Source organism: Vicugna pacos, chromosome 23, assembly GCF_048564905.1.
Source record: "Vicugna pacos chromosome 23, VicPac4, whole genome shotgun sequence".
NCBI classification, from domain to species: Eukaryota; Metazoa; Chordata; class Mammalia; order Artiodactyla; family Camelidae; genus Vicugna; species Vicugna pacos.
This window is the reverse complement of record NC_133009.1, coordinates 13,073,330-13,311,231: the sequence shown is the minus strand read 5'-3', so window position 1 is coordinate 13,311,231 and position 237,902 is coordinate 13,073,330. Positions and strand designations below refer to the sequence as shown.

Below are 237,902 nucleotides of genomic sequence, written 5' to 3'. Positions count from 1 at the left end.
GGCAGAAATCTTTGTTGTGATGCATCCCATGCACCTGGAACAGAGCCTGTAGGGCACATGATAGTTTCTCAATGCCTATTAGTTAACTGAATTCATGAAAACAATAAGCACACAAAACCCAAAGGGAAATTAGGACCTAAATAACAAACAAACAAACAAAAAACAAACACCAGAGAGATAAATACAGAGCAAAGCTCCAGAATAATTACTGCCCTCCCAGAGATGAAATAAGATACTGCATCCATTAAAAAATCTATTAAAGAATTTAATAAACAAGAAAGAGTTCTTGAAAATTAAAAAGTGAAAAAGTTGAAATAAATTCAGTAGGACAACCGGAAGATAATATGAATTTGGCCAAGAGTAAAACAAAAAGACTAGGAGATGGCAAATTAGAAAGAAAAGAAAAGAAAGAGAAAAAATTCAGAGGGCTAATATCTAACTGATATCCTTCCCAGAAAGAAAGTGCAGGAAAAAAACAAAGAGTCAAAATCATCAAAGAAAAAATACAGGTACCGTGTGTCCCAGCAATTCAATTCTGAGGTCTAAACCTAAGAAAATTGAAGACATGTTTACACAGTAATTTGGACCTGAATGGAAGCAGCCCACAGGATCCAGGAGGGAGAGGCTCCAAGACAGCAGCAAATTCAAGTCTGCAGGTCACTGCTCCGGAGATCTGAAAGGTCCAGTAAGACAAGCTGGAATATGAATATATAAGGCTCCAAAAGAGACATATTCAGGAGGAGAAAATACAACTGACAACGTAAGTGATCGTCTTAACCACCTGGAAACTGTAACAAAGAAGACATTTTACAGTATTCAGATGTTCAAATAAACAAACCAGATAAAGTATCAGGCAATCATCTACTATAGTAAAAGCAGAAAGTTGTACAAGAAAAGGAGTGTGATCCTAGTTACAAACTGGCTCCACAGTGAACAACATTTATACAGACATAATCACGGACACCCCAAATCTGTATTCCATAGAAAAGTGGAATAGTGACATGGGAAAGGCAAGAGAACTGGGGATTAACAATGAATACAGCATGAGTACCGGACAGTCCGGACAGACAGTGGTCAGAGGGCTGCAGCAGGGGGTCTGGAGGGCCCCTTTAGCTGCTGGGTCCTAGAGAAGTCCGGGGTTTTCCAGGACAGGAACTGGAGCAGCCAGGGTGGCAGAGATGGGAAACTGCGGAAGCTTCTGTACCAACCAGTACAGAAGTTCCTTTTGCAGTAATGAGACAACTCATATGTATGGCTGTACCTCTGACCATCTGAATATCAGCCATGAAGTGGGAATGTTGGAGAGTGAAATCTTCACCACAGTTGAAAGTCAGGGCAAAATATCTAAAATAATTGAATCAAGAGATAGCACAATATGGATATTATTAAGTAAGTGTCAGAAAACCACAGCTAAGAGAGTGGAAAGTGATTTATTTTGTAGATGACTCTAGGTGGGAGAAGTGGGCGAAGGGACAGATATTTCTTGTTGCAAGTCCGATAGATTTCATTCTTTAAATTATGTGCATATAATACTTGTGTAAAAACAGATTTGATTTTTAATGATTTTAAAACTGTAACACAAATGCAAGTGAATGTGAATTTTCTTTGGCACTATCTTCCATTCTTCGTATTATTGAGAATTAAGAAACAAATTTTACCCCAGAGTCTCTCTCAGGGTTTCAGTTCCATTATCTCAGTATATTTCAGATAAGACTTGAAGCCTGTTTTCAGCTGAGAGTTTTAGTTTTGGTTTCTTTGGAGTTTTTTTTTTTCCTCCCCTTGACTATTTTGCAAAAGGATTCTATTGTTAAGCCTCTGTGTACAAAAATGAAGAAAAAAACTTTCTAGTGAACCACTAAAAGGTTACTGGGGATTTTATATGAAAGGATTTGGGGAAATTAATATTATATTCATTTGAAGCTTCAGGGTTGAAAAGTCCTCCTATAATTCGTTGCTGTATCTCTACATTGCTTGTACCCTGCAGGCCCTCCACTAACATTAGTTGAATGAATGAATGATTGCATATTGCAAATTTCTAACTTGTCAGTTTCCCTAGATCACAAATCTCACGCATTAATGACTTGTAGCATTCATATTCTTTATTAATTGAGCTTAGAACATGGGGTTAGATCGCAGGAGGTGGGGGAGTAGGGTGGGGAGTAGGTAGTGAGGGAGTGGGACTTAAAGAACAGAGGGCAAATCATGGGGAAACTTCCCTGAATAAGAACTCTAGACTCTTCTGGCTACTAACATTGAAATCTAGATTCTGTATCTCTGAGGATATCAGAGCAGAGGAGGGCATTCTTGCCTCTCAGATTGCCTCCATGGTGCTAGCAAGTATATTTGTCTGCTGGCCCTCTTTTCCTTTGGCTACATTCCTTTGACTTCTAGGAGGCCTGGGAGAGCCAGGTAAGAAAACCTGGCTCATCGGGGTCCTCCAACCTAGCTGATTCCTGTGACTGAAGGATCAGGCTGTTGGCATTACCACCTTGACTAGCTTCATTTCAGAGAATGGCTCCCAAGCCTTTGAGCTCATACCTAGTCACGGATTTTAAGGCCTCCGTTGCTGCCCATATGTCTGGCTCTGTGTCCCACATGGCGCTGGAGTTCTCTGTCCATTTCTGCCCCTGATGTCACCTGGATAGGAATCACTCCATGCTCCCCTTCACCAGTCTGTAAGTATCTGAGCCTTGAGCCTGTCTTTCTTTCTTTCTCTCTCTCTCTCTTTCTTTCTTTCCTTCTTTTTCTTGTTCCTTCAGACTCTTCCAAAGTTTAGTTCTTCCATGAAGCTGCCACTGGTCACCCTGGCTCTTCAGGGCCCTTGCTGCCGGCATCACCCCAACAGCCCCTGGGTCCTCCCATCCCTGCCCTTTGCAGCACCAGCTACTTTAGTGGCTTTTCCTGGGTTAGAGTTCCCTTGTTCCTCCGTTCCTACATTTGAAGCACCTTTTCTTTTGAACCACTTTACAGCTGAGTATCTCCACCAGACAGGTAAGTGGGAAAAAGGAGAAGAGGAGGTTTGACCTTTGTGTCTTACTTCATTTCCTTCCTTGTGGAAAAACTGTGTTGGGAAGCAGGTTAAAATAGGCGTTGGTGTGAATCCTTTCTGATTTGTCATACTCTGTGTATGCCACATATGCCCACCTCTGACCCTGAGAGGGTGTGGAAATTAGGGGATGATGGGAGTAGAATAATAACATTTGGCCACCGTACAGGACACCTCTGCGCCAGGTCCCACACATCCCAGCTCCAGAGCCTTAAGATCTTTCATAATCACATTCCAAACAATGTTTTAAAATCACTTTTCATAATTACTCCTTCTGTTATTCTACAAACACTCAGTGAATCCAAACAGTGTGCTAGGGTGTGTGGATATACATGTGTAAGGCACAGACACTGTGCACAGGCAATCTGCCATTGGTCACAAGAGATGTCAGTGGAGGCTGGGACCCCAATAGGGTGACAAAAGAGGAGCAGAAAGAAAGGGCCAGGAATGGGGGCAAGCTTGTACTGTTGTCAGGTTTCCAGGATCCCAGAGGGAAGATGAAAGTAAAACTCTTGGGTTTTGAGACTTCTGTGGAATTAGCTGCTTGCAAGAAATTGTTTAGTTTGGTTTCGGAAACTATGGTAGAGCCCTAAGAAATTCCTATAATTTACTGGAAAATCTTCATAATTGCTGCAATTGCTCTTTGTTCTAAGCCCAACCCAAGTATTCTTTTAAAGGAACTTTTCAGATATGACAAATGATTGCTTCTCTAGAAATCCTTACTAAAACGAATCCTCATTTGTTTTGTCTTTCACAATCAAAAGGAACAAAAGCTAAAAATATAAATTTATGTTGTGTTCTCTCTGCCTGGGTAGCCCCCCCAACCCCTCAATGTCCAACACTCCCAAGCTCGCCCTCCCTGAAACATAGGACTTAATCTGCTAGGGGCACTGCCCAGGACCCACCCTCCCCCCACCACCCCTCAGCTGTTATTAGAGTCAGAGAGAGAAGACACAGAGGAGGCACAAGCTGAGATGTGGCAACAAAGGGACCACGATCAAGTTGTTGTCTGTGAAGGTATTACACTCTCCAGAGATCTCGTCGAACGGCGTATGTGATGTGCAGATAAGCCTGTGGTTCCCTTCACTATTTAATACATCAGGTCGGAGTCTCAGAATTCTCAGAAACCAGTTTTTTTTTTTCCCTAACCCAATTATTTTTCTCTTTCATATCTCCCCTTAAATCTGATTTGAAAAAATGTAAACAAACCCATGATGTCAGATTTATTCTAGCCACGTAAGGCCACAATTTATTCCCCTCTTGATAGTTCAAGATAAAAGATTACTCAAAGTAAAGGAAGAGATTAAATGAAGCCACAATGGTAACAGTGCAGCAAAATTGGGTGAAAGGCCATGAATAGAGAGAATTATACAATTTTTGAAAGCAACATGTTTTCAAAACAAGCATATAAAGAATCTACTATAGTCCCAGAATTGTACAAAAATACTTCCCTATAAATGTTTAAATATAATCTTAATCAACGTATTTGCTGAAGGTGATAGTAATAAAATACTAATAGTCAGTACGTATTGAGTGCTTCATACATGCCAAGAACACGCATTGTCGCATTTAATTCTGAAGGCAATGCATGAGGTTGGAGATGTTATCATCTCCATTCTCATGCTGCAGAGCTAGAAGTGAGGGAGCTACCTGCCCAGCCACTGTCCTAAGGGTCTGCAGGCTATGCGGACTGTAGCGAGGTGGTGTGACTCCGAGCTCCACCTCCAGTCCCTCCCCATGGTACACACCAAAGGCCCCTTGCCCTGGGTCACAGATGTCCTTACCACTACACCACTGCTCCCTCACTGGCTCTCTCTCTTTCTCTCTCTCTCTCTTTTTTTTTTTTCAGTGACTGGCTTTCTCTCTCTCTCTTCTTTTTTTTTCAATGACATATACTAACATGTGGTAACAACAAATGTTTAATTTCCCAAGAGTTAATGAATAGCTAATATTCCTAGGTAAGATCAGCATCTAAGAAATTACTCAAAGCAGTTTAAAGCAGTTGATTATCTTAAGGAAATTCAGTATGTACTTTTGCTGTTAATTGCTTAGGAAATACAAATCATCATAGCCAGCATCTCTTCCTGGTGGGACCTTACCAGCCCTGCCTCTTCAGGATTATAGTTATAAAAACTTCTGAATTGGCAAGCTGTGAATTAGAAAGGTTTCAAAGCAACTTTCAGACAACTGAGTCATCAAGTTTTTCAGAGAATTATGTGGCACTCATTTAATTTGTTGTTCTCTTTGCTGGCATGTTTATACATTAATCTAAATTATAAAAGAAATCATTTTAGTTGACTGCTGCTCAAAATTGTACCCATTTTCCAAGTGTATGTATTGTCCGTTACAAGGATAATGTTTTGAAAACATTAAACTGACTAACTTTTATTTCCCTAGTTAAACCTTGTTGCCTCCCAGCTTTCCATGTCTAAGGCTGAGGGCTGAGGCTTCCTGCCCACCAGTCATGAGGAGGGGAGCACCGGCCCCACCTGCATCAGCTATCAGTCTCTGAGCACCACAGTTTGTTTGTAGAAAAAAGGATTTTCCAAATTCCATTAGCCTCCACGTAACGTATGAAGAGTCAAGTCTTGGGGACTGGTTATCAGCACAGTCTAAAAGAGAAGGGAGACAAGGAAACTGCCCATCCCGTCCCCAGTGAGCTGTGGGAAGACGATGAGGAAGCTGGTAGGCTCAGAGACTGACCTCCCCTCTCTGGGCAGTGGTCTCAGACTAGAGTAGATTGAAGGGACTCCAAGTGGACACAGCCTTGAAGCCCGCTGTCCCTGTGCTCCTCACTCCCCATGATAAGACGGAAGCGTAAAATCAGTGCTGGGGAGGCGCTCCACAGTCCAGCCCCTGAGCCTGTCCCAGCTCTGCTCTTTCACAGAAGGCCTGCCACGTGGGGGGTTGTGGGAGGAGCAGATGGAGGTGACTGACAGCCTATCGGGGGATACCAGGGAGTGATTCCACCATCCTACATTGGTCTTCACATTGGAGAGGAGTCATAGTCACCCTGCGGATAATGCAGTGCCACTGGGAGCGGAGGTGAGCCAAGTGACCTGGGATGGAGTCGGGGGGGGGTGTGTGGCACAAGCCTGGACCAAATCCCATAAACCATAGTATCAGATGTGCCCAGGTGGAGGGGAGCATTACCATGGAAACCAGGGGGGCCACAGATTGTACAACAACCCATACAGATGGCCCTAGGGTGCAAGAAGCAATCTTGGTAAGGAACAAGGAAATCTGAAAGATATCAACTCATCCAAAGGAGTCAGACTTACTTTCTAAAATCTGTTTAAATAATTGGACTGAACAGGATTTTCTGAGCTGGACTAACGTTAGTGTTTATTTTTTTCTCCTACTATCCTATAGAGCAGTAGTTCAGGGGGGAGAATTTGATTTCTTTGTTTTCTTCCAGATGACTAACTACATGCCCCAATAATATTTATTTAAGAATACCTCTTTTCCCCTACTGATCTGAGATGTCATGTTTTTCATTTAATAAAATCTGATATATATTTATGTCTATTTCTATATTGTTCTATTATTTGCCACTTATTATTGTTATTTTTCCAGAAAGTTCCTGGCTATTTTAGCATCAGACGACACGAGCTTTAGCATCAAATGCCAAAAAAAAAAAAAAAACCAAATAAACAAAAAAAAACTGTTGATAATTTTTGAGGATTGCATCAATTTTATAGCTTATTTTTAAGGAAGAGGGACAGGTTAATTCTCATCTAAGAACTTGATATGGTATAGTTTTTTTTAAAAGCCTTTTGCTACTATAACTCTGCTTGAGTACTATATTTCTAAGCATTTGGTCTATTAAAGTATCTTAAAGCCACTTTGGAAGGTCATATACTCCTCTCTTGTTTTCAGAAACTATGGGGTGTTATGGTGTGTGGGGTTTTTTGTTATTGTTGTTGTGTTGTTATCAGTTGCTGTGTAACAGATCATCCCCCAAATAGTGGCTTAAAGTCACAACCAAATGGTTACTTGCTCACGGTTCTGCAGTCTGAGCTGGACTCAGCTGGATGGTTCTTCTGCTGTTCTTGCTGGTGGTTACTTGTGTGGCTGCATCCAGCTGGCAGGTTGGCTGGAGGATAGGTTCAGATGGCACTTGGGATGGCTGAGTTTCTCTCTCTTTCCCTGTAGTCTCAGTGTCTCTCCCTTTCCAAGTGGCCTTTCCACATGATTTACCCAGCAGGGTAGCTGGATTCCTTACACATAGCTCAGGGCTCTCCAAACCACAAAAGCAAAATTTCCAGGTCTTCTTGGGCTCAAGTCTTGGTCTGGCACATCACCTGTACTCTATTCTATTAATTAAAGCAGGTCCCAGGCCAACTTAGATTCAAGAATGGGTGCCGGCAGGGGCTATACAAGGGCATGAATGCTGAGAGGCGTGGTTCACTGTGGGCCACCAAACTGATGGGCCTCCATAGCAGTCTTGAAAGTGTTCAATGGACACTATATCCCAGTATCTGACACAGTGCTTGGCCCATAGCAGGTTCTCAGTAAACATCTGTTGAATGAATACTCCAGAAGCATCTGGCTAATGCTGCACATATAAGCAGCACCACTGAGATGCAGAAGTTCAGGTTCTGAAGGCAAAGTCTGAGCAGCTACCTGCAAAGTCACATGTATAGCAGCAACACTTGTTTGCTGCTCTGATGTGTTGAGGTCATTTGCATATCAGTGAAACATCATCCTACTTCTCAAAAGACATCACTATTATTACATCCTCCCTTTCTTCCTGAGAATCTATTCAAAACACACATCAGACAATAAATAAATTGCAGCATTTACATTCTGTGGAAACAAAGGGGAAGTTCATTAGGGGTTCATGTGGACGGAGGCCACAAGTTTCATTGTTCTAGTTAGTCAAGGAAGACTTCCTGGAAGAGGTGGTTTCAGGAACTCTATGAATAATGGGAAAAGATAGAGGCTGACTGGGGGATATTCTGGGCAAGTGTTTGGTATAGCCTTTAAAAAATGTCTAAGATACAAGAGTAAGATGGATGAAAGGAGTGATGAATAACTGCAAAGAATGAAGGGCCAATTTGGGAAGGAGTCCGACAGAATAGTCCAGGCGCTGCCTGCAAAAGTTTGGCAGGGCCTGGAATACTCCTGCAAAGGTTGAGCATTTGCTGAGTATGAGACTCACTGTCACCCTACTGCTCAAGCCCCCACCCACTCTGTCTTCCCAGTTACTTCTAGAGAAGTTCAGATCAAGGCACAGAGACAGACATGGCTGGATCTCTCAGGTTCATGGGTAACAGGATGCAGCAACGCACAACCTCATAGCCACCCTGTTTAATAGTGGCTTCCTTGGAAACCAGGAGGAGGCAACCCGGGAGAGCCCCATTTACCTAGAGCTGCATGCCATGTTGAGTAACATCACCCCTGTAAAGCCAGAGTTCCTGGAAGAACGTAATCCCCAGAGCTTGCCCCCTGCCAGGGAGCACACTGCAAGCGGCAAAGTGAGGTCCCTCAGCCGTGTTCTTTGTGGCGGTTCCTTTCATGATGAATGTGGGGAGAAGTGACCAGGAAGTAGGCAAGAGGCCTGCGTTATTCTCCCTGCCTGATCCACCACCCCTGAGTAACCAGCAAATTACTGGAATTGCCTTTGCTGTTTGTGGCTCTTATTAGCAACCACACTCTTGAGTCAGACAGCCAGTAATGCTTACCAAATATTTGCCATATGTAGAATCCTAAGCCAGTCTCCGTGAGGAGGCACAGAAAGTCACAAGTGAGAGGAAGCTCCAAAGTCATCTGATCAAGCCCCCTGTTACCAGGAAGGAGAATAACCAAGTCAACTACTTATTGGGAAAAATATGCCTTGCTCACAGCCTCTTAGAAGGTTCTAGGGGTACCTCAAAGTAGTTGGAATATGAGACGCAGAGAGAAAGACCCTTGACTGATTCATCCCAGAGAAGAGCAGGTTGAAGGTACAGTGGTTCGGTTAGTTCTATGGAAGATTGTCAGGCAGGAGAGAGAGGCCAATGCTTCTCTGCCTCTGCTGGGGAGAGAACAAGAGGAAATGAGTTTGAAAGAATAGCATGTGGAACTGAAAATAAACATGAAGAACTGCTGACCATCAGCGTTATTAAGTCCTGGAACACTGAGGGTGGATACAGACTCTTCATAAAAAAACCTATCAGGTATAGTTTGCCTAAACAAGATTAAAAAAGATCAGAACAATCTCTTCAGGGTCTTTCTGTGTTGTCACTGAGTAAAGGGATTATGATGGTAACAATAAATTAATTATTTTAATTAGTTATTAATTAAATATGTAATAGTTTATTATTAATTATCAATAATAAGTATTACTGTTATCTTCTAATGTCCTATTATAATTGTTTCATTTTTATAGTAAGATAAGGATCTTTATTTTAAAATCTTTCTTCTGGTCTTCTGTGACTTAAACATTTGTTTCTCAATTTGTTTTTAATAAAAACTGGAGTTTTTAATAAAAACTGGAGTTGCTTGGTATATGAAATTGCACTCATATGAGATATAAAAATTCACAACTACTTTTACATAGGTAAGTATATGAAACTTGCTTGGAACTTCCTACTTTAAAAATAATATAGACTATTTTCTAGAGTCTTTTTTAAAAAGTTCTTTTATATTTTTTACAGTCTACTGAAACTTTCACCTTGCTTGAAGAAACTCGGAGGAGTCATCCACCTCCATGCACAATAAAACAAGTCAGAATTTGAAAATACATTTTTCAGTTGTTTTGCTATCGAGAGAATAGTTTCATCTGACATGTATGTATTAATCACTTCATAGCATGAGTTTATCAGTATTCTGAATAATTCATTTTTGCAATCCATTGTATAACTGAAGTTTCTGCTCAACAATTTGGCAGTTTGCCTAATATACTGCTTTTGGTGAACTTGGTCATTTGAGATGGAATTTTAACAATGTTGACTATGTGAGCTAGAATATTAATAAAGGAGAGGCACTTTGCCCACAAGCCAAGAAATAGATGTAAAGAAACGGCAAGATAGTCCTGGTCTGAATAACTGAGGGCCACCCAGTAGTTTCCCAGATGTGAGCATTTTGATATCAAGCCACTTATCCTATGACAGGGACAATGGAAGAGAGCAATCACTTTCAGTTGGAATGATCAAGAAAGTCCCTGTAGAGGAAGTATTTGAGCCACATTTTAAACATAAGTAGGATTTGGTTGACAAAGAGCGCTCTGGGCAGAGGGAATGCTGTGGGCAAAAGTGTGCAGGCAGGGAGAGCTTGGCTGGGGCATAATGAGGCATTGACATAGCTGGATTAGTTAAATCTGAAGTGTGCTGTAGGCTTTAAATGTTAGGCAAAGGTTCAGGATGTCATTTGTTGCAAAGTGGGGAGGCACTGGAGGATTTTGATCTAAGTGTGTGTGTAACTGCTTGTGGCACAGTGCCAGGTGCAGCTACAAAAGGAGACTTATCCAGAGACATAGTCCTAGCTTCTCTATTCAGGTGCATCAACAGGGTTTACTACATATGTAAAAACAAAGACAAACAAACAAACAAAAACAGAAATAAGAGGAAAAAGCAACAGATTTGAATAATTGGTAAAGTCCTAACTACATGTTTTAAAAAGTGCAATTTCGGAGGAAGGAAAATATTTAATTCAATTCTCAGTTTTACTAGACCTCACGGAAATGCAGATCAAGGCCATTATAAGAGAGTGTTTTCCACCTGCAGGCAAAGATTAAGATATCTGACTATTGATAGAACTAAACAAAAATCAATGAGGATACAGAATTCAACAACACCATCAATAACCATGGTCAAAGTGATATTTATAGAACACTTCCCCTGACAACAGCAGAATGCACGTTCATTTCAAGTGCCAATGAAACACATACCGAGATAGACTATATCCTGAGCCATAAAACAAACCTCAACAAATGAAAAAGAATCAGCATTATATAGAGTATATTCTCTGACCATACGGGAAAGCGATAAGAGAAAGATAACGGGAAAATCTTCAAACACTTGCACTAAACACTATTCTAAATAATTCATGAGTCAAGTAGGAAATTGCAAGGGAAATTTTAAAAATATCTTGAACTGAATGGAAGTGAAAATACAACATAACAAAATCTGCATGACACAGCTAAAGCAATGCTAAGAGGTATACCAACAGAACTAAATGTCTCAAGCTGTCAACTCAAGAACCTAGAAAAGAGGAAAATCAGTCCCAAGCAAGCAGAAAGAAGGAAATAATAAATATCAATGGAATTAAAAACAGTAGAGAGAACCACTAAAACAAAGAGTTGATTCTTTGAAAAGATCAACAAAATTGACAAACCTCTAGCAAGAGTAACTAAGAAAGAGAGAGAGAGAGAAAACACAGATGATTAATACCAGGAATGAAACAGAGGATATCACCTTAGAACCTTCAGGTTCAAAAGAGAAATAAAGGAATACTACAATTTATACACATAGATTTGCCAACTTGGATGAAATGGACTGATTCCTGGAAAAACATGAGCTACCACAACTCACCCAATAGGAAATAGATAATTTTAATAACCTTATAACTACTAAAGGCATTAACTTCAAATTTTAAAACTTTCACAAAAGAAACCACCAGATCCAGATGATTTCACTGGAGAATTCTACTGGATACTTAAGGCAGAATTAATACCAATTCTGTATACAATCTCTTCCAGAAAACAGAAGAGGGAACATTTTCTATTTTATTTTATGAAGCCAGTATTACTTTGAATCCAAACCAGACAGTCAGTACAAAGTAAAGAAAAATACAGACCAATATCCTTCATGAATATAGAAAAAAGACAACAAACTATTAGCAAGTAGAAATCAGCAACATATTAAAATAAATTATACACCATGACCAAATAGAAGGATACAAGGCAGTTTCAATATTTGGAAATCAATCAATATAATCCATCATATTAATAGACTAAAAAAGAAAAATCACATGATCATATCAGTTGATGCAGAAAATGTTTTGACAAAATTCAACAATTCACGGTAAAAACTCCCAGAAGAATTAGGAATAAAAGGGAACTTCCTCAATTTGATAAAGAGCATCTATTAAAAACCTACAGCTAACAATATACTTAATGATCAAAGACCTAAAGCTTTCCCCTCTAGAATCTAGAACAAAGCAAGAAGGTTTGCTCTTACAGCTCTTGCTCAACATAGTGCTGACATTTCTAGTCAGCAGAGTAAGGCAAGAAAAAAAAGGTATACAGATCAGAAAGGAAGAAATGAAACTGTCCCTATTTTCAGATGACGTGATTGTTTACATAGAAAATCCTAAGGAATATACAAAAAATTCCTAAACCTAATAGGTGAGTTCAGCAAGTTCACAGGACTCAAGATAACCTACAAAAATCAAACGAACACATGGACACTGAAATTAAAAATATAATACCATTTACAATCACTGAAAAAAAATAGAAATCAGTGTTAATCAAAGAAAGCATGTACAGGACTTGTAAGCTATGAGCTACAAAATGCTGATGAAAGAAATTTAGAAAGCTAAATAAATGAGGGACATACCATGCTCATGGATTGGAAGACTCAACCTAGTAATGATGTCAATTCTCCCCAAATTTATATCTAAGTTTAATGCAATTCCTGTCAAAATCTCAGATTTTTTTTTTTGTAGCTATACACAAGACTATTCTAAAATTTGTATGGAAAGACAAAGAACCTAGAATAGCTAAAACAATCTTGAAAAGGAAGAAGGAAATAGGAGGAATGAATCTATCAAATTTCAAGATGTATTATATGGTTATAGTAATCAAGACTATAGAACTGGCAGAGAGCTAGATACATATGTACATAGAACAGAATTGAGAACCCAGAAGTATGCCCAGCTGACTTTTGATAGTGATATAAAAATAATTTTGTGGAAGGCAGTCTTCCCAATAAATGGTTCAGGAGAAATTGGACATTCATAGATATTAAAGAAAAGGAACATCAACCTAAGATTCACACCTTACAGAGAAATTAACATGTATCACACACTTAAATATAAAATGTGAAACTATTCAACATTTAGGAACAATAAGAATCTTTAGGATCTAAGGCTAGTCAAAGAGTTCTTAGACTTGATACCAAAAGCATGATCCACAAAAGGAAAAACTGTCTAATTTGACTTTATTAAAATTAAAAATTGTGCTCTGCAAAAGACCTTGTAAAAAAATGAAAAAACAAGCTTCAGAGTGACAGAAAATATTTATAGGCCACATATCTGACAAAGGACTAGAATCTAGAATATATGCAGAGCTCTCAAAACTCAATAGCAAAACAAAAAACAACCCAATTACAAAATGGACAGAAGACATAAAGAGACATTTCACTGAAGAGCATATATAGATGGCAAATAAACACAGAAAAAGGTGTTCACCATCATTAGCCATTAGAGAAATGCAAATTAAAACTACAATGAGATATTACTACACATCTATCAGAATAGCTAAAATAAAAAATAGTGACAACAGCAAATGCTGGAGCACATGACAAGAAATGGTATCACTCATACATTGCTGGTGGGAATTTAAAATCGTTCATTCACTCTGGAAAACATTTTGCCAGTTTCTTTAAAGACTAAACATTCAACTATTACATGACCCAGCAATTGCACTCTTGGGCATTTTCCCAGAGAAATAAAGACTTACATTTACACAAAGTCTATACACAAATGTTTATTGCAGACTTATCTGTAATAGCCAAGAACTGGAAACAACCCAGATGCCTGTCAATGAGTGAATGGTTAAATCAACTGTGGTGTATCCATACCATGGAATACTACTCAGCCACAACAGCAAAAATGAACTATTATTGATTCAGACAACAACCTGCATGATTCTCCAGGGAATCAGGCTGAGTGAAAAAAAAAAACTGAATCTCAAAAGATTATACACTACATTTAGAAAAGCCCCTTGAAATGAAAAAAAAAATTATGGGAATGGAGACTTGTATACCAAAAGGTATTAGAAAGATGAGTGGTCCTTGTGGTGATGGAAATGTCTGTATCTGGACTGTATCAAAGTCAATATCTGGTTGCAATATTATACTATAGTTTGCAAGATTTTACAACTGGGAGAAACTGGGTAAAGGGCACATGGGATCTCATCACAAGCAATCTACAAATATCTCAAGATAAAAAAGCTTAAAAAAGCTTAATAAAAAAGCAACAAAATGATAAACACAAAATTTAGGATAGTTGGGGCAGGGAAGGAGAGGGAATAGGGAAGAATATGGAAGTAAATGAAAGGGGGGTAGGATATAGCTCTGTGGTGGAGTCCATGCTTAGCATGCACAAGCTTCTGGGTTCAATCCCCAGTACATCTGTAAACAAACAAACAAACAAACAAACAAACCTAATTACCTTACCACTCCACCCCTAAAAGAGAATCACAAACAAAAAGAGAAATAAATGAAAGGGATTGGCAATGTTCTAGTTCTTGTATTAGGTGGTAGGTTTAGAGATGTTTGTTTTATAATTGATGAGTAAATAAGTAATAAATAATTTTTAAAACTCTATTCATGAACCAATGATGACAGAGTATAAGGAACCAAGAATGAAGTTTAAGTCAATTTTGTGTACCTGAGGTCTACTGGAGGGAGATAAACTAGCTCAGCTCCTTTTGAGAAGCAGAACTTGGGCAGCTTTCTTACACAAACCTTAGGCTCTTTCTGCCCTAAACCAGGCAAGAGCACAGGCAACCGTTAGGAGAGAAAATAGATTTCTTGAAAGAACCCCAGGCACCCATCTTGAGTGTCTAGGGGAATACCAAAGGTGTTATTCACCTTCTAACGAGGTCTACACAGTGCTAGTGGAAGTTATTCATAGTTTATTCATTCAGTGGAAGTGTGATCAGTGTGTACAAGATAGAACAAGAAGTTGGAGATGCCTCTGAGGAAATTACAAATTAGTTGTAGAAAGTGGCAGGTTCTATAGGAAATGAGTGAAATTATTTTTTAAAGTGAGCCACAAATGTCTTATTCATTGTTTTAAAGAGAATAATGAGCAACCTTTTCAGATACTGTAGTTAGTTCCTATTATTAAGCAAAAGTCTTTAGGGAGGGAGAGATGCTTAAGCTACTTTTTGAAAGAGGAGTAGATGTTCATCAAGCCAGCTGAGTTAGGGGTGGGAAGGGGATGTGTGTGGGAAGAAGAAGAGGGAAGCAGAAGACAAAAGCCATAGAGAGTGGAGACATCTTGGTGTGTTCTGGAGGACCCCAAACAACCCTACTGCCTGAGTATGAAGGGTGACGTGGGTCAAGGGGGAAGAGAAGGCTGGAGAGGTGGAGAGAGCCACGGAGGCCAAGCAGGTTGCTGTACTTCATCCTGGTGACAAAGGGGAGCCAAGGAAAGGGTTTAAATACAGAAGGCACCTGAAAATTTGTATTTTCGGTGGACTAGGGGCCATGATGGATGAGAGAAAGAGGAGAGCCTATCTTCTATGATCCAGATGAAAGAGGATGCAGGGGAAGGAGAAATGGAAAAAGGGAGGGATTCCAGAGATGTTTGAGACAGAAGCAGGCAGGGAATTTTCTGTGAAGCTAGTGAAGTGTAAGCTTGAGCCCATCTCTTAGACCCTTCCAAGGCCCTGGGAGGGCGAGGGGTCATAGCACTGGGTTCATGTGATCATGCTTTTGTAGAATTTGCAAAAGAAAGATATTTTAACTACAATTAGTTAAGACTTAAATGATCTTTCTATTCACTCTATAAAAATGTTTCAAAAGCATTGTTATATGAAGAGGCAACCAAAGAATATGCGGCCAAAAATTATATGAGACAAAAACATATGGAGATTGTTAGCCATTACGGAAAAAAAGTATGCTATTTTCTGAATTTTGGTCATATTGGTGGTGTTTTGTTAAGATTTATTTTCTTATTATAATTACATCTTAATTTTAAAATTCAAATTTGAATAATTTTTCTCAAAGAGAGTGACCCAAGGGGTATCAGCTTTTAGGGCTCGCAAACTTGGATCAGCCCTGGCCTTAGAGACTGACTGGGCGTAGGTTCCATGGCTAATGCCTCCTGCTCTCTGCTGGGGTGGCGGGGCAGCTATTGGCACGAGACCGTGGGACAGGGCACACAGAGGAGCATGTTTGGGTGGATGATAAACTTCGTGCGGATCCCGTGAGGCTGAGGTGTCTATGGGACATCCTAGAAGAGAGGCCCAGGAGGGAGGTCTCAGCAGAGGAAGGCTCATTGGGAAGACTCAGGATGAGAGAGCCAGGGCCAAGGACGGAGGATGGAGCTCAGGGCAGCGACCACCCGGAGGCAGGCAGAGCTAGAGATGAGAGAGACAGAGACAGGGAAAGGCAGATACACAGAAGAACATAACAAGGACATAAAACCCAGTTCCTTAAATTTTCCAACCTCTATTCCAGAACGTTCTAAACGCCCAGATAGTCACTTACTGGTGGGATCACCATAAGCAACTTTTGTTCTTTTTCTGTCTCCTTTCCCCACGTTTTCTCCATTGGCCTTTTTCTTTTTCCCTCTTTCCTTTGTCAGGGTCAGTTCTACCCGAAGAACGAGAAGGTAACAAGCTAACATAATGTTACTGAGGATTCTTCCCAAATCTCTTCCCCACTCTTAGGGTCACAAAGCCTAAAATTCTGCCATTTGATATATGTCCTTCATGTATCTTCTGTACTTTCCTCTCTTAAAATGCAAGTATCTTTAGTAGAGGTCATACGAACTTCCAGATTTGACCTGCTGTCTTTGTCTGCTTCCTCTCTGAGAGCTGGAGGGGAGAAAAGCCTGAGGGGTGGGAAGGCTGGGTGGAGAAAGTGTGGTGTTGGGTTTTGGACTGGGCTACAGAGCCCAGAACATTAACCTGCAGCCTGTGTAACTTGCCCTTCGGGGAATCCTGGACATTGAGGAGTAGATGTACAGGGGTAATGGAAGGAAAGTTGCTAAAAACAACCCTTAACATGTTGTTTTGGGCAGGTCCTCATCTTCAATTTATCTCTTTCTGTTTTTTTTTCTCCTTTCTTCTTTATTAGGAGTCCAACAAGTGACCTCAGAAACAAGTTCAATTCTCCTGACCCTGAACTGTAATCCATTTTAAAATGTTACCTAATTAACTAGTAGAATTTTCATATACTCCTGACAGGACTATTAATTTCAAGGCCATTTTCCAATATGTGTCTTGAAAATACGTATATTTCTTTTGATTAGCAATTCTATTCCTAGAAATTAAACCTATGGCCATAATCAGACAAGTGCAGAAATATGTGGATACCATGATTGCTAGGACTGAAATGTGTCCCCTCCCCAAATTCATGTGTTGAAGCCCCAGTGGGACTATAACTGGAGATAGGGGCTTTATGAGGTTAAATGAGTTCATTAGGGTGGGATCCTAGTGGGACTGTGGCCTTATAAGAAGAGGAAGAGAGGGACATGTCTTTTTCTCCCTCTCTCTCTCCCCACCATGTGAAGGCACAGTGAGAAGGTGGTTGCCTATAAACCAAGAAGAGTCTTCACCAGAAACCTAATTGGCCAGCACCTTGATCTTGGACTTTCCAGCCTCTAGAACTGTGGGAAATAAATTTTTGTTATTTAAGCCATCTAGTCTGTGGTATTTTGTTGTGGCAGCCAGAGTTGACTAATGCAATGCTATTTTCAACAATGGTTATACATATGGAAAAACTGAAAGCAGAGTGACAGACACTCGCTTAGATGAGCTGCAGAATATCACTACAATGGAATACTGTGGTGTATATTTTAAATGATGACATCTGTTGCCATGGAAAGTTATCTATGATGTTCTTAAGAGGAAAAGTAGGCTAGAGTATGATTTCATGCATTTACATACATATATGTGTATATACTTGCATTAAAAACTGTGGAAAAGCAGTATGTGTGTGTCAGTCAGTGTTCTCCAGAGAAACAGAACCTGCAGGATATACATAGAGAGAGATGTAAGAATTTTATCATAGGAATCGGCTCACATGGTTATGGAGGCCAAGAAGTCCCACTACGTGCTGTCTGCAGGCTGGAGAGCCAGGAAAGCTGCTGGTGAAATTCAGCCAGGGTCCCCAGGCCTGAGGGCCAGAGGGAGGCCTGAGTCCTGGAGTCTGAAGGCCCCAAAACAGAAGCTCCAATGTCCACGAGTAGGAGAAGATAGATGTCCCAGCTCAAGAAGGGAGGGGGAATTTGACCTTCCTTTGCCCTTTTGTTCCATTGGACCCTCAACAGGGTGAATGATGCCTGACCACATTGTGAAGGTGGATTTTCTTTACTCAGTCTACTGAACACAACACTAGTCTCTTCCAGAAACACCCTCCCAGACACACCCAGAAACCTTCCCCCAGTCATGGTGACACATAAAATTAACCACCATGATATGCTAAAATATCAAGAGTTATCTCTGGTGGGTGATTGGATATTGTTTTTTTTTTTCTATGTGCTTTCCAATTGATTCTAGATTTTACTATCATGTATGACCAGAATAAAGAAAAATATTAAAGGCTATAAACTTAGCCATCTGACCATTAGGTGCAAACTGCCCACCCACCTCTTTCATGATGTCACTGACTGTTGAACAATAGGGCTGGATTTAGGAGAGTAATCCTCTTATTCTTAAAAATAATAATAATAATAAAAATTTTAAAAACTGACAAATACCAAAAACATTAGAAAAGTTAAGAAAACACTGCATTTTTATTAATTACCTTCCTGACATACCTCTAAAACACTTTTTTCTTACACTTTTAAGATGCACATTTTTTTGTTCTCCTTTTCATAAGACATTGATTCTGTAATATCGTTTTCTATAGAGAGACCAGAAAGATAATTCAGTCTTTCCATGTGATCAATAGAAATTAGATTTAAAAATATTCCATTTCTTTCAATCTCACAACAAATTATTGATAATGTTAGAATTGTTAACCAGATTTAGAAAACCCTCTAAATTTTTTAATGTGAGTTGTAGTATTTCAGGTCATTTCATGTTTTCTTTTCCAATGATTCATCTTAAATATTCTTAGAATTGATACCATTCATTAACCAACTTGTTGCTGATGTCCTCATTGTACTGTATATTTCCTTCATCAATGTCAATATTTGCAGCAAGAGCTGTGAATGTTTTTTGGTTGTGTTTATAAGATGCACTCCACTTCATTATGGAATCATCAGATAATCCAAGGGCCTGTTCAATGATTCCGTTTGACATTTATCTTTTCCTCTGAATGAATTATTGCTTCTAGTACAATCTGAAATGTGTTATAATTTGCTTATTGATATCAGAAAAATTCTATTGATTTTAATTGCTTATCTTTATCTCTTTTATATTTCATGAACTTTATATATCTTTTTCTTTCAGTCCTTTAATACATAAATGAATTGATTTAAATGATTTATTTTGAAATGCAGTTGATGTACAATATTATGTGAGTTTTGGTGTACAAATGGTGGTTTGGCATTTAAAAACATTATGAAATGGTCACCATGATAAGTCTAGTAACCATCTGACACCACACAGTATTGCTGAATACATTCCCTATGCTGTAAGTTACTTCCCCTGACTTACTTATTTTATAATTGGAGGTTTGTACCTCTTACTCCCTTCACCTATTTCATCTAATCCCCTACCCTCTACGTAAATGAATTTAGAGATGAGAAAGAATTGTGCCCTTCATATATGAAAAAACAGAAGACTTGCTAACTTTCATTGAAAATGTTCCCGGATGTATTTCCAAATAGCAGTTAAAATGTCACATTCAAGCTGTATCAAATATATCACTCCCATCAATAAAGAAAACAAGCCCTTATGGTATATTTGTTATTGTATAAATTATATGGTTGATTTCATTCCTGGCAGGAGAGAATGCTATTTTGACTAGACATAAACAAGAACTGAATCTTCCGCTTACTATTTCATATGTGTGATGATCTGAAGAATTTTCAGAGATTACCTATGGGGGCTATACATTTCAAACCTTGTTTCTCTAGCACCACTCATGTAAGTTTGGTGCCTGGCAGTGGAGTAATGTTCATGTCTCAGTAAATGTACTTGTCAGGTGAATTAGCACCATGGGCAGTAGGAATATTCCTGGAAGCCATACAGCTAGCGATAATATGACTTGACAGAAGTGACTGCAAACCACCTCCACATATCCCAATAAATAAATATATCTCTGATTAAACCTTCCCCCAAGTACTCATGGCCACTTCAACACCACCAGGCTTGAAGGGACTGAGAGGAAACTAGAGAGAAAAGAGACAGTGGTCTTAACCATTTGTGGCTGAAATATCCCAATTCTGCAACTTTTTTACAACTTAATACCATGCAAACACACTGCTAAGGCTCCTTCTGGTCCTTGAAAGGGGCCTGTCCAAAGTGAGGGGCTTTGAAGTTTACGCTCATTGACTTCTTGGCAAATCTGCCTCAGCTTCCACTGCTCTCAACATCTTCCAAGCCCTTATCCCCTTCTCCGGGATTACTGCCATCACCTCCTCTTTCTTCCTTGCCCCTTTCAGTCTGTTCTTAACATAGTGCCCAAAGTGATCCTGTAAAACCTTAAGTCAAATTACGTCACACCTCTGCTCAAAAACCTCCAACGTTTTCCCATCTCACCTTGAGTAAAAGCCAATAAATAGTGCAGTGGCCCTGGATTATTTGGTCCTTTGCCTTTCTGACCTCACCTCTTGGCATCCAGCCCTTCCTCGCTCTACTCTGGTCTCCTACAGTTTCTGGAATGGCCAGGCATGCTCCTATGGGGCTCTTGCATTTGCTGTTCATACAGCCTAGACCATTCCTCCCAGATATTCACAGGGCTTCCTCTCCTATCTCCTACAGGGAAACCTTGCTTAACCTCACCTCACTGCTCCTTATTCTTGTCTCTGCTTTATATTTCTTTATAGAATGTCTCACCATCTAAATGCTATGTTTTGCTTATTGTCTGTCTCTTTACTCTGGAATGTGAACTCCTTGAGGAGTGGATCTTTGTTTTGTCCACTGCTGTATCCAGTGCCTAGAACAGTTCCTGATATAATGACTACCTTCTGGTAAACACGGGGGGCTCTGCCTTAACCTTCCTTACTCTGGCCCCATTAGCAACCCACAGGACCATCTTCTGAGAAAGAGCAGTGAAAGTATAGTTACTGGAAGTCCAGTTTCCCTAAAAGGGAAGACCAAAGGTGAAATAGTAGCAGGGTTTTCTAGCATTTGAGCAACTTGTTTTTATAAAGAACTGTTTTCTTGTGAAGTGAATCACCAGAGGATTTGATCACTAAGCTATAAACCTCCTGCATCTCCTCCTCTTGTCCCCAAAATGTAATCCAGAATCACTGGAATAGTAATAGGAAATTGCCAAATCATATAGTATAATTTCTCTTCCCAGCTCAAAGGAAAAATACAAATTTAAAAAAAGGGAAGAAAAAGAAAAGGAGACACTTGAAATGTTTGTTCTTGTTTATCTTTTCTTTTCATTTTTCTTTCTCCTTCTGACTTTGAATAAAATGAACCAGAAAATACTACAGAAAAGCAAGAAAACAGGCTGCTATAGAGCATCCCACTTGATCAGAGAGGTGTGGCATTCTGGTGTGACAACTGAGCTAAGGACTAGGGAAGACGATCTCACTTGTAAATATAAAATGTCTTAAGTTGTTAACATAACAAAACATTATCCAATAAGTTAAAAATACAAGTAAAAGTAATTATTCATAATCTCACCACCATGACAGAAAAGCTGGCATTTTGGTATATTCTCTCCTGATTTTCTTCTCATATGCATACAATTATTCATTGTGGTAAAAAACATAAAATTGACCATCTTTATCATTTTTAAGTGTACAGTACAGTACTGTTATGCATAGATTTTATATACATGTTGTATTTTTCATAAGCTGATTTTTTCCCTCACTTTACCTCACATCAAATAAATCTTCCATGCAGCAAATTTGTCTACATGCTTATAATTTTAAAGATGCATAACATCCTGTCCCATGGTTATAATATACTTTACTTAGCTGTTTACCTATAATCGGGCAGTTATGCTGTTTATAATTTTTCACTCTTAAAAATTTTATTACAACTTTTAGTTCACATAGTATCTTTCTCTTTAATGTTTTTAGTGATCTTCTTATGATGATTTTCTACAAATTTTCTAGGGAAAACAAAGTCAAAAGTGATGTCTTGCATGGTTCTTGAAAGTTACAGTAAATTTGCTTTCCAATGGTTTGTACCAGTTTACAATGATCCCAGTGAAATATGAGAGTACCAATTTCACCACACTTTCACAACTTTTCCTTTTGCTAATTTAATATTTTAAAAGATTTCTTATTTTAGTATGTATTTTTCCTGTATCTATTTTCCTTGATTACTTTCTCTTTGGGGAAACACTAGTTTGTGTCTCCTGTTCAGTTTACTTTTGAAAGAACTGTCTCAACATTTTTCTTATTCCTGTTCATGGGTTGTATACATAATAGAGATTTTAACCCTTTGTCATATTTACTGTGAACATTTTTACCCATCTGTTTTTTAAAATTTCTGGTTAAACTGTCATTTAAAGCAATTTAAAATTGTTATATGGTTTAGCTCTTTTGCATGTGATTTCTTCTATCATCTGTCATCTTAGAAAATTCTCTCTACTTTGCCTTATCCTTAGGGCTTTAATAAAGGATTTAATTCTATTTTAGCTCCCTGATTTTATTTTTCTACATCTAATTAGTTCATTCATTTTGATGTATGATATGTAGGTCAAATTGATCTGTTCCTTAAATACTAACTAGTTAACCAAGATTCATCCTTTAAATATATTTGAAGAAACCTGTGAATAACTGAGGTAGATCTAGCCTGTAAGAAGAGTTCTTGAGTGCTGCAGGGTTCCAGGCTCCCTGGGGCAGGAGGAGGCAGGTGCAGCCCCAAAGGACTTAGAGTGTGGTGTGGCTCAGTGAGAACAGAAAAGGAGCAATAACCAGAATGAAGTGTGGGAGTGCACCTAAATGTTCTTGCGTTTTCACCTTGTCTTTTCCCTTCAAAAACAACGTTGAGAAAGGAATACACTTCTGAAAACTTAAGACCACTCAACTCAGAGGTTTTCCGATCTTGTTAGAGTCCCATTAAGTTTCGAAAATGAGGGCTCTCAGTTGACCTTCCGCAACAAATTTACTGACCACTTGTGTATGGAGCCTGTGTGAGAGGCAGAACAGCCCCAGGGCAACCATGAGTTATGCTGAGTGACGAAAAGGATAAAAGGGTGATGAGAAGAGAAATGCGGGTAGATGTAGCAATGGCTTCGCTGTGCAGCATTACTGGTATGGGGTGCGGCACCGTCACTATAAAGGGCAGCCCCCACCCTCTATCCACCGCCGCACCTCCACCCTCTCAGGTGGTCGAAGCCCCGGTTAACACAGAAAAGAATCTCCATTTGCTTCCCTGCCCTCGGCCAGGCAGCCAAGTTCACGCAAGCTGCATCTCAAAGCTTTTGCAAGAATCTTAATCCTGGAGGAGAGCCACGTGCACTGGACTGGGAGTCAGAAGTGCCCACCCCCCATCCCCACTGCTGCCCACGAGCCTGGAGCCCGAAAGCTTAAGCGACCACACTCGGAAGACACGTCTGACCTCTTGGTTCTGGTTCTCACCCGCCTACCCAGGTTCGCAGTTATCTTTCCTTGCCGGTGCTCAGAGTATGCAGACCACAAACCCATAATCACTTGTTTTTTCTTTGCTGGAACCACGTATAACACTGCTTGACTTTTCGTCTTTTAACTGGCAGGCAGGTGGAGGGAACGCGCTGTACCTCTACCTTGTCCCCAGTTTGGCGTGAAGAAGTCACACATGTTAACCTGTAGGCAGAGCATCTGCCACTTTAATCTTGAAAAAGAAAAAAGATCTGATCCATTTAACGTTAGCGCGTTGAGTCCTGATCCCTGAACCTGTTAAGAGTGACGACCACCGTCCACTGTGCCAGACTGGCTCTCAGAGAAGCCCAGCCACTGCTTCTCTCCAGGACAACCTCCTCCTCGCCACCCTCCACTGAGGGAATTCACCCTCGGGGCAGCCCCGCCTCGCTCCCTCCCACAGCCCCGCGGGACCGGCAAAAAGAGGAGTAGTTGCTCCCCGCAGAAAGGCCCTGGGGCGCTCCGTGGCTCTCAGGATGCGCAGTGGGACTCCGTAGAGCCGCTGTCCCCTCCCCTGGCCTGAGCCCCCCGGGCTGGGGAGCCAGGGGCCGCGGAAGCGTGAGAGTGACGGCCGCGTGACTGATTGCCGAGGAGAAAGTCCCCTGAGACTGAGACCCCTGCGCTGAGGGGGAGGCAGCCGATGCGCAGGAAGATGCCGTGATGGGTCTAGGGAAAAAACCAACAACCCCAAACCACCCACTTGTGTTTCTCAACCTGATTTCTCCGAGAGCCGCCCAAAGACCCCAAAAGCTGCGCCGCGCCTCCCCGACCCCCTCCACATGCCCTAGCGTCGCCTCTTGTGGGTGGGCTATGCGTTCCCTCCCGGGTTTCGGAGCCACCACGTGACTTCCACGAAGAGTGGGGCCCCAGGGGAAAGTCGCGACAGGGGTGGGATTTGGGACCCCGAAGTGCGGCGAGAGGGCGGGGAGAGGAGGAAACGAGGCGGGGGTGGGAGAAGGAGGGGCGGGGCGGACTTGGGGACGGGAAGGACGGCAGGCTGGGACTGGGGGGTGGGGAAACCCGGGCGACGCGCAGTGGGCGCCGGAGCCAGGAGAGCAGGAAGCCCGAGGGGGCGGGGCAGAGGCGGCGGCCGGCAGGTGCGGGGGCGCGAGGATGCCGGTGGCTGGAGAGAGCCGGTAGGCAGCGCCCCGCGTGCAGGGCGCGCCTGGCGGCGCGGCCTCTCCATCGCGAGGCTGCGCGGCGGGGCGGGCCGGGCCGGAGCAGCGCCCGGCATGTCGCAAGGGCTCCTGGCCGCCGGCAGCGTCCTGCAGAGGAGCGTCGCGGCTCCGGGGAACCAGGCGCAGCCTCAGGTAGTTAACTAGAGGCTCAGGGAGGACCGCGGAGGATGCGGGGGTTGGGGCGCCGGGGGCAGCGAGGAGGCGGGTGCCGGGGCTCCCGATGGTGACCGCTGAGTGCAGGGGTCGAAGGTGCTGCGGGAGCCAGACGCGAGCCGGAGTGGGGGCCTTTGCCCGCGGGTCTGCGGCGCACGCACGGTGCCGGGACTGGCCCTCAGAGACTCTCCGGGACCATGACTGGGCTTCGGTGCCTGGGAGGAGGAAAGGCCAGAGGGCGCCCACGCCTGGCTGGGGAGGGCATGGCTCACGCTCCCCCGCACGTGGGGTCCGCGCTGCCCTGGGTGTCGCCATCCTTGTGCCGCCGTCGGCTGCCATTTCACTGCCGGAGCGCGTGGCCTTTCCCGGCTGCTCCGAGCCGGGGCCAAGGTGCGGAGAGGGGAAATTCCGCGCCAGGGGGCAGCTTGTGCCCAGGCACTCCCAACATCTACCCTAATCCGGCTGCCTCCTGAATGGGGAACTCGGGACCCATGAGCCTGGGGGTTCGAGGTGGGTACCCAAAGTGGGCCGATTCCACCCTCAGCGCTAGTGGAAAGTCCTCGGCCCGCACCCGGTCCTCTGCTCTGTCCATAACTTTTACAACCGCGTTTTCAGGAAACTGAGACACAGGAACTGCAGTGTGAGAACTTCCCACTCAGCGGCCTTAAGACTGAGGCATTTCATGGTTATGCCCTTCTTCTCAATTCGGTGCCTGGCACAGAATGTCATCGGGTGACGCTAGAGAGTCACACATCTGAGTTTGGGCCTCGGCTTTGCCACACTCAAGCTGAGTAGCCTTGGGCAATTTGCTTAACCTCTGTGAGCCTCTTTCCCCACATGTAAAATGAACATGCTAATATCAACTTCTCGTGATTTTTACAAGAACTGACTGAGATGTGGTTCATAACATATGAATATCTCAACAGTTTGCTCCCCTCTTTCTGTCTTGCTTAAATGTTTCTGTCAGCTTGTGAGATATGATCATAAAATAGATGATAAATCCAGTTTAGAGAGCAGCTCCTACAGGGCAGGGTGCAGGCTGCTTCCATGTGCTCTATGACTTTCTGATAATGGGCAAAGAGGCATGATTTGGTGACAAGCACAATGAGGGATTCAATAAAAAGTAGCGTCAGCCGTAACAGAGGTTTTTGAGGGCAAACCATGTGCCGGGAGCTTTGGGATAAAAATCTTGTTTTATCTTGTGCAGCCCCAAGCATTGGGCTGTTAGCATGATCATAGCAGAGATTACTGACCACTTGTTCAGGGCATGTGTTTCTAGTGCCCAAGACAGTAGCTGGCACATGGCAGGTACTAAATTAATTCTTACGGAAAAAAATGAATGAATCACACAACAACGAGAAAATGGAAAATTCAGAGAATTTAAGCTATTTACTCAAGTCCATAGTGATAGTAAGAGAGAAAACCAGGAGCCGTGTATTTTTAAAGCTGAAGTTCTGTCCATTCCACTACATGTGGTATTCCGAGACTTCTTTGCCTCTAAAAGACTACATTTTAACGTCTTGTGCCTGTCCCTTAAGCACTGCCTTCAGGCCACTTTTATTTGTTATTTTATTTATGTATGTATTATTTATTCTTTTCCCTTTTATAGCTTTATATTCTTACATATGCTGAAGATTCTTTACCCACTATAACCTGGGGGAGATATGGCTTTCTTATTTGGAATATTAGACTAAATAAAATGATAACTGAAAATATTCATTATTTTATGTTATCAATATTTGCTTTCCATTAATAGTACTAATTGAATAGCTTTCCTGTGTTTGTATCCCTCTAACCTCTTGGCTTTTAAACTCTTTAAAGTTAGTATTTATCTTCCTCCACCCTCTGGTATCTTCTCTTAGGGTTCTGGAAAGCAAATATTGCTTGATTTTTCTATAAGTGGTTGAAGTGTTTTTTTACCATGGTAGGTGCATTTTTCTGCTTGCCTTTCAGGATAACTCTTGAAGGATTTGACTAGGTTTGGTAAAATCATATATCGCTAAGAGCCTCTAAGACATCATAAGTTTTCTTTCTGATTCACTCTGGCCTGTGAAGCAAAAAGCGTAGTTCAAAGGAGTGTATTGTCTGTGGTGCTGAGGATCATTTGGTCTATTGGGAAAGTTCTGTGGTTGCAATTAGTTATCAGTCTAATTGTGATTTGCACACATTATCAAAAGTACCTGTTTGTGTGTGGTAGGGGAAGCCTGGCCCACGGCAAGTCCCAGATAGCAGCCACCTTCTGCCTTTCCCGTCCACACAGGAACAACACCAATGCCACACCTCTTCCAGGCACACACCCTGCGGGGGAGAGGTTTGTGAACATTGGTTTGGAGTCCAGCAGACCTGAGTTCCACTTCCCGTTCACCCCCTTACTTGCTGTGATACCTGGAGCAAGTTCCTCAACCTCCCTGAGTTTCTTATTCCTCATCTTTTAAATGGCGGTCCCACCCCATGTTTCTAGGGGTGGTGGTGGGGGTTAACAGCTAGCACAGACTTAGCACGTGGTGAATGCTCCTTAGCACCGAGCCGCTGTTATCCCACTGATGTAGCAACAAGCATTGCTGTGACTACAAATAAAATGGTAACACTCCACGAGCAATGCTGGGCGAAGAGACTGGGCAGAGGTGAGGTGAGGGGCCTCAGTGTCACAGCTGATCAAACTTTTTCCCCCAGAGCCCTGAGGATGATGACAGGAAGGTCCGAAGGAGAGAAAAAAACCGAGTTGCTGCTCAGAGAAGTCGGAAGAAGCAGACCCAGAAGGCTGACAAACTCCACGAGGTGAGAGTGTGGTTAGGGCAGAGCCACATTAGGGCTGCAGCAAGGAGTCATCCTCTGCCCTGGCACTGTGATGGCCCTGAGGTCATGCCCTGGCCATCACCAGTTTGGCCACAGGCACATCTAATCCCGTCGTGTCTTTCCAGCCAGGGTTCTGATTCTTCGCTCCCTGGTGTCTTCATTTCTCCCTCACTCGTTGGTTGCATCTCACTCATGTTTCCTTTTCTTCCTTTTTTTAAATAAAACAAACCAACCCCAAACCGCGTTTTGATCCTGATTCCCTTTCAAGCTAGTGTCCCATTTCTTTTCTTTCCTTCCTTTACTTCCCAGCTCCTTAAAAAAAGACCTGTTGTCTCCATGTCTTCAGTTCCCGTTTATTCCCTGTCCTATGTGCTAGTTTCTGCTCCCCCAACACACACACACACACATACACACACGTGTGTGCGTGCACACATACACACACACATGCATGCACGCTTCCTACAGAGGCTGCCTGCTGAGGCCACTAGTGCCCTGGCACTGCCTGGTCCAGGGGCCTCTTTCTAGTCTCCTCATCCTTGACCTTGCTAGGACCTCTGACACCATTGACCCTCCCCTTTTGAAACCTTCTTTCAAAGGCTTTAGCTTCTAAAAGACCACATTTCCTATTTCTTCTGACCCTCTTAACCACTTTTTTTTTCTCGGTTTCTTTGTTCGCTTTTCCACCTCTGTGTGTTTTCTTAAATGTTGGTGTCAAGCAGGCTTTCCGACTCTGCCCTTTTCTCTTCTCAGCCTGGAAGATTTAATCTATTAATCAGTTCTGCCAACATCAGTTCCCAACATAGATTACTCCCAGGTAGGCACCAATGACTCCAATAAGACCTCTGTCCTGGCCCTAAGCCTGTATCTACAAGGTCTGATTATGTGCCACCAAATGGATTACTGCAGGCTCCTTGGCATCTGCCCAGTCATAATAGAGTGTCTGTTCACCCTGAGACTTTCTCTTCTCACGGTCTTCAGGTTGTAGTCAGTGGAACTAACTAACCAGCTATCTCATCACCCAAATCAGGAAACTGGAATTTATTCTAAATTCTTCCATTCTCCTCCACCTCTGTGTAATCCCACATAATCTCACAGCTGGGACAAGGGAACCGTCCCATATCAGAACTGATATCGAAGGCTCCCAGGATCTGTCCAAGGAAGTGATGGCAGTCCCATGCTCTTGTCCTTGCACAGAGTTGGTGGGAATATTAAGAGTTTTAGTTCAGCTATCTCCTGCCACACTTTCTGGCCATAGATCAGGTCATAGATCGTCTTAGTAAGGCCAGTCTAGGAAGGGGGTGGTGTTGACAGCATAGGAGACTCTGAGGCTTTATGAGAGGAAGTGACAGTCTCTAAAAACCCTTGCACGATGAGCAGAGAATAGATTTAGAATGCACATACTCCAGGCAGAGGGGACCCACTGATATAAATTCACAGAGGTGCATACATTATAAATGTCACATTCTTTCATGAAAGTAGGAAGTCTGGGTGGTGGAAGGAGATGAGGGTCTCCAGACTAGGGTTGGGAAGGTGTGTCTCAGTCTGGATTAGTTCTGTAAAATTTCCACAGGAGAAACGGGATGCCCCTTGCCTCCTTTTTTCCTTCCACCTTGCTCCTGAAGCAATCCTGGTTCTAGCTTCGTGCTACCAAATAACCACCCGAGGGTACTTGTGGCTCAGTTAGCACGAGGCCTTGTGCACGAGGACCATTCCTCTCAAGGAGCTTCTGGTCCGAGCCAGGTGCATGAATATCCAAACACACTAGAGGACACTCAGCTTTAAGTCCCAAGTGATGATGTAGGTAGAGGTGACTACATGACTTGGACAAGATCCTTCATGGAGCAAGGTTGAGTAGGTTCAATCCAACACATATTTATTAAGAACCACTGTGGGCAAGGCATGAGAGAGAGGCGTGAGATCTCATTCCTGTCCTCAGGAAGCATAGAAATTCCCAAGGAAAGCATATTCATTTCCTATGGCTGCTGTAACAAATTAATGACAATTTTGGTGGCTTAATACAGCACAGATTTATTGTCTCACCGTTTTGGAAGTCAGGTGTATGGAATGTGTGAAATGGGTCTCAGTGGACTAAAATCAAGGTGTCAGCAGGGCTGCATTCCTTCTGGAGGCTCTGGAGAGGAATCCATTTCCTTGCCTTTTCCAGCTTCTAGAGGCTTCTGTGTGCCTTGGCTTGTGGTCCCTTTCCATTTTCAAAGACAGCACTGGCCAGTTGAGTCTCTCTCATCCTGCGTTAATCTGACACTGTTTCCCTCGTCATGTGTCCTTCTCTGACTCTTTCCCTTACAAAGACCCTCATGGTTACAGGGGGCCCGCCTGCATAATCCAGGATAATCTCCCCAAGAGTCTTAACATAATCACATCTGCAAAGTCCCTTTTGCCACGTAAGGTAGCATATTTACGGGTTCCAGAGGCTGGATTTTACATCTTTGGAGGGGCATTATTCTGCCTACCACAGAAGGTTACTTAAGTACTTCAGTTTCAAAAAAAAAAAAGATGGGTCTCTCTCAATTTCTATCATCACTCGATTTGATAACCAAATGAACCGATGCCTGGGAAAGGTAGGGGTAGTTTGCCACATTTACTCCTGCAGTGGCTGGAGTGCCCTTCCCTGGGGTTCCCAGCTTGTTCTTCTGTCCATAAACATGACTGTGCCAGTTGCCCCCTTTCCAGAATGCGGCTGATTGATCTGAATCCCAGTCCCTCCATGGAAGAACACACCCTTCCCCTCTCTGTGGAGCTAGAAGAATGGATCTGGATTATGCAGCACCGGCAGGTCACTTCAGCAAGGCCATTTTGTTGAAACACAGTGTCAAGGAGGCCAGGACAGTGGTTCCATCCATACCCAGATCCCAGCCACAGTCTACACCTTTACTGTCAGTAGCCACACACAAGTGTCATCGGTCACTGGTGTCAGTAGTCACCTTGGTAACTACATTTTAAACTTTGAAAAGCAGCTACATGTTGAGAGTGGGAAGTCTGGTTTAAAAATGTGGTGAAGAATCATTTTACTGTGCTCCAGTGAGTGGGGCAGAGGACCTAGCACACTGCTGTGGATCACAGCCGAAAGCCCCTCGGGGCTTACTACCAAAAAGTGACACAGAGATAGGAAGTCAGCAAATTTGGAAAAATGAAACCTATAGATTTGCTCAATGCAAGATTACCACAAACCTTTGATCTGAAAAACAAAAACAAAAACAAAAACAAAAACCCGCGATATCTGCAAAGCCCAATAAAGCAAAGTGCAATAAAATGAGGTATGCTTGTAAACCATCTAAGCTGGGACAAGTGAGACCCAGACACAGCGCCTGCATACCTTCTCCTCAAATATGGAATGAAGCCAGCTCCTTGGGAGACACCGGCTACTCCCTGGGGAGATGAGCCCATTATAATGGCTTTGAGTAAAGCTTTTATCCCATAAATTCCTCTCTCCCATACTGTGGGCTAGTATTGCTAAATATCTCCAAGTGACTTGAGATCTTCATTTGCCTTTCCTGAATACCATGAGGGAAATATTTAGAGCAAGACATGTGTAAAATTCCCATCATTCTTTCCTGCCCACTCAATTCTTGCACATCTCTCACCTCCAACACCTGGGAAAAACTCCTCCAGTCCCGGCTCTTACAAGTCTTTTGGCTGCCTTCCTCCTTCCCCAGTTCTCCATCCCCAAAGCCGGGGACTGTCCGTCAGGGCAGGACCTCCTTGGAGGGCAGGGTGGGAGGAGGGCCTGAGAGGGTCAAGCCAGAGGGAGGCTGGGGTCACTCTTCAGAGCTATCTGAGTTTCCCCCCAAGGTGGCGGTTGCTGGAAGTCACACTACAGTGATAAGAAGCCGTTCCTAATATGTATCTTGCACCTCACTGTTCACTGTGGCTTTTCAAGTCATCCCTTCAAGGCATTTACCCCTCTTATGGGGATTTTGACCCCTATTCATCTCTGAACCTTAGGCACACGCCTGAGTCCAGATTCACAAATGGGAACCCAAGAGAACAGTCCAGGTCTCTTAGACAAGTTGAAAGTGGCTCAGAAGTGGGTCACACTGGTCCAAGCCAGGCACCCAAAGGTGTAAAAATGAAAAAGAATTTTGAGTCAGAAAAGGAAGGCAGCGATGCCATCCTCAGGAGCCCCAAATGTCACAAACTGACAACTTTCTTGGGCAATATGTTTGTGGTATGTGTTGCCCTGGTGTTTTCAGAGATTGCATATTCTAATAGAATGCTTCATGTTAGTCCTCATGGCTTTAGAAACTGATGATGACACTAATTTGTACAGCCCTTGCTGATGACACAATTTTTCTGCTGGGAAGCGTATGAGCTTAATAGGGAATAGACTTATTGTAAAATCCTGAGCTCTCAGTGGCCTTTACTGCTGGTAACCACCCTGGGGGAAATTTGGGCCCAGGCACTGTTAAACAGAAGCAGAATTGCTGTCACTGCGTGAGAGCTGCAGTTGACCTGGAAGTCACGGATCAGGTCCCAAGTCTGCATGACCTCGGAGAAGCCACTGTGGCTCTGAGTTTCAGTCGTCTCGCTTGTGTAATGGGGTCTGTGTCCTCCTGATAGACTCTTCCTTCCCCTCATTTCCTTCCCATCTTAGTTATCATCTCTGGTCCCTGGTATGTTCGCTTCCTTACCAGTCTTTGCCTCAAAGGCATCCTGGACCTTGAATCGCCCCTAGACAGCCCCCATTCTCCAATCAACCTCTCTTAGATGCCCAAACCAGAGTTTCTCAACCTCAGCACTATTGACATTTGGGATCAGCCTTTTCTCATTGAGGGGTGGGGAGGGGGTCTTGTGCTCATAAGACATTGAGCAGCATCCTTGGGTTTGACCCACTGGAGGCAGTGGTGCCTCTTCCCCAGCTGTGACAACCCAGACTGTCTCCAGATGCCCCAGATGTCCCCTGGGGACTGCCCAAATTGCCCCAGCTGAGAATCACTGCCCTGGACAGCTTAGCATCTGAGGCAGAACTAGGATTTGCTGTGATTTCACCACCTCCAATTTCTAGTCTCTGCTTTGTGACCGTGTCCTGCAAATACCCAGGGAAGGCAGCATAATGACCTCGAACCCTCCCTGGGCGAGAGATTCCAAACTCGGCAGGATTTGGGCTAAACAGATCATCTCTTTGAAATTACAAAAGGTGTGATGTTCTTGGCGTATTTCTCACGTATGTGAAGTCCGGGAAATTTCTCCTCTGGGTGAACTGGGCCGTACTCATTCCCTCCACTTTGTCCTCACTCTGTGTTCTCATCTCCCCTTCCTCCACTCCCCGCAGCTCCCTCTTTTATTTTTGTGGAACTGGTCTGAAGAAGAATTTGAGTTCTTCTCTCATTTTATTCCCTCAGCTCAGTGAAAGTCCCTCTGCAGATTTATGAGTAAAAGTTAAATCCCAGAAGAGAAAGTCCCTGTGGAGAAGGCAGCGAGGGGCCTGCTGGGTGCCCGTGACAGGCAGCTCTGTGGCCTGTCGGAGCTGGGGTTCAGGGAGAGCAGTGGCACCTCGGGAAGGCTTTAGGCAGCGTGGCCCTCGTCGTTTCCAGAGAGAAAGCTCCTACGCTCACAGCGTCTTGCCATGAAGTTTAGTAAATACATAAATGCAGTTTGGAACGGCCATAGGAAGAGACTTTCCTGTCCTTTGAATCTGGTTAAAATCACAGTGCACTGGAATCATTCAGATGTATCCTCATTTAACTGGAGGTGAAGAGGATTTCTGGCTGCTGCGCGGAGCCCTCTGCGCGGGCAGGCTCCCCCCGCGATGCCTAGCCTCCATCCCCCCTCACTTCCAGACCCTCCCCTGCCTCTGGAGGGTCTCTTGCTGTGTTGGTAGACTGAATTCTGACTCCAGGACTTGAGTTCATCAGAGGCCCAAAGAGAGTGTGGGGAGTCAGAGGTGTTGGCCTGGAGGATAGCTGAAGGCAGCATGGAGCCAAGGCGCTGGTGAAGTTAAACTGACCCAGGACAGACTGCGGGGAGGAGGGCGAGGCCTGCTGCCATGGAGCATATTCCAGGCCACCCTGAGAGGAGAGCCTGCCTGGGAAAAGCAGGAGGCAGAGGGATAACTCTGATGGCCTCAGCATGCAGCCCTTCTGGGGCCCTCGTTGTAAGAGAGAGGAAGGTGCGGGAGGGAGGGGAGGAAGGGGGTAAGAGAAGGAAACTGAAGGTAAAGGGTGAGGAGTCACTGAGCACACAGATACTAGCACTGGGGCCTGTGAGGCAGGAGTACAGAGGGGAGCAGAGGCCCCTAGTTGCTATACATTTCTGATCTTTATGGAGAGACCTTGTTTAATATAAGTAAGATTGAATAGGATGCAAGACTGAATAGAACACGTAATGAGAGATTTGGTTCCATTAGGTGCTGTGATCAGGGAAGCCTTCCTGGAGGTGGTGGGCTTGAGCTGGGCCCACACACAAAAGGAGGAGGGCAGCTCAGTTGAGGAGAACAGCTTTAGCAATGGGCAGAGCTGAGAATTTGCTTGTACCTTTGTGGCTTGTAAGAAAACTTTTTTTAGTAATACTTTTAAAAATTACTGGTAAGAGAAAAGATATGATGGATAATAAGGTTGGATCCTTAGCTCAGGAAATGCCTAGTATGTGGTACAATACAGCCTTTCCACATGAATCAACCTAGAAATGATTGAAAACATTTAAACAAGGTGCAAATAAGACTGTCAGCCTTAAGAAGGACTCTGTTGGCATGCCACAGGGCTCTGCAATTGCCTGAGTATTGTAGGACTTATTAATGAGTTGGATGAAGAAAAAGAAGACCTTCTTAAGTTAGTGGGCAGCTGTGTGATATCACTAATCAGGAGGTGACACAATGAAGATTCAGAAAGATTTCGCTAGCCTGGAAGATGCCCAAGCAAAGAGGTGAAATTCAGTAGAAGCAGGTGTAAAGCCCACCCTTAAGCCAAAATAACAATTGTCACCCAAGTTCAGACAGAGAAGCAGCCTATGCAGATGAAGCTTGCGGTTCTCTGCAAGCTCGGGGAGTATCCTCAGAGCAAGGTGGCTACACACTTGGGTCTTGCTGAGAGCAGACTACTTCCACGCACCTGCCCTCTGCATGGTTGGACCACTCCCAGAAACATGCACTGTGTTTTGAGAACAACTTCTCAGAGCTTCTGGCAAATTAAGAGTGTGTGTCAGGGGTGACCGCCAAAAAGAGAGGGACCAGAAGTCCTGAAACTCAAGGAACTCAGAGGACCTGAGACGGTTGGGCTCAGAGAATACCTAAGGGGAAGTGGTATGGGGCTGTCCCATAACATTTTAAGAACCGCGATGTTGAAAACGTATTGCATATACTCTGTGTGGTTCCATAGGTGGAACCAAGCTCAGTAGGTGGGTTTGAAGGAGAAAGCGATTTTGGATCAGTACAAAGAGGAGCTTTTGACAGAGCAGCTCAGAAGTGGCAAAAACTGGCCTTTGAAGGGAAGAATGCCAGCACAAGTTGGGTGTTGGAGTTAGAATTACATAGGGAAGTTTTCTGTACTGTGTGGATTGGGCCAAGGGGTCTCTGATCTCCCCCAGTTCTAAGCCCTTGTAAACTCTGATATAGTGGAAACTTAACAGGTGAGCATTGGAGCAAAGCCAAGGCAAGGGGTATTTTCATTCATTTATTCAGCTTTCAACAAACGTTTGTTATGTTCCAGGTACTGTTCCTGGTGCTGGGGCTAAAGCAGTGACCCCAGCAGAGACCTTCAGAAAGCTGATCAGCAGCTGGGGGTTGGGGGCGTCTGACTACAAAGGGGCAGGAGAGAACTTTCCAGGGTGGTGGAGATGGTTTATGTCTTGATCAACATAGTTGTTTACATTTGTCAAAACTCATTGAATGATATATTTAAAGTAGGTGTCCTTTATTTTACATAAATTATAGCTCAATAAAGATGACTCAAAAAAAGAAGCCCTGCTCTCAGGAACCTTTCATCCTGGTGGGAGGGGAGAGACATTAAGCGAATGAATAAACAAATCTGAGTGGTGGAGGCAGACATGGTTGATGAGAAAGCTTTCAGGGAAAGGGGTCAGCATCGATGGTGACAGTTAGATCTTCGGGGAGGACAGAGGAAGGGTATATGGCCTCAGAACCCATTGTGGGTGTTCTGTCTTCCCAGGAATACGAGTGCTTGGAGCAAGAAAACACAGTGCTGCGGAGGGAGATTGGGAAGCTGACGGAGGAGCTGAAGCACCTGAGCGAGGCGCTGAAGGAGCATGAGAAGATGTGCCCGCTGCTGCTGTGCCCCATGAACTTTGTGCCAGTGCCACGGCCGGACCCCGTGGCTGGCTGCCTGCCCCGGTGAAGCCCAAGGACGATCCTCCTCTGCCCAGCAAGGAGCGTTGGTCTTTTGCACACCTGGGAGGAGGGTTCCCTCTGCATCTGTGTACCTGGGGACCTGTGGCCAGGCCACCTCCTTGGACCTCCTGGCCATGTCCCCAGCAGCGTGGGCTCAGCGTGATGCTCCCGCAGGCCCCTGACTCAGAGCCTCCCGTGGATCCAGGCAGGGAGACCACCCTCAGGAGTCCCTGCACATCCACTTCGGCAGCTAGTAGGTTCTGCTGTTATGCAGAATCATTTCCTTTAGAATCTGAATAATAAAGATGGTCATCCTCTCTCCTTTCACCAAGTTCTTGGAATTCAGAGACACAACACCTCTTCTCTTCCTGAAGAGGTCACCTCCTGTCTCCTCAGGTTGTTTTGCAGCTCCTGGGTCTCCCTTCCCCTCCTGGTCATCTCCCCCATGGACACACCCAGCTAGATGAGGGAGACACCCCAGCAGGGTCAGGCAGGGGCGAGCTGGACGTGACTTGCTTATTTGATGATGTGGGTACCCCCCATCTTGATCAACTCTCCCACCCAGCCTGGACCATCATGGAAGATTTTCTGTTCCAGGCTGGTTTTCCCAACTGCTCTGTGCACTCTTGGGCCATCTCCCATTCCATAAGTAGTCATCGGATCAGGGGACAAATTTATAACTACCTGAATCATACTTGAATGGGGGAGGTCTGCCCCCTATGTAAACAAGTATTTGGGGGAATGAAGAGAAGAGAGCTATTTCCTTTCAAAAGTCCCATCCAACTCTATTCTTTCAGGAGCAGCAGAACCAGGCCAAGTTGAAGGTGGCCCCAGTAAGAAAAGCAAAATAGTAGAGCACGTCCCATCCCTTTCCAATCCTTTTTCCGTGGAACAAGGGAGTTGTGGAAGGTAGGGCCAGCCCATCATAAAGGGAAATGGGAACAGAAAGGAAAGTGCTTTGTTGGAAATGTCAATGGTTTAAAAAAAAATGAAAGAAAGAAAAGATACAGAAAGCAGCTCTTCCCGGGGTGATGGACTTGCTGACTTCATGCCTGGATTCGCATTGGCTACTCCCCACAAGCCTCCCCTTTCCCGGGGAAGGCTCCCCCTGCCTACCGGCAGCTGGCCTGCTGTCTTCTAACTCTCACAGGCTGATGGCAGCAAGATTTCCATTGTCAGAGGCACTGGAAGTCTGCCATTAGATAACGGGGCCCATACCTGCTGGCAGGCTGGACCAAAGCATCCCAAATGCAGCCATTTCAGGGAGGTGGTGGAATTATTTAGCACAAACGACTTTTAAATCACCCAGCCTCATCTTTTTACTTTGCAGGTGAGGGGTGCAGCGAGGGGAAGGGGATTGTTCACGGTCACCTGTGGGTGAGAAGCAGAACCAGCTTGTGACCCACTGTAGTTGCTAGAGTCAGGCTGCAGCTGTGCCACAAGACGGCGAGTCGGGGCAGGGTCCTGCTCAGCTGGTGCCTAAATGTGGTGTGACCTTCCTTCAGCGCCTCACCAGGCTGCCGGGGTTGCAGGGTCCAGGCCAGCAGCCCACCTGTGAAGGACGGACTCAGAGCCAGAGGCCCAGGGGCCTGTGTGACTGAGAGCATGAACACGTGAAGTGTGTGTCTTGTGTCTGCAGGCATTTTGCAGCTGCTCTCTTTCAGCTGCAGCGCTCTCCTGAAGGGAGCATTTTACATTCTGGCTGGAGCTCACTTGACCCTGCGGAACTTCCATGCTCTGACTTGCAGGCCCCTCTAGCTGTCCTGACTGCTGATCCCGGACCCCGACAGTCATTGCTGTCCAGCTGGCTGCTCACCCACTCCACTGCTGACCCCGGGGGGTTGGTGCCTGCCGGCCCCACTAGCCTGAGTCCCCTGGCTCCACATAACAATCCAGGGGCCAATATCCTTCCATGTAGTTACTCTGGGCCCCCAAGGCCTTGGAGTCTCCCTAGGTCCTCTACTCTGCCTGGGAGACTTGGAGGAAGGGTCCTGGAGGATGGTGAGAGGGGCTGTATCTTGGGGGCAATAGTGCATCATTTCCCATCCACAGTCGGTGGGCCAGACCTCAAACACATGGCCTGACCCATCCACAGGGAACGTTGGGAAATGAAGTTCAGCCATGTGCTCAGGAGGTGGAAGGATGGGCTTTGGTGGGTATCTGTCAGTCTCTGCCATAAGACGACCTAGCTTTTGCTCCCACCACCTCACAGAAACTCCACCCTTGGAGGTTCTCAGTAGGCTCTTTTTTACTAACCCTAATGGGCATGTCTAAGTCTTTATCTTCTTTTATTTCCCAACAGCCTGTGATGCTGGCCTCTATGTTACTTTGACTCTCTACCTACTTGTCAGGTTAAAGGGGCTCCTCTTCTTGGGGCCTCAGTCACCACCTATCCCTGTACTGATGCCTCCCACATCTATACTCGGAGCCCAGCTCTCTCTCCTGTGTATTCAGCTGCCCACCATGTGTCTCTGAAAGGACACCTCACAAGCGTTTCCCGCTTGACATGTTCAAAGCTGTGCTCATAACCTCATCGTCTTCCCTTCAGACGTGTTTCTCAATCTGTTTTTACCTGTTTGATAAAGAGCTCCATCATCCACCTGGTCAGAAACCTACACATCACATTTAATTCCTCCAAGTTCTAAATATCCCCTAATCCAGCCACTTGGTTCCAACGCGCCAGCTGCCTTATCTGCTATCAAGAAGTTAATTCAAATTCGCTGCTAAACACAGGTTTCCTCCCTAAACTGTGGGCTCACTTAGGTTGAGCTCACATTTAGGGTGGGTTAGGACTTTTGATGTCAATGGTAAATTTGGAGTTAGGGAACCAAAACTGGGGTAGCTCAGGGTAGTGAGTCACAGTGCTGAGGCCAAGTCCCCTCCAAGATAACTGGAGATGTGATGAGAGTTCTGAAAACCAAATGTTCACTGAGCTTGGCTGCTAAGAACATCCTGATCAAGATTCCAGTGACATTAGGGTCTGTCTCAGCTCCCAAACCCCTACTCTGAAAAAGCAGAAATTCTGTATATATCTGAGAAACTATTCTGTTATTCCAGGAGGGACAAGGTAAGTAGACCAGTTCTGGAACCTGGATTTGATTGGGTGTATTCACACTGCTGCTGTGTGCCAGGCGTTGGGCCCGGCAGCTGAATGAAGTCTGAGAGGGGCTGTTTGTTGGGCTGGGAGGGAGGGAGGCAGGCTGAGAAAGGCCCTTTCAGAATAGAAAGTGTCAGAGAGGGAGGAAGTCCTTCCTTCACACCCATGCAGCCACACCACTTCCTGTCCGCAATCCTGCCCTGTATTGCACCACCTCAGCCTTGAAGCCCGGGGTTTCCATCACTGAATCAGACCCCAATTTTGGCCTCAAACCTTGGTTGAAAATGATGACTCTAACGGACAGGAAAGCAAGAGACCCAAAAGCCCCTCTCATCTTTCCCATCAATGCTAGGGTTTCCACAGTCTGGGTGTACTCACCGGGGCTGTGGGCTCTGCCCCAGCAGGAGCTAGAAGAAAAGGGGTAGCCCCTAATCTCCCTGATGCTTCTTCCCTCCCAGATATCCAGGAAGTCCTGGCAGAGTCATCCATGCCAAAGCAGGGAGGCTTGTAACAGAAAGCCAGGGAAGCAGGAAGAAGAGAGAATGGAGAGGAGGAAGGAGAGAGGAAGGAAGGGAAGGAGAGGGAAAGAAGGAAGTGGGAAGCAAGGAGGGAAGAGGGTGATGGGGATCTTTGAGCTCTGAACCTAAACCATCCCTGCTCCTGGGGAAGCTATGCTGAATCCCCTGGAGGGTATGCTGTTGGAAGCCCTTCAAAAAAATTCCACATGTTTGGAGGTGTAAGAGTGGAGCTAGCCAAGACCAGTCTATGGAAACCTCTCTAGGCTTGGAGTCAAGGGAAATTTCCTGGATTGCCCATTTGGAAACTGATCACTTTGATGAAAATGTCCCTCCCCATCTATCTGGGGCAAAGGAGATCCATGTGGTCACTACTGTTTCCATGGACATCATCACCATCTGCATGATGCACACTGAAAGTCTGCAGTTAGCAGGTGCAGGTGAGCTTGGCAGGGCATGCTTGAAGAACTTGTGGCCCCGTCTGGGGCTGTGTTCAGGGTAGATTCAGTCCCTGGAGACAGCTCACCTGCTCTTTGGGTGTTCTAGCATGACTTTTTCTGGTATGACATTCTTGAGAAGATCAGAAATGTCACTGCAGATCAGACCAAAGGTCATTAGCCCAGAATTCCAAACATGTTACCGAGGGAAAACGCGAGGGAGAGTCCAGTGTTTGCATTCTAAGACACCATCCTGAAAGGCCCGAGGTGTACTTGGAACTCCCCTGATTTCCCTTAATAACCTGCTGTTTATCCATTCATCCATTAATCAAGAGTCTTCTTGAACTGGTTTGAGTTCTCTGTCCCTTCGGGCAGGACAGCACTTCTGCTCCGCTCTGAGTCTGCTCCTGCGCCGTCTGAATCCCAGAGGGACTAATTTCTTTCAGACAGCGCGGGTGCCCTTGCCAGGGCCTGGAAAGCAGGACTGTTTGTGAGCATCCCGGGTTCACCAAGCTTCCTCGCTGTCTTTCCTCTAGACTGGTAGCAAGGCCAAAAAGTACCTTCCAAAATGTCACAGACCCACAGAGGGCTCAATCTGCCAGGCAGTACTTTTTGAAATTGAGAAAGTAAGGGAGTTGGAGAACCACCAGTGGTAGCCAGTGTCCTGAGGCTAAAGAATGGAAAGAACCAACGAATGTTCCCCACAGCAGTTCTTAAGCGGTTGCAGCACATTTGCAAATTATTAGTTAATCATTATGAAACTTTTTAGTAATTAATTACTTCATTTTATTCATCTTAATTAATTATTGCAGTAAACCAATATATTTATTAATAAAAACAGATTATATTATAATTTAATTTTTTATTTTAATACACCAGTACATTTATTTATAAAAATAACAGGAACGTATTTATTTTAAAATAATGAAATAACTAATTATTAATAATTAGCCATCATTACTAATGTACTAATTAGCAATTACTAATTAGTAGTTAAGTACCTATTGTGGGGGGTGGGATGCCGGACCAACAAGGGAAAAATACCCCAACAGCACAACACCTTAAAGGGCTGCCTTATCATAGAATTTCTGAAATCTTACCTCCAGATTCATCTAAGTTTAAGCAGAGGATATCAAATGATTTTTCTCCATCTGGTTAGAACAGGGAATACCCTTCCTTGGAATGTAAGCAAATACAGGGCAGGAATTGTGTTATATTTATTCATCTATCCCTGATTGCTTAACATGGTGCCTAGCACTAAAAATATCTGTTTGAAGGATTGATGGGACGAAGGCTACTCCTTTCCTAATGAGGGCCTCACTCTCATTCCAACTCCTCAAATCTTTTAATATGACTCTATTTGCAATGTGAATTTCTCACTGTTATTTCCCCATTTAAGAGTGTGGACCTAAGCTACTTTTTTTGTTCCTATAATTCTTCATCTGGGTCAGCTTGCGTGTTGTAAATTAGGGATTCCCACAAATCAGCAGTGAAGTTGCTTCATAAAGGCCTTGTAACAATACTGTTGAAAGTGACAGTATGTTGGTTGATGAAGATGAAGGTAGAAGTAAGGGCAGAAATACACACAAGGGACAAATCTCTTCAGTTGTTATCTTCAATTTTATTTAAATGTTGTAAATACAGTTGTTATATTTTTATTTGTCCTACAATCATTACTATTTAATATTTGTTTAAGATTATTTAACTTATCACCCGTGCACAAAGGAGTTGGATACATAAATCACCAGTGGCCCTCATCCGGAGAGAAAAAAGAAAGAAATTTAACAGGCTGTAGGGAAAAAATTCAGGGGAAAAGTATACAGGCTTACCTGGGAAATACTGTGTGTTCAGTTTCAGACTGCAATAAAGTGATTATAGCAATAAAGCAAGTCACACAAACTATTTGGCTTCCCAGTGCGTATACCAGTTATGTTTACACTACATGTAGGCTATTAAGTGTGTAACAGCATTATGTCTAAAAAAATGTACATGTCTTAATTTAAAAAATACTTTATTGTTAAAAAATGCTAAATATCATCAGAGCCTTTAGCAAGTCATCATCTTTTTGCCAGTGAGGGTCTTGCTGATAGTGGAGGGTGATGCTGCTGACTGATCTGATCAGGGTGGTGATGGCTGAAGGCTCAGGTAGCTGTGTCAGTTTCCTAAAATAAGACAGCAATGAAGTTTGCCGCATCAACTGACTCTTCCTTTTACAAGCGATTTCTCTGTAGCATGCAATGCTGTTTGATAGCATTTTACCCACAGTAGAACTTCTTTCAAAATTGGGGTGGTCTCTCAAACCCTACCACTGTTACTGAACCAAACTTGGGTCTGCTTGCCCAATGTACCGTAAAGTCAGTTTACTGACACCAGGTTGTGGTGAAGGAAAGTACAGTGTTTATTGCAAGGGCCAAGCAAGGAGAACAGGAAGCCTATGCTTAAAAGAACCCAAACTCCCCAGCAGCTTTCAGGGAAGAGGTTTACAGGCAGTGTGAGGGAGAGGATCACAGGGTGTGTGATCAGCTTGTGTACATCCTTCTCTGAGGTAACAGTGTAATGTTTCTGGAATCTCAATCATCAACGTTCTGGTTCCAACTTCTTTGGGGTGTACATGCTGATGGCAGCATGCAGTTAACTTTTTCCACCTGGTGGGGGTTTTAGTGTCTGCAAAACAACTCAGAGGTATAGCTCAGGATATTATCTATAGACCCTGAGGAGGAATTAAAGGTCCTTGACATTATTTTATGGCTAAACAATTATTATTTTGTATTGCTTGACTGCTTTCCTTTGTTTCTTCATTTTCTCACTTTTCTGATTAAATTTGTTCTTTGGAACTTGGGGAAGGCCTAGGAAGCTAAAGCTTTTCTACAAATAAGAGGCGGGGGACCTGGGGGAGGAGAGTGAAGGGGGGGTCTTTCCTGGGAAGGCCCGGCACAGTCTTGATCAGTTTCACCACTGCTTTAACAACTAAGTGTATATAATATTCCAAATCCTTTGTTGTCATTTCAACAATTGTCACAGCAGCCTCACCAAGAGTGAATTTCATCTCAAAAAACTACTTTTTTTTTTGCTCATCTATAAGAAGTAACTCTTCATCTGTTAAAATTTTATCATAAGATCGCAGCAATTCTGTCACATCTTCAGGCTCCACTTTTAATTCTAGTTCTCTTGCTATTTCTACCACATCTACAGTTACTTCTTTCACTGAAGTCTTGGACCCCTCAAAGTCATCCATGAGGATTGAAATCAACCTGTTCCAAGCTCCTGCTGATGTTCATAGTTTTTACCTCTTCCCATGAATCATGACTATTCATTGGTATCTAGAATGATGATCCTTTCCAGACCGGTTTCAATTTACTTTGCCCAGATCTATCAGAGGAGTCACTATCTACGGCAATTATAGCCTCAAGAAATGCATTTCTTAAACCCTGATAAGACTTGAAAGTTGAAATTACTCTTTGATCCATGGGGTGCAAAATGGATGTTGTGTTAGCAGGCATGAAAACAATATCAGTCTGGTTGTCCATCTCCACCAGAACCTTGGATGACCAGGTATATTGTCAATGAGCAGTAATATCTTGAAAGGAATCTTTTTGCTGAGCAGTAGGTCTCAACAGTGGGCTTAAAATATTCAGTAAACCATGTTGTAAATAGATGTGCTGTCATTCAGGCTTTGTTGTTCCATTTATAGAGCACAGGCAGAGTAGATTTAGCATAATTCTTAAGGAACATAGGATTTTCAGAATGGTAGATGAGCATTGGCTTCAACTTCAGGTCACCAGTTGCATTAACCCCTAACAAGAGAGTCAGACTGTCCTTTGAAGCTTTGAAGCCAGGCATCGACTTCTCCTCTCCAGCTATGAATGTCCTAGATGGCATCTTCTTCTAATAGAAGCTGTTTCACCTACATTGAAAATCTGTAGTTCAGTGCAGCCACCTTCACTAATGATCTTGGCTAGGTCCTCTGGAGAACTTGCTGCAGCTTCTACATCAGTACTCGCTGCTTCACCTTGTTTTTTGATGTCGTGGAGACGGCTTCTTTCCTGAAGCCTCATAAACCAACCTCTGCTAGTTTCAAACTTTCCTTCTGCAGCTTCTTCACTTCTCTCAACATTCACAGAATTGAAGAGAGTTAGGATCTTGCTCTGGATTATTCTTTGGCTAAAGGGAATATTGTGGCTGGTTTGATCTTCTATCCAGACCACTCAAACTTCTGCCATATCAGCAGTAAAGCTGTCTCACTTTCTGGTCATTTGTGTGTTCACTGGAGTAGCACTTTTTTTATTGAGATATAGTCAGTTACAATGTGTTAATTTCTGGTGCACAGCACAATGTCCCAGTCATGCATATACATACATATATTCATTTTCATATTCCTTTTCTTTAAAGGTTATTACAAGATATTGAATATAGTTCCCTGTGTTATACAGAAGAAATTTTTCTCCTTTTTATGTCTATTTTTATATATAATGGCTAACATTTGTAAATCTCAAACTTCCAAATTTATCCCTTCCCACCCCTGGTAACCATAAGATTGTTTACTATGTCTGCGAGTCTGTTTCTGTTTTGTAGATGAGTTCGTTAGGGTCCTCTTTTTCTTTTTTTAGATTCCACATATGAGTGCTATCATATATTTTTCTTTCTCTTTCTGCTTACTTCACTTAGAATGATGATCTCTAGGCTCATCCATGTTGCTGTAAATGGCATTATTTTCTTCTTTTTTATGGTTGAGTAGTATTCCATTGTATAAATAAATATACTACAACTTCTTTATCCAGTCATCTGTCGACGGACATTTAGGTTTCTTCCATGTCCTGATTATTATAAACAGTGCTGCTATGAACATTGGGATGCATGTATCTTTTCAAATTAGAGTTCCCTCTGGATATATGCCCAGCAGTGGGATTGCTAGATCATATGGTAAGTCTATTTTTAGTTTTTTGAGGAATCTTCATACTGTTTTCCATAATGCCTGCACCAAACTACATTCCCACCAGCAGTGTAGGAGGGTTCCTTTTTCTCCACACCCTCTCCAGCATTTGTCATTTGTGGACTTTTGAATGACGGCCATTTTGACTGGTGTAAGGTGACATCTCATTGTAGTTTTGATTTGCATTTCTCTGATAATTAGCAATATTGAACATTTTTTCATGTGTCTATTAGCCATTTGTATGTCTTCATTGAAGAATTGCTTATTTAGATTTTCTGCCTGTTTTTTGGATTGGGTTTTTGTTGTTGCTGTTGTTGTAATTAAATTCCATAAACTGTTTATATATTCTGGAAATGAAACCTTTGTTAGTCGCATCATTTGCAAATATTTTCTCCCATTCTGTGGGTTTTCATTTTGTTTTACTTATGGTTTCCTTAGCTTTGCGAAAGCTTAAAAGTTTAATTAGGTCCCATTTGTTTATTTTTACTTTTATTTCTATTGCCTGGGTAGACCACCCTAGGAGAGCATCACTAAGATTTATGTCAGAGAATGTTTTGCCTATGTTTTTTGAAATAGCACTTTTAATTTCCTTTAAGAACTTTACCCTTCCATTCACAACTTGGCTAACTGGCACAAGAGGCTTGGATTTCAGCCTGTCTCTGCTTTCGATATGCCTTCCTCACTAAGCATAATCATTTCTAACTTTTGATTTAAAGTGAGAGATGTGCAAATCTTCATTTCACTTGCATACTCAGAGGCCACTGTAGGGTTATTAAATGGCCTAATTTCAATATTGTTGTGTCTCAGGGGGTAGGAAGGCCAGAGGAGAGGGACAGAGGTGGGGGAACGGGTGGCTGGTAGAGCAGTCAGAGCACATACATTTATCGTTGAAGTTCACTGTCGTACGTAGTTGCAATTTATGGGGACCCAAAACAATTACAATAGTAACATCAAAGATCAAAGATTAGTAATCACAGCTCACCATAACAAATATAATAATAATGAAATTTTGAAATATTGCAAGAATTACCACTAAAATGTGACAAAGATATGAAGTGAGCAAATCTGTTGGAAAAACAACACCTATAGATTTGCTCAACGCAAAATTGCCACAAACTGTCAATTTGTTAAAAAAAAAAAAACAAAAAACCCCCACATTATTTACAAAACCCAATAAAGCAAAGTGTAATAAAATGACGTATGCCTGCAGAAATAGACTCACGAACATTTAAACAAACAGTGGTTACCAGGGCTGAAAAGTGGTGGTGGGGGACAGATTAGGATCTTGGGATTAACAAATATACATTTCTATATATAAACTAGATAAACAATAAGGACCCACCGTATAACACAGGGAACTATATTCAGTTTCTTGTAATGAGCTCTAATGGAAAAGAATCTGAAAAAAAATATATATACACAAATATATATCTGTATGTATAACTGAATTGCTTTACTGTACACCTGAAACTAATGTAAATCAACTACACCTCAATAAAATATAAGAATAAAAAATCAAAATAAAAATGAGGTATGCCTGTATGTGATCTAGAAGACACCCTTCAGGTTACCTAATAATAATCTTTAATCTTCTTTGAGCTATTTTACAACTCTATAAATTGTAGGTAATCGATAGCAATGCAAACTAATTCTTATCTATAGACATGCAAGTTATGTCGAAAGACAATCAATTTGCTTTCTCCCTCCCTCTCCCTCCAAAAACCAGTTTGCCTCCATTTGCACAATCATTTCAATATTACAAATCTATAAACATGGCTGTCCTTTGGATTCCCTTCTGAACTGCTCAGCTCCCCCATTGATTAATGGTCTTTAATCTTAATGATCTTACTTCATCTTTAACAAGTAAAAAATTTTAACACCTGTTAATTTCATATCTGAATAAGAACGATGATTTTGCCTTTTTTTGTAAGCAGTACTTTTAAACCATTTAAAAATGACCCTAGTAGTGTAGGTTAGGAGATGTTCACCCCATGTGGATTTATTGACATTGAATGTACACTTCAAGAAACAATGTCTCTGGGGACCGTTTCTCTTGTTCTGCTGTTCTGGGCCACATTATCCCAAATCAGGCACTCACATTTGCTATTCCTCCTCACATTGTCTCCAATTCCTAAGCATCCTTTACATCACAGGCTAAATGTCACTTTCCCCAGAAGCCTTCTGGATCCCTGCTGTATTTGATTAGGTGCTTTTACTCTGCTTCCCTTGATTGTAGCTTGAGACGCTGCATACATCCCATTCTTTGTTGTTGCTCATTTAAGTACATGAATATGCAAATGAATGGATCCTGGTGAGCAAGATTCTAGAGTACCTTGTGGCCATCTGTTCTGGTGCCTGACTTTAATGAAAAAAACTTCTTGGGTACAAACGGAATCTTTGTGGAAACATTTCTCTTTCTTCATTTTTGGAGGACACATCTCCTTTAAAAAATACTTTTTCGTATTTTCTTCTTTCTCTCTCTCTCTTTTTTTTTTTTCCCCTCCTCTAACCTCTTTAGTGCACTATAGAGCCCACAAAACTAATCACCCATGACCAAACCTGTATTTGCAAATAAATTCTTTGAAGGCAGCAAGATCCCAACACATTTCTCCTCGGGCTGTTCTCCAGAAGGTGGGGATGGGGGGAGGGGAGGACACTCTTGGCATCTCCCTGAGGCCACCCTTGGAGTGACTCTGAAGCTAGAGTGCACAATCTTCACATCTCCAAAAGAAAACAATGCCGTGCACTTGTCTGAGTCATCTGATGCCTGTAGAAAGCTAGGAAAGTAAAAGCACCAGAGGCACTCTGGGCCCCAGATCAGACTGAGCAAATCTGTGCACTTATCCAGACTAATTCTTTACATTAATATGGAGAAAAATGGTGATACATTTCAGAAATATCTAGACCCCCTTTCAAACCAGGATTTCAGAAGGGCTCTGCGGTGTACTTCAATTTCACCCCAGGGCTGTACCATGCGGTTGGTGGTCACTGAAGTTTCTTCGCCTTCCAGCTTATTGGTGAGAAAATATGGAATCCTGTGTCTTTAAGAACTGAAACCATCTAGAAACAGGATTTGATACCTAGTAGGAGACAGGAGACTTCCCTTTTGCTGTTCAAGTTTCATCTTCAGTTACCAGGAACTGAGCGGGGGGCACCAGGATGGGAGCTGCTGCAGCACAGTCCTGTGAAGCTGCTGCTGTCTGGAGATGAATATACTCTTCTTTCTTTTTGAGTGTACCTCATCACAGTGAAAGAAAGTCCCTGGTCAACTCTGCACGTCCCAAGGGTTCACTGGAAGAGAGGAGCAGCAAGTGCAGTTCCAGATGCTGGCTGGTCCCAGGATTCCCCGGGGCTGCCCTTTGTCACCCGGCACCCTGTCGGCACCGGTGGAGCTCTGGGAGCAGGGAGCATGGGGTGGAGCCCAGCCTGTGCTGGTGAGACAGCCAGCTGACTCATAGCAGTGTCAAAGGACCTTGGAAGGCTTTGATGGTCACGTGGTCCAACCTACTCATTTTACAGCTGAAGCGGTCGAGGCCCAAGATGCCAGCCACCTGCCCCTGAGGATGGTTGGTTTGTGGCAGGGCCAGGACTATCAGGTATCCAAGTATCCTGATATCTTGCGGTGTTTTTTTCTGCCATTCCAAAGAACTAACCATCATACTGTCTCTCACGGACTGTATTGGAGGATGTGGATATGCTGGTGTATCTCGCTTGCCACCAGATGCCTGATCCATTTTCCACCCTTCTCTGCCTGGCTCTGTCCAGGAGGCAGACTCTTACATAGTCCAGCCCCTGTTTCCCTGCTGGCAGGTTTCTAATTGACACTAGCAGGAGACTGGAGGGTGAAAGCAGGGAAAGGTCCACTGGGATGTTTCTTGCCCGTCCCTCCCTGATTTGGAGACTCAGTTCTGGCAGTGCCACACTCCTCTGTGACAATATCTTCTCCTGGTGTGACAGCCCCTCCTCCACAGCTCATTTCCTCTGGGTCCTATCCTTTCCTTCTGCCCCTTCAAGCCTAGAGGTAGAAACAGCTCTCCACTGTTGATATCCCTTGAGAGCCTCAACATCCTTTGTTAGTTTCCTTAATCCTGCTCACATCCCTGTAAACTGTCCCTTCATTAAAATCTTCCCTTGAACCATTGGAAAGGAATTCTGGAACTTGACTGATATGCTAGTTAAATTTGGCCCAGCATTCGAAACCAAGAGCCAGCTGGCAAAACCCATGCTAAAGAAAATCACTACCACCACCAAAAAACATGGAAAAATTGCTTTGCACATGCTCAGAGCCTTAGAACTCACCATCTGTCCAACTAATGACTGCCCAGAGAACACCTTTCTTGCCAGTAGGGTCTGCCCCATGGAGGAAAAATTAAAGGGCTGGCTGAGGTCAGTCTGTCTCTAGCTTTCTGCCTGCAGGGCGCACCCAGTGGGACCGAATTCCTGAGCTCTCTGTGGAACGTGTAGATATAATTCTTCTCTCAACCTCTCGCACCCACCTCCCCCAACTTCCATATAGAAACCTACTCTGCTCTTCATTTCCCAAGTTCTGGAAAATGAAACTATCATCCACTCAGCTTCCAGAACTGAAAAACTGTACAGTTAACTGGACATCTTCCACCAAATCCAGTTGGTCTCTAAGTCCATCCCTGTTTTCCATCTGTTCTCACTTCTCTATCCCCATAGGTATCATATTGTTTGGACCAGTAATTCTCAGCTAGGATCAACCGGGTTTTTTTTTTTTATCAACATGCAGATGCTTTAACGCTCCTTCTCCCTGTCCCCTAAGGGGATATAAAATTGTTGACCCAGGTAGGATGTATTTTGCTACTACTTAGTCCCCAAGTTCACTGAATTCCACTGGTTTTGACCTTCATATACCTTCCTCCTTGGTCTGTCTGTCTTTAGCTTCTCCACACCTACAGAACTATCTGCCTAAAAGCCAAATCTGATCATTTCTTTCTCTTGCTTAAAAATCTTCAGTGGCTCCAACGATAAAAATGAACCTGTTGAGCCACACAAAGCCTTTTACCATCTGGTTTTAACCTATTCTTCTAGTTTCATATCTAAAAGTACAGAAAATAAAGCAGATGGTAGAAGGAGGCAAGAAAAGATAGACACAGACAGGAGACTACATTAATTATTTGGGGGTTATGGCTGCTAAGGCCAGGAAAGGAGCCACAGATCCAGAACTGTCCCCCAAGCCCAGAATCTATGAGGACTCACCAAAGATTTCCATGAGACTTGTCTCCTGGATGGCTCCACATGCAATCCCTTTTATCTGACTAAACGGAATGAGTTTTAATTCCTTATGATCATCAAAACTTAAATAAATCAATGCCCTTCATGGATGTCTCTACCCAGTAAGTCTTCAGCCATCTTTCAACTTCCAGTTCAAATGGTATTTCCTTTGAGGAACCTCCGCTGAGCTACCTAATCAGAGACATTCTTCTTTCCTCTGTGCTGTTGTAGAACCTTGTATGTACCTGTTACAGCATTGGTCTTATTTTATCCAATTTTAGACTCACTGTATTATTTTTCAAATTTTGTATAAGTTTAGAATCACCTTGTCAATGTCTAAAAGCCGTAGTTGTTTTCAAATAGGATTGTATTATATTTGTAGATCAATTTTGGGGAGAATTGACATCTTGATAAGTCTTAAGTCCTCTAATCCCTGCATGTGATGTATCTATTCATTTATTTAAATATTTTAAACTTTCTCTCAGCTTATATAATGTTTTATAAAAATTCATTGGAGATGTCTATTTAATGGATGTGTTAAGAGCAGTTACCTTTTCACTGTTCCTTCTTTTAGGGTAAAACATTCCACAGTAAGTATGTTGTTAGCTGTAGTTTTGTTTTGTTTTTCAGAATTGCCCTTTGTCAAGTTTAAGAAATACACATCTATTCTTAGTTTTCTGAGAGTTTTTATCATGAAGAATTATTGAATTTCTTCAAATGCTCTTTCTGCCATCTATTGAGCTGATTACATGATTTTTAATCCTTTATTCTGCTAATGTGGTCAACTACATTGATTTTTGAATGCTGAGTTGACCTTTCACTCCTGGGATAAACCCCATTTGATCATAGTATATTATTCTTTTTACATATTGCTGGATTCAATTTGCCAAAATTTTGTCAAGAATTTTTGTATTTATGTTCATGAAAGATATTGGTCTGTGATATTTTTCTTGAACTGTTTTTGTCAGATTTTAGGGTACAAGTTTATTTTTAAAATTAGAATTCAATTTTTTTTAGAATTCAATTTTTAATCAAACATATGCATAATTTTAAAACATCAAATAGTGCTAGAAGATTATGGAGCAATTAGAATTAATTTCAACCATAAAGAACAGAAAAGCCCCAAATATTTAAACAAGATATATATATTTTCCTGTAAAAGCAGTCTGAAAGGAGGGAGTCAAGCTAGTATGGAAGCTCCACTGTGTCATCAGATACCCAGGCTCATTTTCTTTTCCTGCTTATCCTTGGGGTCACTTCATATTTTAAGATGGCTGCTGGAGCTCCATCCATCAGGTTTATATTCCAAGCCATCAGCAAGAGAAAGGAGAAGAAAAAAGGGTGTCTACCTCTCACTTTTACAGAGTCTTTGCAGAAGTTTCACTTGGCTCTTCTAATTATGTCTCTCTGCCTATTATTTTATCATATGACCACGTCAAGTTGCAAGGAAGGCTGGGAAGGGTAATCTTTTAGCTAGGCCCACTGCCCAAGATTTAATGAGGAAGAAGAGATGGATGGATACAAACATTATACTGAGCCAAAAAGGCCAGGACACAAAAAGGACACACATACTGTATGAGTACATTTATATGAAACTCTGGAAACGCCAAATCTAATTTTTAGTGACCTTATTGATTGCAGGCCAGGACTGAGTGGGATGGGTAAAAGGAAACTTATAGAAATGATGGAAATGTTCTGTAACTTGATTATATGGGTGATGGTTATATGGGTGTATATATTTGTCAAAATTCATCTAAATGTATACTTAAAACAGATGCATTTGTATATATAAACTATATCTTAATAATTTTTATAAATATGGAAAATTCCAGCAACCATAACAAAACTACTCTTACATTTTGTTCATGTCTGTTGAGTGAATCTTCTTTCATTTGTTTATCTTTACATGATTGAAATCAGAATATACATAATGACTTTGGATCTTACTTTTTTTTCACTTAATATTACATCATAAAATTTTCCATATTGCTTCATTAATTTTGATAATCACCATTTTAAATGCCTCTATAATCCTTTGGGAATTGAAATTGTAATTTGTACTTACACTCTACACAGTAAAAGCTAAGTCCTTTCCCCAACTCTGACCTTTAAGGCTCCTTACTTAAAAGCAGTGGAAATCCAGTTTTTAATGCGTACATCTAGAAATATTCTATGCACGTAAAGACATAGATGTGAACATCTTTCCCTCTCCTTTTAGGCACAAAGAAGACAATACTAGATACTTGCTTTTCCCCCATAATACATCTTGAATACAATCTCATGTTCACATATGGAGACAGTCATCACTCTTTTTAACCACTGCATGTGTTCCATAATTTACTGAAAAAAAACCCCATATAATTTCTTTTTTTTTTTTTTTAAGAATCACATCTTCCTCATCTTTGTATCCTTGGCATATAGTCAGGATTTATCTGACTGAACCAATATTGGTAAACACTTAGGGTTTTCCCAGTTTTTTTTTTTCTATTACACATACTGCAAGACAAAACGTTGAAGTTTTGACTCAGCCACCAAGTTACAGTAGATGCTACATTCCAAAGGAAGTGTTAGACTGTATGCAAAATTTACCACAAAAGTAGCTGAACGCTTGTTACACGACATTGAAACCTCTCAGCTACACTGAAGATATAAAAGGGTGGTGAGAGAAGAGATTGTGAAGGGATTTGTGAGGGCTTCCTCCATCCCCTAAAGTCAAGAAATACTTTATTCAACAGGAAACTCAAAGAATGCAATAGATGTCCCTGTAGTCTGGGGGACACAGTAGGCTGGGGTCTGACTTCTGCCTGGGAAACGCTGGGGAGGAGAGAAATCCTGGAACACTGGCTTAAAGGAGTAAAGTGATGTGGCAGCTGCCTGGGCTCATCCTGTGTGCTCAGAAATTTTCTAGAGAAAATTACGCGAGTTTTCTTGTGCAGCAGTTGGCGCTAAGTCGGCGCCAGTCCCCCTCCCCCTTGTCTTTCTCTAGTCTGCCAGCTGGAGGCTCAGAAGGCCAGCCCTCATCTCCCTGCCCACAGATCATAGCCTGTTTCTCTTGTATTCTCAGCATCAACAGGCAGGCTAGGACCTCTGGACTGGGCCTGGTCCAGCTCTCAGCCTGGTTCCTTGCCATTGGCCCTTTCCCAGCCCCCAGCCCACTCACCCTGAGGGCTGGGCTGAAATAGAGACCCTGTGGGTCCCTGTGCTGAGCCTGAAGTGCTTCTCTCTTCCTTCCTACCACCTGCATCATGACAGATACCCCTCCTCATGGGTCCAGACCCTCACCCTCTGCAGCCCACTGCCCTCCTGGGAGAGCCCGCTTTTTGGGCTTCTTCCCCCTCATTGCTCCTCCTGATCTAGAGGCCAGCCACCAAGGTCATGACACGTACACCCCAGCCACCAAGGTCATGACACGCACACCTTCACTACGTGATCTGTCCTCGCAGACCCCAGGTTGTTCCACCTCTGCTCCTCCCACCCTCAACTAAGCCCAGGGTTGGCTGCCCCTAGAACAAGGCACATGCTCAGAGAGGACCAACCCTTGCTAGGGAAGAAAGCAAAACTCTGCAAGGAAAGTCACTGCCCATGAAGATAATACCCAACATGGTGATTCTCAAACTTACTGTGCATTGGAAGTACCTGGAAATCTTGCTGAACTGCAGATCCTGACCCAGAAGATCTGGAGGCTGAAAGTCTGCGTTTTTAACAAGCTCCCAAGATATGCCAATGCTGCTGGTCTGTGGACCAAACTTTGGCAAAGAGTACATTCTAAGGCCAAAGTGATTTTTAAAAAGTCATTTTTTGGGGGTCATCTCATTAGGTAGGGAGAGCAGTCGGAATTAAAAATAAATAAGTTACTTAAGTATTCTAAACAACAAAGGGCTTTTATTTCTTTCCAGGGCGTGTATTATCACAGAGTGGAGCAATAGAAGGTTAAGGAAGAGGAGTCCGTGAACCTGCTGCAGTGGAGAGGGAAGCACTGAGATTCACAGGTCTGTTTTCCTGCCACAAGGGAGAGCCTTGAAAACACTGGCTTCTCAACCACTGGCCAGGGTGCTGTGACTGACTCTGTTACCCAATTTTTTGTTGACTACAAGGGCCATGTTTAGGGGATTTTCTAGCCCTCCTTGAGTGTGTTCTCATATATGCATTGAATAAATGAACAAATAATTGAATTAGTTTGCTTAGCAATTAGTTTCCTCCTTGATTGTACAAAAGTGAACTGTGGTCTCACCACTACGTCATTACAAAGTCTGTGCACTGTCCAGGTTAATGATGTTTTCCCAAAACCCAAGCCAGGCTTGCAGCTATTTCTTTACTGTGCCCTTGATGCCTAGGGATTACTCAGGATTGGATGAATGTGTTTTCTTGAGAAAGGCTGGGCCATCACTTTTGCTGTCCTACAAGGACAGCCAGAAGCAGCTCTTTTTTTTTTTTTATCACGTCTCCCCGCCTGTGCAGGATGGGGGTTGGGGTGCAGGAGGATTGGCAGGGAAGTTAAGAGGTTGTTTTGAGAGGCTGCCAAGAAAACTGCTACATGGTTTCTCTCTGAGTCATCAGAGCAGGGATGAGCTTGGAGGAGTGGGGTTTTCCTGCCAGTATTCGGGTCTCTCTGGGTGTGAGCGGATGCAATTGACTCTGCGAACTGGCAACAAGCCCCGTGGCAACCACCTCATTTGCATCATGATTTACATGGCTGGGTCTTGGATACTCACGGGTAGGCATTTTCCTGAAAGATTTAGGTAGATACATGCTTTATGCACATCTACGAAAGTGAAGAGTTCTTTGGAGTGATGGAGGATCAGGGAACTAGATTTTTGGCTATTTCCTCATTTGTGCATTTCTACAAGTGGTGCCAGCTGCTAACACAGTCATAGCCATAGCAGCATCTAACTAGGGTCTACCTTGTGAAGAGCAGCATGTGGGGTCCTTGGCATTGGAGAGGAGAAGATCTAAAAAGAACTGGTAAATGCAGCCCTGGTTTTTGAGGAACTGACAATCTGAGGCAGGAAGGGAAGCTAAGAAAGATCCCAAGAACTCATGAAGGAACTTCTGCGCAAATGGGTTTAGGGGGTGCAAGGGCAGAGGGGGTGGACCACCACAAAGAAGAGGTGCTGTGGCCTGGAGGAAAGCAGAGGGGCATCAGAGGAATTAGCTGTGTCCTCTAGGGAGTTACTTAACTTAGCCTCAAATCCTGCCCACCCCCACTCCCTTGCAGTGAGACTAATAATATCTGCCTGTCCTGTTGCTTTGAAGATTAAATGAGATAATGAATATAAGATGCCTGGAGCAGCATCTACACTCGATGGCATCTGTCACAATAGTTATTGTTGATAGGATGGAGCTGTGGACCAGCCATGACGCAGTCTTGCACATTCAGCTGGCCCACAGTGTTTTCCACTGTGAGGAAGCCCTGCCCTGAGCTCCCTCATGCCCTCAAATCTTGGGTTCTCTTTGGGATCTACAACACCAATGAATGTCTGGACAGAGGGCAAGGTGTCATCTGTGGCCACCAAACAGGACAGACCAGAATGAGGCTGAGAGGTCCACCTGAGGGTAAAACTTGGGGCTGCAGCCTTGGGGGACAGGGAACATAACTCACTTCCCATGCCCAGCCAGCTGGCTGTACCGTGTTGGCCAACTCAGAGGCTGATGGTGAGTAGTTAAGAGTATAGAGCCAAACTCGTTTCAGCTCTCAGCACTGTCACCATGTGTATGCCCTTGGGAAAGTGATTTCATCTTACTGCATCTCTGTTTTTTTATCTGTCCAATGGGGTAATAGTAGTACCTACCTCTCAGGGTTCTTGTGAGAATCAGAGGAGTTAACTCACACGAAGTGGTTGGAACAGTGTTTGGCATGGGGTCAACACGATGTGTTAGCTATTCTTATTTAGCGGAGACCCTTGGGTGTGAAATTCTGGGTTTTGTCACTCTGATAATTTGGGGGGAAGTGACTGGCGTGTGTAGGGTACTTGGTTGGGGAGGACCGTGTCCAGAGGACTGAGGACATCCAGGTGGGCAGGCAAAGCCCTGCCTTGCTCTGGTCTGTGGGTCTTCAGGGAAGGGGAGGATCAGGATGGTTACCAGGAGGGAAGAGGAGGATATGCTTGTCCAAGGTCAAACAGGTCCTCTAAAGGACTCTAACAAACTCTAACGAATTGTCTAGGAACTTCCACGGGGAGCTCGGGGCCCTGCCCACGGCATCATCTCCTTCTGCAGGTGGAGACTGGCTGTGTCATCATGACCCTCCTGGTCCTGGGGGACCATGTCCGCCAGCTGCAGCCTGTGCTTCTCAACCTGCCGGCAGCCCCTCAGCACGGGCATTGGTGCCTCAACCTTACCGTGGTGACATCTGACTCTTCTGACCGCTATTTTTCCTTTTTTCCCATTTCCTTCTTTACTTAAAAAAAAAACAAACCCCAAACCATTGTTGTGTCATATCTAGTTTTGTAAGTCACTTTAGGTTGTTCTCACAATAGGCAGAGAATAAGTAACTAAACTAGTTCCTGGAGTTTTCATTTACTTTTCTTGAAGTGTTTACAGCAGTGATTTTGAAACATTTTTTTTTCCAAGAAATTTCCCTTTAAAAATGAAGTATTTCATAGAAGCTCTACATACATATATTATACATACCTTGGAGATTGTAGGTTCAGTTCCAGACCACCACAATAGAGAGAATATTTCAATAAACCGAGTCTTACAATTTTGGGGGGTTTCCCAGTGTATATAAAAGTTATGTTTACACTATACTGCAATGTATTAAGTGTGCCAGAGCACTAGGTCTAAAAGAAATGTACATTCCTTGATTAAAAATGCATTATTGCTAAAAAATGCCAAATGATTATAATAACATCAAAGATCGCTGAACACAGATCACCATAACACATACACTAATAACAAAAAAGTTTGAAATTTTGTGAGAATTACCAAACTGTGACACAGAGACATGTTGTGAGCCAATGCTACTGGAAAAATGGCGCCAACAGACTTGCTCAATGCTGCGTTGCCACAAATGTTCAGTATGTAAAAATCACAGTATCTGTGAAGCACTGAAGTAAAGTGCAATAAAAAATAAAATGATCTATCTCTATCTATATTTGTATCTATGTCTATATCCATCTATATCTTGCTCAAGTTAAAGCAGGGCAGAAGGACCTCAAGCCCTTGCTACTGATCAGGATCTTTGGACACTTCAATCAATAGAAATTGTTAAGAGGCTAGAGGAGAAATTCAGGCAAGGCTTTATTGGGGCTCGTGCTGCAGCATGAGGGAGTGAAAATAAGTAACAGGTGCGCTTGCTCGCTTGCCAAGGAGGGGAGAGCTTTAATGGGGTGAGGGTAGGGGTGGATTGGTGAGTCAGGCGGGAGAGGTGGCTTAGGGGGTCTGCCCACCCTGTTGATGGTGCTGTGTGCGGGGAACATGCACTGTACCCTGCTTTTGCTCCCGGCACCCCTGAAGTGGCAGTTGGGTTTTGGCCTTTTTGTATCTTATTATTCATAATTTGCCCCAAGTGTGCATGCACACAGTTACTTTAGTCCCTTACAGTTTTTTTGTATTCTGTTGCTGACGGAGACATTTGTCCAGGTGCAAGCCCTCCAGTAAAGGATCCTACGTCTCAGGTCCCAGCCTATCTCATCCCCAGCTTCTGGCTGTCCCCTTTCTCCTGAGGCATCCTTACCAAGCCTTAGCTCTGGGGAGCCCTGCTTGTAAACCAACAATCTGCTCCATGGAAACGGTGCTGCAATGCTCAGTATGTCATTTTGATGCAAAAAATAAGGAAGTGAGATGGTTTCTTAATGACCTTTTGGACAATTTGCTATATTGGTATACACTGACTGTTAAATAATGAATATTCATTATTATCTAACAGGAAAGAACTATGAACAAGAAGTCCTATTTACCCTTCTATTATATAAGATGATCATTGTGAGTTTAAGTAACAATTAGGCCTTAAGTACTATTGATAGAACTTAATAGTTAAACATGGGTCCTTGATGTGAAATGTATAAGAAACAAATGTAGAAGTCATGTTGGAAAAGTTTTAACCAATAGTCGATACACCCTCTGTATCAGTTGCCTCCGCCTCCCCCATGTCAGTGAATTCCCCATCCCGCAAAGTGCCCCCAGTTCCCCATCACTCTCCTTTCATGTTTAACCCTCTTTCTCCTCAACTCCCAGCTCCATGAATCATCATACCTAGTCCAAGCCCAGTAGCACTCTGTCAAGTACAGGCTGCTCTGAGTCAGGATGTAGGCCTGGGTCCCCCAGGGAGGGGATAACGAGGCGTCTGAGTCACTTTGAACTTAGTGGTCAGCCTGCAGGAGGGCAGTGGCACCGAGTAACCGTCACGGTCACGCTCTAATTCAGCCTGATTCGGAACATAGAGCCTGCTTCTCAAATAATTAAAACTTTTATGGCTGTGTTGGTATAAAACCTAATACATTAATATCATATATTAAAACATTTTCTTTAGATCTAAAAATTCTTTTTTTTTTCTTCTGATTGAAAAAAAAAATTAAAACATTCTTGTAAGCCTCCCAAAGTACCGTGGGCCCTTGGCACCATGCAGGTATATAACGTTACCACTTGCTAGCTATGTGCATTGGGCAATGTACTTAACATCTCTGCTTTAGTTTTCCTGTTTAAAATGCGGATAATAATAGGACCCCAATTTGCAAAATTAAATGTTAGATATTACTTGTTTTGTATTGCACAGTTAAAAATAGGGAAGCACTAGAGATGAAAATCTTACTTTCTTGTGTTCTGATCCGACCTCAAATCTAGTGTTTTATTTTATTCTTGGCAAAAACAGACTTCCTATTTCAAAAGAAAAGCACTATAGTGAAACAAAGGAAACCAAACCAAAAGCACTTTCCGAGACATTGAAGGACTCCTGCCAAACACCAGCTTGATGGGTTCACAGTGAAGGAATCAGAGACACATGGTTTAGATTTCCCCCTCAAACTCCCAAGAGGGAAACAGGAAAGCGAGGACTTCAGAAAGCTGCTGGCTGTGCCAGACCTACTCTGCCAGCTGAGCAAGAGATCAGAGCATCCAATAACCCCTCAGACATCATTCCCCTGGGCTCAACTCGCCTTTCTCATTTGAATGTGTCCTCCTCCAGGAAGTAGATGCCATCAAGGGGCCCTGCCAAGAAACCAGATAGTAACCAGGGCACCCCAAACCCAATATTTGGTTATTGCTTAATTCTTGACCTCTATTCCATTCATTCCTAGCTGCAGACAGGTAGGATTTCTAAGAAAGATTTGGGGGAGTGGAGGTGGTGGATTGGCTCTCTGTGGATGATGTTTTCCAGGAAACTCAGCTAGCTTCCTGAAAGATGTCATACACTGGAACGTTCCCAGGGGTTGGCAGGGGAACTCTGGAATGACTCAAGTGAGGACCTGAGCCAGGAAAGGGTGGGTTATGGCCTAAAACCACACCCTCCTCTCACTTTGTCAAACTGTATCCACTTTAATTGAGCTTCACCCCACTCCCCTCCCCCTCCCCCAATCAGGAAGCCTTCCTAGATGAACTAGAAGCCCTTTCCACCCCAAGTCACCCTCACTCCTCCAACACCCTCATTTGCATATGTGGTTAGACCTTGACATCCGAGTGATCTGTGAGCAAACTTGGCAGGGGCCTCTAATGGAATCTAATGAGTTGGATCATAGCTTCTTTAAAGATCTGCTAGAGATCCAGCTTGGTTGAGCCCCCAGAGCCAATCTGTCAGTCAGTCAGTACATGTGGAGTGATCATGCACTGCTAGCAATGCCTTTTGCCAGGCACTGGTTAGTACAAGACAGAGAGGTTGAAGAAAGACCTGACTCGTAGAGATGGCGAAGTCAGGAAAAGCATAAATAGAAACCTCAAAGAACTCCAGACACACACATGGACAACCTGACTCGTTAGCCTGTGTGGTCATGCCCAGCAGAGGCAGGTGTTCCACACTGTCTTAATCTGGCTAAGGTCCTAGAAACCAAGGTTCTAGAGCCAGGTTCTTTTCTCTGCTCAAGCAGGCCTTTATAGGAGCACATAGTCTCTAATCCAGAGTGGAAACAAAACTAGCTTTGGCACCACTGCCCACCCACTCTAGTCATCCCCCCAGCCCCAGGGAGCAGAAGGGGCTCCCTGGCCTAGAGGAGCGTAAAAGGTTCTCATCACTCAAAACTGGGTGCCACGTGCCCCACAGCAGAGAAGGGGAGCCCTCGGCAGTTGCACAGCAGGTCTATGTGAGAACCTACCACCTGGAGAATACGAGATGGATGCAGAATGGGAGCTGGAGGCTGTGGTTTGTCGTGACCACTGTGACCCACTCAAATTACCACGCACCAGGCGAGGGTCTGAGCTGGGCACTTCAGAGCACCACGATATATGACAGCCCTCTGCCCATGGGACATCATGGACATGAAAAGTCAGCCAAAAGCGCAAGGCAGTCTGTTTTGAATGCCAACTGACTGGTATGCACAGTGTGACAGAGGAAAAGAAATAATGATGTTGGCATTTATCAAGCACTTCCTACATGTCAGGGACTATTCTAAATGGTTTATATGTTTTTAATTTTACCAACAGCCCGTAAGGTGGGTAATAGTATTATTTCAATTTCATTGATGAGAAAAGTGAGACTCAGGAAGATTAAAGAACTCACTTTGTGTCACATGATTTTTAATGGTAGATCCAGGATTTTTCTTTACATATATATATATATTTTTTTTTTAATTGAAGTATAGTCAGTTTACAATGTTGTGTCAATTTCTGGTGTACAACATAATGATTCAGTCATACATGAACATACATATATTTGTTTTTATATTCTTTTCACTGTAAGCTATTACAAAATATTGAATATAGTTCTCTGTGCTATACAGTATGAACTTGTTTATCTATTTTATATATATAAATATCTGCAAATTTGGAACTCCCAATTTATCCCTTCCTACTCCCTTCCCCCTCTGGTAACCGTAAGTTTGTTTTCTGTGTCTGTGAGCCTGTTTCTGTTTTGTAAATAAGTGCATTTGTCTTTTTTTTTTTAGATTCCACGTATAAGTGATATCATATGGTATTTTTCTTTCTCTCTCTGGCTCAACTTCACTCAGAATGACAAGCTCCAGGTCCATCTATGTTGCTGCAAATGGCATTATTTTATTCTTTTTTATGACTGAGTAGTATTCCATTGTATACATATACCACAACTTCTTTATCCAGTCATCTGTCGGTGGGCATTTAGGTTGTTTCCATGTCTTGGCTATTAGGTCCAGGATTTGAACTCAAAAATTCCACCTCACCAAGCATGTTTTTCCTAAGAAATGGGAAAGGACTTAGGGAATGAGAGCTGACAGAAGGCACAGAAATCTGACTCATATTTGTAACTTATTTTTGATACTAATAGGGAAATTTGATGGCTGAGTTTTAAAGTAGGAGCAGCCTTATAGTGAAGAGATCATTTTTGATGTTTAGTCTTGCAATATTTAAAACCTTCAAATTGTGAGCATGCTTAAATTACACTGTGTGACAGGGAGGTATATTCAATACCCTGTAATAACTTATAATATTGAAAATAATCTGAAAAAAATATAGATATAATGGAATCACTTTGCTGTTCACCTGAAACTGACAGAATATTATTAATCAACTATAGTCCAATTAAAACAAAATTTATAACGTGTGAGAGCAGTGGGCTGAGACTGGCTGGCTGGGCAGGGGAGGAGCTGAGCGGGAAAGAGGAAGGGAGGGCCTGGAGGGGAGAAGCAGCTCTCGGGGCGCTGCCTGCGAGTCGCTGCGGAGTCCCGGGCCTGAGGCTGGGTCCTGCGCTCCCTGGTGCGGCCTCGGTACCAGGGCCTGGAAAGAGGAGGGAGGGGAGAGGGAATCCGGCGGCGCGGGGGTGGGATAGCGTCCTTAGCAACCTCTTTCCGCCCCCTTGGGGTCGAGTCCTTCGCGGGGCATCTGTGTCCAGGTGGGTCCCGTCCCCCGTGGGTCCTGGGTCCTGGTCCTCCATCTTCAGGAACAGTGTCAGTCAGGACCCCGAGTCTCCTGAACCACAGCGCCATCGTGTGGCCACTGACTGGTCCTCTGGGGTTCTTGCTCAGGTATCCCGCATTCTCCCCACCTCCGCCGGTGTGATCCAGGTGGCTGTCTTCTTGGCAGGGAGCCGAGAGGGAAAGTGGGCCTGGGGGCCGACTCCACAGCAGATTTGCCTGGCTCTGAGAACTGGCTTCTCAGAGAGTAGCATATTGGACAGAATGATCCTTAGAGCTGGGCAGAGCTCTGCCCCCTTGCTTGTGAGCTTTTGTCCGTGAGCCTCTTTGGGCCTCAGTTTTCTTATCTGTTAAAAGAGCATGATAATATCAGGTGAAGGGTAAATTGCATAGCCTCCAGAACAATGCTTTCAAGCAGTAGGAGCTCAGTGCGGCATTGCTGGTGTCATCAACCTCAGTCACCACAACAGGTCTCAATGCTGCTCATGCTTGGCAGATGGCTGGTGTTCTGGGTGCATCGCACACTGCTAGTGATGCCTTCTTAGTGCCAGCTTAATAGTGGGACAGCTCTAGGGCTAAATATTTGCCTATTTTCATAAACGATAACAATCCAGTTGGTCTTGCAAAGCACTTGAAAACAGCTGGCTATTGTATTCACCAGCCCAAGGGAGTGCTCATCTTCACCAGCTACTCTTGCCTCCCACATCTGCCTGAAGGAAGCCCTCTGGGAACAGAAACATCTGACTTCTGGGAGGCATTGCAGTAGTCAGGGAAAGGGCAATACTGCAGGGGGTCCCACAGGCTCAGAGTTCACTTGCTAGGGGATGACGTAGGGCAAGTCACTATCTTCTCCAAACCCCTGTTTCTCATCTGTAAATCAGAGATGTTAATTCCCACTTTCTTAGGCTTTTGGGGAATTAAATGAAGTATTCACGTAAAACACTTCACACTCTGGATTTAGCCTGCATTAGCACCACCAGGGAACTTACTAAAATACTAGTTGCTGGGCCCCACCTGGAGTTTCTGAATCAGTATGCCTGGTGGGAGGCTCAAGAACTTGCATTTCTAATTTGCCTTTCAGGAGATGTTACAATCTGGCTGGGGACCAAACTTTAAGAAGGACTAAGCTAGCATACAGTAGACCTGCAGTTAATGTTCATTGCCACTCCTCAACCACAGAGGTCCAAATCTAAAGGAGATATGGGGGCAATATGAACCCAAATCCAATCAAGCAAAAGCTGCAAACCCAACATCTAGCTAGTGGTAAGAACAGTTCCATTTAACAAATGTTAATTGAGTGTCTTCTCTCCATTTTTCCCATATGCTCCTTTGGGCAGTGCTTTGCTCACAGGCCCTATCTCATTTGATGCTTATCATAGTCTTGATGTGTGTGGAGATCAGGAGGAAGGGGCTCTCAGAGAGGCTGAGGGATTGCTCAGGGCACAGAGCTCTGGAAGGCACAGCACAGACTTGGTTGGGGTCAGCTGATGGGTTGGGGCCCTCTCAAGCTGCCTCTCAGACACCTGAGCATGTTTGCTGTGGCTGAGGCTGGTCAGGCCCCTGTGAACCTACCTCGGGCCCTGCCTCCTGGTGGCTTCTGTCCTGCTGGAATTCCCGTCATGACCACACTCTCTTAACCAGCTCTCTTACCTTGCTGTGGGGTCAAATGCTGAATTGTCTTCCCTTGACAGACTCATTGGCTCTGTCTCTCTTCTCACCCACCGGACACTTGGTCCTTCCAGAGTGGGGCTTGTGTCCTGACCTCTGGCTGTCTACTCTGGGTGCCAAGGCTTCCAGCAAAAGGAGGAGATTTTCAGGGCTTGGGGTAGAACTAGGAGGCCCGTCCTTGACAGTGAGACCCTACCTAGGCCCTGCAGGTCTCTGAAGGGGCCCTCACTTCCCCATCCTGGGCGTCTGAGAGGCCACAGGGACCCAGCTTTAGCAACACCTCAGTAGCCAGCCACCTTAGCAGTGAGGCTCAGAAGGAGCTGCTGCCCTCCTGGGCTCAGCCTGGATGGCGAGAGGGGAGGGGCACCAACTGCTCTGTCTCTATGATGCCAGGGTTCCCTCCTCTAGGCCCCAGATGCATCTGAGTTTTTATGGTTGGTGGAGAGCACCAAGACATGGTTTGAACCCAACCCTGGGTCTCTGCTACCAAAAGAGTTGTCCATGTTCTCAAAGTAAGTCTCAGATTCTTTGCCTGGGTTTGTTTCCTCATCTGCAAAGGGCTGAGGAGGCCCTGCCTCCCAGAACTGCAGTGCGGCCTGAATGACATCTGTGTGTTCAAGATGCTGGCACCTAATGAGTGGTAATAACCCCATTTCCCTGCTTTTGACATTTATCCACTGCCTACAGTGAGTCTATTCCTGAGGGTACAAAGGTGGTGAGTGAGCCAAAGTCCCTGCCTGCTAGGAGCTTCCACCCAACACCCTGGCTCAAACAGGGCAATGGCCGAAGGTCTGAGACTAGATCTGGCTGGGGGCATTGGGTACGGGAGGTGAGGCTGGGGTCCAAGGGATGGGCACCCAGTGTGTGAGCTCTGCAGCAGGCTGATGGAAGTCTGCTCCGTGCCAGCTGGGCTTGACTCAGAGCTAATGGCTGGTTCATGGTCTTCAGAGCTTTGGTTTGGAGGTATGGAGAGTCATGTGACTCACTGCTGTGCCAGCCAGGGAGACTGGAGGCTCTTCCATCCAGCAGTCTCTGCTCTTGGCACCTTTAGTTTCATGTTCCCTCACTTATTTGTTCATTTATTCTGGGTTCTTACTAGCTGTGGGAACTTGTGAAGTACTTACCCTCTCAGAGCCTCAGTTACCTCATCTGTAAAAGGGGGATAATAATAATATCTACCCAGTGAGATGCTGTGAGGATTAAATGAGATGAGTGTTAACATGGTACCCAGAAGGGAGTATGTTCTCAGTACTCGTCAGTCAATAAAAATTGTGATAATGTCTCTACTTTGATGACCAGCAAGTACCTTATACTCAGTATTTCTTCCCCACAAACCAGCTCCTTGGCCTCACTTTCTAGTTCCCTTTAACGGAATCTGCATTCCTCCTACATGTCCTTGGGGACCTGGTCACCTGGCTTCTATTCTGTTCTTTTCTCATGACCTTTCTACCATCTCCACGTGCCCACGTTCAACCCTTCGTTAGGTTTTCCCTGGGCTCCCTGACATCGGTGTCCCCATTTAATCCCTCTCCACGTAGACACCAGATTTAGCTTTTGGATTATGTCACTCTCTTTCTGTGGAACCTCCAATGACTCCCTAGGAGGCCACTGCCTTTGGACTTCATCTGCAGCATCAGCTCTTCCTGATTCTACAGTAGCTGGCCTTCAGACTGGAACTGCAGTATTAGAGCTCCTGGGTCTTCAGCCTGCCAGCTCACCCTGCAGATTTTGGAGTTGCTAGTCTCTGTAACTGCATGAGAATTCTCTTACTTGGGGGAGGTTGGTATTTTGTTCATGAAGGGCAATCTGATTTGCTCAGAGTCCATCAATTGAATTGTTAAACTCATGCCAAAACACCCTCAATAGAAATACCCAGAATAATGTTTGACAAGATATCTGGGCATCCCATGCGTGAACCAAGCTGACACATAAAACTAACCATCATTCTACTCATATTTCTTCCCATGTCTCCCCTCTTGAAAGGATGCTAAAAACTCATCCACTTTGAGTACTACAGGGCACTTTGTCTTCCAGGAATATTTACATTGTATCTCTAATGGTGGAACTTCAGCTCCGATTTCCAAGTATGATTTTGGGTGGTGGTTGGGGTGGGAGGGACTTTCTGAAACTTCTGAAGAAATCACAGCACACTGGAATCTCTGTCTGCTAGCTGCTATCCATGACTGGCATTCCTGCTAGGTTTGGCTCACTCTTTTACAGCTTTGCAGAATGCAAGAGTTAATGCTCCAAGCAGAGCAGCAAGGAAAACTGGGAAGCAGAGCAAAGTACAGTGCATGAAACCAACCAGGAACCACAAAGAGTACTCACCTGTATGAGGAAGAGGACCTTGCTGCTAGGCCAGTGAGGAAACAAGAGATCCTGGGGCTCTGGGAGCTGGGAAGTAGAGTCCAGGGTGAAGACACACGTATGTGCATGCGTATGTATGTGTGTATGTTTATGTGTGTGGATATGTGTGTATGAACCCTGACAGAAAGAGCTGGGCACACATCTTGCCATTCCTCAGGCTCTGATGTTTCAGGTGTCTCTGGCTGCAAACCTGCCTGAGCTCGGTCCACTCTGCCCTTCTTTTTTGCCCCTTTGCCCACGACTCTCATATGCCAGGATCCAAACTCTGTCCCCTGGTTCTGTACCTGTGCCCTGTCCTAGGCCCTCAGTCTCCTCAGGGTGTTGGAAATCTGTGGTGGGGTAAGACTCAGGGGGCCCAGTTTCTCCTTCTGGTTCCGTCTCTGCATCTGCCTCATGCTCTTCTATTACAAAGTGACTCAAAGCTAGTTGATTTCCCAGGTTCTCTTCTACTTGTAACACGTGATTAATCATTTGGGAAAACAGGGAAATTCAATGAATCAGTGTATTGGGATATTACAGCTGCAAGTAACAAAACACTCAGAATAAAGAACTGAATGATCAGAGCTGATTCATCTCAGCAAACCCACAGATCAGAGTGAGGTGATTCTGGGATTGGTGTGGTGTCTCAGAGAGATCATCAAGGACTCAGGCTCTTCCACCTTCTCTCCTTGCCCTCTTCATGGCTGCCACTGTCTTCCCTCATGGTGGCAAGAAGACTGTAGCAGCTCCAATCTTCCTTTCTCATGTAGCAGCTTCTCAAATCAGGAAGAAAGGGGGTAAGGGTGTAATCAGTGAGGAAAATCTTTCCCAGAAGCTCCTAACAACTTCCTATTGGGTCTCTTTGGCCAGAACTGTGTCACAGGTCTAAACTTAAACCAATTACTGGACAAAGGAATGGGAGTGACCAATCATGAGCCATCCACTTGGGCCTGGAGGATGTATGAACAAATGAAAACTTGGGGTTCTGTTGGCAAGAAAGGGTTGGAGTGGCAGTTGGGTGGATTACTGATTGTGCCTGCCACAGCCAGGGGGATCGCTTTCAGGAGGCAAAACAAGAAACGGTGTCTGGTTGTTGTAACCAAAAAGAGAATTTACTGGGAGTAAGGTATGGAGTGCATCTGGAGGAAATAGGCAGGAAAGAAGCAGGAAGCACAATAAATGCTTTTTAGACAAAACTGCCTGGTATTCATCACTGTGAAAGAACTCTAGTGCCTCTGTGAGATGTATCCCTTGTTCAACATTGAAGTCTTGGGAGAAGTATCATGGAATTAGGATAGGATTCAGGTCTGAGACCTGGGCACCTGGGTGCAGAGAGGAGTCCCTGGCCTGTTCAGTCTCCAAAGTAGCCACCTACCAAGACCTTATACAATGGGAGATTCTCTTCCAATAGGAAAGAGGATTTGGAGGCTGCACAGCCAACACAAAGCCAGACAGCCCAGCTAATATCCAGGAATTAGAAAAGCCTCTATTAAGCCTGTGGCTTCAGAGATGCAGTCCTTGAGGAGCAGTGGTTGGGCTTATTTATTTTCACCATGATTAATTACCCGGAAGCAAAGTAATGACTATACTTCATACCATTTTGCAAGTCTTATTAACTGTTGAGTAAGTTTAATTTAACTGCAACACTAACATCTGTTTATGTCAGCCAACTTTGCAGTGTGGTTAACTGTTCACTTTCAAGGAATGAGAAAAATATGGTTAACAACAAACAACAAACATTACAAGGAACATCGGCTCTGAGGAAGCTAGACTGGGGAGGAGTTTGATCTCAGGGCCATAACTGCAGCTGCTTTTCCCTTGCGTCTTTTCTGCTGGACCCTGCCCCCCTCCCCAGGGAAGGCGTTGGTAGCAGCAGAGGCTCCTGACGGGCCCAGGTTGCATCTCCAGTGACTTGGGGATGAATTGAATTGGTTCGGCAGATAGAAGCAGGCGGTTTTGCATTTATGCAAGGTCCACTGAATTGAGGAAAAACTTCTGATCATCTGCAGAACCTCCAGTTAAAATGAGTTGAATACAAGTTCACACAGCATCCGTTTCATCACCCCAGATTTCAGGGACTGCCGTCTGGGATGGAGGAACGGATGGGGCAAGAGCGCGCACAGCCAGTGACGCGCATGCGGACATGCAGGCTCGCGCATGCGCACACAGCACAAACCCGTTTGCGCGGGAAACGCGTGGCCTCCAGTCAGGGTCAGGGCCGACTTCCTGCGTCATGCTGAAGTGTACTTGGGTCCTGGTGCCCGGCCGGTGAGCCTCGAGAATCCTCGGCCGGCTTCTCCTGCCTATGAAGAGGACGAAACCACAGGGTCTGCTGAGGTAATGGCCTGAAACTTTTTCTTTTTCTTTTTGGTGCCAAGTGACCAATTTGCTGAAGGCTTCAGGGTAGGATTCATGCTTAGTCACAGACGCTTAGTGACAGACGAGGTCCCCCATTCTTGGGGGCCCACGGGGGTGGGGGTCATCATCTTAGCACATGTCAGACGTCCTTTCCTACATCCGCTACAGTTTAGACATTTCAAATATTTAATATCTTTCCTCTCCGGGCACACTGAACATCGGCAGAGAAACTCAGCAATGGTGGTTGTCACATCATCTAAAAAGAAATATTCTCTTATTAATCAAACTGCTGACTAGAATATTCAAATTCAGTCACTGTGCAATTTCAATCATCTTCTTTAAAACATCCCCTACTCCCACCCCCTTCCCCAGCTTATCAGGCCCACTAAATAGCCTCCTAGGGACCATCACAAAGTCTCTTACCAGGACCTCCAGGGGAGGAACTGAATCATAAAGGATGAGGAGGCCTTAGCCGGGGAAGGTGAGGTGAGAGAAGGGAGGTTAAGAGACAGTGGTATCCCAGGGAGAGGGGACTGAAGGAGTAAGAGGATCCTGGAGGCCAGACATCACCAGGCGTGGGCTGGGAACGTAGGTCACTTGGAGGAAGAGGGATTGCCAGAGGTCCCACAGTCGGTTAGTGGCAAAATCTGGCAGTCTGTTCTTCTGTTCTTCCCTCAGACCCAGCTCCCTACTGGCTGAGTGGGCAACATCACCAACATCCATCTGCCACCCCCACAAATTCTTTTGGTATTTTCTTTCAGGATTTTGGGTGTGCCTCAGGCTAGCTTACTTAAATCTCTCCTCTAACAGTGAATGTTTGGTGGGGGTGGGTCCTGGGGTTGGACAGTGAGGCCTGAGGAGAGGTTTGATGGAGAACTGTAGGAGACATACTTCCTTTCTCTTCTGAGAACATTTCCAGAAGTGCCCTTGCTTTCCCTGGATATGGGGTTGGGGCTGCACACAACACAGGGTAGAAACTCTCAAAGGAGGTTTGGAAGGAGGCCCCTGGAACACAGAAATGTGAAGTAGGAAAGCCCACATCTTAACCTTTCCCTCACCCCTTTGGGAAGGAATGTCAGGTATGCTGGTACAACCTGGTGTGTGGTCTTGAGGAGACCACAGAGATGGGACACTAATCAGAAGGGAGTCTGGTCCTATTGCCATGCACTTGGTAGTGCCCTCTGTGGGTGGGGGCTAGGGAGGGCAGCATACTTGGAAATTCAGGCAGTGGTCAGGTGAGCGGCTGGCTCACTTCGATGCTGAGGGTGATTCCTGGAAGCCCCTGGTGCATGTGCGGCAGTAGGACTGAGTCACACGTGTATCAGTTCTGTGTGTGATCACCTGCAGGTGTTCACTTTATCCTCTTGCCCCCTCCCTTGATGTTGGGCTGTCCTGTGACTTGTTTTGGCCAGGGGAATGTGAGTATAACACTAGCAGAAGCTTTTAAATGTGCTCGCTTTTGTGGTTGAGCTTCACCCCAACAAACAGAGCATGTCCTAGGTGTCCATGAGTCCCAGAATTCAGAGAAGCATGGGGCAGGCATGAACACAACCCACAGTCTGAAGCAGAGCCACCCCAGCCAACATGCAGGCCTTTGGATGGGAAATAAATGGGATCGCCATCTGAGATTTCAAGGATTTTGTTACAAGGCATTGTCAAGAGCAACTACTAGAATATAGGTTCATTTGTGAGTGGCAGAAAATATAAATAAATTGTGACAAATCAGAAAGGTTTTATTCTCTCACATAAAAAGTCTGGAGATAGGCCATCCAGGGGGTCATCCAGACCCAAGATCCTTCCAACTTTCTGGTTCATCCTTTCCAGGGTGTGGCCTCAGCTTCCTGGTCCAAAGTGCTGTGGATGCTTGAGGTCCAATTATCGTGTCCACACTCTAGCCAGGAGGAGGGAGGGAAGGAGAAGAGCACATCCATCTCTTGAAGGAGACTTCCTAGGAGTTTCACACCACAGGTAATTTTCAAAATATTTACAACATGGATTTCAGTTAATCAAAATGAACGCCTGCTGTTAACATGTACGTCTGTACCTGTGCATGTGGGTTAAACATCGGTCTTAATCACAACTTTCCACTTACATGTCTCATTGGCCAGATGTCAGTCGCAAAACCATTCCTAGCTGCAAGGAAGGCTGGGAAACATACTCTTTATTACAGAGAGCCATGAGCCCACTTATCTACCACCAAAGAAGGGGAGGGCATTTACAGTGGGACAGCTAGCATCTCTGCCACACTATGAAAAGCACTTAAGCTCTTGGTACAGGTCTACAAGCCCTTTCCACAATTTGAGAAAGAATTTTCCATTGTAAATCAACTATACTTCAATTAAAAAAAAAAGAATGTTCTAAATTTTTCTGAAAACAAGTATTTTTCTTAAGTCATTAGATGGCAAATTTGACCTAAAGTTCCTATTTATCCCACTTGTGAATATTCATAAATTTGCTGCAGAAATATGTTTGATTATGAGGTGCTGCCCTAGATTCCCGTAGGGTGTTCCCCTACCTAGTCTCACACACACATATACAAATGTACAGTATTACCTATAAGACCTGAAAAAAATGTCTGAATTTGAAACCCATTTATTTGGCCTCAGTGTTTTGGATAAAGGGTTTATACATCCCAGTTTGCTTGAGACATTCCGGTTTATACTTGTCCTGGTGAAATTATTTAGACTCTCCCAACTTTCACAATTGCCCAGTTTGGATGATAAATTATAGGGTCATCTTATGGATAAGGGATTGTGAACCTGTACAAACCAAGCTCTCAATAAATGGTCACAGTTTTTCCTGTTTCCCAGCAGAGCTCCCATGGTGCCAGTTTAAATATACAAATATGCTAAAATGTTTCCTCAAGTAACCATTCAGTTCCTCATGGCTAAACTGTACCCTCTGGTGGGTTTTGGCTCCATTCTTCATGAATCCCCTTCCAAGATAGTGTGGCAGCCAGTTTCATCCCAGCTGCCTCTCAGAGCACGCAAACTTGGAAGCAATGAGCACTAAATCCAAGCAGTTTTACTGAATCACGAAAATGACTAGCACGTTCTGAACCTCGACAGACTTTTCTTTCTTTGTATCTGGCAAGTTTAAAAATAGGTCTGAAGATGACTGTGCAGCAGAATTCCACAAGAGTGGTACCCTCTTTCTGCAATAGAGATGTAAGGAAAACAGTTGAGTAGAAAGGCGGTGTCTTGATTTCATTAATTGTCCTCCTGGTCTCAGGGCCAGGATCTCAACTGTGAACAGGGCTCGCCCTGGACTAGTCGGTAGAAGGCCCCCCTCTGTGCTCCTCACCTTCCCTCCCTCCGTGTCCCCACTCCACGTACCCTCTTAGTCTTTCCCACTGCGAGGCACCGAGTAGTGGATCCCAAATGTGGCTGGTCTAGGCTCATGCCTTGGGTGTGTGTGAAGACAGATTGCTGAGGCCTGTCCTAGGACAGTGATTTGGAAGTCAGGCACCAAGCCTGGGAATCTGGATTTTAACTATTCCCCTGGTGATTCTGAAGAGCAGAGCAGTTTAAGAGACACTGGCATAGTGCAGTGAGGAAGGACTTTGGAAACAGACAAAGCTGAGTTCAAATTTAACTTCTGCCACCATGGCCCATGGCTATTACTAAGCCTTTCTGAGTTTCAATTTGTCCATCTGTAAAATGTGAAATGAGTAAAATAGTGTATTTTAAATATTTTTCAGATTGAAAGTCTATTCCTCATCTCAAATATAAAATCAGACACTCCCCAGGCAGCTTCTTAACCCAAGGGGAGAATGAGGGTAAGAATCTCACTGCTAAAAAGAACAGGCTTATGCTTGCCTCCCACACTATCCTCTGTCCCCCTCCCATCTGGAAGAGCAAAGGGCAGAGTTCATGACCTCAAGGTGACAGCTAAAGTAGTTTGTCTATGCCTGGCAGGTAGAACGCAGTCAACAAATATTTGTCAATTGCTTGCTTGATTTTATGTTTTTGTTTACCCAATTTCCTTTAAAGTCTTTAGGAATCTAGTTCTTGGAGAGGCACGGTGGGGGAGAGGTGAACTGTGGGATTAGATAATATTTTATAGTTGGACTTTTCTATTTCTGCTGTATTTGTGGCAGTACAACTTAATGAGAGCGGTGAGTCTTTAGAGTCTGATGAACTGTGCTTCACATCTTGCCGTCACCATGCTGTTGGTTAGGACAAACTAAACTCTCAGTGGATTAACACAGTGAAGGTTTACTTCATCCAAGTTATAGTCCAATGCAGGTAGCAGAGGGCAGGGTGAAGGATGCTCTGCTCCATATAGTCATTCAGGGAGCCAGCTCCTTCTCCCATCTTCATGGCTTCCTACTGCCCTGGGTCTTCCAGATAGTGATGGGAAGAAAGATGATGGACCAAGGCTTTCATGAATTAGGACCAGAAGTGACAAAATCACTTCTGTCCCTATTTCACTGACCAGTGATGTGGTCAGCCTGATAGCAAGAGGGTCAGGAAATAAAGTTTAACACATCCCTAAGAAAAAAAGGAGAAAATGGATAGTAATGAGCAGTAGAAGGTTCTGTTACAACCATGCATCAGCTGTGTGACCTCGGGCAAATGACTTTAACTCTTAGCCTTAGTTTCCTCATCTGTACAATGGGAATTATACACATCTAGTGGGATGGTTGTAAGACTTAAAAGATGTAATATACATGATATGCTAGATACACAGTGCGTCCTTCCCTTTTAAATATGTGGAAGAGCACATTTCCTTTCTTCTGAGTAACCCCAAATACTGACTTGTTGAAAGCTGGCATTCAGCAAACCTTCTACCTAGTTAGGGGGACACAGATGAGACCACAGCTCTCCCTGTCCCCTGAGGTGGAGGGTTCAGTGTAGGTCATCTTTCAAGGAAGCAGTGAGGTGGACTCCGAATCTTGGGGGAGTTTGTCTTAAGGTCTTTTCATGGCACGTGTTAAGGGTTTGCTGGAGTATTACCTTAACAACCAGAAGCAACTGTTCCCTAGTTACCTGGAGGGAAGAATGGGAAGAAAATGACTTCCCTGGCAGCACAAAGCATTTATGTTAATGTAAACTAGAAAGTTCTGATGACACTTAGCAGACTGTTGGAAAGATTTTGGAAAAAATCTTTCCTTCTGGTGAAATCTTTAAGAAAAGATGTTTCTCCCTCTTGGAGTTACTCGGCACATCCTAGAGGCAACAGAATAAGTTATTGCTTCTGGAGCCACCTTCTTCTCTCCCGTCCTTTCTTGGAGTGGTCCTCCTCTCCTTCCTCCTGCAAATGAGACGCCTAAGGCTTTATGCCTGAGTTGACCTACTCGACAGCTATCCTCTGAGGCCTTCTTGATAGGGACATCCAGACTGCTTAACCCCCCTGGCCAGGTTCCAGAACATTCTGTTCACTTGACCAGCCATACCTAATGAGGACAAGTAGAAGAGAGTCAATCCAGGAGATGCAAGAAGAGAGGAGAATAGCAGAGTGTTGTCATGGGGACGAAGACATAAATAAAACGCATTGTTGCAGAAATGCAGTGCCCTCCGGCTTGTACCCTGTGGGGTGGTTTTGGCAGGGTGTGGGGCTGGACCGGAGCTCAGAGCCAAGAGAGGAGAAGCAGGGAAGGCTTGGCAGCCGGGTGCTTTCTCTTCCTCAGACTTCTTGCTGGGTCACTTAGTAACGACTTGGCGCCCAGTCTGTGCTCCTTCCTCTGAATGACTTCCAGCCATATCCCTCCCCAACCCCAACTGGAGGCCACCCTATTTTTAAATTTCTCTTGGGAAGTAGATTCCAAAGTTTCCCTAAGTCTTCCCGTCAAGGAGGCCTCTCTCTGACTTCCAGTAAATCTAGGGTCACATAGTTTTCTTTATTTATTTGCATTCAGTTTGCATAAATTAGCATGCCACTCAGAGTCAAAGCAACCCCAGGAATGAATGCAAATGGGCTCTGGCTTCTGTGGCCCAAGGAAGTGGCAGAGGAAGGCTGCCTCATCCTCAGAGAGGGTGGTAGCCCTGACTTGTAAGCAGGAGATCCTGTCATCCCCTTGGCTTACAGAGCCTCGCCTTGGGCCCAGAGAGCTGTATCAGTGTTTTCCCTCTGTTTTCTGGACCTTGAAGCTTCCTCCTCTAATGTGTTGGAGCCTATGAGAGGGAATTTGAGTCACATGGTGGGTGCTGGGGGTAGGTCAGTGGAACAGGAGCTGAGTGAGGAGGGACCCTCAGATCTGAGTAAAGGTCAGAAGGGAGCAAAGCTAGGGGCAGGGGTGGGAGCAGATGTGGAAGGTCCCAGTGAGACAGAGCCTCTCACTGGAGATGGCGACAGCCCATGGGGGAAGGGAAAAAGGGGAGAGGGGAGAAGGAGCAAGAGTGGGCGTATTAAGTAGAAGCAAGTTGGTGGCAAGCACAGCGTGGCTAGTTAGAATGGAGAGTGGACATTTGTGATCTAGCAAGTTAGTGGTCCCAGATAGTGTGTGGCCAGGCGGGTTCCCCAGGGGCCATTTCCATCCTCTCTCACCAGGCAGGTGTTGGACTGGGGTTTCTTGCTGGGGCCTGGAAAGTCATCCCTTGGGTCTGTCCGGGGATTCTCTGAGGTGTCATAGCCTGAAAGTGCAGATGACAGATTTTAAGGTGGTTCCAGGTGAGACAGATGACAGCAGGACAAGACTTACGTTGTTTTTCCAGAAAAAGGAACAGGCCACTCTGCCCACAAATACCACTCATTTCCCCAGTGGCCACACAGCTTGGGGGGAGGGTGGTATTCAATGTGGTACCCACTGTTCTTAATACCATCCATAGTTCTAAGCCATGGAGTTTATTGACTGCTGGCTGCAGGCTGGCCACTCTCCACAGGGTAGGGTCTGACACCGTCTAAGGCTATGCACTTCATGGAGTCACCCCATGGTGGGGTCAGGGATGTCAGACCTCTTGGGATTGAATCCTGGCTCCACCACTGGGGGCCTTGTGTAAATTATTTGAGCTCGTCTGTGTCTCAATTTCTTCATCTGTAAAATGGGGATAATATTGCCTACTTCATAGAGTTGTGGAGAAGGAACAAAACACAATAATTCCTACAGAGTTCTTAGAACAGTGACTGCCTAAGAGGAAGGACTCAATTGATATTACCATCATTATATGCAACAGTTCCAAATAAGATGCAATGAAAAGATTACAGAACTTGGAGAGAAGCATGGGGTGGGCTCCCAGTTTAGGCTCTGTGCCCAGTGTGGCAGTTGCTTGTGCAATTTCAACTCAAATTGATGCAGCCACAGAAACAGACTGTGTAGATGAGGGCCAGGCATGGGCTCTGGCCAATGACAGGCTGGGAAACGACTCTGTTGGCTGATGATGTTTCTTTTTTTTCTCTCTCTCCAGGAGGGGAGTATGAAGGAAAAGAAAGTGCTCCTTTATTTGTTTGGCAGGAAGGAGACATGGCTGGAGAAAGGGACCCCGGTAAAAAGAAAGGCATGGGACCCTCCATGTTTTGTTTCACTCCCACTAGAGGGTCCTTGGGGAGGGTCTGGCATAGCAGGCAAGAAGGGCCTAAACTTCATTAGTGATGTCTCTCCATGTCCTGGGTCCCCTGTGAGTTAGAGCTGGCAGAGGGCTGCTGGAAGGAGGGGAGGAGGGGACTATGGAAGGTCACAGTCATGTCTGGATACAGGAGAATGACTGATGGACTGGTGACTGTAGGTCTTTCTAACAAACATTTATGGAGCCCATAATATATGCCAAGCTCTATACTGCACCTGGGGACCCAGAAGCAATAAGACATGGCCATTCTCCTAAAGGAACTTGCAGGCTATACCAATTAAAATAATTATTTCAATCCCTTCCTCCCGACAGAATCCTGCACAGATGACAATTCTCCCCCTGTCCTGGGTACACAGACAGCCTTGGGGATTCTCACTGTTGTGTTGGCCTAAGGTGACTTCCCTGACAGCACACCTATGTCCCACTCTCAGTTTGTCACTGACTTGCAGAGCTGCTATCTGTAGCCAAAAGCACTCGGATGGTGGATTACAAAAAATTCTGAGATACTTCTTAGCAGGCTGTTCTCCACATCATTGTTATTCAGATCCCAGAGCAATGTGCCAAAGTGCTAGTTCCCCTGCTTTCTCTCCAGCTCTTGCTCTTTCCTCAAGATTCAGTTGCTGAGCTTTGGGATGTCTAGTGGTCCAGCCTGGGCTACTCTGGGATCCAGACTCCTCTTGCTTGGAGTTAACAGAGGAAATAGACTTTAACGTAACAGAGCTGTCTTTTAGGCCTGGCCTTAAAAGTTGTGTCTTCCTGTCTTGTGTCGGCTCCGAATTATCCTCAGCCTTGACTTCAGTTATCATCAGCCTAAGTTAAATAGACCATCCATGAATGCCCAGAAAATTCCAAAACTGGCTGCTAGTTGATACTTGAATTCAGGGAATTCTTAGACTTCAGGATTAGAAAGGCTCTACTTGTGTCTGGGGTACAAGGAGGTTGTTGGAGGGGGGCTGGTTGCATGGATCCCAACTTGCTGCATCCACAACCCCACTCCCCTCTATCCATCTCTGAAGGCTGGGCTGGCCCAGGGCTGGGATAGCCCTCTCTGGGCACAGAAGCTTGCCAGCATTGATTTCGTTCCTTAACCAAGAGGCCAAAAGGACATTGTGATGGTGAGAAAATGAATGTGAAATGGAAACAAATGGCTTTAGTTTCAGAAAATCAGAAATGAAAAGCAAGTGTTGACATTCTTTGAGACCCGTTGTAGGCTATGTTTTGTGCTGTGCTAGCCAGAACTCCACTAGTTACTTGAAGTTGGACCTTGGGAAAGTCCCTTTCCTCTCTAGGCCTCAACTTCCTCATCTGTAAAGTGCATTTGGAATTAGTCAAGATCATTCTGGGCCTGACATGCTATGGTTCTAGGTGTTCCAGTAATCTAGCACCCAGATGTCAAAGAGCTTGAAGGCATGTGGGGAGAGATGAGGAGGAAAGGGTTAAGAAAGGTCCAGTGGGAGTCCTGGTGAGTTTAGTTAACTGAAAGGGGGGAGGAAGAGAGGGGAGTAAAAAAGTAAAGTGCAAATGAGGAAGAAGGGAGCGCACAAGAGTAGGAGGTGAGGTGGCCACCACAGTTCCCTCAGGGCTCCTCAGGTGCATCCTGGCCAGGTTTACTTTGTTAGGGGTGGGGTGGGGTGGGTTGGACAGTGGCAAACTATATTTTCCAAAGGCGGCCACGATAATACTGCCACCCTCCATGTTCTTTTACAATGTGACCTTGCCATTTCCCTGACAAGAGATAGCATCTAATTCCTCTTCTGTTAAATCTGGCCTGGGCTTATGACTCCCTTGTAACCCTGGAGTGTGGAGCAGTTGTGCGGGATGACTTCTGAGGCTCAGTCAGAAGCAGCTTCCACTTGGTTATCTTGGGCACTTGCTCTGAGGGATGCCATCTGACCACCTGAGACCGTCATGCTGGAGATGCCATATGTAGGCATTCCCAGTGACAGTCCCAGCTGAGCCTACCTTCTAGCTGTTTCTCTCAAGTACCAGACTTGTGAATGAAGCCACTTTTGACTCTCCAGGCCAGGCTACTGACATCACCTGATACCACGAGGGGCAGAAGATTTGCCCCAGTGAGCCTTGCCCATAGGCCTCGTGTGGAAGAATCTCTGAGATATTAGAAAATGCTTGTTTTTTTTTTTTTTTAACATTTTTTTTAAGGAAATGCAGTCAGTTACAATATGTCACTTTCTGGTCCCACAGTGTCCCAGTTGTGCATATACATACATATATTTGTTTTTATATTTTTTTCATTAAAGGTTATTACAAGAATATAGTTCCCTGTGCTATACATAAAAAACTTTTTCTTTTTAATCTATTTTTGTATATAGTGGCTAACATTTGCAAACCTCAAACTCTCGAATTTATCCCTTCCCACCCCCTTTCCCAGGTAACCATAAGATTGTTTAATAAGTCTGTGAGCCTGTTTCTGTTTTGTGGATGAATCCATAGTGTTCTTTTTTTTTTTAAAGATTCCACATATGAGTGATATCATATAATATTTTTCTTTCTCTTTCTGGCTTACTTCACTTAGAATGACAATCATTAGGTCCTTCCATGTTGCTGCAAACAGAAAATGTCTGTTGTTTTAAGTCATGAAGTTTCGGGGTAGTTTGTTATAAAGCAGAAGGTACTGGAGCAGGATAGTAGGAGATGTTAAAAAAATAAGCTCCCTTGCAATGAAAAACCCTTAAAAATGTATAAACAAGATTCTTAAGATTTCAGAGATGTGTGAAATTTCAAAATTAATTTGGAAACCAACTTTTAATTTTGCCTATTAAGGACATTACAATAAGATTACCATTTTCTATAGATCACCATATTATATATTTTTAAGTATATTTTGTCATGAAAAAGGGATAAAAGTCACTATATTCCCCTAGAATGACTAAAATGAAAGAGATAAGCAACATCAAATGTTGGCAAGGATGTGGAACAAGGACTTTCATACATTCCTGGTAGGAATTATTATCTTCCTGGTTGGAATTATTATTATTTCCACAGCCATTTGGGAAAAAAACTTGGCAGTATTATCTAAAGCTGAATGCATATGTTCAATCCCATTCCTAAGTATATGCCCAACAAAATTCATGTATGTTTTTACCAAAAAGTCTGTGTATAAATGTTCATTGTGGCACTATTTTTAATAGCCCAAGACTAGCAATAACTCAAATCAACAGCAGAATGAGTAAATTGTAGTGTATTCACACAATGGGATACTGTATAGCAGTGAAAATGAATGAGCGATTGCCTGGAAAAAGTCATGGGCAAATCTCATAAATATGATATTAAGGGAAAGAAACCAGTGTCAAAGAGAACATACTATGTGATTCAACTTATGTAAAGTTGAAAGGCAAACAAAGTTTATCTCTGGAGTTAGAAGCTAGGGTAGTGGTTCCCTGTTAGTGACTGAAACAGGGGTACTTTCAGGGTTGTGGTGATGTTCTGATTCTTCACCAGGTGCTAGTTACATGGGGTTGCTCATTTTGTGACATGTCATTGAGTGGTGTGCCTACAGTTACACACTTTTCTGTATGAATGTTATAAGTTGACCCTTGAACAACGTTGGGGTTAGGAGCGTTCATCCTCTGCCCAGTTGAAAATCAAAGTGTAAATTTTACAGTCAGCCTTCTGAATCTGTGGTTCCTTGTCTGTGGATTCAACCAGCCTTGGATTGTGTGTATTTAAAAAAAACTCTGCGTATAAATGGACCCAGGCAGTTCAAACCTGTGTTGTTTATCACACCACACTGCGATCTGTGTTACTAGTGTGCGCGCGTGCTGGCGTGTGTGTGTGTGTGTGTGTGTGTGTGTGTGTGTGTGAACATCCTCATGGTCCCTCATTCCCTATCTTGCCCATGGTAGGTGCTCGACAGTTATTTCTCAAATGACTTCCAGGCTGCAGAGGGACTCTAACTAACTCTACCCCACCCATATTTTTGGTAGTCATTCATTGTCCCCTTGAGTTGGAATCTCCAGCCTCCCATGGGACCTTTCAGCCATTTCACACTCTGCCACTCCACTACCAGGGGCCTGGAGCCCTGCAACCAGGATGAGACACATCCCCATTACCCAGACCCTCTTGCCTCCCACAGCTCACACCTCTGGCATGAGGTTAATTGTGCTGTGACAAAGGGAAAGAAGTGTCATGGTGACTCAGCCTCAGTCCTGGCTCCCCTCTTTCAAGCGCCAACCTGCAGTACCAGCATGTGGCCACAAGGGGCTCTATGGGGTGGAGGGCTCTGTTCAAACATGTCATGCCCAGATGAACAAGGAGCTGCTCATGGGGTCTCTCCTCTCCAAGATCTCCAAGTGCTGAAGACCCACAACCCACCTTGGCTGCCTTATCCTGGTGTTTTACCCTTAGCCTACCCTGTAGTACATCTACAAGCTGTTGTTTTGTATCTTAACACATTACTCCTTGCTTTCCCATGAGCCTCTCTTCTGGCCACCCCCTCTACTGACCGATAGTCACCGTAGGGGAAAGTCACCTCCAGTTTTGTCAGTTCCACTTCTTTAGATGAGTACCACGCCTACACCATGAGCTCCCTGTCTTTCAGGATGTGGGCTGGAAAATTGTCCTGCTCTATCTCTTCATCTTTTCAACATCTCCCCTAACTCTGCCCCAATCTGTCTCTCCAGTGCCACCCAGGTTTGGGCCTCCCCATATCTGGCCAGTATTAATGCAGTGGCTTCCTGGAGGATCCCCTGTCTCCGACAGCCCCCTGACAGTCAACTCTTCACCCTGGAGCCAGAGAGATCTTACTCCCATCAGGGGCTAGCCTTCAGTGGCTCCCAAGTCCCAGACATTCATGCAGTACTCCAGGTCCCCCGAGATCCAACTGCCTGATTCTCCAGCCTCATGTCTGTCCTCTCTTGCTCACCAACCAGCAGTACTGAAATACTTGTAATTGCTCAACACACCATGATATTTAGAGCCTTTGTACTTTGCACACGCTCTTTTCCGTGGCCTGATACTCTTCCTGCCCTTCGCCCACCCCTCCCCTACCTTTACCCTGGCTCCTCATATTCCCTCTACCTGGCAGAGCCCTGTTCATACTTAAAACTGCCAACTCCTCAGTGATGTCCTCCCTAACCGACAACTCCTTCCCACGCCCTGGAACCCCTCCTGTGAATGGATCCTGTCCCTGACCATGTGTCTCTCATTGCATCTGTCACTCAAATTTGTGATAATTACTCACGACTGTCCTTTCCTCTCCACTGTCTCTATACCTCTGTGCAGGACCCGGGTAGCACAGAGTAGGTGTCACTTAGAAGTTGTTGCCCTGAGGTAGCTTCCTCTCTGCACCATTGCCTCTCACCTTGAGCAAGTTCTTGAAAACTCAGAACTTCCATTTGCTGATCTGCAGAATGGAGAGATGTGAGAATTGGAAGGGGGCACGTATATTAAATAACTTTATAAAGGGCTAAGAGCTATGCATGTGTTTTTATTACATTTTCTTCCTCCAGACCAGCGTTAATCAGCATTTGCCTGTGTGAAAATCATAAGATCCAAGGAATGTGGTGTGATCTTTTTATAATTTCTCCACCGTGAGTCCAGGGAAAAGCTGGTGAAGAGTAAACCATTAATTATGATTCCCTGCAGCCTGCAGGCTTCTCTGAAGCTCCAGGTTAATGATTCTGAGGTTGTTTTTCTCACAGGGCCAATTGGTATCTAATCTTTGGCATGGTATGTCCCTTCTTTCTTAAGAATAACTTGACTCATCCTGGGGTCAGGAACCTTGTTTGGCCAGAGAAAACAGTAGATATGTGTAGGTCTTGGGCTATTCCCCTTTCTCGTCTGTGCCCAGTGCCCACCATTCCCTCCACCAACAGAAGAGACCTTCCCCGCCCTCCGTGATGCTGTCTGTAGAAGTCACAGACTGAAGGTCCAAGCAGCAAGGATGCTGTTACCCAACAAATAATCTCCCTCATGTGAAGGTTTAAGGATTTTGTTTTGGAACCCCCAGAAAGAGAAAGTTCCTGAAGATTTGGTGTGATGAAACAACCAAAGTTTAATTAGCAGCTGAGGGGAGGACTGGGCTGCAGACAGAGGCAGCCCTACTTGAGAGTGGAATTCCAGGCGGGAGCCTGTTTGTGGCTGCAGCTTGGGTCACACCAGAGGCTGGGGTAGAAGCCTGGGAGCCAGACACAGCTCGGAGGTGGTCTGGATGCTCTTGAAATAAGGTCAGCTAAGGGCAGTGAGCTCACTGTAGTCTGAAAACTGAATCACGGTGTCTCCCCAGCTCCTACGTTTCCTTCCCCTCAATCTAGTAAAATTGATGTTCATCTCTGTAGAGTTTGGGAAAATAGTGTTAAGAATGCTGGGTTTCAGTTTCTTGTGCTGGTCCTGTCTCAGGTTTGTTTGCTATACCTCCTTCCCATGCTTCAGACAGGGCTTTGCATAAGGAAATGGGCTGGTGGATCATGGTTCTTTGAAGATCCCATTGTGTGACTGGAGCAGGTTACCTTCTCTGAGCTTCAGTGTTCTCCTCTGTAAAAATAGGAATATCATTCCTTCTATTTCTAATAACCAAACACATGTTCTTGTAATTTACCTTTAGGAAATGTAATTTAAAGAGAGCAAGCCTTTCTGACATATCACTTTTGTGCATACATGAAAGTGAAAACATAAGGGAAAAGCATTGGCAATAATTTTATCACAACTGCCACGGTAATTGTAGGACCATCCTGATTTCAGAGATAGTAAAATGTCAAAAATACATCTGTGTGCCTACTACTTTGCTTGAGAGAACAACTCCCAGCAGCACTGACAGCCTTGTGTCAGTGGTTCTTGATTTAGCCTTTCCACCCTAGAGAAAAACTGTCCCGAATTTTGTTTACAGTTCCCTCATTTTTGTCTACAGCTTTATGAAACATACTGTATGTGATATATTATATGATCTTATTTCTGAACAGTTCTGTAAGTGGAATTACATTCCATTCTTTAATGTTTTTTAAAATCATGAGAAGTTGATCTATGCTAATGTGTGTAGCTCATTCATTTTTCACTATTGAATATCCCACTCTCTTCATATCCTGCTGTATTAATTCTGTTGATGGAAATTTGGGCTGTTTCCAGTGTTTTGCTATTATTTTTACTATAAACATTCTCACAGTTGTTTCTTAGAACATATGTGTTTCTCCAGGTATCTAGGAAGGAAATGGCTAAGTCTAGATGAGAGTGTTCACTGTTCTGATTGCCAGCAAATGCTGCTGCCCCATTTAGCCTGAGGGGATAGGAGGCCTGTCCTTGCTTTGTTTACAGACCTTCAGGGGGAATAAATATTTATAAAAAGGTTAGGGAGATGGTGACCATAGACCTTCCCAGGCTGGAGTCTGACTTTCAGCGGTGGCTCTGGGGAGGCAAAATGCAGCATTCCTGTTGGTGCCACTGAGCATGTGTGTGAGGTGGGGCTGCCCCTGCCTGGACACTGGGGTCTCAGGCCGCAGCGTGGCTGACATCACAGAATCCACTGTGAGGTCACTACTGGGCTTCAGGACCTAGAGATTCAGACAGAACGCTACATGCCTTTCTCTGGTTGTATGGTTCTTTATTTAAACTGCAGTAAGGAAGCTGGATTAGGCTTTCTAGGGATACTTCCCTGAGCCCTGGTCCCCTTTGCAGCTTCCAGCTCTGGGTCCTATTAATGGGCTTCAAAGGTCACTGTCTCCGTGGTCTCAGCCTCCACAGCATCGATGATCTCCAGCTCCTGGCCACTCTCTGCTGTCTCCACGATCACTTCCATGCTGGTCCTTCCCACTGCCTTAGCCAGGATGTCCTCATCTTCATCTTGTGGTGGACTCACTGCCTTTGTAGTAAGATTGGCTCTGACGCTCCTCAAGAAAGAGCTGATCCTGCTGAGTCTCTTGGTGGCAGAACCTGAACTCCCTGTGGATAAGCTCCTACCTGATTTGTGTGAGGTCCTGGACTCCTTGGCAATGGGAGCGTGGCTGATGCCCTTGTGCGCTGTACCCCACTTGCTGTCCTCCGGGCCGCCACGGCCTTTCTCCTTTTTGTTGTCTCTTGAGGCTCTATGGCGGGCTGAGGACTGGCCGGCTGCTTTTCGGATTACCTTGTCCCCCGATGCCCTATGGCGGCTTTCCCCTGACCTGCGGTGCTGGAAGCTCCTGAGAGCTCTCTCCTTTTCCCATCGCTCCCTTCTCTCCCTTCTTCCCTTGCGGGCCTGGGACACTTGCTGTGGCCTCCCATCCTGTTCGCTCACTTGGCCTTCCTGTGGCAAGGTGGAGATGAGGGGCCCCTGGTCTTCGTCGTGGGCTGTTCCTCTGATGGTCTTGCTGGGTTTTGCTCCTGTCACAGTCATGCTGGCCTCAGGGGAGAGGCTGGTGGATGTGCTAGAATTATACCCCGAATTGTTCACGGCACCTGCCACGCCCCATCTCATGCTCCTCAGGGATATGTTGTCAGTGCCCGCAGTGGCTATCTTGGTTTTACTTCCTCCTGGACTCTTGGTGGCTGTGGCTGCTGTGGCCATGCCCAGCTGTTCTGGGGCAGGAGATGTGGACCCTGCCATTCTCAAAGTGCCTGCTGCAGTGCTTGCCGCTGCCACCTCTGTCATTGATCTCGCTGCTGACTCTTTGCCAAGCTCTGTAGGTTTTGTGTTTGTGGTGGTTGCATAGGAAATGGTAGTGAGTTTAAGGGAGTCCAGTTGGATCCCCTCCCCTCCAGCAAAAGCTGCTGAGGTGGCCGTGGCCACCTCGGAACCCACGTGGAGGCTCCTGATGCTCACCTGGTCTTGATCCCCTTTTCCTTGGAAATCCGACGCTGCTGGGCTCCTCCTGTCCTCCTCCTCAAACACCGGCATGCAGATCATGTCTCCCGCTGGAATGGCACAGGTGCTGCTGTTACTGTCCACTGGTGGCCGCAGGAGGTAAATCAGCTTTTCCCAATAGGCAAAGAGGTCTTCCTGCCCATCCAGAGGGGGACACATCTGCAGGTAGCAGGAGCGGCCCGTAGCGAACTTAAGGCGCAACTGTTGTTTCTCGCGGTTGTGAATGGAGATCCTCATGAACTTCAAGGGAAGGAGCCTGGTGAGTTCTAAGGTCTTGGCAGCCTTGCGGCCTTTCCCCTTGGTGGCCTGGCCCCGCCCAGCATGCTTTTCACAGCCGGCGGCCGGTCGGGCCAGCAGCATGACATCTGGGAGCGGGAGGATGGGGCTGGTGGATGCAATGCCCACGGTCACCATGCAGACATGGTTGTGCACATCGATCACTTCTCCCCTTTTGGTGATCTGGATAAAGTCGCTCTCAAATATCGGTGCGTACTTGAATATGTCGTATTCTCCCTTGTGCAGTTGCCGCTGCAGTTTCCCCATAGCAGTGTTGAACATGCCCACTCCTGAGCCGCTCTGGGCCGTGTAATATGGTAACAGAAACTCCCTGCTCATGGCTGTCTTTGGTCACGGCAAGCAGTGCTGGCAAGACAGGTCCCTGGGTCTTCTCTTCCTTGGCCTTGTTGGCAGAAGAGGGAGCAGTGGAGCTCCTGCATGTCACAGGTGGCTCCACAACAGGTCTCCCAAGCCCACCCCTACCCTCGGGCCCCCCACCTTCAGGCAGGGGTGGGGGCACAGATGATCCAGGTGGGGATGCTGTAGGATGCCTGGCCCCCAGGCTGAACCTCTTCATGTATAGAGGGGTATGATAGGCTCCCCTCTGCCTCACCTCACTTCTGCTTCTGATTTTTTATCTTCCCGAGAGGCTGTGAACTGCAGTCCTAGTGAGAGAAGCAACCACCCTCTCAGCCTAAACCCTCTCAGCCTAAACCCTCTGCGCAGGCATATTTATCCTCTGCTGCCTTTGTGACCTGTCACTGTCACATACCCCTTTGTTCGTATCCTCCAGCCACCCTCTCTGGGCAGGGCCACCATCTTCCCCCAAACACCCCATTGACCCTACAGAGGACAGGCCCACCCTGCCAGGGACTCAGGTGGGTACCAAGTAAAAATTTCTCCAAATGGGAAAATTTTGTGTGGTTGCTTTTTTTCTCCTCCAAATTCAGCAACTAGACAAAATCTATAGGAAAATAAGATAATGGGATAGATTTGAACTATATGAGCTCATGGTTTAATTTTTTCAAATAACCTAGAATTGGCAGTATTGGGCCTTAGTCTCTCCTTTTATAAAATCTCAGTGAGCGTTGACGGTGATGATTTTTAAAAATAACATTAAAATTGCTTCTCCAAATTAACACAACAGTGTAGATTGACTTTATTTCAATAAAAAAATAAAATCATAAAGGAAATAAAAAGGGAGTTACAAAATGAAAATTTTAAAACTTGCTTCTCATAGGCACCATGCTATATTCTGGACATGTGATCATAAGAACCCATTGAGTTTGGTGCTGTTGCTACATTTTCCAGTTTACAGGTAAAGAAATTGAAGTTTTATCACTTACCTAAGTTCACAGAACCAACGGTAGTGAAGGCAGTATTTGAATGTAGATGTAGTTGATTCTAAAGCCTTTGTTCTGAACCACTGTAGTGCTTTGCCCCGAAGGAAAGCTTCAGCCACCCAAATGTTTGCAGACTGCACTGATTAAAGTACCTTTAAGGAGACCTACTTAGTGCATCGTTAGAAGCTGCATAATTAATTCTGCATGTGTGCATATGTTATGAAGAGAACCCAAGACAGCAACTGGGCTGATTTGGGGATTAAATTATCCAGGTGATCACCACAGATTCTCCCCTCCCCTATACTTGTGCAAACAGACTGCATATGGAAGCCTATTATTCTCTTTTATGACCCTCATCTTCTCCTCCCTCCTGGCCACTTTTTAAAGTATATTTGATTTACAATGTTATGTTAGTTTCTGGTGTACAGCATAGGGATTCAGTCATACATATATATACATATTCTTTTTCATTATAGGTTATTACAAGGTGTTGAATATACTTCCCGGTGCTATACAGTCCGACCTTGTTTATCTATTTTATATGTGGCTGTTTGTACCTGCTAATCCCAAACTCCTAATTTATCCCTCCCCCACCCCTTTCCCCTTTGGTAACTGTAAGTTAGTTTTCTATGTCTGTGAGTCTGTTTCTGTTTTGTAAATAAATTCATTTGTCTCATTTTTTTTTAGATTCTACATATGAGTGATATCACTTATGTTATATTTGTCTTTTTTTAACATTTTTTATTGAGTTAGTCATTTTACAATGTTGTGTCTATGTCATATTTGTCTTTGTTTGATTTACTATGATTAGCATTAGACTCAGCTGGCCTTTTTAGCCTCCATGCTCCTCAGAGCAGTTCTTGATAAGACAAATAGAGACGCTTTTGGGGTTAGAGCCACTATGAGAACACAGAAGGATCCTCATTGGGCAAACCTGGCCTCCTCTAAGGTTCTTCCTCAGGCAGATCCATGAAAACACTTTACTCCACAGAGAAACTGTGGGGATGTGACCAAAGAGTGTAGGATGCAGAAGACAGGCAAAGCTTGGTATTTCAGGGTTTATTCAAAGCCCAGGGGAGAAATTAGGATAAAGATGGAAAATGGTCAGCATTTTCACTCCAGGCAGAAAGTGCAAGTTTCAATTCCAGGACCCCTGATCTGGGCCAGAACTCCTTACAGCTCTTTACTCTGAAACAGCTGTCAGGTCAGATCCCAGGGAAAGGCAAGGGGTCAAGATGAAGGCAGGAGAGAGGAGGGAGGGTGGGCTCTCCATGCTCTCCCAGTGTGATGTCACCACCCCAGCAAGTGGCAGCCCAAGGAAAAGACCTTGTCAAACCAGGTGTCTGACTCTGGCAGAGGTCCCAGCCAAGTTAATTCTCTCAGAACCCCACCTTCCCTCGCTGTCAAGTGTGAAACTAGATGAACAAAGTAACTTGATGGTAAATACATATTCATCCTTTTAAAAAAATTATAGTAGCAAAACATAAACTTGGTTACACAAAACTATTTTCAATGTGTTCGTTAAAAGAATTTACAGTTCCACTAATGATTTACAGTGCATTTCTCAGGTCAGTCTTTCTTGCCACAGCCACCACCCCTTCCTTCCTCTTGAATTCATTGTTGTCCATGCAGCTTAAAATGTCTTGAGTTTCGCAGCAGCTGATTGGTGGCATGACCAGAAGGTAAGTGCAGAGAAATTCTTCCCCCTCCACCAAGATAAGGAAAATAGATTATCTCCTGAAAAGAGTGGTGAATAGTACTTCTACCAGATGCTCTTGACAAATTAGGAACTACCCCGATATGTAATTAAAGCAGCAAAATTAGGATGCCTGTGTCACAAGTGACAGTTTAAAGGAATCATACACGAGTTCAAAGGAGCAGGCAACATTCATGTGCATGAATCTAACATTTAATGAAACCAGAACCTCTCTGAAGAATGGCATTGGTGGCAGAGTAGCCAGTTTTTATTTCCAGCCTGTGAGTGTTACATATGTGTAAAGGCAAAGAGCGAGGGACCCTGGTTCTGTTACAGACCTAAGCAATCATATGCTCTGGAGAGTCCAGAAAATTAGGTGGACTCCTTTTCTTTGAATTATCACGCCTATCCTGTCTAAAGTTTACACTGTCTCTCGTCCTCACTCTTCCTCTCTTCCTTCCCATCCTCCCCGCCATTCTTTTCCAAATTTGAAATATATATTTGCAACAATGAGACCCATATTTGGACATTATAAGAGATGTAATTCAAGTGACGAGTTAATGACAAGATCTGTGACAAATGCAAGGTGTCCATCGCTCATGTTGAACAACAGGCGTACGTACATGTTAGGTTTTATATACCAGAGAAAATGATAGTTGAGGTATTCAACTTTTATATCAAAATTCTAAATACCAAATAGTTAATCTAAAGGATATACTTGCTGCCATGTTCTAGAATTTGTCAATGAGAAATTGAACATCAGAAACCACAGACTGAGAAACAGGATTGAAAGTCAAATATCCTACCTAGTTGTATGCCAAAGAACAAAGAAAAACACTTGAAAAATATATATAACTTGAGACCACTCCCCCACGCCACCATCTCCAAAGGAGAGAGGAAGGGGATGGTTAGATCTCAACAAACCACTGATTTTAAAGAGCAGAAACCAGCGCAACACTGAAGTTCACCGTGTCTTGGTTCCAATATTTATTACATTGACAGGTTAGGAATACTCGGATAAATAAGTACTATTTTCTCTTACAGAAAATTGTAATGAGACTACTGAGTAGGATTAAACACTCTGAGGATTTCACAGAAACATCAGAATTTAAACACACTGTAGCCAGAGTCCTCATGGCCAGTGTGAGTGACTTTCTCACAGCTATAAACGCTCTGGGCCAGATTTCTACAAACATCTGCATGACAAAAACAATGCCATTGACATCTAATAATGCTAAAGCCTAGGCATCACCTGGCTTCAAATGCGTCTTCACTGAATGTGGTTTTCAACCGCAAGAAGAGGAAAATGGAATATTCTTTGGCTCATCCGGCCTAGAAAAGATTCCTGACCTAAGTCACTGAGCAGAGAGTCCTAACCCTTGGGAACCTGGACTCTGTCTCTGCGTTCTTCCTGTGACGTTATAACTGAGTTTGCAACAGAGGACCCGCGTTAATGCCTGGGTGCCAAGGGGAAGGAGGCCTCTGCTGGCATGAAAACCGGGCTTGCTGCTAGCCGGCCGTTTTGTTCTCCCAGGGCTGACACGCTTTTCTGGCCACCCGAACATTTTGTAAGACACTGCCCATGGTGATAGCCCCCTAACTCTCAGAAACCAGGCCTGAGGAAAGTCGCGAAAAAGTCATAGCGGTATTGTGTGGTGCAGACATCGGAAGTACACAACGCCTAGTTTTGAAACGAACACCTTGCACGCAGTCATTCCTGTACAGAACAGCATATTTGCTAGCAAGCACAACCCTGGCCATTGCACAACTTTCACGAGATGCCATTCTCACTCCACGTCCCCTATGAGTGACCCTGGCAGCAGCAGCAGAGGAGGTGGCCCCATCCACCCAAGATACAGATACTGCTTCTGCATGAATCTTAATGGTGGGAGTCCTGGTTTTTGTAGAATCCAGATGAAAGGCAGGCAGGACCCTAACCAGAGGCCATCTGGAGAATCCAAGGATGGCCACCATGTTAAGGCCTAAATCCTGGAGTTGAGGCAAAAGATACCCTTGCCCTGGTCCAAAGTCCACCCTGGGGTGGAGTGGAAAGGCCCAGCTGAGTCACCGAGGGCCCTCCAGCCTTCATGGTTCTCTGCTGCTGGGATGTGAGAGGTGCACAGGAAGTCAGATCTCCAATGGCTTCAGGGTTTCAGATGGAAAAGGAGGATTCGATGAGGACTCCCCAGTTGCCCCCATACCACGGCTGCTTAGCTCTGCAGTGTTCCCTCTTTTATCTGTTGGATAAAAAGGTTTCTCTCATCTTCTGGAGTCCGCCCATTCTGAGCCCGGACAATACACGTGGGCCGATGAAGGTTGAGCATGTATATCAAATGCTGCTTCTCATTCTTGAGCTCCTCAATTTGGGCCTTCAGTTCAGCGTTCACACTCTCCAGCTTCTCCGACTCCTGGGGGACAAGCAACAGAGATACTAGGAAGGGAGCCAAGGTCCAGTGAGGATGGGGTCGGGGGAGGGGCCTGCCAGTGCTCCTGGGTGGTAGGAGTAACGGCTGAAACGTGGCTGGAACATGTCGGGGCTCATCAAGCTGGGAATGGCCTGCAGGAGGAATGCCGTCGGCTCCCTGTTACAGTGCTCCACAAAGCCAATGCAGCAGCATTAAGTTTGGGAGAATCCACAGCCTGGAGAAGCCTTTGAACTTGGAGGCTTCTTCAGAGATGCCCTTGAGTTTCCACTCAAGGTTGAGGCAAGTCGTGACTCTTATAGTAATGAAACAGTAATAGAACCAATGGCACAGGGATCTCCTTTGTGTGAGTCCAACAGCCCATAGGCAGGTCTTCTGGACCCGCAAAGGCCTTATGGGCTGGAAAGAAATCCAGTCTCATGGTACTTGGTCTTTTATGAGTCACTGGTTTCACTGAGAAGCTCATCTCCCCAGAAAGAATGTACATAGCAATACCCAAAATGTCTTAATTTTCACTGACCTCCTGAAGCAATCAACAGAACCCTTGGGGACCTATGGACCCTGGGTGAAGACTCTGCCCTGGCCTGTCCACACTTGTTGAGGGTGGGACACAACTACTGGAAAGACGGCACCACAGCCTGCTCCACCAGCCCACAGGTGCGCATCCCACTGCTTCCTCTCCCTTCTGGAAGAGGGGCTGGCTGAACGCAGCCAGGAGCACAGATTGGCTGCTCTGAGGAGAAGGGCTGCAAAGTTAAGAACGAGACATGAACGCAAAGCAAGTGTAACCTCTGCCTGTGGATTAAGGAAAAAAACTTGTTTGAAGAGATTAATTAAAGGCTTTTCATAGTGAGCCAAATGAGAGATGGCAGCTTCCTTTTCTCAGGAAAATGGGCAAATGAAGCCTCTTTAACTGGGGTGACATATCCTGCAGCCTGGAAGTTTCTGGACATGCATGGACTGGCTGAGGCTGCTGGAAATATAGGCATCAGATGATCTTGTGGTTTTTCATTCACACATCTGTTTCTTACACATTTAGAGTCACATTCATTGTACTTACAGCTTTGCTACCTCCTCACTCTGCAACAGGCATTTCTGCTGCCAGGTACCAGCTTTCCCTTCTTGGGAAAACACTTCTAAGTTGGGGCTTTCACACTCTGCTTCCTCGTGGGACATGAGTTGGTGGGGGACAGGGGTGAGCAGGAGCTAGGGGCAGGTGCAAAGGCACTCACTTTCTGTAGGCACTCTGTCTTCTCCTTTTTCTTGTTCCGGCACTTGGCGGCTGCAATCTTATTTCTTTCCCGTCGCCTCTTTTTCCTTTCATCTTCTTCAGGGGCTACCTGTAAAGTTCAAGAGGCACAAGCTTAATGGAAGGCAAGAAATACAACCCCCTTGAGATACACTGCCTTTTACTGCCAGCTAAAACCGGCAAGTGAGGGCAACCCTAATGTTAAAGGATCTGAAAGAAGTAAAGCTCTAGACTTTTGCGTGAAACCTCTCTACACACACACACACACACACACACACACACAATGAATAATGAAAGTCAAAGAACTGTTAATATTATATTGACAATATTAGGAAATTAAAATTTGTTTTGTTTTTAAAAAACATTTGGATTTTAAAATAGGAGTTTGATATTCCTATTGGCAATAACTGTAAGCAATTAGAGCAAGGAACAGATTTTGTTTGGTAAATATATCCTTTCCCCTAGGACCAGGAATGACCTCAGGAACATCACCTCGCCACCATTCCCCCTCCTCTTCTTCCATTAAAGACCAAGGGCAGCCCCATTCATCTCTGCCTTCACCTGGAGCATCCTCATAGCACCTCCTTCCTAAATTTAGGAGAAGCCTGTGCAGCTCCTAGAGAAGAGGAACCCAAGCCCATTCCCCAGCCAGCTCATGGTCACCAGACTACAAAACTGGATGTAAATCCAGGCTTTTGGCTCTTCCTGCATCCTCTGTAGGCCACAACTGCCTCATTCTAGCATGTTGCCTTCCCAGAGGTGACTGGGATCTGGGGAGGAGGCTCACACTGCCCAGACACAAGATGCCTAGGGGTTTCACAGGCTCATGCCTTATTTTAGGTTGAGAATTACAGCAACCAAGGGGACCAGAACATTCAACTAGATCATTTGGTGCATTCTCTTCCCAGCAGAAAAATCTACTTGATCACCCTTGAGTCCTCCACTTGGAATCATAACCCATATACAACTCTGGAAATTAACTTTGCTGTCAAGACAGATCCAGAAGCCGACATCTCAGAACCTCACTGCCCTCATCCTGGTTCAGACCCTCTGATTTCTGTACACTTCTTCTGCCCTTGCTCCTACTGCCCATTCTCAACATGACCACCAGGGTAATTGTTTAAAAATATTGTCAGTAAATGTAACACATGACACCATAAAACTCCTAGAAGAGAACATAGGCAAAACATTCTCTGACATAAATTGTACTACGTTTTTTTAGGTCAGTCTCCCAAGGCAATAGAAATAAAAACAAACAAATGGGACCTAATTAAACTTATAAGCTTTTGCAAAGCGAAGGAAAGCATAAACAAAATGAAAATACAACCTATGGACTGGGAGAAAATATTTACAAATGATAGGTCTGACAAGGGCTTAATTTCCAAAATATACAAACAGCTCATACAACTCAAAAAGAAAAAAATGAACTACTCAATCAAAAAGTGAGCAAAAGACCTAAATAGACATTTCTCCAAAGAAGACATACAGATGGCCAATATGCACATGAAAAGATGTTCAACATCACTAATTATCAGAGAAATTCGAATCAAAACTACCTCACACCAGTCAGAATGGCCATCATTCAGAAGTCCACAAATGACAAATGCTGGAGAGGGTGTGGAGAAAAGGGAACTCCTCCCACTGTTGGTGGGAATGTAGTTTGGCACAGCTACTGTGCAAAACAGTATGGAGTTTCCTTAAAAACCTAAAACAAAGTTACCATATGATCCAGCAATCCCACTCTGGAGAAAACTCTAATTCAAAAAGATACAGGCACTCCAATGTTCATAGCAGCACTATTTACAATAGCCAAGACATGGAAACAACCTAAGTGTCCATCAACAGATGAATGAATAAAGAAGATGTGGTATATATACACAATGGAATACTACTCAGCCATGAAAAAGAGTGAAATAATGCCATTTGCAGCAACATGGATGGGCCTAGAGATTATCATACTAAGTATCATATCATACTCTTTCTGAAGTAAGTCAGAAAGAGACAAATATATGATATCACTTAACTATGGAATCTAAAATATGACACAAATGAACTTATTTGTAAAACAGAAACAGACTCACAGGCATAGAAAACAAACTTACAGTTACCAAAGGGGAAAGAGAGGGATAAATTAGAAGTTTAAGATAAGCAGATACAAACTACTATATATAAAATAGATAAACAACAAGGTCCTACAGTATAGCACAGGGAACTATATTCACTAGATTGTAATAAACCATAATAGATAAAATATGAAAAAGAATATATATGTGTATATATAACTGAATCACTCTGCTATACACTAGAAACTAACATAACTAAACTTCAGTTTTAAAAAATTGGGGGGGTGATTAGATTTGTTTATTTAATGCAGGTACTGGGGATTGAACTCAGGACCTCATGCATGCTAAGTATGCACTCTACCACTGAGCTATAACCCCCTTAAAATTTTTTTGAAAAAGAAAAATAATTTAAAAATATTAAGTCAGACCATGTTGCTCCTCTGCTCAGAAACCCTCTAGTGCCTTTACCTCACTGAATACATGGCCGTATCTTTACAATAGACTATAAGACCCAGTGTGATCTCGTCCCCACCCATGACTTCAGCTCCTACCTTGCTTCCCACCCCACACTCCACCCCAGCCACCTGGCCCACCTTGCTCCTCCTCCTATGTATCAACCACACTCCCCACTCAGTGCCTTTGTTCTTGATCTTTTGCCAGATACCTGTATGGCTCTCATCCCCTCTTCCTTCGAGTCTGCTCTAAGGCCATTCTATCAGTGAAGGCTTCCCTGACCTTCTGATTTAAAACAGCAACTCCTCCCACCCTACTCCCCTTTCCCCTTTATTGCTTTATTTTTTCTTCTTTGCCCCTACCTCTTATATCATGTATTTACTTATTTTGTGTGCTGTCAGTCTCCTCCCAATGGAAGGTAAGCTCCAGAAGGGCAGTGCTGTTGTTTGTTTCAATCACGACTGCAGCCCCCTGCTGCCTAGAGCATACCTGGTGCACGGTAGATGTTTGATAAGTAAGTGCAGAAAGAATGGACACCCCTGGGAGAACCCACCTCTGCTTTTGTGACTGACATCTCGAGGGGCCTGCCGCTGACAGTGACTGATTCCAGCGCAGAAGACATCCGGTGGCAGAGGTGCTTGTTCTGGATGGCGAACCTCAGCTCTTCCTTGACAAAGGGTGTCAGGTTAGCAAAATCCTCAAACACCAGTGACCCGGGAGGGGACAGGCAGGGGACGATGGCAGAGGCACTGACTTCCGAGGCAGAGACCTGGCCTGGGTGTTGAAGCATCATTTTGCTGAAAGACACATCGAAACCCAAACTACTTCAGGAATTTGGGGGCATGGGATCAAGTACCCCCACACCTGTGACCTCCAACCCCCGAGCCCCACCCCCAGACCCAAAAGGAAGGTCCCATAAGCTCTTGGGCTTCCACTTTGTTTTCATTTCACACCATCCTCATCTTGAGTAAAACAGGTTCTTAAAATGTACAGTTCAGTGATGTGGATAAAATGCCTAACTGAAGTTTATAAGGGGTGGATTTCAGGCTATTCTATTAGTTTTGGCTGGTGTGCATATATGCAAATATAGCCTCAAACAGTCCTGAAAGAGGAAGAACATTAAAAAAAAATGAGTGAGACTATTATGCAACCCCATTTGCCGTCTCCTTTTCAAAAAGAAACCTGGAAAGTATCTGAAATTAAGTTGAATCTATCAGAGTGGAAGTAAAAGCAAGGGGTGGGAGACCCTTGAATTTAGCAAATATATCTCCAAAGCTTCTCCCTCAGCAAGTTGGATCCAAATCAGTGAGAACAGTAACTGTAGCAGGTGTGTTTCTTCACCCCAGTTAGGCAGAGGCTGGGGCATGGGAATTCAGGTCACAAGGGATTAGTAGCCTCTTCTTAAGGTTAAGGTTGGTGAAACAAAAGATCCCAGAGTAAAGAAAAGTGAGGCACTCAATGTGGATCTATTTTGGGGAGTGTTGTTCAGTGCTGTGATGTTTGGAGGGCATAGGGCTAAGGGCACAGGGAGCTCTGGGACTATCTCTGGCAGTAAGGAGTAGTGGGACCTGAGCTCTCTGAGTCTCAGTCTTCATACAACAAGTGTCTGGGAGCTCCTGCAGCACTGGGACAGAGTCTCCACTGTCACTGTTTCCACAGCCTGGCCCTGTACCTGGCACCAGCTGCTCCCAATGCCTGCTGACCACTGGAGACTATTCAACTAAATACCTGAAATGGGGAAGGGGCAGTCAGATCAGATAGCCTCTGAGGTCCCACTTACCTCTATCCTTCTATGGCCCAGGGAACCCAAAGGGTCAACAAAAAGAAAGGGCAGAAATAGTAATAGTGCCATGGTTCCAGTTTGGAATAGCCCTCCATAAATCTCTCCCTGCTGGACACTCCCTCCAGCAGTGGCCATCCCCCTTCATCCCTGCAGCCAGTTCTCCAGGGGAGATGAGTATGGGGACTGTCAGGCCAGGTGGTCCCCTGGAGCGTCCCTTTCACTCTGGGGACCTGCAGTCATTAGCCAAGTCTAGCCAGATGAAGTCCTTTGGCAAGTCACTAACATTTAATAGGTACCTCCTTGATACCCAGAAACCTTATGTGCATTATCTCACTCAGTCTTGATGAGAACCCAGTGAGTTAGGTCCTCATTCCATTTTATAGACAAGGTAACTGAAATTTAGTCAAGCTAAAGAATTTGCCCAAAGTCTTAGAGTCAGTATGAGGCAGCATCAGAATTTGGAATTAAGATCGACTCCAGAACTCATGCCCTTAATTTATAGGCTATAAAATGTAATTCTTCACTGCAAAAACAGAGCAAATTTTCCGGGGGTTGGGGGCAGGTGTGGGGATGGGTAGGGGTCCTATAACTGAAGTGCTGGAGGGGAGACTAAGCAGAGAGCCATGGGGAGAACGTGAACTCTAATGAATTGCTGAGCTTTCTCTGTCTGAGTGCACACTCAGGCTGCTGCCTGAATTCAGGGAGTATGTATAAGTGGGTCTTTTATTCACAAAATTCTGAGACTGGGGTCAGAACACCAAGATTTAAGGCCCACTTCCTCATGTGTCATCATTATACCTTCCAGAGCCTTCTTTCTCCACGGTAGAAGAGGGCAAATAACAAGCACCCTATTTTCCCATAGAGATGTACAAGGAGCTGAGGAACTAATTCCCAGATATGTCCCAGAAAACTTAAGGCGACTAGGAAATATGTTATTCCTGGGCTTCCCAGTGATCTCTCCAGCCCACAGCTGGCTCTCTGTGGGGTCCAGGTGGGAGGGTGGCTGGTCATTCTCTTTGATCTCAAACACTTCTGAATAGAACACCCTGACCTCTAAATCCCCCTTAAGATCCAAGATGCTCTGATGGAGGCAAGAATTCCAGGCTAACGAATGCCACTGTTATTGACTATTCAAAGAAACCCTTGAAATGTATGTAATTCTCTTCTGAAAGCCATGTGTCATGAGTCAGAACTGATGTTCTTCTGTCAGTTTAATCCTATAATCTTAGGATGGTAGGAGGAGACTTTTCTGGCAGGTGATAAACTCTGAGAAACCAGTTTTCCACAGTCAGAGGCTGAAGGTTCCCCCATGCATTTGCATTTTCCCTCCTTTTTTCAACTTTATTAAAAACTCAACAGTTCAGAAATGGAATTCAGAGCTGCCACTGGGCTGGCCTTTGTCGGGAGGACGGCATGGCTCCCTTCTACACGGGCAGTTTGAATTCCACTGCAGTTGGACATAGTTCCATTTCACCTCCCAGCTAAGTTTATTAATGAGCTCTTAGGGCTTGGGGGTCTGCTGTTTCAGATTTTTTCCCCCTTCTTGGTGTAAAGTCAGCAGTTCTGATGAAAGAACCTGAAGAATGTCAGTGGTATGGAATGCTTTTATGAAAAGCGTTGGGTGAGCTTACTGGAAGATGGAAACAGGTTGTAGAAAAGTTAAAAGCCTTTCAAAAAGTAAAGCAGTTGTATCTGTAGAGACTTGGGCTTTTCCTGCCCTTGGCTAAAGCTTAGTTTCTTGAGACACTTTCTAGTTATTCCTTGACTCATTCTCTTGAGGTGTGATTTAGCCTAGACTCAGGCTGAGTCCCTAATGAGGAAAATGAAGTTAAGTCTTCAGACAGTTTTGCAGAAAGTTGAGACCCTCTAACATCCCCTTCATCAAAGAAAAAATGTTGGGGGATTTTCTGAGCTGACTTCCTACACTGATCTTAAAATTGCCCAGGCCTACTGCAGAGAACCTGCATTTTCCTTCTGCTTCATTATCTCCGATCAGAAATCATGTCATATCATCAGCAGTTTCACCATTTTCAAGAAAGTGAAACTTTACTCATGTATTTCTTTAACTAGAAATTCAGCTCCCAGATTTTATTTCCTAGTAGCTGCTACTATGTTGAATTTTCACTCTTAATTTTCATCTTTTTCCACTAAGTGCTGCTCATAAAATATCTCATAGCAGGAAGCCAGTTCTTTCACTAATTTCCTATCTAGGTCTTTCTCCTAGACCACAGGAAGGTTGTCAGTGTAAGGCTGCGTGTCAGGGACAGAGATGACGCTTGCAGGCCCATTACTACCACTCACAAGCTGAGCACCCACCAACAAGATTTTCACACATTCTCGGCCTCAGTCTCCTCATCTGTAAAACGAGAGCAATATTGCCTGCCCCAGTTCCCTCGCAGGGCTGTCAGGAAGATTCTGTGAAATTCATGAAGGTGGATTTATACACATCCTAGGTAGCCATTATTACTGTGATTCCACTTTCCCCATTTCGGGGAGGGGGCATTCATAATGCTGCCCCATTAATCAGGAACTAACTGGAACCTTCAAGAAATTCAGGTCAGTCACAGCTTCTTTTGCACTTTGATGGACCTCTGGTCTCTTGACACACCAGATCAAGTCCACCCCACTATTTACTGGCACCAGCTTGTCTCCACTGGTCTTAGGTACTTGAGAAATAACCAGTTCTCACACATGAAACCATTTCTGGTTTCTGTGGTGTCCTGGCTGTGTACTTCCTCCTTCCTAGGCTGGGTAACATTTGGAACCACTGACCCTGTTCCATGCCCAGCCAATTTGAAAATGGAAGAAATCATGAGCCCTATATATGGGACAGAACACACAATATTAGAGTCATCTAGGTGAGATCTTCATTTTGTAATTGAATAAAATGAGGTCCAGAAGGTAAAGTGACTTGTCCAAGGCCATAAAGCTGGTGAGTGGTCCAGTCTAGGCCAGCTGTTGACCACTGACATTTTACACCAGCAGAGATCCAACAGTGTGAGGACCAACCAAAATGGAGAACAGAGCCAGTGGCCAGGTAGATGAGGGGTCAATAGTCCTACTAACCTGTACCCACAACAGAGGAGACTTTGCTAGGACTAAGACAAGGAGCAGTATAGAAGAAAGAGAACAATGGGGAGAAAAGACCAAGAGGGAGAAAGGGAACGGTGGGGTTAAGACAGGAGGATCTGGAAGTTCCAGAAGCTGCTGGGTGCTGTATCTTATTCACACTGTGCACCTGGAGTGCTGCCTGCAGTGCTGTCTCTGACAATTCACACTGTGCACCTGGAGTGCTGCCTGCAGTGCTGTCTCTGACTATCCAGACAATAACAACTGCAAAACCCACCCCTACCCCAGTCTTCATCCAGGATATCCTCAAAGCAATAGCTTAATGTTATAGCATTATGCTACAAGAAATGCCAAATGCAAAACAAGAGGACAGTCATATCAATTTCTTCTTCATTTAAAGTTAAAGACAGAGGCTCCAAAGAGATGTGACTGTCACCCACACTAAAGTACCACCAGTAAGTGCATTGAGAGAACACCCAGATTTTCTAGCGCCCAATTTTTTTTTCTGGTTCCATCAAGGGTTAGCAACTCCTTTATTTTTAAGAAAGCATTTGTGATTTGGTAGTGAAATTAGGGAAAAGAAAATGGTTAGGAGGAAAGGAAGTAAGTCGATGAGATGAAAATGGGGTGCGGAGGGAGTAGAGAAGGAAAACCAATCAGTGGAAAGAACGTTGGGAAGGGAAGAGATGTCCCACAGAGAAGTACCCTTTCCCCCTCTGTCTCAGAGGCTGACCAAAGACTTCCAAGCCCCCTTGTTCAAGTCCTCTCATCGGCCCCTTTCCTTTCAGTTACACTGCTCTAGAATCTGAAAATCTTCGTCCAAAAAGGACCTTAATGGATATCCGGTTTAACCACCACCTCCTGCTCGCAAACAGGCAGAGGGCGACCAGGAGTGTCTACATGCCCACATCTCCCAGCTGGGGATACTGAGGCTTAAGGACATCAAGTGCATTATAGGTTCTCAGGATCCTGGCCCCTAGACCACTGAGCTATTCTCTCAGTTATCTGAATTGGTTTCGCACTGTCGCTCCCCCTCCTGCCCTCACAGTCGGTCTACCTGGACGAAAAGCGAAGAAATCCGCGAACCCTCAGAGGAAGAGCCAGAGCTTGAGTCACAGGTAGGAGAGAAAAGCGTATTAGTTACTTGGGTTAGGAAGTCTTGGGGCCAAGGAGCTCGGCACCTGTGCCGGGAGCCCTCTCCACCTTCCGCCCCAGGGTAGCGACAGGAGCGCGCGCCACCTCTAAACTTATCCCAACTAACTTTTGCTCCCGGGTCCCGGCGAGGTCCTGCCGCCCAGGGCTCCGAGGTGCTCAGGGCGACCGCCAGCGGCCGCGGCCGGCTCTCGGGTCCCTTCCCCATTCATTCCGTTTCGCCCCTCCGGCCGCCCTTCTGCGATCCTCGCTCTCCGTGCCTCTCGGGAAAGGCTGGGCTCGGGAGTGGCACTGACCGTGCACGGAGCGTGGGGTAGAGCCGGTCGGCGAGCCGGATAGGCTCGGACACCCTGCGCACCCACCTACCCTCGCCCGCTCCCAGGGGATGAGTAGGCGCTAGAACGGAGAGGAGCTGCGCTTCGAGGCCGGTTGAGGAGTGGGAGCCGGACCTCTCCGTCGCCAGGAGCATTTCGCGCCCCAAGTCAAAAGAGAAAGTTAGTTCTTTGAGAAAAAGTTTCTCAAGCGCAGAGGAGCAGTGGTGGCTGGGAGAAGTTCAACTAGAGTTATCTCGAAGCCAGAAGCTGGGGACGCAGGTCGGGGGTGGGCATAGGGGTCGAGAACTGGTTACTAGAGGGGCGCATAGGGAATGAAAGCGAGCCACCCTTGCCGCGCTCACTCACTCAGATTCCAGCGCTCACCTCCTGTCTCCACTCGGGGCGGCCAGGGTCCAGAGGGCGGGCGGGGTCGGGGCGGGGTCGGGCAGGCTGTCTGTGGGGCCGGCGGGCGAGAACCCAGGGCGCAAGGCCGGCGCACGGGGTGGCGAGTCCACTGGGGCAGCAGCGCGGCGAGAGCGCTGTGCAGTGTGCGTCTCGCTGAGTGCGACTGTGGCTGTGAGTGCGTTGCATCACCCCTTTTATAGCTCTCTGGCTGGCGGCGCGCCCATTTACTCCGGGTTACCAGTCCCAGGCTGACGTAATGCTATTAATAGCTTCCCCGGAGAACCAGCCGAACTAGGCTGGGCGAAGGTGGCGGGGAGGGGCCACAGAGGAGGAGGGGAGAAGGGGGACCAGTGATGCAAGCTCGGGGAGGAGCTGGCCTGGACGCGTTCTCTCGGCCTCTCACGCCGGGACACACGCACCCGCCCGCCCTCTCTCTCCATATCAGGACCGGAGCCGCCCGGGCTGGCCGCCAGATGTGCGTACTCGCCGCTGCGTGTTCCAGGCATGAGCCAATGGTGCCCAAGCCAGCGGCATGACTCCACCGCGCTGGCATCTCTCCCTCCGCTAGGTTGAGGAGGGAGGGGGATGGAGAGGCGGGTTCTGGCTGCTGCCCAGACTAGGTGAGGCTGGGAAGCGGGCACGACCTTCCTCTAAAATGCGTGGTCATTTTCTTGAGCTTCAGGAAAATACCCACTTCCCAGCTAAACGCCTCCTTCTCAAGTACGGGGCGGGGTAAGAACAGAAGCGTTAGTCCTTGGTATGGGAGAGGTCCCCAAAGACACCCTACAGTGAACCCACACCGTTACCCGCCGGGGGTGACCTCTGCGGCGGGGACTGTGAGAATTCTGCCCGTTAACTCAAGAGCGGAGGGCAGCGGGCACCGTGCGCCCACTCCCGCAGCCTCGGCACACCCCACACGAGCACATACGCGGAACCGCCTCTTGGCCAGTTGGGAACCCGGCTCAGAGGCGAGGGCGAGTGGTAGGACCTGTGGGTTGGGATTTTTTTTTAACAGCCACAAAGCGTTTAGAATTGATAGTGAAACGAGCAAGACCGTGGAAAGATGGGCGACCTGGAGAAATCAGAGGCAACTCAGAGAGGGGCTAAGAATAAGACTGAAGCCTAGAGGACAGGGAGAAGAGAGAAAAGGTGCTTTGGTCTTTGCGGGCAGGGAGGGGCGGGGGTCACCTGGCTCTCAGGCAATGTTGAGGGAAAACACGTCTTCGCCTTTCACGTGTTTTTCTGCGCGGAGAGAGGCCTGGGCAGGGACCGGACGGCCAGGACTGGGGACAGGCTGACCGCAGCCGAAAGGGGGCCCCGCAGCAGAAATCCTTTCCGCCCTAAAGCCGAGTGGCGGAAAGTGCGAGTTTTCACGGTCCAGATTCGAATCGAGGCTTCAGCAGAACTGGATTTGAACCTTTAAGAACGATTTCCTAGTTCCGATTCCCCCACCCCAGCTGTCTCAACTTCCAGAGCGGCAGAACCAGGGACCTTCTCAACTGCTCATGGACGAATATAGGTAGACGCGAGTGTGGCCCGCCATGTTTCGTACCTGCTGAGAGGGAGACCGTGCGCGCCCGTGGCGTGTAGGGGCACCTGCTTCTACCTGCCTTTTGGGAGAGAGGCGATGCAAGATCATAGTTTGGTAATTTGGGATAGGAACTAGAAGGATCTGAGAGCCGAGATGTTTCCCGTAGCCCCACCTCACCTGCAGCCTTCGGCTGTTGAGAGTCGTAATGGAGGGGCTAGTCCGTCTGTCTCTTGTTTCTCTCCCTTATACACAGAGTCCCGCACCCTCGGGGAATCTGTTCCTCTTTCCAGCCTCTCTGATTGCTCAGCGCCTCTGACAGATACCATCCAGAGCTGCAAATAAAACTGAGTCCCCTGCACCCAGGTTCCTCTCCCCCGAACCTGAGCCTCACTCAGAACACCCTTAGGGTTAGCTTCGGTGTTGGGTGTTAGGGTTAGCTCCGGGGCCCAGAACAACGCGGAGAGCAGCCTCGCAAGTTCCCCCGTCCCCGGCCCGTCCGGGAGTCTCGGGGTTCTACGCAGGATCCTCGGGGATGTTGCCCGGGACCTCACCGGGTTTCCAGCGGAGTAGCGCGGGAAGCCTGGGGAGGTTGTTTTTGCTTTACTTTTCACCCTGGTAACGGGCTTCCCCGCCCCAAGTCCCACACACCCGCACACCCTGTTCCACACCCCCACACCCCGCCCTCCCGCCCACGCACCTGCAGGTAAACCCGGGGCGGGCAGGTAAACCCTGGGTGTGTCTGCACAACACGTAGCACGACACGTAGAACACCGCGAGAGCAGGAGGAAGGGCGTTTGTAAATTTAAATGAAAGTTATTTGGGATTCTTTCCATGTCTTTTATATCTACTCATCTACTGCCCTGGACTAAATGGCACTATTAGAGTGAAACAAGAAGATGGGGGGAGAACACGTGAAAACTTTCTACCCCCTCTTTTTTTCCTCTGTGAAATGCCTACAGAAATCTTTAACCAGTTTACATTTTAAACTAGGATTCCATTAATACACCTAAGCCAGATTTGTGGACGTTTTGTCCTGTCGTTAAGGGGAAATTCAACTTCAGGCGTAGGTAAACAAATAGCCAGACCAGCCTCCACCAAACAATGCAAGAGAAGGGTAATTAAGACAGAAAAGTCCACAACCCTTCGTCGGTTTATTTTTATTGCCATGGTACCTCCCTCTCCTCTAATTCAATTTGTTTCATTCTGATAATTCTTGGTTTTGAATCCCCAAGTCACACCTGGATAGAAACGCTGTTCACCAAAGCCTGAGCCTCGCTCTCCACTGAAACTCTTAAAAGTGATAAGAATCTTGACAGAGAAGTAAGTCCACCCCCTTGTGAATGAAACTCTTATCCAAGGAAAACAAAAACTGTTGCTGCCTACCTCCCAGCCCCCAGCCTCCAGAATTGTGAAATCTGCCTAATTCGAGAGAGACTGGGGAAGAGCAATGCTAGAGGACAGTCCCAAGGCGTGTGCCCTGCAGGCATGATCAATATCTGAGCTCTGTGCATCCTCATTTTACCTGACTTTAATTACTGTCACCAGTGTCCAGCATGCACACACTGTACCATCTAGAGGAGGAGCAAGAAAAGCTCCCCAGACCAAAATGCTTCTTTACACAAAGGCAAAGAATGCCTCTCTTTTCCCTGAGAAGGAAGCCCTGGGTAGGGTTATTTCAGGGGTTAATCCTTAGTGAAAGAGAGTTAAGCAGAGACTTGAATATTGCTGAGGTTTTACGCTGGAGAACCGCCTAGGGAATCTTCATTCAGACTAGTCTCGGTATGTTTTGCTGAGTGAGATAAGAATTGGAAACTTCACGTTGGGGCATGTGCAAAAGGAAGGGAAAACAGTTAAAAGGGGAGGGGATGGACCTAGCAGCTAAAAACAGCCCACTGTGGCAACCGAATCTAAACATCAAAACATCACAGGGAGCCAAAAGAGGGGAAAAAAGATCAAGAGATATTTAAAGCTTTTAGCAGTTTCTTAGTCCAGGAAACAGTCCCTTTCCACTCCTTCCCTCACCTCCATTATTCTTCCTCAAACCTCAAGATTGTATTTGCTTACAGCACTCTAGAGAGGCAAGTTAGACACAAGTTAAAATCAGTCAGGGTAGTAGCATCCCTGTCCTCCTGGCTGCTTCACCTCAGAAAAGGAGTGGGATAGATTTTCTTCTTTCTTCTGCTTTCCAAAGCCTGCACTTCCTATAAAGTCAATTTGAATGTGGGGATTACATATTTAAGAGGCTCCTTCTTCAGGAAACGTTGGGAAGCATCATATAAATGCTGAAATGTGGAAGGTGGCACTTTGATTCTGGATTCAGCGCTTAGCAGCTGTATCCCCTTGGATAAGTCATTCCACTCTCTGTGCCTAAGTTTCCTCAGCTGAAAATGGCATGAGTAAGAGCATCTAACACATAAGGATTCATTGAAGATGAGGCACACAGCCAGTCCTCAGTAGTGGTATCATTAATTATGAATCAAGGAAGGCATTCTGGGGATACTCCTGAATCTAACCCAAAGCCCATTCTGTCCCTCGAGTCAGTGGCAAACAGTTGTGGATGAAGTCAAGAATATATCCAAGGATGACCATCTTCAGGGAAGTGGGGATAAAACTCCATACAGGAAACAATGCTAGTGATTCCATTCTCCGTCTACAAAACTCCAGTACATACCTGGGGCTCCTCAGTGCAGGGTGGATCAGTGCAAAGAGCCCTGGGCTGGGAGCACGGGGTGGGGGCGAGGGGCGCTTGGTTCTAGTCTGGTTCTGCCTTTGGTATTCTTGAGCAAGGCACTCACCTGCTCCAAGGACCCACCTTCTCTGAAGGAAGGAACCCTGGGCTGAGCTCTGAGGGTCTTGAATGGAGACCTTCTGCAGAAGCCATTTTACAAGTTCCTGGCAACCTCTCCTAAGACAACTGGAGGAAGAGAAGGTGTCAGGGGAAGGCATTGGATAGAACAAGGAACAGACTAGTTTGAATAATCTCTCTTCTTCTCCAAAAACTAGAATTAAAAAATGTTGTCCAACTTGATTCTCAAACACAGCCTATGGTCCTGACAACCTCCCTTCTTCTTCTCCTCCTTCTCCTCCTACTCTGATCTCTCTCTCTCTCTCCATTTCCAAGGAATTTTACCCAAGGACTTGGTGCTTTGCTAGATAGGAGGAGGTATGAGAGGAGCAATCCAGGTGGGGATTGCATCTTTGGGAACCTTCTGATGTGTATCTTCTATGCCATAGACACCCAACTTGGACCATAGAGCCAAAGCCCAGGGAGCAGCTTTTTCCATTTAAGATTGAGGATCCTGGAGCCCTGGCTCCAGAGGCTTCCAAGATGAAGACCCAGCAGCCAAGAGATTAGCAGGATTGAGGGGGCTCAAAGTTTTCCCCCTAGTCAACTGAATGACTTAGTGCAAGTCATAAACACTTCATCTGTGTCCTAGACATAAAATGGAACTATTTAATATTGACCCTTTCCAAAGCGTTGTAAGAAGCAATGAGATAACAGATGTGAGAGTCATCTGAAAATAATTAAAAGAACCATACCTTTAAAGATTCCTTTGGGAGAACTTAGTATAATTTTTTTTATCATTATGAAAATTTGGGAAATGGGCAACAGAAAAGAGATTACCCATACTCTCAATACTATAGCATTTTGGTGTGTTTCCCTCTAGTCTTTTTTCTCATGCATGTGACTTTTAAAAATATAGTTGTGATTGAGATTGTGAACAACTTCGAAATTTGCTCTTTTGCCTATTATTCTGAATTGTACATGGTCCTTATTACCATAGTTTTTCTTCCCAAACTATGTTGTTCATTTTATTGTGAAATGTAGCACAATGTAAATGAAATGTGAAACATACAGATGATTATAAGAACATATCAATTCATTTTAGTAGTAAAACAAACTTCAAGAACCTACCCCCCAAGAGAAGGAGTAGACCACCATGTCAAGGACTGAGAAGCCCCCATGTGATCATTCCTGATCACACCTGCCATTCTTTACTTCCCAGAGGCAACCACTATCCTGACTTTTTTTTTTAATTGGGGGGAGGTAATTTTAGGTTTATTTATTTGTTCATTTTTTTTTAAACAGAGGTACTGGGAATTTAACTCAGGACCTTGTGCATGCTAGACATGCACTCTACCACTGAGCTATACCCTCTCCCCTTATCCTGACTTGTATTACCATAATGTTTGTGGCCGATGGTTGTGATACGATTTATTTAGTCATTGTCCTACTTTCAGCACTTACAGTGTTGCTAGAGTGCTGCACAAATTTAAATCTGTATTACTGGGGAGAGGGATCAAATTCCATCATTGCCCAGATTGCTTAAATGGGGTTAGAGAAGAGGTCTTAAAGTTCTGTCTTCAAGTGCTACCCAGGACATAGTGGAAGATGGAAAGACCCCCCAATGATTGGGACTACCTGTGCATTTTCCTTGTTTCTTAACATCCAAACAAAAATCCTGCAGGCACTTTTCCCATGGAGCATCTCCTTTAATCCTGCTCCTTGCTACTTTCCCATACCCCTTTATTTTCTGTTTGTCCACCTTTGGACAGACGATCCAGTCTGCTGTGTGGGTGGGTGGGTGGTAAAGAGGGAGAACAGCTGGAGCAATGCTTCTGCCTGTGCCTTCTGGGCAAGTTACTCCGGCAGCACCTCAGCTCTGGCATTTCTACACCAGCTCAGCAGCGGCTTGGGTGGTAGGGGTGATACCACGTAGGCGGCCACAAGAGCAGGTTCTTGGAGCCTGGGGATGCTGATTCTCTGAACCACAAAACACCAGAAAACAAAAAGATCCTGGAAATCATCGACTTTCATCAAAGTGGGCTTGAGCATGTCGATGGGTATACCATCGTGCACCAGACCTGGGAGGCAAACAGAGGGCATCTTGCTGGCGTGTCTGTCTTAATGAATACGTGCTTTAAATTTTGTTTTATATTAAACAAATGTGGATAGGTTGAATTTAAATATGTCACACAAGAATTTTTAAGGAACAGAGGAAGACATCAAATATATTTTGGGCTTGGGATGGGCTTCCAAAATCTACACTCCTAGGACCCTGGGAGTCCTAGTTTTCTCTCTTCTGCCTTTAAGTGTGAAATAATGTGAGCAAGTGCCATTAAGTGGCACTCACTGTGTCCCGGGCTGTGGGCTAAGACCTTCACATATAGTTAATGCACATAATCCTCATAACAACCTTATGAGGTCATTACTGTGAACATCTCTATTTTGTAGATAAGGAAACTGTGGCACAGAGAGGGTAAATAATTGCCAGAAGTTACACAGCTAGGCAGTGCCAGAGCAGGATTTGAGACCAGGCAGTCTGGCTCCTGAGTCCAGGTGCTTAACCACGACATTTACTGCCTCTCAGCAAATGCTCATAGGAAAATGTGGGGCGCTCTGGCGCGGTTCAGTGTCCTTATTTGATGGTTGGGGAAGTTGAGCTCAGAGAGGAAAAGCAGCTCTTTTACAACTGTCCAGAATCATAAATTCTTACACCAAAAGAAACTTTAGCAGCAGGCTTGTGAGCCTCCTGTTTGCCCCTTGCCCCAGGAGATGCTCCATTTTCTAAGACTAGGGCCAAGGTAAAGAACAACTGATTGTGACAGGGACAGACATCACTTCAGGGGTGTCCTGTGCTCGTGGCTGACCATGAACAATATCCCTGGAGCTGAAAGTGTGAGTGGCAGAGGGGTGGGAGCCAGGGAAGGCAGAAAGAACCTTAAACCTGCGCTTTTCTCCCTCCTCATGCCTTACCCTTGAAGCTACCTTGTCACAAAAAGCCCTGATACATCAGAAATGTCCCGAGTCCAGTAGAAAGCTCCATCTTTCAGGCTACATACTGATATAAAACAAACAAACAAAATTAATGCGAGGCCAGGTCATATTTAGTAATTACTATTTACTGAGCACATGCTACATGCCAGGCACAATGCTAAGCACTTTTAAAAATACCCAGTATCTTATTTCATCCTTGTAATAACTCTGTGAGGTAGGTATTATTATTTCAGTTTTACCGATGAGGAAACCAAATCTCAGAAAGTTTAAGCAAATTGCTCATAGGCACTTGATTCAAACACAGGTCTGACTTACTTCCTTCAAAACTTCTATTAAGCTCTACTGTCCCCCAAATCTTAGAGAGCATTACGTGTGCTTATTTTTCTTTAGCTTCGCCTCTCTTCTAAAAGTGCATCCTCTCCCTTAACCTGTCTTGTTGACTGCATGGAATCTTCTAGTGTTGACCTTACCATACATAGTATTAAAGTCTCAGAAGACTCCCATGTGACAAGTTCTAGGTCCCTGTGCCCTCATGACACTATCCTGTCTGCCAAATTTGCAATTATTCCATAATTTACTTTAACCACAAACATAAGCCCTGCTATTGACTGAGTAAACCGAGTAGGCTTTTGGGGACTTTTATTCTGTTTCTGAAAATATGATGAACTTAAATCATCTGATGATGAACTTGTACTTGAAACTGGAGTGGCTGAGAGTAGGGTGAGTCACTCCGGTGAGTTTACACCTACCGGTCCATCCTTCCAGTTCTGTTCTCTTGCCAGATCCTGTGCTCAGCAGTACGTTTAGACACCTCAGGATCACAAGGGCAACATAAGAGCATCCTTTGCCCTTGAGGAGTTTAAAATCTTGTTTAGGTGGCAAATTAACATGCACAAAACAGTATCTAGCCCATAGCAGGTGATATATACATATATTTTAGCAAATATTTAATGAGCACCTACTATATGCTGAGTACTGTGTTAGAGTTGCAGATACCCAGGGATACTTCCCTGCCCAGAAGGTCCTTACAGCTCATGGGGAGACAGAATTTGACTACAGGTAGGCTGATGTAACAAGGGCAGGAGGGCTCTGCCTGGGAGACCGGCACAGGCCGATGGAGGAAATGACTTTTGAGCTGGATGTTGAAGCTGAGCATTTTCCGGACAGGGGAGGAAGGCAGGCATTCCAGGCATAGAGGGACGTATATGCAGAAGCTATAGGTGCCAGGAAGTCAGAGACTGCGCCCTGCTCATTTCTATGTCCATTCTCAGCTCCTGGCACTGTTTCAGGCAGGTACTAGACCTGCAGTAAAAGTGGATGCAGTGAGTGAAAACACAGAATTGTGAAAACCTGTAGCAGGTTTGGAGAACGGTGAAGCAGCTGCAGAGCAGGGGTGTGCATGGAGGGCAGGGCGTCGGGGAGTAAATGGGCGGGACACAGACTGTGATAGGTCTCGAGGGTTGTATAATCAGCTTGGATTGTGTCGCAGGACGAAGGGGAGAGGTGAGTCACAGGGTCTTTCTCAGCAGTGGGGGGACACAGCAGATGTTGTTTAGGGAAGTTGCTGGTGCAGGGCTGAGAGTGGACTGGATGGGAGAGGAAGATGCAGGCAGAGGCATGAGGAAGCTGCCGCACTGGTCAGGTGAGATGAAGGCTAGATGAACCGAGAAGATGGTGGTATCCCTCACATGTTTATTCAAAATAAAAATTATCCATGAAACATAATGCTGTCACGTGTGCTGAAAGTAAATAGCATTCCCCCCTAGATCTTTTCATTACACAGTTCAAGTTTCCTTCATTAAAGTCAAGCTTCCCTTAAGGTGAGTGCAGTCTGTCCCTCACTTACTGGTGCCCTAAGTGGGTGACTGGTAGGCCTTGGAAGTGAAGCAGTGCTGCCTGAACTGAGATGAAACCAGTAAGGTGAACAGGAGAGGGGGACTTGGGGAAACTTCCAGGCAATTGCTTTTGGATTTTGGCACCAGCTCGGTTTTAGATGAGATTGGGCACGTTCAGGATGGTATGGCCATAGACTCCAGCTTGGTTTTAGAACAGAGAGGGAAGGAGTCCCCTGCCTCAGGTGATATACGGCAGAGGTTGGGAGTAGGGTGGGAAGGGGGTTGGTTGGTATTGTAGGAACTCGGGGCAGGAAAGAAACTAATGGGTTCATTTGGGGACAGTTTTTAGCAATAGGATGTTAAAGAAGGGAGTGACCTCTGAGTATCAACGTGTTGGGGACATCAAAGTTACAGAAAGACTCAGAGGAAAGAAGGGAGAGAGGAGGAAGGGTGGCCAGGCTGGGCCCTCGGGCTCCATGTAGGTGTTGATGTAGCCTGTTCTGGATGATTGGAAATGTATTGTTAATTACCAAGTACCACGTAAATCTGCCTCCACTGGTTTACAGTTTGCATCACAGTTTTCCTCTAGGGTTTTGACAATACTGACCCCCAAGTCAACAATAAGAAAACAAACAACCCCATTTAAAAAATGGACCAAAGGCCTTAAAAGACACCTCACTAAAGAAGATACATAGATGGCAAATAAGCATGTGAAAAGATGCCCCATATCATATGTCATCAGGGAAATGCAAATTAAAACAACAGTGAGATGCCACTACACACTTACTAGAATGGTCAAAACCCAGAACACTGACACCACCAAATGCTGGTGAGAATGTGGAGCAACAGGAACTCTCATCCATTGCTGGTGAGAATGCAAATACAATACGGCCACTTTGGAAGATAGTTTGGTGGTTTCTTACAAAACTCTAACCATACTCTAATCATGCAATCCAGCAATCACACTCTTGGGCATTTACCCAAATAAGTGGAAAACATATCCACACAAAAACCTGCACATGGATGTGTACAGCAGCATTGTTCATAATTGCCAAAACTTGGAAGCAAACAATATGTCCTTCAGTAGGTGAATGGATAAGATACTGTGATATATCCAGACAGTGGAATATTATTCAGTGATAAAAAGTGAGCTATCAAGCCATGAAAAGATATGGAGGACCTTAAATACATATTATTAAGAGAAAGAAGCCAATCTGAAAAAGCTACACACTGTATGATTCTGACTATATGACATTTTGGAAAACAGAAGACTGTGGAGACAGTAAAAAGATCAGTATCAGCCAGGAGTTGGGGGTGTGTGGGTGGGTAGGGCATAGATAGGCTGAGAATTTTTCAGGCAGTGAAAATACTGTGTATGCTACTGTAATGGTGGATACATGTCATTATACAATTGTCCAAACCCATAGAATATATAACACCAAGAGTGAACCCTCATGTAAACTATGGACTTTGGGTGATTATGTGTCAATATGAGCTCATCAGTTGTAACAACTGTGCTGCTCTGATAGGGGCTGTTGATAATGGGGGAGGCTATGCATGTGTGGGGGCAGGGATTATATGGGAAATCTTTGTACCTTCCTCCTAGTTTTTCTGTGAACCTAAAATTACTCTAAAAACAAAATTTTAATAAAAAATAATTTTGACCTCAGCTAGCTTTCTGCTAAAGTGGTTAATGAACAATGAAGTGGTCACCAAGGAACCAGGAGAAGTCAGTGATCCTCAGTCTGGCATAATTAAGAACTGGCAAAGTTGATGCTCATTTAAGTAAGGGTCAATTTTTTCAGTGCTTTTCCCCCATTTAAAAAGATGTTTACAAAGAGCTTGTAACATAGGGAATGCGGTAGGGATAATATAAGCTCAAAAAAGCAAGATAGAAATATTGTAAACACAGAACAATCACAACTCAATAAAAACTATAAATAACAGAATACATGAATAGAGGAAAAAAAGAATAAATTTCCATAAAATACTAAAAGTGCTTTATTCTGGTTGGTGGAAATATGGGTGGCTGATTTTTTCCTCATATATATGTATGTATATGTCAGAATTTTCCACCTTTTCTATATTGGGGGCATGTTAAAAGGTGGAAGTATAAACTTTATATTATAATGAAGGTAAAAGCTAGTATCATACTGTGCCTTTCAAAGGATATAGTTGCCTACTTGTTTCCAGTCCTGCCACTGAGGGATACTAAGGACTAAGAGTCTATCCAAATTCAATTCTGGCTTTATTAACTATATCAAGCACTTCTTGAATGCCTGCTGTGTGCCAGGAACTAAGACAGGATATAGGAAAGAATAAAATCGTCTGTAAGGTGGGAAATGGAATAACTAATTCATCCTCAATAAACTCAGTTGCTAACTTAGCATTGACTGACATCAACAAAACAGAAAGGAATTCAAAGTGTACTCACCTCGAATTGAGAACATTAGGTAAGTGGAAATGACATAGGTCTTGGATTTAAGTCCTGGTTCTGCACTAATTGAATAACCTTGGGTACTTTGCTGAGGGTCAGATTTCTTCTGTGTTAATCAAGGAACCTGTGCTAAGGGGATGGCTCCAGGAGGCACTAAGAGTTTGGGCTCTGATATGTGCTGGCCTGGGACACTGAAAATGGAACTATTAAGATCTACGTGCAGGGCTGATAAGGCAGGGGTGTGTGTGTGTGTGTGTGTGTGTGTGTGTGTGTGTGTGTGTAATTTTTTACAGATCTTCAGTTCTCTGATTTTAAGCTCTGTGTCTACAGTCAATGATGATGATTAAGATGATGATCATGATGGGGATGTTACACTTTAAAAGGCCCCTTTTCTCTTGTCATTATTCCCTGTTGACCAAGGGTTCTACAGAAAAGACATGTAACTGGTCACATAAAAGGTAATCACCAAGGAAGCCCCATGTTGTCTCTGTCTGCCTGGGACATACCTACCTGGATGTACTATCTCCTTCCCTCAATTTCCAGCACACAGTGTTAGTCTGTTTCCTGATCTGAAAAGTTGCCACAAACACTTGGGATCACTGGGAGGGATAAACTCAATCACTTAATCATCAAGTATTTATTTAGTGCCTGCTACATGCCAGGCATTCAAAGTGCTAGAAACACAAGAATGAAAAAGGCAGACAAAGGTTCCACCCTTGACACTTAGAAGATACCCAAACATTCATTTATCCACTTACATTTAATTTAAATTGAAATAAGGTTGGAGTGGAAACTCAAAAAGATTCTCAATTCGAAAGAACCAATGTTGTCTCCTTCACACTCTAAAAGAAATGGGAACAAAATACTGACCTTCACCAGCTCATTGTCCATGTGTTGGAGGGAAGCCACCATCTTTTTTTCCCCTTCATTTTGGCCTTGAAATGGGAGGGGCTGGGAGAATGGGGACCGTGTGCTTTCATTCTCACGTATAAAGCCTTAGTTTTAATTTTCACATTCCCCACAGCACACTGCTGCATTGGCTCTCCTACATGTCCTGACATGTAGAATCAAAGGAAGCACAAACTGAAAATGAAACAGTGTTCCACCTGAGTCACTGTCTGTGTTTCTCCTTTATCACCAAAGCAATGCACTCCCACACAATTGAGGCTTGTTCTATTTAGGTTTTAAAACGTCATCTTTGTAATTAAAGCACACTATTATTGCTATAAAGTAAACAATCGGAAAACACGTTCTTAGAAACATCTCTCTGATTCATAAATATTTGGATGATGAAGTCATAGAGGTGGAATGCTAACCTTGCTAACATGCTGATGATAAAGATCAGTAGACGCTAATATTATACAGTGAAAAGTTAGCCTTAGTCTGGACCAAAAAAATTAAGGTGGAAAATTGGGCGGTTATTTTGTAATGATCATTTGGAATAATATAGGTTTAAAAAAATAAATACTTTAATCTAATGTTGTAGTTCACTTGACTTGTATTTATTAATTCGTTTAAGAAATATTTATTCAGTGCCAGCCTCCTGGCTTGACACACCAGGTCCTTCTCTGCTCCTATCTTTCCTGCTCAGCCAAGCCCACTCCCCACCGGCAGTACAAGCTCCAACCACTTGAGGCGCTAGTAGTTTCAGTTTCTCACTGAGCCTTTCACATCTCTACATTGTTGCCTATGCTCATTCCTCTTTTGGAATTTCCTGCTCCTCCCCACAACCCAGCCCTCTCCGCCAAGAAAATCGCCATTTAATTTTATCTTTCAAAATTTTATTTCAAACTCATTTTCTTATGTATATAATGTAAAGTTAGTCACAACCAGGATTAGCTATGTAATTTGTAATTTAAATGAAAAGAATGGATCCCCTTGTTAAAAAATTATTAAGAATTTAAGCTGGTGACAGCAGAGCATGAAACCAAGTGTGGGACCCTTCAAGAGTAGGACCACACAGATCACACACTCATAGAGCCAGCCCTGGTCACATCTTTTCTGCTCCCATAATTCTTAGTTGATATTGTTGTTTCTTGGCCATTCAGCAACCATTCACCCCAATTCAGTTACTTATTTCCCAGTTTTCCTCTGGGAAAGCCATTCCCCTCACACTCCTGGTCTGTGTGCTACCAGTCAGCAAACCATGCCGGGGGCGAGGTTGATTGATCCAGGAATGGGCCTGGGACCCAATCAGAGCTGCTGGCAGCACTTGGCTGAGACTACTGGAGACCCACTTTCTCACTTTCCTGCTGGACTGGAATGTAGGGGCTGTGAGCCAGAGGTTGCTGGCATTGTCATATGGAGCTAGAGATAAAGGGCAGAGTCAAGAGCCAGTAAATCCACCTTTTTTGCTTAAGCCAGTTTGAATTGGGTTTTCTGACACTTGCAGACAAAAGAGTGCTAGAGAATACACATCTTTTTGGTCCTTATACAGTTTTGTATGGGTTCCCTCACTGTTCTGTGAGCTCTTTGGGAGCAAGAAGCTTGTATTTTTCAACGTATCTTCCCTGGTCTTGGGATAGTATTAAAATATCCTTTCATTTTCTAAATAAATAGAATGATTGTGATAGTGGATGGAAAAACAACAGTTGATAACCTCATCTCCATCACCCCGATTTCTGTTGTGAAATTTTAACTTATCTGTAAAATCAAGATGTCTGTGAGCCCCTGCCACATGTCCTTTCAGTTCAGTACCTGCCAAGTCCAGCTGACCAGGCAATAGATTGGTAGGTTAATTCTGCTCACAGGTGCTACCCACACTTTCTTATTTTCACTGAGGTGGGGGCCTGTGAGAGGTCTTCAGAGCACACTCCCACCCATTAGCTCCTATGTATCACATAGCCCTGAAAAGGGATCAAAGCAGGGAGAGTTATCTCCATTTTATAGACTGGAAGTTGAGAGTCTGAGCAGTTTTGTTAAGCTCTAGGGCAACGCTGTCCAATACAACAGCTACCTGCCACCTGTGGCCATCAAGTGCTTGAATGTGGCTAATCCAGACAGAGATGTGCTGGAAGTGTAAAATACCTACTGGATTTTGAAGACTTAGTACAAAAAAAAAAAAAAGAAAACGTAAAACTAGCACATTAATAATTTTTTACCTTAATTACATGTCAAAATGATGTTTTGAATATATTAGGTTAAATAAAATACAGTATTAAAACAGATGTCACTTGTTTAATTTTACTTTTATTAATGTGGCTACTAGAAAATTAAAAATTATATATGCGGCTCACATTTGTGGCTTGTATTTTATTTCTAATGGATAGCTGATCTAGAGCCTAGCATCCTGGCTCCTGCTCTGTTTCTATCTATAGACTTAAGCTCTCCTCTTCCCTCCTGCCACCCTCATCTGAGGCTCTTCTGCCCAGTGTCTCTGCCCTGTCTTCTCCCTCCTTGTTCCTTCATCTTTCCTCCCTAATAGGGCAGAATGTCTAAGAGGTGGGCTGATTTTTCAAGTCTGGCACTTGCTGGCTTCTGTCAGTTTATAAGGACACAACATCGACTCTGAACTTTCGAAAGTTGTCGGGAATTTTTCAGTTCATACTCTGAAATTTACTTTGAAAAAATAGCTTATCTGTATTTAATTTCAAAAGAAAAACAACAAACCCTAGCTTGGAAGTTACAATAAAACATATTCAAATCCTTGCCAATCTTTCGTTAAATTCATAAAGCATGCAGGCTACCTGAGCTGGGTTTTAACTTCGTGCATCATTTCCCTAGCCCCAGTCTGTAAAGTCTGCTGGCCACCTGCTCTTTCAGCCCCACCGAGCCCCAAACTAGAGGAAATAGAATTCGACTCCAGGAAGAGGGCTAGACTAGACAGAAGGAACACTTACTCTCTGTGAGAGCTTAGCCATCGGAACAGGCTGTCAAGGGAGGTGGGAGAGGACTCCTTTCAGGCAGATCTGTGTGGCTCTGAGCGGGCATCCATTTGTAGGCAACTCAAGGACTAACTGGAAATAGAGAGCTGTCTTGGGTGAAATCTGAGAGCTCAAGAATTCCAGGAGAGGCTCTTTAGTGTCACAGATTGAGCAGAGACAATGGGGTATTTTGAGAATCTACAGAACAAATAGATGACAGTTTAGAGCAGAGCCTAGTGACTAATAAAAATACATACACAGAGAGACATAGACAGACATGTATGCTTAAGATCACTTACAAAAACTTCAGAACGGTAATGTTAAATGCCATCTTATCAATGAGAGGATCAGGTTGGCAGCACCTGAACCCCCTGATCCACCTTAATGTCCCTAGAAGTGGGACCACCAGACACCACGAACCTCTTGCTGTGATGTAAGAGGAAGCACACAGCCCATCAAGGGAACTGAACCAGAATCTAATAATGTCCTAGATCTGACCATTGGTTTTCAGGATAGGGAATAGTGGAAATGATTAAATAATTCCATGAGGATGCAATTAGCCAAATTTAGAAGGGGAGGAAATTTCATGGAAAAAAATTGCCTTGTTTCTTCAACAATAAATAGCATGAAAAAACAAAAGAGGAGGGATTATAGATTAAAAGAGACTTAATGCAACATGTGGACCTTATTTGGCTTTTGATTCAGTCAAACTAACTGTAAAATGATATTTAAGGTGCTAACTTTGGAAACGTGACCATAGACTAGCGAAACAGATCATATTAGAAAATTTTTGCTAATTTTGTTAGGTATTGTTGTGATTGTTATTTTAGAAGTCCTTATCAGTCTTAAAAAGGAATGAAATTCTGATACATGTCACAGCATGGATGAACATGAAAACATTGTGCTAAGTGAAATAAGTGAAAGGACAAATATTGTATGATTCCACTTATAGGAGGTATCTGGAATAGGTACGTTCATAGGGACAAAAAGTAGACTGGAAGTTACCAGGGGCTATGGTGAATGGAGAATGGGAAGTTATTGTTTAACGGACATTTGAATGGACAGTTTAAGATGAGGATAATGTGCTGGAGATGAATTATACACTTAAAATGGATAAAATGGCAAATTTTATGTATATAATTTACCACAATTTTTAAAGAGACCTTTTCTGTTAAAGATATGCCCTGTGATGCCTGTGATTTGCTTTAAAATGCTCCTAACCTCCCCTCCGCAGTAAAAAATGTGTGAAAGGATAGATAACATAAGACTGGCAAAATATTGATCCTTGTTAAAGCTTGGTTATTGGTATATGCAGATTTATATGTGCATATTTGAAAATTTTCACAATTAAAAAATTTTAAACGACTACAAAATGCCTGACTCTCAAGAGTAATTGAATGCAGTGCAAATCCATCAGCAAATATAACTGAACCCAGCTGATTGGAAACGCGCTTGCAGTGGACCGAGCACAGGGCCGTGGGGAGCCTCTCCTGCTTCATGCCCATGACTAATCCATAGGGCTGTCAGTGCCTAAAGACTGCTTGCTTTTTTCAAAGCTGCATCCCTTAGTGACAATGTTTTCTTGACCTCTGCTCTTGCTGGAATACCTAACACCTTTCTCAACCAGTTTGATGAACTTCTGGATTATATTTTTTCCACAAACATAAGCCAAGATATCACTTTAGATTTTTCCTTGCAATGGTGGCCTGCTGATAATTGCTGAGTATAGTTAAAGAAGCTCTGTTGAGCAGCAGGATAGTAGCACCTGCTAGAAACACTTGGGAGGGACTCTCATTGCCTAAGGACCCTGAGGAGGCTACAGTGGGGAAGGCCCCTTTAGAGAAAATGAGTCTTGAAAACATACCCTTAAGACACTGGGGAAGGACATTCCAGGTAGAGGAATCTGAATATACAAAGGCATGGAGCACAAAGGAGTATGTCCCCAGGTGCAGGGACTCAGAAGGGAAGAAGAGGCTGGAAAACCTAGCTGGTTAGATCGTGGATGCGCTTATATATCTTGCTATGAATTTCATTCTTTCAGTAAGTTGAGAGCCTACTAAGGGGCACATTCTTTGCAAAGATGAACAATGAACCTTTCCCTCCTGACTAGGAAGTTTGACTGAGAAGAAGGCTGATGAAAGGAAATGCATTATCCTCTGCACAACACGGGACACCTGCTATGGCACCCAAAGTTATTTGTTTCACCTTGAATCTCTAATCCTTCTTTAAACCCAGCTTTGCAGATGTGGGTGGGACTAGGGCAAGTAAAAGAGACCTGCTTAGGTAATAAAAGAAGATTCCAGGCTATAAATAGGGCTTGGTACAAGCAACTGGGTCCATCATAAAGAGAGATTTCTCACTCTGTGCAGTCTCTCTTCATTATCTGAGTGGTCAGCTCACTTACCTTGTAGCCAGCAGTAAGAGCAATGACAATACATTATCCTACTCCCCTAATGGTGCCCATATCCAATGCCAGCTTCCTAAGTCTGTCAGCAAGAGACCCATTAAGCTTATACTGCCATTTAAAGAAGTGCCTGGAAAATACGCAGTTGTTGAAAGAATAATAACACGTTGCCATTGCAAAATGAACATGTGTAGTTTGGGTTCCCATGTTCCCACTGAATTCAGCTTTTAAAAATGTGTGCTTTTATAAGACATTTCCCTCTTTTACATTTTTAACACTGAAGTAATATATGCCCAAGATTAAAAATTTTCCAATAGTTCAGGAATGCATTTAAAGAAAACCAACAGTGTTCACTCACGCCATTTTCCAGAGACCACTACTTCAAATGCCTCTTTAAGAAATTATTTTTAAAAATCATTCAGATTTAAAAAAATATTCTGGTCAGTTTAAGACTGTCTATTGACTCACCTCCATAAAATATGAGGATGTTAGCTTCCTACTTCCCTTCCCCCTGCTTTCTGACTTCTAATTTAGTTCTGTTGGTTCTCTCTGTACACTTACACGATACACTTAATCCTCCAGTTCCTCTTCCATCTATGCCGTACCTTTTAACTCCCCACTATATTAGCACAATTCCCTTCTTTCTGTCTCTTCCCTCTACTCCTCATTATCTGCTATTTGTGCCTTTACATCAAGAAGGAAGACAACTACAATCAGCTCTGTCTTCATTGTTGAGTTGTCCTTGCTTTGTGGGTAGTTTGATTTCAAGAGTGGAAAGCTAATAGACAGGGTCTACATTATTATGACTATGCAAATTTGGATTATGGCTCTTCCTCAACTTACAGTGGGGTTACATCTGGATAAACTCATTGTAAATTGAAAATATCGTTAAGTAAAAAATGCATTTAATATACCTGACCCACCAAACATCATAGCTTAGCTTATTCTACCTTAAATGTGCTCAGAACACTTACATTAGCCTATAGTTGAGCAAAAATCATCTAACACAAAGCTTACTTTATAATAAAGTGTTGACAATCTTGTGTAATTTATTAAACACTGTGCTAAAAGTGAAAAACAGAGTAGTTGTATGGATACAGAATGGTTTTCAGTGTACCTGTCACTTACCCTCTTGGTCACGTGGCTTGGTTTCTGCTGAATGAGTATCACTTTCAAATCATCGTAAAGTTGAACAATTGTCAGTGGAACCATTGTAAGTTAGGACTGTCCGTATGTGATGTGCAGGGGCAATGCTAGGATCGTATTTCCTTCTCTGCCAAGTCAATGTCACCAACACCACCTCCCTGCCACTAAAAGGAGAACATGCCTAGCAAAACCAGCCACCTGGAGTCTCACTTTTGTTCGAAACAGTGCTATGTTTTAGTTGCCTTCAAACTAGGACAGTAATTTTTTAAAAAATATAACTACGTCTACATAGTCACAGAAAAAAAATCGTATACATGTATTACTTATATTTTTGAAAAGGAAAGTATTGACCAAATATGAAAACAACTAAAATGTGGCATTTTTTTGGAGTATTTGAAGGAGGGATTATGCAGATAGTGGAGGAAGAGAGATAAATCCAAAATGTCCAGAGTCAGAGTCAATAAACAATATCCAAAAATGGAAAAACCAGAAAGTTACCAGTATGAGTGCAATATTTATAAATATGGAGAAGAAATGGCTAAAAGAATGGAAAACAGTTGCCTTCAGGGAGTGAGAATCAGGGGTGGGGTTGCAGGGGCTGGGAAACTGTTGGCATTTTTCATTTTGGAGCCTCGTACCATTGTTGGACTTTTAAAACTTTGTGCCCGTGTTACTTTGATAAAAATTACAATTAAACGTAAAAAGTGAGTAGCTATCCCTCTCATCCCACTCTCAAGGTAATCACTGCTGACCCAGCCTAACAGCTGAGAGTGAGGCACTAAAAAGAGGATCGGAGTTCTTTGTATGGGGGGATCCTCGTGTCTCGGTGGTGATGCTCTAGGGTGATGAGAGGTGATTCTTTGCTGGTAGGCCTCAATGTTAGCAACTCTAGTCTTTTCTCTAACTTCCCTCTGCTTAGGGCTGGTGGAAACATGCTTGGTTGCAGGGTGTCTGAGCAGATTAAGAAGTGTGCGGAGCATCCCAAAGTTCAGAATGTGCGGAGTCTCATTTAAGCCCCTCATTTTCATTTCATCTGCCTGGAATCTTTGTGTCCTGAGCCTTTCCAGTTTCAGTTTTCCCTGAAAAGCAGCTTCTCAAGGTGGGAGGGTAGTCATCTGACTACAGGGAATAGGTTAAGGTACTTAGGGGGTACTTAATTCAGATTTATAAGTAGTCTCACTGGTTTCTGCCTCATGGCTAACCCTCACCTCACGCAGTTACTGGTGCACTGAGATGCTGAGCTTTGAAAAGGTCTATGGAGAGACTTCAGTCTCTTCCTAATAGGCACTTCACCTGGACTTCTTTGGCTTTGCTAAATTAATTACATGTGCTCTATCCCACCCCTCACATTCTACCTTCACAGTTCTACTGACATCTCTTGTCTGTTGTTATCTATCCTCCTGTCCTTTCTGTCCTTACAAGTTGATGCAATTTAAAAAATCTCTTTGGTATTACTTTCAAGGGGCTTGTGAAGAGAGAGAATGGAGATATCCATGTATTTTTGAATAAGCGAATGAATGAATAAATGAATGGTTAATTCTCCATCTTAACTGAAGTTGCAATTGACTTTAAAACAGAAAGACTGGATTTTACTTATCATTTTCTGCTCTGCTGTGAGTTCACACTCTGCAATATTACCCTGTTAGCAAAGCTTTGTCCCCTGGCCAATGGCTGCTTCCCTGAGCCGAGTCTGTAGGCTTCTAAACGTGTGGGTTGGTCACAAGAGGCCCAGGCTAGAGACTGTGGTTTGTGTCATGTAACCCACCCCCATGGCAGCAACCCCAACTTCTGCAAAAGTCCGGTTGAAGTTGGTTGTTTGGAATGCAAAATATTGTTTTCCTATAGAAACAATGTAATAAAGGAATATTTTAGTTCCCAGGCCAGCTTTCAAGAATCTTTTTAAAGCTCATAGGTATGAATATTCTTTATTAATGTACTCATGCCCCAAATTTATTGAACATCAGTTATGTATGATTTGAGCATTGTATTATCATAAGATCCTATCAAACACAACCTTTTAAATACATCAATTTGCTCAATTTTTAGCTTCCACTGTTTTTAACTTCCAAGTGGTCATCTCTTTTCCAAACATAACCCTCTTCTTCTATTCTTCCTCCAACTCACTCACTTCACCTTAAGGGAAAAAAGCAAAGCCTATTTCAGCGTCTGTGCAAATGTTCATTTGTCAGAGACAGGAAGTTCCCAGTGGTGCTCACTGCACCCAGAGGGCTCCTCTGCCCATGAAGGGCCCTCCTAGAAAGTCACCCATCATGCTTTCTCCAGGGCACTGCAGTGCCTTGGGTGAAACTTAGAATTAGCTCTTCATCAACTGTCTTTGTGATTTCTAAGTCTATAGCACTACCATGAACAGAAAGCCACTTTTTAAGGCTTATCGCTGACAACTGTTGGTTATTTTTTGCCTTCCCATAAAATTCAAAGGTGATCGGAGCACATTGCCAATGCAGCACTTCGTGTGTTTATTTTCTTGTACACCAGTTCACTTCTGACTTGCAGAGAGCAATGCTCTCTCTCATGAGGAGAGGGGAGAACTACTTTGCAGAGGACATTTGAAACTCTCACCAAACCAAGTTCTTTGGCACTTTCTCCAAGGTTATTCTGGGCAAGAGTATCATCCAAGATAGAAAACTTAAACCGATACAGTCATTTGTACATTCGTTCTTTCACTCACCAAATACTCACTGAACGCTTCCTATGTGCCAGACACCATGCTCAGGGCTACGGATGCCCTTCTGGAGCTACCTCAGCACCATCAGCTTTGCACAATCAACTCTATACCATCAGCTGTGCACTATCAACCTTGCACAATCAGCTCTACACCATCAGCTCTGCACCATCAACTGTGGCATGGCCCCAAGAAGAGTATTCTTTCCCACTGATCTCCCCCCACCCCAGATAAAGCTCTACCACCGTGGGGGAGAAGTGGGAATCAAGAGGGAGGGAGGACTGCCTATGTGGGACTCCCTCCACCTCCAGTGAGGCTCCGGGCTCAGAAGATAATAGAAACTCCATGAAAAATTGGGTAACCTCAGAACAGAGAAGAGTTTCACCCCCTTCCACTGGTAACTTCCCAGAAAAGCCCATGTGTGAGGGTAAAGAGGCATGGCTGAGTGAGGCATCCAGGTGGATGGACCTAGAGCAGCCTCACAGCATGGTGCAGAAAGAGTAGCCAAGACCCCTCTGCCCACAGGCAGGACCCAGAAGAATTGAGAGAGGCTGGAGGACTCAATGAGTTTGGGAAAAGGAAGATGTAGAGGGTATGAGAGTCCACAAAAAGGCTGGGTCAGTTAGGAGGAAGCCAGGGGATGGACGCCAATGATCAAAGGCTAAGGACCGTACATCTTAGCAAAGCCATTATTTTGAGAAAGAGACCCAGGGGCAAAATGCTAAATTTGGCTGAACGGATAACCTGGCTGAGTTTATCCCAAGAAGACTAGATTATGTTTCCTGTGACAGAGAAATTAATAATTACAAAATATAATCAATTACAGTTTACACATATGAGTATGTAGCCTATGAAATTTGCTCCTGCTTCACAAACAAGTAAATTAAAAAACCACACATTTTCATAAATCCTCTGGGGAAACAAACTAGCAGGTTGGAGAGGGGCTACCATTAGATGATCAAAGGGCTTAAGAGTGGGCAGATTCCTCAGTCTCCTTCCCACGCAAACTCATGTAGGAGGCCTGGGTGGGGCCTTGTTAACTCCTGCAGTGTTAACAAGATCCCACAAGAGTCTGATAGGTGGCCTGGAAGCCACATCTGGAGAAACTTTAGGTGAAAGAGAGAGGTCAGATTTACACAGGAGGGAGAGAAGGGCAAATCAGTGAAGAAGTTTTGACTATAGGGCAGTGTGATGGTTAATTTTATGTGTTAAATTGACTGGGCCATTGGATGCCCAGATATTTGGTCAAACATTATTCTAGATGTTTTTGGGTGAGTTTAACACTTTAATCAATAGACTGAGTAGAGCAAATTGCCCTCCTAATGAGGGTGGGCCCTATCCAATCAGTTGGTTTTTGAGCTTAGACTTGAACTGAAACATCAGCTCTTCCTGGGTTTCAAGCCTGCTGATTGCTGATCTGAGAATTTCCCAGCTTTCATAATTCCTGTATCAATTCCTTCAATATACCTATATGTCTGTCTGTCTGCCTATCTGTCTGTCTGTCTATCTATCTATCTATCCTATAGGTTCTGTTTCTCTAGAGAACCCTGACTAACACAGATAGCTCAAAACTTTGTAGTACAGTGGGAAACTAGCCTGATGGTAAAGATTGCTAATAAATATTGTTACAAGAAATTGAGAAGTGCTATGTGATATGGGTCTCTTTGGGAGACTTTGAAAAATAATTACAGCTACTATTAGTACCGTCTGGTGATATTTCACCTCCTTCCCCTTGTGAATACTTACATAGTGTCTGGCTTTCTTGTAAGTATAATCTCCATGAAAGCAGAGATACTGTCTGTTTTGGTCACCTCTGTATCTGTGGGAGAGAACCTGGCACACAGTAGGTGTTTGGTGACTACTTGTTGAATGTGTAGGTCAATTTATTTCCCACCCTCACAACAACTCCACATACTAGGAACTGTGATTTCCATTTTTAAAAGAGCAAACTGATGCTCAGCTTGAACACTGTCGCTCTCTGATTACAACGCCCCACCCCCACCCCTTCCATCCATGTCTGTCCTGCTCTGTGCCCTGGAAGGCTGACCTCTACAGACAGATAACCTGGGCTCCTGGCCAGGGAAGGAGAGGCCAAGGTTAGGACCTCTGTTTCAGGGTATGGTTCTACAGTGTCTGTGTTCCTCCAGGGCCAAAGCTTCTGTCAGGTGACACCTCTTTTACGGTTCCAGCTTTCAACAGGATCCAGTAAAATATTGCCTCCCCTTTCCCCTTCATGCCTGGTGTGGAAATGGCTTCTGCAGTTAGTGTCTCTCTGTACTTCATTCTCCCCTACTGGTTCCCTTAATGCTGCCAAAGTCTCAATTAATAATTCATCTATTAAACGTTCCTCAGTTAAACCCCTTGTGTGTGCCATCTTTTCCTGCTGGGATCCTGACTGATGAAGAGAAGTTAGGTAACAAAGTCACACAGCTAAAAGGTGGTGGAGGCAGGATTTGAACCCAGGTATGTCTCGCACTGAAGCCCACTTTCATTTTGTTATACCTCACAACCTCTCATATTCTCTCAGAAATTGATTAGGAATGAACCTCCCCCATGACATCCTATGATCTCTTCTAGAACATTCTACAAGCCTGGCATTCTTTAGACCCCCCCAGAGAGTAAGCCTGGTGGCATGGAAATAGGGCTTGGTCTTCTGTGGCCTCAGAGATCCGAATTTGAATCCAAACTCTGCTAGTTCCTATGTGACTCTGAGCAAGGGGCTTGACTTCTCTGAGACTCTGTTCCCTGGTTTGCAAAGTGGGGCCATACCACAGCAGATGCAAATGAGGAGTAAATAAATCAATGTATTTATATCATGAGCTCAGTAAAGTTGGTGTCTCCTCCTGTTTCTCTTCAGTTCAGGTCTTGGGGCAGTGCCTGAATACCTCTCTGAAATCACTCAGTCTCTTTTTTAGGTTAAAAAAAAATGCTCTTCAATCTCTGTGCAGGGAGAGCTGTCAGGGCTTTTGGCTCCTAAAAAAATGTGGGCATGTTTCAGGAGGAGGCTTCTGGAGTCCTCAGCCCAGCAGACATAGCTTTTCTCCCAAATTTTCTTTCAGGCATTTAGCTTTGACTCTCGTGTGACATGGCTGAAGGTGAATCTCATGACCAGTGTGTTTCTTCTCCAGCACAAATGGCTGTGACTAAAATAGGGTGTTATGGGGCAGCCCACACAGCCCCCCCCCTCCTTGGAGAAGTTCTAGAGGCCGCACTGCTTTACAAGGGTGCAGTGGGTTTGAGAACCATTGGTTGGTGATCCGAGGCTACAAGCCTCACAATGTGTAAGTGAAAATGCATTAATGCAAGCTCTGTAATACAGAATTTACAGAGTTTGGGGCAGAGGCTGGCCAGCTTCTTCCCAGGAAATGGTGCAAAATGAGGGTTAAAAAAAAGTGAAGTGAGTAAGGCTGCCAGATAAAGTATAGGATGCCCTGATAAATTTGAATTTCAGATCAACAAATAATTTTTTAGTATAAGTATGTCCCATGCATTGTTTGGGATATACTTACACTAACAATTCTTTGCTTTTGTCTCAAATTCCCATTTACTTGGGTATCGGGTATTTTTATTTGCTAAATAAGGAAGCCCAATAGGTGTGGGGAAGAGAGATGTTTCACTGGCCTAAGAGAACATTGTTCTCAGGCTTTTTACACGCATTTTAGAAGCTCTCTTTTACTTAGAAACCGTTGTGCTTTTTATAAATTGATCCATTAAAGGATGACGCTATGTAACATTCTGTTAGCAGAGTTCTAATGTCTATGTTCTTGAAAATAATAAAACTATATTTCCTTAGGAATATGTAACTATATTCCTTATCTAGGGGCCATGTATCTAGCAATTTCAAATATCAAAACATTGCCAGGCTTTTATTATATATGTGTGTAAGATAGTTCACTAGCATATATTAAGTATTCCTCAAGATACTCAGTATTTGTTTTATGCTTTAATTTGTATAGTTTGCATTTTTGTAGTATAGGCCATATTTTATTTATGCTGTTTATTTCTCTTAAATCATTAATATTATCAAAAAGTCTAATATTTATAGCAGAGCAAATGTCTATAGAATCACAAATATTTTTTGCATTTTAAATTCAATTATTCTTGCTTCCAACAATAACAATGGCAGCAAATCAACACCCATAAGAGACCGCACGGGGCTTATGCACTTTTCTCAGGGTACTGCTTCACTTTCTGTGCATGTCTACTCAAACTGAATTTTCTAGTCATTGTCCTTCTGAGTTCTTGGTTTTCATGTTTTCCACCTCGAGAGCAGTGGGGAGAAAACTAGGAATGTGGCTCGGCTTTCTACTATAGGCACACACACCAACAGCAGTGTGAGTAAGAGCAGAAGCCCCACAGAAATACGGGACCAAGAACTCTGAAAGCAGCACACTCAGAGGGCATCATCTGCCGGGGCCAGCAGACCCACACATTGTGTCAGCCCTGGCCGGCACCACTGAGTCACTGAGGCATACAAAAATGTTGCACGTCATTATTTAATTAATTATGTTCAGGTCAAAAATTTTGTCTTCTCATTTCCAGAAAGGGCACTGTGACACTTCTAAAAATCGCATGATAGTCCTGAGAATTCTAGACAATGTCACAATTTTCTGAGAAAGTTGGAAGACCGCAAATATGGGATAATTACTGGCTTCTAATATGTTTATCCTTAGTAGTGACAATAAAGAACAATTATCATATTTATATACTAACCTGGAAATTGGAAGACAGTAGTGAATAAAGAGGATCCCTCCCCCAACAGAGCTCAAAATTTGTGGAGAGGAGGATACAGGAAAGTCGTTATCTGACAAGGTAGCCCCCTAGTTTTTTTTTTTTTAACCTTTTTTTTATTGAGTTACAGTCATTTTACAATGTTGTGTCAAACTCCAGTGTAGAGCACAATTTTTCAGTTATACATGAACATATATATATTCATTGTCACTTTTTTTTTCACTGTGAGCAAGATAGCCTACTTTACTGTGATACCAAAAAACTCTAAAAATCTCAGTGTCTTAAAACAATAAACTTGTTTCTCATTCACACTACATATCCATTGGCTGGGGATTTACTCTGTTATTCTCACTCCGGAACCTAGGCTGATATAGTAGTCACCATCTGGATAGAGGGTTGCCATCCAACCGTGGCTGTTCATTTTATAGAAGAGGAATTCTGGGTTGAGGGTGATTGGGTGATTTAGCTAGGTGAAGGAAAGGGCCATTCTGAAACCAAGGTCTTTGAACTCTTACACTAATGTTCCTTCTCTTCTGTAGATACAAGTTATCTCTATATTAGGCTGACCATTCTCCAGGGGGACTGAGAGTTAACAAAGATAACTCCAAAGGTTTAGTCATGTTTGTGACATGTTAGTCATCATTTATTCATTCTGCTTACTAAGTGTTGGCATTATTTTTATCTGCTGGGTATACAGTAGTGATCAAAATATATACAGTCCCTCTCCTTAAGGAGCTTATGATTTTATGGTTGGGAGGGACATGGAATCAAGTTTCCCAAGGTTGGGAAGAGAGGCTGAGGTTGCCTGGGCTCTAAATGCTAGAAGTTGCAGGCCCAGAGGTGTAGGAAGATGCAGACGCAGCTTGCTGGTTGGAAATCAGTAAGTGACTAGATCTGCTGTGTCCCTGCCATCACCATGCAGCAGCCACCCTGCAATGCCACCAGAAACTCTGGTTCAGGAATGAGGTGCTGGAGGGCTGGGTGGGACAACTACAACAATGGGGGAAAAATGAGGGATGAGTGAGGGAGAGAGAAAAAGAAAACAGAAGCCAAACAAATGTGACTTCTGCCTGAAACGAGCCCGCAAACCCAAATTCCAAAATACAAGGAGAACTCTAATGCTAAGAAAGACGGACAACAAAGTCAATAATTAGGACAAGATTTCACTCCACATTGAAATTAATTTTATAGACAGCTTAACAAAGACTTTAGAATAAGTTCATGTGAAGTGTGAAAAGAGATGGACTTAAAAAATATTAGAAATTATAAAATAAACTAGGTAAAAACATTTATTATTTTTTTAAAGAGCCAACTAAAAATCTCAGACACGAATAATACAATCATTAATATTTAAAGTGTCCTGGATGAGAATATTTCTGGTCTGAATAAAGCTGAGGAGCACAAGTGTCAGGTGGCAAGGGTACTGAGGAACATACTCCAAGTCCAGGCAGAGAAGAGAATGTATTAAGAGACATGGAGGAGAGACTGAGAGACCCCGACTGACTCATCTAATGGGAATTCTGAAGGAATAGAAAAGAGGGAAGGTCAGTCAAGCAATATTTAAAGAGATCATTGCTGAGAAGTTTTCAGAATTGAAGACTTCAAATCAAAAGTACATTTGAGTACCATGCTTGGAAATAAGAATAAATCTGCACCCAAACACACAGTAGCAAAATTGCAAAACATTAAGGATAAAGATAACAAAAAGTTAACAGAGATACAAGATGGATTACCTACAAAGGAATGAAAATTAGTTTGATGGCAGCCCTCTCACACAGAACAACAGATTCTAGAAGACAATGAGGACAGTATGTTCAAAGTGCAGAGGAAAGGTAATTATCAATCCAGAATTGAATACCCTGACAAATAAAGACATTTCAGGCATGCCTAGACCAAGAGAGTTTACCAATTATAGACTGTCACTAAAAGAACTACTAAAGGATATTATATTTTAGTAAACATAGTTAACTATTGATTGTAAAAAAAAAAACCCAATTTTTTTAATATTTAAAAAGAGTGGAACTACAACTCTGAAAATTACAAGATGGGGAGCAGGGTTCAACAGGTAACTAAAAAGAGCTAGGACCTTTGTTGTGGTCAGGAGAACAATGAATACTTAATACCTTAAAAATGTTTCAATAAATAATTGACTTAAGAAACTAAGAACAATGGAAAAACTGTCCTATTTCTAGGACAGTAATAAATATAAGAGAAAAAGTTAAAGAAATAGTATTTAGGGAAGATGAGTAAAACCCAAAGTTGGTTTTTTCAAACAACATAAAGACAAACCCTACACAAAACTGATCAAGAAAAAGGAAAAGAAAACCCACAAACAGAAAACAGAAATAAAAAAGGGTTAGAAATAGATACAATAAAGATGTAAAAATACACAAAAGAATGACTAGTGAAAGAAGTTGTGGTATATATACACAATGGAATACTACTCAGCCATAAAAATAAATAAAATAATACCATTTGCAGCAACATGGATGGAACTGGAGATTGTCATTATAAGTGAAGTAAGCAGAAAGAGAAAGAAAAATACCATATGATATCACTTACATATAGAATCTTAAAAAAGACTCAAATGAACTTATTTATAAAACAGAAACAGACTCAATGGACGTAGAAAACAAACTTACAGTTCCCAGAGGGAAATGGGAGTGGGAAGGGATAAATTGGACATTTGAGATTTGGAGATACTATTATATATAAAACAGATAAGCAACAACTTTATGCTGTATAGCACAGGGAACTGTATTCAATATCTTGTAGTAACCTATAATGAAAAGGAATATATGTATGTATATGTATGACTGAAACATTATACTGTACAGCAGAAATTGACACAACATTGTAAACTGACTATACTTCAATTAAAAAAAATATTCAAACACATTGGAAAGAAAGGCTAGGGAATAAAATGGATGTAAGATTTAAAAAAAGAATGTTATTACAACTTCATGCCAATAAACCTGGAAACTTGAAAGAAATGGATAATTTTTAAGAAAAAATAAAGTTTTGGTAATTTATTCAGATGAAATCAGAATAAGGCCTTAGTCATTAAAGAATATGAAATTGTTAATCAAAAGGTCTCCTTCCAAAGACACAAAGCCCAAATGATTTTACCAGATCTTCAAAAAATAAACACTGTTTAGAAACAAAAAAATAAACTGTTCCAGAGAATCGGGAAATAGAAGAGGATTACCCAACTTGTTTTTTGAGATACTAAACCCAGACAAGAACAGTACAAGTAAAGCAAATTATCATTTAATCTCACTTTTCATGTAGATGTAAATTTTAAGGAAAATATCATGACCAACAAGACTGAATCTCAAGTTGAAAGTATAATTCAAGACTAGAAAATCTGCTAAAGATTAAGAGAAAAATCAGCTTTTTCCTTTTTTTTTTTTTATCATTTTAGTGTCATTTTGATAAATGCCAAAAAGATATTTCATGGAACGGAGAATTCATTCATGGTTAAAGGAAAATCTTTGTAAACTAGGTATAGAAGGCAACTTTCTTTACCTGACAAAGGCCATATATCAAAATTCTACAAGTAAATATTATACTATTGTTGATATTTTAGAGACATTTCCATTGAAGTCAGGAATACTATAAGCATACCAGTATTCATAAGCATGCCTGTATTCAGCATAGTGCTGAAGGTCTTGACTATGCCATAACAAAAAAGGGGAGAGACAGAGATTGGAAAGAGAAAAGAAATGGTTCTTTTTTGCAGAAAATGTGATTGTCTACATAAAGGATTCAAGAAGATTCACAGAGAAACTCTAAGAGCTAGAAAGTGTTCAACAAGAATGCTAAATACAAAAATTACACAAAAATCAATAGCATGCTTAACAGTAATCACTAATTAAAAATATAATTGGAAAAAAAAGAATTCTTTTCACCATGTAGAAATTATGTGGCACCTAGCAATAAATTTATTAAAAGAGTACCAGACCTCTGTGAAGGAAACTATAAAAGTATTATTGAACAATATAAAGAAAGACCTAAGTAAAGAGAAATACCACATCCATTGATTAGAGTATTCAATAATATAAAAATGTCAACTTTCTCCATATAGATCTATAGGCTTACCGTAATTTTAATTTAAAAAATCCTCAAAACGTGTGTGATTCTTAATAAGCTAATTCTGAAATTCATGTTAAAGGGATAAGAAGAGTCAAAACAATTTTGAAGAAGAAAAGAGTAGAGAGACTCGGCTTATTAGTTCAGATATTTGAAAAGATCATGATGGTGTTCGTTCAGGGGACAGATATATAGATGAATGAAACAGAACAAAAGCCCAGAAATAATCTATACATATGAGGAAACCCTCTGTACAATAAAGTGATACTTCAAAGCAATGGGGAGAAATGGTGGGACTGAGACAACTGGTTATCCATGTGGGAGGAAAGAGAAATCAGATTCCTATTCACCCAGCCAAAAAGACTAAAGACCTACACGTGAAGAGCAAGTTTGCAGCTTTGAGAAGAAAATATAGGACAATACATTTATTATCACCAAGTAGGGAAATATTTCTTATATAAGATATACACACACAAATACAGTCAAATAAGAGGGATACATTTGATTACATCAAGATAAAAAACTTATGCACAAGAAAAAGACATGTAAACAAAATGGAAAGAAATTATAGAACAGGAGAAGATACTTGCAATGCATATAACCATAAACAGGAGATAGTTTAAGAATCAGTAGTTACACAAGCTTAATTCTTTGATTACAGGGCAATAAAGCTATTAATAAATAGAAATTAAAACAAAATTACAAAGTATAAAAACATAACAGTTGGGAGATAATTAAAATAAAAACATACCATATTAAAAGTTATGAAATGTTATTAAAGCATACTGAAAGGTGAGATTACAGTCTTTATGTTTTCATTATTTTTAAGGAAAGGAAAAATGAAAGTATTCAACCCAAGGATTTATAAAAACAACAATAATAAAATCCTTTAAAATTCAAGATAAAGAAAAAAATAAAGGTAAAAGTGAAACTAAATGAGTTAGAATATAGGAAAATGTAAAAAATTAATTCAAGAACTTATTTTTAAAGAACAATGAAATAGACAAATCTTAGAGAAAGTAAGTAAGGAAAAAAACCTGTGAATAATAAAATTAGAAATAAAAAGAAGGGATTCAACATCAGATAAGGAGGATATAGTTTAAACATAAAACAACACTTAGCAAAATTTTAAGTTATAAATTTGAAAACTTAGATGAAATGATCTCCTGGATATACATTACAAAATTTAGAAGCATTATTAAACCTAAATACACTAATCACAGCCAAAGAAATTAAGGAAGAAAAGAGGGAAAGAATTCCCTCCAGAAAAAAGAATGTCTAGGCCTATAAAACATTATAGGGAAATTCTTTCAACTCTTTCAACAAGGAATAGTTAATTATTATGCTTCAATAAACATTTCAAAACACTGAAAAATCTGGAAAGTGTGTCTAATTTACTTCACAGAGATAACTCTGATGGCAAACCTGAAAAAGACAGCTCAAATAAAGAAAATAATAAACCTATCTAAATTATTAACATAGAGAAGAAATCCAAACACAGATAACAGAGTATCAAAAGAATAACCCAAATAGGATTTAACTTAGAATGAAAATGTTTTATGTCTCAGTATTTGAAAAATCCACAGTATATCACATCTATCAGTTAAAAAAGAAAATCCAAATGAGATTCTAAACTGATTTTAAAAACACAATAAAATTTGACAGCTAGTCCTTATTAAAGAGTGATCATAAATTTAGGAACTCCTTAACAATAATAAAATATTTATTTCAAACAGTCAAAACCACCTGTGTGAATGAAATACTAAGGCAATATTATTAAACTCGGGAACAAAACAGAGATATAGTTTATTGCCAATTTAATTTAATTTTTAACTGGAAGTTCTGACCAATTCAATACCATACATATAAAAATAAGATACATAAATACTAGAAGGGAGAACACAGATTTATAATTATTTGTAGCTGATATAATTATACTCCTGGAAACTCAAAAGAATAACTCAACTAAAAATTATTAGAATTGATGTGAGATTCAAGAAACCTGCTAAGTATACAAAGGAGATACAAAAGCCAGTAGCTTTTCCATATAGAAATACTATCCAGTTGGAAAATATAATGAACAAAATTGAACTACAATAGTAAAAATTAACAATGATGACATTGAAAACCTCTATTAATTGCCTTGGAATAGCTTTATGAGAATGTAAAGGATCCATACAATAAAACCTACAAAATGTCACTGACAAATATAAAAGGGAATTTGAATATTAAGTTCTATGACAACAATGTCAGTATTTTTCAAATTAGTTTGTATGCTCAATATACTTTCAATAAAAATCTCAATAAGTTTGTTTTCCAGAATTTGACATTATTATTCCAATGTTTACTGAAAGAATAATTAAGTTATAAACAGCAAAGAATGTGAAAAGGAATGGTGAGACAGTGGCCCTGCCAGATTTTAAACCATTTTAAAAAGCAAGTACCAATAAAACAGTGTGGAACTGACAAAAGAACAAATGGGTAGATATACAAATCAATTGCACAGAATAGATATTCTGAAACCGTATTATATATAAGAACTTAATCTATGATTTAAAAAAGCATCACAAATCAGAAGGGAAAATATTATTTAATAAACTATGCTGGGTTAATTGGTTATTTAGAAAAAATAAATTTAGAGATTTACTTCAAATTATAATAAAAATAATTTTAGATGGATAAATAGGTGTAATTAGATATAAATACAAAGCTATTATTAAAACTAAAAAAGACTAGAAGCACATAAAAATGTTCAGTAATTTTAGTCATCAGGGAAATATAAATTACCACTATAATAAGTTACCACTGCACACCCAACAGAATGGCCAAAATAAAAAAGACTGACAACATCAAAAGTTGGCGAGAATGTAGAGCAACTAAAACTCTCACGCATTGTTGGTGGGAGTGTAAAATGGTACAGATACTTTGGAAAGAAGTCTGGCAGTTTCTCATAAAACTAAGTTTACATGTATTCTATGACTCAGCAATTCCACCCCTTGGTATTTCCCCAAGAGAAGTGAAAGCATATGTCCTCATAAGGACATGCACAAGAATGTTCATAATGGCCCCAAAATGGAAATAGCCCATCAATAGAGGAATGGATAAACAAACTGTAATACAGACACAGAATGAAATGTTACTCTTGACAACCAAAAGAAACTCCTGAAACACACCAACATAGAAGAATTTTTGAAATATTATGTTGAGTGAAAAAAAACTTTACACAAGAGTTCATGCTATAAGATTCCATTTATATAACGTTTTAAAACAGGCAAAACTAACTGACAATGAAGAAACCAAACACTGGTTGCCTCTCAGGTAGGGTAGGAGTAAGGATTTATTGGGAAGGGATACTGAGAAACTTTCTGGGATGATGTTAATTTCTCTCTCTATATATATTTTAATAGCTTTTTAAAAGATATTCACATGCCATATAATTCACTCATTTAAAGTATAAAATTCAGGGGTTTTTAATATATTCATGTATGTGTGCAACCATCAGTTCACATGGAAACCTACCCTTTTGTAGGTCTATGCATTTGTCATTTATCAAAACTCACTGAATGATCCACTTAAGATTTGTACATTTCACTATAAATATGTAATATGTGTAAATTTTAGAGTTTATTAGGAGGAAATATGAAATAATTTTCAAAGTTCTATATGGAAAAGTTCATTCTTCAGAAAAGAAACTATTGATTGATTTGATTACTTTAAATCTAAAAACCTTTATGTGTCAAAATATATGAATATAACCAGCATTAAAATGTATATATCAAGCCAGAGGAGGATTTTTATTTTTTTTAAAGTATTAGACAAGGGGGTTTTGTCTATACATTTGATGTTTGTGTAAAACATTTTATAGCATTGCAAATACTAAGATAGCAACAGATGTATGGGCAAAGGCTCTGAGGAGAAAATTCATAAATAGGAAATAAAACTTGATAACAAACATGGGGGAAATTTCTTCATGTTTACAGGATTTTAAACTGAAATTACATCAGGAATAATATATATATCAAAGGTTCTAGGATTTGTATGCTCTGTATATCCCTTTGAGAAATGCTTTTATTCTCCTTTGAGAAAGGATAAAGTAAATAAGAATGGCTATGCACAAAGATTTAGCTACAAGAATGTTTATTGCATTACTGTTTGTAATATTGACAAATCAGATATTACCCAAATGTTTATTATAGAGTATAAATTAAATAAATTACAGTACAAAGATAGTAAATTAATTTAGCACTCTTGCACAACCATTTAAAATGATGTTGTAAAATACTTAATGGTGTGGAAATATGTTTACATCTTGAGTTTAAAAAAAAAAAGAAAAAAGGCTAAAACTTCCTTGATGCTGTTAGGCTAATCCATTCCTTTATATCCCTGCTATTGACACACAGGCATTTAGCTCCTGTTAACTTTCTCCCTGTCCTTTCCCATTTCCCTTTGGAAGCCGTTCTGGGAAGAAGAAATAGGCTGGTATCAGAATTTGAGGGGAAAAAAAAAAACTTAAAAAATGAAAACAAGAAGAGTGTAAAACACTGTTTTGGTTAACCATTTTTTTTTAGTTGAAAAAAGTATATGTGCACATGGTTAGAAATTGGAACAGTCAAAAAATGTGTGTACTAAAAAGTCTCTATCCAGTCTGAGGTGTCTTGAGTAGTTTTCCTTATCTTCTAGATACTTTTTTAGAAAGACACCTACTAAAAGTGAAAAAACGAAACACAAGAAAGAGGAAAGAAGGCAGGGAGGGAAGCAAAGATGGAGGGAGTGAAGGAAAAATAGAGGGAAGTAAGGAAGGGAGAAAGATATAAAGAGGAAATATGGATGAAAATCAGAATGAGTTTATTCTGTGAGGGTTCTAAACAATCGAAGTTTACTTTTGAATATACGTTAAATATTTGGATCTCAAATGTTCAGCAATCTGCTATTAACTCAATACTACTATTACATAAATATTAAATTATTTATAAATATTTATAAAATAAATAAACCAAGACCAAAAGTGAGGAGCCTTTTTACTTGGGATGACTTACGGAACAGTGACTGTGTCATCCAAACTCAAATTAGGGTTCCTAGGCTGACAAATATGAATGTATGAGAACAGAGAGTAGAGGATGTAAAATCAAGACTGTCTTGGGCATGCAGCTCTGATATAAAGGGTGGTGGAAGCTCAGATCCTTAGAAGCGCCCTCAGCCTGGATTTACCCCACTGGAGAACATGCATAGGGCAGAAGTGCCAAATGACAGCCACTGGGAGCCCACACATTTTCTTTCCTGGCATCATCTTCAGATGTTCAGGATGGAGCCACATAACCTGATGCTCTTTTACAACCATTTTGAATTGATTAGCTGGTAATGTACTGGTTTATATTTACTTCTTGAAGGAAGCCTAACAATATTATTTTAACAAGTCGGGGGAGGATTAGTCAGTCAATCCAGGTGGTCCACAAAAATACACACCTGGGCCTCTCAGTTGAGGGCAAGTTAGGGTTTCAGTGTGTTTCTCCCTGAGGGCCACTGCTTTTTCCAATGATGCAAATGTAGAACACTCAAAGGTCATGTTTTCAAGGGATAAGATTTGATAAAATTAACTTTTACTTCTTCATCCAAGATGTTCCTAAGTGAACAGGAATATTTTTGTGCATGATTAAGTTTGGTAGCTGTTATTTATGAATAATTTATTTATAAATGAGCTTATAATTAGTTCATGATGTTTTCTTTTTACATTAAAAACAAAAAACCTTATTGACCAGTCATCATGTGAATGCCACCTGCTAGAAACCATAAGACGGTTTATGAGATGAGAAGGAATGCTTGGAAGGAAAGCAACATGGGAAGCAGAACAGAAGGAAGGAGTTAGCTTAGGGATGGAGGGAAGAGGGTGAAGAAGGAGACAAAGTTGGAGAAGCCAAAGCAGGAATGGAAAGAATAAGAGAACAGAGCTATCCTTGTAAGCCCCTCTCAAAATTCAGAAGTATGTTCTTGTATGTAAAATCCAGTGGTGTTTTTCCCATTTAAAAAAAAAAAAAGCAGGATTAATGTTTTCTAATTACCCCTTTTCTTTTGTATCTTTAAGCATGATCTGGGTGGAACTTTTATTTTTCAAGGGTTTACCCTGTCCAACTACTTGTCTTTCACCTGCCATCACAATGCCCCAACCAAGTTGACTTTATTCTTATTAAATATCTGCAGTGATGATTTCAGTTCAAGATTTAGCAGGTGAAATTAAGTCTGACAGTTCTCCTGATGTACCTCCAACATACAAACAAATTAAAATCACTGCCAGGTATTTGAATGAGCATTTTCTAAAGGGGTTTCTGAGCCGAGTGTTATACTTCCATCTGGTTTTAGCAGTTAGTCCCAAAGATGTGAGCAGTTATTTTTCCTTATTTTAGTGCTAGCAACTTAGAAGATGAGTCTCCAAGCGTGACCCCACTTGCTGAGTCCCCCAGCCCTGAGCAGGGGGAACTAAATTCAAGAAGATAAAATCAGGAAGACCAAATAAAAAAGGGAGCAGAGCTCTATGTTCAAAGCTCTTATCTCATTCATTAATTCTGCAAATACTGAGCACTCACTTACTATGCACAAACTCCAGGCGAGACACTGGGGGTAAAGGGGTGGGCAGACACTGTTCCTGACCTCCAGAGCTCAAGGCTCTTCCTCTGAGGTAGGCAGAGCAAGTATTATTAATACTCCCATTAAAAGAATAGGAAACAGAGGCAAAGGACAGGCACAGCTTTGAAACAGGACTAGAGCTCAGCTTTTCTCTCCCAAGGTCTAAGTAGCTGGCTCACTGTACTCAATGGCTCTCAAACTTTTCTCTCACTAATTAGACAAAAGAGCTTTAAGAAGGTATTCACACTCCACCATGGGCTTCTGCTCCCCATCTTTAAAATTCGGGAAATTATTTGTGTCTCCATTCCTGTCTTAGAAAGAGTAGCCCATTTCTTCACATAACTTTAGGCTATTATTATTATTACTAACACTGGTAGTAAATCAGCTACAAGAAATAATTCGCTGAAATCTTCAAACCGATCTTTCCCTAGAGTTGGTTATATGAAAACTAAGACTATGAAAAAGTTTTTTTTTTCTATATAAAATGATCAGACATCCAGGTATTCAGATAAAGATGCTAGATGTGGATCCTTCATCAAGGAACTCTGAGTTCACCTGCCTTTCACGAAATCTGAATCCCTTCCAAAGAAGAGGAATCCAGAGAGAAAGGTTCTTCCTGAGAACATTGCCTTCTTCCTTCACTCAGTTCAGCTGTTAGCAGCAGCTGGTTCCTTCACTGTGCTAAAATGCTGGCTGCCTTGTAAACATTCTCTCTAATACCGCGCATTACTCATAGTTTGAAAATCACTTTGACTCCTGAAACATAATTATGTTAATGTCAGATGAGTCAGCAGGGGGACAGCATGCTGCTCCTATGGCAGCCGCGCCTTCTGCCAGCCTCTCAGCGCCTGGGGCTTCAAAAAAAAAAAAAAAATCAAAAAGAGAGAAACCCCCTTTTGGTGGGAGAGAAGAGAAATTACGCTTATGGCTCAAAGAACGGCTTCAAAGGAATGGTCGACTTCATTTTCGTTGCAACATGAAAGGGAGAATCGAAGTAAAACCGCTAACCCTAGGTTAATCCGTTTACGTGAAGAATAAACAGGAATTTGGAGAGTTTCTCTAGAGGATCTGTGATTTTCCCGCAGGGATGAGTTGAGACAGGTCACTCTGGTGATGTTAGTTCCAGGGCTCCGCTCAGAGCTGTTTTTACATCACCGTAGGAGGTGATGCGGAGCAGCCCAGGAGGTGCGGGGGCAGCCCAGGAGGTGCCGGGCGCAGGACCGTCACCCTCGGGCATCCACAGGAAATGGGAGGGGGTTCATTTGCACGGGGATTCCAGACGCTGGCCCGGCTCCCCTTGGCCTCTTTGCTTTGGCGCTGTGCCCACTCAGGCAGGGCGACCCCTCAGACAAGAGTTTGCGGCCACTCTCCAGGGCTGTTCTCAGCATCATTTACAACCTCTCAATTGTTTCCCCTCACCAAGCTGCGGGGAAATGAAGAGGAACCGAGCAGGGTGGAGGTTTTCATGGCCTGGATGACCACATCCCCACCTCCCCCTGCTCCTGGCCCTGGTCAAGGTCCAACCTGCCAGTAACCCCAGCGGTCCCCTTCTCAGCCTGCCTTACCACCCACTCTTCCGCCTCCATCCCCTTCTCAGCCTGTCTTACCGCCACCCCTCTCCCCTCTCGGAACTCAGGAAGTCATTTAAATGCATTGACAGGCTGCCTCCGAAAGGCTTCCAGATTCATTATCTCGCCTATGTCTTGTAATGACCTCTATTTTATAAGTGGGGAAACTGAGGTTCAGAAAAGGAGTGTCCTTGTGCAAGGTCGCTCAGTGAGTGGCAGAACCAGATGCTTAGACCTGGGAGTGCTTTCTACTCTGCCAACAACAGGGTAAGGAATCCACACTTGGAGGACTGGAGAGTGCCAGTTAGGGTCGAAGGGACCCCAAGAGCACATATTTTTACAGGCAAGACAAGTAACCAAAATCTACAAAGAGTCGGTGACTTGCCCAAGGTCACATAGCTCAGAAGTGACAGAACCAGCTGCCAAACAGTATCTCCTGACCACTGGTCTAGGGCTTTTTCTCTCTAGCGTCTTTACTTCCTCACTCAACTTACTCCAATTTAGACACAGGAAGAATCTGCTCTGCCCAGTTAATCTAGGCATCTGGATTGCTGATGCAAAGCATTCTGTTCCCAAAGAACAAGTTCCTGCAAGAGGCAGAGATGTCATGGAGGAGAATTCACTGGAAGGAAGGGGTTAACCACATCCAGTGGCTTTCTATTATGATACAACTGATCAATACCCCAGATTAACTACAGCAGGATACCCTCAAACCATGGCTACAACTATGTTTGTTTTAAAGGTTGAGACAACATCATTGCCTTATGGGGTACTGATTTGGCCCCACTGTTGTTATGCAGTCTGTGAGGGGCAAAATACCTAATCCAACCTAGAGATTCTGCAGCACCCTAACTCCAGGCCTTTTCAATCCCCTTCCCTCAGACTGCTTCTTTGGGTGCCATATAGACATCATGCAGCTGGTGCACAGAACTCACATTCCCACCGCTCTACAGGGTGGCACTGACCCTCGCCATGGTTAATCTGGTTCTGGTGGGTATCCCTCTAGCTAGAGCCTTCCTGACCAAACACCTTTCTCCCATGGCATTTCCCCTGCTTGGCCCCAAAGACAAAGAAAAATCAAGACTCACATTTTTGGGTGAAGTGCTGAAAATCCTTAGGAAGCTGTGGAACACTCTATTTAGAAGAGGATTTCTCCTCTTGTCATGTCTCCCTGTCTGGTCCCATCCAATTTATCCTTGAAGCATGGTTGGCCAACAAAAACTGACCCCGCCCCCTGCCCCCCAAAGCAACCAACAGCTGTTACTATATTGAGTGGCAATATGATTTCATATCATAGGTGACTAACCCAACGAGGCTTCCCTGCGAGCCATCATCTAAATATGACAGCCTTCCATCATCCTGACCTTTTCACAGGAGAAAGCTGAGTGAGGGGCTTGGGCTCAAGTCCCCATCTGGTATTCTGTGGTCAGCATCTGTGACCGAGCATGTGAGGCACACATGCCCACTCCCGCACAGATCCCCTCCCTAGTAGAAGGTCACTTTCACTCCAGACAGCTTTCCTCCACTGGCATGACTTTGAAATTAGTTAGCCATTAGAATGTTTAATAATTACAGTCATTAGGGAGGATTTGGGGAGGGGAGTTGTATATACTTACTTGTATATTCCAGGTACTGGGTTAGATACTTCATGTATAGTTTTTCATTTACTTTTCTCTGAGGAAGATATTACAATCCTGTGGAGTTAGAGAAACTGAGATCAGAGGGGTTAAGTAACTTTCCCAAAGTTACAGAGCTGGTCGTGGTGGGGCTCAGATTCTGGCCCAAGCCTCTGTGACTCCAAGGTGGAGTGAAACCTACGTATAGAGGGTTTTATCACCTCACCTGGATTTTTTAAAAATAGGCTTTATTTTGTAGAGCAGTTGCAGATTTATAGCAAAACTGAGCAGCAGGTGCAGAGTCCCCATGTGCTCCTTATCTGCCCTCACCAGCACTGTCCCCGAGTAGATGTGCCAGAGTGGTACATTTGTTACAATTGATGAACCTACACTGACATATCATAATCTCCAAAGTCCAGAGTATATATTATCGTTCTCTCTTGGTGCTGTACATCCTGTAGGTTTGTGAAAATGCATAAAGATATGTATCCACTATTGTGTGTCATACAGAGTAGGTTCACTGCCCTAAAAATCCTCTGTGCTGTGCCTATTCATCCATCCCTCCCCTCCAACTCTTGGCAAGCACTGACATTTTTTACTGTTTTCATAGCTTTGCCTTTTCCAGAATGTCACATAGTTGGAATCATACAGTATGTAGCCTTTTCAAGTTGGCTTCTTTGACTTACTGATATGCATTTAATGTCCCTCCATGTCTTTTCACGGCTCTATTGATTTATTCTTAGTACTGAATAATATTCCATTGTCTGGATGTACCATAGTTTATTTGTCCATTCATTTACTGAATCACCTGGCTTTTAAAACCTCATCTATTGTGGTTCATATTAAAAACAGAGACAGCCTGGTCCTCTTCTGGACCTCATACCTGCCTCCTGACCCCTGCTACCCACTCAGCACCTGTCAGCGGGCACCCCTGTGGCATCCCTTGTCTATGCATCTTTTCAGCAGCCTGGGAACCAGCTGTTCCTCCAGGATGCCCTCTAGGGTGGTCTGAGGAGAGCTCACACAAGCACATCTGCCATAAAATCAGCACATTTCATTTTCCCTCCATGCCAATTGTGCTCTCAAATTTGCCCTCCAGCCCCCAATACAGTCATTTCTAATATGTGTCACCAGTTACCACACAGGTGTTCTTTATTTTTATTCCATCTGTCCATCCAACCATCCAGCCACCCAAAAGTATTTATCGAGCACCTATCTACAATATTTTGGTCCTAGATGGTAAGTCTTTAGAGGACATTAAATATGTCCTCTGTAAGGACACTAATGTAAGTTTGCATGGAGTTTTACACCCATCACAACACTCCACTCCATTAATAAATACTTTTTGATGGGATGTGTGTGTTTGCATGTGAGTGAGGCGATAAAAACAAACATAGTGACTAAAAATAAGCCTGTGAGACTATTTGAATTAATGATTATCATCAAATTATAATATAGTTATATTCATTTATTATATATATAATTATAATTATAAGATTATTATTATAAAAAGCCTTAAATAGGACTTTCTGTGTTTTAGTGCTTTTACATGAATGGTAAACCTACTTGTTGCCTGAAAAGGCTTTACAGGCTGAAATAAAAATAGATTAAAGAAAGTTTCAAATAAATTCCTGGAGGGCAGATCTATAACAAGTTATTAAAGTGGAGTTAGGAATAACTAGGGTGCATTCCTAACCAATGAGAATTATGTCACGAAGGATAAGTGCATAATCCAGCCCAACCATCTTAGCGGCTCCACTGGAGGCTGGTGCGCAAGCAGGACAGAGCTCAGGGCTGACCCCACAGCCATTGCTAAGCAGTCACTATTGACTAGGGGTCGTCCAGGGCCCCCTGAGCTTCCACTGCACTGGGAGCTTGCCCGATGGCTTCCCCTGACCCTCCACCTCTGTCAGGTGAGCAGCTGTGTGTTGTCTCATGTCTCCGCCAACAGAAGAAGCACTTTGCTTTGTGTCATCCAGTGAGTCACTACCTCGGTTGGGAACAGACCTAGGATTCTTGCTCCTTTCTTTGCTGGGGCTATTTGCTGGAGATCACAATCCTTCTACATTAGTGGCCAGTTACATTTATGGCTCTTAACAACACTTAATGGGGCTTTTAGGATAGGAAAATGATGGGAAGCAAAGGCTAGGAGATGAAAAATCAAAACCTGAAATGACATACAAGATCTTGATTATTGATGGTTTAAAAATGGCAATCTAACTCATCATGCCATTTCATTGGGAAATGGTTCTTGGTTCGGAGGAGGAACCTATCTTACCTATCTTGAGGATGGTTGGGAGAGAGGGAAAAGGGAAAGAGGGAATAGCCAGGGGTCCTCAGAAATTGTGTTCTCCTATTCTGCCCTATGATTTTATCTCTACATTTATTTCAAGTTACCATTTGTCTTCCCTTCCATTGTACATATGACACATTACAGTTTACCATGCACATCTGCCATGCTCACTGTTCCACCAAAGCCCCATAACAGAGGTGTGATCCATCAAAAGAGCAGTAAGCTGGGGGGCAAGTGACTAGGACTGTCTACCTAACAGGCCATGTGACCCCAGGCAGGTCACCTCTCCTGGACCCTGAGACCTTTCGTTGTAAAACAGGGGCTGGCCTTGTTTGCCTGAAGGTCCCATATTGTTTTAAGCTTCCATGTCTGTATGTCCAGTCCCAGTACAGAGAAGCCACTGCCCACAGCTGGGGCTGACTGTGGTTTTCTCCATCTCCTCCCAAGGCTGTGATGGAGCACACACAAAGTATTAAATCACAGGCTCCAAAAAACCTGGAGAACAGGAAGAGGAATGGGCAGTGACTCCATCAGTATGATCGAGGGGACAGGAGCAGGGGACACAAAGAAGAGAGCTTGGTGGTAGCTGGAGATTGGGTATGAGGGGAGAGGGGTCAGTTCTAAATGTCTCTGAGTGGTGAGCTGAGGGAGGAAGGTACTCCTGGTAGATCTGGCATGTGTAGCCTGAGGATGATGTTGAGACACTCAACCAAGGAACAATAATGATTGTCAAAAGACAACAGGTCAGCAGCTCATCCACTTCCAGTACTCAGGCACCATCATTTTCCCCAAACTTTAAGAAGCTGTTGTCTCATTTGTTTTTAGCATGACTGTTGCTGTTCCAAGGAGATTTTCTGCTGCTTTATAGAGGGGATTACGATGGAGGAGAAACAAGGTATTTCTTCTACACTTGGGTAGAACTGGCCGCTGGTTGTCAGGTGAAGATGCATTAAGAAGGATGCCCTCTCTAGTTTCCAGAGAGAAAACAGTCAAGGCTAGTGCAGTGAGTGAGGTGCCTGGGGTGCAAACCTCAAGCAGGCGTTTATTCTTAGGGTCCTGCAGGGAGAGGATGGGCACCAAAGGATGCTCACCTCCTCACTCGCCTTACCCTCCTCCGGGTCCTGAGGCCTGGCCCTCCTGCTCTGGGCATGGGGTTACTTATGGGTTACTTGTTCAGAAGCACTGGAATTGCATTAAAGGGGAAAAACTGTTCTAGGAGCCTCAATATATCCAGAACAAGACATACATTTCACAGTCTGCCTTTATCACCAAAAACGCTGACTTGGAGTCCAAGTGACCTAGGAGGGACTTCTAGTTTGCCATTCTGTAGCTGTGTAACCTAGGGAAACATACTTAATCTGGCTGTGCCTCAGTTTCCTTCCTCATCAGTAAAATGAGGACAGTAACTCCTACCACAAAAAAGAGATAGGATTCAAGAGAGGGGAGAGAGGATAATGAATGTACCTGCTACATAACAAACCTCAGTAAACTGTTAGCTCCCTGTGAGGCTGTGACTGTGCTGAATGGTCAAGCCTTGAACAGGGTTCCTGCCCCTAGAAGCTTCCACTGGCAAGATTAGCATAAAAGGAGAGTTTGGAGACCAGTTCACAAATTTCACCCCCAGAGAGTTAAGTAACTTGTTTCAGGTCACACAACTACTGACAGAATTGGGATACAGCAAAAAAGTGATAAAAGGGCCAAGCTGGTGCAAGTTGATGGATTACATAAATAAATATTCAAACTACAGCCTTTCTCTACCAGGAGACGTGTTAAGTAAGCATATAGGGAGAGGCTGTAAGCAAAGCGGTAGGAAGTCAAGGGCCATGGAAAACTTCCTGACTTTTGGGTCAGGATCAGATACTGGTTAATCAAGGAGGGCTTCCAGGAGGAGGTTCTGGGGCTTCCGGGAGTCTCCAATGAGGCTAAGTTGCTCTCCTTTTTTCATCCCTTTCTCAACAATCAACTCTTCTCAGACTAAGGGATACAAGATGGGGTCGGACTCTGTGGGAGAGTGTATCGTGTCAGCTCCCGAGATCGTTCACGATCCGAAGCATGGTCCCTTTAAGGCATCGAAACTCAGTGAACGTTCTACCGCTGGCCTCGCGGCCTTCCCGAGGCGCGCTGACGTCACCTTTCGGGGAAGCGGCTGACGTCAGCGCGTCCTCGCAGGGTGGGGGCCGGGCCGTGACTCACCCGCGCCGTGCCACTGGCCCGGCTCCACCGAGTGCACGTGAGCGCGTCCGCGCTCGTTGCTAATTTTAGCTCCGGCGGCCCGGGTGGGGTCCGGCGAGGTAAAGTCCCACAGAGGGGACAAGGGGGCTGCGGGCGAGGTTCTTCCGGTCCCTTGCTGCCCAGTCGTCGGTCCTCCTGGAGGACTGGGTCCCGGCCTGAGGTGCTGGGGCGCAAGCGCTTCCCCAGGCCAGGGACTCCGCGTGCCAGCCCATCCCCGCGCTGGTCCTGCCTCAGCGTGGGCGCTCAATAAACGAATCGAGGTTCCTTGCTGGATGGCGACTGGGGACTTCCCAGAGAGGGCCAGGGTTCTGGAAAGTTCCCTGGTGGACGAGGTGCGGTGTAGGCTGAAGTCAGAACTGGAGCGGGGCTCGGCGAGGGCTCCTGCGGGGCGGCGTGGCCCGAGCCCATTGGGACGTCAGCCATCGGTGACCTTCGGGGGGCAGTCATTCAGCATCTCTGGGTGTGATCCAGGGCTTGGCCGGCGTCACCAACAGCGGGGTGGGAGGCTCCTGGGACCCCTACTGATGTGCCGCATCTGAATCAGTAGGGGGAGGGGCAGTGCCCTCGGTGGTGTGAAGGGAGGTGGCCGTCCTGGGATCAGGCTAAGCACAGAGGTTTGAAGGTCACCGGTTGAGCTAACGCTGATGCCCCAAACTCCAGGCGCTCCATCCCGAGTCCCGGGAGAATGAAGGGGACCTTCCAGAAATGAGATAAAAGCTTCGTATTAAAGAAAGCAGTGCCAGACACCTTGTGAAATCGACACTCTCCCGTTCTTTGGAGGGGAAAAGTTCTGGAAAGAAGCACTGTCAGCGTAAAGTGAACTGCAGTTTTGACTTTGCAGACTGGTCTGCCGTGTCACAGTGACCTGCATTTTGTTCTTGGTGTGACATCCTCAGGATTCTCTGGGTTTGTCTCCCTAGGCAGCCTATAAAAAAAAATGTTCAGGGAAACTTTGACCTTGTTAGGTGAAGGGTGTTAGACGTTACTAAAGAGTATTAAATATAGTGAAAAACTGGGGATGTCAAATGGTAGTATGGGAACGTTTGCTAATTGTTGGATTATTCATAATTTGTATTACAAATGTTTGAAAGCTATAACCTTAAAAAAACTTTTCATATGCCCTTTTCTTAGAAAGAAATGATGGAAAGTTAGGTGTGGAGTAAAGGTAGCTTTGGGGATTATAACATGAATGAATGAATGACAGAAATCTAAATCCAAATGTGTAATTTTCATTTGTTTTCCAAAAATACCACATTGGCCTTGGTAAATTGGAAATTTTTTCAAATATAAATATGGAAACTGCAAGTGTTTAGGGCTCTATTCCCCATTCAGTACCCATTTTAACACAGTTAAAAAGGACTGACAGTTTACAGTCTAACAATTGAATACATCCAGAGGTTTGAGTACTGTTTTACAGTGTTCATGTAGCAACAGAAGTCTCTTTGTCCTAATTTTGGACAGTTGCTAGGGCATATTCCTCAATGTAATGCCTATTTTGGGAGAGACTTAAATTGAGCAGGTGTGAACAATGATGAATCATGTTCGCAAACTGAGCTAATTTCCCTTTGTATGGGATATCATTGTGTGTGTATATAATGTATAAGATCTTGAACATAAAGTCCTCAGGTTCAGAAATTAAGGTTTTTAGTCCGGAAAGTGAGTTTTTGCTTTAATAATACTTAACCTTGGAATGGGCCGCCTGCATCCTGAAGACAGCCTGTTAGTGTTTCTATGAAGTCTTCCCTGCCCCCAAGTTGGACCTGCTCTCTTTGAGTCACATCTGTTACTCAGTTATTGTTCACTGTGTTGTGATCGTTTAGGTGTCTGTGTCTCCCACTAGACTAACCTCTTGGGATGTGGATGAGTGTCTGTCTTTGTATCTCTGGCATCTAGAGTAGTGCTAGCATGCAGTAAGATCTACATTTTTTGGAGTGTTTTGTTTCATTGAATAAATGTGGGTTTTCCAGATTGCACATTTGGGGAAAGGAGAGTTTTTTTTTTTTTAAATAGTTGAGAGGATTGGGCTGGGACCTATATTGTTTTTATAGGGAACACAGTTCACTTTTCCAGACCCACCGTAACTTCTCCCTCACTCCCACCACCACCATGAAGAAGGAGCCAAGGAAAAAAAAACCAGTAACCAAACTCTAAATAAATTATTTTGAGATTGAAGTAGTGGGCTGTCCTTTTAAACACAAGATGGTAGAGCTCTGTGTGTCTCTCCAGGCCAGAACTAATCCACACACTGGCATTAGGTTCTTTACACAGAGGACTTAGCTAGTCTTTACTTTAAAAAAAAAAAAAAAAGGAATTTTAGAACCTCCAATGCTTCTGTGGATGGTTAAGACTGGTTACTAAATGGAATGTTCATATCAGAAATAGAATTGATTTCTGCACAATGATATTTCATGGTTGCCCTGAGACAAGACTGACGGATATAAAATGAAGATTTTGTACTTATTCTCTTCCTTAGAATTGTCAAAGAGAGGAGGATTTTTACAATAAAGCTTTACCAGCCAAAACTCTTAGCAAACTGGGATTGATGCCACACTCAATTTTATGAAAGACTGACAGCAAAAATAAGTTGCTATCAGAGATTTAGTTTTGAAAATACATACATAGTATATTACACTGATTAGTAATATTTTCTGTAATAACTCAGGACCACTGCAGCATCCTAAATCAGGTTTAATTAAGAGTGATGTATATTTGGAAGATTTTTAACAAGATTTAAATTAGGGTTTTAGAAAGTGGTTCACCTGAATTTTCCCATGCAAAGAATTACATGACTGTGATGAAACAGAGAAACTAGCTTTCATGAAAATGGGAGAGAAGACTAGAAGGAAAGAACAAGGGACTGCTGTTGGCTAGGTGAAGCTTTGACAATTCCTACTCACTTTCCTACCGCCCTCCGGACCAAGAATACATCTTTAGGCCCTGTTTTACCTGGATTTTTTTTTTTTCTCGAAAGAAAGCCTTCTATAATAATAATAGAAATAATTATCAACAACAACTTTACATTGACTTGGTGGCCTTGATATGTCTGGGAAAATAAAAACAGAGGGTATTAAAGTAGAAATCATAAAAATCTGAGAAGTTTGATGTATAATTTGGTATTATTTTTACAAGCCAAATTCCAGTGGCAGGGAAGTGACTTTGTTTTCTGAAACAGTTATGAGGCTGGGTCCTTTGTGAATACTTTCTTGGGTATATTTGCTTCTATTGATACCTTAATAAAGAGGAGACATCACTTAATTACCCTTTTCTATGTCCTTAATGGTGCTGTTTCTTTTTTAACACAGTTCTGTTGAAAACAATTTTCTTTTTCTTTGCCTTTTTTAGAAGCTGAGCTGCAATTGTGTTTTAGAACACAGCTGAATCTATCAATTAATGAAGCTAGCTGGTAATTCTTTGTCCTGAACTATTAAATGTACAGTTTTTGGCATATAAACAGGATTTATGGTAATATTCTGGAAGTTTAAATTCATTGACATTTTTGAAAAACCTCAGATTGTTATTTTCTGAGATATTAAAAAATACATAGCATTGCCTTTACAACACAATGGTTATAATAAAGGTTTTGTAATCCAAATCTATATTTTTAAAAACTACATTTTTATATTCTATTTTAAAATTGATGTATTTATTGAATTATATTAGTCTAAATTGGATTATTAGCATTATAAATAAGTACAAAAAATTACTAGACTGCTTCACTTACGAAAATAAAATTTGTTTTGCACCTAAATTGTAAATTTTATTTTTTTTTAGCCAGGTAGTTAAGAGTTCAGGCTTTTTCTTTTTTTAAGTCAGGTGTATTGAGGTAATTTATGTGCAGTAAATTCATCCTTTTAGGTACAAAATTCTATGAATTTTGACAAACTCAGTTATATAATCATTACCATAATAAAGACAGAACATTTCCACCAACCAAGAAAGCAAACTTGTACCTCTTTATAGTCAATCTCTTTCCTGAAAATAAAATTTTAAATTACGTTAATGAAATAAGACATTTAAAACCTGAGTGGTACACTGGTTTTTGGGTCGTTGTTGTAAGCTGGATGATAACTTTAGTGAGAAGGAAAATGTAATTGAAACCTAAGATTTTGAATATATTGCTCTAAGATGATTGAGTAGAAGTGTTACAAACAAAACAGAGCAAAGGATTGATTTTACTGTGTTCTATTCCATCTCCCTGATACATGTTTACTTCTCTTTACCCTATATCCATCTCCCCAGATATCTTGATATGCCTAAATCCTAAGTCCTTTTCTCTTGCTAGCTTGTTTTGTCATCTTTTCAGTGAATATTAGAAGTGGAATATTGTTTCTGCCCTCCTGAAATAAGCAACTAGCAGCAAGGGCCATGTCATCTTCATTTATTATCACCATCTCTTTCATACCAAAGAAGTCTAAGTGTTTGTTAAATGAAATTTTTTTTTTCATTTGAATGGTTTCAAGTTGAGCCGAGAGTGATCTGAGAATGACTTGGATTTTCTCAAGTAAATGTTGAGAGTATTGGTAATACTAGATTAAAACATAAAACTCAGTTAAAAACCTTGCTTTTAGAGTTGGGTATAAATTTGAATACTGCCTTTACCTTTGTCATTTAGCTATGAAACTTCAGGCAAATTTATTTCTCTTAACATCAACTTTTCTTTCTATAAAAAAAAAATCACAGTAAAAAATTGAAACAAAACAAAATGCATGTCCCACTCTATGACGAGGAATTTGAGACTAAGGTGCTTGTCACAGTGTTTTCCTCATAGCCCAATTCTTTAAACTTGAAATCTTCAGAAGTTACTTTTGATCAGATATTACAGCTATCCATGTAGAAAAACTGTCTTTTAGAATGCAGATGCAGCTGGCTGGACCTGGTCTATGGGTTCAAGGGAATAATTGCTCTCCTAACTTATCTTTCGATTAATTACAGGTTTTCTTTTTTCTTTTTTTTTTTTTTTCCTCAGAGAGAGGAAAGAAAGGAGAGTGGCAATGGAGAAGAGAAGGGAAACAAGAATGGGGAAATTGAGAAAGGGAGAGGTGTTTATTGAATGCATGATGAATGAAGGGATCAACAGCAAAATATCAAAAAAGTTAGTAATATTGTCCTATCTACTCCATCTTGTCATGACATCTATAATAAAAAAGAGGAAAGAGTAAGAAAGTTACAGAAATAACACAGAAAAAATAGGTATCTAAATGTTTTGGAAAAATTAAGCCAGAACTCTAAAGTTTCTTTTTAAATAGTGTTAATTTGTATATATGACATAGGATTAAGATTCAGAAAACAGTGGTTCAGAGTTATTTCCCTGTTCTGATAATTTCACCAGTACAATAGTATTAGAGCAGCCGAATTATGAACATAATGAAACAGAAACAAAACCATGCCACTTTTTCTTGCCCAGTGAGCACAGAAAAGAGAATTTTCTGGGCCCAGCCAAACTATCAAGTATGAGGGTAGAATAAGACAATTTCAAACAATCACAATCTCAAAAAAATTACTTCTCATTTTCCTTTGTCTCAGGAAGCTACCGAAAGGGGTACTCTATCAAAATGAGGGAGTAAACCAAGAGGAAGGCGTGAGATGCTGGAACCAGGAACTCCAACTGGTGTTATGAAGGAATAGAGGTAATTTTCAAAATTTTTCATAGATTGAAATAAGTTGAAGGAGTGCAGGTGAAAGGAAAAAATAGTCAAGAAAATAGAAGCTAGAAATAAGAAAAAGAGGAATACATACTCTGAGCCTATACAGTTTCAAGAATGGGCTGGCAAATCTGGTCCTTAAGTTTCCTACCATCCAAAGCAAAAGGGAAAATGTGCTCAGCTACAAGTTGTACAACGTCCCTAAGATAAAAACAAAGCAGTTGTTTCCCAAATGACTTATTGTGGACCTCATGAAATGGATCCTTTGCTCTTAATCTTGCAATAGAATGTTGTGTTTCATGTGACAGATTACTATTAATTGGTTCCCCGTTAAACATTCTGGGAGGCTAGAAGGAGGTTGGCAGGTTAGTCTCTCTATCTTCCTGAACAATTTAGGTCTTGCCCCACGCTGCCTCTTCGAAGCAAAACATGCTCTTATAATTGCATTTGGCCATTTTAGGAGGCAGTTTAGCAATGGTCTGGTTACTGGAGCATGTTCATATGTAGTCTCATGCCCCACCCCAAATGGCTCATCAGAGTGTGCCTTCCTACCTTAATTTCTTTTTTTTTTAATTTTATTTTTATTTATTTTTTATTTTATTTACTTTTAAATTTTTATTGGGAGGTAATTAGGTTTTTTAAATTTATTTTTTAATGGAGGTACAAGGCATTGAATCCAGGACCTCGTGTATGATAAGCATGCACTCTACCACTGATCTATACCCTCTCCCCTATCTTAGTTTCTGAGAGACATTTTGGTGAATATACTTTTCTCTAATGCATTGCATTTCCAATAATGTCTTAGTACCTTTTAGACTAGACCTTCTGGCCCTCCCATTAATCTAACTCTGAATACAATCTAGATAGAAAACTTTCTGATGGCCGTGTTTCTGCAACAGGTAATGTCCAGGATATCATGTCCCTCAAGCAGTCTTCCATAGGCACTTATTTCCTGCAACCAGGTTTATATCCATAATTAAGATCGCATTTAGTTAGCAGCTATCAAGTTTGGACTAAGAATTTTCAGTTATCTATCACTTATCATCCCCTAACCACTGATGAGAATTTACTGTACCACCTGAATGTTTCTTAATTTTGAAAAAGTCAACCCATTTTATTTGATAGATTTTCCATTGATTAATGGAAAATCAAGTATAATTTCTATAATTCATTGTATGTTTGCTATTATTTAACATATAGTTCAATAGTTACTGACTAAACTTTGGGAAGAAATTCCGTTTTTGGGGTTTTTTTTGGGGGGGGTAGGTAATTAGGTTTATTTATTTATTTTTTAATGGAGGTACTGGGGATTGAACACAGGACCTTGTGCATGCTAAGCATGAGCTCTACCCCTGAGCTGTACCATCCCCCTCCTAAGAAATATATTTTTAAAATAGGTTTTGAACTAACCTTTAGAAAGATAACATTTTGTGTTATTATCGCTTTTGTGTTTAGAAGAATATGTTTATTTACACATAAATAGCTAAATCTCTGAATCCCAAAATTCAAAACCTTAAAAGTAAACTTCAGTTTGTATAGTATTATTAACTGTTCTCTTCTAGGAAGCTTATTAATAAGATTATATTTCAAAGCAATAAACTGCCTGCCTGCCACTTACAGATCAGTTATTACTATGCTAGCATTTTTTTTTTCGTCTTTAGTAGAGTGTAGAAATGCTTAACTAGAAAATGCCATGGACTCCCACTAGAGTCCATGATAATATTTTCATTCTGACCTGAAGTAAATTACTTTATATTAAATGAAGAGTCAATGAAATAATATTTCTTCACAGTTAAATCTACATTTAGCATTGCTGTAAAAATATATCTAACCAGTTCTTTTATTTTGCATGGCTACTGGTAATTTTTGACTCTTTTTAAAAGTAGGCAAATGTTTTTCTAATCTTGATATGATTTATAAACAATGGTCTCTGACATACTAATTCATGTATTCCTGTAAGTATGACTGTCATAAATTTAGAAATAATTTTTATAAGTGAGAAAATATCACAGACTTTTTTCTTTGTAAATTTTTTTCCAAACTTAGCAAACTATTTTGACTTTAGAAAAATCTATACATTAACAATTTTCAGGAGTGACAACAACAAAATGGTGAAGTAGTAAGCCCTGAACCCTTCTTTCCCAATAAACACACCAATTCAGCAACAATTCATGAAAAGATTCACTTTGTGAGACATCCAGAAACTAATGAAAGGCTCTTACACACTGGGTGAATGCAGAACCAGACTAACCTAAGCCAACAGGGAAATTCAGGATACCCTCTCATCACAGACCCTGCCCCCAACACAGTACCATACAGTCAGGAAGAGACTCCCGGCTCCCAGCTTCTCCCAGGGAAGGGAAGGCATTGGTTTGTTTATCCAGCACCCTAGCTTATGCAAGGGAGTAGAATGATATATTCAAAGTACTAAAGGAAAAAAATATCAACCAAGAATAATCTGCTCAGCAAAACTGTCTTTCAAAAATGAAGGAGAGGTAAAGATTTCCCCAAACAAAAGCTGAGGGAGTTCATGACCTCTAGCCCTACCTTACAGGAAATGCTAAAGGAAATTCTTCAAGTTGAAATGAAAGGATGCTAAATAGAAAGTATGAAACTTTGGTAAAGAGAAAAACATTAAAAATATAGAATATTGTATTATGGTAATGATGATGGATAAATCACTTTTAATTCTAGTCTATGACAAATGAAACTAATAAACGTATACAGAACATTCCACCCAAAGCAGCAAAATAGACACTCTTCTCAGGTGTACGCTGATCTTTCTCCAGGACAAATCACATGTTAGGTCACAGAACAAGTCTTAGCAATTTTAAAAGATTGAAATTATATCAGGTATCTTTTCTGGCCACAATGGAATGAAACTAAAAATCAGTAGTGGAAGGAAAACTAGAAAATTCACAAATACAGGTTTTCCCCACTATCTGAAAATATAGTGTTCCTACGAAATCTTTCGTAAGCTGAAATGGTGTAAAGCAAAGACACAATTACCTTAGAACACATCTTGCTAAAGGATGCACATAAAACATCAAGATAAAGCACAGATGCTCACAGACACAGTTCTGTGGCGGTCTGATACTGAGATGCTGAGTGTAGTTTCTAGGGAAGGAGCTTGGAGGTGTCTTATTCACTGTTTAGGGTGCACACTACCTCTCTAATGGCTCACTGCAAAACAAACAGTGAATGCTATTTTCACTTGTCACCTTTTTTTGTAAAAACAAAAACGCCCTGTGGATTTCTTTTGGTTAGCGAAAACAAGTGCTAATTTAAGTCTTTCGTAAAAGCAAAGTAGTGTAAAACAAACTTTCAAAAAGTGAGAGATTTCTGTATGTGGAAATTAAACAACACACTCTTGGACAATAATTTGGCCAAAGAAGAAATCAAAAAGGAAATTAGAAATACCTCAAGATAAACAAAAATGAAAATAATGTACCAAAACTTATGATATGCAGAAAAGGCGGTATTAAGAGGGAGATTCACAGAGACAAATACTTACATTAAAAAAGAAGACTGATCTCTAACAACCTAATTTTCACTTCAAGGAGTTAGGGAGAAGAAAAAAAAAACTGACTAAGCCCAAAGTTAGCATAGAGAAGGAGATAAGATTTTAGTAGAAATAAACAAAATGGAACATAGGAAAAAAAGAGAGAGCAATAAATGAAACTAAGGATTAGTTTTTTGAAAAGATAAAATTGATGAATCTTTAGATTAAGGGGGAAACAGGAGACTCAAATAGATAAAACCAGAAATGAAAAAAGGGACATTATAACTGATGTGACAAAAAAAAAAAGAAAGTAGTATGAGACTACTATGAACAATTATATACCAACAAACTGGATAACCTAGAAGACATGGATAAATTATTGGAACCATACAACATACCAAGACTACATCATAAAGGAACAGAAAATCTGAACATACTTATCGCTGGAATAGAGATTGAATCAGTAGCAAAAACCTCCCCCAAAAGAAAAGCCCAGGACAAGATGGCTTCATTGGTGAATTCTACCAAACATTTAGAGAAGAATTAATACCAGTTCTTCTCAAACTCTTCTGAAAATCGAAGACTAGGAAACACTTTCAAACTCATTTTACGAGGCCAAATTACCCTGATACCAAAGCCAGATGAACATACCACAAGAAAACTAAATGCCAATATCCCTAAAAAAAATAGGTGCAATAATCCTCAATAAAATACTAGCAAACCAAATTCAGCAGCACAGAATTAAATCTATGCATATACAGATCTTAGAGAAGTTTGTCAAGAATATACAGTGAGGAAAGGATAGTCTCCACAACAAATGGTGCTAGGAAAACTCAATATCCTCATGCACAAGGATGAAATTGGACCCTTCTCTTACACCACACATAAAAATCATCTCAAAATGAATTAAATACTTAAACTAAGACCCCACACTGTAAAACACCTAGAAGAAAAGAGGGGAAAATCTTCATGACATTGGTCTTGACAGTGATTTCATGGTTGGGACACTAAAAGCACACACAGCAAAAACAAAAATAAATAAGTGGGACTACATCAAACTAAAAAGCTTCTGCACAGCAAAGGAAACAACCAACAGAGTGAAAAGGCAACCTACAGAATGGGAGAAAATATTTGCAAACCATGTATCTCCTAAGAGATTAATCTCCAAAATGTATGTGATGGTTAATTGTGTCAGTGTGCCTGGGTTAAGAGATGCCTAGATAGCTGGTAAAACATGATTTCTGGGTGTGTCTGTGAGGGAGTTTCTGAGAGAACTTATTAGAATCAGTAGAGTGAGTAAAGAAAATCCATCCTCACCAGTGTGGGCGGACATCCTCCAGTCCACGGAGGGCCTGAAAAGAACAAAAATATGAAGGAAGGGCGAGTTCTCTCTCATTCTTCAATAAGGCACCCACCTTTCCCTGCCCACCCTCTCTTCCATCTCTAGTTTAGGATCAAAAAGATTTGAGGGACAGTCGTAACTTTCCCACACGTTTCGTAAAGGAAGCGTCTTTACATAGTTTATATATCCATTGAACATTTCCCCCAAGTAAAGATATGTGATTCCTTTATACTGGATTTACAGTTTCATACAATTAATTAGTAGAGGGAAAAGATAAACATAAAACCATTCTTAAAAGAGGGCATTGGCTAAGGATGGAGCAAATATCAGATCACTAGCAATAAGCATTCTGGGGGAGGGGGGGCAGGAGCACGGCCCTAGCACGGACTTGGGAGACCTGGATTCCGGTACTGGTGCCCCTCTGACTAGTTGTGAGACCTTTACTGGTCCCTGGGTCCCTGTTTGTGTCCTCATCTGGAAAATGAGGGGGCTCAGTGACCTTTAAGATTTCTTCTGTGGTTCTGTGCTTCAGATGACTTTTAAATAATAGTGTATTTGAATTGCCAGAACTTAAGCCTTTTTTGCTTTGCTTTATTGTGCCTTCACTTCATCATTGTGATGTAAACATGAGTTTTCAGAATTTCCATTTTTCAGATGGGAGTCTGAGCTGGGTGACTTTGGGTCATATGATAGATTGCCTAACCTCATTTTAGGCGGTTTCCTTAGATCATCATATGTTTAGGAGGAAAACAAGCTAGTTTCTTCAAGACAAGAGAGCTTATTCTACACCAGTATTATATTGGCCTCATCAGTTATTCCCTAACTTTTTCAGCCAGATTAAACTGAGTAATCTCATTTCCCGTATTTCCCCTCCTACACCCAGGCTCTCTTATTTGCAGTGCTTTTTTTAAGAACAACTGCAAAGTAAAAATCCCTGTCCATGCTTCATGGTATGAATTCTTCTACAAGGAATTCCCAAGTTTTGTTCCCTTTCCAGTATTAGTGCACTCTTCTGGATTCTTATTGTTTACCCACCTCTTCTCTACCCTGGGTACTGTATCTTTACTCCTTCCCTCAGCATTTTAAAAGCTTTGAGCGACAGACCACAACGCAAAACATAAGGACACCAGACATTGCCCAACTGCCTGCACATGTTAGTTCTAGTTTTTCAAAGAGAAGAATGAATGCATGTGCAAACAGATTCAGATAGTGGAAGAAGTAAGTCCTCTCACTCCAGACTCTGGAGTCCTTCTTTCTAGAAGTAAAGCTTTTGAGTTTTTTGCCATAATTTCTACTCTTCAAATAAACTAAATATTATCTTTGGTTTGAACTGCTTTCTCTAAATGAAAATCACTGGCCTGTTTCTTTTGAGTGGTATATACAAACGTGATTTATTACCAATGTTTAACACCTTTACATGTTCTACTTTGATTTTTAAGATGAACAATAGATAAAAATCAAAATTATATTAGAAATGAAAAGGGAATGAGATGAACACCAAACTGAAAGCAAAGTCTTGGTTTTGATACAGGCTCTACCATTTCCACTCAGAAATTCTGTAATTCTGTGACTTTCTATACTGACACCCATATTTAAATAATAGAATCCTCCAGAATCACAGTGATCCATGTAGTTCTTCTGTTAATGAAAAGGAGATATGGAACTGTTTTTTGAAAGCCTAATATATCCCAGAGCTGGTGATAATAATGACACATAATTATCTCATTTAGTTTTTAAAGAACTTTAGGAGATAAAGTTATTCTATGTGTGATAAATAGAAATATCTTCAAGATAAATTGTTAAAATATTTTTTTAAAAAGGTAAAATATATGTAAGTATGAATGGCATGCTCCAATTAATGTTAAAAAAAAGGTAGATTCTTGTATATGCCTTGAAAAATTCTGCTACACAAGAAAATGTTAACAGTAGTTAACTCTGAGAAATGTTACTAGAGTTAGGAATAAAGAAAAAGATTTTTACTTGTCATTTCATATTCTTTTGCACTTTTTTTGAAAACCAAGGGAGAGATTAGCCTAGTTCATATATCCCCTTCAGGAGAAAGGAAATAAAAGGAAATTTTGAAGAGCTAAGGGAGTCAGTATTTGTAGTACAACTCACTCTATTGTTTTTGCATGTGAAGAAAGTGATATTAAAGTAGAAGAAAAGATAGTTGCCTAAGTATAAATAAACCCATGCGGTTTTCTTTTAGAGGGGTAAGAAGGGAGACCCTAAGTTGTCTTTACTCTGCCTTTGGAATCTGATTTCCAGTTTTTGGCAGATGCAGCTCCAAGGTAAATGGAAGTGGGTGAAACAAAGTCTGGCATGTGTGCTATGATGCAGTCACAGTGATTCAGTTCTTGCTGCACAATTTAAGGTTTATTTATTTCTTTATCCTTCTTTGCTTTGGTGTTTAAAATGTGTTTTACATTTGAATAAAATGCCCTCAAGTGTAAGAAAAAGTTTTGAACTCCTACATGGTATTCATAACCTAAGCCAAGTCTAAAACGCAAAGACAATAATCCAAATGTAGAGTTGTCTGAAAGACATTGTATGACATTTACAGGTTTTGGTTTAAATAAAATAGTAGTCCCATCCTGAGTCCCAGGCGAGAGAGGTCCCTTCCCTGGATCCTGGGTTTCAGAGGGCCTTGCAAACACACACACACACACACACACACACACACACACACAAACAGAGTGTACTGAAGGATACATGTGCACCTCTATGTCAGGATCTGGTGCTCAGCATGACATGGTACAGCCTGTAACCCTAATCATCTGCTCTAGTGACTAATACAATTCAGGTCCCAGGGAAACACCTCATCACATCTCTTAGCTATGAAGTTCTGTGAATTACACTGCCTCCAACATCAGAGTCAGACATTCCTTTGGGTACAAAGAGGAGTTGAGTGAAAGCAGCACTTAGTTAACAGCAAAGACAAATTACTTAAATCCTTCTCAGATACCATGGAGGCAGTCGATTCCTGTATGAAGAAGTACGCTTTCTTCCCACTCCAGAGCCTGACTTCTTCTTCCCAGAAGTAATGCTTTTGAGGCTTCTGCCATAATTTCTATTTTTCAAATAAACTATATACAACTATTTACATGGCATTTATTTTATATTAGGTATTATAAGTAATACAGAGATGATTTAAAGTATATGGAAGGATATAAATAGGTTATATGCAATAGTAAGGAAATTCTGTTGTCTTTCATAATTTGCTCATATAAAAACCACAGCTTTCACCTATTTTTTTCAACTTGGGTGTTGTATTAGTCAGCTTGAGCTGTCATAACAAGATACCACAGACCGGATGGCTTAGATAACAGACATTTCTTTGTTCATGGTTTTGGAGGCTAGAAGTCCAAGATCCAGGTGCTGCAGGGTTGGTTTCTGGTGAGGCCTCTCTTCCTGGCTTGCATACAGCCATCTTCTTACTGTGTCCCCATATAGCCTTTCCACTGTGCACTTGCAGAAAGAGATCTCTAGACTTAATGAATTAGAGCCTCACCCTTTTGACTTATTTAACTTTAATTATCTCATTAAAGATGATAACTCTAAATACAGTCATATTAGGAGTTAGGGCTTCAACATATGAATTTGGTGGGGGACACAATTCAGTCCATAAAAGATGTTATGAAGTATATTTGTCAAGGTAGAAATATAAATATTAAAAAACTTAGTTTTTTAACTTGATTTATGTAATTTTTACATATTCAGACATATTGTATATGGTCCTCCATTTGTACTCTTGCCCTGGACCCCACAGATGTAAGGGGCAAGCCTACAACAAAGAGTAAGTACATGCTACAATTTGTGGCTAAGAGTGACTTCCATCAAACCTAGCCCAAGGGGCATTTCTGGAAGAATTTGTCAACGAATCATTCTGTCTTTCAATGGAATGAGCTATATTATGAGATAGTAAGCTCCCTGTCACAGGATATATTAAAGCAGAGGTTGGATGACCAAATGGCAGAAATGTTGGGAGGTGATGCCCATGCTGATAGAAGGTCAAACTAGATGATCGTCAAGACCCCTCTCACTTTAAAATTCTGTGAAGGCTCCGTTAGCTAGAAATATGGCTCTCAGGTCTTCTGCCTTAGTTATATCTTCTAGAAAACAACACTAGCTTTCTAATGCTGGGGTCGGAGAAGTTTTCCTAGGGTACCTAGTTTCTGCTGGACATTTTTTCAATATTCACTGCAAAGACTGTTTCGAGTTGTATGCGCTTTCAAAGACAGGAAGACTTTTGGCATCAAACATTGCTGGTTAGGTGGTAAAACGGCTACTTTACAACAACAAAAAACCCCAAATACATTTCTTTCAGCTAAGTGTGGCTCAAATAACGTTTAAATAAGGTATTTGATTCAGATAAAATCATAGTCATGTGGGGACATTACAGCAGAATTTACCATTCTCTAGAAAGTTGCTCATAAGCACATCTGTGGGGATCTTGGAAGTATTATTTACCAAGATCTAACTATGGAGAGGCTGGAATTAATGGTCTTCCCTACCCCAGAGAGCTTTCTTTTACTAATGAGAATTTTCCTGGGTTTTACAGGAAAGGGGAAAATGTGCTGAGAACTGTAAAGTATGAACAGACATTAATGGTAGGTCCCCTAATCCTTTCAACTCGTACTACTAAGGAAACAGACTTGGAGGAGATAGAGCAACAAAGTAGGTTTTACTAGTAAAACCAGGACCAGATCACTCGTCTCCTACTCCCAGTCCAGTATTTGTTTCCACATACTGTGCTGGCATTAAACCATTTAGAACCTGGACTCCCAATAATAAGGATCAAAAGCACGCTGGGTAGAATAATGTCCTTGTTTCTAAACAAAACAAAACAAAATTTACCTAACAAAATATCTAATGTTGTGATAATTTCTGTTTCTGAGTTCTGTTATTCTAGGCATTGAAATCATACAAATAGTCCAGAATTCTCTGACTAGAAAGAAGGCCATCAATCCCCCTACCATCTCTCTTTCTCTCAACAAGATGACATTCATAACCTCCATCCTCTCCTTTCAGTCATTGTTTATTCTTTCTTTATAAAAACACAAAAAACAAAAATCCTGGAGACATATATAATCCTTTTCAACAAGATGTTCTCCTACATCACAGCACTTAAATCAGAGAATTCTTTTTGAAGTTTAATCTAGGGGGCTCCAAAGGAAATGCCTTTAAGATAAGTATATGCATATGAAAAGAATATAGAAATACTAGTGAAAAGAAGAGATGGAAGCCATAAAAGGTAAATTTACTTGCTAAACACAGACTGTGTAAGGAACTGAAACATGAAGGAAAAGGCACAAAAACTGGAACTTGGGTCAAATCCACCAAGAAGAAGAATGAGGCAGAGCCGTCCTGAATGCTCAGAGCAATAAAAGCAGAAAACCCAAACCAGGAAGTGAAAGTCAAATGACAAAAGACAAAGGGAAATTAAGAATTCTTTATATAGGGAACTAGAGGAATTAAAAGAAAAATATTACCTTATTCGGTGTTGGGGGAGAAAATACACACTCACTAGCCCAGTCAACACGGAGGTTCCGAGGGAGTCAGTGCTGTTCCATGGGAATAGGCTGGCCGCCCAGCTCCCAAGACGCCTTCCCGCCTCGCATTTGTTACTCAGGGGGAGTTATCTCCAAAAGCCCCAGTTTCCTGAATTGTACGTGGAAGGTAGTAACAGTGAATCAAAAGAGTGAATCAATCTTCATAAAGTGCTAAGCATGATATGGGTTTCTAATAAATGCTGGATATGTGGCAGGTGTTTTTAATGTCATACAAACTTACTACTCCAAATGTTTACTCTTTCCATACACTATTATTTATTACAGATAATAATAGGGTTGTTATATGACCTTCCAATACATAGGTAACTACCCTCCCGGTAGATAAGGCCATCATTTGCAATAATCTGATTTCATCACCACCCTTGATGATGGGCCATTAGTGACAGATTTTATTAACTCAAATTTATAAAAATGGAACAGAAGCAGCTTAAGTAATTTTACCATGATACAGTAAATCAGTGACTTAGCTGAATACAAGACCTGCATCTCAGAGTCCTGTACTCTAGCCAGGATGTCCTGCTAGGATGAAAAGAGCCACTTTGTTATTTTACATTCTCATTTATAAGTGATATCATGAAGCAAAATCTCAACTGTGATTTAGACTGATTTAATTATAGAAAATCTACATTTGCCTGGTGGTATTAAATATTTTTTGAAGGAATGCCTAAAGCACCATTTTAATTGCAGACTAAGGAAGCAAACATTAAAGGTACAGAGCATTTAATACTTAATTATTAAATATTATAACAAAAATATTATTACAGATCTTTCACAAGTTGATATACTCATTTGAAGAATATCCTGATCTTCATGCCTATTTATGTATTTGGCCTTATTTTCTGTTCCTCTGTAATACTAATGTAAATGCTAGTGGTATTAATATTAATAACTACTTTTACTCCTGCTTCCTTACCCCTTCCCTCCCTTGCAGGTCTCCAGCTTTCAGTTGTAAGACATTACATAGAAGAAGGATGTAAATTGGTGATGAGTCTACATTTATCCATCCCAAATACCACAGCAGGGAACAGAAAGGTCAGACAACTAGAGGCAGTAAACATCCAGACTAGGGGTTCCCAGATTTAGGGTTCAGGGCTCAGTAAATTTTCCAAAAATTGAGGGGATTCGCATCGAGATGCCATCATCTGATTTGCCAAGTAAGGACATTTAAAACAACTACTACCATATACTAACATTCTTCACTAAAAGAAAAAACACATGAACTTTAAAAGAACTTGGTAGGAAAGACAAAGACATCAGAGTAAAGGCAATCAACAAGAAATGACAAATCATAATCTTAAAGCTTTTTCTCATTTTTCTGGAGACTAGTGAAAATGGACTGGTCTAATTCTGTGGACTGGTCTTTGAGAGCTGCTCCAGAGACTTCCAAAGAATCATTCTGGGGGGCCAAGTAAATGTAAAATATAAACATAACCAGATGACGTTTATTGAGGGGTCACTGTTCCAGGCCCTGTGCTAAGGAGTGATGACCTCCGGGTGATGCCCCTGCTTCTTTCTGATTCTAATCACCTTGGAAACCATTACAACCTAAAAGATCTCATTGGTGAGATGCTCTTTCCAAAAACACAATCTCTATATGAAATTTTAAAACTCCAGTGTACGAAGGACTTGAGCAGCTCTTTGGGAGCTGTTGCAGCAGGATGTAGCCACAACTGGGATTCAGTGTTCTTCTCTCACAAAGGGACAGAAAGTTGCCAGATTTTTTGCCACAAGCTTCTGTGCTGTGACAAAGCACCGCTTTGACCAGTGTACTGGGCCTGGTCTGAGGCCACATCAGCCAGCCAGTTGTGACAAACCAAAAATAGCCCCATAATCTAAATCAAGACACATGGAGAGTGACCACCCTGAGTCACCCAGAACCATTTGTCACATACTTTATTTTTGGATAACTTTAGTGGGTACGGAAAGTGTTTCATTTGCTGGTTTTTCTCTCCAACTAAGAGTACAAAGAAAGGAACTAAGTCATGTGGTTTTGTTTAGCTTACCATGAAAGATGCAGCTAATATAGATGATGTGATTCCTCAGCTTTGGAAAGCCCACGGCTAATTGTTTGGGATGATGTGTCTCTATGGACTGCCTAAACTGCCAAGAAGATCTTGGCTCACAATCTGTTGCACAAGAAAATTTTGCTCCCAGGAATGCATATTTATTGTTCCAAGATCTTTGTTGCCATTCAGGGTGAGAAAACACAAGAAAATGAGAATGTTGATGTGGAACAGAATGTAGTAGACAGCTTGTTTGCCTAATTTAGGTTTATTTCCTATTAAGATTTGAGTTAATTGTATAAGTGTTTATAATTTGCATAGTAAATCTTCTAAGTGTAAATGTTTCATTTTAGCAAATATATTATCATCTTCTTCCTTAAAAATGACTTTTGTGGTTCTTCACCATCATCTGGTCCTCCTACCACTCCAAACAAATATCCTATAGTTCTCCCTCCATGCATTGTTCTTCAGCCTTCTCTGTTCCTGCAAAATGCAAAGATCATTCTTCCCTCACAGCCTTTGCATTCACTATTTCCTCTGCCTGCAGCACTCTCCCATCATCTGTACATACCTGGCTCCTTCTTCTCTCTTAAGTCTCTGTCCAAAGTCATTTTCTGGAGATGTCCCTGACCACCTTGGCTGAGATAACCCATCCCTATCAGTCACTCTCTAGTGTATCACTTTATGTTATTATCTTTACAGCACTTATGGATATCTGAAAAGATCTTGCTCACTTATTTGTTAACTTACTGTTTACCTTCTCTAGAATGAAAGCCCTGTGAGAATAGGGAGTTTGTCTTGGTCGTTCCTATAGCCCAGCACTGAAATGGTATGTGGCACATAGCAGCACTCAATAAGTATTTGTTGAATGAATGAACAAAAGGATAGAAGAATCACCAGCATTTTCATATTTCGTCACCTTTATCCCAGGGAGTTCATGACTAAATGGCACAAAGGCTAACATAGTTCTTTGATTTTCTTGATAATTTTATCAATAAATGTCAGCCAAATGACTCATGATTTAAGTTATCTGGCATAGCTGTCTGTCACTGATCATATCACTGAACAGTTGCCACATCCCCACTTCACTGAAGTTATACAGCTCAGTCTGAGAGAGCAATCAGATAAGAGCACAGATAAAATTTTAATATAAAACAGAAAGCTTGGGCATAATGATTTAGGATAGATAAATACTTCTTAAAATAAAAATACCTGATTTAAATCATCAGCTAACCTGATTATTATTTGTAGGAAAAAACCCACTAAAAGCAAAAGGCCCAATCTTTTCATTTTTAAAATATTGATGTGGAAGTTCCAGCCAATTATATAAGAAAAGGAAATAAATGATATAACTATTTTAAGGTAGAGACAAAATTATCTTTATAGATAACGATTATCTACCAGGAAAACTTAAGATAGTTTTTTTTAAAAAGGATTAATAATGGAGTTTGGTGAGGTACAGTTACAAAATAATTGCATTAAAAAATGATAGATTTCTTATAGAGCAGCAATAGTTATTTATGAAACACGAAGGGGAAAAGTTATGGATGTTCAAGTTTTTTCTTTTCCTAGTGTCCAAACATGGCATTAATCTTAGACTGTAGAATATGACTACTATGGGTTTTAATATAATATTGTGTTTTCCTATGAAAAAGCATGATTTATCACTTGTTCATTCTGTTAACATCTATACTTCTACTCTGTTTATAGTTCTGTATTAAGAACTATGTACAAAATAAAGGGAAAGGAAGAAAACATGGTCCCTGCTCTTGAAGACTTCATAATCATGTTAGAAAGAAATAATGTACATATGGAAACTACTAGAAAATTGCTTCTGGTAACATTTATTTCGTAAATACTTATTCAGCATCTGTAATAATAAGGTCCCTTTGCAAGTTGTATGTGGAACAGTGGGTGGACTTACATTAATATGATTAGTACTCAGTCATTGCCATCTGTGCAAGCTATTGGGGGGAGTAAGGCACAACCCTTTAATGATAAAGCAATTAAGCTGAGCCTTGAAAGAGGAAGGAGGACTTCCAAGTGGAGGGCTTGACTTTGGGTAAGAAAATAAACCATAGGACAATGTTTGTGAACGCTGAGCAGTCCTGTTTGACTATAGGACAGGCATACATGACTGGGGAGGTAAGACCAGAGGAGAGTCTGGAGCTCAGGGCTCAGGATGGGGATCTTGCATTCCTAATTGCAGAGTTTAGACTATATTTTTTGAGCTTTCAAACATTTCAGAATAAGGAAGTAACCTTAGAGCTCAGTTACAGAAATATTTGTCTGATGGCAACATATGGGCTGAGTTGAAGCACAAAGAGACAGAGGATGGAGGGTCTGTTAGGAAGCTTTGGAAAGATAAAGGAACAGATAAGATTTTAATGTATAAAGGAGAAGTTAGACATATGATTTAGGATAGACAAAAACTTCTCTAAAGTATCTGACAGAGAATATTATAATTACTAGTAGAAAAAATATAATGCGAAAGGCAAAAAGCCCATTTTTCTCATTTAAAAAATCTTGATCAGGAAGTTGTAATCAGACCTGAATTAGTCTGGAGTAGATCGAGAGACACTGCAGAGGTGGTATTGAAGGACTTTGGCATCCAGAACAGTGCCTGGCTTTTAATAGGTATTCGATAGAAATTCATCAAATGAATGCTTCTCTGTCCTCCCCTTGTAAGTTCTCAGGGGTAAAACCAGTCTCTCAGTCCCTCATGCTCTTTGTCTCTCTCTGTCTCTGTCTCTGTCTTTATCTCTCTCTCTCTCCTCCTCCTCATCTCCTTTACCTTTTTCACACTACTTCCCAGAGTCTGGCATTCAACAAATGCCACCTTATTAGAGATGTTGTCTTATTAGAGATGTTGTCTCATTAGAGACGTCTACACAATGAACGTCACCTCATTAGGTATGGGATTGAGAGAGATGGAGAAGTGCAGAATTATTCAGTCTTGAGCTTACTTCAATGTTAGTAGCATGTTTTCTTTCACAGATATTAATAGGGAAGTTAGGAGAAGGGGCTGGTTTGGGGGAGATGATTGGTACACTTTTAAACTGATGCATTTGAAAGACTGGCAGAATTATCTAGACAGTATGATCCAGCAGACAGCTGAAAATATGACAGGAGAACTCTGTAGATTAGCTGGACTGGGGTAAAGATCTCGGACTATGTGCACAGAGATGTTAATTGAAACAGTAAGAGTATTTGAGACCACCAGAAAGGAGGTATAGAAAAGGAAGAGAAACTGACTTGAGGACAAATCTTGGGACTTACCTGTGTTTTAAACGAGGCACAAGAGGAGCCAATGGAGAAGAGGAAAGTTAATGAGAGTTGTGTGGCAAACTGGATTCCAGTCACTCCAAAGACAAGAGAAGAGAATTTTCAAGAAAGTAGTTCATAGCTGCATCAAGTTTACTAGGAAGATTAGTGAGGATAGAATTCAAGAAAATCTATTACAGTTAGAGTGAGCATTTCAGAGTTTGCATATATATGGAGGGAGAGTGGGAAATGAAATCAGATTTGAATGGACAAGATATGAGATAAAGGGAGTAAAGATTACTCTCAAGAAATTTGGTGGGAAAGGGAGGGAAGAGAGAGAAAAGTTGACTCGTTTCTTTATGGATGCCCCACCATTCAGTGAATAGCTTGTCCAAAATTTCAAACTATACATCAGTCCTGTTTGGGGTCTGTCTGTCACATAAAGGTCCCATGATATATTCTATTGCCAACAAACAGTTGCTGTTGACTTCCTAGGACAGCAGCATGGACTGGATTCTGTGGAAGAAGATGCAGAAATTTAAATATAAGGACAGCAAGAGACAGAAGGTAGAGAAAAACTACATATGAAGCAGCAAAGAACCACACAAAGAGCAGAGCCAGAAGTAATCAGCTTAGCTCCTTGACATCGCATTGACCCCCTGTTCTGTGATAGGCATTGAGATCTGGTTAAGGGGTGAATCTGGAGGGGCGTAAGATCTCTGCTTAATGGTAGGATGAGTCTACTAATAGCTTCTAAGCTGGAGTAGTGATGGGCAGGGATAGCAGAAGGGGTGTTCCTAAGCTGAATTTGAAGTTTGACCTTAATGAATCAGAGTAGGGAAGAGAAGGCAACCTTCAACCTGTGAAGACAACACAGGCATGAGGACTGCCTTCTTGGGGGCCAGCGAAATCCCCTCCTGACTGCAGTGGATGTGGAGGGTTTAAGGGTGAATGAGATTACAGAGGTGATCCTGAAAGCTCCTCACTGACTATGGAGGTAGCTACTCTTCCTTAAAGCCTGAGGAAAACGTTTCTTTTCTGCTTTTTTTTTTTTTTTTTTGGTCTTTCCCCTACTATTTTGCTGAGCTGAAAGCAGAACTATTCTTCTGTGTCATAATCACACTACTAGTTAGGAAAAACATTTTCCACCAAAATAAAAAGTAAATAAATGTTCACAATCTATAATATTCACGTGAAGGGCCCTCTCAAGACCAGGCAGTGCTTGGCCATTTACCTTTTTGGAGTAGGAGGAAGGAAAATCTCACCATAGTCATCAGAATCAACCCACTCTTTAACCTACAGACTGTCAGACAGATACAACAGCCTCCCCAGATGCCCCTGTCATCTTTTGTCATCTTCATCATGAGACCAGGACTGTGCTCCTTGAAGACCCATGTGACTCCAAGATCTTCTCCTGCATTTTAGCCCCCATCATCGGAGTTGTAGTTTCAAAGAAGTTGATTGGACTTTATCCTTTTTAATACCACTTGATATCAGACCCTTTTCTTAAGAGCAACTTCATTTTTTTTAACTTTTTAAAAATGTAAGTATAGTTGATTTACAATATTGTATTAGTTTCTGCAGTACAGCATAGTGATTCAGTTATATATATTATATTCTTTTTCATTACAGATCACTACGGTCATTGAGTATTGTTCTCTGTGCTATACAGTAGGATCTTATTTATCTATTCTGTACATAATAGTTTGTATCTGCTAATCCCAGATTGCAGTTTATCCATCCCTCTCCCTTTTCCCCCTGGTAACCATAGTTTGTTTTCCGTGTCTGTGAGTCTCTTTATGTTTTGTAAATAAGTTCATTTCTGTCATTTAAAAAATTCCACATATAAGTGGTATCATATGATAATTGTCTTTCTCTGTCTGACTTACTTCACTTAGTATGACAATCTCTAGGTCCATCCATGTTGCTGCAATGACATTATATTCCTTTTTATGGCTGAGTAGTATTCCATTGTATATACTATATACCACATCATCTTTATCCATTCATCTGTTGATGGACAGGTTGTTGCTTAGGTTGTTGTTTCTATGTCTTGGCTATTGTAAATAGTGCTGCTCTGAACATTGGGGTTCATGTATCTTTTCAAATTAAGAGTTTTCTCAGATATATGCCCAAGAATGGGATTGCTGAATCATGTGGTAACTCTATTTTTAGTTTTTTAAAGAATCTCCATACCATTTTCCATAGTGGCTGTACCAATAATTTACATACCCACCAGCAGTGTAGGAAGGTTCCTTTTCTCTACACCCTCTCCAGCATGTATTATTTGTAGATGTTTTAATGATGGCCATTCTTACTGCTGTGAGGTGATACCTCATTGTAGTTTTGATTTGCATTTCTCCAATAATTAGTGATGTTGAACATCTTTTCATGTGCCTGTTAGGTCTTCTGCCCACTTTTTTATTGGATTGTTTGTTTGTTTGTTTGATATTGAGCTATGTGAGCTGCTTGTATATGTTCGAAACTAATCCCTTGTCAATTGCATCACTTGCAAATATTTTCTTCCATTCCTCAGGTTGTCTTTTCATTTTGTTTACTGTTTCCTTTGCTGTGCAAATCTTTTAAGTTTAATTAGGCCCCATTTGCTTATTTTTGTTTTTATTTCCTTTACTCTAGAAGATGGATCAAAAAATATTGCTGCTGTTTCTATTTTGTCAAGGAGTGTTTTGAAATGACTGAATAAAGAAGTTGTGGTATATTTATAAAATGGAATACTACTACTCAGCCATAAAAAAAGAATAAAATTATGCCATTTGCAGCAACATGGATGGACCTGGAGATCATCACTCTAAGTGAAATAAGCCAGAAAGAGAAAGAAGTATATCACATGATATTACTTATATGTGGAATCTAAAAAAAAAAAAGAAAGAAAGACACAAATGAACTTATTTACAAGACAGAAACAGACTCACAGACATAGAAAACAAACTTATGGTTACTGGGCAGGGGAAAGGGGTGAGAAGGGATAAATTGGGAGTTTGAGATTTGTAGATACTAACTACTCTATATAAAATAGATAAACAAGTTTCTTCTGTATAGCATGGACAACTGTATTAAATATCTTGTAGTAACCTATAATGAAAAAAATATGAAAACGAATGTATGTATGTATGTGTATGACTGAAACATTATGCCATATACCAGAAATTAGCACAACATGGTAAACTGACTATACTTCAATTAAAAAAAATAAGACATTTGAACCAATTGAAAAAAAATAGAGTTTGCCTGTTTGTCAGCTTTTATTTGAGCTGCTGAAAACACCCTTTCTCCTGAAAAATGCTCGAGAATGCAAGTACGGAGTGACACATTCTCCCAGTATCATGAGGAATATGGTTAATGGGAAATGACTTCAGTTTACTGCATCTGCTAGTAATCCTGTGATGCCATCGCAAAACAAAAAGCACATGACTACTCGTAAGCCCACGGTACCTGAAAGAGAAATTGGATTTGACTCAGAAAATCAGGCAGTACAGCTAATCGCTCTGATCCAATAATGAGGCCCTGCAGAATGGCGTCATCAGCCCTGGGACACAGAGTGGAGGAGGGAGGGCAAGAGGGAGAGGGAGCACTGGGGAGGCAGCTGCCCAGCCCTCCAGACAGTGAAGCCAATGAAAAATTCATAAGGAGATGTTTTATAGCCAATGTCTAATACCACTGCTGGGTCACAAGCTGATCCAAGCCAATCAATAGTATTCATCATCCTGAAAGGAACTAGTGATTGCATGTTTATGAGAACTGGGAGGTTTTCCAAGCCAAGGCCAGTTTCTGGTTACTTGGTATGTGTCACCCTTAAAAATATAGAACTTATTTTGAAAATGGAACTCAAGACCTTTTAAAAAAATTATACAGAGTGGAGGAGGAGAGGTACTTTTCAAATCTGGGTCGGGGGAAGTGTTTGAATTCTTTTTTAAGTCAACCCCAGGGCTAGTTTTTAAATTGAAGCTACTTTTTTGTTTCAAACTTTGGTGGCTTTTTGGTATATGATTTCTTTTTACTTAGCTCTAGAATTTTAAAAATAACACTGTAGAGTATGTGTCAAACTCCTCCAAATACAAATGGAAATATATGAGAATGAAATCATGAAAAAAAAAAGAAAGTTGAGTCAACTTTATCATCACTAAGTTCCAGGTTGGTTTGATTTTAAAAAGCTTTTAAAGATGATAGAAACTTCAACTTGAGTTTGAGGGTGTGCTTTTTACTTAGGCAGTGATTTAAAGGCAGAGGGAGGTGAGAGAGACAGCAAGATGAGTCTTAAGGGTTATGTGCTCAAAAGTCTGCTGAGGATTTCAGGGGAAACCACATCGCAATCTGGTTGTACGGAAAAAGCTCTGAGTAAACCAGGGCTTCCAGGCGTGGCTAAATTAGAGCCCTCCCTGAGGTCTTCAAAGCAGAGCCCGTTGGATGCCACTCTCACAAAAATTGATTTTGAACAAGTGAATTAAACATCAAGAGCTCACAAATAAAAAGTCTTGGAAAATCAACTCGAAGTAGGAGGGCAGGAGAGGAAGAGGGTCAGAATAGGGTAAGGAGTTTCACTCTCTCCCTGGTGATGGTGTCAGGAAAGAAGCTGTGCCCTTGCATCTGGGTGAACACATTAAATTTCTTTCAGTGGCTGTGAATGTAAAACAAGATCATTGTGTTTGAAAAATACAGAAAGGAAAGTAAAAAATAAGAAAATTAAGCCCGTCGTCCTCCTGTCCCGAGAAGTCTGCTTAACAAGACGGAGTATGTTCTTCCAGGCTGTTATATCTCTCTCTATAGATGCAGATATAGATCTACTACATGGCAATCTTACTGTAAATAGTTTTGTATCCTGAGTCTTCAGTGCATATTTATTTTGTAATCGTGTTCGCATGTCAGAATACTCAGATGTGATATTTCATTGTCCAGTTAGAAGTCTGTTAAAAGTATGTGCTCTTGTGTGCCTTTCCTCGGTTGACAGATGGGCCATGCGTTTCCAAGCCCCAAGAGTTAGTTCATGCAGGCGTAGACCCGCCCACCTCTGTGCACTGAGCCCTTACTTGACTGTTTAGTTCCAATGCCACCTACACTGAAGCCTGCCCCTCCCCCACTTACAATTAATCCCCCCCAGGAAGCAGAGCGGTAGAGTTGGGGGAGTTTGGGCTGTGGGCACTGCCAACCTAGGCTCCATGCCTGGGGCAGCACTTACCAGTTGTATGACCTTGGGAAGCTTCTTAACTAAGCTTCAGACTCCTCACCTGTAAAATGGGGATAATTTTATAGAATGTTCTTATAATGATCGAGTAAAAGAATGTATGTCTTAGTTTCCTCCCCTCTGCCCTTTTTTGGGTTTTCTGGCTTCTTCCAAGAGCAGCTACAGAGTAGTGTTTAAAAGCTTAAGCAAGCAACCTAGGGTTTCTACGCTTCAATTTCTCCATCTGTGTTTTGGGGATAATGGTACCCATCTCTGCATTCACAGGTTTTTAGGGAGGATTAAATCAGATGATCGACATAAGGCACTTGGTGCTCGCACAAGTAAGAGCACAGTAAATGTTGGTTCTTCTCTTATAATCTTACAGGACGTTTCATGGATGTCAGTTCATCATTTCCACCAGAGTGTGAGCTCTTCTGTGGCATCACAGTGGACGGTAGGTTCCCCCTGTTGGCTGCCTCTTGGAGTCACTGTCTGGTGAGCCTCCAGGCAACCCCACGCCCAGGGCTGGGCCCTGCCTCGCTACAGCTACACCGTGCTGAGGGCTCTGGCCCTGGACTTCCCCAGCAATCCCTGCATGAGAGATACTGGATCGGAGGAGCCCTTTGCAGTGAGTGGCTTAAGCGAGGGAGCCACCTTAACCCCAGCTCAGCATCCAGGTTTCAGGCCAAAGGGAAGAAAGTTTGGCTATGAGACAGCATCCTGAGAATTGACTGAATCAGTTCTCAGAAAGAGGCCCTGAGGGAGAGATAACCTCAGGGAAAGGCCGTAGCGACCTCGTCCCCATCTTGGGCCTTTCTTGCAGGAGACAGGGTCCCAGTAAGAGGATAGGATTCGTGCAGCAATCGGTGTGGTGGCAGTCTTGGAGGGTGCCTGCCCCCAGCCCCCATGCTGTACTCTAGCAGGGGTCCTGAGAGTGGGGTCCTTGGACCAGCAGCAGCAGCAGCATCACCTGGGCGCACACTAGAAATTCAGATTCTCGGTCCCACCCTAGACCTGCTCAGTCAGAAACTTCAGTGTTTTCAGTGCACATGGTCCTGACACACTCTCAAGTCTGAGAACCACTGCCCTCAGGGAACTGTCAGGGAGAGGAGAGGAAGTCCAGATAAATTCCTCTTTCCCTGCCCTCTCTGAGGACTGGCCAAGTTCCTGCCCAACATTCTTGTCTCCATTTTTTTGTTTACTTGAGCTAATTTCAGCAGATTTCTGAACTAAAGAGTTCTGAGTAATAAATTAGGGGTCACTCAAAGAAAACTGTAAAAGAAGTGAAGCTTGGGGTGCCCATGTGCCTGCTTCAACATCTCCCTCTTTGCGTACCCTCATCAGGAAGCCTGGCAGTGACTAGTGACCCCCTGTCCCTCCTTCCTGGACAGAGAGATGGACCATGCCAAAATGGTTTGTCCTCAGAATTCAGCCCCAGGAAAAAGTCATACATGGGCATAAATACAGACGTACAAAGATGTTCACTTCAGTGTTATTTACATAGGGCAGAACAGAAGAGGAGAGCAACCCAAACAGCCAAGAGTATAGATCAAATAAATTATGGCACACCCATATAATGGAATATTATGCAACTGCTGAAAATGATGTTTCATAAAACACTTGGTGTCAAGGGTGAAATGGTATCAAATAATATAAAGTGATCAAAGATGGATACAAAATAGTATGTCCAGAATAAACCTACATATGTATGCAGGAAAAAACTAGAAGTAAATACACAAAATGTTAATAGAGGTTATCTCTGTAATGGTATCATAAAGTGTTTTTATTTTTTTCTTTATACTTTTGGATATTTTCCAATTTTCCACAAATAGAAAAAATGCAATGACATTATGTGAACTGGGTTGATCATTTTACCCCTCCCCCGACCACCTTATTTTTTGGGGGTAGGAGGAGGTAATTAGGTTTGTTTATTTATTTATTTTAATGAAGGTACTGGGGATTGAACCCAGGACCTTGTGCATACTAAGCATGCACTTTACCACTGAGCTATACCCTCCCTGCTGACCACCTTATTTTGATGACAGCAGTGACTAGCTGGGTTGTCACAGCTGGAGCAGGCTCAGAGGAGACCATGCCAGGCCCAGACTGCAAACAGATCTGGCAGAAAAGGAAAAGAAACAAGGCCAGACTGGGCCATTAATGCACAGGGGAAATGGAGAGGGGCCAAGCAGGGCCACTGGGGCTGGTCCGAGCTGACCACAGGCAGCTCTGCCGTGGAGCCCAGCAAGCTCTGGCAGCCAGTGATCCTTGGAGGTCAGCAGGCCCAGCTGTGGGCAGATTCAGGACACCAGAAAATAACACCACAGCCCAGCACAGTGCCTGGCATTTGGGGATACTCAACAAATACTTGTTGAGTGGAGGAATAAATGAAGCGTCATCACGGTCTCTGGTGATAAAGACCCTTCACCAGAGGATGCCCTCAGGGTCAGGGGTCTGGGCACAGACAGGCTTGCAGGGAAAGGGGCCTGGGAGAGAGAGAGCTCAGCTGTGTCCAGAGAAATTGTGCCAAACGGGGGAAAGCAGGAGCCTTAGAATCCAGCCCAGGTTTGAATGCCACCTCTACCACTAAGCAACAGGGTAGTCCAGGGCAGTTTACCTAACCTCTCTGGCCTCCTTTCTTCCCTCACTACCTGGGTATATCTCTCCCCACCTTGAAAGGCTGTTTTCCGATGTTTCCATGAAATAATGGAAGGCACGTGAAGGACAGTTACAGGTCTGCTCCCGCGGCTCAGTGGCAGCCTGAGAGCAGGTAAAGACAGAGCTGTACTGTGCTCCGGGCCAGCACCAGTTTGGCAAGGTGGGGCATGCTGCCGCTCGCCCAGGAACCTGGGCAGGTTGCTGGCACCAGGCACTGGCTCTCGCTGGCAACGGAGGCTGCAGCCTCTGCACTGCCTGGCTCAGAGGCTGGCCAGGTCCAAGCCTGGAGTTGGATCCAGCAATGAGCTAGGGAAGCAGGGAAGCTGGGAAGTGAAGAGGGGGCTGGCTACAGAGGCCAAAAGGAGAAGAAACAAGGATAAGGTGAGGGTGTGGGCACCCAACAGATTCCTCGGACAGAAGATACAGATTTGGTTTTCTCTGTCTCGAGGGCAGGTTTGGAATCTCACTTCCTTGAGGTGACTTGTCTCCACAAGGAGTTCGTACAGCTCTTTGCTGGGTGTGTTCCCAGACCACTCAGACCTCCTCGTAGGCACACGCTGTTTTCGTAATGGCTTCCTAATGTCATAACACTGACCTGGGGCAGGTCATCTTCAGAGATGAGAAGTGCTACCCCTGTACACACATTCCTTCTTCTCACACCCACTGGTTCTTCTTCCTGGAGCCTTCTTGTTGCCAAGTCCTGCCCTCACGTCTCTGATTTATCCTTACTTGGAGAGCGCATCATATGCTTGTTACCTGGCTAATCCACTGACCCTGTCATTGCCACCTGTATCTTGGGCAAGATTTGCTAGCACAGCACTTCCCACTCTCATGGCTGCCTCTGACATAGTCACCTCTGTCAGCCTGCACCAGACCGTGAGCTTCCTTGGCACAAGGGTTGTCTTACTCGCCTCCTGCCCTTGGCAGATTCCAGTACAGTGCCTGTCATTGTACAGACAGCGCTCGGCATTGCTGGGTGAAATAAAGAGGCAGGGGCGGGGGTGTGTAGCAGACACTGTGGATTGACCACCCAAAAGCCTTTTGAGACCTTTCCCCCTTCTTCTACCCTGGGGTTGGTAACAAAGTTCATACTTAACTTTCCCAGCTACCCTTACAGCTAGATGTGGGCGTGTAAAACAGTTGTAGCCAATGAGATGTAAGTGCAAATCTTCAAGGAAAGCTTTCTTTCCAGAAGAAGAGACAAACATCTCTAAAAGAAAGCCTTTGAGCCTTTTGCCCTTCCCTTTTCTTCCTACTTGGAACGCAGATGTGATGCCTGGAGGTGCAGCAGCCATCTTGCAACCATGAAGCAACAAGCAACAGTCAGAATGGCCGAGTGAAAAAGAATAAAGTACCGTGCTTCTTGATGGTGTCACTAATGACTGAGATTGCTAGGCTCACCAACCTCCTGGCTTGCTTGGGACTGAAGGGTGTCCAGAGATCCAGGACTTTTGATGCTAAAACAGGAACAGTCCTGGGCAAATCTGGACATTGGTCACCCTATCCTAGCCCTGGACTGCTTATTTCCAGAGACTTCTTATTATATAGTGAGAAAAATAAACCTGTTTGTCTCAGGCATTGTAGTCAGGTTTTTCTATTATTTGTAGTCAAAAGCATTCCTGTGGATGCACACGAAAGTTGATATTTCTAAGATTCAACAAACAGATAGGTACAGAGTTGCAGGTCATTGAGTGCTAGCTCCCTTCACAGGGATTATCTCAGTTGAGTCTCAATAATTCTTCATGGTAGGTTTTAACAGGTGAAAAAACGGAGGCTCCAGGAAATTTAGCCCAACTAGGATCCAAGTCCTGTACATTAATGCCATGCCCTTTTCACCCATAGCCACTCTGGCTCATTTTCTTTTAACTTAATATGTGATCATTTAATGTTATTTTAGGATGGGCGTTATTCTTTTCAAATGAGTGTCAAAAAATCCTGGTAATTAGACTGATTTTTCCGTCACTACTGTTAATAAATAAGAGAGAACTGGTTTGCATAGATTTAAAGAATGTTTTAAAATTGTGGAATGATTCCCAAGGTGCAAAGGGGAATGAGTAAAAAGTCTCCTTTCCACCCCTGTTGCTTTATGGGTGAATATTAGGAAGACTTCTATCAGTTTTATGTTGGTGGTTTTGAGCATGGATCATAATGAATAGTCCCTTAAATTTGTAGTCACCTTTTGAGATTACAAAATACTTTCAGAGGCACAGTCTCATTTTCTCTTTCCAGCTGGTTGGGGAAGTTTTCTTCAGACTCGCTTCATTGTCAGAGTTCTTGGCAAATCTCCACCCCCACCCCCCACCTTCCAACCCCGACCATCCCCATTCCCAGAAGCCAAGACTTCCTGCTGGGCCCCTTTCCCCTTTTGTAGGCTACCCGCCTGTGACCATGGCCACACCCTGGCTGGTGCTGAGTCTCCTGGGGCCTCTGGGTACAACCTCAGGCTCTTTATGTGTTCTCTGTATCACTCTCCTCACCAAGGACAGGCCTCTCCCATAAGATGCTCTGAAAATTCTGCTGATGGCTCGCTGACTGGCTGACCTGCTCCCACACACGTGTAGCCTGTGAAGTACCCTGTTCAGTCAGCTCATCTGACTCAGTTTCTCTGTCAGTTTGCGTATCTATTTACAGCTTGCCCCTTATTAAAAATAATGTTTATGAAGAGTCTGGGAAAACATGTTATGTGAGTTGAAAAATGTAATATATCTGTATCTATGTATATCTACATCTATACATACTATATAATTAAGACTCTCAGAACAAAGCCAACGTATAGAACAATTTCTGGAAATAACTCATTATTTCCTCCCTCTCAGCTCAACCATACCTCTTCCTCCAGATTTCCTCATCTCAGTTGGGATCCACCAGGTTTCCCAGGCCAGGTTTCTTAGCATTTTCATCCTCAACTCCTTTGTCTCCACTCCCATCACCAGCGCAGGTGGCCACCCATCAGCCCCAGTGGTCACTAAGTCCTATCCATTCTCCTCCTTAGCTTTCTTGACTCTGTCCTCTTTTCTCCATCTCTGCAGTCGCCTCCCCAGTTCAGCCCCCACCATCCCACACCTGAGTTTCTGCAACCAGGTTCCTGCCTTCTAAGTCTTGCTCTACCTCCATCCGGTCTCCATATCCCAGAAAGAAAAAAAAAATAGTCCTGCACACACCTTGCTTATGGGCCTAATTGTTCCCATTGTCCTCAGGGAACAGTTTAATTCCCTTTGTGGTCTGACTCAAGCTCACTTCTCCAGTCCCTCACTTGCCTTTCCACATGCTGCCCATCACTTGCTGGCTGTTCTGAACCCCTCACCTCCAGCCCTCACCCTCTCTCGCCTTCAGTTCTCACACAGGCTGCCCTGCATGCTGCATACCCTTCCTTGGGTTAACTCCTGCTGACCCTTCAGGTCTCAGCCTCACTGATTTTAAAGAAATAAGGTTAAGACAAAAACGTCAACCAAGTTTGCTGAATAGTGTTCCTGGGTTTTCCTCATAGTGTATATATGATACAGTCAATCCATCAATCATCCATTTATTGAAGAATCATTAATTCTGCTCAGACTTATTAGGCATGATACATCTAATGGCCCAGGGCACCACTGGTTCTAGGTATCAACCCTATGTCTCTTTCTGCAGATTCATTTGTTCAGTCAATCTGCATTTCCATCTTTCATTTGTATTTACTCAACAAATGGCCATGCAAAAAATAAACAGAAGGGAGTCTCTGTCCTCAAGGGTCATGATGGTGTGGCAGACACAGGCTTACAAACACACCAGCATGCCACATGGTCAGTACCATGAAGAGGAAGGCAGAGCACTGCAGGGGATCAGAGACAGTCTCACAGCAGAAGTGAGGTTGAACTGACAGGTGTTAACAGGTAGATGGGGCATGAGAGATAGAGGGGCAAGGAGCAGGGGAGAGAGGTTCTTTCCAGAAGAAGAAATGGCAGGTACAAAGGCTCTGAGATGCATTAAAACCTGACTGTCCCAGGACCCAGATAACATGTGTAGAATGAGCAGGGTGCTGGGAAACATGCATTCCCCACACGCCGCCTGCTGTTGGAGCCTCATCCTTCACCAGCCCTTTCTCCTTCCTCCTTCTCCAGGTCCTACCTATTCTCAACCCACCCAAGAAGGACTTCCTTCACAAAGCCTTCTTGGACTGTGAACTAAATAGATAGACACTGAATCCCATTCTGCTTTGTCATTCAAAGATTTCATAACAAGTTACAGCTTCCTACCAAACTGTAAAGTCCTTGAAGATAGGGACTATGAGTTACACTGATTCTTAAATTCCTCTGGGCATGCAGGCAAGAAACCTGGAGCTGTGCTGTGAATGTTCCTTGAAGCAACACTCCAGGCCTGGAAAGGCAGTGCTCATGTACCTGACCTCAAACAACCACTGGTGAGTCTCTCAATACATACCTTCCATCTTCATACATCATTGGCTGTGATATTGGATTGTAGGCTTGTGGTGGGGCTTTAGTAGATGCCATTAGCTTGATTTTATGGTTCTCCAAGAAGACACTAGCAATGATGTTACAAGAAACTTAAGGGGATTCCCATTAGGAGTCCCTAGCTCTAACCAACCTTTGAATTTACTGTTAATTAACTTCTCACCCACGGAAAGTAAAAAATGTTGTCATCTGTAAAGCCCTGAGCTTGTAGGTAGAAGAACCAGGTCTTGGCTCCATCTCTACCACATATCAGCCCTGTGACCTGGGACAAGTCATCTATGCACTTTTAAACCTCAGTTTCCCCCATCTTTAAAATGGGAATAATAATACTTCACAGGGTTAAAACTACTCTCAAAGGGCTATTGTAAGGATTAAATGTGCTAATGGATGCAAACTTGATTGGCAATATGTGAAGTGTCATTTAAAAATCAAAGAGCACTTTCATCTTTATTATAAACAAAAATCCTCTTCCCTCTGTATAATTCTCAACATTCAAAGTCTAGACACAAGCTCTCCACTGGGAAGGAAGTGAACTGTACTGATCGGAGGAGAGCGTCCATCACCTGACACCTAGGAGACCCCCTGGAGCCCCCTTCAGACGCTGGGATAGTCGTGTCTGCTTTACTGGGGACTGCAGCTCCTCAGAGCAGGCACGGTGCTCACCAGGTGAGCTGCCCTACCGTGCTCCGAGCCCGATGGAATGGCACCTGCTGAGGAAGCTGCCCAGCTCAGCTCTTGGAACACTGGCTCTTCCCAGGGAGAAGTCTCTATTCCAGGCTGTCCCCTTCAGAAAGAGAGTTCTGCTTAGATTTGGCAGGGAAGATATTTAAGCAACGCAAACAACAAAAGTCGCCCCAAACCAAAGACCCTAAAAGAGAAGGGAAAGAGAGACAGTCACATCTACACAGCCGGCACTGATCTAATGTATAATCAGAGGCCTGGACTCAAATACAAACTGGCTGTGTGACTTTGGGAAACTCACCCAACCTCTCTGTGCCTCTAACATTATGCCCTCTAAAATGAGCCTAGTAATGCCTATCTTTTGGTGTTATTTAAGGATTAAATTAATGTGAGTTTTATGAAATGGAAAACGCCATGTGATTATGAGTTGACTATAAACATACTTGCCTGAAGAAATCATTCAGAAACACCCAAATGAATTGTGTGTCTCTGGGCCTCAATAGGTTGTCCATTAAGGGACCTTAAATGTGATTGTAAGAACCACACCAAGGTCTGAAAAGGCATCTGCATGTGAGGGGTGTGCCATGAAAGCCAGTTGGTTTCTATGGGTAACAAAGGCCACCTCCATGTGCCTTTGTTCCCTATGCATGGCCCCCTCCCTGGAGGGGCACGGTTGCATCCCCTACCTGCACTCTGTGTTTTATGATTCCCAAGGCCCTTCCACTGCCCTGTCTCTTTGATTCTCCCAATAAACCTGTTAGGTCAGCAGAGCAGATAAACCCTCCCTTCGCCTACTTGCACTTTTTATGGATGACTTGCCTGAGGCCACAGAGCTCAAAAGGACAGTTCCTCTGCAACCTGGAACCCCCAGCTTGGAGGGTCAGCTGGGATTTGAACCCAGGTTTCTAACGACCTTGCTGCCCATAGCCCAGGCCATGAGCCCAAGCTTAACAAAAGCCCTGTGGGCTGCAGCCAGGAGGGTAAACAGACCCCATTAACACAGAATTCCCTGGCAACCCTATCTAGACCTGGGCACCTGCTTCCACCCAGAGGTTTTTATCTCCTTGAATTTGTTTCCAAGGGGACCAGCAGGTACTTGCTCTCCCTGCTTTGGTCCTTGCTCCCTGTACGTAATTGGGGAGCACCGTATTGGCCTTGTGCTGTGATGAACGGGCTTCCTCAGGCGAGCAGGCAGTGACTGAAGTGCTGGCAGCGTGTGGGCCCTCCTCTGCAGCGCCGCACTCAGATACCATTAGCCCCGTGTGTCACAATGCTTGGCAACGGTTCCGGGAGGCAGCAAGGCCTTTGTTCATGCCACCGTCCCGTCAACTGGCTACAATTTCATTTGACTGCCAGCCTGCTTGGCCTTTTGCATCATCCTGGCCTGTTCCCTCCTCCCTCAGCCAGTGGTTAGTCCATTATCCCAGATTTTTCAGGGAAGATCTAAGGTGTGCATGTAAAGTTCCTGCATCTTCCCCTAAAGCAGCTTTGGGATGATCTAGACAATGAACAAGTGCTGTGTGGTTTAGGAGGGAGGCTCCCTGGGACTTCTCCTGTTCCTGCCGGTGCACAGAAGGAAGGACCTTGTATGGCAGAGTCTGGCCCCAGTGCCCAGGCACTGGGATCTGTATAGTGGCCAGCCGGGTTGGGTGGAGGATGCAGCATGCAGTGCTTCAACGCATTCAATAGAGCACATACTATGTGCCTGGCACTGTTCTAGGCCCTGGGAATAAAGCGGTGAACAATACAGATGAAAAGCCCTGCCTTATGTGGCCTTATTAGTGTTGGTTATTGGCCACTTCTCCCACTTGACCTTCAAGGCAGAGATTGTGTGTTTTCATCTCCAAAACCTGGCAAAGTGTCTGGCATAGTGTAGATGCTCCGTAAATGTCAAAATGAACTGACAAGTAAACAGAACATAGAGATGGATGAGATACGGAGAGTGAGGACAAGAGAACGCAGACTTGAAGGAGAGACAGAACCGACGGGGACTCTTCTTCTCACAACACAGGAAGGGGTGATTAAGTTGCCTGCCCCTCATTCCTCTTTCCTCAAGGCTAAATACTTCAGTTGTCTTAACCTTTCATCTCACATCCATCTCATTTCCCAGCCCTCTAATCATCTGTGTTGTTCACATCCCTCTGCGCCTTCATCACACTTTCCAGAGGCCCCTTTTGTGTTTAATGTGATGTGTTCAGAGCAGCAGGACCGCGAGCCTGTTTCCTGAAGAGCATCAATTCCACTTAATTAGCTCAGGATTCTACAATTCCCGGAGCCTCGCCACCCCAGCCTGGTGGCTGTGGGAGCAGCCCTGCCTCTGGGCACCAGTAAATTGTTTTCACAGAGAAAGAGTGGAGAGAATTGAACTGGTGATTATGCTAATGATTTCCTTTCTGTGTCAAGCCTGCTCTGCAGGGAGGCCCAGCTTCTGGGGCTGGAGTGTGGGCAGGGCAGAGGTGGGGAATGTGGAGAGGGGACCGGGCTGGAAAGCCCGCCCTGAGGACTGAGGAGACACCTGAGGGACTTGGCATCTTGGCGGAGTTAGTGCGTTCCGCCGTGACAGGGGCAGGCTGGGGGTCCAGGGCCTTCGCCAGTTCTCGGCTCTCACATCCACAGCAGTCCTGTGAGGGAGACATCATCTCCAGTTACGGACAGCGAAGCTGTGATGGACAGTTGGAAGGACAGTCCCAAGGTCACCGGCTTGGAGGGAAAACATGACACACAGCAAGGGGGTCACTCTAACCCAGAGCTTGTAACTCCCAGTGCGGATTTTTCCGTTACCCCGCAGTCCCTTCTCTTGGTGGATTCTTGGTGTCAGAGGCAGAGGAGGCAGTGCCGGGGGCAGAAGCCCTTTAGCAGTCCCGATGTCATATGACGGGCCCAGCACGTGGCTGGGCAGACCGAGGCGCCCTAGCCAGCCTGTCGGCCTCTCTTGTTGGAAGTGGCCCTCAGCCAGTTTGAACCTGTGCTTTTTGGAGTCTCCATGTGTTCCTTCTGTCCAGCCTGCCTGTGCCTCCCACCTCTGCTCTCCACCTGGCAGCTGCCCGGGGAGCCATGTGGACCCCCTCACTCTCTAGTGGCCCAGCAAATCCCTGCCACATGGGCTTCTGTTTATCACTGGGGCTGGATGGTTTTCACCAGTCAGATGATCATTGGTTAATCTGTCAGTCAGTCAACAAACTGGCACTGTTCTGAGTGATAGAGGTACCTGGGAGAATGAGGCAGAGCTCCTGCTCTCGGGGACATTGCTCCCATCCTCCTGGAGCAGGCAGGGGGCAGTTTAGCACAGGGAGACAGAAAGACTCCTCGGGGCTCCAGGACCTGCCTTGCTCTTTAATGAAGTCCAGCTCCACTGCAGACACACAGAGGTCGCTTTGAGGTGGGCAGTCCTGAGGAGGCTGCTGCCTGGGCTGATCCGCCAGGATGTATGGAAGCAGCAGGAGATGCCCCTCACATGTGCACACACACACCAACTCGAGGATGCTCAAGTGAGGATCTGGGAGGCTCCTGAAGGTCCACCAGTTCTGCCCCTGCTGGTGGGGTGAGGTCATTTAGCCTGGATGTGGTTTCCAAAACTGACTGCTCTGGCCGAACTTTGGGCCACTCCCACACTGATGGGAGGCAATGGGGGAGAGATGAACAACACAGTTGACACCGAGGTGCAAGCCGGGGCGAGTGACCTGGCCCCTCCGTGCCTCCTTTTCCTCTGTGAAGCAGGAACCGCACGCGGCCTGGCTCACAGGAGTGTGTGTGGATTCGAGACGCACAGCTTTCACATGGAGGGCACACTGCAGGGCTCAGTGAGTGACAGCTCGGCCCCCTCCCTGCATCCTTCAAAGGAAGTCCTCTTTCTGCCTTCTGGTTCACACCTCCTTGGCAGCCATCCAGAGTCCCTAGAATGAACTGTCTGGGAGAATGCAGTGACAGAAATACTCGGCCATATCTGGAACTTCCCTGGTGGCAGCTGGTCCTTGATCACGGGTTCCCCCTGGGAGCTGCTGTGTTAGGGCATGAATCAGACCCAGGCTCAACTCTGGCTCTGTCACACCCCTGGTGGTGGCCTCAGGAAAGTCACCCAAACTCTCCCAGCCTCAGTTGCCACCTCTGCCAACTAGGGATGAGAATACCTCCCTCAAAGGCTAGCTGAGAGCATTAAGTAATACAGTGAGGCGTGGCCACCTTTCTTTAAAGAAAGAATGAGAGGATAGAGTGCCAAAGGAGAGGACAGCTGGAAGCCGGGTGGAGGTGGTCGTGCGCTAAGGGAGGCGTGAGGCGCTCGACGGGAGTAAGCACAGGATGCTAACAGTCACCCGCGTGGGCTCTCACTGCGTGCCAGCCTGTGCTCAAAGCTCTTTACCCAGCGTGCCTCACCAAATCGTCACAAAAGCCTCCCGAGTTAAGTATTATCCCATTTCAAAGATGTGGAAAGGAGACTCTAAAGAGATTAAGGAAGCTGCTTAAGGTCGCCCAGCTGGCAATTGGCAGAGCTAGGAGCCCAGCTGTCTACCACCACAGCCACTGCGCAGTGTTGCCAGCTGGGTCGAGGTGCAGGGTCTGTCCCAGCTGGGCCTTGAGGGGCTGAGTCACAACATCCCTCATATGTGAAGTGGGTGTAAGCATTCCAACTCTAAATGGAATGTGTGGCATTGATTTGGGGGTCCTCACCTCTCTCCAGCCCTGAGAGGGAAACACTTTATAAACAGAGGAGGACCTATTGGCCCTGCTACCCTGAGCCAGATCTCTTGTCCTGCCAAATTGTTGGAATGGTTCAGTGACAAGTGTGGTCTTAGGAAGAAATTTATGATGCCTTATTCAGAGTGAGTCACCAACTCCCTGTGGTGAGAGGCACGCGGGAAGGGCCTCTACAGAGACAGGCTAACTCACCCTGGTCCCAGCTGCCCTGGGCCTGGCTGCCTCCCCAGGCCCCCGCCAGAGGGGGAGCGCTGTCCTGTGAGGGTGAGGGCAGTAGAGAGAGGGAGACAGACTCCAGCTGGGGAAAGCTGGTGCCCTGTGCTGGAACTGCATGGACCTCACTGGGCGTGAGGGGCTGCAGATTTCTCTTTCTGCCTGCCACCGAATTTCCTAGGTGCTTCCAGTCAGGCTCCAGGTCGCTCCCTGACTCCTTTCCAAGGGTTTTGCATAACCCTCCCAGCACTTGGTCAGCCAAAGAACACTTCACAGTTTGGGTGAATCCTTTTCTCTGCCTTTGAATCACAAAAGAGGAAGGTGACTGATAGAGAGTTAAACTTCAGAGGAGGAAGGCTTAGCTTAGATGCTGCCATTCTGCTGAGATTGTTTTTCTCCTTTAACAGCTATACGCCGCCATGTTCACGAGGAAAGCTGCTGCCTTAAAAGTTGACTCTTTTGGTCATAAGTGTGACTATGTTAGAACAACTAACATGAGAAAACATCAGTCAAGCAATAGCAGGTGATCTCCTTAGACAGATGTCACTGAAGTCACCAGACAAGGCTGACCCTCCCCTCTCTGCTCCTGGGTGCAGCGTGAGGATTTGTCTGATGTATTCAAACCAGTTTAGGATGGAGCATACACGGCTCAGGATATGTGGTCTGCCTGGCAGGCACGGAAAATGCCCACAGCGTGGACAGGGTAAAAACCAGCTCACTTCACTGGTGGTCACTTATCTAGTCACCCACATTTTGCAAACAGCTGAAGGCCAGCCAGGATGCAAACGCAGACCCTGGGCAGCAGCAATGGAGTCCTAGTGTCATTCACCGTGAAACTCACCCCCTCCCCAACACGAGAGCCTTTTTGGGTCCTGTTGACTCCTACTTTAATCGTGATTCTAACATGGTAAACACTTGTATTTCTTAACCCAAACCCCATTAGCAGGATCTATGCTGGAAGGAGGGAAGAGCCTCTAGAACTGAGATGTTCAGTATTTTGTGGGTTAGTGATCTCTCTGAGAAGCTAATGAAAACTGTGAACTCTGGCCCCAGAAGGATGCATTACCCAGTGTGTTCCTGCAACATCAGGTGGTTCTTAGCTCCTTGAGTCTCACCCGCAAAACCCAGATTAAGAACCACAGCTGTAGAGGTGGGCACACCTGTGAGCTGACCACCTGGACCGTAGAGAGCAGACCCAGGGATGTTAGCCCTGCCGCCCGGGCCAGCCGTATGTGGCAGACTCCCCGATCCCTGACGGGTGGCGGTGCTCATCACAGTGACCCCGTCAGTGCCCAGGTACGCTTGGTGCCTCCACCAGAGCAAGCAGGGGTGCACATAAAACACTCACTAAGCATGCAGCAGGTGTCAGGCTCTCTTCTAGGTACTTGATCTGTTTTAATTCATTGAATTCTTGCAACAGCCCTGGAAAGTATTTCTACAAAGAGCCTGGACTTTAACTGTAGTTTTCAAATTCCATCTCCAGTGGCTAAATTATTAGAAATGTAATATTTTCCCAGAAAAAAAATACTTACTGGTACTATTGAACACTTGCTTTGGGTCAAGAATTGTGCTAAGTATGGGTTTTACATGTGTTCATTCATTTATTATATGCAAAACCACATTTTACAGATAAGGAAATTGAGGCTCAGAGAGACTAGGTAATACGCCTAAAGTAATAGGCTTATCAGTAGTGGAACTGGGATTTGAGCCAAGTTTCTCCATTTCTAAACCCTTTGATAGGAGGTATCGTGCTCTCCTGCTCTCTCCAGTGTGGCGTTATGGTCTACATGCTCACAGCTACCTAGAACAATGGGGGTTCGGTAAGCAAAATTCTGCAAAGATCTTATATTAATGTCCAGGACACAGACTCCGGTGGTACAGGGTAACACAAAGAGCACGAGAAGACGTCCATTTAAACATGGTGGCTCAGTCTCCAGCATTTATTTTCTCTCTTTCTATCATAGATTTTTTTTTCACAAAGATGGCCGCAACAATTTTTTCTATTCCTCTATACATGCCCCTTTACTATGCACCTTTGCCACTCTTCCCATCAAGAGAAAATATCTTTTATACATATATATATTCTTTTTCCAAATTATTTTCCATTTAATTACTATAAGATATTGAATGTAGTTCACTGTGCCATATAGAAGGTCTTTTGTTGTTCATCTGTTTTATATATAGAAGTATGTATAAGTTAATCCCAAACTGAATCACGTTGCTGTACACCTGAAACTAACACAACATTGTAAATCAACTAGACTTCAATTTAAAAAGAATATCACAAAAAGAGAGAGAGAGAGAGAGAGAGAGACAGAGAGAGACAGAGAGAGAGAGAGACAGAGAGAGAGAAAACATCTTGAATCTGGGCTGACTTGCATTGACCAATAGAATTTAGTTGAAAGTGATACTGTGTGACTTCTAAGGCTTCTGCCTTTAATCTTTTGGAACATTACCCTGAGATCATGCCTTAAGGAAGCTAGTCTAGTTTATTGGAAGATGTGGGGCCAATGGAAGAGAACTGAGGCACCCCAGTCAACAGCCAGCACCAGCCACCAGGCTTATGAACAAGGCCAACTTATATTTTTCAGCTCAGCCAACTATTGAGTCAGCCCAGGTGAAACTAGCAGAGGAACCACCCCATCAACCCACAGCATCATGAAAAGTAGTAAATTATTGTTGTTTCAGCCACTAAGCTTTGGGGTGATTCATTATACAGTAATAGATAACTGCCTCCTAAATCCTACTTCACTCACCCCTTTCCCCAAATAGCCAGTAATAGTGGAATTACAAAGGCATTAAACCAAAAGGATGAAGAGAAGAGGGAAGACCACTGGGGAGGAAAGACTTCCAAACCCTTGGAAGGGCAGGTGGGTTGAGGAGCAGTCTCTGAGTGGCGCTGAGAAAGTCACAATCCAACATGTGTGCAAGAAAGGAAAGTGATGAGAAGTGCACCATGGAGCCTCATGGAGTCTGCAAGGGTTGGGTGCTGATAGGTACCCCCACAGAAGACAGGAGCAAGGCCCAGGGCTAAGAAACAGGAAGCTATCCCAGCTCTCTTTTTCCATGGGAGAGACCAGAAGTCATTATCTGGAGAAAATGAACTGGAGATGCTCTGGACTCCAGGACTAGTCAGGACAGAGGGTGACAGTGAGGGAGGAGCTTGAAAACTGGGAGATTAATCAGAAATGAAATAAATTTGGCCTCTCAGACGCTCTGCCTGCTCCCAGAGCACCAGCAGCTGGGTGTGACCTCCCTTCCCGGTGGGCAATGGAAGATTCTTCTCTGGATAGAGTTCTTCCTCAGTCCCATCCTCTGCTCCAAGGAAAGGACCTCCACAAAATATTATTTGACAATTCCCAATAAAACCGCCTTCTAGCCATCTGATCACTCTACTGTGAAGTCTACTAAAGTGTCAACTTGTTTATTCTTTATTATGAAGGATCACCAGACATTTGAAACGAAAAAAAAACAGGTCAAAACAAATAGAAAAGAAGGAAACAGACAGCATACAGCAAGCAGAAAAACCTTAAAATAATTTTTAAAAGAACCTATAAAATAGTAACTTCAGGAAAATACAACATAAAAATATAATTCCATGAGAAAGGAACAATCAGAGAAGTTCTTGAAAAATTTAAATATGGTAACTAAAGTAAAAAACAAAAACCAAAATCAGCAAAAGGTATCCAGCACAAGGAACAAAAAACCAGTTCACCCCAAATTTTAGGACACAAAGGATCAAGAGAACACCAGGAAAGCCCCAGAAAGAGAAAAGCCCCCAACAGACAAAGGAGTGGGGGTTAGACCGGCATGACACTTCCCTCCAGATACACTGAGTAGAACATAAAGGGACGATGCCTTCAAAATTCTGAAGGAAGATTATTTTCATTCCAGAATTGTATATTCAGCCAAATGACTGATCAAATGTGAAGGGAAAATAAAGACAGGCAGGACTCAAAAACAGGGCTTATGAAAGAGGAAGTTGTGGCCTCCAGGAACAGGGGCTCCAGCAAAGGAGAAGGCAGAGGGAAGTCTCAGAGCAAGGAGCAAGGAGCCAGGCCAGCCTGAGCAGTGGGACTTGCATGGGGAAGGGAAGTTTCCAGGCAGAGGGACACAGGGCAAGGACTGACAGGTTATGTGGCCGGGGTGAGTAGGGGAAGAATTATTGCTAGGTCCCTATAGGTCCATTGAAGGAACTGGGGAAGTTGATATAAGTAGAAGAAACTAAGAAATGGGAAAGGGGTTGGGAGATGATCTGTTCTTGAAAAATATATATGAGAAAAGGCATTTAGGTGAATATTTTGAAATCTAGAGTAAAGAGCAGGAAAAAAGCAGCTACTGAGTTGGAAGGGGTTGCTTGTGGGGAGCAAGGCAGAGGAATAGAGGGTTGAGCTGTGGGCCACTGGTTTTTGGCATGTCTTTTAACCCTATTTGATTTTTAACCATGGGAATAGGTCATTTTAATAAAATAATCATTCCTTTTATGCAAAAATAAAGAGCACAGGCTGCTGAGTCCGATCACCTGGGTTCAGATCCCTCTTTTCTCTCTGACTGGTGCCAGGGCCTCAGTGGAGCCGCTGGCCTTCCTTAGTTTCCTTATCTACCTCGGAAATTAAGAAGGGGTTAAACAATTTCTGTGAAGGACCTGGCACAGAACATATGCTCAATAAATCATAGCCATTGTAATTTTTATGACTTCTGAGGAATTCCATGGTAGAATGAAAGCAAACTGCACTGCCCCAGATTTGGGAGGAGTCGAGGAAGCCTGGATAAATGTGACCCTTGCATTTGCCAGTAGGCTTTCCAGCTATGGTAAAGCTGCAGAGATTCTGTGGGCTCCCACCCTACCCCCTCGCTATCTCAGTTATTAGCGACATCGAGTCAGCTTTCAGAGTGGCTTGGAAGGAGCTGGGTTTGCAGCAGAGAGTGGCTTTTCACATAAAGGCCCAATTCATTCCCAGGGGCCCACTTGTAGGTTTTCCTTCTGATGCAGTCATCCCTCACAACCACGTGGCCTCCATGGGAGGGTGGAAAAGCAGCCCCAGAATGGGGCATCCTGCGCAGGGCTGGGAGAAGGCGGCTCCAGGCTCAGCTGGGGAGGTGGGGAGCACATTGGCATCAGGCAGAAACGTTCAGCCCCCCACCTGCCGGGGTCCCGAGCTCAGAGCTGCCAACACTGGTCTGGTGCCCACGAAACTAAGGGGCCTCCAAAGAGGGTCTGGGGCTGAGTATGCTGATCCCCTGGCCTAAATATATACATACACTTATTTAAAAGAACATACTGAATGGGATAAAAATCTGGAGAGAGAGAGGTACCCTAAAATGTTAACCAGAGTTCTCTCTGAATGGTGGGATTTGAAGTGATTTTCATGTCTTCTTACTTATCTGTATGTTTCAATGTTTGTACAGTGATCATATATTCCCTTTGTAGTTTTAATTAATAACAATGATGATAAAGCACAAGGTGATGACTCCCTGAAAGGGGTGTAGGTACATGAGGAGGGGGAGTTTCATGGCCTCTAAAAGGCCTAAATGACCTGTAGCCTGAGAGACTCGGTAACTGCAGGGAACAAGCCAGTTCTCTGCTGGCCAGTGTTTCTAGAATTCAGAGAACCCCCTTTGGGAGGGGTGCAGATCGGGGGTGACCAGGCAGAATGACAGGAAACAGCTAAAGCGCCAGTAACCTTTAATGTGTGCAAGGCGCTGCTCGGTGCTCTAACTCATCTGATCCTCACAAGGACCTCGTGACATAGGGTCACTTGTCATCCAACCTTAGTCTTTCCTTTTCCCTTCTATGGGTCCAGCCAAATAGAGTGACTTGCTGTCTCGCATTCGTGACCCTTAGTTGCCACTCTATGCCTTTGTTCGAGATCTTTCCTCTTCCTAAATGCCTCCTCTCCATTTTCACGTGCAGAATCTCCCTCTGCGTTTCAGAGATCCTAACTCCTTCCTCAAGTAACTGCCATTGCTTCTGCATTCTTACAGTTCTCACTTGGTAACACTGTTCTACCTCATAATTAACGCTGCAAGTTAATGTGTTGCAGCACATCAGCCTGGGTGCTCAGAAGAGGCGCACTGAGTGGGGCAAGATGTGGTCCTAGCCCTGAGGGGCTTTCTGCCTGCCTGCCTGCCTGCCTAGGGAGAAGACAGAGACAGCTAAGAACCCACAGTAGAGAAAGGCCTTTAGACTAGTGCTAAGTGTTAAGGAGAAGAAGCGGGTCTGGGTTCTCAAGGGAGGCTTCTCAGAGGAGGTCAAGTGAACCAAACAGGCCTTGAAAAGTGCCTGGGATTCCAGCAGGTGGAGAGGGTAGGGGTGGGGTCCCCAGGAGAAGCAGGAGGGGAGACACTGGACTGTGGTTTAGGGAGCATGAACTGGTTAACCCCAAAGGGCAGGATTCCCATGGGCTTCTTTGCCTCCCCAGAGCAGCAGTTCCTGGCCACAGGACACTGTCTCTCCTGGCCCACAGTGACTGTCATGGGGCCACTGCTGTGAGCATCAGGGACACCAGGCTGGTGCCCTGCCCTGGGAAGAGCCTCCCAGGTAGTGCCCATGGTGCATATGCAGAGAACATCCATACAGTGAGTGGTGGGCAGCCCATGAAAGGACTCCTAGGCCTGCTCTCAACTCTGTCAGCCCTCTGTGAGCTGAAGCGAGGCACTGCTCCTCTCTGGGCCCCGATTTCCCCCGCTGTGAAATGACCTAAACGGCACAGGGAGCCCTATGGAGAGGGCATGAGGCCAGGATGCCTGGGTACGAATCTTTAGCTTCCTCAGTGATCCACGTGAGTAAATTAATCTCTCTAAGCCTCAGTTTCCTCCTTCATAAGAGGGAACAATAATATTGCAAAACCTGATCAGAACACTATAAGTAGGATCCCAAGAATTCAACTGCACAAAACCTGGAGTCTCATTATGGTGAGGGTAGAGAAGATGGGACGCTTAAAGTTAATCGCATTGTGTCTAAATTCAGTTATTATGAGGTGTAGAGCAGGATTCTTGTGGATTAAATGTATATATATGTATACACAATATATTAAAATGTGTTAATATGTATAAAATGCTTAACACAGCAAGTGCGCACTGGAAGCGAGCAGCAGTGAAACAAGAGCTCCCCAGCGGGGCCAGGCGCAGTTCACGGAGAGGATGAGCAGGCTGGCCGCGAGCATGTCAGGGCCGGACTCTGGCAGGGCTGCTGAGCCCACACTCCCTGAGACCAGGAATCTGGTTGGTCTGACACCCCAGCTGCTTCCAGGACTAGTTCTGCTCTGCCCAAGGTTAGATCCTAGAGATCCTGGGAAAGAAACTTTGACTTGGACATTACCTCTGGGCCAGCAAAAAGAAATGTTTTTCACATTCATAATAGATTACAGGAGGAGGATAGAGATGTCAATTAGAGACGATCCTCTCCTTTTTTGTTAAAAATGCTCAGAATAATGTGCATGATTAGTTTCTCAAGTATTTAGTCCCCTGCTGGCATCTATCACAAGAGAAAAAGTAAGCTTCTCTTTGCCCACGGAAGGAAAGCAGTGTCAAAATAAAGCCAGCTCCTACCTCTCCAGCCTAGGTGAGAACCCCTGGCCCTGGCCCTCCCTGCTCTCCAGGCAGGGCCTGCAGAAGGCTTGCTGGCACAGGGCTGCCAGCCTCCCCACTTCCCACCCCTCACTGTGACCATGCAGATGCCCCCATGCCAGTGGGACAGCTCAAACAGGAGCCTGGGTCCCATGTACATCTCGGGAAGTGAGCTGGGAGAGGGTTTCCTGCTGTGCCCTGGGCACAGCTGCATTCCGCATCTTATAAGCATAGGTGTCAGAGTGGAAGGGGACCCTGGAGAGCCTCCTCTTTAACAGATGAAGGATGAAAGCCCAGAGAAGGGTGGGCCATGCCTCCCTGGCTGATTCTTCTCTGTCCCCTTTGCTGCTCCCTTCTCACCTCTTGATCTCTAAATGTTGGTGTGCCCCAGAGCTTGGCCCCTCCCACACCATCTTAAGGACCTCACCCAGACCTGCAGCTTTATGCACCATATATATGTACCTGCTGATGACTCTCAAAAGGAAATCTCCATTCCAAACTCTCTCCTGACCTCCAGACTCATATATCCAACTGCCCACTCAACTCCCCCACTGGGATGTCTAATAGACATCTCTCTTCTCATGGGTCCCAAACTGGGTTCCTGATCTCTCCTCCTCCCACAGTCTTCTCCATTTGAGTTCATGGCAATTCCATCATTGCTCAAGTCAGAAACCATTGGAGTCACTCTTGGCTTCCGTTTCTCTCATCCTCATGCACAATCTTTCAGCAAACCCTTCCACATACATAAGGATTCTGACCACTTCTCCCCAGCTCTTCCCCACCCCGCTCCAAGCCACCATCAGCCCTCAGCTGGTTTGCAAGTCTCCTTAATGGTCTTCCTGCCTCCACCCTTTTGCCATGCAGTCTGTAATAAACCATCCTAGCAGGCGGACTACCCTGTATAAATAGAAGTCAGCTGAGGTCTCCCTTCAGCTCAAAGCCTTTCAGTGGTGCCCCATCCAATCTGGAGCAGTGGTCTCTTGTACCTTTCCATCGGAGCTCCCAGCATTCGCTCCCCACTCACTCTGCTCCAGCCACAGTGGCCTCAAACCCACAAGGTGCACTCTCACCTTGATGCTTTGGTATTTGCAGCTCCTTTGCTTGTGACACTTCCTCCAGGTTTCTGTAAGCTCACTCCCTCTCCTCCTGGGCACAGCTTCATTCCTGTCTTTATGCAAATACCAACTTTTCAGTGCCATTTTCCCTAACCTCCATAGTTAAAATTGCAGCTCCCCTCCAATTTCTGTCCCTGCTTTTTACTTTTTCTCCATGACCCTTATCACCATCAAACATAATGTAAACTTTATTAATTTAGTTAGTTTATTGTCTCCCCTAATGGGAATGTAAGTTTTTTATCAGACACACAGTAAGTGTTCAACAAATACTTGTTAAATGAATGAATGAACAGGAAACAATGGTTCTGATGCGTCTGTGTCAGCTGGTACCATTGCACTAGGCCAGTTAATGGAAGAACAAGAAAACACTTAGATCATCAGTTCAACTCCTCCTTCAGTTGAGGGACGCTAAGATCTAGCAAGGAGGAGGACATCCCAGCACATCCCAGCACACTGATTTTAGAGCTGGGGCTGTGAATGGATCCTGCCGTCTCCCAACAGAGCCTGTTCTGTGCTCCCCCTGCCACCCGCGGAGGTCACTCCATTCTGACAGCAATTTCCAGTCCTCTGAGCTGTAAAATTAGAACAAGGAACCTACAGAAAACAAAGCAATGAGGTGGGGATGGGGTATTTTAGGCTCACTGGTCTCTAAGTGCATACATATATAGAAGGTTCTATACATATGGCTATATATAGGTATTAAATCAGGAAGCAGGTTGAGTGGTAGGTCAGCTTTTCTGGGGGTGGCTGAGCAAGGCTGTTGTAGCACGGACAGTTTCCAGCCAGATTGGCTGATTCCAAGGAAACTGGCCCTGCTGAGTCATCTGGAAGCCACATACCTCACTTTGGGTGTTCAGAAAAAGTCTAAGGAGTTAGATCCTCCTTTTGCTTCTCCTCAATCAGCCAGAAGTACCAGTGAAACTCCAAGGCCCATCCAGCCCAGTAACTGACCAAGGCTCTTACGGTCAAAATCTCCCCAGTGCCTGATTGTTTTCTGTAGGGGCAGATGGGATTCTGAAGGGGGAGTCTGAGCAGTAACCTGGAGCCTCTGTGTCCCCAGTCGACCAGAGACACCTCCTGGGCTCTGTGCCCTTTGTCTACCAGGAAATTTCTACAACCTCAGACCAGGCCTAAAAGATGAGGCCTGGATTAGCAGGAAGCGTTTCCTAATGGTCAGATACTCAATTCATCACGTATGATCTCATTTTATACAACATATGAGAGGAGGTACTTTATGATGCTCTCCATTTTACAGTTAGAGAAACTGAGGCAAAGAGTAGGTAAAGAATGTACCCAGTTCTCAGCTTAAGTGGAAGACAGAAGCATTCTGGCTCCACAGCCCACACCCTCAGCCATCAGGCTGTGCTGCGCTGGCTGGAGTGCAGGAAACTGGGTCAAAAGCCAAACTATGTGCAGCCTTCATTCCTTCCACAAGTATTTACTGAATGTTTACTACATGGAGGGCATTTCTGGGGCTCTGAGAGTCACAGCTGGTTCCAGCATCCAATGTTGCAGATCTCCGGCCGGACGTCGAACAAACGACGAAATGTGTAGCAAACACATTGGTTGCTTGCTGTAAGTGAATGAGGGCCTGTTCTCTCATCTGGGGCAATCTGACGAAAGTACCCTGATTCACGCTGTAGAAACAGGGCCTAGTGTCCCTCTGCAAGGCAGAAGAAGGACCAAGCCCTAGAGCTGGAGCAGATCCCTGCCCTCGTGTAGCGTACGTTGTAGCTGGGGGACACAGACAATGAGATCATTAAGATGGTTGTAAAAGCCCTACATGAAATAAAACAAGGTAATGGGACTCTTTTGGGTTGAACTGTGTTGCCCCAAAAGTTGTATGTTGAAGTCCTAAGCCCCAGAATATGACCTTATTTGGAGATAGGGTCCTTTGCTGAGGTGATGGCGTTGGAATGAGACCATTAGGGTGGGCTCTAATCCAATACAACTAGTGTCCTTATAAAAGGGAGGACATGGAGACAGACAGGCACACGGGGAAGACACCCTGTGAACATAGAGAGAGATCAGGGTGATGTGGCTACAAGCCAAGGAACACCAAAGATCCCACATACACCAGAAGCTAGGAAAGAGGCACAGAACAAATTCTCCCCAAAGCCCTCATCAGGAACCAGCCCTGCTGACACCTTGACCCTGGAAAATAAGTCTCTGCTGTTGAAGCCACCGGTCTGTGGTGCTTTGTCATAGAAGCCCTAACAAACTAACACACAGACCCAAGGTGTCTGGGGAAAAAGAGGACTGGCTTAGCTACCAGATGAGGCAAGGTCTGTCTGAGGAGGTGACCTTTGGGCTGGGCCCTGATGTTGAGAAGAGGCCCATCATGCGAGTCCCTGCAGAAGATCCACAGCCCAGAGAGGAAACTAACCTGGCATACCTGTGGGAGGGATGGAAGGCCTGCGGGGTTGGGGCAGGTCAGTGAGAGTGGACAGAATAGAACAGAAGGCAGGGGCTCCACGAGACATGCTGGGAATTTGGATTTACACCAGTTGCAATGGGAAACCACTGGAGGGAGTGACATGAGACTCAACTTTCCCCTTTAAAAGATTCCTCTGGCTGCTCCTTGGAAAAACTTGAGGATCAGGTAAGGGGAGACCAGTTAGGACCCGAGGCTCAAGTTCCGCTGAGAAGTGAGTAACCTCAGCTGAGAGCACCTTCAGAGGGGAGGAGAGATGGTCTGGCTGGTGATAAACTCTGGAGAAGCCCGACTGTTGCAGAACGCCAACTGGACTTGCTAGTCCTGGGATGAGGGAAAAAGAGAGGGCTGGAAGACAGTCCCTAGGACTTTGGTCTCAGCAACTAGAACAGTGGTGCGTTTTACAGTGGGGCGTGGTGTAGAGGAGGGAGTTTCTTGAAGAGATGGGCAGCCAGCCAGCTTCCATTCAAATAAGATTTATAAAATGAGGCAAAGCAAAGATTAAAGAGACATGGCCTCTGTCCTAGAACTCAGAGCCTGAGTGAGGGAGGCAGACATGTACATAAATAATAGCAATACACCGTGTGAAGGAGCCAGCTACACAGCTAGGGGAGCGACACTGGGGAAGTTGGACAAAAGAGGAAAAGGTTTTGGTTTTGCCTTTTCAAATAATTTCAGACTTACATAAATGTTGCAAAAAACAGTACAAAGAAGTCCCAAATACCCTTCACCTAGTTTCCCCAAATGTGAACATCTGCAAATTTACAGTACAGTCATCAAAACCAGGAAATTAGCTTTAGCCACGAGCCTCATCCAGATTTCAGGTTCCCCACTAATGTTCTTCATCTGGTCCAGGAGCCAATTCAGGATCACCCAGAGCATTTAGTTGGCGTGTTTCCGTATTCTCTCTAGTCTGGGATAATGCCTTCATCTTACTTGTTGATGGACTTCATACTTTTGAAAAGTACTATCCAGTTATTTTGTAGAATGTCCCTCAACTTGGGTTTGACCGGTGTTTCCCTGGGTTGTGCATTTTGACAAGAACATACAGAAGTGATGTTGTGCCTTTCTCAGTGCACGTGAGGCCAATATGTTGTGTTACTTATTATGGTGACTCTCATCACCGAATAAGATGGGGTCTGCCAGGTTTTTCCACTGTCAAGTTATTCTTTTCCCCATTGCAATCAGTAGGCATCTTATGGGGAACTGCTTTGAGAATATATAAACATCCTGTTTCTCATCTTATTTTCACCCACAAATGTTTGTTTCCATTCACAAGTCTTGCTTAAAGCAATCATGACTGTGGGTGCTTGCCAAATGGTGGTTTTCTATTTCTGTTTCCATCACGCCTTCTAACATTTATCAATTGGAATTTTGCTGTAAGAAAGAGCTGTTCCTTTTCCCTTATTTTTCCCTTATTTTGTTAAAACATCTATCTATATCAGTATTAGACACATTATTTCCTATTTTACTCTTATTCTATATGTTATAATCTATTGTGATCATTATTTATTTTGTTGCTCAAATTATCTCGTATTTGGCCATTGAGAGTCCCTTCAAGTTGGCTTCTGTGTTCAAGAGGAAAGTTTTGAGATGGGTCATAAACAAGGCATGGGGACTTGCAGGGAGATGGGAGAGGACAGGCTTCTGGGCCTGGAGGGAAACTACACCCATTGCTCTCTGAGGGTGCTGGTCAGCCTCTGGACTGGCTATTCCTGACCACGAAGGCCAGGAAATGCAGCCACATGCCTTGCTCAGGTGGAGAGACCTCCACTGAAGGTGCCCCACCTCTAGCAGGACTTCCCCAGGTACCAACCAGCAGGCTGCAGCTGCTACAGCACTTGGACTGTTAATGCATCTGCTTGGAGTTGCTCAGGAGGGGCCCTCCACCATATCCACGGACCCCCACCCGCTGGCCACTTCCTGCCTGCCGCTCCTCTGCCAAATCAGCCATCATTCAGGGCTCGGGGGTCCCCACCACTCAACCTGTAACTGAAGGGTATTTCTGTGCTCTCCCTGCCTGGAGGGATTGTATCTGGGGAAATGTACCCAGAGCTAATGGAGCGACAACTACTTGGCTTGGAGACCATCTGTGTGAGACTGGCTATTGTGTTGACTGGTTTGTTGTCGTTTTTCAATCCAGGGCCTCTATGAAGTCTTGAGGTAAAGTAGGTGGGAGCAGGTGAAGGAGGTGGGGAAGTGGCAATTGGATGACTGTCAGTCTGGTCCAGGCCCCCATTGACAGGGATGGGGCTGGGCCCCAAAGGAAAATGACTTATCCAAGGTCACAAGGACAGTTGGTGGCGAGGCAGGACTAGGACTCGGTGTCCAGAATGCTCGTGTCCTCACTACTGTGCGCTCCCAGTCTGCTCTGCTGCTTGTTCAGAGTGACTGATGAGGCCGCAGTCTGATTTTCCTTGTCCATTTCCCTTGTTCCCATGGCAGGTGGAAAGACGGAGGCCAGTCTTCCGGCCTCTTCTGAAGTAGGCCTCCAGGCATGTGAGCAGCACTGGCCCCTCACCCACAGGGAACGGAAGCTGTCCTGGGTCATTAAGCAAGTCAAGGCCGAGGTCAAGGCTAAACTCACCCTGCATCCTCTCCTGGCTGGAGGCCCCTGACCTCACCCTAACCCAGAGCTAAAGGGCTAGAATCCGGCCCCCCTTTCTTCCATCACTCCTTCTCTTCCTTCAGTTCAGGATGGGAAGCATCCTTTTTTCCTCTTTTAAATTTCAAATTAAGCTTAAAGATAGGTTAAATATTCGCATGATTCAGAATTCAAAAATTACACTGTAAGAAGTCACCTCTCCGACTCTGTGCTTTGGACTTTCTCTCCCCAGCAGTCACTGTGGTTCACTTCCAGAGACCTATGTGAGGTTAGCAAACTTTGTCTGTAAAAGGTAAGCTAGTATCTTTGGCTTTGCAGGCCATAGGGCCACTGTCACAGGACTCAGCTCTGCCATCGTAGTGGGAAAGCAGGCACAAATGACACACAAATGAATAAACATAGCTGTGTTGCAATCAAACTGTTTATGGGCACTGAAATTTGAGTTTCATGTAATTTTCATTTATCACAACACATTATTCTTCATTTTTTCCATTTGGAAATGTGAAAACCATGCTTACCTCACAGGCTATACAAAAATACGGTATTTCAATGTTCAGATAAATCATAATGTGTTTAAACATTGCCCCGTTGGTGGACTTTAAGCCTAGTTCCAGTTCTTTCCGATCACAAAGAATACTTCAGTGAATAAATTTGCTCATACATCACGTCACGTGCAGGTGACGTATCTGGAGGATAAATTTGGGGATGGGTTTGATCAAATCTGAGCAGCCTTTCTTCTCCTCCCAGGCTCCTCCACCTCCTTCCATCTCTTTGAAATCTTCATCTTGCTCCCTTAGTACCAATCAGTTAATATCATATGAACTCAGAGCTTCACAAGCACCAGCCCTGGCCTGCTTCTGCAGAGATGCTCAGACCCCACCCATCTGTCCCTTTGACCCTGCCCCAAGTCAGCCTTCCAGCAGTTCTCACCTGAACGCTGGCCTTTCCTCATGGGAGTACTGCCTTCACTCTCTTAATGCTCCAGCCCTTCCTCAGGGAGCCCCCGGAGGGATGGTAGCTGATGGCACCATCATATATTTCTGATAGCCCCCTGCTTATTTCACAGCTCTGTGCAAGAAAAGCCACACTCCTTAGAGTGGCATTTAAGACCCCCACCTTACCATGGTCTGACCCCTTCCTGCTGCAGCTCAGTGGCTAAGAGAGTAGATCTGGAGCCAAACTGGGCTGAATCCTGGTTCCTCTCAGAGGCTTGACATTGGGAAAATAAACTTTTCCTGAGTGAAAGCTTATTTTCCAGACCTATAAAAGGGGCAGAGTAGTAGTCCTCACCTTATAGGGTTGTTGTGAATTAATTCACAGAAAGCACCTAGAACAGTGGCTGGCACATATTATACACACAGTACATTCTGGCCATCATTGTTTTTATTTTAAACTCAATCACAGCTTTATCTCTCACACTCAGCACCCAAGTTCCACCCTCTCAGTCTCCCAACACTGTAGCCCTACTACATTGTGATCATTTTTAAAAATATTTTTATTGAAGTATAGTCAGTTTACAATGTTGTATCAATTTCTGGTATATAGCATAATACTTCGGCCATATAGGAACATACATATATTCATTTTCATATTCGCTCCCAACACTGTAGCCCTACTACATTGTGATCATTTTGAAGTCACCCTGCACCCTGGGACCCTGCTGCATCCTGTTTCTGCTGCTCCTTCAGGCTGGGCAAGTCATCCCCACCCTGCCCTCAGCTGAAATGGCCCTCCATTCTCCAAAGCCCAGCTCAGATGCACCTTCCCTTTGAGGCCTGTGTCTCCTTCTGCTTCTCTGTATCTCCCCCTCCCTCTTGACTTCTCTGATTGCCTTTCCACAGCCTCCTGCATTCACATGAGAATCATATATGCTTGTGCCATTTCCCAACTTGACTGTCAGCTCCCTGAGGGCAAGGCCAGCATCTTTTTCACCTCTGAGTTCCCTGCGGCACTTAGTGTAGAAACTTGCAAGTGCAAAGGGCCTAAATGCCTTTAAATCTAACTGCTTAATTGCTTTAAATTTGGGCTCCTTGGTGATGCAGAATGTGGGCATGTGAAGAAATACTTATGCTGCCCAAGGTAGGACTCATTACTTCTCCATTGTCTAGAAGCCACACACTTATAATTAGAATGAACCAAGTTTTCCCCAAACCTCACAGATGGGCTGGAGATCTGCTGGCCTCTGCTCACTCTTTTCTCATTTTACTGCCTTTGAATTAACAAATCCTACAGTCTTGCAGTGTTTGCTTTGCAGTCAGCATCCGTCAGTCTTTCATTCCTCCCCGAAGATAAGGACCAGGTGCTAGAGAACCAGCCTGAGTGCACAACCTCATTAGCTTTGGGGCACAGACACCCCATGTGAATCAGAAACTTTCTGCATCTCACACATGGGGCTCCAAAAAGTCCAGATTGTTAGGCTACTTTGCTTATGACCGAAATTTCCCCGAGTGCAGTTGTGACCATAAGTGTAACTGGTTAGATCTCAGAGAAGAGGGCAAGACTATCAACTCACAGTCAGAGGAACTATGGTTGATTACATGTGATACAAATCCTAAATAGCTGGTTTCTTGTTCCCTCATGTAACAGGTTGGGGAGAGGAGCCTTCTGTTACCGTCACATTCGAGGGAGCAGTTCCAGTTTCCATTTTAGAGATAGGGAAAATGAAAGCTAAAGCTATTCAATAACTCATTCAGGGTCACGCAGTTGTAAATGGCAATTTAGATTCAAACTCCAGAATCCAGCAGGCTCCCTTGTCCCTGACAGGCTCAGTGTGCATATGTGAGAGGAAGGAAAGAAGAAAGGTTCAAAGTTGGGGAGGCTCTCAGCGTGTTTCCAGAGCGGAATTCTGACAGGGTCAGAAGGGAAAGCGAACAGAGAGGTCCAGTTTGCTCCAAGTGGGTTTTTCGAACATAGGACATCTTATTTACCTACGGGCTAATTGCCAGAAGAATTTCATTTGTTTTACACTTAAAAAAAATCAGTGTGAAACAAAAGTCAAAAATCAAATGGGATACTGAGGAGATGTGTGGAGGCATGAGAGGGGACCTTTCGTTGGGGACCCAGAGACAAGGCAGGGGAGGGGGTGGGAGGCTGACCCCAAGCTGGAGGACCAGTGGAGCAGGGCCATTTCTGCTCACGACCAAGTCCCTCCTTCTCTGGGCAGCAGCCAGCAGCCCCACCTGAGTCCTGGGAACATTCTCGCCTCGCGCTGGTAGCCAGCAGTGAAGTTCTGGGTGCCCTCCTCCTGGCACCACACTCCTGCCTCCTGGTGCCCTGCAAGTCTCATCAAGTGAGGCTTATCAAGTGGAAAGGGAACTTGACTCCCCCTCTTCCACAGGGGTACTCTTAGACCAGAAAAATCCTAGGGCCTTGGGTTTCACCCCAGATTTGGCATCTCTAGGATTAGAGCCCAGCAGGGCCCCAGGCAGTGGCTGTGGCTAAGCGCCCCCTCTAGGCAGAACTTGGGGGACTCCACGCAGACAGAAGGAGTCAGAGGCATCTCAGCCCCTTAAGAGCTGGGTGAAAAAAAAAAAACCAAGGTGTTGGACATAGAGAGCCTGGCAATGTAACCTGCTGATTTAATTAATGTAGTTATTATTATTGCCATGGTCGCTGTTATTGTCTGGTGGATGATGGCACCACTCACTTTTCTTCTAGGTATTCCCTCACTGTCAGGCTTTCCTGTGTTAATGTTCCCTACTCTTTTTGAGCTCCCCTTTCGGTGCTTTCACTTTATCGCTTCTAATCTGCCGTAAATTTGAAGACCAGACATAAGTGGTTCATCTTTTACAGCCTGTTTCAGCCCAAAAAGGAATTAAGGGAACTCTTATAATTTGTCAGTTACCTACTATGTGCTGAGCATTTTACCAGCTGTTTTGCTGCCATTATTTCATTTTTCACAACAACCTTATGAGCTGGAAACTTTTATCTCCATTTTATAGATGTACAGGCTGGGGCTCAGAGGGTGTAAGCAACTTGCCCAAGGTCACACAGCTGCTTGTGCGTGGTCGGGGGCTAGAATTCCCATGTGGTGTGCAGCACAGGGACCATCCATGCTTTTCCTGCTATGCTTCCCTGCTCTCGATTGGTGGTAAACTGCATGCTGTGCCCTGTTGCTTATTTTTGTGTTGGGCTGTGGTAGTGTTATCTTCCTAAGTAGAACGTAAGCCCCTGGAGGGCAGTGACCTGGCTGCCCGCTTATGTGGTGCCCACACCACTGCCCAGTGCCAGGCTTTCAGGAGGGCCACAGTTGCTTTGCAAAGAGTGGGAGCCTGGAAGAATGGAGACAAGAGAATGGAGTGGGCTCTTGCCCCTTGGCACTCATACCTCATACGTCCCTGTGGCCTAAAACCTTCAGCTTGCCCCAGGCATTTGCTCAGCATTTGCTGAGCCCAAACTTTCCCTTAGTTTAAAGCAGGAAGTGCTGAAGCACCCTGAGTGGGCCACTCTGGGTTGGGAGGAGGGAGTAATTGTTCAGGTCGCTGGCCTCTCCCTGGGGACCGACCAACATGAAGGCCAAGCCCAGGTGAGACCCCTCAGGGACGCAGCAGCCCAGTAGGGAAGGAATCCTGGTGTTGGAGCCAGGAGTTTTGCTAAAGAAATTCCAAAGCAGGTACCTCTGAGGAATCTCTTTCTTACAAAGCTTCTTTCCTGAAAGGACAGTGACTGGAATTCCAGTGTACTCAACTTCCCAGCCCAAGCACAAAGCAGGCCAGCATCCCAGCAGGGCCTGATTTTGCTAAGTAATGCTGGCTCTGGTTCTTGGCTCTGACTCAAGCTTTGAGGAGAAAAACCACCCCATCACATGACTTACGGATTTCATCCTGACAGGACAGTTTCTGTATGTGTTGTGGTTCTCTGTCAGACACACTGAGCTCAGTGGGGAACCCCTCCCCCACCCCGGGTGACCAGTGCACACAGCCGTGTCATGTGACCACAGTTGCCTGCAAGCCAAGCATTTCTCCGGGTGACATCATGCCCTTGCTGATTGCCCAGGTGTTTCATGGCCTCCCGGGGCAGACATGGAATTTGCATCATTTCTGATACTTGGCTCCTGATTTGTTTGTCTTTGGTTAATGGCAAATCTGGATTGGGGTCGAGGGAAGTTGTTGAGACAACCAGACAGCAAACATGTCCCACGGAGAGCTTGGCGGGACTTGGACCTGCAGCTCCCTGCCCATCCCCACCCCCTCCTTCCCCGGAGCCATCACAGGTCTTCTGGGCTCAGACCTGAGGCAGAGAGATTGCTGGTCCAGGCCTCTGGCACAATCCTGGGACTTAGTTCAGATTCAGGACCTCTTTGGATCAGCCTTGAAGTTCCCAGAACCAGGCATTGCCGGGCTTTAAGCTTTGACGTGGCTCTTTCGTCACTTCCCTCTCTTCAGAGGACCCAGCGCCGGAGGACCCTGGATTCCTCTCCTTCCCTCTGGTCTGCTCTGGCCATCTGCCTGGAGTTAGAGCTCAGCCTTCCCACCCTCTCACTCACCTTGGGTCCTTAGGCAGTCGCTTCACAGACTCTGAAGAGGAACTCTGCAGAAACCCCTCACCCCCATTACCCTGTGGGCGAGGAGACCCAGGCTGGCAGGGCAACTTCTTAACCCACTCCTCTCACCCACCAATTTCCAGCACCTTTGCCTCTCTGGCCTCCTTTTGCCCATCTGCCAAGGAGTGAGAAACAAACCCCATTTTCGCAACCACAGGACAAAGACCCAGGCCAGCTAGCTTTGTGAAAGGGCCCGTTAGCCTATTGTTCCAGAGGTTCTCAGACTTCAACGTGCATCCAAGTCCCCCAGAGGGCTATGAAAACAGCGGGCTCTCCTCCCCTTCCCCACCAGCGTCTCCCAGGCCCTAAGTCTGGGGTGAGGTCAGGGAATTTGCGCATTTTCGGGTGGTGTTGATGCGGCTGCGTCAGGGACCGCACTTGGAGAAGCACTGCTCTGGACCACAGGGCGCCGGGACTCCCCACAAGGCACCAGACGCAGTACGTGTGGGAGCTGCTCAGACGGGCTCCCGGGAGTTGGTAGCTTGGAATTATCCATGATGGGGGTATTCACACCTCAGAAATCAGTAAATACTGTGAACCAGAGCTGCTTTTGCCAGAGAGCTGGTTGTTAAACATTTCCCAGCACACCACTGGCTACGGAGTGGCCTTTCTCTCCCTCTCTGCTCTGAGACCGGGGTTTTGTGCCTCAGAAACTAGACAGGAAAGCTCAGTCAGATTCTCTGTGCCTCCGTTTCATTATCTGTAAATTGTAAATTGGCATCTATCTCACTGGGTCACAGGAATTAAGTGAGAAAATACCTGTGAATCCCTTGACAAAGTACCGCAGCATAGAGTAAGTTCTCAAAAATATTCGCAATTGTCATCAAAATCCTTTGCATTGTAGGGAATCTGTATTCTGTTCCTACAAGATTAGAAAGTTTTATATGACTATATACCCAGGATGGTATATACCCATCCCATTCTGAGCTTCACTGCTTTGGGGTGCCTGCTAGTACACAGTCCTCTTTCTCTGAGGACTCCCAATGCTCCCCCACCCAATGCACAGCATGAGCCCCACCACGCCCCGGGGTTTGTACGTGTGACACCCCTGGCCATAGCTGCTTACACGAGATGCTCTGGGGCTCTCAGAGTCTCTCTCCTGGAAACTCGGACCTGGAACCCAGAACCAGCCTATAACTCACCACTGCAAGGTCAATGGGGCAAGCAGGCTCTGCTGGCCGCCAGAGGGACTGAGGGCAGGCTGCAGAGAGGGGGACTGGAGCAGATGGGCAGAGGCGGGCAGGGGAGTGAAGTGGAGAAAGAGTCCTGAGGATGCCCTGCCTCTGAATCAGGGCTCCTCTGAAAGTTCTGCTGCCCCACCCTGGGCCCGTATCCTCTCTACCAATGTCCCCTTTGGCTTAAATTGGATCAAGTTGGCTTCTCATAATCGCAACCTAAGAGTCCCAACTCATCCACTTACTCCCCTCTTTCTACACCCCACCTTGCCCCAGCACAGGCATGGGGTCCAGTGCCAGCTCGGCCCTGCCCATTGTGGCAGGACTCGAGGCCCCTCTTCTTCATTCTTCAACTCACTGAAGGTGAACTTGGGTAGGAGCAAGCCTCCTTCTGAGTTTTCCCCACTGTATGAATAAAAATGAATATTCCCACAGTCAGCTACTCAGCATCACCGTTCCCTGCTTAAGACCCTTCAGGACCCAACCACTGCTCTTGGGTTGAGTCCCGTCTCATTTCCTGCACGGGAGGTGCTGCCTGAGTCTCCCCTGGCCCTTCTCTAACCCCGACTCTCACCTCTTCCCGCTCACTCTTGACTCTGAGCCATTCAGACCTGCTGGCAAGTCTCTAAGATCCCATGTTCTCTCTGGCTTCTCTCTGCATAGAACAGAATTTCCCCAAGTCTACAGCCAGCTACCAACCATTCTTCAGGCCTCCCCTTAGATGTTGCATCCCCTGGGCCATCTTCGCCTGGCTGTCAGCTCTGTGCCTGCAGCCTGTCCATCTCCCCGTTGTCACAGCCTTCGCAAAGGCCTGCTTGTGTGCCCCCCTCCTCTGCTGCACCACAAGTTCCTGAGGGCAGGGGCCAGATGTGGGCCCCTCTCGTTTCCTCAGAGCCCCATTGTAACTGCTCAGTGAATGGTTAAATAAATGTTGTGACGTGAGGAACGTGGGCTCCAGAAACTCAGGGGCCATCCCCATTGTCCATGGCCACCTCAGGGAAATCCAGTTTTGCAGAGGGAATAAAAGGAGAGGAAGTGGAGAGGGTAGCGGCCAGTTGGGTCAAGTAAAGGTTATTGATGAATTTGCTGCTGGGTGATCAGATCGAGAGTGCTCAGAAAAAGAAGACAAGGTGCAGGTTGAAGAAGCGGTGAGATGGGCAGGAAGGAGGCAACGTGAGGTGTAGGAAATAAAAGCACAGGATCTGGAGGGAAGTGAGGAGGAGAAGGAGGAGCGAGAGCCCTGGGCACTGGGCTCCCCTTCCTAGAGCCTGGGCTCATGCCATGCATGCTCCCCAGAGGCCCAGCCGCAGATGCTCGTGCACTAGTTGGTGGCTCAGCCGTACAGTGGACACTTGTGTCTAACCTGAAGAAAGCCCTGCACAACCTGACCTAAAAGAAGCTGTTGGTCAAAATCATGACAAGTACAATTCTCCAGGGGTTCCCCTGCCCTAAGCAGCTTGCTAAAGCCCCTCTGCAAAGCCAGCCCTGCTCGGAGGCCTGGAAACAGAATAACCACTTCGCCCAGTGCCGGGTGGGATGTCACAAGGCCCTTGGCTTCACCCCCCCTGGCTCCAGACAGGCTCCTCTGAGGCCAGCCAGAGGGACACGTGGTTCACCTCCCTTGGGCACAAGTCCCAGGGTCACAAAACCATCCCAGCATTGCTCCAGCCATGGACGTCATTCCCCAGCTACTGCGAAGTAGGGCTATAGTTTCTCCCACGGTGGGGAAATCCTAGTTTCTCTGACCTCCAGGGAGCCCTCCCAACCAGCGGGGCCGAATGCAGACGCTGGGCTTCTGGTCCATTAAATTCCCAGTCCAGGAAGCCTATGGTGTGAGGCTTCCTTGTAATCTGTGATGTATTTTCAGAGCTGCCCAAGAAAAATTTTATCAGTTAGACGTTAGGACTTTCATAGATGATTCTACTGAAGTTGGGTGCACAGACAAGAAGCTAAGAGAGTTTAGAGAAAGCCTACATTCACCTACCTTCCCCAGCAAATTAAGAATGAGTGTTACCCCTCTGAGCTGATAATCTAGGTAGGGAAAGAAAATGAACATGCAGTTTTTTAAATAGTGGAGAATAATTAAATATTAAACGGTGTGGTGCTTGCCGGTTGCAACAGGACTGTTATGTGGCTCAGGGAGTCAGTTCTGCGTCAGAGAATTCACAGAGAAGGGGGAGACCAGACCTGCGCCTGCAGCGAGGAGGATTCGGATCAGTGGAGAAAAGAAGGGAGGGTTTCCTGTGAAGGGGAATTGCACGAGTAATTGCCTGTGAAGTATGCGGGACAGGAGGGCCTGGATTAACGAGAGACTGTACGTTAAATGCAGGAGATAAGACTGGTGAGAGGGTGAGAGAGCGTATGTGTGTATTGGGAGGTGGAGGTGGGGGCCGTTAGGAGTTGTCTGTACTCCCAGCTCCAGGAATATGGGCTGATGGAAGTGATGGAAGGAGGGTGTGGTGAGGTGTGGGGAAGCATTGGAGGGCTCAGTGGGGAGAGAGCTAAGGAAATTTCCAGCAATTTCTGGTCACCAGCAGGCACGAGAGGCTGAGTTTTCGTGGGGAGGGGGCTGACTTGAGGACCGAGGGAGCGCCGGCCCCACTAATCAGGGAGGTGGGCAGACAGGCCACCTGCTCCCTTGTGTGCCTGAGGTGGCCAACCTGTCCCAGGCCCCAGGGAGCCGCTGCAGGGCTGTGCACAGGGAATGGCAGGATTCAGCGCTTTCACAGACATTCTGAGGGTAGCTACTAGGGGCAAAGCACCACCGGGAAACAGATAAGTGAGGTGGGCAGGAAGCCAGGGGCCCGGTGTCTCGGAGAAGAAAGCAGACGTGGTTCACAGCACTGATGGAAGGACAGGTGTGGTCCACGTTCATGGGCTGTGGGGGACGCAGGCCGGTTAGTCCTGACTGGAGAAGGCATCTCCGAGGAGCGGGTGGGGTTTGTACACCTCGGAGAATGAGGGAGGGGCATCCTCCGCCAGGCGGAAGAGGTGGACACGAGGGTAGACAAGGAGGGGGAGAGCATGGTGAGGGGGCAACGGGAGCCCAGGCAGAGGCTGCAGACCCCGTGGCCCCCAGCGGGAGTGCCGGGCCGCCTTGTGACAGACACGGGGTCAGAGGCCGAGGGGCCCTGCCATGTGAAGGAGGCTGGGGACCCAGGTGGGGACGGCAAGGCAGATGCTGTGCTAGGTCAGACGACGTCGAGAGAAAGAAGGGCAGTGGATCCAAGGATCTGTGTAGCTTCACCTGGCTAGATGTTGGGGCACAGAGAGGAACAGGACAGGCCTGGCACCAGCCATCTGTCCACAAGTCTGCTCGGTGTGGAAAATGCTCGAATGTTCTGTGTGCACACAGAGGAGAGAGTGATGAACTCTGCCCTAGACCTGGGATGCAAGGGTGCTGGGAAGATATTTGAGCTGGGCTGGGGGCTTGGGGAGGGGTGGGGGCTCCCTGGGTTGGGGAGGAGGAGGTTTCAGGCAGAGGACTCGGCATGATGAAGGGGGTGATGCTAGGAACGCGCAAGGCACCGGGAACAGCAGGGTGGTGTAGCCAGAGCTGTGGGCTGTGTGTGTGAGAGAGACAGACGGACAGACAGAGACAGAGATAGAGACAGAGAGCCAGATCCAGAGAGAGACAAACAGAATGACAGAAAGATGGAGAGAGACGGACAGAAAGAGGGAGGGAGGGAAGGAGGGAGAGAGAGGAGAGAGGGAGACAGACAGAGACAGAGATCTGGGAGGCGAGGCTAGAAAGGAAGCTTGGGGGCCAGACTGGGAGGCCTTCACCCGCCCTCCCACGGGACCTGGACCTCACCCTCATGCCATGAGGAGATGAAAGGTCTCTGAGCCGGGGCCCAATGAAAAGAGCTGTGTGTCAGAGAGTGAATCTCGACCCTGCGTGGAGGAGGGTGAAGGAAGCAGAGGCAGGAGGCAGGGATGAGTTAGGAGGGTGGCCGCTCCTCCACGGCGGCACCAGGGCAGTTGACGGGCCAGGATGGGGACGCCAGCAAAGTGGAAGCGGCCCCGGGGCCGCAGTCAACAGGCCTTGCTCACCAGTGGGCAGGGCAGTGATAGTGGGGGAACCCGGGAGGTAGTGAGGCTTCCCGGTTACGTGACCAGGTTGGGCCCCAAGCCAAGATAAAGAAGATAAAGAGGTCTGTGGGAACAGGCTGCCAGTCCTGCCTCGGACATTGTGAGCCTGAATTGCTGGGGGCCATGCCCAACAGAAGTTGAAAATACTGGAAATCAGAGCGGAGGTCAAGACTCTAAGGAACACTGGTACTTGAGGAGGAGGTTTTAAAAGCTGGGGAAGAGCGCGACTGGAACCAAGAGAATGTCTAGGAGGTGGCTATGGTGGTCACATGAAGAAGGCCCAGGTGGCTGCCTTGGGGGAGGAGAGGGAGGGCTCCCTGGGAGAGACTCAGGTGGAAGGAGGGTCATCAGTACGGATATAGAGAATGTCATTAAACCTGGAGTAGTGTCAGTGTTTCAGGAAAAGGAGACATTTGGCAGGGATGGCAGTGGGTGGGAGGGTGAATATGAGCCTGTTTTGTGTTAAGGGAGGGAGGGACACTGTTGTCAGGATGTCGGAGCCAAGCACTCTATGCAGAAGTGCCTGATGTGCACTGAGGAGTAAGAGGGAGGATGGGGATCGCAGAGTGGTCAGCAGGGCAGGCAAGGATGGCGAGCCTCAAAGAGCTTCCAGTCCCCTGGCCCCAGCTGTCACCATGACCCGAGTGCAAGCGAGTGAGCCTGGTACCGCGCTCCGCAGGTCCTGTTGGGAATGAAGGGTTCTGGTTCTCTTCATTGAATCCTGTCCCCTCCCAGAAGCCCCATTTCCTCCTGCGTCCCTCACTGTTGCCTGGTGATTCCTGATGTGGGCTGGGACCTGACAGGACTATCCAGGTGTGTGTCCTGTCACCAGTAGACCAGGGGTTTTCTGAGCATGGGGACCCGTGTCTCCCCTCTCTCTGTTCCCCACGGTATCCAGGAGAGGGCCCACGAGTGCCAGTGGGCAGGCAACCCATGTGGTACTCAGTCTCCCTGGCAAACAGGGGTGCCTCAGATTCCATTGCTTCCCAGCAGGAATTTGAGCCAGATCCCATGGGCATGCAGACTTGTGACTGCCCCAGACTTCCTGGTCAGACAAAGTCACTTAATCCAGGCGACAGTGTAACTTCCTCCTGGCTATTTACCTAATCCGCTCCAAACAGGTGAGCCGCCCAGGCCCAGGATTCAGGGTGAAGGGGCAAGAAACGGTTGTTTTATTCCAGACCTGCTCAGCCCACCTGACCCAGAGTCTCCACATTATCAAATATTTTCTGGTTCCTATGGCAACTGCATCACAGAGTCAGGGTTTGTTATTGTTCCAGGGAAAAAGGAAAGGGTCACAGTGCAAGGACTGACGTCTGTCTGCCACCCATCAGCCAGGCAGCTGAGTCACACCACGGTCTGGTGCGTCCATGGAGTCACCTCCCTGTCGTCTGAGGCTCCCACTGGCCTTCCCTCTTTGGCAAGAGGCTGGCCCTCAGTCTGCATCTGTCAGTAAACATGGGTAACTGGGCACCCTGATGTGCTGAGCCCTGCCCTGGGCACTGCAGGAGGCTAGTGGGGCAGAGAGGGAATTTACAGAAGGAGGCACAGTCCTGCCTTTGGGGAGTGAGAGCTCATGGGGGTGGGGACATGTTCAGAGCTATCCTTTCAAAGCACACGTGTGCGTTCACAGACGGTTTCTAGGGCTGCCCAGCAGTTGACTTACAATACGACCTCAGCCAAATCACCTGGCCTCTCTGAGCCTCGATCTATGTACAAAATGGGGAAGTAGGTGCTTTCTCACCAGGTTGATATGAGAGAGAAATGAGATTGTGCCTATGAAGTGCCCAGCACCAGCCTAGTTTCCACAAAGCATGCACTCATGGTGATTACTGATTGGCTGGATGCTGGCCGCACAGCCAGGACCACCCGGAAGGTGAAGCAGAGGCAGTTCCTCTAAGCCCTGAACACCTGGGCAGGCCTCTCGTTGAGCAGCCGTGATGGATGCAGCCACCCTGAGCCACCACCACCAAAGACTGGAATAAAAAGCTTCGATTGCTCAGACACAGAAGGAAACAGCGCAAGAAAGTCAATGAGTCAGCCAGAGGGAGTAAGGACCAAGGAGGGGTTGTGAGGTAGGTATCCCAGTGAGACGGTGCTCTGGCCACCCAGACCTGCTCCAGGTTTCAAAAAATGCCCTTGTTGTAAGGCCGTGCTGGCCAAATGCCTTCTGATGAAAGCCTGGCTTTCTGGATGGAATTTCCCACCAGAGAAAGGGTGCCTATGGGTGAACATAGCTCCTGGGCCCACGAGATGGCCGTACCCTCACCAGGAGTGGTTGAACCAGTACCAAGGTATTTATGCACACATAGTCGTGTGAGTCACCCCGGAGCCCAGCCACCGTGCAGTGTCTCCCCAACGCAGGTTTCTAGCTTACAGAGTGGAAGCCGGCCCTGGAATGGGATGACCAGAGAAAGGCACTACCCCCGAAGAAGAGTCCAGCCTTCCCCTAGGGGAGCCCCGCAGGACACCCTCTCTGCAGAGTCCTCTGACAGCACCCCCGGCACGCTCCCCACTGACCTCTGCTGGACGCCGGAGCCAGGCCGGCTGACAGCTGCCTCCGCTGGGCTGGCCCTACTCAATGCTTTTCCAACTGGGGATCAAGACCCACAAGTGAGTCATGGAATTAATTGAGTGGGTGGGATGAGCATTTGTAATAATTAGAATAGAGTCACATATACCAGAGTGCTTCATGGGAGTAAGGGTGAGTGTTATTTCATAAGTCGTGTGTGTGTGTGTGTTGTATGTGTGGATGCACACACTGCATGGATGCAGCAGTAGAAAGATGGCACACTCAGATTGGGTCATTTGTGGGCATTTAATAAAGGAACTATTTACAAAGATGTAGGCACGGCGTAGGGAAGCCACACCACTAGTGCAGGGCCAGGTCTAGGAACCGTAGGGCTTAGTTTTCACCCTCTGGCTTGAAGGCTTGAAGGAGGAAGGTGTTTCCAGAACTTGGAGACAGAGAGAGTGATGTGGGGGAAGGCTTAGACCGGAGCTGTGATCATCAGCCAGACTATGGCAGCCTGTTGAGGGATAAATGAGAACCCTCATCTTCTCCCGCTCCCAGCCCCTGTGGGGGCTGCCCCCTAGCTGAGCCCCGGGAAGGCCTGTGGCCAGGGAGCCACGAACCCAGGCCACGTGTGGAAAAGGCCAGGACGTGATGTGTGCACAGGATGTCATGTAAAAAACACAGCATTTCTTCCTGTGAGTCTCAGTTCATGAAGTTTTAAAAACCCTAGGAGCAGTGTCTGACATGTCTGACACTAAAATTACTGTCAGGAAGAGGCAAAATGTTTCTGAATGGCTTCGGGTCAAGGCTTTGGGTGGCAACGCTAAACCAGTGAGGACACGATCGTGTCGCTCTCCTCTGCCGCCGGGTGCGCACCCATCCTCCAGCGGTGCCCTTCATGCCGGGATGGAGACACCCAACAGTGGGGCTGAGCACACCCAGCCCCCAGTGCCCACAGGCTGGGGCGAAGTTCACAGAGGAAGAAGGGCTGGAGAGGGGAGCGTATGGGAGAGAGGAACGAAGGGGCCTGTGGCGGGACACCCACGCCAGGCGTCTGTCTCAGCTCCTCAGGGACAAGGGGCAGAGTGCTATTTCTGTCTCTCCGTGGGAGCAGGAGGGAACGACCTTCTTGCTTTCCACACGCCTGTGGTCGGCTCACTAATCCTCTGAGCCTTGTTTCCACGACCCACACACACTGCCGCTGAGTCTACACGGTGGGGTCACATGCCGGCAACGTCACATCTTCCCGGCCACGTGTGACCAGGCTCCAAGGCCGGCTCTCCTGAACCCTGGACCCTCCACCCCAAGCCCGCCCAACACCCACCTTCAGGTGTCCAGTTTGCAGAAGAGTCTCTCTTCTGGGAGTGAAGTAATTTCCTCTAATGATTGAAAGGGGAAAAAAAAAACTGACCATGGTGTTCACGATGACAGAGAATTCTCATTTTGCCCCTGCTGTTTCCTTGGGCAGCAGAAAGCCAACGTGCCTTCACAGCCTCGGCTTCCTCCTGGCTTCCTCGTCTCCACTTAGGGCTGAGCTGTTTACTCGAGAGTTAACAACATGGAGAGCATTTTGCCCTTTGAACGCTCCTTCTCCTTCAGGATTCCTTCATTTCTCTCAGCCACATTCCTGGTACTGGTTGACTTAAAGGTAGTTCCTAGACCCTGTCCCCTCTTGGCCCAAACCAGTAGGACCTAGGGCTGGACACTGATGTTAGGTCCTGAAGATGCTCCAAGGAAAAGGCTCACCAATGTCTTACTTTCTAAGTCAACCAAACAGAAAGCAGTTGCTTGACTGCTTAATCAATTTTAATCAGTCTTAACCGAGTCATTACTAAACTAAAAGGTAGAGAGAGGAAAAGAATACAAAGGCCAAGGAGATCAGGGTCTTCCCAAGGCTCTCTGCTCATCATCTTGGACCACGGCCTGTGGAAACCAGCTTGCTAGTGGCAATGCCTGGTTAGCAACCTTTTACTGCTTCTTTTGATTCTTCACAGCTCTGCCACGATCCACGTGGTGCTAACTCTTATTCCATGCCTTATACTTCCAACCACATGTGATCACTGGTTAACTTTCTCCCTGGATAACTTGAGAGCCCTCTCGGAAGACAGTACTCTGCCTCATTCGCCTCATGTGACCCCATGGTCTGCACCAGTGCCTGGGCTGTCGAAGCACTCCATAAAATGTGTCTGGGGTGGAAGAGTACATTAAACATGCATTACAGCTAAGTTTTTCAATGTGGAAAAAAATGAAGAGCTAGCTGTGGCTTTCTAAACTTTTAATTTTTGGCAGTGAAAACATTCATTCCAAGAACATCCAACCTCAGCCCCCAAATAAATAAAAGCAAAGCAGGACCCCCAGGTAAGTTTGCCAGATTTAGCCATTAGAAACGCCAGCTACACATTTAAGATTGAATTTCAGAAAAAGAAATAATTTCAACAGGATAAGTATAGCCCAAATACTGCATGGGACATACTTATACTAAAAATTTTTATTTATTGTTTGTCTGATGTTCACATTTAACTGAGTGTCCTGATTTTAACTGGTGGCCCTCCACCCAGGCCTGTGCACACAGGGGACCCCAAGGGCACCCTGAGTCTTCCTGTCTGGTTTGTGAACCCCAATTTAGGAAACCTCATGACTCTCCCATGCTGCTGTCCGTCTCCCTTCTCTGGAGCTGCTCTCCCTGGAGGGCGGGTGTCTGTGTGGGCCCCAGGCTGTGAGGAAAGGCTGCTGCTAAAAATGGGCTGTTTCCTGGAGCGTCTGAGTGTTTTGAAGTGTCAAAATAACTCGAGAGGCAGCCAACATTGATGACAAACAGCTACGCCAGTTTGCACAACCACGTCAAGCCAAACATACATTTCTTCACACCTTGTTTTCCCCCAAATCCTGACTTTCCCTGAAAGGCTGCTGCGCGTTGCATGAAGGCACTGGATGGAGCTGGGGTTGTTCTGCTCCCTCCTCGTGCTCCCAGCCCTCTCATTCTGGGGTGAACAGAGCAGCCTCCACATCCAAACCAGTCATCTGGGTTCTGCTGGGTGAATACTGGTGGCCTCTGTGGGTGCAAATCCGAGATGATCAGAGAAATGCCACCCCTCCCTCCCTTCAGTTTCTCCTCCCAAAAGGGCAGTGAAGGGGCTCCTTGGAGAATCACATGAACTCCTGAATGCCTTCCAGGATGAGCTCACTCTGGAGAGACAGCCAGGGTATCTCAGTGGATGATGTCTGCTGATTTGTGCCTGTTCACCTGAGCCTCCTTCCCAGATGGGAGTCCCCCAGTTTGTGGTCTTGGTGGGGGACAGACAGTCCTCTAGGCCCAGCTGTGACCCAAGCTCAGCCCACAGGATCCTCTGCCTCGTGGCTCTGACTCTCGGTGGAGAGGAGGGCAGTTAGGGGTGCTGCTAAAGACGCCACTGGATGACCCTCTGCAGCTCTCTGGTCCCAGGCTTCCCAAATCTGCTGTGCTTTCTGAAAAACAGGGACATGGGCACCACTTCTTCTTCCAGGTAAATGTCATATAGGATCACACTCCCACCCTGGTATGTGCAGCGGCCAGAGAAATGTGGGCAGAAATGAGGAGCTTCACTTCTGGGTGGAAATAGTGTTAAAAACCAGTTCATTATGTAGCGCGTTTTCCCCTACTCTGTCATAGAAGCCAGCAACTCTCCAGGCGGTGGCCGCTCCATCAGCCTGGGTCCTAGAATGAGGGCAACTCAGAGGAGAGTCCCAAACCAACTCAAAGTGACCATTTGGAGTAAACTAGAAAGAAACATTTGTTGTGCCAAGCCGCTGAGAGGTTGGGATTGTTTCTTGTTGTGGCACACCCTCTCTGATCCTGACTGATGCCCAGGCACTGTCTCCTGAATCCCAGTCACCAGGGGAGCCCGAGCAGAGGCATTTTTCCAAGTCCCACTCACATGCTCGGGACTATGGTGATCAGCCAGATTTGGGAACCCCTACTTTGCTCCACACTGATTCTGAAGGATGGCTCTGAATGGTGCCCCCCACCAAATATATCCAAGTCCTACTCCCTGGAACCTGTAAACTGTACGTTATTTCAAAGAAGCATCTTTGTAGATGTAATTAAGAACCTTGAAAGAGGAGCTCACCCTGGATTATCCAGTAAGCACAATGACAAATGTCCTTACAAGGTGGGGGCAGAGGGAGATTTGAGACAGAAGCAGAGGAGAAAGCCATATGGGACAGAGGCAGAGACTGGCGTGAGGTGGCCACAAGCCAAGGGGTACTGGCCGCCCTAGAAGCTGGACGAGACAAGGAATGAAACCTCCCCTAGAAGCTCTAGAGAGTGTAGCCCTGTTGCCCCTTGATTTCACACTTCCAGCTTCCCGAACTGCGAGAGAATACGTTTCTATTGTTTTAAGCCCCAAGTCTGTGGTACTTTGCTACAGCTGCCATAGACACTTATGCACTCAGTGGAAGGCGGGACCTCCGGCCAGAGTCTGCCCTCAGGGAGCTCCCAGTCTCACTAGGGAAATTGTGAGTCTGTGAGCTCTGGCTGCCTCTTTGAAAAACAAGCTCTGGTAGAGGGGAGTTTGAGCAGAGGTCTGGAGGGGTCTGCATTGCAACTTAGTAGAGAAGAAAGGGAAGGGTGTTTCAGGAAAGGACAGGTAGGCGTGGGCACCAGGATAGGGGATGGCGGGTATTCCAGCCTCAGAAGAGCAGCAGCACCTGTGCTGGGGATGGTTCAACAGAACAAGAGGGCTGGTGAACATGGCCTTGAAACCCAAGCTGGCATTCCTTCATATCAATATTTAATAAAGCTGGAATGGTAATTTGAAAAATTGTCTGTGATTTCAAAATAGGCCAAAATAGTTCAATTCTAAATTGTATCTATGCCTTGACCACAACCACAAATATGTATGTATATACATATACAACGAGACCAAAACATAAAAAAATTATGGGATAGACTTAGGAATGTTTTTCTTTGTTTATTGTCATCAAAGTTGCAACACTTAAATAAACAAAGGAAACCCAAAATGAGAAGTGTTGGGTTAATGTGGAAATAATAATGAGCTACTGAGTGTCCTTGAGGAAGGGTGGGGTGGGGAAGAGGAAAGGTGATAAAAATAATGGTTAAGAAGGTAGTGGGGACAGTCCTGTGCATAAAGGAGCGAAGATGGAGTGGCAGAAGCCAGAAAGCCCACGAAGGGACTGAGCAACATTCCAGGAGTGAGTTGTGGCCAAGTGCAACTAGCGATGGGTGTGAGGGTGCAGCAGAGCCGGAGCAGAGTCTGCAGCCAGGGGCCTCCCCGGCGCTCACAGCCTCCTGTGGCTGCCAGGCCAGATGCTGCCTGCACTCGACTGCCCTCTAGTGGCCAAATCCGGCAAGCCAGTCAAGCCTTTCACAGCTGCCTCCTTGGGATGGTCAGTGTCAGAGCATTGTGGAAGAGCCAAGAAGGAGCTCCTGGCTCTACCCGGTGGGAGAAAGCTTCCCAGTGGACACGATGCTTCCACTGATCATGGGAATTCTTTATAACCGAGTCAGTCCCGCTGGCGGGGCCCTGACCGGCAAGGCATGAGGAGTGGCACGTGCAGTAGCGTAGAGGCTTGAGCCTGCGTTGCATCATCTGGGAATGCAAGGTACTGCACTGGGTGGTGGTGAAAGTTGAGGCTGAAGACTTGAGCTGAGGCTATGCCTCCCAGGGAGTTTGAAATGCATTGTAGACACTGGAGAGTTTTCCAAGAATTTAGGCCCGGGAATAATACAGGGACAAAGGAGGGTAACATGATCAAATTTGCTCTTTAGAAAGATCATTCTAGTAAAAGTGGAATATAGAAAATGGATAGGGCTGGTGGGAGAGGGACCGGTTAGTCCAGGCTAGAGAAGCCAAGGCTCTGAGCTAAGCAATGCCAGTGGGGGTGGAAAGACAATAACTCAGCCATTCTTTCTTTTATTCATTCAAGCCATGTGGCAGGGACAGTTTGTGATGCTGGAGTCACAAAGCTGCACCTGGGTCCCCAGGCACCCACACTGCCCCCTTATTCATAGAGTGGGAGGAAGCCATTGATCTGCCCACACACTTTAAGCCCCAGGGATTCAGAGCGATCCAGAGCAATACTCACGGGGTGTTAAACACTGGGCTTTGCAAAAATTACATGAGGACTGAACGCACACTGAGGGTTGAGAATCCTAGATCTGATAGCTTTTCCTGTCTACCCGTTCACTGTCGGTGCTCTGCTCCTGCAGGCTTGCAAGACTGGAGACATCGTAAAGTGGCAGAGAACTGGAAGGCACTTAACATGTAAAGATGAGCACAGAAAACAGGTGCCCGGGCAGCAGTGTGGTCCAGAGCATGACGAACCACACTTCTGCCACATTCATATTGATTTGGAGTGCTGTTGGGCTTGAAGGCCAACCTGCTGGGGTTTTTTTAATTTTTAAAATAAATTTTATAGAAGTATAGTCAGTTTACAATGTTGTGTTGCTTTCTGGTATACAGCATAGTGATTCAGTTATACATTTTACATATATATATATTCCTTTTCATATTCTTTTTCATCATAGGCTATTACAAAGTATTGGCTATAATTCCCTATGCTTTACAGTAAGGCCTTGCTGTTTATCAATTTTTTATATAGTAGTTAATATTTGCAAATTCCAAACTCTCAGTTTACCCCTCCACCCCTCTCTTTCCCCACTGGTAACCATAAGTTTGTTTTCTATGTCTGTGAATCTGTTTTTGTTTTGTAAATAAGTTCATTTGTGCCATTTTTTTTTTGATTCTACATAGAAGTGATACCATATGGTATTTGTCTTTTTCTGGCTTACTTCACTTAGAATGACAATCTCCAGGTCCATCCATGTTGCTGCAAATGGTACTATTTTATTCTTTTTATGGCTGAGTAGTATTCCATTGTATATAATATATACTGCAACTTCTTTATCCATTCATCAGTCAATGGACATTTAGGTTTCTTCCATGTCTTGGCTGTTGTAAATAATGCTGCTATGAGCATTGGGGTACATGTGTCTTTTAGAATTAGAGTTTCCTCCAGATGTATGCCCAGGAGTGGGGTTGCTGAATCATACGGTAAGTCTATTTTTAGTTTTTTAAGGAAACTCCATACCGCTTTCCATAGTGGCTGCACCAATTTACATCCCCACCAACAGTGTAGGAAGGTTCCCTTTTCTTCTCACCCTCTCCAGCATTTGTTATTTGTAGAATTTTTAATGATGGCCATTCTGACCGGTATGAGGGTACCTTATTGTGGTTTTGATTTGCATTTCTCTGCTAATTAGTGATGTTGAGCGTTCTTCATGTGCCTGTTGGTTATCTGTATGTCTTCATTGGAGAAATGTTTGTTTAGGTCTTCTGCCCATTTTTTGATTGGGTTGTTTGTTCTTTGGTTACTGAGTGATATCAGCTGTTTATATAGTCTGGAAATTAAGCCTTTGTCAATTGCAATCCACTGGCTTTGGGTGGGAGTGTTTTGAATCCCACCCATGATCTCTCTTGGAGCAGGGCTCTTTGTTGCCACGTGGCACTTCTGGGGCTTTAACATGCACCACTTTTTACACACCACTTAATAGGAGCTGCTCTCTGTCTTATACTCCTGCCCCCTGCTGGAGTTGGAGCCTAATTTGTGTGGGCAGGTCAGCTACCTTGTTGTTTAGCATCAACAACTGGCATATTGATTAGGTCCCAACTAGATACTTTTGTGTTCTCATCTTACAGATGAGAAAATTGAGGCATACAGAAGCAGAAGGACTCACCCACAGTCACACAGGTGAGGTGACAGAGCCAGGATTGGGGTGCTGGCTCCCAACTCTATGCTCTTAACTAATTTGCCGTTTGGTCCCATGTGTGCAGGTCACAGAGCGATGACCAGAACCACATTGGGGAACATTTTGCCTTAAACTGTCCTCTATCTATCCTGTTCCCCACTCGTATTCTACCTGTTTCCCACTCCCTGAAGGTTACTGAATAGCTGGATGAATCCCAATTAAACACTAATTAGGGAGAGAGGCACCTGTGCCTTCTCCCCTGGAACCTTCCCTGTCTGCCCAGAGTCCTGGTGCATCCACAGCACCTGTGTTCGCAGGAGGTTCATGGATGCAGGCTCCCCAGTAGGACTAATGGGAGGGCACAGCCTCTGATCTGGGGAAATTTATCTCCAAAGGGAGTGGAGGCGGATGAACTGTTCAGTTTGTTCCTTTTGCCTGCCATCAGCGTGGTCAGCTAGTGGTTTTTAAACCATGAGTTGCCACACATTAGTGAGTCATGACAACTTAATGCACTTCATGGAGTATGGTTACGAGTCGTTTCAGGAAAATCTGTTTTAGTTATGTGTATCTGCGTGTGTGTGTGCACACACTTGGCTGTGATACAAAATATATTTCTTGCTATGAGTCGAGTCAGAAAAGTTAAGGAACCACTTGTCTACATGTTTTTCTCCTCTGGTTTCACAATACTTGTTTGCAGGAGTTTTACAACCCATGTTTTGCTCGAGGTTAATGTGAAAGGGGGTTTCCATCAGCCAGTCTACACTGCCCGGGATGGAGCGGAGGACTGTGTGTGTTGAGGGGGCAGGAGGTGCTGAGCTAGCACACAGAGGGAAGCTGTTGCCCACAGAGGAGCCAGGGTTGTACCCCTCAGCCACCAGAAGTGCCACGCAGACATTGACCCAGCGCCTCTCTTGCTAAACTTAAGTCACCCGCGCTCCATTAAAACTCTGACGCCTCTGAGCAAGTTAATTTGTTTGAACTGACGCAACTTGATGGGAGCCAACCCTAAGCTCTATTTTCCTAGTGCATGTTTGTCATTAAAATCCTACTATAAAATACATATTTTTAAAAATCCAGTTTATGAATTTGTCATTTATTCCCTGCTTCTAACTAACCAGGCCTGGCATATTTATAGGACTTCCTCCTCATGCCCCAGGCACAGATCCACAGATGTGAGGACTGGAGGGTGGTCTGGCCAGCCTCGGCTTCAACAGGACTGGTCTGGCTGCTTCTTAGAGGCCCCTCCCACCGCCCCCGCCACCCCCTGCTCCACTGTGAGGCCCTGAAGCTGTGTCTTTATTTGGGGAAGGTCACTTTCCTCTGTAGGGCCGCCCAGACCCTGGGATCACGGGGCTCCCTCGTGCTGAAGCCAGATAATTACCTGCACGTCTGTAACGTTCCTCTTTCCTCAAGAAACCTGACACTCTTGACCTACCTTCTGGGTGGATCCTTTTTTTTGTTTTTGTTTTTTCAAGAAGCAGATATTATAGAAGTCAGAGTAGGGCATGAAATCAGACAACCTGGATTCTCGTCCCAGATCTTTCCCTGACCAGATGATGCCTTTGGGCAAGTTGTTGAACCAAATCAAGTTTCCGCTGCCTCACCTGTGCAATGAAGGATGCTAACAGCACGCATTTCATCATGTTGCCGGGAGGGTAAAATGGGGTAATACAGGCAAGGCTTCTGAGCCCCATACTTAGCATACAGTAAGTGCTCCCTGTGTGTGACCTGCCATTGCCGTAATGATTCCGAGTGTTACAGCAGTCTTCCGGGCAGTCTGAGAGGATGTACGTCTGAGACTCACACAGAGCCCCTCCTGGTTAATTCCAGCGATCCATTTCTCCACCACCCACTGACTCGAATGCCTCTCGCTTCTCACAGGGCCCCCGCCCCGCCTGCTTTCCTGCCTCTTCTGGCCCACCACCTGCCTCTCAGCTTCACTTCCTCTGCTCCAAGGCTGGCTTTGAGGGATGCTGGCTCTTCAGTACTTGCTGTCATCTGAATAAGATAAAGTGGGGTGTGGCGTGTGAGGCTCTGGGTTCAAGTCCCTGTGATACAGGAAGATTGGGGCGTGAGAGGATGGCTGTGTCCCAGGTCCCAGGAGAGTCCCTGGGATGTGCCCCATCAAGTGGGAGTCCTTGGCTTCATGCAGGAAAGAATTCAAGAGCGGCCATAGTTGAGGAAAAGTAGATTTATTCAGAGAGATACATTCTCCATAGACAGAGTGCTGGCCGTCTCAGAAGGCCAGAGAGTCCATGAGGCATGGGGGTGGGTGTTTAATTTAAAGTAAAAGTAAATACACACTCCAGAGAGTGCAGGTCTTCTCAAAAGGCAAGAGAAAGGCCAGGAGGTGGGGGTGGTTAGTGTTTATGGGCTGGGTAACTTCATGTGCTAACAAGTGGGAGGATTATTCCCACTGCTTTTGGGGGAGGGGCTGGGATTCCCAGGAACTGGGCCTCTGCGCCCTTTTTGGCCTTTTATGGTCAGCCTCAGAACTGTCGTGGTGCCTGTGGGAGTGCCATTTTCCAGGCTAATGTACTACAGTGAGCATATAATGAAGCTCAAGGTCTACTGGAGGTCAGCTCTCCCACCAACTTGGGCCTCAAGGTCTATGGGGAGTTGAATTGTCCACCATCTTGGTGCTGACTGCTGTGTCATCCCTTTTCTGGCTGTGCCCCACCCCCTTCCTTCCTGTCTCGCTTGCTTTGCTGCTTCCTGTCAGGAAGCGTGGCTTTTTGCTTCAGGTAAATCCGGATGGACTGGAAAGGGGTCCTGAGCCTGAGACTCTACCAGCAGGGAGGGTCCTGCGATCAGGCAAGGCCTGGGGCTGCAGGTGTGTGACAGGGCTCCTGGCTGCAGGGCCCCCAGCAGGCGGAAGGAGCATCCACCAGGGAGGGGTGAATTGGAGCGGGGGGAGTCAGCCCTGCAGTCCGTGGCTGGGGCTCACGGGCACCTGGAGGAGTCAGCGGACACGCAGTGGGAACAGGGCCTCTGTTGCGGGGGACGGGGACCTGAGGTCAATGCCTAGACCCATGAACTGGGCATGTCTGGTTTTTGTGGAAAAAGGTTGGATGTACACCCAGATGACTGAAGGGTCACCATCTCTAGAATCCACATGGCACTGGGGGACCCCATGTGGGGATGGCTTGGCTGTACTCCCTCCCAAGGGGAGCCATGTGGAGAGGGGCCCGGCTGGCCACCTGGGGCTTCCTGCCTCCGCACTAGACAGGTGTGGGCCAGTTGGAACAAGGTCAAGCTGGCTCAGCTCTAGGGGAGCTGGGGAGGCAGAGGCCTGGGAACTGGGGTTGTGAGGAAACACGGTGCTGCTTAGAGACACATGTCCTCTGTGCCTCCTTTAACTCTTCTGTGAGACAGGAATGGTGCTGATCCCCAATATGGAAGCTCTTGGGTGTGTGACTGAGATGAACATAAGAAGTAGTTTGGAAACAGCTAAACTACTGTTCTTATATTGTCATCACTGTCCCATGTGTGAGGACACAAGGATTTTACTAAAATTCACTACTGTGTATATCGATACACCAACTTGGGGAATTCACAAAGGTTCCTGAAGTTGGACACGGCTTCTGAGCAGGACTGGAGCCGAGAATGGGCCCCGCTGTGGTGAGAGGGAGTGTCTGTGTGGGAGATGAGCCTTGGCTCAAAACTGGTGACAGAACAGGACTCTGAATTTTTCTAAACCAGGCGCCTGCCTGCCTCAGTGCTCAGCCGATATTCAGGTGTGGTGCTCCTGTGACTCAATGACAGTGAGGTCAAACAAACCAGATTGTTGGAGTTTGCAGCAGAGAGAGGTTTATTGCAGGGCCAAGGAAGGAGGACAGGCGGCTTGCACTTGAAAAACCTTAATTCCCCAGTGGTTTTTGGAGGAAAGCTTTTATAGGCAAAGTCTGAGGTGAGGGCAGCAGGGTCTGCGACTTCCTTCTGCTTGGTTGGTGGTAACGTAACAAGGAGGTGCTCCAGGAATCTTGTGCTGGGTCTGAAGTCACCCTCCTCCACCTGGGTGGGGCCTTAGTTCCTGCTGGAGACCTCAGAGATAGTATGTGTATTCCCTGAGGAGGAACCAGAACCCTGCCCCCAGGCTGTGGTATTGTTTCTTGACTGTTCCTCCTTTGTTCTGCATTCCCTCCCTCCTCCGATTAGCAACGGTTTGCATCTGCCCTTTGGAACTCAGGGAAGGTCATGGAGACTGAATGAAGCCCATTTTCTACAAACAAGAAATGGGGGACATGGAAAGATTTATACCAGGGAGGACCCCACAGGTCCATTTCATTCCCATGATGGGCCCCCAACCTGAGACTTCCCTGCTCTGAGCCAATCCTGGGGGTGTCTGGGGAAGTCCTTTGGTCAAAGTGGACAGACCAAGGTCAGCTGTGGAGCAGGGGATCGGGTTCAAGGCTACCCCTGGGGTTAAATGAGCCAAGGCAGGGGACTGGGCATCACATCTGCACTTCCTTACATTTGAAGAGATTCTGTGAGTTTGTAGTTTTCATACCTCCTCATACCTTTCATCCTCTCAGCAAGTTAGCCCAATTATTATCCCATCTTTATCTGGATAGAAAAATAGGATTCACAGTGATTTGCCCAAGGGCACATGGCCAAGTTGAGACTAGACCCCTGATGCTGAAGCCCAGATCTGGCCTTTCTCCCCAGTGCATTTGCAGGCTGTGTCCCAGGACTGGGCCAAGAACCAGGATCAGCCAGGGCTGTGGCCAGTAGCTCAGAGGACCAGAACCTGACAGCTGACAGCTCCAAGCACAAAGGTGGCAAATGTCTTGATGGATTGAAACAGTGTCTGGTAGCAGTGTATGGGAGAGAGGTCCTTTCTTTTTTATAGTTTTCCGTACAGATCAGAATTGTTGCATAAACAAGCTTTACATTTATAATCAGACAAAATAATCTCAGGGGTGGGGTGGGTGGAAATCTGTGTGCAAACACGTTAGAGTCCTTCATCCACCAGCAGCTGCTCTTGGGGGCAATTCTCTGGCCTTGTAATACCTGAGTCCCCTGATGGTCTTTTTCCAATGATGGTTTCACCAGTGCCAATTTTCTAGTTCTCTCAGCTCAGTCTTCTTTCTGGCAACCACAGCTGCCCGCCCTCATCCGTCAAGGGTTTTCCAGCAAACCTTTGCACTCAGTTCCTTGGCAGAAGATTAGGGGAATCACATGGCTGAGTGACTGGCGTTTTCTGAATCATGGAATGGAAAGAAGTGCTGCCCACAAGATCAGCACACAGGGCTTCTGTTACAAGTCTGGGTAATAACACGGCGTGGAAGTGATTCATCTGAGACTGCCTGGCATGTGCACATGCGCTGGAGAGAGGGCAGCGTGGTGCTCATCTTCCCAGTGACTAATGGAGCTTCTCAGACAGAGGGGAGCCCCGGGCCCCTCCCAGGCACACCACGGAGCCCGGTAGCCCTGCTGCCCAGGGTCTGGGGCTGCCAGAGAGGTGTCTGGGGAGGTGACAGACAGAAGCTGAGGGCAGCAGGTGAAAATGTGAAAGATCTGGGGGACAGGGGGAGATTGGGGAAGACTGGGCAGACAGATCTAGGGAGAATACGGTCAGCTCTCCTGAAGACCAGGCAACAGGCTCTGACTTCTCCACTTCACATCCCAGACGCCCCCCAGGGCCCACCAGGTACAGGAGACACGTGCTCACTAATGTCAGAATGGACCTAATAAATAATTAACGTGCTCACGGAGTCTTTATGAAGTCCAGGCATGGTTTCAGTCCTTGACCTGGTCCTCCCAACAGCCGCATGAGAACATCAGATTTTGTTTGGCTGGATTTATTGCTCTTGTTGTCACTTAAAGTTGATGTCTTTAGTTAAGCAAGGTGTGTATTCTCCAGTTCGCCTTAGTCCCCACCTTTCCCCATTGCCTTACACCACCCCACTCAGACAAGTTACCCTGTTACTGTGGCCCCTGATGACACTGGAGTCTGAAATCTGAGACATAAAGTAATTTGGTATCAGAATTTCACCTAGAAAAAAAAATACACGTGCCCCCTAGACCAAAATGGCACTGGGCCCAGGGAAGTTGCAGTCAGGTCCCAGTAAGCAGCTGTGCCTGGAACAGTCAGTTGTAGCTGGAGCAGAGCCCAGAATTTATTATAGTTTCTGCTTCCCTGGGACCTGGACCTGTGTATTATTATCCTGTGGTTCCCGTAACAAATCATCACAAACTTACTGGCTTATAACAACGTACGTTTATTATCTTTTCAGTCTGGAGGCCACATCTCCAAAATCAGTGTCACACTAGGCTAAACTCAAGGTGTGTACGGGACTGTGTTCCTTCTGGTAGCTCTAGGGGAGAATCTGTTTCCCTGTCTCTCCTGGCTTCCGGAGGCATGTGTTGTTACTGTCCCCAGTGTAAGGTGGGGAAACTGAGGCTCCGAGCATTCAGCATTGTTTCAGGCAGCTTAGGGACAGAAGACACATGCAAAACAGAAGCTGAAGGTTTTGATGAAAAGACTAAATACAGAGATGTGGGAAGAGTTAGGGGACCTACAAGGGCTGCAGCCCGGAGTCTGCAAAGCAGGAGGCGGTTACTACCCTTGGCATCTAGGATCTAGCGTCTGCTGTGACCGTAGGAGAGGGCTGCCTGTCAGGAAGGGAGCCTTTGGGAGAGAAACCAGCCACTGCCACGCCAGAGCCCAGCAGGAAGGGCACCTGGACCTCACTCTCCTCTTGTCCAGCTGACGCCAGATGTGGAGGGAGCCCACCAATACAGTCTCAGCCCAGCCTCCTCGGGAAGCTGAATCCCCACTCAAGCTTTCCCACCAACCCCCTTCCCACACTGCCACCAAAAAACAAAACAAAACAAAACAAAAACCACCTCTGAATTCAGGTTGCCCACCCAACTCCACTGATTGGTTTGTCCAAACTGGACAACTAGACTCCATTTCAGCTGGAACCAGGCATATGTAGAAAGCAAACTGCTGCAAACAAAAATTTATAGAACCAAACATGCAACCTGCATCAAAGAGAACTGGCTTGAGATGACCCGTTGCCTTGGTTCATCTCAGCCATTGATGCCCACAGTTCATTATTGTACGTGCTTGGATTTAGACATGGGGACTGTCGCATGGAAATGCATGTTAGTGAACACACCCACAGGAAGAGGGACATGTAAATGCACATCCTTGGCTTTGCCAAATTAGGAATTATTTTATTAGGCCTGGCTTCAAAAGGGGCCAGAGGCCATTGGTGGGGACAGTTGGTGAGGCTGTTTCCATTTCATGATTCAGAAAACGCCAGTCACTCATTTATTCATTGCTTGCATGGATTTTTTCTGCAAGCACCAATGACGTCTATAATACAAAGACGTTTCCGAGATTCCTGACAGTTGAGGCAGCCCTGGGGGCACGCGCAGCCTGGGACTCACTGCTCTCCAGACCCCCTGGTTCTTTGTAATGTTGACAGGCCTTCTCTAAGTGGAGAGGTGAGGGTGTGGGGTGGGATGCGGAGAGGAACAAGCTACAAAGGGACTTGCACGTCCAAAGCTCCCCTTCTGGACCTGCAAACCTGTTGTTTCACATTCTTTTGGCAGGTTGCTCTAACTGACCTGTGTAGCTCCTGCTCTGAGACCTGCTTCTTTCCCACCCCTAGTGACCCCACCACTAATGTGAGCTTTTCCTGTGTCCAAGCTTCCCATCTTCCAACCGCCTGGCTAGCTGACAGTCCTGGCCAGGCAGCCCACATCCTGCCCTGGTTCCCCTGGGATGAAGGCTGGCTCTCGTACCTGCCCTGGGTTGGGGCAGGTGGGTGAACTCAGAAGGTTGAAGGGTGGAGATAAAGAGATTTGTGTCTTGGGGCTGACTCTGAAAGACCCAGTGTTATGCCCAACAGAAGGGCCCCACTCTCCCCAAAGCCCCTGGAGCCATCGCAGGGCGGTCAGGGACACCCACCCCATTCCTGACGAAACTCCTAAAACCCACACAGCACCAAGGATGCTGGGTCTGGCTGTTACCTCCCAAGTGAACCCCGCCCATGACTCAGCTGGTGCCTCTCCAGTTCCTGTCAAGCTCAGCTCAGAAGCATCAGCCTGGGAGCTGCCCCAGGGCCTCATTCTTCCCTGGGGAGAGTGCCCAGAGCCACAACAGCACTGTGAACAGCACTGGACAGTGTTCAAAGCACCCTGCACTCCAAGTATAATCTCACATGGAAGGACGAGCAGAGGTGCCACCTTCAGCTGCACAGGTAAGGAAGTCCAGTCACTTACCTGGAGCCCCTCGGGTCCCATGCTGGTGAGTGGGGCCCAGAACCAGAGTTCATGTTTTTGGGCTCCTAGGCAAGAGCTCTTTCCCTCAGGAAGCAGGACGTCCAGTGCATGTCATGCCTCTGGGACCTCCAACACCCCTGTGTCTGAGAGACAGGGGAGCCTGGTCCTTCTCTCCCTACCCCCGGATTTGATGCTGGTGAGACTTACTGTGCACACAGCCCTGAACAAGCCCTGGGCACTGCCTTTTCCAGCTAATGACATGCAGTGGGTTTGAGGCTGCATCCTGCGTGGCCACTGTGGGCACCTGCTCCAGCCCACAGCCCTGGTGGAGAACCTAGAGGGTCATTTGAACAGAGGAGAGCTGTAGGCTTAGGATAGGCCCAGGGTCTGCCCAATCTTTGAGGCTGCATGTCCTTCAAATGCAAGCGGACAGGGCAGCCCATTAAAACCAGATTAGCTACCCAGGCTGGCCCTGCCTCCCCCACTGCACCAAGGCATCCTGCCCCTCCCCAGGCCCTGAGACCACCTACAAGGAACACCTTGGTCAGGTTGTACACCTCAGCCACTGCTGTGGGGCCAAGAAGAATGCCAGGTAGGCTGTGCTTGGTGGCCCGTGGGGGTGGGGAGGGGGGTGGGGGGACACTTCCACCAGGTGTCCCCTGAGCTGGTGCTTTCAGTGGGGTGGATGAGGGGTGCAGTGGGGTGGGGCCACCAGCCAGAGGGGACCCACAAGCAGAGGCATCAGTTAGGGGAGGAGCCAGCATGTACCCAGCCTCTTAAATGAATGATGTTTGACCAAAAGAAAGGAGGAGAAAGGAGGAGAGGGAGGGGATGGATCTGTTTAGCTGGATGATTCTTGCTACTGAGGGAGAAAAAGAAGAAATAAGACAGTCATCAATGAGTATTAGTTTTTACTGAATATTGTACTGAATAGATGGTTTCAAGCTTGTGAACATTAAACCCTCTAAAAAGAAATATTGACATGAATTCTGGAGAGATGAGTTCAAGGAGCTTCCAGACCAGTTCTGAGTAAGAACCCTACCCCCATGGCCCCCTCACCCTCCCCAGAACGGCAATAACCCAGTGACAAGGGCTTCACAGAAGGGCCACCTCCCTCCCACACACAGCTGGGAGCCCAGCAAACCTGAGAGGTGGGTAGGGTCGTGAGCGTCCTGCTGAGGCCCAGCTGGGGCCCAGGTGCCTGTTGGGCAGGCCTGACTCTCAGGCCCGGAATCCCCTTCCCCAGCTTCCAACCCTCACATCCCGTTCCTCCCCTCCTCGTCCCCCTCCCCCCTCGAGCCATCTGAAGCCACTCCCTGGCACTGCCTGGCCGGGACCCATGTCCTCCTCTGAGCTGGACTCAGCGCTCCCAGGAGCGAGAAGATACAACTGTGACCTATGTTTACCCCCTTTCTGAACAGGCTGGTCAGGCCTCCACCCCTTTTCTGTCAGATGGTGAGTAAGGGGTCAGGGCAAACGGGGGTGTTGCTGAGCACAAGAAGGCTGTGACGTGCCTTGTGGAAAAAAAGATGTGAGTGAGATAAGCTTCGTCATCACATAAAACAAAGCTGCACGTTTACTGGTATCATCTGGGCCTTCTGTTGGCGGGCAGGCCCTGTGCTGCTTCTCCCACCCGCCCCCGCTTCAGCTGGGCTCTGGGGACCCAGAAAACGAGAGTGTGTGAGGCAGGGGTGCGTGCTCGGTCATGTGTCAGCTCTCAGTAGGAGGCGGGGGTCCCAGTGGAGCCAGCGTCCTGCTGCCGAGCTGAGAACTCAGCTTCAGGCCTAACACAGCCTGGCTGTATACTCCTCCTCTTTGAAAACTGCAACTTCCGCTGAGCTGCTGGGGGCTCCTCCAGCCGATGCCCACGACCTGGGAGGATGTCCGTGGCAGAGCAAGCAACAGCTGAGGGAGCTTTGGTTACAGAACATCATTTCCCTGGCCTGTCCTCACAGACCTCCATCCGCTCCCCATTCGCCCCCACCCCTAGAGGCCTGCCCCCTTCCCCACTGAAAACACTGACCCTGGCTGTCACCCATCTCACAAAAGACAGACCTCTCCCACTGCCTGCCCAGCACACTGTCCTCGCCCCCCACCTGAGACTAGTGAGGTCCCCCTCCATTTCAGGGCCCAGGAGGAGCACCCCTGTTCTCACAGCCTGAAGCCCCTGAGCCCTAAGGGGAGACTTGCTGGGGTTGGGGTGGGGCTGTGGTGAGGGCTTAGGCCTGGGCCCCCCAAAGTCACCACTTTGTCTAACTAGTGGGACTCTGTGACCGAGACTGAGGACCAACCCGCCAAACATGATTTCTGTAAGGAAACCAAATTCTGGATCTGGAGCCACCTGCTGGCAGAGGCAGGAAGTTCAGGATTCGTGGTGATTTCAGGGCTGAGCGGAGGGCAGAAGTCACAGCCCAGACCCAGTGGCTGCCCGCCATGGGCGCCAGCCCAAGCTGCTTTCCGGACCCTCCAGGGCCGCACCCTTGCCCGCAGTCTGTCCTCACACCTTCCATCACTCCCTTCCAACTTCCACTGTCAGTTCCTGAAAGAACTGACATCACTGGACCAACAGCCTTAAAAACACACTTGAGCCTCACTCATCATGGATTTAATATTCGGAAATTCACCTACTCGCTAAATGTGTTACCCCCAAATCAACACTCAGGGCTCTTTCACGGTCCTTCATGGACACACGCAGAGAGGTGGGGACTTGAACTGCCTGTCGGGGTGTCCCCAGCTGAGGTCACCGGGACACTCAGCCTCCCCGTTTCAGCTCCCATACTGGAAACAAGTGTCCTCCTGACTGTCTTAGTTAGTGCCATGTTTTTCCAATTTTTGTGCTTTTTGTTGGTGATTTTGCAAGGATGATGCCTAAGTGCTGTCATCTGTTCCTAAGCACAAGATGGCTGTGACGTGCCTCACGGAGAAAAGGGCAGCGTTAGGCAAGCTTGATTTAGGCAGGAGTTGTAGTGCCATGAGTTCAACGTTAATCAACAATGTGTATTAAATAAAATATCTTTAAACAGAAACACACCTAAGACAAGGTTATGAAAAGTTTGTGCCCAAAGGCTCACAAGAGCCCAACCTTGTACTTCCTCCAGGGACAAAGTTTCAGGGTTTGCTAATTCAGTGTTCCCGTGACTTCACAGAATGTAGTTACTGAGAATAAGGAGAATCCGCTGTCCAGGGGCTGTGCCTGGGCCCAGCCCAGTTTAGCTTCTCAGGCTCTCCTGGGCTTGGATACTGACATGTGTTTTTCAAAGGTCCACAGGTGATTCCAATGCAGGGCCTAGGGGCGAGCCACTGCTGCGATACCCGTGTTAGACCCGCTGGGCCTGGCCGCCACGGCGGTGGTCCTGGCGCAACTGGGAGGGGGTGCGTAGCGTGATGCGATGAAAGGTCGTAGGGACCTGAAGGCCCTGTGTGACCTCAGGCAGGTCATCTAATGTTCAGGGCCTCAGCTCCCCCACGAAGACAGCAACACCTGTGTGTGGTGAGGTTTGGCTGTCTGGATCACTGTGGGAGCCGTACCTGCACCGGCAACATCCCGCTCCCCCCGTCCTCCCCCGACCCTGTGATGTGGCTCCTTCTCAGCTCTGGAGGTGCTGAGACAGCTGGGACAGGTGTCACCTCGGAAAGCGGGAGCTGAGAGGCAAGGTAAGATGCTTCCTGGGACAGTCCCAAACGGGAGCCCTCACAGGGGCTGGGGAGGCAGAAAGCCGGGGAAAGACTGTTAGTTCCTGTTCGTGTGACCATTTTTTCACCCCAGACTTGTATGGCTGGGGAGATAAGGGTCCCAGATGCTTGAGAATTTACTGAGCTGTTAACTACCAGCTCAGCTACCAGAAAGATTTTGAAAAGGTGCAAAAAACGCCGGACACACACAAGTGTGGTTTTTATCAGTCCTTTCAGAAACGCCCCTGGCGGGGTGGCATCCTTTGGAAACCAGAACCCGGTGGATCTCTGGGGCATGTCTCTGCAGAGAGGCCAGGCCTGGTGGGAGCAGTGAGCCCACATGTCCCCATTCTCTCAGAAGCCTGATGCCACGTAGCCTGGTCTTTCATGAACAGGGCTGAATTTTGTACAGGGCTACTGCATTTGCTTTTGGTTGAGAAACTGTATTTCCCCCCATGCCTACCCACCCCAGACTTCAAAACTGGAAGAGTTCAAAAAAAGAAAAATATGTAAGGGCAGAGAGCTGGTCCTGCCTGTGGATGAGCATCCTGCCTCCTGTCCCACCTGCTCTGTGCAGGCTCTGTCATCCAGTTCCTTGTCACCATTTCTTCTGAGCTGTCCTCCCGCCCCCACCCACAGCCCCATCACCCAGAGCTGCTAATCAGACCTCTAGTCTTACACCCTTCTCCATCCCCCTCCGCTCCCCTCCCCCACTTCCCTCTCCTTCCCTTCTCTTCTCTTCTCTTTCTTCCCCTTGCTGCAAACCTCCTCTTAGATTCCACCTCTTAGACTTTTCTGGCAGCAAGAAACAAAGACTCAGTCAAGTTACTTCAGGAAAAGAGGTTTTATGGGCAAGAAAGGCATGCCTGGGAAAGGAACCAGAACCACCCCAGAATCCCAGCAGCCAGCTTCTGTCTCTCCCCAAAAGGTGCAGAGTCTCTGGCCACCTCTCCTCCCTCTGCCCAGCTTCTGCCTCAGTTCTGCTCACATGCGCTGCCTACCCCCTGAGCGTTCGCCCCAGCACCCCCAGCTGGCTCAGTTCCTGGGACCACCCCACCCCCGCCACTGGAATTTTCCAAGGCGGGAGCTGACTGGTCCACCACTTTGCAGCAGGGTTGCTGGCTGGCTGGCTCTGTGGGTCAGCTGCTGGGGTGGGTGATCGTGTGGGACAGGCAGCCACCCTGTGCCTCCATCGTAGAGTAGCTTCTCCTGAGCTCTGTGTGGCCCTACAGCCCCCATGGATTGACATCATGGCCTTCCGGGGGCAGCATGGCCCTCAGAGAAGCCCACAGGCTGGCCTCCCAGAGCGCTCTGCAACAGGCCAGGCTAGAGGTGGGGTACGGCTCAGCAGGGAGGCAGGGTGGGTGGGGTGGGGTGTGCCCGAGACACTGAGCTGAGATGGCATGTCCCCTTTCTCCTCACTGTCCCTTCTCCTTGACATTCGGAGGGCAGGAAGGAGCTGACAGCAAACCCTCTGACCCCTCCCGCACTAGTTGGTCCTTCTCAGGGGAGAGAAGTTACTAACTACCTGCAGGTGTAGAAAAACTGCTTTTGCTCTTCCCTGAATCCACTGTGACACCCGGTGGCCAGGACATGGTTTGGGCCACCTGATGCCAATGTCAGAGATCGTTAAAAATGTATCACGGAGGTGACAACTGCAGGAAGTGCCACCACCCCAGGATGACGCCACGGTAGGAAGCTCCGGGAATTATTAAAACTTAGAAACAGGGGCATGCACTGCAGGGCTGGGACCCGGACATCTTCAGTGGGGGTGCTGGCCAGCTAGTGAGACTTCTCTGGGTTGGGGGGTGGGGGGGCGGGGAAGTGATGGAGTTGGTTCTGCAAGTGTTCGAAAACTGCAAACTGGGTTTAGCTGCTGCTCTGGGAGGGAACCCTGCTCCTGGGAGAGGGAGGAAGTACTGTGGGAGCCGCTCACCAGACGGAGGTAAACAGGAGGGAGCAGGTCTCCCCTCAGCTCACCAGGTCTCTCCCAGCGCCTCCTACTGGCAGAGCCTGCAGGAAACAGCTGCCAAAGCCAAATGGGGTTTCCCCGGGACCCAGCCCCAGCACCTCAGAAGGGAGACCAGTGCACCTGTAAGCTGGGGCCAGAGTCTGTGCTCATGCACATGTGTGTGTGCTCACACACACAGATAAACACACAGATGCACACACACAACACACAGATACCACAAACACACACACACTACACACACCACACACGCAGATATACAGATACACACAGATATGCACACACCAAGACCGCAAGCTCCCTCCCTGCAGGCTGGATTGTGGGCCCTGCCCCTTGGATGTCAGAGCTAAGTCAGCAAACCTCATGGCCCTGACTGGCAGGGACTTCTCTCACTCTGAACTGCCAGCCTCCAGGCTCTGTTACCTCCCCACTCCCAAACAGCCCCTGGTTTGAGACCCTTGTATCAAAAGGAAGCTCAAAATCCTCCTTCTCTGGGCGTGCGAGGGAGGCAGCATCAGCCATACCCACCTCACTGTCCTGGAGGAGATCCCAGGAGCCCAGATAAAGACAACTCTACACTGAATTGCTCAGCACACAGGAAACACAATGAAACTCCTTTACCAATAGGAGGTACAGATGAAAAACGTTCTTTTGGTCTCCGTTTAAATGTCACCTCCTCGGGGAAATCTTCCCAGCCCACTCTGTCGAATTAGGTCCCTCTGCCACCCTGCTGTTCTCCATCCCTTTGTGTTGCACAGAGCACCTGTCATGGTGGGTAATTCTATTTTTTTGCCATTTGCTTATTGCCTTTCTCCTCTTATAGACAGCAGACCCACAGGGACAGAGCCAGGCCAGCTTCCTTCACCACTGCGGACTCAGGATCTGACCCAGAGCTTGGTGCGTGGTAAGACTGTATAAGGGTTTGTCAAATTAATTGACAATATAAAACGGTTCTAGATGGGTTGTGATAAGTTGATGGACAATGAGTCTATGAATTAGCGGTGTGTATGGCATAACAAACTCTGAAAAGAATACCGTGGAAGGCAATTTCTCTTCTCTCCTACAGACCGGTTCCAGATTGAGAGGGTGGCAGGCAGGAGGATTGTTCTGTCCTCTGCAGTGTTTCTGCTGGGCTTGTGGTCCTGTGCACCTGCGGGGATTAGGGCCTAACCCAGGCTTCTTCCTTATCGCAACTTCACCCCTTGACCCTCCAAAGGCATTGGGTTCATTGAATGTTAGAGCTGGTGGGACCCCATAGGTTCTAAAGATGGCACCACATCACAGTCACCTGGAGGAACATTTAAAAACACCAATATGTGGACCCTGCCTGGAGCTTACGACCTGACTCTGCAGTACACTGTGTGAGCTTGGGAAAGTTACTTAGCCTCTCTGTGCCTTGATTTTGTCACCTGTAAAATGGAAATAATAACAATCCCAACCTCAGAAGTCTGCTGTGAGGATCAGAGTCAACAATGTACGTAAAGCTCTTGGTGCAATGCCTGACTCAGTAAATACTGAATAAATGTAGCTATTATTGTGATGATTATCTCACCACTAGTTAGCGGCTGACGTGGAGGGGCGAGCATCCAAGCCTCCTGATCCCTCCCGGATCCAGTGTTCTTTCCAACACGTCACTCCGAATGTGCACACAGCTTTCCCTTAGAGGCCAGGCTCAAGCTCAGCAAAGAGGACATATGGTCACTGCTCTGGGACCTTTTGGTCAAACTGAATGGGAGAGAATGAAGGGCAGATCTGACTTCTGGGGAACAGACAGCTGGAGAACGTGGGATTTCAGCAGGCAGATCTTGGGTCCTTTGGGAAGCCCTCTGGCTGCTCCTGTTAGCATTTCATTATGGAAATATTGAGAACCAAAAATAGATGTTCTTGAGGGAAGCTTAATCCTCTGGGCTTTACAAAACAGCTGCTGGGGAGTTCCACAAACCAACCGCCAGAGGGCACTACCAACCCACGGAAGTGGTTGCTGGTGGGCCAGAACTGGTCAGAAGTTTCCAGGAAAATCCCAATGCCCGTCCACAATCACATGCTTCAGCCTTGTCCTGCTCAGGCCCCTGTGTCTGGTGTCCCCGAAGATCACCAGCTCCTTGTCCCGGGAAACCTCTTTGCAACTCAGCCCACTGCTCTCCTCCCTGGGGACCCTGAAGCACAGGAACAGCTCTTGAATTTATTGTCCTGTATTTATTTTCCTGGCTTCTTCACCCTGCCCCACCCTACAGCTGGCAGTCAAGGGGAAGGTCATGGCTAAATGGGAAAGTGGGGTGAGAGGGCTCAGGCAGGAAGGGAAAAGGTATGTTTCAGGGATCCGGTTAATGAGCGACTGCTCAATACCAAGGTCAGATCCTTGCCTCGGGGCCCTGGGCAGCTGCCCCAGATTGTGGGAATGATGACCCTGAGCAGCCCCAGCCACTGCTCAGCTGACCTCCAGCGGGACATCGCTGGCCCTGCAGCCGTCATTAGCCTCTCCTGTCTTTGGGGCAGTTTGCAGCGGCCACCATCCAGCCGTGAGCTCCCACAGCTGGGCCTGGATCTCACTGCCTCCCTCTGAGTGAGGCCACAGGGTTTAGCACCCGCAACCTGTCCTACATGTCCTTAGTCCAAAAGTCTCTCTAAGAGAACCTCAAGGATTTTAGAGTCTGTGCCACCAGCCCAGCATGCTGCATCTTAATTCCACCTGCCTGGGGGTAAGTGTCCCCTAGAAGACTTGATTTTTGGGTGTAATGAAGCAAAGCAGAAAGAACTCAGGATGGATTAAGTCTTGTGTTGGAATCCTAGCTCTAGACCTATTAGCTGTCAGAGGTGTGGTTTTCCTGAGACCCAATTTGTCACCTGTAAACTGTTAGTCCCTCCCTGCAGGGGATCAGATGAAGTAGCAGATACTCAGTACCAGCACACGGCTCGTGCCTGGCCCAGCGAAGCGCCACTATTATAATTGTCACCGACACAGCAGTGGACTTAGACAAGAGGCTTGCAGGGCCCGCAGCAACCCTGACTAATAGGGTGAGGGCGTAGAGGAGGCAGGAAGCTGGGTTCAGCTGGGAGGGACGAGCACAGGACGGGCCTGCCTGTGTGGAGGTGACTGCAGCCAACTCCATACCCAGGAGGTCGGGGAAGGAGAAGAGGGCTCAGGAGCCTCACTCAGGAATGGGGAGAAGTGGCATGACTGACAGGCCACACCCGCCAGCCTCTGCTTTTTCAGTCCTTTCCTCCTAGCACCCTCTGCCTCCCATACCCCCAGGGCCTCCAGAACCTCAGCCTATGGGAGCCCCAAGCCCTCTACTCACTCTGGAGGGAATCTGAGGTAGTGCCGAAAACAAGGCGTCGTGGGCAGGGCCCAGACTGAGCCATGGGGGAGGGTTGGCGAGAACAAGGCTGTGGGCCTGGCTGGAGGGCAGGCACTGAAGACCTGGGCAGAGACCCCAACAGTACGGTTGAGGCCTGGGGCGAGCTCAGCACAATGGGCCTCTGCTATCAGGCCTCTGGCAGCAAGACTGAGTCTCCAGTTGACGGCCTCCGATGTGAGGCCTGGAAGGGGTGAAGGAGCCAGTGGGGGACCTTTGTGACCCCACAGGAAGGGGACAGGGCAGCTGTACAGGGACTGAGAGTGATGGATACTCTGGGCAGGTGGGCAGCTCCTTTGGCCATTTTTTCCCTTTGGGCTTCAGAGCAGGTGGTCCCTGAAGGCCCTGAGGGGAGAGGCAGCTCAGATGGGCCCTGTCCGGCCCAGGCAGGATAGCTCCAGTCAGGGCAGGGCTTCCTTCCTCCTAGCCTCAAGGCTTTCCAAGACTGTCCATGCTGGTTACCATCTGCTGTGGTGGTTGCCAGGGGAACCACTTACTATTTTTACATGTTCCCACATGACAAGGCGCAGAAGGGCTCAGGCGTGGCCGGTCCAAGAGGGATCCTGGGATCCTAAAGCCCAGTGGACTCTACTGGAAACCTTGGTTGGAGGGCAGGAGCTCCTGTGAGGTCCCAGTACAGCTCCTGGGATTCA

At 44.9% G+C, this 237,902-nt stretch overlaps 3 protein-coding genes and 1 long non-coding RNA gene across 8 annotated transcripts; 2 read left to right on the top strand and 2 right to left on the bottom strand.

The window, feature by feature from the left end:
* The first annotated feature begins 24,781 nt into the window (after nucleotides 1-24,781).
* Nucleotides 24,782-36,266, top strand: BATF3 (basic leucine zipper ATF-like transcription factor 3). Its single transcript, XM_015234716.3, has 3 exons — nucleotides 24,782-24,996; nucleotides 27,691-27,795; nucleotides 35,934-36,266. The coding sequence occupies exons 1-3, from the start codon at nucleotides 24,919-24,921 to the stop codon at nucleotides 36,117-36,119; spliced, it is 369 nt and encodes a 122-aa protein (XP_015090202.1). The 5' UTR covers nucleotides 24,782-24,918; the 3' UTR covers nucleotides 36,120-36,266.
* Nucleotides 36,267-68,513: 32,247 nt separating this feature from the next.
* Nucleotides 68,514-180,725, top strand: LOC116285228 (uncharacterized). 5 transcript variants are annotated; one of them, XR_012063499.1, is made up of 8 exons: nucleotides 68,514-68,652; nucleotides 70,498-70,641; nucleotides 86,486-86,563; nucleotides 150,990-151,115; nucleotides 151,547-151,650; nucleotides 172,914-172,982; nucleotides 179,488-179,582; nucleotides 180,133-180,725. It is a non-coding gene; the product is annotated as an uncharacterized lncRNA (long non-coding RNA). The 5 variants fall into 5 exon arrangements; XR_012063500.1 differs by lacking the exon at nucleotides 150,990-151,115; XR_012063501.1 differs by lacking the exons at nucleotides 68,514-68,652; nucleotides 70,498-70,641; nucleotides 150,990-151,115 and adding an exon at nucleotides 84,826-86,123.
* GARIN4 (golgi associated RAB2 interactor family member 4) lies at nucleotides 83,706-85,933 on the bottom strand. The gene is made up of 2 exons (XM_072948506.1): nucleotides 85,859-85,933; nucleotides 83,706-85,648 (listed from the first exon to the last, which is right to left on the bottom strand). Exon 2 carries the CDS (start codon nucleotides 85,582-85,584, stop codon nucleotides 83,824-83,826), a length of 1,761 nt encoding a protein of 586 aa, XP_072804607.1. The 5' UTR covers nucleotides 85,585-85,648; nucleotides 85,859-85,933; the 3' UTR covers nucleotides 83,706-83,823.
* ATF3 (activating transcription factor 3) lies at nucleotides 88,476-101,400 on the bottom strand. The gene is made up of 4 exons (XM_072948507.1): nucleotides 101,175-101,400; nucleotides 95,026-95,269; nucleotides 91,940-92,047; nucleotides 88,476-90,692 (listed from the first exon to the last, which is right to left on the bottom strand). The coding sequence occupies exons 2-4, from the start codon at nucleotides 95,263-95,265 to the stop codon at nucleotides 90,495-90,497; spliced, it is 546 nt and encodes a 181-aa protein (XP_072804608.1). The 5' UTR covers nucleotides 95,266-95,269; nucleotides 101,175-101,400; the 3' UTR covers nucleotides 88,476-90,494.
* Nucleotides 180,726-237,902: the final 57,177 nt, after the last annotated feature.

Excerpts from the sequence above, each read along its gene's own strand:
- BATF3 (XM_015234716.3), top strand. The coding sequence starts at position 24,919 with ATGTCGCAAGGGCTCCTGGCCGCCGGCAGCGTCCTGCAGAGGAGCGTC. Across the intron at positions 24,997-27,690 it reads GGAACCAGGCGCAGCCTCAG|AGCCCTGAGGATGATGACAG; the intron begins GTAGTTAACTAG and ends TTTTTCCCCCAG. Across the intron at positions 27,796-35,933 it reads AGGCTGACAAACTCCACGAG|GAATACGAGTGCTTGGAGCA; the intron begins GTGAGAGTGTGG and ends CTGTCTTCCCAG.
- GARIN4 (XM_072948506.1), bottom strand. The coding sequence starts at position 85,584 with ATGAGCAGGGAGTTTCTGTTACCATATTACACGGCCCAGAGCGGCTCA.
- ATF3 (XM_072948507.1), bottom strand. The coding sequence starts at position 95,265 with ATGATGCTTCAACACCCAGGCCAGGTCTCTGCCTCGGAAGTCAGTGCC. Across the intron at positions 92,048-95,025 it reads TGTCAGTCACAAAAGCAGAG|GTAGCCCCTGAAGAAGATGA; the intron begins GTGGGTTCTCCC and ends TGAACTTTACAG. Across the intron at positions 90,693-91,939 it reads AGACAGAGTGCCTACAGAAA|GAGTCGGAGAAGCTGGAGAG; the intron begins GTGAGTGCCTTT and ends CTTGTCCCCCAG.